Genomic DNA, 249,535 nt, shown 5'->3' with positions numbered 1-249,535 from the left:
ATTCGTTTAACAGGGTCTGATGGGGGATCAACCATGAGTTAGAAGCAACCTGATGACAATGGGCTTTGGGGTTATTTTAATTTTTTTTAATATAAAACCAAAATGTACATTCATTCAAAACTCACTGCCATCCAGTCGAATGCTGACTCATAGCAGCGACCCTATAAGATAAGGTAGAATGACCCCTTTGAGTTCCTGAGACTTTTTTGGGGGCGGGAGTAGAAAGCCAACTTTCTCCCACGGGGCGGCTGGTGGCTTCGAACTGCTGACCTTGTGGTTAGCAGCCCAATGTGTAATCACTAGGCAACCAGGGAGAATGAAAACAAGCATTCATTCTCTCTCTCTCTCTCTCTCTCTCTCTCTCTCTCTCTCTCTCTCTCTCTCACACACACACACACACACACACACACACACAGCAAGAGTCTGTGTGGTCTGAGTTCGCAAAAACGGGACCATGGAGTGGGGGGAGGCTGCTTCATGATTGGAAAAGTGAGGCTTATGGAGGAAAGGGCCCCTCGCTCTACGCCGCGCAGCCAAGTGCTGTCAGAGAGTTGGAACCAGGAATGGGGTTTCTATCAGTGTCCCGTTCTTGGCTCACCCCAGCTGATTAACTGGACCATTCCGATTCATAGGAACCCATCGCAACCAGGACTCCTCCTGCCGAGTGCTCTCTGCCAAGGAGCCGATTGACATTAACATCTTCCTTCCTCTGATACCTTTGGGGGCTGATACTTGCTGCCGGGGAGAGGCGTAAATGGAGAGTACCGCTGGGTTTAAGGAGGCCCAGAGGTCTGCTTTGCTCCCAGGGCGTCCCACCCCGCCTCCACTCCAGCCCAGTTCATGCGCTCTCGCCCCACCCCTGCTGCCGGCTGGACCTTGCCCAGGGTCGCCTGGTCCTCACTGGAATAATCCCAGCTGAACCTGCCCGGCCCCGCCCCTTTCCGGGCAGTGAATCCTGCCCCGAGGCTGTCCGAGGACGGAGAGTTACCATCTTCATACATAGGGACGGACCTGTCAACTGACAGACGGACGGAAGGTGGACAGGGCCCGATGGCCGTTCCTAGTGAGCCCTGCACAGGGCCTGGGGTGAGTGGCCCCATCTCACCCACCCTTCTTCCCCCCAGCCCCCAGAATGAGGATCCCCAGCCCAGAAAGCAAGGGCACCCGCTTTGCACCGCACGCACCCTATCACAGAAGAGGGAGGGCCTTTGGCCAAGCACCGGTTAAGGAGCTTCTGAGGACTCAAAGACCAAGCCAAACTCACTGCCACTGAGTCAATGGGATAGGAGAGGGCAGAACTGGGCCCCTGTGGGTTTCTGAGACTGTAACTCTCTAGGGAGTAGAAAGGCAGATCTGAGAGGCTGTGAGTTTCAAACTGCCGACCTTGCAGTCAGCAGCCCCACCATAACCCACTGCACAATCCGGGCTCCTCTTCCAAGGGTAGTGACTCCGTAGTTACATAAAGCTAGTGCTTCTCCTCCAGCCCCCACCCTCTCATACCCAGGGAACCCCTTCCTCTCTCATCCCAGGGTCTTAGCGAAGGGCTCTTGTGAGTGCAGGGGGGCTAGGAGGAGAGTAAGAGAATCTGTTGCACAGGATTTGGGGGGCCAGCTGGGCACAAAAATCGCAATAAGCCCCAAACCAAAGCCATTGCTGTCCAGTTGCCTCCTGTGAGTTTCTGAGGCAGTTCGGCAGGCCTTGCTTCCAAAGTGCTTCTGGGTAGACTTGACCCAACCTCGGGTTAAGAGTCAAGTGACTATCCATTGAGGGCCTTTTGGTGCCCAGGTGGTATTCTGGGTTGACCCACTGAATACAAACCTTCTCTCTCTAAGGAGCCCATGGGGCACAGTGGGTGAAGTATCTAAACCCACCCCCACCCCCCAGCTACTCTGCTGGCGAAAGATGAGGCGTCTGCTTCCATTAAGACTGACAGCCATGCAAACCCCAGGAAGCAGTTCTACTCTGTCTTATAGGATCAACTTGACGCAGTGGGATTCTCATTAACTCCCTTTTTTGCAAAGAAGGAAACTGAGGCACGACGTGGTTGGAAGTCACACACCTTGTAAGTGGCAGAGCCCAGAGGAGTGAGTGCAGGGGTCAGCGTAGGACAGTGCAGGGAGAACGCTTCAAGGTCAACTGCACTCCAGGGTCGAGAGGGTCAGGCTGACAGGGAGGCACAAAGCCTTCAAGCCCTGTGGTTTGGGAGCCAGAGGGCCCTGCTGGGAAGTCAGCTTCCTATTGGTGTGGTCCTCAAAGTGGTGGTTCTCATTTCTGTGCCTCAGTTTGCTTGTCTGTGAAATGGACACAGTAGCTCTTCCCTCCTAGAGTTGGCATAAGGATCCATTCATCAGAGCCTGGCTACCTGGGGCCAAATCCCAGCACACCCACTTTCCGGCTGAATGTCACTGAGCATGTCACTTGCCCTCTCTGGGCCCCAGACTGTTCGTGGACACAATTCAGATCAAAACAGCATCGACTGCAGTGCGCACTGCCGTGTGAATACGCAGTGTCCAAAAGGTGTCTGGCCCCTGGACAGGTGAGCATGTTACCTACTTTGTAAAGATCCCTTGCTATTCTCTCAGGTCTGGAACCAGACGGAGCCCGAGCCCACCACTGCACCCCTGCTGAACCTCTGCTTCCTGAGGACACTGGCGGTCTGGGTACCCCCCATGTACCTCTGGGTCCTCGGCCCCATCTACCTCGTCTACGTCCACCGCCATGACAGGGGCTACCTCCGGATGTCTCCTCTCTTCAAGACCAAACTGGTACTTGTCACCTCTGGGACCTTGTAGCCAGGCCGTGGGAAAGATGGGACAGCTGGAAACCCAAAGTAGATGTTCCTTCTGCCAAGGAGCAGGCCAGGGTGGGGACCCAAAGGGGCCCTCTTACCCAACCAGAGAGCAATTCCCCAGGGACAACAGAGAAAATGGGATAGAACAAGCTCCCCAAGCAGCTTGGGTGATTGTGAAAATGCAGCCCGTACCCAAGGCACACAAGCCGCCGTGGTCCCGGGCGGTTCTCAGCTCCCAACAGGCAGCCTGTGCACACGCCTCGGTTGTACAACGTGCTGTGCAGGTTGCCCTGGGGTCGACCTTTGGCACCTTTTAGCAACTAGGTGTTTCGTTTCATGCCTCCCCTCCAGCAGCACGCTGCAAAGCTATGATTTCAATTGTCCCACGAATCCTTTAAGAGCACTTTGGTGCCACAGTGGTGAAGCATTGGCTGCTAACCCAAAAGTCACCGGTGAAAACCCTCCCCCCACCCCACACACACACACCGGCCAGCCACCAGCTCCCGTGAGGATGACAGCCAGGAAAGCCGCCGGAGCCGGTCTGCCGTGTCACATGAGTCGGAATGAACATGACTGCACTCGGCAACTGCAACATGCATCTGTGTTCACATCTTAGAAAGTCCCGGCCTCCTAAACCGGGCCTGCTCTTCGTGGGGCCCTTCTCCTCCAAACATCTGCCATTGCTCGAGCGTCCATGCGTTCCTACACCCCAGTTTTTCCTGCTTCATTCCCTACCACTTACCGAGCAGTTGGCAAGCTTTCAAAAAGGGCTAACACCCATTGTGATTGAGTCCACTAACTCAGAGACCCCACAGGTCAGAGCAGATCTGCCCCCAAGAGGTGTCCCGGGCTGTAGCCTTTACAGACGCAGACTGCTGCATCTTCCTCCCCTCCAGTGGCCGGGAGGTTAAAGTGCAACCTGGAAAGTTCAGCAGCGGACCCCTGCACCACTGAGCCATCGGGGGCTCCTTCCTTAAAAGACTAGGGAGTCAATATTTGAGACCTAGTGAGCCGGCAGTTCTCAACAGCGGGAACCCACCCCTGCAAGGCTTTGTGCCTATAAAACTTCACTTAGGGACACGGAAACTGGAATGTCATGCCATCTCCACGCGTCCTGACCCATTATCTAACCAAAGCCAACCTCCCTGCCCTCCTGTGGCTCTTAGTGACCCTAAAAGACAGGGTAGAACTGGCCCCCGTGGGTTTCCGAAACTGTAACTCTCTATGGGCAGTAGAGTCTCGTCTTTCTCCTGCGGAGCAGGCTGGTGGCTTCAAACTGCTGACCTTGCAGTTAGCAGTCTAGCGCACGATTCACTGCGCCACCAGAATTCCTTGATATCTCTAGCTTTGTCTCTAGTGCCTCCCCCCCCCCCCCACTGTTTGTTAACACTCACCACTGTCCTTGGTCCACAGTTCATACAGATGGGGCCAGTGGGTGGCAGTTGGCAATTCCTGCTTTAAACTCGCTGGAAAAACAAATAAGCCAGTTGTCATTGACGTTGACCAGGGCCCTCGGCGACCTCTTGTGTGTCTGATTAGAACTGTCCCCCCGGGGCTTGTCAAGGCTAGAACCAGGCTTTTCTCTCGAGGCACCTCTGGGAGGATTTGAACTGTCAGCCTTTCCGTTTAGTAGCCAAGTATTTAACCCAGGGCCAGGCCATTCCGACTCACAGCAGGCCCTACAGGACAGAGTAGAATTGTCCCCTAAGGTGTCCGAAGCCACCAGCCATGTAGGAAGCAGGGCGACCACATCTTCAGCTAGCAGCCGAGTACTTCAACCAATGTGCCACCAGCGCTCCTTGACACCTGAAAAAGACCATTTCTGCCCGGTGCCTAAGGAACCCTAGTGGCGCTGTGAGATAGGCATTGGACTGCTAACCGAAAAGTCATCGGTCGGTTCAAATCCACCAGCAGTCTCTTGAGAGAAAGTTGAGGCTCTCTGGTCCCGTAAAGATTTACAGCCTCACAAACCGTCGGTGTGGTCGCTGTGAGCCCGGGGTGACTCGCTGACTGTGGGTTTGGTCTAGTTCTCCCCCTGCTCTGGCTTCTCTCCCCGACTCAGAGCAGACTTTCTCCCCCACCCCCTCTTTTGTTCAGAAGAAAGATCAGAATTTCCAAGAGGTGTTTAAAGGCTGCTAGTCCCACGGAGACTTGCTCCTGCACTAAAAAGGAGTGATTTTCACTCTGAGTAACTTCGTCTCAGGCTGATTCTCGTGCCTGCAGCCGCCTCGCCCAGGCCTGCTGAGGCTCCTCCTGCATCGTGGGAGCCCTTGAGTTGGCAAGGGCCCTGGCTCTACCTGAAATAAGCTCTGGAGCCCACGGTACCATTTCTGGAGCATTCCTTACCACGGTGCCACCACACTGGGGCCCCGCCACAAGCTGCCACCACCTGCCTTTGTACCCAGCAATCTTACCTGAGCCTCTCTCCCCAGGGGCTCGGCTCCATCCTGATAGTCCTGGGGGTCTCCAGCGTGGCTGTGTCACTTTGGAAAATCCAGCAGGGAACACCCCAGTCCCCGGAATTCCTAATTCACCCCACCGTCTGGCTCACCACCACAGTAAGACTGGCTTCAGTCTAGAGCAGCGGTTCTCAACCTGTGGGTCGAGACCCCTTTGGGGGTCGAAGGACCCTTTCACAGGGGTCACCCGATTCATAACAGTAGCAACATGACAGTGATGAAATAGCAACGAAAATAATGTTATGATTGGGGGTCACCACAATACGAGGAACTGTATGAAAGGGGCGTGGCATTAGGAAGGTTGAGAACCGCTGCTCTGGAGCCTGGCTTTCCCAGGGGTGGGGTAGGGGTGCTGCCCTGGTGGAGGTGGGCGGGGAGGGTGAGAGGAACGGCTCACCCCTGGCTCTCTCGTCCAGAGTTTTGCCCTGTTCATTGTGCACGTGGAGAGGAAGAAGGGAGTCCAGGCTTCTGGGGTGCTGTTCGGGTACTGGCTGCTGTGCTGCCTTTCGTTGGCCCTGAGTGTGGCCCAGCAGGCCTTGCAAGGGGTAAGTGGGGGCCTAGGCCACCTGGGGCAGCCAAGATGGTGAGTTCAGGCCTTGGGTCCCACCTCCTCTCCTTCTCTCTCTCTCAATTTGTTCTCTCTCTCTCTCTCTCTCTCTCTCTCTCTCTCTCTCTCTCTCTCTCTCTCCCTACACACACACACACACACACACACACACACACAGTCTCCTTTACTCTGGGACACGCCAGGGTACTCCCTCGCCTATAACTGCATGAACTGACCAAGGTTCTTGCTGTGTATCAAGTCCAAAGCCAAGTCCAAGGTCAACCAATGGATTGATTGAGAACGGAGCTCCCCACGCACGGTTTTCGGGGCATCGGACCTTTTGAAAATAGGTTCACCAGACCTAGGTGCCAAGGTGCTCTTGGGGGTCTGAAAAATTCAAATCACTAACAGGTTGTCTAGGTTACAGTCTTGAGATGCAATCCTCCCTGCAGAAACTTTGGGTTTGCTCTACAAGGCATGGAAGGTCATCAACTTTCCCTAACGTCAACTGAGTGTCAATGTGACTCCTCTCGAAGTACCTTCGCAGCAAATCTAGACCAGCGTTTGGCCGAGCACCGGGCACCAGAGCCGAGCCAAGTTGACACACACAGTGAACCATCACAAGGACCGGTCGTCTTGTGGATTTTTCACATCTACAAGCACACCCAGTCATCGGCTTTCCACATTCTCATCACAACCACTCCCAATGCACACCCCACTCACTGCCTCCCTTCACACATCTCCCAGGCACAGATCCCCGTACCATTGTTTCAAGTGGCAAATCCCTAGTTCACATTAACCCAAGCAAAGGAACGAATAAGGGCCTTTGTTTGCGCCTGCGTGTGGGATCTCCAGGGGGCCTTGGGGCATAGCTGGATCCCCGTGTCAAAATGGTACCAGGCCGTATGTGGCGAGCTCTGTCTGTCTCTCTGCTCTCCTTTTCGGTCAGCTTCACTGTCCAATGACGTGGCAAAAAGGGCCACGAGTAGCTTCAGATGTGTGCTCTACCGATGCAGCTCACCTGGTGGAAGGATCTCCTGGTGGTGCCAGCTCTTATTGGCTAGCGTGACAGCCTATGTCCATTCCTAAGCCAATCACAGTTGCCAGGGATTTCGAATGTACTTGTTGGCAAAGCCTGGGCCACCTACCGCCCTTGGAGTGGTGTCAGGTCCCCACCTGCATTAGTATGGAGAAAGAAAATGAGGCGCTTTATTCTGACAAAGGGGCCGCGATGGCCGGCATCTAGGGCAGCAGCAGCTCATGATTTGGGTCAGATCATCTGTGTGTCTTTGAACACGGTGCTACTGGTTCTCTAAGCCTCGGTTTCCCCATTAGGGCACAGGAGCATAACCCCAGGGTGGGGCCGGGGGGCTAGGACTTGGTGGATCAGTGCATGGAAGGACCCTGCGACATGGTCCAAAACAGAGTCATTGCTCCATCGACCAGCACATCCTTGTCCATAAACCAGGGACCACTGGCCACGGTGGGATGGAGATTGGGAGGCTAGGGCAGGGCTGGAATGGAAGAAGGGCTACTTTGATGGAACTTGGTGAAAGGCCAAGTGTCTCTGGGCAAATCCCAGGCGTGGCCTTAGCTCACCATGTGGACAAACAGCATGTGTGTTGGTCAGTCCAGATAGCCAGGAATGCCGGCAGACGGGTTTGTAGAGCCAGAGACCCCGCCGTGGCCATGATCCAACAGCAGACCCCCCCTTCTGCCTTGACCTCTCTTCCCCTGATGGGCGCCCTCTCCCACCTCCTCTCCGGATGAGCCTCAGCAGGCCGATTCTGCCGGCTAAGGCTCAGCAGAATCCCTGCCTTTTTTCCCACAGGGCTTCCAGAAGGACCCTTTCCACCACCTGTCCACCTACCTGAGTTTGATGCTAGTCCTGGTGCAGTTTGTTCTGTCCTGCCTGGCGGATCAACCCCCTTTCTTTTCTAAAGACCCCCCACAAACTGTAAGTCTCCAGGTCTCCAGCCCGGCACCTCCCCTGGCTCCTGTTCCAGGGGTGAACGAAGGGATTTGAACTTGAATTTCTACTCCAGTCCCTCCGTTTAACACAGTGGGCATTGAATATCTGCTCTAGGTCAAGTCCCCACACAGGGCTGGAAGATGAACACAGTGGACCGGGCAGGCCCAACAGCCCCATCACAAAGGCTCCACTCTGCCGAGGCCCCCGGTGCCCTTGGCGATGTGTAAATAAACAGCGTGCCTGCTCGCCAAGAGAACTTTGCTGTAAAACCAGGCAGTGGGCTGGATTTGGCTCTGGAGCCCGTTTCCCCGCCCCTGCTCCACCCCTCAGCTAGGTGCTGAGGGTCCTGTGAAGACTAAGCAGATAGGGTCCCTGGCCTCATGCTGCTGCAGGCTGTCCTTGACCCCACAATGACACACCCGAGGTGAGTGCCCTGCAAATGAATTCACAGTCCAGAGAGGAGCAACAGGTCACCCTGAGCTAGTCTGAGGACGCTCCCCCTGCACTGAGATCCTGACCGTAAAAGCCATCGAATCAGAGCCCTCACTGGCCGTCTGTTTTAGGATGACAGATGTCAGCTAATTTTAAGAATGGGTGCGGTGAAGCTTAAATTCCAAACACCCCGTTTACAAGGGCTGCAGATGAGATCCACTTGCAGACCAAGCCTCCATTGAACCCCTCCTGACCACCCACCCACCCACCAGGAACGTAAACAGGCTTGCCCCCATGCAGAGTGCATGGGGGGGTTTCCACAGCCCCCCATCACCAGACCAGGGAGGAGCACACTCAAGCCAGGGCTTGCCTGGCTGTACCTTTGATGGAGACTGCCCTATTAGGGTCCTCCCGTCATGAGTCGTGCCCTGCCAGCCTTGGTCAGAAGGCCCTGGACCGGTCTTGGAAGCGCTTCTGCCTGGCATCATGTCGAGCTCAAGCGCTCTCTCTGGCACCGTGTCCCGATCCTGGTCACATTCCCCTGTCTGTAGTCTCACATGTTGAACTGCTACCCATCCTGCCTGTGTGGCCGTGTCCTCTGCCCTCCCTCTATAAGCCCTTGGACACCATTACAACCTAGTGCTAAGGGTCTCCCTCCTCCAGATGATGTGTCTTCATCTTGTCTTTTTGAAACTTCATAAACGTTCTCCTTAAATTATATTTAAGAGGCGGGGCCTCCTTTGTCCCCTAAAATAGAGGCAGCGGGCTGGTGGCAGAGGCAGGGAAGTGGCTGCCCTTGTGACCCATTGAAGACGATCAGCAGGGCAGGCCCTGAGGACAGCTGACCCCACCACCACAGAGCTCACAGCGCGGCACGCGCTGGGGCCTTGGCCATGGTGTTGGCTCTGGTGCCTAGGGACCTACCTTGGATGGTGTCTCGACCCCAGTGTTAACATAGTTGGTCTCGGTACTTAGTTCTGACCCGGGGACACTGTCAGCACCGTGTCCCCATCCCTATTGGCTCTCCCTGCCAGGAAGTCTTGACCCCACGGTGTGCCCCTCAGAGCACCCCCACATGCCTTTGGGATGATAAGCTTAGAGCTCATACATCCTCTTTCCCTACCTTTCATTCCCCCAGCCAGACAGTGACCTTGGAATGGGAGACCCAGTCCTCCCCCGCTTCCCTGTCCTTGTTCTTTTCCAGAATCCATGTCCAGAGGCTGGGGCCTCCTTCCCCTCCAGGGTCATGTTCTGGTGGGTCTCTGGGTAAGTGCAGTGGTGGGGCCGGGGCTAGAATGTGTCCACATCTACCTGGGCCTGCTGCCCTCCTTCCTCGCCACAGCTCTCCCCAGCCTCATGCAGAGGTACCCCCAAACTGACAGGTGGGCCAGGCGTCGCCCACCAGCCTTGCTTAACTGCTGAGTCTGCCCTTTGCTGTTTTGCTCTGGGAACTTTGGGTAGCGGGTGAAGGTTTGCAGAGAAGATCCGTTTTCCATGCAACAATTGGTACAAATCTGCGTCAGGTCATTTGTTGCGATCCCCATGATGCACCTCACACCCCACTTCTTCCTCATCTCTCCTGTTCACATCCCCCTTCTTTCCTAACCCTTCTGTGTTAGGGCGGGTAGACTAGAGGGACAAATTCATAAACATGCATATGAAGATAAGAAAGAGGTTTCCATACAAGAGTAACTGAATATTGAGAAAACATCCCAGCCCAGTCCAGATCAAGTTCATAAGTCCAGTATTGGCCCATATGTCTGATACCAATCTATAAAGTCCTCTTCAGACTCATGAAATGCATGCAATGACAGGAAGTCTTGGGAATCCAGTGGCGTTGTAAGCATCTCAGCGGTGGCAGGGGTCTCCACGTGGCTTCTCCGGCTCCCAGGGCATGGAGTCTATCAGCGTAGTGCCATGTGTCTTGTCAGTAGAGCGTCTCCAAGGGAGTCAGCCAAGAGAGAGTGTGTCTCCTGCCTCCAAGGAGGAAATCCAGGAGTTCCCAGAATCCTCAGGAGAAGGCCATGCCCACACAGAGGCCTCACTGGCTATGACCCGATTGACAGACTAGACTCCATCCCTTCACTCTTAATCCTCTCAAGTCCCAAATTGACATCAGATGATGTAAGTTCCACACCTTGTAAACTGGGTCCTTGGATAAAGGCTGCCCTTTAGATCTTAAATCTTGATTATTCTTATAGGCCTGTTATTATCGACCTGGAATTGGCACCAAGGGGATGAGTTCAGCTCCAAGCCAGAAAAGTAGCTGAAGGCCAGAGTCTTGGGAGGTTCTGCCAGTATCTCCCCAGAACCTTCTCATGTGACCCCTTTCAGAGCAGTTGGTCATGGGAGCTGGGCTCCCTCTAGTTCTTTGGTTCTCAGAGTTGTGGAGACTGATGGTCACGATGGTCACGTCTCCCACTGGTCCATTGCATCTTCAGTTGTCTTCTTTCATCGGGACGGGGCAAGACCAACAGTTGCGACTTACATGGCTGCTCCCGAGGTTGTAAGACCCCACTCACTCTGAGCCTGTTTCCCCTCATCTATGAGATGAGCTGCAACGAGGGGATCAAACATAAGGACAGCGCCGAGCACAGTGTGGGACCGGGTGGGGTGTCCTTACGTTGTACCGGCTCAGTGGCTCCCAACGGCCACTCACAGTGATGAGTGGAGATCAATCCAGGTTCACATGAGGATGAACTAAAGTGATCTTGGTAAACTGAGCAAACCCAAACCTCTTGCTGTTGAGCTGATTTTGACTCCTGTTGAATGCTAGGGTAGACTGAGACGACCCAGCAGGTTGCCCAGGCTGCCATGTCTCTCTCCCGCTGAGAGGCTCGCGGGTTCAAACCAATGAGATCTTCCAGGGAGCAACTGTGGGCCTGACCCCCACCCACCCCTGCCTGGCTTGCTTGTAAACTGAGACCTACTCCCTGCCCATCAAGTCCACTCCTGGCTCCTAGCAACTCCACAGGGCAGGGTGGACTGGCCCAGGTAGATTTCCAAGACTAGAACTATTTATGGGACTAGAAAGCCTCATCTTTTCCCCTTAGAGCAGTTGATGGTTTTGAACTGCTGACCTTGCAGTTAGCAGCCCAACCCATAACCACGACACCACCCAGGCTCTTGTAAGCTGCGAAGTGTCTTCACGTGTCAGCTTTCATTTCACTGAGGGGACAGCAGAGGTGCAGAGAGAAGAGGCTGGCCCAGGGCCACAAGGCTACACAGAGAACTTGGGGAGCGGGGGGCAGATGGAAGAGGGGCTTCCTCCCCCTGATGACCCTCTTTTACAGGCTGGTCTGGAGAGGCTATAAGAAGCCGCTGGAACCCAAAGACCTCTGGGCACTTGGGAAAGAAAACTCCTCAGAAGAACTTGTTTCCCAGCTCGAAAGGGCGTGGACAAGGAGCCGGGCCAGGTGAGCACGTGGCGGCCAGGGCTCAGCCCGATGTTGGAGCCCCATTCCGGTCCTCACTTCACCCCCAGTCCTCCTCTGCATGCCCCTGTCCAGTCGGCAGCCCCCGCCCCCACCGGGCAGGCTCCACATCAGAGTGTTTTGCACGTTCCAACAGGAAGGTGATGAATGGAGAGTCTTTAAGGACAGGATTCCTGGTGGTGATTACAAGCTGGGCTGCTGCCCACAGGTCAGCTGTTCAAAACCCCCCAGCTGCTCCACAGGAGGAAATGGAGGCATTGTGCTCCTGTCTGGAGTTACAGTTAATGTCCCAGAAACCCACAGGGGCAGTTTGACCCTGTCCTAGAGGGCATCCATGCCATGGCAGCGAGTTTTCTTAAGGCGCCAGGAAGAAGTCATGCCCCAGGTGATGGGCAGGAGACCCAACTGAAGACCCGCTGTCATGGGGTCAATTCTGACAGAGTAGAACTGCCCCTTTGGGTTTCTGAGACTTGTAATCTTTACAGGAGCAAAAAGCCTCATATCTCTTCCACATAACCCACTCCACCACTGGGGCTCCTTCGGGCAGGAGACGGAGGGGTATTTAAGATTGGGGGTGGGGAATTGGGTGGTATGTAACCTGCAGCCGATAACTATTCTCAGTTTTCTCATCCGTTCCGTGGGAATTCCATGAGCTCTGGCTCATTGTCTGTGGGATGTGAAAAAAAGACAGTTCTCATCCCACAGATTCTTGGAGGGCGGAGAGCTCAGTAGGCTAGTTATTCCAAGGTTTGCACCCTCTTTCCAGGGCTCTGGAAACTCTGTTCATTCTTTTGTTTTGTCTTTCTACCATGTTTACTGATGATATCATTTCATTTCCTTTTTAAAATTAACGTGTTATTTATTATTCTGGGTGGTCCTATACACAACCAAACATACGTCCACTCACAATTTCTACCTGAACAGTTTAGTGACATGGGTTAGAGACTCCACACTGTCTACACCAATAGGGTGGCATCACCACCCATTTAGACCATAGAGACCCCGCAACATGCTCATCTGCACTTTGGCTTAGCTGTTGCCCCTTGGCACTCACGTAGCTAATCCTTTAAAACCGTGCTAGACTTGAGGCAAGCACGCATTTACCTTTTAGACTAAATGGTGGGTTGACGGTGGCTTTGTGGGATTGGTTGGGCTCAAGGTTTAAAGATTATTTATAGGCATTCAATTCGGGGGTTCCCCCCAGTCTCCAAGGAACCAGGAACTCTGGTTTCCATGTGAGCTTGAACTCCTGTTCCACACTTTACCTCCTTTTGATCAGGATCCATCTATTGGGTCCTTCACCGAAACATTCAGTAATGATAGCGGAGCACCACCATTTCTTCTGGTCCCGTGGTAATGGACCAGAGAGTTCCTAGTCAAAGGACAAGGAAACCTGCAGTCCACTTTCTTCTCCAATGCCCGGGTTTCCCTCTGCCTCTGCTGTCCCAGGCAAATGGAGACCAATTTTGGGATCTTGAGTCTTTGTTTGTAAGCTTTTAAGCCCCCAGGCACGACTTACCCAACCAGGAGGTCAGACAAAATCTCTCATTCTTGTCCTCTGGCACACTGACCATCTCGATGGGCTCCGCTGCGTCTGAGGACCCACTGTGTGAGCCACCAGTCTAGAGAAAAGGAGCCTTCAATGTCGACTGGGTAAATCCCTGGTTAAATGCTGCCCTGCCAGGGGGTAGGGACTGACCCTCGACCGCTTGACCTCACTGGACCTGTGTTTCAGGGGACTGAACAATCCCTTCGCTCTGTGGGAAGAAGAGTCCCAAGGTTCTTGGCATCCTTGGGATCTGCACACACTAGGATTTTGGTGTGCGTGTTCTGGATACCTGGATCCCAGACCTTAGATGGAAAAAGTAAGAGAGAAGGTGGACCGACGTTCTCGAGAAGCTAGCTAGAAAATCCCAGGGAAGGGTTGTGATTGGTCTGGCTTGAATCCTACGCCTCTCAGGAGCCAATCAGATGGCTGCAGGCAGGAGCAGGCGCCACATGATTGGCGGGCCACATGAGCCTGGAAGAAGGACGGATCCTGACGGAAGGGGGCGCTGTTTTCAAAGGAGGGAAGTGACATCACCAAAGACTCCCAGAGGTGGAATTGATCCCAAACTCAGCCGGGAGCTCGGGCGCCCTGCCCCCCGCCCCCCCTGCGGGCCCCTCTGGGCAGCCTGAGAGTTGGCGCCGGCGCAGTGGCGGCCGTGAGCTGGGCTTGGGTCAGACGGAAGCATTCTCCAGGACGTGGCTGAGGCTCCCACATGGAGTCGTGGGAAGCAATGAGGGCGAAAGGCAAAATGAGGCCAAGGGACACCCCGTCGGTCACTTCCCCGGCGGGCTGACCACACACAGGGAGGACTTTGGTTTTCTTTCTGAGAAATTTCTCAACCACCGAGGGAAGGGTGCCCACGGACCAGCCACCTGCTGGGCAAATCAGGTTCATGAGTCTGTTTGGTCCACCTGTGGTTTACTCTGATTATTGGGATTTAGTAAATTGTCAACATTTCAGGGTTGGGAGATTTCACCTGGAAAAAACAAACCAAAAAAATCTCTGAGGTTTCTGACCTGAAACAGATCTGGCAGCGCTGGCTGTCCTCTCTGGAGGCAGGAGGCAGGATCTGGATGGAGATCCTCACCTGTTTTTGTATTCTACCCCCACCCCCAGTAATACTAATGCTCTTACTCTCTGGTCCTTTGAATTTGTGAGGCCAGAGACCAATGGAGAGGGCTTCTCTGAGCTCCAGTCCTTGCCCTGCCGCTCACTGTGTGGCAGCTGTCCCCACCTCTCAGACCCTCAGCCTCTTCTTCAGTTTGGTGGAGTCTAGTGGCGAGATCAAGGGGAGCTGAAACTCTGCAGGAAAGGGCTAACGGCAGTACCTGCCCAGCGTCATTGGGTGTCAGAATTGGAAGGGACCCAGAGGGGTGACAGCACCACCCCAACCCACGGGACACCGTGGTACTCACCATCCCCTCGCCACCATGCCCCAACTCTGTGCTCTCTTCTCAGCTGCTTATGACGTGGAAGTGATTAGATTTAGGACCCACAATGCAGCGACATGTTTCTCAGAACAAAGAGCAAAGAAGTCCCATTCCCAAGTCCATCCACAGTTTCCGGGGTTAGGAGTCTGCACATATTTGCCCAGACAGGCAGCATGAAGAGTCAGAGGTACCTACAACCCCCTGGGGGGCAGTGTGGAGACCACTCCCAGAGCTGCTGCTCTGAGCCTTGTGTCTTCCGGCTCACCCTTCTGACCTGCAGTCACCTCAGCACACAGCGGCTGGTCCTTGCCCATGAATACGCGCAACTATACAGAAACTGAAGATCGTTCCTGGTTCCAGGCTGGGGAGGCGCAGAGGTTAAAGCACTCTGCTGCGGACCAAAAGGGCTGCTAACTGGCAGCTCCGAGGCTGGAACCCACCAGCCACTCACAACGAAGCTGTGTGCCCCCAGAAAGGTTGACAGTCTCAGAAACCTTACGGGGCAGCTCTACTCTGTCCTATGGGATTGCAATGGGTCAAAATTGACCCTGTGACAATGAGTGTGTGTGTGTGTGTGTGTGTGTGTGTGTACCAAAGGCGCAAGGTGTCTGAAAGGAGACTGCTTTGCTGGGGGAGCATTTGCGTTTCTGTGAGCGGTAAGAGAACATCTTGGGATAACGAAACAAAGGTGGTGCCCCCTTCAGAAAGCAGTAACCCGTGTGGCCGTGGCCGTGTGGTTGGGTGTGCCGGTGTGTGGGTTTACGTGGCTGTGTGGTTGGGTGTGCCACTATGTGGATTGTCACCAGTTAAAAAACGAGATGACAGTGGGTTTGCTCTGATAAGAAGAATGGGGTGGGGAGCAAGGCATTCCCTTGATGGGGAAAGGGACAGCTGACTGTCTGGTCCTACTGCTGTCAGGCAGTCGTCACCAGCAGGGGTACATAGACGGGTCTCTTCCTTTTTTAAGGCACTCCCAGGCGGCGGTATTTAGCTGGAAAAGAGGCAGCAGGGCAGAGGCCCCGGAGGCTGAGGCCTTCCTCAAGGAAGAAGGGAGCAAGAGGGGCCCCCTGCTGGCTGCCATGTGGCATGTGTACGGCTCTGCCTTCCTCCTGGGCACCCTCAGCCTGCTCATCAGTGACATCTTCAGGTTCACCGTACCCAAGCTCCTCAGGTGGGTTCACACCTCGGGGGTCCTGCTAAGGTCAGCGGCCCCTTCAAAGAGACCAGTGGGGCTTCAGCTCTGCTTCTGCCCTGCACCCGCTCTCTGTCTTCAGAGACTCTAAGCACAGGACACCAGCGGGAGGGTGTGAAGCGTCCAGAGGGAGGGGGAAATGAAATGGGTTGCCTCCAGCCTGATTGCATGGGTCCGCTTACCCTGGGTAACAAACAACCCCCAAACTCCGAGGCTTCAGACAACACATGTTTATGTCGTTCGCCTATGATGACCTGGGACAATATCTGGACTGGGCTCTGCTGCGCTGTTCTTCTGGCCCTGGCTGCGCCCACCCTTAGGTCAGTGGGCAGTTGGGTTGGCTGGAGCCTGGCTTTTTCTGAGGCCCCCTTCGCACATGGCTCAGCTTAGGCCTGCTACAATGTTGGCTTGGCAGAGCATTAAGCGATGGAGCCAACGCTGTCGCTCTCTTGGGCCTAGGCTTGCACCTGGCACATTGTCACTTCTACTAGATTCTGTTGGCCTCAGCTGGCCCACCCAAGCAGCCCAGATTGGAGGGGTGAGAAAGAGAAGCCCCAACTCTTAGTTTGAGGAGCTGCAAAGTCACATTGAAAGGAGATGTGCAGGGAAAGTTGGGAGGGGGGTGTCCTTGAAGTCATGTTAGCCAACGGTCTCCCACACTGACCCTCCACACAAGGCCAGGCTTCAGTAAGGGAACCTCTTACCAGCTGTGCCATCTCCCCTGCCCTCCCCCCAGCCTGTTCCTGGAGTTCATTGGGGACCCCAAGGCACCCGTCTGGAAGGGCTACCTCATGGTGGTGCTGCTGTTCCTCTGCGCCTGCCTGCAGACTCTGTTTGAGCAGCAGCACGTGTACAGGCTGAAGCTCCTGCAGATGCGACTGCGGGCGGCCATCACCGGGTTGGTGAACAGAAAGGTGAGCCCCCAAAGGGCAGAGCTCGGCCTTCCCTCCCACTTCACCCCCCATCGCTGTTTGCAGACAGAAGTGCCAGCTCGGAAGGGCAAGGCTGTTACCGCCTCAGTGGCTGAGAACACACTCGGACTTCAAGCTCATCACTCACCTCCCATTCAACCTTCTTAGTTGTTTGCGGAAGACCTTGCTTGATCGGACCCCTGGGGGCATCTCTGGCCTCCTCCCATCACATACTCATCGGAGCACACGGCCCAGACCACGCTTCCCTTCAGCTGGCAGCCAGGTGTCAGTGTGGCTCCCAAACCCAATGACCTGAGTCTGGACTAGAAGGCCTGCTGGTGACCCTGGCTCTGGGGCTCCCGGGTCCTTGGAAGCAAAGCCCATGAAGTCACCTCAGAAATGGGCTGCTGCGGGCTCTGAAAAGGAACCCGGGTGGTGCGGGGGGTTAAGCAGCAGGGGCACGACCTCAGAGGTGGGTGGTTCGAAGCCACCAGCCGTTCCCTGGGAGGAAGGTGAGACCGTCTGCTTTGTAAAGATGACGGCCGCGGGCACCCTCCTGGGCATTCTGCTCCGTCCTGGAGGCTTGCCATGAGTCGGCATCTACTCGCTGGCAGGGGGTTCGGGGAGGGGTCCGATGCACTTTAGTCAGGGTAGAGCCCGGACCATTCTGTGAGAGACTCATTCTCTCCCTCCTGAATGGTCTCCTGGGGGAAGGGAGGCAGCCGGCAGGAGCAGCGCTTGGCCTAGGTGTGATCTCTCCGCTCTGTGTGTGTTGTGGAGTCTTGGAGGAAGACCTCCTGGGGGACCCTGCCCTTCCGATCCCCTCCCTCCCCGGATGAGGTCAGAGGTCCTGCTCCACCTCTGCACCTCGCACAACTGCCTTGAAAGCCCGAGTTCTTGCGATGCCCCCTGGCGTTGGGTTGAGCCCTGGTCGTGTCGGGGTTACGTGTCGGGCTACCAACCACAAGGCCAAAACCATCAGTGTCGCCGTGGCTCCTCGGAAGAATGGTGAGGTTTCCTACTCCTGTGAAGAGTTCATCTTGGAAGCCTGTGGGAATCGTTCTTCCCTGGCTGTCTAGGGTCACTGTGCGTCGGCAGCGAGCAGTTCCCACCCGGTCCAGTGGGACAGAGCAGAACTGCCCCACTGGGCTTCCAAGGCTGTCACTGTGATAGCAGAGGAACGCCACACCTTCCTCCTGCCGGGTGCCAACCGCAGATGGTCCAGTTAACAGCCAGTTGCTGTGTCACCGGGGGGCCTGCACTGGATCATCTACAAAACCCACTGCCATTGAGTTGACTTGGACTCCACAAGCTTGTAGGACCAAGCAGAACTGCCCCATAGGGTGCCCGAGCCTGTAATATTAACGGAGGCAGACGGCCTCCTCTTTCGCCCATGGAACTGCCGGGGGATCCAAACTGCTGACCTATCCGTGAGCAGCCAAGTACTTAACCGCCACCCCACTAGGGCCCCTGGGTGCTGGATGAAGATGCGTTAGAGGGTCTCTCTGATTGTGCTTCACTTCTCTGTCATTGGCCCCGGCCGCTCCGTGGGTCGGAAGGAGGCCCGGCTAGCCGCAGGTCGATGGACTTGAGTTGGACTGGCGTGCCTCCGGATGTAAAGTTGCTTTTGAGCATAAAAGTCTTTCTTGTACATAGATGAGTGTCCTGGTTTGTCTAGCTGACCCAGCCTAGCCGAACACGAGTCCATTTTATCAGAGATAAGTATCAGCATGCCTCCGTTTTAAAATGGCTTCCTGCATTTTGTTCGCCCTGTGATTTTTAGACTGCTTCTGTCTTGGTGTCTGGGGTGTATTTCTCGTTAGGAGTACAGAGATGGGCCCCACATTCATATTCATTCTGCTGGTCTCAGTCTCTTGACTGGTGTGCTGACTCAATTTATGTTCCGCGTTGTTATTCGATAGCTATGAATTTATTGCTACCATTTTGCTAGGGTTTTTTATTGAGGGGTTATTTTGTTTGTAGTTTTTCTTGTCTTTTTTTTTTTTTTTTGCCCCTTTGTTGTTGTTCTACTGTTTACTCGGTCTTTGTGATTTCCCCCTTTTTTATTTTGAGGAAGCTTAGACATGTTCCTTAAGGTTACCCGAGTACTAATCTCTTCCCAAAGTTAACACAGGCTGTTGGCTCTTGAGCTCTTCCTGCCTTGCTCTCCATTAGAATGCTTTGTGTCACATCAGTTCCTCCTCTTACTTAATGATCGTGTGGATTGATATCTTGGGCGCCCTCATTTCAGCCTTGGAAGTTGGTTTTCCTTTGTTTACTGTGGTGGCTGAGTTGACTTCAAGGCAGTGTCATCCTGGGTGTTGGTCTCCCTTAATGTCTGCTCTGGTTGTTTGGTCTACCCAAAGGATTCCCGTTAGTGGTTTTGACAAGACTGGTCTTTTTTTACAAATTCGTATAATTTCTCCCTGAGTTGGCCCTATTAGGAAATACCCTAATCTTTCTCTTATACCGGATGATCAATTTTGCGGCATATATGATTCTTGCTTGGCAATTTTCTTTCAAATTTTTAAATATGTCTTCCTGTGGTAGTTACATAATCTGGTGTCAATTTGAGGATTCAGAGTGAAGGGGTAGTGGGATAGTGATACCAGAAGGGTAGGAGAAGAGCGGGAGAGGAAGGGAGAAAGGGGTAACCGATCGCAATGATCGACACATAACAAATACACCCCTCTGGGGGGAAGAACAAGAGAAAACCTGGGGGAAGGGAGACAGTGGTCGGTGTGAGAGATGAAAACACTAACAATGTAGAATCTATCAGGGATTATGAGTGGCGGGGAGGAGGTGAAAAGAGCTGATACCAAGGGCTCAATAGAAAATGTCTCGAAAAGAACGCGGGCAACATATGTACAAACATGCCTGATTCAATTGATGTGTGGATTATGATAAGAGTTGTACAAGCTCCCAATAAAATGTTTTTTTTTTAATGGTTGAAGGGGTGGAGTCTAGCCTGTCAATCAAATCATAGCCAATGAGACCTCTGTGTGGGCATGGCCTTCTCCTGAGGATTCTAGGAACTCCTGTATTTCCTCCTTGGAGGCGGGTAACTCTCTCTCTCTCTCTCTCTCTCTCTCTCTCTCTCTCTCTCTGCTCACTCTCTGAGAGACACCTCTGTGGAGAAAACACACGGAGAGAGGCTGGATCCACAAGACTTCGCACCACTGGTCTGTGATCTTCCTGTATTCGGTGTTATTGCATGTGTTTTGCGAGTCTGAAGAGGACTTTATAGATTGTTATCAGACATATGGGTTAATATCGGACTTATGGACTTGATCTGGACTGGGCTGGCATGTTTTCTCAATACCCAACTGCTCTTGTGTATAAAACTCTTTCTTAAACATGTGTGTGAGTGTCTCTCTGAATTTGTTTCTCTAGTCTAGCCGCACTAACACACATCCCATTCCCTTCTTGCTGACATGATTTCTGCTGAAAATCCTGAGCTGAGTCTGCTTGGTCCACCTCTGGAGGTTGCTGTTTCTTTTTCCCAAGATGCCCTCGGAATGTTTTCCTTGTCTCTAATTTTGGGAAGTTAGGATTTTTCGTGGTGGTTTTCTTTAGGGGCCCACCCTGCTTGTGGTTCCTTCGGCTTCTTGGCTGACTGCTTTCTGCTCGTGCATGGTGGCAGGGAGGCTTTCTTACAGCCCATCTCAGACAATTCCCCCTGTGCTTTTTTTGTCGTTGTTATTTCTTCCTGTTCTGGAATTCCTACCACATGGATGTTATTCTTCTTGCTAGTCTCTCACAGACATTTTAGGCCTTCTTCAGATTTCTAAAAATCTTTTTATGGACCGTTCTTCTCAGTTTAGTATCGAGATAATTGTCTTTAAGCTCACTAATTCAGCCTTCCTTTTTTTTTGTTTGCTGCTTTGCACTTTTAATATATTCTCCATTTCTAATATAGTACAAGAGGTTACTCCCCCAAAAAATACCTGGACTTTTTTTTCAAAGCTATGTATTTAAAAATATTTTTGTAAACCAAACAACCTCATCACCTTCAAAATACTCTCCATTACGTTCAATAAATTTGTCAAACCTGTGATTCCATTCTTGGAAACATCTTTCTTCACCTCTTCTATGTCGTCAAATTGCTGTCCTTTCATGTCCCTCTTCATTCGCAGAAACAAAAATAAGTCGGATGGAGTGAGGTCAGGTGAGTCAGGTGCATGAGGCAAGAGAGACATGCTGGGGGGTTTTCTTGTTGTCAAAAACTGGTGCACTGAGACGCTTGTGTGCGCAGGTGCTTTGTCATGATGGCCAAACCAGTCCTCTGTCTGCCACAAATCAGGCCATGTTTGTCGCACACTGTTATGCAATCTTTTCAGAACCTCTAATAGAAAGCTTGATTAACAGTCTGACCTTGTGGAACAAACACCAAATACACGATCCCCCTCACGTTAAAAAAAGCAAATGAGCAGCGTGTTTTTTGGGGGGGCGGGTACCCCCTCGTATTTATCGTCTGCACTTTTACTGATCACTTACTTTGTCACACTGCTCTGTGTTTCCCTGAATTCTTCCATAGCCCCCCTCTCCATAGCAATCTTGATCTTTCCCCCCATCTGTCGAATGCACCTCAGGATTCCCTTGTGGTAGTTCCAGTGCCTTCTCATCCCCAGGGAGGACTTTTGGCTCTGAAACTGGTGGTTCTTTTGTGCCATTCTGCCTGGTTTCTTTCCCTGAACCAAAGTCTCAGAGACGTCGTGGTGTTGTAAAACATGCGTTTATATGTCGATCGGGCGATACTGGCATGGGGGGTGGTCCTCGCCCTCTAGGTGCAGCACCCCAGGAATCTCTGTGTCCCCGTGCTCAGCTCACTCAGCTTTCCTCTGCTCCCCGCCTCAGAGATTTGGGTCTGCAGGGTTCCCCTCCATGTTGGGTGTTCCCCATGTTTGGGGTGCCCAGGCTGCCATTTAGCACCAGTTTAGGGAGCACTTTTATTTCTGCCATTCCCCTTAACTCTCAGAGTGGCCCTGCGAGGTGAGCCAAGGAGATGTTAGCAGACCATTGTACAGATTAGGAAATAGGCTCCGAGGGAGGAGAGACCTGGAACCAGGCCTGCCAGGAAACCAAGCTCTTGTTCTGTCTTCACCGTGCACAGCCCTCCTTCCCCACCCCCTCCCACCCTCCATCCCTACCACCCCCCTCCCTGACTTCAGGCTTTGTCCATCTGCTCTGTCCAGGTCCTAGCTCTGTCCAGCAAGTCCAGAAAGACCAGCGCCGTGGGGGACATTGTCAACCTGGTGTCTGTGGACGTGCAGCGGCTGACGGACAGCATCCTCTACTTGAACGGCCTCTGGCTGCCACTCATCTGGATCACAGTCTGCTTCTTCCTCCTGTGGCAGGTTCGGGGAGGGGTCAGGGAGCGAGGAGACTGGATTCCCCCCTTCCTCCACACTCAATCTGTCCCATCTGCACACTGGGCAGGGAAAATGGGGAAAAGCTACATATCGGCTGACCTCTGGGTCTCAGTCTCCCTGCCTGAGAGATGAGGGTGAAGATGCTGATGTTGTTGGTCCGGGTGTGCCTGGGTGGGATGCTGGGCATCCAAATGGGCAGGTAAAGTGTGCCTGAAGCTACCAGGAATCACAGAGGAAACCTGAGGGGCAGAGCGGCCACCTCGCTTTCGAAAAACATCAAGGAGTCAACCCTTTCTAAAGAGAAACACAGTTGTCTGACTTCGTCCATGCATTGTGTAGCTAAAGATTTACAAGTGCTACTGAAGAGCGCCGTGGCGGCTGGACAGCCTGCGTGGGCAGCCTACTTTCCCGCCTCTCTTGGTGTTGAACCACGGACAAGTGAGGGCCCGTCTCCGTGCCTCCGTTTCCCCACGTGTAAAACAGAGAGAACGATGAGCAAGCGTGCCCTAGATTTGTGCAGAGATTCGGGAGGTAAAACACGTAAAGCGCTGAAAGCCGCGTGGCCCACTCTTCGCTGTGAAGAGCTTACTCCATGGCTGACCGCAAGGCTCCAGGGAGGTTCTGTCGGATTTTCCCACAATCCCGTGGCTGTAAAGGCAGAAAGCACCACATCGTCACCGTGCCGAGAGCTGTATGCGCTCGGGTCAGTTCCAACCTGTAGTGACCAGAGGGACGTAGCAGGGCCCCGTGGGTTTCCAAGGTGTTCCTGTGCGAGCTATATGGAGTCAGACGGCCGCATCGTTCTCCTGGGGGCAGCTGGTGGGTTTGAACCACTGGCCTTTCGGTGAACGGTCGAGCACTTAAGCCTCGCACCACAGGGGTGACCATAGACAATGCACCAAGCACGGCTGTGTCCCCACAGAGCCTCCTTAATGCACCTGGAGTGGTCTCAAGTCATGGGTATGCCTATCAGTACTCCTTTTTGGGCGCCCCCCCCCACCCCCAACCATTTAAGAACGTAAAAACCGTTCTTGTTCAGGGATTGGCTGTACAGACACCACACGCCCTTGCCGTGGAGTCTATCCGAACCACCGCGGCTTTAGGACAGAGGGCTCCCGCGACCGTCACTGAGTGTTTTCCAGTCCTACGGGTACAAAAGCCACGTCTCTCTCCCAAGAACTGGCTGGTGGGCCCTGGCAAGTCACTGATCTTTCCATTAGCAGCTCCGCACGTAACCACCGTGCCACCGTGCTTCCCAGGGAGAAACGCAGATCACCTGCCCGGGGAGGGGCACCAGTGAGATACTGATGTGACCCTCACAGGCCGTGATTTAATTGTAAGGATTCTGCTTTTGCTTCCCCCCAAGTACACACTGAGCCCTGTCACCCATGCCTGACACACAGGACAGAGGAAGAAGGAGGGAGGGAGGAGGGGGGCTGCTTGAGGGAAGGTGGGCCAGGGAGCAGGCCGACCACAGACCGAGGTGTGAAAATCAACGGGGCCAGCAAGCCCAGCCCTTCTTGTGCCTGGCTCCTGGCTCTCTCTGGGCTGACCCTGCTTCACGCCAAGGGTCACCCTGAGGTCCTGGTTAGGGGGGGCAGGTCTTGGGGTGGTACAAGGTTAGACGCGCCCTCCTTTGTCATAGAGGAGTTGTTTTAACTTTGAGTGGCCATTTGATTCTTTCTCCAGTCTTGCTGGTGGGCCTGCCTATAGGCCGTAGGGGCACTTCTCCCTGTGGCCAGTAAGTGGCGCCCTTGCAACACAAATAAAATGGTTACACAAGATACACTGGGGAGCTCTGGTCTCAAGATCAGAAAGCGGTGGTTTTGAGGCTGAGTGGTGGAACGGAGGCTGGAGGCTCGGAGGCTGGAGGCTCGGAGGCTGGGGCATGGCGAGATGGGGCTGATTAACCTCTCGGGGCCTATCAAGAAGTCACAGCTAGAGGCGAATTGAAAAATGATGGATTGCCAGTGATTAATTTCACTCCCTCAATTTCCTGCTCTGAAACCCCAGCTGAGAACAAGTTAAAGGGATCCCAACACCACAAAGCTTCTTTGGGGCGGGATTCCCAGGCAACCATAGAGGGGTGAAGTTTTTAATTTGAGGTAAATAGCAAATGATTGCTTAGTGTCCGTATGTCCCAAATCAACTCGTGTCACTGGACACCCTGTAGTCTCTGTGCTTCACCTGGTTGGTGACTAGCTGGGGGCTCATAAAGACGCAGAGAGGAATCCGTCCTTCGACATGAGCACGTAGTAGGTGCCCGTGTCCGGACTCCAGCATTTGACCATCAATCCACTCCACAACCAAACTGCTGTTAGCGAATCCTGGGGACTCTTGCAGATCAGAACAAAGCACGGCCCCATCCTGCACCAACCCCAAGATCACCCGGGAATTGGGTCATTGGTTGGTTTTCAGAAGTAGACCACCAGGCCTTGCTGCCTTCTTTCTGGTCTAGAAGCACTGCTAAATCCTGTTCAGCATTACAGCCACACACCAGCCTCCACTGTGTGCCGGGATTCGAGTCTGGATCTCCTGTATGGAAGGAGGCCCGTGCTTAGTGGCAGGGCCAGGATTTTAACTGGGCTCTGGTTTCAGGGCCTCAATTGCACTCCCTTACTCTTCCCTTCTTGATGAATTGCTAAAATACCCACCCGCTGCTGTGTGAGGAAGTTACACCCCAGCCCCAGGAGATCCATTGTCAGCAGACCTCTCCTTCTGTGGACCCCCAGATCTTAGTCTCCGATGCCCTACTGCCCCCCAGCTCCCTGGCTTTCCCACATCGGGACCCAAGTCTGAGCCCCATGTTGACCAAGTCATTCTATCCCCAGCTCCTCGGACCCTCTGCCCTCACCGCCATCGCTGTCTTCCTGAGCCTTCTCCCGCTGAACTTCTTCATCACCAAGAAGAGAAACCACTATCAGGTTGGCATCAGGGGGGCGAGGAGCGTCAGGCAGGCATCCCCAGGGAGCAGGGGCCAGGTGTCTCCGGAGGCAGGCAGGGTGGCCCTCCAAGGGAGTCTTAAGTCTCACCGATCACTCTGGTCTGCACCCCTCATGTTGCCCATCTCCACTCCTTAACTGCTGGGCACCTCCCTTTCTAACCTGCCCTGTGGTTTATCCAGCTCTGGTTCTGGGGAAGGAAGGAAGGAGAGGAAGAAGAAGAAATTATATCATGTCAGATTACTATAGGCAGAGTAAGTACAGGCTTACTTGTGCTTACTGTGATAGTTAGGTTTAGTGTGCCAACCTGGCCAATAGGAAGATGTGGGATTAATCAGGTTGCAGTTTGATTGGAGGGCAAATAGATCAATGGCTCTGCAAGGCCAGCCCCCCTCTCTCTTGCTCTCTGGTGATCAGACCAGCATGTTGCTGCTTTTGCTAGTTCTCTGCCTCAACCTGTGAGCTACACTACCTGTGGGACAGCCAACCCATGGATCGTATTGCTAGAACTTGAGGTTCCTTCGAGTCCTGCTTCACCACGCTGCTGGTGTGTACATCACTTGAGCTTGAGGCTGGTGGATCCTGTCATCTTGCATTGCTTGAGTTCAATATCCCATCCGGGCCTGCTTCGCTAAGCTCCCGAGCTGCTGACTGGTGGTGGTTCACCCTGCTGTTTGCTGCCTGTGGGCAGACTCTGCCTGCCTTGCCCGAGGGAAGACTCAGCTGCCTGCTTCTTTGACATTGGACCCAGCAGCCCATGTGAGTTGAAGAACTTTCAATAGGTTAACTGTTCAACAAAAGTGAGTTGAACTGAGCCCTCTGTACTGCTGTGTGGACTCACTGACTGTTATACTCCTTCTCGCTGTGTACACCTATCCACATATATAATCAAAGTGTCCTGGTTTTGTTTCTCTAGAGAACCCTGCCTAACACACTCACTAACCCTCGTGAACAGGTTCCTATGTTTTTCGCCACATCAGTTGTGAAAACTATGACTATGGAAAAGTAACTCAACACAAGCAAGCCCGTGCTTCCCTTGCATATAGGGAAGTCCCACCTTGAATGGATATCCCTTCTCTTGCCTCACCACCCCATCCACCCTGTCCACTCATGACTATTTCCCAACCTCCTGCCCCCTTGACCGTGCACAAACCCACGACTGGGAGGCACAGAGCCCAGACTCCTCTCCTTCAGCCCTCGTGCCCTTGCTCTGGCTACATCACGCCCAGTGGATCCAGCCGCTTCCTCCCTGAGTCTCAGCTTCTTCCTCCTCACTTCCTCCCTTCTCTGTTTTCCTCACCTCCTCCGCGCCTCAGCGGTGTCACTAGGGGGCTATGTCGGGTGGTGGTGGACCACACTGGTTGACACAGTCAGGCTGGGAGACACCAACATTCCCACCTGTGTAGCTTCCCCCCCTCCCCCCCGTGTTTCAGCAGTAATTTATTCCTTTTTTTAAAAAAAATCCCCATCGTTAGATAGCACAACAAAAATGATTTTCTTTGTGAGCCAGCTTGCCTCTATTAATAGATCTACAAGGCTGATTTACTCTTTGACTCTCCTACTGCTCTGGGGTCTCTGGGGTCGGCGCCGTCCTCAGAACCCGATTACATGGAACTTGAGATGGCGTGGCTCGTCCACACGGGCCACGCGCACCGTGGCTGCGTGCTGTGACTCCGGTGGGGTCACCTTTCCCGGCGTTGTGGCCACAACAGTGTGAGAGTGCATGTTGTGAACTTGTATCCAGTAACCCCTTTGAGAGTGATGGACAGGTGAAGGAGAAGGGTGGAAAGGCCGTGCGGTTCACCATGTGGTCACGACCCTGTGGTGATGTCACTAGGGACAGACGTGGTCCGACGCTGGTGCCGTTAGCATCCATGTAATCTCAGCAATGTCCAAGGGAAGCGACTTTCAGCGACATCACGTACTAGTCTGTGACCAAGAGGATCCCAAGCCTCCCTGCGTCTCCTGTACGGCCTGGCCCTGCAGGAGGGCCGGGGGTGGGGTGGCATCACCCTAGGGAGGCTACTGCGCCCAGCCCCAGTGGACTCACCACCTCCTGGTCTGAGCTTGAACTCAGGTGTCTCCTCTTCCAGGAAGCCTTCTTGGTGGTACCTCACCTGCGTTAACTGGAGGGGGTGGGATGCTCTGAGAGGAGAGCAGAGTCCGCAGACCAGGAGGAGGGCCTAGGCCAGGCCACGTGGCAGAGGCACAGGGATGGATGGGGCTGGTTTGGAGGTGGATTTGCAGAAGGGGGTGGGGGCTGTGCATGGCAGAGGGAGGAGGGTCTAGGCTTGTCCCCCCTCTCCCTGGCCCCCAGAGGCAGCAGATGGAGCAGAAGGACGCGCGGTCGCGGCTGTGCAGCGCCATCCTCAGGAGTGCCCGGGTCATCAAGTTCCACGGCTGGGAGGAGGCCTTCCTGGAGCGAGTCCTGCACATCCGCAGTCGGGAGCTGAGTGCGCTGCGGACCTCCAGCCTCCTCTTCTGTGTGTCCCTGGTGGCCTTCCACATGTCCACGTTTCTGGTGAGGCCACCTTGTTCTCACTGTGGAGCCTAGGGGTGTGTGTGTGGGGGGGCTGCCGGGGATCCTGGTGATGGGCCCTGCCCCTCGGAGCCTGTTGTAACAGCACTCAACCCCCACCCTGTCCCCCGAGGACGTTTCCGATCTGCCCCGTTTCCTCCTGGCCCCTGGTCTTTGCCGAGTGCACGACCCAGTGGCTTCAGGCTGATGCTTAGGCCCTTCTCCTCCTGCAAGGGGCCTGGTGGTGCAGTGGTTAGGTGATGGTGAGGTTGTGGGTTCAAGCACCAGCCACTCCTCAGGAGGAAGAGGCCTGCTTCCACCGGGGTGTCAGCCATGGAAGCCTGTGGGGTGGTGCTGCTCTGTCCGCACGGTTTGAGTTTCCCCTCCTGGAGCCCCAGGGAGCCAAACAACCGTTTCTGTCGGGATGGAGAGGTGGCAGGTGCAGAAAGATGCCCAGGTGTTCTCCCCAAAAATACCTGCTCTCCAGAGCCTCATGGCTGCCCATCCCAGGGCAGGGAGCTTCCTCTTCCTGCTTATTCCCCAAGCTGCTGCTGGCTCGCCTTCCTCCAGCTCAGCCTTCATATCCGTGCTCCTGCTTCAAGCCATCCCTGACTCCCACTGCTTCCAGAACAATCCACACTCAGTCCATTCTGCCACACAACGACCCTCCAGGACAGAGCACAACTGCCCCGTGGGTTTCTCTGGCTGGAGATCTTCATGAGGACAGCCTGTCCTCCCAGAGCAGCTGGTGGCTTGAATGGTCAACCTTTCGGTTAGCAATCCAATGCTTAACCAGCTGTGCCACCCGGGAGCCTCGAGGCTGGTGAAAGCTGGGCCGTAAACAGTTTCCGCCAGGATCTGGAACCACAGACGTCATCTGCTAGGACAGACAGCCTATCACAACGACACACCACCGGAATGACACTCGAGGAAGGAGGGCTCTCCAGACAACATCCCCGAGTCACCCTCACGCCAAGCCACCATCACCCAAGTGCCATCGCATTCAGTGGCCATCACAAGTGACCATTATAATGAGGAGCCATCAATTCACCAGCAGCACATATAACCGTCCAACCACCTCAAGGGGTCACCATCCCAAGTGAGGAGCATCTCACTGAGTGACCATCAGACTGACCGTCACAGAAAATGATCAGTACACCCAACGACCACCGCACCGAGCCACATCACCAAATGACACCCAGAACCAACATCGCCAAGACCTGGCTCTGAAGCGCCCCTAGTGACACCCAGACATGCCACCGACACCTGCAGGCGTCAGCGTGGTTAAGAGCTTCAACTTCAGGGTCAACTGTGGAGGGATGGAGGAACCGCACGTCCCACTGGTGCCTTGAACCACAAAACACTGCTGACCAATCTCTAAACCACAGTACCTGTCAGTGCCTGGTACCAAGAGTTTCAGATACTTAGACTGAGGGGACCACACCGTCCTCCCTCACTGCACCCAGCTATCCCAGAGAGAATGCCACTGCGTTATGTCCCAGAAGCTCTGGTGTTACAGCTCCCGGCTGCAAACAGCAAGCTGAGCTCACAGTCCACCCCTACCTGTGGCTCGTGAAGCCGGCGATCGGCTGGGTAGCCTTAGGGGGCAGTTCTGCTCTGCCACATGGGTGGCTGTGAGTTGGAATCCACTTACTGGCACTCACCGATGCCACCAAGGGGCGAGAGTTAGGGGTGAAGAGGGAAAGATGCGGGGGGAGAGCATGGGGTGGCGGGATCGTCAGATGCCATCATGAGCGACGGTTCTGACTCACAGCGACCCTGTGTACAACTGAATGAAAGACGGGGGGCCGTGGGAGACCCAGCTCTCTCATTGTGGTGATGCTGTTACCAGGTGGCGCTGGTGGTGTTCGCGGTGCACACGCTGGTGGCCGAGGAGAACGCCATGAGTGCAGAGAAAGCCTTCGTGAGCCTCACCGTGCTGCACATCCTCAACAAGGCCCAGGCCCTGCTGCCCTTCTCCATCCACGCCGTCGTCCAGGTGAGCCACAGCGGGGAAGCCGCCTCGGGACGCGCCCCGGGGAGCCAGCGACACATTGTCAGCACGGGGTGGGGGTGGGTGGGGTGTGAGAACGGAGCAGGAGAAGCAGCAAACCCCACTGTCGTGGCATCAGTGCCGACTCATGGTGACACCCGTGGGTCTCCGAGCCTGTGACTTGCTATTGACGGGAGAGGAAGGCCCGTCTTTCTCCCTCGGAGCTGCTGCTGGTTTCCAACCGCTGACCACGAGGAACACACGCCACCCCCAGGCCTCCTGGAGAAGCAGCAAATGGGACAGAAGGACATGGAGAACAAACCGGAGGTCACTGGGAGGATGCCCTCTGCCGTCATGCTCCAAACAGATGGGCCGATGCTCGGCGGGTCTGTGGGGCAGCTGTCCCCTCTGCCTGGACACACTCTATCCCAGTCGCACAGCCCCACGGGGCTGCACGAGGCCGGGTTGTGTAGGGAAGGCCAGCAGGGGCCCCTCAGGGGGGTCATTTGAGCCGACCTCCGATCGTGGCTGATGATGGGCTTCGGAAGGCCGCCAGGCTTCTCCTCATGCCTGCCTGCACTACAGTAGGTTAGGGGGCCTGGGAGGGGTCCGGTTCTGCCCACAAGGAGGAAGGCAGTGCGGGGACCACCACCACCATCACCACTTCACTGAGCACCACTGCTGCTGCCTGGGAAGCCCCTTGCAAATGCCCAGGGCTCAGTTGGGCAGGAGGTTTCTCCCACACACCCCGGGGTGCTGGCACCGGAAGCCAGCGTTCTCTGCTCGCCAGCAGGGGTGGTGACCTGGGCCTTTGGTTTCTGCAGGCCCGGGTGTCCCTTGACCGCCTGGCGGCCTTCCTCTGCCTGGGAGAGGTGGACCCTGGTGCAGTGGACTTGCGTCTCTCCAGATGCTGTGAGTTCTGAGTTCAGCGTGGGAGGGATGGAGGGGCCGGGGGGGACCACGGGGGTTCCTCTAGGCCACCAATGAGAGTGAGCATCCTCGCAACGGGGAGCCCGTGGGGCCGCCCAGAGCAGTACTGGCATCTTCAGCCACAGGCGCCAGGTTCAAATCCCAGGTCTGCCATTCCTGGCTGCTCCTCTGAGTCCCCAATTCCAGGGAGGGGCTGGTGACCCCATCTGGTAGCATCCTCCGCAGGCTGCGCCGAGAGCTCAGCTCTGCATCAGGGCTGTTAGGAACTCGCTCTTGGGCCCTCAGCCACAGGCTCCTCCCTCTTACTTTAGCCCCAGGTGGCACCTGCCAAGGGTCAATGTCTCCTTGTCACTGCAGTTTCCCTCACAGGTGCATACCCGTGAGACCAAAAGACCAAACTCAAATCCGACACACAGCAGTCCTATAGGGTAGCGTAGAACTCAGCCCCAACCCCCAGGTTTCCGAGGCTGTAAGTCTTTACAGCAGCAGACAGCCTCCTCTTTCTCCCATGGAGTGGTTGGTGGGCTTGAACTGCCCACCTTCTGGTCAGCAGCCCAGCTGTGCCCAGTGGCAGTCACACAAAAGCCAGTGTCGACAGGCCTGCTGCAGAGGATAGAAAACATTACTGTCCCCAATTTCCAAACACCCCCTTGGTCAGACTTTTCCAGGGTCTGATGGGTAATGGTTAAGCATTTGAACTAAAATAGATGGTTGCCAATAACAAGAGAGAAAAAAACCCCACGCTAGCTAATCTTTCCCAAGTGCTTACCATGGATTGAAAGGGTGCGGAGTGCACTCTGCTGTTTAACTTCACAGCCACCCTGTGAGGTAGATGCCTCTAGGACACACACACACACACACACACACACACACACACACACACACACACATTAGACAGGTGGGGATGTAAAAAGGAAGATAGATTCCAGTCCACTCTTAGTACGACTTTCCAGATTTGCACATAAAAATTCACTGTGCCCAGATCTGCTTGAATTCCAGATAAGCAACAAGTATTGTTCTTAAGTATAAACCTACCCCGTGGACTCCCATGGACAGTCGGGTGTACTGTACATTAAAAATGTATCTGTTGTTTATCTGAAATTCACATTTAACGGGGTTTCCTAACCACCCGACTCCAGCAGCCACCAGGTTGTGTGGACACCGACGGTGGCTGCTTGTGAGAGGCACTTTCCTGGGGGGCTTTGGAAAGGTCCCCTGGATCTTCTGACTTCAGTGGTTTGGGCTGGGACATGGGATGCTTTGTTGGTAAAAAAAATTAATTTTTCCAGCTGATTATAAATGTCAAGAGGCATGAAGCTGGTTCCTCCTCTTATACAGATGATATGCTTGAGACTTAGGGACGGCTGGGGGTCCTATCATCCCAGGGCGATGTCACCAGATTCCCAAGTCCTCCTGAGGGATGGCTTGGAGCAGAGCACAGGCCAGCCTTGTCTAGTGGCCTCATAATGGGGACAGGAATGAGCAGAACAGCACAGGGCCCCCTCAGCCTGGGCCCCCTGGTTAGGCTCCAGGACCCAGAGCTACAGGCCATCGCAGCGCACCCCAGTTCACGCCCTGAGAGAGCCCCTGCTAGCCACCCCGATATGCACGTTCAGTAGCATTCAGTGCGGGGAACAGGTAGGGGAGGGGTCATGAAAGGAGAGTAAAGGTGGAAGCCCCCTGTGGCCGATGGACATCCTTCGTTCCCCTGTCGAAGCTGTCCATCCGTGGGCTCCAGCGAGCATCCCACACTAGCAGAGAGGATAGGCTTTATGTCCTGTGACAGCTATATCCACTAAGCGGCTCGGGAGACGGCGAGGGGCCATTAGAATACAGCACACGGGGCACCAGCACCCGGTTGACACCGGTTGTCCTGGAGAAATCAATAGCCCGTCTTTTCAAGCTCGGAAGCATCCCAAATTAGGTAAACAGCGCTCTCAGCAGTCTTTTCTGCAGAGTCAGATCATGCACATGTCCACCCTTTGGACTGTGTCCCTGCTACTGGGCCGTACCCTGGTAACGCGAGTTAGCGGAGCCGTGAACTGGGCACACGCCCACAGGTGTGCATGCGCTTTCTTTGCAAAACGGGACAGTGGGCTAGATCTGGCCATTGGATCGTGGTTTGTAGGCCCCCAAATTGTATGTATGGCCAACAGGGAAAGACCATGAACCTCCCCTGGACCACACAGCAAGGCAGACAGTGACAGGGCAGTTTCTTTCAACGGAGGTTTCCCATCACACCTGCTGCCTCCCGTGGGGGCTTCTCTGGGAGGGGGCTTCTCTGGGAGGCTGAGCAGCCCAGAGTGGCTCTGTAACCAGGCTCCCCTGTGCCGCAGCTGCTGGAGAAGACTGCATCACTGTGTGTCGCGGCACCTTTGCCTGGTCCCCAGAGAGCCCGCCCTGCCTCCAGAGGTACGGGGGTCTCCCTGAGAACCTGCTTTGCATTTACACAGGTTTCCACCTAGGGGTGGGCTCCGGGGTCTGGGGCTCCACCCAGGAGGTTCCTGGGAGCCAGCCTGGTGCAGAGTCTGGGGAAAGCAAAAGTTTGTGGTGCAGAGGAGGATAGGTGAGCTTCCTCCACTTGGGGGTGGTGGTGGGGGCATCTCTGCTCCCTGGGCTGGCCAAGAGGTGCCCTAAAGGCCTGTGGACATCCCTCAGGCCCAGGGCTGACCCCCACTCCCCACCCAGGCCAACTTTCAACCAACAGCAGACAGGCTTGTCAAGATTTGAACAATACCAGGGAGCACGGGCCCACCGTCCAGCCAGCCGGAGGCCCAAGGGCAGCATTTGCCCATAAAGCCCCACAGGCATGCTGGGAGGCAGAGCGGAGAAAGGCAGGGCAGGAGGTGGGGATGGGGAGACGGGGACCCAGGGAGGAGGTGGGAAGGGCCATGTGACATCAAGGAGACTGTGACCAGTGTCACCCAACAAAGGGTGTCTAAATTGTTGGAAACAAATGTGCGCTGTGAACCTACACCACCCCAGCAGGAGTGGGTGGGGGAGCGGGGAGAAGAGGGGCAGGAGGAGGAGAGTCCTGAAGCCAGCATCATGTCTTTTCTTGTCTTAGACTCCAGGCTGGGTCCCTGTGGCCCAAAACCCTATCAGGCCTCAAAACTCCCTAAGAAGGGAGTTGAAAACACACCCCCCTCACACTCACACACCACACATGCACTTACACACACACGTACTTACACACGTATACACCAACACCCACACAACACACATACCCCTCCACACCTGTGTATTCATGAGTGCACTCACCACACACACCACATACTCCCCCCCCCACACATGCATCACATGCAAACACACATGCACGCACTTGGCTGAGGCGCGGTGGCTGGGGCAGGGTGGCAGGTGATGGGACAACTGTGCAGGACATGATCAGTGATGGTCAGAACTCAGCCTGGCAGGCTGGTCTGCACTCTGCCCCGGGGGCGAGAAGAGGAACATGTGGCCAGAAGGGGCTCGTGAGGCCCTGCTGCCCCCCAAAGTCTGCGTGTTCATGTGCATGTGGTTATACATGCATGTGTCTACATGCAGACTCGTGTGTGAATGAACATGTATGCATGTGTGTATATGCAGGGGTGCGCTTGTATGTGTGCATTGCGCAAACATGCATGGGCGCTGTGGGTACACGTGCATGTGTGTTGTGTGAGCATGTGTGTACAGTTGTGGCAACTTTGCATGCGCACATGCATGTGCCCAGGTGCCCATGGTGCACACATGTGTATCTGTAGGTGAGTGTACACTTGTGAACACATGTGTACCTGTGCAAGTGCAGGGGGCAGCTGCTGGGCTGGCCAACAAGCACTGGTGGGGAGGAGCTGCCCCTCGGGCCATCTTGGTGACTTCGAATGAGGCCACAGCAGGAAAGGCGGCCCTGCTTGGGACCCCCCAGGCTGGCACAGACTCGGACCGAGTGCTCAGCAGGACCACAGCTCGAGTCCTGTGTTGCCAGGATCAGCCTCACTGTGCCCCAGGGCTGTCTGCTGGCTGTCATCGGTCCAGTGGGGGCCGGGAAGTCCTCCCTGCTGTCTGCCCTCCTAGGGGAGCTGTCCAAGGTGGAGGGGTCTGTGAGCGTCAAGGTGAGGTTACTGATGCCCTGTGCCAGGCCCCTCCCATCCCACACACCCTGCTCCTCCCATCTCCCCCTGCCCCTCTCAGGAGCTCCTGCTCTGGCTCATCCATCTCCCAATGGCCAAAGCATGTTGTGTTTTAGGGGCCCGTGGCCTACGTGCCCCAGGAGGCCTGGGTGCAGAATGCCTCTGTGGTGGAGAACGTGTGCTTCCAGCAGGAGCTGGACCCACCGTGGCTAGACCGAGTTCTGGAGGCCTGCGCCCTGTGGCCGGACATGGACCGCATGCCCAAAGGCGTCCACACCCAAGTCGGGGAGCAGGTGGGTTCTTGGACCTTCCTGGGAGCAGGCCCTTTGCTTCCGTGGCTCCTGGGTGGTGTGGAAAGACTGGAGGGGACAGAGGAGAGATGGCCCAGCTCAGGACCAAGGACATCGTAGACTCTCAACAAGCAGGAGAATGATTGAGACAGAGACTCGGGGAGAGGCAAAGAAACAGGGCAGGTTTTGGTGGTGTGAAGAGACCAGACTCCTGGCCAGCCCTTCCTGGCCCTGTTGGGTGATGTGGGCAATGTGTCACCCCTCTCTGGGCTTCTGCAAAGGGTCAGGGTGGTCACGTCTCATAATAGGACACAAGGAGCTATGGATGGGCAGGGGACTGCAGACTATAAGCCATGAGCCAAATCCGTCCCACCGCCTGCATTTGTAAATAAAGTTGTATCGGAGAACAGCCACGCTATTCCCGTACTGCTTCCATGTCACGAAACAGGCAAGCAGTTGCAGATGGCCCCGCAGGCCTGAGAGAGTTACCACCTGGCCCTGTGTGAACAGAGAGCTGGCCAGCCCTGGACTAGGGACCGGCCCATAGAAAACCCAGAGTTGGCACTAAGGGAGGGGGCAACATGCCTGGGGGAGTGGCATGCAAGCCAGGGAGGGTCTCAGCGAGCCTCCTCGTGGGCCAAGAGCCAGGTCAGCCAGGAAGAGCTGTGTCGCCAAGGGCAGGGCATCACGCAGGCTGCAGATGTGTCCTGAAGGTCGGAGGGCCACTGGGCACCATCTGGAGTCTCTCCTGCTGTGTGTGGCATCTGCTAAATCATACACCTGATCCCCTAGAACCTCCTCCTCCCGCTGCCTTCTCACCTCCAGACTTCCTCCTCCCAGACTTGGCCCCCACCCTCGGTGTCCTTCGGAATCCTCCTCTTCCGCCCACCTCCATAGCCGCCCCGGGAGGGTCTCCTTCCGGCCCTCACCTCCCTTCCATTGCGTCCATAGCCTCCTGCTGGCCTGCCTGAATTCTTGCCCTCTAGTCAAATCCCAAACCAGTAGCCACGGGATTTGGGTCATGTCCAGCTACTCAGAACTCTGTGGGTCTCCCCAGAGCAAAACCCAAAGTCCTGGTGAGTGCCAGACCCCTCCCACCCAAAGCCAATCCCAGGTATCTCTGACCCTGTCTCCTGTGGGGCTCACTCCCCTTCCTACTTCATACCCACCACAGTTCCAGAACACCCAAAGTGCCTCCCACCCACTGCAGGGCTCCTCCAGGGGGCCAGCTGTCAGGGGCAGGAGAGCTGGAGGGGGAAACCTGGGAGGGGCCCTAGTGGATGGGCACTGAGACATGCCCCGGACCCATACAGACTCTGCTTGTGGCACCTGCTCTGCCCTGTAGGTGGAGACTCAGGCGCCCACCCTTCTCCTCTGACCACAGGGCATGAGTCTCTCCGGGGGCCAGAAACAACGACTGAGCCTGGCCAGGGCTGTGTACAGAAAGGCAGCCCTGTACCTGCTGGATGACCCCCTGGCAGCCCTGGATACCCGAGTTGGCCAGCACGTCTTCCACCAGGTCATCGGGCCCAGCGGGCTGCTCCAGGGAACGGTAACTCGAGAGGGTGTATCTGAGCAAGCCCCCCCCCGCCGAGTCTTTCCCACTACCCCTTCCTTGAGTCGAGCACTCCCCTTTGCATCAGTCAGCTGCAGCACTGCTGCTGTGTAACAAACAGCCCCTGGTGCTCAGTGATTTCCACCAGCAGAGTGCTCGTTCTCGTACACTTCCAGCTGCTACAGCCCTGGGCCAGGAGCACCAGCCCCACGTGTCTCCCTGTTTTGAGATCAGAAGGGGGTTGAAGGATTCCCTCTACTGGGGCAATCTATTTCTAAGGAAGCAAACAGGAGCACACCAGTGGGGTCTGACCAGGCACTGGCTCTCTCCAGTCCCAGCTCAGGGATGCTCAGCCCCCAGGGCTGATGGGCTTCTTCTTTCCTCAGACGAGGATCCTGGTGACCCATGCGCTCCACCTCCTGCCCCAAGCCGACCAGATCGTGGTGCTGATGGATGGGGCCATCGCCGAAATGGGCTCCTACCAGGAGCTTCTGCACAGGAAGGGGGCCCTGGTGGACCTGCTCAGTCAGGCCCAAAGGCCAGAAGATGGAGGAACTAGAGGTACTAGCTGTGCTCCGCTGTCTCATTGTGCTTGGGTCCTGCCACCCAGGGGAGACAGAACCGAGGGTCCCACTGGCTTGAGGTCTGCACCTGGAGGAAGCTGGCTCTCCCTGAGAGGCTGCCCTTTGCCTCAGCCACAGTCCTGTGGGCCCAGAGCTGGGCTCTGAGCATCTAGAGCTCTATGTGGCTTCTCTGTTCTTCCTATCAGCCCCAGAAGGTACCCAGGTGTAGCGATGGGCACCTGGGGGCAGAAAGGTTCAGTAGGCTGCCCAAGGTCACAGTGAGGGAGCAAGGGTTTGCATTAGGGTGTGTCCACCCCCGGAGTCTGCATTTCACCTGGAGCTGACGCTGAGTGAGACCACTGGGGCCCGGAGAGCGGCGAGCGCCCCACCACCCCATTCCAAGAACATGGCGGTTGCTGGGGAAACGATCCCATCGTGGGAGGAAGGCAGCTGGTCCAAACTCACATCACACCACGACCACCTAGACTAGTCCTCTCAGCCACCCCATACGAGGTCAGAACTGCCCCGCCCGGTCCCTAAGGCTGTGATCCCGGCGGCCACTCCTCCACCCGAGGGGCCGCTGCTGGTTTGTGTACACTCACCCTTCGGTTCACAGCCGAGCGCTCAGCCACTACGCCACCAGCCTGGCACCCAGAGATGGGCAGGAGTCTAGTGAGGCACTTGGTGCGCAGTCCTCATCTCCCCATCACGAGGCCCTGTGAGGATGGCACTGTGTTGATTTCAATGTTCCCGAGGAGAAGACTGAGGCCCAGACAGTGAGGAACTGTCCCAGCCGCATGGCTTGTGGGAGGCAGTGCTGGGATTTGGGCCCAGGCGTCGTGACCCCCGAGAATGTTTGTCTTCACCACGGATGCCCACTGGGGTGTCTGCCAACACCAGGCTCTGCCCGCTCTGAAACCCTCTGCCTGAGGGTGGTCGCCCCGAAGGAGAGCCTGCTCGTGCATTCCCTGAGTCTCCACCCTGGGACTGCAGACAGAACCAGTCTGAGACCGTGGGGCAGGGCCCCCGGGAAGGTGACACCTGAGACTGGGTGGTAGCTTTCTGGGGAAGAACATTCCAGACACAGTCATTCTTCAACAAGGCTGGCACCGAGCCGGCCAGAAGCAGCTGGACCACGTACAGGGTTCCCGCATGTTTTGTTTTGACAACCCCAAGTCAGCCCTGCAAGGGTGGCAGTTCGAACCCACCAGCTGCTCCAAAGGAGAAAGATGAGGCCGTCTGCTCCCGTAAAGACTGGCTGCCCTGGAAATGCGGCGGGCACTTCTACTCCATCCCCGCAGGGTCTCTGTGAATCAGAAGCCTTGATGGCAGTGAGGTGCACGTCCACTGGAGGGGCTCGGTTGTATTTGTTGAAGGAGAGAGAGGCATGGCGAGGCGGAGGGGACACAGGAGATGTGACAGGAGCCAGAGCAGAAGAAACAGGAAAAGGCCGCTCCACCAGGGGTGTCGAAACCAGGATGGGGACACATGGTGCTCAGTCAGCTAAACTGCCCGTCCTGTGACAGGCCTCCCACATCTTGCAGAGACGGACCCTCCTACCTGTGCTGAGGACCCCACCGGCTCCCCTGGAGGCGAGAGGCCGGAGGGCAGACCCGAGAGGTCAGTCAGGGTGATGGCGAGTGGGGTGAGCGCCTCTGCTGCTGAAGGGAGGTCACCGCATCCCTGGCAGAAGCCCGGTGCCTTGTGCCCCAAGTTGCCTGGAGCTCTGCAGAGGGGCAGTTTCCCAATCTCTTTGCCCAAAGGATTAAGCCCCCGAGCGGCCAGTTCGCCAGATGGCCGTTTGCCTCTGTGGGCTGAGCACCTAACAGTGGACAGCAGACAGCCTATAGTGCCCAGGGTGGGGTGGGGCAGGGCGGGCGCCACAGAAAGCCCCTCTGTGAAGATGTTTAGTACCACACCTGGCCCTGCCTCAGGCATGCACCCTGCCTACCAGGCGTGCCATGCAAAGTGCTGGGGCTACCCCCCACCCTGGTTGCCCCTCTGCTGCTGGGCAGACACGTGGGCAGAGGCATCACCAGGAGGAGGCATGCCATCCATTTTCACAAGAGTGTGGCTGCTGCAGGTGGATCTGCCACCAAAGTGGCCTTGTGAAACCAAGCAGGCTACTGGGATTGGATGACTTCACCTTGGTGCCAGCCATTGAGTGGAGTGCAGGCAGGCTGGGGTGGACCTTGATCACTCTAGGATAGTGGTTCTCAACCGTCCTCCTGCCGTGACCCTTTCATACAGTTCCTCATGTGATGGTGACCCCACCATAAAGTTATTTTTGTTGCTACTTCATCATTGTCATTTTGCTACTGTTATGAATCAGGTGACCCCTGGGAAAGGGTCATTTGACCCCCAAAGGGGTGGCGACCCACAGGTTGGGAACCGCTGCTATAGAAAGTTGGATGTGGGCAGGGCTCCTCCTCCCAGCTCAGCTCCTCCCCCCCCCCCCCAGAGCATCCCTGGGCCATAGACTGTCAATACTGCTTCTCTTCACAGTACACAATCATCCTAAGCAAGGCAAGCCGGCGGGCTGGCTGGACGGACAGAGTTCCAGATGATAGACATGATCCTCGGGCGGGCGGGCGGGTGGTTGGTTGGATGGTTGTACAGACAGCCACAGGTGAGGGCTTGCGATAACGGGGGCGTGGACAGAGAGGTGGTCCACGAGGTGCCTGGGAGATGGACAGCGCTGGTGGGTGGGTGAGGGGAGAGAGAGGGGTGGGAGGGAGGCACAGAGGAACACCGCTCCTCCGAACGGTGCGGGATTGACATTGTGCCAAGCTGGACCAACTGCTCCGAGGGAAGCAGCAGGGCAAGCTTAGGCCAAGGGAAAGCTCTGGACGCCAAGTTCCCCTTTGAGTTCACAAGCCTGGCCAGTAAATGGCTCTGGGAGAGCCAGCTCACCGGGCTCTGGGCTGACAGGTGTGTCGTGGGCACTATGGAGCTTGGCACAGAGTCAGCGCCCAACATGTCTGTTGGATAAACGGAGGGAGGGAGAGACGTGGGTAGTGTGGCTCATAGGACGGGGCCACCAGTGTCCTTGGGGAGAGACGCTGAATTGTCTTCATTTCCACCGATGGTCAGGTCTGTCCAGTTAGCCCCTGAGGAGCACAGCGCCACTTCAGAGGCCCAGAAAGCGGGCGCCTTCAATGACCCTGAAGAGGCCGGCCGGCCAGCAGGAGGAGCCCGTGTACCATATGGCAGGGTAACATCCAGCTGCTCCCACTCTCCCCCCATTCCACCCACCCACCCACTCCTGCTGCCACCCCTGGGGACCAAATACAGGGTGGTGCCAGCAGCAGCCACCCTTATGAAGCACCTACTGTGTGCCCAGTTCGATTTTAGGCACTTTCTACTCATTATCCTCATAGGTAGGTGGCGATAGCTCCCCTTTAAGGAGGAAGAAACTGGGGTCTCTTAAAGGTGATGAAACTTCCTACATTCTCGTAGGAGGAGTGGCCACACCAAGAGTCAAATCTAGAGCTGTGTGAATCAGAAACCTGTGTTTCTCCTCTTTCAGCTGTTGTATCCATCCACCCACCTCCCTACCTACCATTTACCTCTCCACCCACCCACCCATGCATCCCAACCATCCATGTACCTACTCACCTGTCCATCCATCTACCTGGCCTCTCATTTATAGATCTGTCTGCTCATCACAATCGCCAATCCACGCATCCCTCGACCATCCACCTACCCAACCCTCCACCTGGTCGGTCTCTCCCATACCCACCCACCCATTCACTCACTCGTGCAGCTACGTTGTGCCCTTTGCCCGTCCGCCTATCCACCAGCAAACATGTCCTGAGCAGCCTCTAGGGGCCAGGCCTGGGCGGAGACTGCATCCTCATTGCCCACAGATGGACTGACTGCCAACCATTAGGCCAATGGCCGGGGCATCGTCTGTCCAAGGAAGCGTGAAAAAGAAAATAAAGCAGGGCGAGGGAGTGGGGCAACTGGCGCTTGGGACCTGCTTTGGGCCCGATGTTCCCAGAGGTGGGATTGGAGCTGCGCCCTGAGGATGCCCAGGAGCGAGTGTGTTGCCGGCAGAGGGAAAAGCAGGGGCAAAGGTGGGACGTACCTCAGGGTGAGAGGCAGGGGGTCCCCGAGGCTGGCAAACCAATGAGCAGGGATGAATTCAGGAGCTGGGGGGTTGTTCTAAGAGCCGGGAAAGGCCAGGGCGGGCCAGCCCAGTGCAGCAGGCTGCAGTGGAGGCACCTCCCCGGGCACGCCAGCCGGCTGCAGCAGAAACTGGGCGCACCCTTCCAGCTCCTTGGGCTTCAGTTTCCATCTCAGTGCAATGTGAGGTTAGAGGCCAGCAGGCGACGGGCTCATCAGTCCCTCTCCAACCAGAAGACACCCGCCCGGTCACCTTCAGGTCTCCCTGGAGCCATCGGGGCTTCACCTGGGGCTAGATGGGCCTGTGGAGGAGCTGGGGTGGGGGCTGGGAGGATGTGGGGGTTCCTTGTGGGAGTGCCACCTGCCCACTGGCCTTGCCCCCTCCCCTCCATGTGTCCTAGGTGAAGGGCTACATGTACCTGACTTACCTGCGGGCTGTGGGCGGCCTTCTCTGCCTCTACGTGCTCTTCCTCTTCCTCTGCCAGCAAGTGGCCTCCTTCTGCCGCAGCTACTGGCTGAGTCTGTGGGCGGATGACCCCGTGGTGGACGGGCGGCAGCCGCATGCGGCCCTGCGCGGCTGGGTCTTTGGGCTCCTCGGCTGTCTCCAAGGTGCCCCTCTCCCAGCCCCACCCACGGGTGATCCCCTGCTCACCCATTCCTGCCTTACCCTGCCCTACCCACTGGTCCCAAGCACAGAGCTGTGCTCCTGAGCCGGGGGGAGGCGAGGCGGGGGACAGGGCCCGTCCCTCCTTTTCTGGACCCTCAGTGTCTTCCAGGGCCTTGGCCGAGCCCCCAGCCTCATGCCGACCCCTCTGCCCCCAGCTCTTGGGCTGCTGGCCTCCATGGCCGTGGTGTTCCTTGGCGGGGCCCGAGCCTCCAGCCTGCTCTTCCGAGGGCTTCTGTGGGATGTGGTCCGGTCACCCGTCAGCTTCTTTGAGCAGACGCCGGTGGGGAACGTGCTGAACCGCTTCTCCAAGGAGACAGACACGGTGGATGTGGACATCCCGGACAAACTCCGGTCCTTGCTGACCCATGCCTTCGGACTCCTGGAGGTCATCCTGGTGGTGGCGGTGGCCACGCCAATGGCCATGCTGGCTGTTCTCCCACTGTTGGTCCTGTATGCTGGATTTCAGGTAGGGAGACGTCCAGGGGCCTGCTGGGCCAGCGGAGGTGACCTCAGCCAGAAGTCCTGTGCAACGGCCATCTGCTTTGAATACCTGCTCCACTCTCTGCCTCCACATATGTCACATCTCTGAGTCTCACGCCCATTGCCCTGTTGCTGCTGACGTCCATTTCTCTTCCTCTGGAAATCAGGAAGGCCCAGGAAGGCCTTGAGGACTGCTGACCTGGTCCAACCACTCTCAGTTGCCAGGGCCAATGCCAAACTCTAATGAGTCCAAACCAAAGAACCAACTTCAATAGCTGACAGTTAACGGGGTGCCGCGGGCCTGGCTGTCACCAGAATGGGTGTCTTCCTCCCCATACCTTCATTCCATGGTTCAGTGCAGGATTCCCAAGGCCCAGCAGCAGCAGCTAGACACTTGTTAAACATGCACATGCTTAGGCCCCACCCCAGACTGATGGACTCACACCTGGGGGTGAAGCCCAGCCCTCCACACAAACACCCACCACTCCAGTGCACGGGTGACCCCCACAGGGGGTCAGGGGTGACTGCTGGGGGGCAGCACGGGCTCACACCATGCCACCGCAGCCACCGTGGCACAAAGAAAGCTCTTCTCCATCTTCAACCCCAGGGAAGGTTCTGGTGGGGGCTTTATGAGTCATGTGCCCATGCTTGAAGGACTCATAGTGACCAGTGGGATAGTGTACCCTGACTGGCCGGGCTGGGCCATGTGACCACCTCTGCTTGGGTTCCGTGATGATGCCCCACCCCCAGGACATCCAGCGTAGAGTAGACACAGCAGGGCGGTCAGACAAACAGCAGGGCCAGCACGGTCTTCTGCAGCTCACCAGATCTGTGCTAAGTCCTCCTGACCTAGAGGAGGGGCTGCTTCTGTCTTGCAAACTTTAGACTCAGACAGCGGTGGGTTTACATCCAAGCCTTGCCACATCCCACCCTGCTGCAAAAAAAAAAAAAAAAATCAGCTGCAGCAGCTTGGTACAGCTGCTTCTGGGCTCATTCCCATCTGTCGGGAGAGAGCAGCATTGTCCCCATGCATGCAGTGACCGTGTACACTCCAAGCATCACCATGTCCCTGCAGCTGCCAGGAGGTGTTTGCACTAGATTGACGCTCACAGCCACTACAGACTCACCTGGAAGGACAACAAGCCAATCCAGAGAGGGGCCAGGCCCAGATATTCAGTCTCTTGGGCTGGGCATCAGAGGGTCTTAAAGCTCCTTAGAAATCAAAACCAAGTGCACTGCTGTCACGTTGGTTCCACCCACGACAGCCTCCGAGACTAACTGAGGGAGCAGACAGCCTCGCATTTCTCCTGAGCAGTGGCTGGCGGCTCTGAACTGTGAATGGTAGCCCAACACCGCACCCACAGTGCCACCAGAGCACCTTGAAAGCCCCTTAGGTGATCCCTGAAGGACCACAGAGCTTTGACTCAGCAAGGAAACGGGGCCCAGGGAGGGGAAACAGCTGGTCCAAGGTGGCACCACACAGCAAACATCTGGCCCGGAGCCCTGCGCTTGAGAGCAGACCCTCTGTGTCTCTGGCCTCTGCAGAGCCTCTATGTCGCCAGTTCGTGCCAGCTGCGGCGCCTCGAGTCAACCTGCCACTCAGCTGTTTGTTCCCACGTGGCCGAGACATTCCAGGGCAGCACCGTGGTCAGGGCCTTCCGGGCCCAGGGCTCCTTTGTGGCTCAGAGCAATGCACACGTGGACGAGAGCCAGAGGGCCAGCTTCCCACGGCTGGTGGCTGACAGGTCAGAAGAACCAGGGGGCAGAGAAGACCCCAGAGAGTAAGAGCAGAGGTCAAAGCATGCTGTGTGGCCAGAGAAGTCAGGTGGGCTGATGCCAGGCAGCTGGACCGGCTGACTGATAGTTGATGCAGAAGGACCCCTGGCCTCTTTTCCAGGCCCGAGGTCCTTGAGTGTAAACCTGCGGTCCACCCCCAGCTCTGCCAGTTCCTTCGTCTGGACTAGGAGTGATAGTTTGGAAGACAGGCTGTGTCTGGGAAAGCCCCGAGCTCCCTGGGGCAGGATGTTGAGTCTGTTTGTTGACAGCAATGTTCCTAGCACCCCAGACACGTCTGGCACAAGCCAGAGCTCAGTAAATATTTGTTGGATGACTGGGCAGAGAAACAAATGGTAGAGAAGGAAGACGGTGGCAGGCTCTGGGTTCCTGGATGGAGCAGCAAGGGAGTGTCCTTGTCACTAGTGGCCACACTGCTGCAAGAGAGATGGCTAGTGCAGATGGAGCCATCAGCAGGGAGGGGAAGGAGCAGCAGTCGGGGGGGGCTCTCGGAGGAGGTGAGGGCTAGCTGACGTTGGGAAGGAGAAGGTGGAGGGCCGGTGGGAGGTATAACCGGGAGCGGACCGTAGGGAGCTGGTGTAGGTAGGTGACCTGGAACCACACCACCTTCTTCCACGGTGCTTGGGCTGCCTGATGACCAGAGAGGCAGGCTCAGCAGACCCAGGCACCGCTGACCCATGGCTTCGTGCCTCTCCCACAGGTGGCTTGCTGCCAACCTGGAGCTCCTGGGGAACAGCCTGGTGTTGGCGGCGGCCACGTGCGCTGTGCTGAGCAGGGCCCACCTGAGTGCCAGCCTCGTGGGCTTCTCTGTCTCCACCGCCCTCCAGGTACGTCCCCCAGCTGGGGCTCAGACACACCTACCGGGACGACTTCCAAAGTCCGCACTGCCAACCACGAGGAAAGCCGAGCTCCACGAGGGGGCTCTAAGAAGTTCCTGGGAAAATGGAACGATAATGGAATTTTTCCATGAACTTGTCAAAGCCCCAAGCACATGGGCTGGACTGAGCCGAGTGGAGCCTGCCGGGCCCACAGCCTCGGGGTGTACCTTGGAAGTCTGAGGCAGCGATCCATCTCTTCCCGCACGGCCCATCACGGGGCCTGATGGCCCGTGCCCGATAGGTGATGCTGGGCCACAAGACATTGCACCACAAGTAGCAGCTAGGCACACAGACCCTGGCATTGTAGTAAGTGCCTTACACATGTGTGGGTCACCCCGTTCACCTTGCCCACAACCCCACGGTGGTTTGGATCCACCCACGGTTGCCGTGGGAGAAAGGCCTGGCAGTCTGGCTCTGAGAGGTCATAGCCTTGACCCCTCCAGCCGTGCAGCTCGGCTCTGCACACCCGTGTCCTCAGCAGTGCAGTGGTGGTGGGCTTCGTTTTGATCTCGACTATCGCCCTCCGAAGGAGCCCGGTGGCGTACTGGTGCCGCGTTGGGCTGCTGACAAGATCATCAGCTGGAAACCAGCCTTGCTGAGGGAGAAAGACAGGGCTTTCTACTCCCATACAGAGTCAGCCTCGGGACCTCCCAGGGACCGTGCTCCCGTCCTCGAGGGTCAGCATCGACTTGTTGGCCGTGAGGGTGGACGAGTCGACATCGACTCGTTGGCCGTGAGGGTGGACAGTGGAGGCAGCTGAGTCCAGAGAGCCTGAGGAGGAGGCGGAGTCAGAGATGAGTGTGGGGTGAGGGGTGTCTATTGCATAGTAAAGAGAGGGGAGGGGGGCCCTAGGGAAGGAGGCTCCGGGCAGACAAAGCAGGTGCAAAGGCCCTGAGGCAGGAGTATGCCAGGGGTCTCAGGAACAGCAAGGCCACCAATCTGGCCAGAGTGGGTGAGAGCAGAGGGCATGGTATCAGGGAGAGATGGCTGAGGGCCACGGCGTGCAAAGCCCACACACCCTGGTGAGGAATGTGGGGCGGGAAATCACTGGAGGCCCCAAGGAAAGTCTAGGATCTGCTGTGTGTTCCTGGGAGCACCACACTACCTCTCTGTTCCCCACCTGCAGTAAGGTGGGTGGGAGAGCTGCCGTTTGAGGGCTTCGTACCTCTCTGGGTGTTCTGCTTTGAAGGCAGGAGAGAGGGAAGGATGGATGATTCCTATTTTGCCGTAGCCAAATCCCATCCCCTTAGGCCCAGGTCCTTCAACTGCCCTGTCCCAGCATCCCTATTCTGGTCCCCCAGTCCTGCCTCCCAAGCAGTTTCAAGCCTGCAGTGGCCATGCTGGGGCCCAGCCTGAGGGGTCTTCTCACACCAGGTGACCCAGACACTGCAGTGGGCGGTCCGCACCTGGACAGAGCTGGAGAGCAGCGTCGTGTCCGTGGAAAGGATGAAGGACTACACCGAGACGCCCAAGGAGGTGATGGGGCCAGTGGGGCAAGGGTCGCTCCAAGCCTATACCAGGGTGGGGGCATGGTCCCAGGTCCCCATCTGCTATGGCTTTCAAGTCTGAAGCCTCTCCTCCAGCCCCCGCCCCCCAGCTTGGTTTCTGGTAATGGTTGAAAGCAGGGGTTCTGGGTCCAGAGTCAGACTCTGGCTCCTTTGCTTCCTGGCTTGAACACAGCGGGGTCTGAGCCTCAGGGACCATAAGAGTAACAGCACCCCATGGCAGCAGCATACGACACAGCAGCGACGTCAGAACCTCACACTCACCCCATCCCACCCCCACCACAACCAAAGCCACAGCTACACCACAACCACAGCCATACCACAAGCCCAGCCACACTACAACCCCAACTCCAACCCCAACACAATGTCAAATACAGCCCAACCCCACCCCAAACACAACTCAGTCCCAACTCTAACCCCAAATACAACCCAACCCCAAATACAACCCAACCCCAAACACAACACAACCCCAACTCAATCCCAACCTCAACCCCAACCCCAACACAACCACAGCCACACCCACACCCCAACCTCAACACAACCCCAACTTCAACCCAACCATAACCACAACTACAATACAACCCCAAACACAATCACAACACAACCCCACCACAACCACAGCTACACCCCAACCCCAAACAACTCAATCCCAACCCCAACCCCAAATACAACCCCAACCCCAACACAACTCCAACACCAACTCCAACACAACCACAACTATAACACAACCCCAAACACAACCACAACACAACCACAACCTCAAACACAACCATAACACAACCACAACACAACCCAAACACAACACAACCCCAACACAACCACTACCCCAAACACAACCCCAACACAACCACTACCCCAAACACAACCCCAACTACAACCCAACCACAACCCAACCCCATACACAACCACAACACATCCACAACCACAGCCACACCCCAACCCCAAACACAACACAACCCCAACTCCAACCACACCCAACCCCAAACACAACCCCAATCCCAACCCCAACACAACCCAAAACCCAACCACAACCCATCACAACTACAACACAACCCCAAACACAACCACAACAACTCCAACTCCAACCACAACCCAACCCCAAACACAACATAATCACAACCCCAAGCTCATCGGCGTCACATGGGCTCCCTCACTGAGTCAGGATGACCTCTTCAGAACGTACAGAGCAGCACCCAGTCTCCCGTAACCGGGCAGGTTGGGGTCCTTCAGTGGGACCGAACGAGACTTCCACTCACAAGGATCTGAGCACAACACCCGCCCACAGGAGCCACTCCATACGTGTCCACTGCCCTCACTAGCCCCATTTTACAGACAGACAGTACATTTTACAGACAGACAGTACCAGGCTTACAGACATGGACTGACCTGTGGGAGGTCGCAGGGATTGCAAACGGCAGGACGAAAGGGCTTCACAAAGTCTGTGGAAAACTCCTGTTGCTTATAAATTCTATTTTCCCACCAGCTCTTTGAGCCCCCTGTATGCCTCCCAGGCTTGCCCTTTCACCCGTTGTTGTGGTGGGGTGCCCGCGAGTCGGCGCTGACCCCAGCACTGACCCTGTACACATCAGGATGCAATGCTGCGCCGTCCCCACAGCTGTTCCCATGCCCGAGCCATTGAGGCAGACATGTGCCAATGCGTCTCGTCACGGCCCTTCCTCGTTCTCACTGCCCCTCCACTTTACCAACACGATGTCCTTTGCCAGACCACACGTCCAAACTATGTAAGGAGAAGTCCCGCCATCCGGCCTCGAAGGAGCACTCTGGCCTTACTTCTTCCAAGACGGATGCTCGGTTTTCCCTTTTAGCAGTCCCTGGTACTTCCACAGTATTCCCCAGCAAAACTCCAGCACGCCGATTCTCCTTCCGCCTTCCTTGTTCAGTGAGAGCTGGACATGGGCCAGGAGGAGACTCTTCGCGAGAGAGTATCATGACTCAACACCAGGCAGCACTTGGTGTTAGAACAAAAGAGAAGAGGCAGCCATGACTGCAGTTATCTTGATAATATCTGCACCCCAGAACCACTGCCATCAGACTCACTGACAGCAACCCGATCGAGGGGGCACAAGAGAGCCGCCCCTCTGGTCTCCGCGGCTGTGACTCTGTGGGGACAGAGAGCCTCCTCTTTTCCCCATAGAGCAACTTGTGGATTCAAACTCCTGACGTTGCATTTAACAGCCCAATGCCCAATCCACTGTGTCTGCAGAGCTCTGTCAGACACCGATTCTTTGGCCCACGTTCCGAAAGAGCAGGAAACACACCCGTCTTACAGGAGAGGAAACGGAGGCTCAGAGACACAGGCCATTTAGTAAGAAAGAGGCAAACTACCCTGACTCAGTGTCCCCTCCAAACCAGGCTCCCTGGAGGCTGCCCACCTGCGCGGCCCGGCCACCCTGGCCTCACGCGGGGCAGGTTGAGTTCCGGGACTTCGGGCTGCGGTACCGGCCTGAGCTCCCGCTGGCTGTGCGCGGCGTGTCTGTCAGGATCCACGCTGGAGAGAAGGTGACTGGTTCTCCCTTAGCATCCAGGCTGGGTCCCACCTCGGGCCCCCTCTCTGCACCCCACCTAAGCCCCTGTCCCCGCAATAGCCACCCCAGCTTCCACGTAAGGTGGCATCTCCCGGCCCCTTCCTTCCCCCGATACTGGCTGAGCACCTCTCGCATGCCGCGTACGGGCTGGATGTTCCACGTGCACCGCCCACATTGCGTGGGCTTGGCCACGAGTAACCAGGCCACGTTTCAGCTCTGGGCCCGTTGTCTCTTCTGTTGGAGGGGCTGGCTGGAACTGACCCCAGGAAGCTGTGACGTTTGACATGAGCGTTTGTGCATAGAAAGTGTGGACACGCTGACAGGACAGCTGAGCCAGAGCCAGGGGCCCAGGGGTCAGTGAGTTCACGCTGGCAGGGGCAGGACAGCTGAGCCAGAGCCAGGAAGGCGAGAACGAGCGCCCACCGTGAAGGTCCTCCCCGCCCCCGACGTGCACCTTGTAGAGAGAGTGACACTGGTGCACGACTCACCGTGCCGACGAGGGTGAGTCCAGGAGTGCTGCTGCCGAATCATCGAAACCCATCTGAGCGCACAGCTCCGAACGGAAGCTGCTGTTTCTTGGCGTGTCCCCCACGGAGACCCTCCCGCTACATGCTGGGTGGTGTCACCATCACGCTGACCCTCGTTCGATGGAGTCCCTGAGCAACTCTGGTCATGTGCCTTTGAAGTGTTCTTGGGGCTGGAGGCTGGGGACAAGCTCGAAGGGACATCAAGGCTGTAGGATGGTGGGACTGGTCACCGATGCCTTCTCCTAGGAGGGCCTTGGCCGCCCTCGAAGAGCAAGCAGGTGCTTGGTTGCGATGGATAAAAAGAGCCCTCGGTCCCAGCGTCCCGGCCTTTTCTCACCAAGGCGGTCTTCCGCTTCCATTTAGCTTCTTTATAACACGCCCTCATGACCATCCTGGGTCCTTCGAGAAAACCTATCAAGGCGACCCCTTTGGGATTCTAACACCAGAGGCCATACCTGAGTGGGCCTCTCCGCTCTGGATAGAACTGGCCCCGCTGATGTTCGAGGTCACTGGTTTGACCCAAACATCTTTGAAGACACCCGACAAACCTAAGATCGGCGAATGGCTGAGCAAACCCACCACCACCGAGACAATTGGACTCAATGGCAAGCCTCTGTAGGGTTTCTGAGGACCGACAGCCTGCTCTTTCTCCTTTGGGGGAGCTGGTGGGTTTGAACGGCCAGAAAACAATTCACCTAGCAGGCCCACCCGAACTCCTTCCCACCACCACCGCTACACATGTGCGAACAAACCTGTGCACACCTGCGTGCCCGGGGACCTGAGCAATAGCAGCAAGCTCATTTTATTCCACGTACTTGGGACAGTGCCTGACCCGTGGTCGGCGCCACAGAACGGTCCACTCGTGCTTCGGCTCACTGCTGTTTCCATTTCTCCTCTCACCGCACGCCGGCAAGGACGGAGCTAGTGGAAGCCCATCTTACAGCGCTGGGCTGGGTCCTCCCATTGAGGCTCTTGGCCCCGGACCTGGGAGGATGTCTCCTAGACTCTCACCCTCCCCTCCAGCCTGCTCAACAGTGACCTCTCTCCTAGCAGGGCCACCAGCAGCCTGCTTTGCCAAGCTTTGAGCCTAAACTTCTGAGCATGGCATTCAAGGCCCTGCCCAGGCTGGGCCCAACCCACTCGGCTGCAGTTTTGTGCCTGCTACCTCTTCACTCCTTGGGCAGGGCTTGGCCGGCATCTGCAGAGCAGCAGCATCAGGGCCCAGTGGGCAGACGTGCCGCTGCCCTCAGCGAGCCTGCGTTTCAGCAGGAACTCCTACCTATCCCTCAGGATTCCTCTCAAGGCTCCCCTCCTCCGGGAAGGCCCTTCTGGGGTAGCCCAGGCAGCACGGAGAGCTGTTCCATGCTGAACCCACTGCGACAGGCCCGGGGCTTGATGAGACACGTGGAGGGGCCTGGTGGCCCTGTAGTTATGAGCTGGGCTGCCAGCTGCTGGTCCACGGGACAGATGTGGCATCAGCTCCTATGAAAGTGAACCCTTGGGAATCCTGGGCGAGAATCACGTTCTCATGCGCACAACTTCCAAGATCAGAGGGAGCAGAGGCTCCTTCATTCCTGGTGCCGGACAGAAGTGAATTCCTGGTGACCCACATGGTCCATGTCCTTATGACACCCACAGTGTTGACCCTCATCTCATCTGTCAGGAGCCAAGGAGAGAACAGAGAGAAAAGGGTGGGCCGATGGAGGGAGGGATGAAGGGATAGGAGTGGATAAAAGGATGCAGAGACAGAGTTGGGGCGTGGTTGGAAGGATGGATGGGAGGAGTGGAAATGGAGGAAAGGACACGGGAGGGGGCTTACAGGAGGGGGATGGACGCAGGATGACAGACACATGGATGGGGAGGAAGGAAGGAGGCTGGATGTGAGGACGAGGTGGCGGGTAAGTGAAAGGAGAGTGAAAGGAGAGAGGTGGGTGAGAGAATGGCCAAGATGGCAAGATGGGCGGAAGGATGAAGGAGGATAGGACTGAGGATGAAAGTACAGCAAGAAGAGGGTCAATTAAGGATAGAAAGACAGAGGGACAGGCAGAAAGCTATGCCAAGTAGAAAGGCAGATGGAGTCCGCAGAAGGAAGGGTGAGATGGTCAGGGGCAGGTTGGAAAGACTCTCGAGGACGATGGTGTCCCGATGGACTCAGGCTCGGGGTGGTGCGGGCCTTGCCCTCCCGTGTCTCCTGGCAGGTGGGCATTGTCGGCAGGACAGGTGCTGGGAAGTCCTCCCTGGCCGGGGGCCTGCTGCGGCTCCTGGAGGCGGCAGAGGGCAGGATCTGGATCGACGGGGTCCCCATCGACCGCGTGGGGCTACACACACTGAGGTCCCGGGTTGCCATCATCCCCCAGGTGAGGCCAGGGGCTGAGGGCGGGCAGAGGTACAAGGCCCAGCCCTGGGTCAGCCTCTGACCTCCCGCCTCCCGGCCAGGACCCCATCCTGTTCCCCGGCTCTCTGCGGATGAACCTGGACCTGCTGCAGCAGCACACCGACGAGGCCATCTGGGCGGCCCTGGAGACAGTGGAGCTCAAGGCCCTGGTGGCCGGCCTGCCTGGGCAGCTGCAATACCAGTGTGCTGACCAAGGGGATGGCCTGAGGTAGGGGGTTCCTGTTGTGGCCAAGGCCCCCCTGGGGACGGGGGGTGGCAATGAATGTGGCTGGGACTCCCCATCCTGGACCCCAGATGGGTCCTCAGGAAGTCTGTCTCCTCCATGGGATTATCAGCTACAGGGCAGAGCAAACAGATCGCCCTCGAGGACTCACCTAAAGGTTGGCAGTTCAAACCGACCCAGCAGTTCGGAGAAGAAAGGCCTGGCGGTCTGTTTGAGCTGACAGCCTGACAGCCCAGTGCAGCAGCTCTGCTCTGACGGTCCTGGGCCCCACGAGTCGGACCACAGTCTGTGACTGCTATAACCACAGGGCACATCCAGCCCTCAGCCAGCCCCCGGGTGCCCTGTGAAACATGGAGGGTGCCCGGCCCGTGGAGGGCACGGTGGGCTAGAAAAACTACCCATTTCAGTCGGGAGGAAACCGGAGCACCAAGGGTTTGACTGGCCCTCCTGAAGTCACCCTACCTGGAAACGCCCGTCCCAGCCCGGCCTTTCAGTCAGCGGTGCTGTGTGGGGTGCACACCCCCATTTCTGTGGCTGTGGTGGGGACCCATGGGTGGAGGGGGGCAGGCACCCAGGCTGACGGCTCTCTCGCCCCTCAGTGTGGGCCAGAAGCAGCTCCTGTGCCTGGCACGGACCCTGCTGCGGAACACCCAGATCCTCATCCTGGACGAGGCCACAGCGGCGGTGGACCCGGGCACAGAGCGCCGCATCCAGGCGGCCCTGGGGAGCTGGTTTTCCCAGTGCACAGTGCTTCTCATCACCCACCGCCTGCAGTCGGTGCTGGACTGCGCCAGGTAGACCCCCACCCCAGGCCCCAGGGTCCACAGGGCCCGTTTGTAGAGGAAGGGCTGGCTACTGCTCCTGCCCATGAGATGGGAGTTTAGAGCCCCTAGAATGGATTCTGAAGTGCCCAGTGTCTAGGTGGTAAGACTGACCGCCTCCAAGGGAAGGGCTGAGCCCACAAACACATGCTCATCAGATACCTCCGTCTTCTGGGAACCCACGTGGGCATTCCTACCGAGGTCTTGGTGGTGCCAAGGGCTCGGGCTGCGATTGACAGAGCTGTCTCTCCCCCACAGGGTGCTGGTCATGGACAAGGGGCAGGTGGCAGAGAGCGGCAGCCCGGCCCAGCTGCTGGCCCAGAAGGGCCTGTTCTACAGGCTGGCCCAGGAGTCAGGTCTGGTCTGAGTCAGCACTCCCCCTCACCCTGGGATGAAGACACAAAGAGGTGGCAGGTCACCATGGAGCCTCAGGCCTGGAGGCACCCAGCAGAGCCAGCTCTGGAAGCAGCTCCCAGCCTGGGGCTCCCATGGGGATCTCAAAATAAGACCCATGCCCAGACCCCATGCCAACACACTGCACCCTGGCATTGCGGACCAGGACCTTTCTTCTGAGCTGTGATGCACACAATGGTGAGAGACAGTGCAAGGGCCTGCGCCCCCTTTGTCCAGTTCCCCCCAAACACCAGGCGACCGACCTTCCTCTGACCACCAAAGGCATTCAGGCATCCCAAGTGTCACTATGTCGTGTGTGTGTGTGTGTGTGTGTGTGTGCAGTTGTGTTGCATGTGTGGGCTGCTCTCAGGCCTACCTCCTGGCTCCTTGGAGACCAGCCCACAGGGCTGTCCCTGCAGCTAAGCCAGGTGGGTGGGGAAACACAAGTTACCAAAACCCCATCAAGCCAATTCCAACTCGAAGGCACCCACCCTACGGACTCGAGCAGGACTCCCCTGGCAGATTTCCAAGGTTACAATCTTTTTAAAAGTGTTGACAGGCCAGGCTGTCGCTTTGAAGACAAAGATGCACCTGGCCAAGCCTTCCATCCACGGTCTTTCCCATCGCCTCCTTGCGTGTGAGAAAGTTGGGCCTTGAAGATGCAAGACTGAAGGAGAGTGGGTGGATTTGCATGCAGGTGGGGGTGCAGACCAGGGGGAGTCCCGGGCGTGGGCTGCCACGGTATCTATTTTGCAAGTAGAGCCAGAAGGCTCGCAGGCTTTGGACAGGTTATCCAGAGCGGACGGTCCCCGGAAGAGGCCCTCATGCTGGGTGGAGAGGCAGCGGAAAGAGGAAGTCTGTTGGGGCGCTGTGACAACGGGCTCAGACAGACAGGAGTCTGAGGATGGCACTGGCCTGGCCGCGTCTCCTCCTTTGTGCACAGGCTTGCTCGGAGTTGGGACCAACTCAACAGCGCCCGAGTCTTTCAGCAGCACACGGCCCATCTCTCTCCAGCAGAGCAACTGGCCGCTGGCCGCTGGATGCATTCTCCACGCACAAGGGTTCCTTGGGAGCCAAGGAGCTCCCCAGAAACTCCTAATTCAGACCTTCCTTGATCAAGACTTTGGGCTGTCTTACTGGGTAACCTGTGTCCCCCCCGCCCCAGGAAACACTTACCTGTGAGCCAGATGTTTCAGCAGGACCACAAGGCCCCTTTTCCAGATGGGCAAACTGGGTCAGATTTGAAGCCTGGTGGGCGGGCTCCGGCACCCATGCTCTCGGCCACTATGCTGTGCTGCCCTGTGCACATGTCTCTAGATACGGGGCACCTCTGAGCTCTGGAGTCCCACCCAGAGGCAGGGGAGGTCCCATCCTCCGCGCGAGCAGAGGGGTGTGCTCACGGTTTTCCCGGCATAGCATCAGGGGGCTGAGTCCATTCTGAGCCCAGTGGGTGGATAAACAAATGGGCAAATGGACTCACCATGCTTACAGATGCCCACAGGATCGAGCTTGGTGCTAAGGGCTTTAACCTGTGGCCCCTTTTCATGCTCAAAAATGCTGTCAGGTGGGCACAGTGACCCCATTGTATCCAGAGGAAACTGGTTCCCTAGCGCAGGTTCTAGAAGCCATCTCCGCCCTGGACGCATGCACACTGTGAGGTCCTCGGAGAATGGGGCCATTGAGGGAGGGGGTTCGTGCAAACAGATGAGCCCCGCTCTCAGGAGCCGACACTCCGGAGCCGACAGGGATGGCCAGAAGCTAGCAGAGTGGACACGGGGAGAGGGAGGGTGGTGCCGGGATGACCGAAGAAGAGCAAGGAGGCCAGTGTGGCTGGAAGCCGCCTGCCCCGACCCCGAGTGAAATGGGAGCCACAAAAATGACACTGCCTGTCAGCCACCAGGTCAAATTCTGTGTTGGCCCTGGGCTCCCAGTCCGTGTGCTGTAAACTCTAATGCCAACAACGGAGGTCGCTCTCCCACCTGGGGAGGCTTTCCTTGTGAAGGAGCTGCTCTCGGTGGAGGGCACGTCTTTGGTCTCTGGAGCTACGAAGAAGCAGATCAAGCCAACAAGCTCTGGGCGCAGGGGAAGAGGCCGCCACATGGTCATGGACTGGAGTCGGTGCCCATCGTCTGGCTGCACCTGCAAAACCGTCAGAGAATAAACATGCTTGCTAAAGCCACTCACCCAGTGTTGGTCACAGCGGGAGTCGGGGGATGGGACTTGAGCTGCCCCAGCTGCTCACTTTCACTGGCGCGGAGCTGAGCAGACCGAGTGTGTGAAGGGTGGTGAGGGTGGGCACGGGGCAACCACTGCGGAGCCTGAGAGAGGACGGTGGGGGCGGGGTGGCAGCAACAGGAGAGAGGAGGTGGGATCTGCTGTAGGATCAGACGTTAAAAAAAAACTGCCATGGAGCGGTTTCCAACTAATAGGTGAGAGGTCAACAGACACACGGAATGGAGATAGAATCGAGACAAAGAACATGAGGTTAAGAGTGGAATTATTAGGGCAGGGAAAGAGCTCCCAGGAGGGAGGGGAGAGCAGAGAGAGGGACAGGAGCATCTTGAGCTGCCAGGGAGGGTTCCATGACCCATCGAGTTAGGTCAGGGATACGCAGGGCTCGAGGTTTTTACTGCTGCAGCTGCAGGGTCTGAGTCAGGATGTGGTCTGTGAGAAACTATCTTGGTTTTTCCACAAACTCGCTTCCTGGAATGCTGGGGGTCGGGGCTGCATGGTCCGGACCCTGCCCAAACAATCACGACCTTTCAGGACAGGGTAGAGCTGCCCCTTCGGTTTCCAGGTTGTAAATCTTCACAGGAGCAGTCAGCCCCATCTTTGTCCTAAAAGGCAGCCCGCTGGTGGTTCTGAACTACTGACCTTGGGCTTAGCAGTCCAGCACGTAACTCTTGGTGCCACCAGGGCTCCTCAGAGTGGGTCTGGAGGGCAACAGGCAGCTGGGAAGCCCCCGCCGGTGAGTCCTTCCCTAGCAGGGGAGCCATGTACGGCAAGCCTCGCCGCACCCTCGGCACCCAGCCAAGCCGGTCCAGGCTTCTCCCCAGGCTTGAGCTTCTGGCTCCATTGTGTCGAGATCACAGCTGTTTTCTGTCTCCTCTTCATGAAGTTCGACCCATCCCTGGGCTTTCTCCCAACCCCCCAGGCCACCCCCATGGGCACCCCAGGGTGTCGGCTGACATAGAGACATTATCTCTCCTCTAGGCTCAGGACTGCTGCCTGGCCGGGCCAAACACCGGGCCGGACTCTGGTGGCAATAACCTTGTGCTGAGTGACCCCGCGCTCCTGGTGCCCATACACAACGGATCGACTGTTGTGGAGCGTATGGGCGTTTTCCTTACGTCTCAGCCCGGCACCCTGTTCAGCATGCCAGCAACGCACAGGCCTCCACTGACAAGGAGGGGTGGAGCCTGGGGAGCACCGGCCGGGAATTGAACCAGGGTCTCCGACATGGAAGGGGAGAATGCTACTCCCAGACGGCCACTGCCACACTCGTGATCTCTGTTTGACACCTCCGAACTCAGAGGGTGTCAGCCCGGCTTGGGGGTGGGGAGGGGGGTGAAGCAGTGCACGTGGCCCTTGGCCTCAGGATGTGGCCTGTATGCCTGTCCGACTCCCGCCACTGCTCACAACTCGGACTCATCCATTCCAAGCTGAACACCAACAGATTCGGAATGTCATGTAGGCGCCCAGGCTCCTGGCCAGCAACACTCAGGAACCAAGTAACCCAGGTTTGTCTTCCAGATGTTTCCTTATACTTCCCAGTGTCCTTTGTGGCTCTGGATGGGGCGTGATTGATTTAGCCAAGGGCCCATCAGTGGGAGTGACCAGAGGCGCTTCAGGTTTCAGAGCCGAAAGGCAGGATGAGTCACCAGTCTCCCCTCTCCAGCTGTGGTGAGCTGGAAGGAAGCCAGCCTGTGATGGCTTAAGATCCCCCAGGGCCAAAGGGCCTGGCTCTCCCAGCCGCTGCTCAGCGAAGCCCGGAGGTGTAAGCCCTCAACCCTTGTCTTAACGTGGAACCAAGCTGCCAGGGTCCACTGGTCACTGCAGCACTCCTGTTCCATCCTGAATGCCACCAAGGGGGTTCCGAGCAGCCCTGGCCACGTGCTGTTCTTGCCTCACCCGACCACGCGTCCCACAACCGTATCAGCCCCGCACTGGCACTGGGCCCGCTCGGCCTCATGTTTTACGCCAGCAACTGAGGCAGAGGTAACTTGCCCAGGATTGCGTGGGATGAGCATGGGTCAGGGTCAGGCAGGCCCAGCCTCTGTCCACCTGCTAGGTCAACTCCCCACTAACCCCCTGCCGCAGTGCTTGGCTCAGGCTACAGGACGCCGGGGGATGAGTGTACAGGGCTGCCCAGGTGCCCCACTGACCCCACTGGAGGGAGGGACTGCCAAGAGCCTCTGCCACACCCCAAAGAAAGAGGTACAGCCAGTTAGAAAGAAATAAAGTATATCTTTACTGAAAAATTTTTTCCGCAAATGTTCACGTTTCCAGTGTAAGGCGTTACAAAAAGATATATCCAAGAAAAACTTGGCTTATCCGACATGAAAGAATGGTATAATTTACCAGGGGGAAAAAAAAGAAGTAATAATAAATATATTATTTCCACCTAAAGGAAAAAAGACGCTTCTCTGGGTTCGAAGGCAGCAACAGAATTCACGACGTGCATGCATCCTGCAGCAGCCGTGCCCGCTCTGGCCTGGAGACCCGAGGGAGGGCCAGGCCCGGGAGGACATCTCAGCTCCTCCATTTTTTGCCAGGAGCCACAACAAACTGCCAGGCTATGGGCCAGCAAGGCTGGTCCTCGGAACGCTGCTCCGCCCAAGTTAAAATACCTACCTACCTACCTTCTTCCTTTCTCACCACGGATACTTGTTGAACAAGATCTTCCCCTACCCTGGAAGATCCTGACTAAATATCCAGTTCTCTACACTGCCACCCTTGGCAGCTAACCAAACTCCACGGGGGACAAGTTAAAATATAAAAAATAAGGCCGGGCTACCTTGAGACCAGAAGGAAGAGAGGATGCCCAGCCACCACGACTGACGACTCTGACCAAGAACACAAGGGGAGGGAACAAAAACGCGGAACAAAGTTCAAATTTCTCCAAAAGGCCGGACTTACTGGGTCAGTAGGGCCGAGGGGCTGAGCCGCCTGAGACTTGCCCTGGGATGAGACCTTGCCCCCTTGGGAGCCAGACCACTCCCAGCGGTCACCGGGCGGCAGACAGAGCGGCTCACAGAACAGGCCAACCTTTGCACCTGCCGTGCTAGCCCTCGGCTGTCCACGTTTGCCGCTGGCCCAGATGGGGAAGGGGCAGGGGGCTCGCACACCAGGAAGCTAGACACATGGCACGAGGACGACCAGAATGGAAACAGTGAGACGCCGGCCCACCGGCCGAGTGTGACGCTGTCACTGAATCACGTGGGTGGGGATGGTGACGGGAGGACTTACTGTGCTAGCTTTCCTCCAGAAGCCTGACATTTTAAAAATGAAATAAAAACAAGAAAGGGGAAGACGGCACGGGACTCTTTGGTGCCAGTGGATCGTAGGCGGGGGTCCCGAGGGCTCCATGCGGAGCACCTCGTCTCTCCGTGCACCTGCTCTAGGGATGGGCAGACAGAGGCAGGAAGAACGCATGGGAAGACTGGAGGGCTTCGGGAGGTGAGCCACCGGGCCGGAAGTCGGCAGTGAGACACGCACGGCCTCTTGGCCCTGACATCCTGGGGGGCCGTGGTCTGTGAGGACGGCCCCTCCGGCTTCTGCAAGGCACGCTCGTGGTTCCCAGCGGCTGGGCTCCTGGAAGAGCAGGCGTCTGACCGAGAGGCATGTCTGTGGCCCCCGGGGCTTCCCTTGGGGGCAGGGTTTTCGCCAGGCCCTTTGCCTCAAAACTGCAGCCCCGGGAAAGAGCGCGTTCTGGGTGGAGCCGGTGACCAGGGACCGGCTGGAGCAGGAGGCTCCCTGAAGACACGGGGCCGGTAAGGCGGGCTGGAGAGGCGTGAGGCAGTGGGCTGGATTGGTCATTAGACCACCGGGGTCTCCCGAGGCTGGCTGCCGCGAATACCGGTGGGCAGCACCAGCGGGCGCGAGCGTGCCTTCCGAGGGCCAGGGCCGCGCGTGGAAGTGGGAGCACGGCGTATCCGCGTATCCGGAGGGAGGAATGTGCGTCTTCCCGCTCAGCACGGCCCGCCCCGGGCGGCGGTCACAGGGGCGGCTTTGGTTGGGGGGTGGCTTCTTCTTTTCTGTTTTTTTGGTTTCTGTACTGGAGGGTGGGGTCCCGGAGAGTCCGCTTGTCCTGGGAGCTGGTGGGCAGCAGCTCCGGGGTCACACCAAGCCGGCGTCTTTGGCCATGCTGTAGAAGAGACCCCTCTGCTGCAGGAGGCTGGCGGGGGCACCACATTCTCGGATCTCCCCTTTGTCCAGGACGATCACCCTGAGGGAGGAGGACAGAGGCATGAGGAGCAGAGAGAGGGTGGGCACCGTGACCCACAGAGCCCGCCTGGGAAGGCGCTGCGTTGGGGCCAGGCCCCGGCATCTTCTGCTAGGACTGGGGCAGAGAGAGGCCTTCCAAAAACCCTTTCAGTGCCCATGCCCTGTGGCTTTAACCCTTAACGATCTGCTCCCAACCAGTGACGGTTATCAGATGCCATTACGACAGTGCAGACGCTACTAGCCATTGCTACTTGCTTCGCCACACTCGAGATAGGACCTCAGGTGGTCTACCCCCAGGGGATCCCATCCCGTCACCATCGACCTGACCCTGGCGCACGGGACCCCACGCGTGCCTACTGGAAACCGCGTGCCCCACCAGGGATTCCAGGCTGGGCCTGTTCACAAGCACGGCACCAGGCCTTTCTTCCAGGGCACTCTGGGTGTGTCTGAGACCCCACGCTTTCCGTGAGTCGTCTCACCAAAGTGACCCTTATCCATCACCCGGTGATGCCACGGTTTGCCAAAGGGCCAGCAGCCCTTTTTAGGCCTGGCCACGCGGCCTCTCACAAACATAGGAGTTTCCATCCTGTGACCGACGACCGGGCTCCGTTCCAATGACCTCATCATAAGCCGGTTCTGACAAAAGCCACAGAGCGTGATTTTTAAAAAGTTTTAAAATTATTATAACGAGCTCTGGTGGCTTACGTACTGGGCTGCTAATAATGAGGTCAGCAGTTTGAACCCACCAGCGGCTCCTCGGGAGAAAGGCGAGGCTTTCTGCTCCTTTAAAGACCTACAGCCGCCTTCTCCCCTCCCCTGTGGGGGTGCCGAGCCAGAATCCGGTCCCCGCAGGGAGCGAGCTTTCCTTCCTGCTGTCTTCCACCCTAAGCGTCTCTGCAAGTGACCACCACGCGCCTTTGGGGGCTGGAAACAACAAGCAGCCACAGATGGGACGTCACCAGCAACCTAGACATTGCAACCTTACTACAGGGGGGCCTCAAAAACACTTGTGGAGAAAGGGAATTAAAAGACAATGGGATTTGGGGAGCCCCCTCACATGTAGTCCCTGCAGGCTGTACTCAAAACGCCAAATGAGCGTGGCTAATCACAAGTATGTTCCTTGTGACGGGAACACACTGTAGGCCAGGGACTCCCGACCCTCACCCCGCAGGCCCCCGGGGCTGCAAAAGCTGCCTGAGAAAACGTGTAAGCATACAGGCCTGGTTGCACTTGAGTAGCTTCACACAAACGGGGGGTCGGGGGGTGATGGTGGGGCCCGGGAGCCCACGTCTGCTGATGCCTGGCATGCCTCTGCCACAGGACCCAGCCCTGCCTGCTTCTGAACCTCGCTCCAAAGACACCCTCCTGACACCCCGCAGTGCCCAGCGTCCAGTAGGTGCCAATGCCTCGCTCCATGCAACAGCCTCGAAAGCAAAGCCCGAGCCTGCTCCCACGGAGCCCATTCCAACGCCCAGGACGGCGCGGGGCAGAGTGGCACTGCCCCGTCGGGGTTCCAAACTGTCGTCTTTGCGGAGGCACACGGTCTCCTCTTCCCGAGGACTGGCTGGTGGGTGTGAGCCCCCGCTGCGCGCTTAGCCGCTCTGCCACCAGGCTTCCTTCCCGCAGCCTTGGTGAGCGGACACCAGCGCCGCCTCACCCCCTACCGCAAAACCCTGCAGTGGCTTCCAGGTTCTCTGGGGAAACCGCCCAACCTGCGCCCAGTGAGGTCTAGCCTCTGCCCCCCGCTCTGGCCGTACAGGACAGGACCACACACTATACCCCGATTTCAAAAGGGCCCGTTCTATGGCCCTTCCTGAGTGTGGGGGCCCGAGGCTTGGTGCCGGCCTGCCTGGTCCCCTTCCCTTGGTGCTTGCCACTCTGAAACCTGCCACTGAGGTGACTGTCTGTCTCCCCCAGCTGAGCTCTGCAGCCCCAACGGCGGCGCAGAGTGAGTCCCAGGATGCAGCAGGTGGCTGCCACATGCGGGCTGAAGGTGCGACCCGAGGGAAGAGAGGTCCCACCCTGGGCTCTGCTCGGCGTGAGGGCAGTGTCGAGGGAGCAGGCGGGCGAGGCCCCAGGCCCCATGTGGCAGGGGCGTCACCTTGTGTAGTCCATGATGGTGTTGAGCCGGTGAGCGATGGTGAGGACGGTGCAGTCCTCGAACTGGGTCCGGATGGTGGACTGAATGAGGTCATCCGTTTCCAGGTCCACGGCGGCCGTGGCCTCATCCAGCACCAGGATCTTGGTCTTCCGCAGCAGGGCCCGGGCCAGGCACACAAGCTGGCGCTGCCCGACACTGGACAGGCGCAAAGACCACGAGGCAACAGTGTTAGATCATTCCCAACCAGGGCCGAGCCCTGAGTGCACTTCCACCCTGCCACTCCCTGGCTCCTTTGTCCCAGCCTGTAGCAGACATCACTAATCAACCGAGCGCTCAGAATCAATCTCCTCGCAATGTCTGGCCGGACCAGCAGAGGAAGTGTGAGAGGCAGCAGGCATGGGCCGGGGGTGGGAGCCCAGCCTTGCTCCCTCCTGCACCTTCACCTGCCGTCTCCATGACAACAGGCCCGTGGGTTGCTGGAGGAGAGACCCAGCAAAGGCCTACATCAGCTGGTAGCCAGCTACACCCTGGCCCTGGGCGTATGCTTGGCCAGTCCCAGCAGAGCTGGGTGGCCGACCCGGCAGTGACTGAGCTGCTGCAGGGGGGAAAGAGCCACAGGCACCACCCACGGAGGTTTCCATCCTGACGCTCAAGTCTCAGATCCCGGGACCCAGGAGAAGGCAGGGGGAGCTGTGGGCGGGGTGTGGAGTGCTCAGGGCAGTTGCTTTGTGCCACCTGGCAGAGAAGCCTCTCGATATTTAAAACACTGAATGCAGCAGGTACAAGAAGCCAGTGTACTGGCCATCCCGTTTAGATATCACAGCAGAGGGAGCCCATTTTACAGACAAAGAAACCGAGGCTCCAAGAGGAAGGCCTGCCCACCTGGGGCCTGCTCTCCATGCTCACCTCAGGTTCTCGCCGCCTTCCGCACACTCGTGGTTCAGCTTATCAGGAAGGGTGGACACGAAGCTCTTCAGGTGGGCCAGCTCCAGTGACGTCCAGACCTCATCGTCCGAGTACTGGCTGAAGGGGTCCAGGTTCATGCGGAGGGAGCCTGAGAACAGCACGGGGTCCTATCCGGGAAGGGGACAGCATGTGGGAAAAAAAAAAACCATTTCTAGGGATGCAGGAGAGCGGGGGCCTGGACCAAGTCAGGAGAGGTTTTGCACTTCCTGAGGCCTTGGTGTGCAGAGCTGATGGGCCGGGCCCAGAGAAACCCCCAACCCCAGCCCAGCTCACCTCCAGGAGGGCCAGAGGGGGCACTAAGAGGTGACAGGCTAAGCCCACCGCTCCCCCGGCCACTTTAGCAAAGTCACCTTCCTGCCCAGTGCTTAGGAGGGTTAAGGCCACCTTCCCCCAATCTGGGAGGCAGCAGAGGGCAGTCAGGGGTCCAGTGCACTTGGTCAGATGCTCAGGAGGACGCTCCCTGGGCAGCAGGAGCAGGCACTCAGGCAAAGACTCAGGACAGCTGCCCGAGCCCCCTCAGCTGGCTCACAGCATCCACATGTGCATCGCAGGCGGCCTGGGGCCACACAGCCTTGGGAAGGGCTGTGTTCAGAAGTGCAAAGCCACCTGCTTCCAAAGCGCCTGGCTCTGGGTGAACCTGGGCCGTCAACCTTCGGGTTCGCAGTCAAGCACTTAACTGTCTGCATCACTCAGGGGCTCCAGAGGAGGACTACCGCCAGGTTAATCCCCACCTGTGCCCGCGCTCCTTAGATATTCCATGGAGATACAGCTGGGCAAGGAAATATCCACGCTGGGCCTGGAAATGCCCACAGCCCCACCCCTGGCCACGCCCCCGGCCCACCTGAGGGATGATGGTGATCTTGAAGCGGAGGCTGTGCAGGCCGATTTGGGCGATGTTCACGTCGTCAATGAGGATCTGCCCTTCCGCAGACTCGTTGATCCGGAACAAGCCCAAGGTCAGGGATGACTTCCCAGCTCCCGTCCTCCCCACGATGCCAACCTGCAGGGCAGAAGGGCCGGGGCAAGGGGTCATGCTGGGGTCGAAGGTCGCAGCAGTTCAGCCAACCTAATTCCTGCCACAGACTTGACCCTGACCAGCTGCCTGGCGAGGAGTTGGGTTCCCTGATAAGTCAACCGAGAAGCCGTGAGACCTCCAGAGGGAAGCTTCAGGCAGAAGGGACTTTCACGGGACTCCATATTTTCAACTCAAGGTAACAACAGTAAGCAATCATTGGGTTAAAGAGCCACGGTAGTACAATGGTGAAGACTGGCTACTAGCCCCCCAAAAGCTCAGCCATTTGCCTGGCCACTGTCTCTGTAAGGATCACAGCCAAGGAGACCCCATGGGGCAGTCCGATGGGCTGAAATCAACCCTAAGGCCCCTCAAAGCAACAGCCTCCAGGTATCTCCCCAGTCCTGAGGGCGAGGGTCCCGATGCAGACCCCCACCCCTTGGTCCCCATGCCCCATCTCGGCAGCGGGAGGGTCTGGGTGTGAGCTGGCCTCTACTTCGCCCCATGAGGGGCCTAGCCTGTGTTTCCGGACTGAGCTGTCGAGTTCTCAGTAGCGGACCCTTCTGACCACCAGGCCTTTCTTCTGTGGTGCCATTGGGTGGGTGCAAACTGCCAGCCTGTAGGTTGGCAGCTAATGGGGAAGTCGGGTGCTTAACCCATTTGTGCCACTCAGTAGTAGTCTACGCATAGCCAGTAATCGACACTCCTGCCACCTCGTGGCAGCTGGCCCCTCTACCCGCCCAAGTCACACACGGTGCAACTTGTGTGCCAAATGCTCACAGGGATGTCGGCTGTGCGGGCAGCCCCTCCACCGGGAAGACGACCCCCCCAGGAACCTGGTGCGCACAGGCTCGGCGAGGAATGCAGCCCTGCCTAGTGGTAACGGCCAGGAAGAGCCTCAGTCTGATTTCCGAGGAAGGTCTCAGAGTCCCAGGCCAAAGGCTGTGTCCTGGGGAGCCGCCTGAGCCAGGGGCAGGCTCCAACATTCCGACAATTTCCCGAACTCCTTTGAGCCGGCCCTAACAGGATGGCGGTATCTTTCTGCTCCAGAGTGCAAACTCAAATGCCTACGGAAGCCGCCTAGGCCCAAGAAAGGGGGCGGGGAGGGGACTGCCTCGGTCTAAAACATCTGGACCCAGGGTTGCCGGATGCTCAGATTCTTCGAGAAAAGTAGGAACTGGGATTTTGACTAAAACACCTTCTAGATTTTTCAATAGATGAAACGTGCAGTTTGAAAACCTCTCTGTGGGCCTGGTCAGGCTGGGCTTCCAGTCTGCTACCCTGCTGGAGGCCCACTGAGTAACTCCCCACCCCCGACCCTCACTACCACCAAAGGCCTTGCCTCCCACAGCCTCCCCGGGAGGCTCCATCGGTCTGCTGGCTCCATCGGTCTGGCCGTGACCAGCGCCCACCTTCTCTCCGCCACTGATGGTCACGCTGATGTGCTTCAGCACCAGGTCCAGGTCCTCTCGGTAGCGCAGGCTGTAGTCCCGGAACTCCACGCGGCCTACCTGGGGCCAGGTGCTGGGCGGAGCTGTCTCCTCAATCTGCCAGGGAGCCTGCACACATGTGTGTTTGGGGGGGGGAGGCAGAGGGGCAGGTGAGGAACCCAAAGTCCACCCCCCCACACACAGCAAAGGCTGAGTGAGCTGCCCCACACCCCCTCCAGCCTGTCTCCCTCCTGCTCACTGGCCACTCCACACACATGGCAGCCCGTCTCGATCCAGGCCTTACACCCGCTGTCGGCTCTGCACCCCACATCCGGCTTGTTCCCTCCACCCTCCAGGTCAAGTGCTTCAGCGTGCTCTCTGGTAAAGGGGCACGCTGCTGGCAACACAGCACTCTGATGGCACAGGGGGTTACACATTGAGCCGGCAACCCAAGGCCAGTGGTGCAAACCCACCAGCCGTACCTAGTGGGAAAGATGGAGCTGTCTCTTCCGGTAAAGACTCAAAGACTCAGAAACCCAAAGAGGCGGTTCTGTGCTCTCCCACGGGGCCACAGGGAGTCAGATTCGACAGCATGATGGCAAGATTGGCTTTGAGTTCCTGGAGCCCCGGTGGCACTGTCAGGGACGCGTCGGCCTGCGTCAGGCAAGGGCAGCGGTTCAAACCTATCGGCTGCTCTGCGGGAGCACGATGGAGCTATTCGCCCCTTAAAGATGGACAGCCTTGGGACCCTCCAGCGGTTGGTGCTCCACCTTCCTAAGGCCGCGACCCTTTCATACACTTCCTCGTGTTGGCGTGACCCCAACCATAAAGTTATTTTCGATGCCACTTCATCACTGTCCTTTGCTACTGTTATGAAAGCAGGTTGAGAACCGCCGCTTTACAAGGTCACTTTAAGCTCATATCAATTCAACGGCAGTGGGTTTCATGAGCAACTAAAGCACCGGGGCTGTACAGAGGAAGTGGCTCTCTGGAAAATGTTTAAGAGAGGACGTGACCCATCAAGTGGACACGGCGGGTCTTTATGACTGTTCTTGGCGGTGGTGGTGTGGAGGAGCTATCAGCACTACTGGATGGGGGGCAGTTTCTCAAGATTAACAAGATAGTTCTTAGGGGGTCGCATGGTGGGTTATCAAGAGCAGTGTGGAATTCAAGTCAAGTCAAGGCCCGACATTTTCTGTTAACCCCCCAATTCTGCGATCCCCACCCCACCCCCACCCCAGCCCTCACCCCCTCTTCCCCATCGACACAATGAGGACTTCACTTAAATGAGAAATTAAGGTAGGGTTTCACAGGGTGTGGTCAGTTCCTCACCACATGGTGATTTTTGGCGACACCCATGGATGCATTCTCTCATGGACTTTTAGGACTTTTACTTGATGTTGTTGTTGTTAGGTGTTGCGGCTCAGTTCCGAGTCACACACCGCCTGGTCCTCAGCTGCCTTCTCAACTGGACTACGCAGGAGTCCGTGGTTGCAGCCACAGTGTCCGTCCATCCATCGTGTCGAGGGGCTTCCTCCTCCTGGCTGCCCTTCCACTTTCCCAGGCACGACGCTCTTTCCAGGGACCAATCTCCTGGTGACACATCCACAGCACCTGACAGGAAGTCCTGCCATCCTTGCTTCGAAGGAGCACGCTCTGGCTGGACTTCTTCCACGACAGACGTGTTTGTTCCTTTGGCAGTCCACGGAACTTCAATCTTCTTCGCCAGCACCGTAATTCAAATGCACCCATTCTTCTTCAATGCCCACATGAATACGAGGTGATTAAAAATGCCATGGCTTGGGGCAAGCCCACTTTCGTCTTCCAAGGAACATGCGTGCTTTTTAATGCTCCAAACACGTCTTGTGCAGCAGACTCACTTCACTCAATGCAATCCATCCTCTGATCTCGACTAAACGTCAGTCTGTTGTGCATTTATGGTGTGGCTATCTAATTGTCCAGGTGTGGGAACTTTGCGTCTGTCTACATTTAGTTGTGATCCTTACTGCAGGGTGCAATCTTTGGAGGCAGCAACTGCAAGCCCTCGTCACTTTAGCACACGGGCTGTCTCCTCTGCATCCAGGAAGTCCTTAATGAGCCCTCCTCCCATCCGGATGGCACAGGCTTCTTCACCGGGGGCAGCTCCCGAGGAGATGTTCCGCTCAGCACTCAGGCTGAGTAAATGTGAAGAAAGGATGCGCCCCTTTCTGGACTGCAAACCACGCCATATTCCCTTGTGCTGGTAGTCCAACTCTTGGTCCACGGATCAGGTTCCGCATGAGCACAATTTCCACCCTTCTCAAGGCTATCCAGAGTTTATGATCCACACCGTGGAATGCCTTTGCGAAGCCAAGAAAACAAAAGCAAACACACCTCTCTGGCCTTCTCTTTCAGCCAAGATCCACATGGCATCAGTCATCTCCCTTATTCCACACCCTCTTCTGAATCTTCCCTGAACTTCTGGCTGTTCCCAGTCAACAACCTCACTACCTAATTCAAGATGGCCAGCACATCAACTGCTGCCGCTTGCGCTGTCCTACTGTGTGTGGCCCACTTCAGTTCTGAGGACTTCCATGATTCCTACAGTCACACTGCGTGCCCACCGGGGGTCCAGTCGCGAACAGATGCTCGCTGCTGGTTTCCTTTCATCTTGAGCTGTGCCCCGTCAGCATGACACAGTCCCGCAGGTTTGACGCCTGCAGGCCGGACTCCACCCACGCCATTGTGGTGACTCCACTTTGAGGAGACAGCCCTTCCCCAGTCCTTGCTTGAGTGCTGAGAGCGTTAAAGTTTATTGTGCCAACCTGGCTGATAAACACGTGGGTTAATTGAAGGGCAGAGAGATCAATGGTTCGGTGAGCCTCGCCTTTCTAGTTCTCGGGTCTCTTGCTTTCTGATGATCGGACCAGGGTGAAGCTGCCTTAGCCAGTTCCCTCCTTCAACTGGCAAGGCTCACTTTCTGCAAGACATCCCTGAGGAGAAGCCGCATGGACTTATCCTGATACAGCCCTGGGTGCTGGAGCAGCTGTGTGGAGACCCCTGCCAGCACTGAGATGCTAACACGTTCACTGATTCGACTTTCCTCCTGTAGTCGGCATCACTGCGTGTGTTTTGTGAGATGGAGGAGGACTTTGTGGATTGGTGGCGAACTTATAGGCTAATGTTGGACTTGTGGGCTTGGGCAGCACTGGGTTGGGATGTTTTCTTGATGTGCACTTAACTTTTATATCAAACTCTCCCTTACACATTTGAGTGTCTGTGGGTTTGTTTCTCTAAAGTACCCAGACTAACACAGTGCTCTCCGACTTTTGGGGCTCATCTGGGGCACCATCTCTGACAATGCCCTGCTGTTGGTCATGAGGTTTTTTTGGTGGCCAACGCCTCACAAGTGGATAGCCTGTTTCTCCTTCAGAATCTCTTTTTAGTCTGGAAGCTCCGTCAACTCCTGTTCAGTCTGAGTGGCCCTACTGGTATCTGAATCACCAGTGACATAGCTTCCTGCCCCACAGCACACACAAGCCATCGCAGTCCGAAAGACTGACCGGCAAGCAGGGATTCATCTACACAGTTGTTACATATTTACAAACATTCTCTGAATACCCTGACAGGGTATATATGGGCACCCCATACCTTGGAAAAAAGAAAAGATCACTATGAAAGATCTTCCTGCCCTAAGATCAGGTGGTTCTCTTTGGGTGTTAGATTACAGAACACACGGGAGATGATTTCTACCCGGTGACGAAGCTTGCCTTCCCCTCCTAGGAGGCAGAAGATACACAAGATGTGAGATTCAGACTGACAATCAAGGTCAGGCCAGGGGCTCTTGACGTACCTCCTTCTCGGTTTCTGAATACTCCTTGAGCCTCTCCACAGCCACGATGTTGGTCTCCATCTCGGACGACATCCGGACCAGCCAGTTCAAGTATGTGGTCACCTGTGAGGGGAAGGGTCATGAGCAATTTCTAGGGAACACATGCTACTTTCATTCCAGCTGAGTCGGTGATGGATGATGGACTACTGCGGATAGAAAAGGACAAGCTACAGCACCTCATGTAACCCTGTCCCCGCCTGGACTCCCCCAAACTCCCACCGCCCCAGTTGGTTGTCCTGCATCTCAGGATAAACAACCACCATTGTAAATAGGCACGGGCCACGGCATGCCTTAATAACGTTGTCTCCAAGGGAAGTTGAGGGGAAGCTGGGGACACAGCACAGAGTCGAGGAGATGCAGCCAACACTCTCTTGCAGCTGGACTCCCACAGGCCACCGGGGAGCCAGCCTTCCCTTACCTGAAGCGAGTAGGACACGGAGAGGCCCACCAGGCCGGCGCTGAGGCTGTGTCGGGAGATGACCGCGAACAGGGCTGCGAAGAGCACGATGCAGTTGCCCACACACTCTAGCCGCACGGCCAGCCATCTGCGTGAGACACACACGTGCCGCGTCAGCCAGCCAGTCAGCCGTGCCGAGGGGTCGCCTCCGGCCTCGCTGAAGTCGCACCCCAACAGTTCCTGAGACAGGCCCCTGGGGACGGAACTCACAGCTCGGGAGCAGGGCAGGGGGCCGAGGGATACGACTACAGCCATTCCTCCCGAGATAGTTAAGGTTTATTGTGTCATCTTGGCCGATGAACACATGTGGGGTTAATTGAAGGGCGGAGGGATACATGGCTCGCTGAGCCTCGCCTTTCTAGGTGTCGAGTCTCTTGCTTTGTGATGGTCGGACCAGGGTGCAGCCGCCTTAGCCAGTTCCCTGCTTCAGCTGGCAAGGCTCACTTCCTGCAAGACATCCCTGAGGAGAAGCCACATGGACCTACCCCACATGGACCTACCCCTGGGTGCTGGAGGAGCTATGTGGAGACTCCTGCCAGCGCTGTGATGCTTACACATTCACTGATTTGGCTTTCCTCCTGCAGTCGGCGTCATTGCATGTGTTTTGTGAGATGGAGGAGGGCTTTGTAGATAGATGTTGGACATCTGGGCTAATGTCAAACTTATGAGCTTGGACAACACTGGGTTGGGATGCTTTCTTAATGTACACTGACCCTTTATATAAAACTCTCTTTTACACATGAGTTGCTGTGGATTTGTCTCCCTAGTTTGCCCAGACTAGGACACTTCCTCAGTGTGGCATCCCCAGGGAAGAAGACGATTCTCCGGCACCAAGAGAATGAACCTTTTTCTCATTTTAAGCTCAATTTTAAAGGACTTCTATCCATCTGTATCTTTGACAGCTGCCCTGCAAATACTTAAGAACTAAGCTGTACAGTCTTGGGCTGTACGAGGGACCTGGGATTTCCAACGGCCTCCTCTGGTCAGGAATGGAGAGAAATCGCCTCCTCCTAACAGGCCCCCAGAGCTGGATACACCCTCATGCCAGAGCCCTGGGCACGTGGATGGCAGGCGAGAGTACCAGCTCTTTCTTCTTCCAGGGTGCCAGGCAGTGGGTCCGAGCCACCAGCCTTTCAGCTAGGAGTTCAGCACTTAACCATCTGTGCCACTGGGGAGTACACACACACACACACACACACACACACACACACACACACACACACACAGTTTTATCCTTTGAAATAGAATTGCCATTTTACTTGCTTAGAGGCAGCTTGTGTGAGATATAAAGTATCATTGGGAATATATCACTTTGATGTTTCCAAATGAGAAACATGCTAGGGGGTGGGTGTTTGTTGCCCCGGTCCTTGGAAACCCACGTGACTGACGTTCATGCCCATGAGATATGCCACAGGCTGATCGGATGGTGTCAAATCCCCTAAGGACCCTGCAAAGGCGGACAGGCAAGGTCTGCAGAAATTCTGGCTGTCCCCACAACAAGGACCCTACCGTGGGGGATGGGCTGTCATCTGACCCCCAGCCCTTTTCCACCACCTCTCAGGAAAGCAGTATCTGGAGGTGAGCAGGCGGAAAAGCAGACATTTCTCCACACGCAACAAACCACCGGCCAGCTTCTGCCCCCCCTTTCCTGGCTGATACTATTCAGTCATTTTTGATCCAAACCGCGCCCCTGGCAAACGATTCGGCCTGACACCTGTCAGTCACTCTGAGGCATCTCTTAGGTGAGGATGAGGCGGGGAGACACCTCGGGAGAGTCAGGGCTGCCCCCGATGGTCCCATGTCAGTGTGGGCAGGGCTTTCGGATTCTAGAAGAACGGCAGGGCCCCACGCCCTCCCCTTGCAGGACAGGGCCTGGCTCCACGCCTTCCTCCAGGGAGAGGGCGGGAGGGCATGGAGGCACGGGAGCGAGGTGGAGGGGGCCTCCCCGGGCTCGCCGACCGGGGCACCCACCGGTTGGCCACGATGCTGGGGTAGTAGGCCTTCTGGTTCTCGTCCACCTTCAGGTCGCTCTGGCGGATGAAACGCTGCTGCTCCTCAAAGGCTCGGATCACGCTGACGCCCAGCAGGGTCTCGTTGAAGTGGGAGTACACCGGGGAGCGGCTGACCGACTCGAGGCGCTTCAGCTGCCGCGAGGACGCCACGTAGAACCTCTGGGGGTGGGAGAGAGAGCGGCCCGGCGAGTCAGCGGAAGGCCCTCGGGCCACCCTTCTGAGCGCTGTGAGTCTGGACGTCGCTGTGCCAACAGGTGCCCGCAAGTGTCAGCATGACATCTCCCAGAGGAAGGGTCCCAGGGGCACCGTGGCTGACGGGCAGGTCAGCAGTCGCTCCCCTGGAGGACGATGTGGCTGCCTGCCCATCAAGGATTTACCACCTGAGCCGCTCCGGGGCGGGTGAGCCGCTCCGGGGAGGGCCCATCAGGGCCCACCCCCACCCTGAGCCACAGGACCACTATGAGCCACGGCTCAACAGCACACGGCAACCACGCCCAGGAGGCGAGGGCTTGTCATCGATGCCGTGCGGCCTCTGCTCCAGCAGCAGACAGAGGGACCACAGGGAGAGCAGCTAAGCCGGCATGGTGTCCGCTTTCCCGGGCACCGCTCCGAACCCCTACACCATGACCAGCTCGTCTGTCTCCATGAAAACCCTACGGAGTCTGACCGAGACTTTCGACGGCAGAGACACAGGCAGCGCGGAGATTCGAGCCCAGGCTGCCTGACTGCCATGTGTTAGCCTGTCCACCACTCTGGTGCTCTCCGAGCAGGGAAGGCAAGGCCTTGATGGTTCCCGGTCAGCCAGACTTGCGTTCCATTGTGGTCTCAGCTGCCATGTGGGAAACACCCTGCCCTGCTGCACCGGCTTTTTGGGGGAAGATGAGATTAGAAATCTTATATTCTCACGTGTAATGTATTACATATTTACACAGACGTACCACACACACAGACACATACACCAAGGGGCTTCAGAAAGCTCACAGAAAAACGGAACTAAAAAATACTGGCGCTCTTCCACAAATGTTTGAAACTTCGTGTGTGTGTGTGTGTGTGTGTGTGTGTCACTGAACACGATGTCTGGCACTATTAGACTGAGCCATAAGAAATGGCGATCTCAGCAGCTGGCAGACAGACAAACACCAACCATTTCATAGGGCTTAACCTGGCGGTGGCTGGTGTCAGCTGCCACCAAGTCAGCAGTCCCTGACTCGGGAACCCAGCCTACAGGAGAGTGCACCGCGGGCTGGCCCAGAGCCGCCCTCCGGGTCAGCTTGGACTGGACTGCTGGGGTTCGAAGTTTTCACTGGTCGCCTTCAGGAAGCAGCCGGTCGGTCAGGCCTGATCCCATTCCAGCACCTTTCAGGTACCCGCAGCTGATTCTCTTTCCTGCAGTGGAGACCTAGTCCTGCGGCCCACTCCCCAGGGGGCGGGCACCGCAGCACTGCCGTGGGTCACAGAGTGATTCTGCCTGCCCCTGCACGTGGGCCAGATGGGGCATTAACCTCTGACAAACCTGAAGCCACAGCTCCACGCTGGGGAAGTGGGCGTGCAGGTGGGCGCTGGTGCCGCCTCTCACCTGGACGAAGAAGTAGATGAGCCCCAGGGGCGGGATGATGACGGCGGCGATGGGCGTGGCCAGCAGGATGATGATGCAGGCGCCGATGACGTTGAAGAGGGAGCCCATGAACATCTTGATGACCTGCGGGATCATGGAGTCCACCGTGTCCATCTCCTTGGAGAAGCGGTTCACCAGGTTCCCGCTGGGTGTCCGCTCGAAGAAGCTCATGGGCGACCGCAGGACGTTGTGCAGCAGGTCCAGGTGCAGGTGGCGGGAGGCCAGGATGCCCCCTATGGACACCGCCATGGAGTAGCCAAACACGGAGACGCCTACACACAGGCCGGAAGGGAAGCTGCTGACCAGGGTTGCCGAGGCAGCTGGGGGCTCCCAGCTTCTCCGACAAGCCCGATATCCTCGCCCTGACCATGGCGACAAGCCGGAGTCAGTGAGCCTCTGCTATCTGGTACTCCACTCTGCATCCAGAACGCCATCACTGGCCAAGCACTGCACTACCCCACTTTACAGACAAGGAAATCAATGCCCAGGGAGGTGAAGCCCCTCACCCCTCGCGCCCACCCAGGCACACTCAGCAGAGCTCCAGGGTCCAGTTTCAAATTCCCCTTCCCCGGGAGCCAGCAGACAGAACTCGCCCACAGAGATGGCAGGGTTCTCAGGCTCTGCTTTCCAATACGACGTTAGCCCCTAGCTTCACGGGGCCATGGGCTGCTTCAAGGGTGGTGAGCGCCCTCACCCAGGTGAGCTCACACCTCTTCCGGTCTCGGTTTCCCTCACTCAGTGGAACCCACTGGAGGAGTCCTTAGGCCATTGGAGGAGGCAGGTGTATGGATGCAGAGCCTCAAGAAACCCAGGCCCGCCCTCCTGTTTTGTTCCAAGCCTCCCCGTCCCTGGGTGATGGGAGACCGTCCAAGCACAGAGCAACCATGCTTTCCGGCGGAGAGTCCATGGGGCCAGACAGACCTGCACCAGCTCCTTCCTGACCCAGCCAGAAACCAGGGGGCAGGGCTCCAGATGACAGCCTCTGTAGGCAGCCCAGCCAAAGCCTGCCTCTTACTACCTGTGGGGCCTTCCACTGAGGTTCACGCTTCTCTGAGCCTCAGTTTCCTCGTCTGTAAACCAGGAACGAGGCTACTTAACCGATGGCACTGTGGATACAATGTAACGTGCCTGGCACACAAGGGGTGCTCACGCACACCAAGCATCGACAATGCGTGTGGGTGTGTGTCGCAGACGTGGAAGGCACACAGGCACCGTGAGCACACACACACAGTGCCCGGGGAAGCAGAGGGAGTAAGGCCGTGCCTCCTGAGCCAGGCTGGAATTCAGGGGAAGCTCTGCCAGGCGTGGGAAGCCCGCTGAACTGTCTGGGCCTCCGTCTCCGCACCTTTAGCATGGGGGCAAGTACTCATGCTTCCCACGAGGGAGCCTTACAAGGATAAGGGAAGTGGAAACTCATCAGGAGAGTGTTCAGACCAGAGCCAGGTCTCCTCCAGTTGGAGCTTGCTAACTGCTTCCCTATGACAAGCGATGCTTGGGGGGCCTGGGCCTGGGCCTCTCTCTGTCGGGAGAGTGCTTGGTGGCATCTGAATGCCAGTAGTGCCCACACACAGTTATGACTGCAGACATTGCTCAATGTCCACTCGTGGGTGGCCTTGGCCTGGCAGCGAGCTACTGGCATCAACGAATCCCTACCTCACGCCATGGCTACAAGCCCCCACAGGAACCTTTGCAGCACTGTGGCCGCGCGACACAAGGGAAGACGTCCTCCCATGCTGCCCATGTCCTGGGGGCCTTTGCCCTCAACTCTCCTGCTCTTTAAAGAGGGCGCGGACTTCCCTCCTCCTCGGACCACGCGGACCGTGCATTCAAGAGACATGCATTCTGACTAGCTGAGCATCGCCTGTGTGTTTGGCATCTGGGTTCGACTTGGTATGGGGAGGTGCCAAACCCTGAGAACCTGGGGACCAGCTCTACGAGAAATAGAAATCCACAGAAACATTTCCCGGGTTCCAGGATCGGTGGGCGGGGTGGGCGGGGTGGGGGGCACTAGGAGAGGGAGGCCTACCTTGGGAAATGCCCAGGGCTCCGTACACGCCCAGCCGGAGCTTGGTGTGCTCCTGCGTCCCGTTGACGATGGGATCGTCAGTCCAGAGACTGAGCCAGTAGTTGGAGGCCAGGGCGGCAACGTGGTTGCACAAGAAGAGGAAGAGGCTCAGGAAGGAGATGAAGAGTCCGATGGCCTTCATGTAGTCCCAGTACACGGCCAGCTTGACCTGGGAGCACGGGGAGACAAACCTTCTACCAAGGGCCCCCGCCACGCCCACGCCAGCACAGGCACTCCCCTGGCACCCCTGCTTCCTCAGCAGCTCCGCCTTCAGGGCACCAGGTCCTTGGGACATAGCAGCGAAGCCAAGTTCTCTGTCCTCTCGGAGCCCCCAGCTGGGTCACGTACAGCCAACCAGAGGCCCCAGGTGCCAACCCGAGTCCAGCTGCCTGTGTCCGGAGGCCACTGTGCCTCCAGCTGCCACCTGGTAGGTGACAGGGCTGCTCGGTGCCTCGGTTTTGCACACCTGTGCAGGTTTGCAGTAAGGAACACACAGCATGGAGGGAGTGCTCAGAGGCACTTAGAGCGCAGGCCTCACCTTCCCCGTCTGAGCTTTGTCTGCCTCCATCAGCTTCCAGGTGGCCTCCTTCTGCGCCTCCTCGTCCCTCTGCAGCTCTGCTGTGCTGCTGTGGGGCTTGTGCGCATCGCCGCTGTAGGACGAGTGGCTGCTGAGCTGCCTGGGGGAGCAGGGCACATGGGTGTGAACCAGACCAAAGCCTTGGATGCAGCCTTCAAGCACAGGGGCTGGTGGTCTGCGCTGGGCAGCAGGGCCCTCCGAGAGAGGGGGTGTGCTCAGCAGCCACCACACTCCCCCACGCCCAGCACACCACGAGGTGTAGTGCATGGACGAGGAAGAGCCGACAGAAAGAAGGTGAGGGAGTTCTCGGGCCCAACTTCCCACATCGGCAGTCTGGCACAGCCACGACCAGCCTTGCTACTGGCTATGTAGGCCAGGGACTCTCAGAGACCGTGAGCTGTCTGACACAGTAACCACGTGGCCCTCTCTGTGACTCTCACCACCCAGAGGACCCTGCCCTTACAGCCCTGGCAGACAGGTAGTAAGCACCAGCCTCTCTGCTGGCCACCAAGAGCCGGGACTCTCAGAGACCGTTAGCTGTACTTCAAACCCCAACTCCCTGTCAGCGAGTGGATTCCGACTCAGAGTGACCCTATACTGACGGTGACGCACTTTCACAACCAGAAAGGCTACTAGCAGAGAGATGCCCCAGGCAGGGCCACATCCCAGGCTTCTGTCCAGCTGCACGATCATTTGTGCAGGGCTCCCTGTTGGCTCAGCCGTCCAGGGGGACGACGGCAGGAATGACCTCATGAGTCACCAGGGAGCGTGGTGCACAGGAGCTCGCTGTGACTGCTTTCAATCCAGCACCGGCTCCTGGCGCCTGAAAGCTCCAACAGACTCCTTGTCCTGCCCCCGCCGCAGAGTCACACCACGTAGGGGCCTGGGGTGCCGGAAGGCTTGACAAATGGTTCAATCACGAGGCCCCTGTGAGCTGACCCAGGGCAGAAATGGTGCCAAGGCTCAGGTGCAGGAGATCTGGGAGAGGAGGCAGAAGGCAGCCCCTCCCGGGGCCCGGGTAAGCTCAGCTCTTCACGGGTCCCTGCCCACCCTCACCTCTGCAGCTGCTTCCCCGAAGCATCTGTCACCAGCACTCCATTCTCCATCAGCTTCGCCTCTTTCGCTGGACTGCCGCCACCCACGGGCCCTGGCAGGAGAGAGAAGGGGGGGGGGGGCTGGGTCTTCACGGGCCAGACGCCACAATAAAAGACAAGAAAACCCTGCTACTTGCGGGGGTACCAGGCAGAGAACCTGGCCACCAGGAGGCTCAGAAAGCAAGACCTGAACTCCTGGGACAAAGGCCATGTCTCGAGCTGGGCCCCTTGGCGTGGGGATGGTGCAGGGAGCAGCTACATGAAGACCCTACTGAATGAAGTTGCCGGGCCCGGGGGGCACCAAATGTCAACTAGAGCGGCACCCCCAGCGGTAGTCCCTCTCTTTGGATGGAACGTACGGGGCTGGGGTGTGAGGTCCCTCGCAGGAGCAAGGAAGGGCGGAGCCCTCTGGTCCCCAAGCTTCTCGAGGTGTGAGAGTCCCAACAAATGGCAACCAGTCCGAGGGCATGGGCCACCAGGCAGAGTCCTGGGTAGGAGTGGGCCCTCGGGTGCCACACCATAGGGAGGTGCAGGGATGTCTGGGGAAGGGGCCGCCCCCGGCGTCGGGAAGTATTTTCAATATCCTGACAACTGACAGTCTCTGTGAAGTCTACTGCTCCCCGGAAGCCTCCACCGAGCTCCGGTAACAAGAACCGGATCATTATCCCGGCCCGTGGGGCCTCCTTTGCATTTTTAAGCACATCCTACAGACAATTGGGGCACCGACAAGGTTGAGGACCACTGTGTTACACACGACCGATAGTGCCAGTATCTCCTTTTCTTCCCCCAGCCAAAACCCCAAGAGGAGAGACCAGCCACCTCATGCAGGAAGAAGGGGCTGGAGTCAGCGGGTCGTCCACGCAGCCACATGCAGCCAAAGCTCAGGTGCGTGCATGACCCCCTTGACTGGCTTCCCCTGGGGCAGGGGAACTCAGAGAGAGGTCTGCTCCATGGGAGGTGGGTTCCAGAGAGCCCCTCTCTGTAGCCCAGCAGTTCCAGGCCCCCTCCCCCATCCTCAGAGCATCACTTGGCCAGTGGGTCTCAACCTTCCTAAGGTTGCTACCCTTTCATACAGTTCCTCATGTGGTGGTGACCCCCAAACCACAAAATTATTTTCGTTGCTACTTCATCACTGTCATTTTGCTACTGTTATGAATCGGGTGACTCCTGTGAAAGGGCCATTTGACCCCCAAAGGGGTGGGGACCCACAGGTTGAGAACCACTGACTTACTTAGCTTACCACCTAGCCCAGGGTTGACTGACATACCCCCCTGGGGCTGCTGGGAGGTTCCCCTCCGACAGGGGCAGGTTCAACTGGCCCTCCCCGTCCTGCTGGTCAGGATAGCCATTTCTGCCCTGACCAGCAGGCCTCCCCCAGAGAATCCTGTAGGCTGCTGGCTCAGGGCCCCAGTGAGATCCAGGCAGTCGAGCTGGTCCATCCCAAAGATCTGGGTTCCTGCAGCTCTGCTTTCTTCCCCAGATCCTGGCTGCTCCGTCCTGCCCTGGCCCATCACAAGCCCCGGCAGGCGACGGACAGCCTTTGTGGTTTAGGTGACTGCAGCGGCTCTAAAGCTCCTGCAGGAGTCCCTCTGCACGTGCTGCTGCTACTGCCAGGACTCAGGTGGGATGGGTCTGCTACCTGCCTGCCCGTGGCTTTGCATTGCCCCAGGGAGACAGGGCCAACTTCCCCTCTGGAAGTCTACAGGGTGATACCCCTCCCCCCGGTCCCAGCAGCCCACTGTGTGTGTATGTCGAGGGTGGGGGTGAGACCCCATCAGGTACTCTGGCCCTCATTGTCCAGGCCTGCCTGATGGGCACCTAGACAAGAGGGGCAAGCCCACCGCTGTGAGCCAGGCACCATGCAGTCGCACACACTCCCCTTCCTGGCCTGCAATGTCTCGGTCATCTGATTGGAGACCCGGGGACACCCAGCTGGCCTGGGGCCATGCCAGGACGCGGAATGCCCTCCCCAGGACCAAACGCACGAAGCCTGGCACAGGGAGGTGCCCAGAAAGTGTGTGCTGGAGGGATGAATGACCGACAAGAGGGGCGGGAACCCAGGCACCCGGCTGCTCCCTCCCCAAGCAAGCAGCCGTGGTAGAAGCCCATGCGGGCCCACTCTGCCAGTGCAGTCAGTCCTGGCACACTGACCTTCCTCCGCCTGGGCCACCAGCTTGCCGCCTGGAAAGTCACGAGATCCAAGAGAGGGTTAGGAGCCGAGTCAGAACCCCTGCCCCCAGAGCCCCCGCCGACACGGCCCATGGGAACGAACGGGTGAGGGGCACAGGCCACGGAGGGCCTTCCCCATTTGGGCCTCAGTCTCCCCATCCCACCTATGCTGGGCGGGTCCCTATGAGCCGGCTGCCTGCAGAAACCAGCCTCTTGCCCATAGCTGTAGGTGTTAACGGACCTCGAGAGGAACCAGGGCACAGAGACTCACCTGTCTTGAGGCAGCAGAGAGAAGAGAAAGCAAGGGTTACAGTGCGGCCCGGTGCGCAGGCAGGGAAAGGTGGCGTCGGCCCCGCCCCTGTCAGCCGCCCCTCAGCCTTCAGTCTTTCAGAGGAGACGCTGCTCCCAAGAGCAGCCTCCATCCCAAGAAGGGAAGGGGGGACACAATGATCACCCACCAGGTAGCATCTTGTACCCTCCCAGGCTGTGATGGGGGTGCCTTCTCTGGGATCTCACGGACCCCCAGGCTCCCCTCCATAGTGTTCAGTGTCATGATGTCCTTGAGTGCTGAGTGGTGCGTCACCCCGGCCTCCTGGGAGCTCTCCAGGGTCCGGCCCAGGGCTTCTCGGCCACTCTGTTCCCAGGACCTCTTAGGTGGGGCTGCCAGGCGCAGGTGTACAGGATGGCACTGCCCAACCCTCAGGGCACCAGCACACACGGCGAGCCCGTGCCAGCGACCCTGCAGCGGGTGCTTTGAGCACCTTGTCTGACACGGAAGCAAAGGAGCAGAGCTGACCTTCCAAATGCCAGAGCCCCCCCCCCCCACTCCCCCCTCATGGCATAGCCCATACCCACAAAGCTGGTTTCTCAACTGGCACTGAGAGAAAGAGGTAAACTCTGCCCATGTTTCCCTCATTTCCTGGGCTACCTGTACCAGGGCAGAGGCAGGTCATGTGACAGAGACAGTGCAGCCAGACTGAGTGCACCCCACACTTAGCGAGCGCAGTGTGGGGGAAAGACTTGGTGAACTGCCCCACGTCCAGCAGGCAGTATACCTGCTACAGGAGGCCCATTCTGCTGCGTGGTCGCCAGGAGCCCAGTCAGAGCCTGGGTGCCAAGGACGAGGCAGGGTGAGGAGGCCACCAGAGGACAGGGCTTCCCACGGGGAGGGCGACAGAGAAGAACATGGGAGGAAACTGCTGGGCCCGGGGACGTGAACAGCAAGGCACTGTACAATAGTAAGCATCAGTTCTGTGCAAGTAAGCACAGGGAGCTTATGACTCAGCAAATGTCCGGAGGGCACCCGTGGGGTGCAGTGGCAGTGGAGCCGAGAGCAAGCCCGCTACCGTCGCCACGTTGACGGACTCCTGGTGCCCATGGGGTTTCCCCAGGCTGTCACCGTCACCAGGAGCGGCCTATAGGTTCGAACCGCTGGCCCTCCGGTGATCAACCGACTGCTTTAACCACTCAGCCTTTAACCCCCAGAGCAGCCACCTCAGGAAGTTGTTTATTCCCGTACCACTGCCTTTGCTCAAGAAGGTTCTGGAACTCTGCTTGGGCCAGGGCCAACATGCCAGGCTCACTTGTGGGAACAGCAATGCTTTAGAGTCACTGCCTTAATTTTGACCAAAAACGGGCCTGACTGGCTGCAGTGGCCAGCCTGAGCCCCGAGACCGGGCTATAGAAGTTCTCCCCCCTCGGACGAGGCAGAAACGCCGCCCCCCAGGAGAGCCCCAAAGAACGAGCACCTCTCAGACCCACGCCAGCAGCTGCTCGGTTCTGGCACAGACCAGGGTGAGGTGCTCCGGGAGGGTGGCTGGAAAAGCTGAAGGTCAAATACAAGGAGCAAACATGCCCAGAAAACCCCTCAGTTTCCGGGAAGATGTTGGAATGCGAACACCCCGTCTCCAGATCTCATGCTTCCTGCAGTTTTCCTAGCTCTATAATGAACATGTTAATTTTGCAAACAAGGGCAAAAAAAAGTCCACAAAAATGGAGGCAAGGGAGCGGTGAGGCTGCGAGAGGACTCAAACAGACCAATGGCCTCACTGCTGGGGTAAAGGGCAGGCTCACAACCTCTCCAGGTGAGATCTCTGGGGATGTGGCCCCAAGCACCGTGCCGGGGGAAAGCCTGGAGAGCTCCCCGTGTGGGGGCTGCCCTGGTTGCCACAGGTTCCCCTGACGCCTGACAACCAGCCCTGTCGTCTGAGGCAGGGCAGCTGGCTGCAAAGTCAACCTCTGGTCGGGAAGCATTGCTTTCAGTTTTCCGTTCTTAAAAAATAAAGCAGTCGTGAGTCTTTTTCCTCCCTTATTCTTCTGGGCACGGCGGCGAATGGGCTGGTTTGTAACTCTCGGGGGCTAACAGTAAAAGCGTCTTAGGAATCAGTCCTGTTTGATAGCCACCGCCGGGGGCGGAGGGGCCGTATGTCCCACCCACACCTCCAAGCCTGGGTCCCAATCCCTCTGACACCTCCCCTGCCCGTCACAATGAGAGGGGTCTCTAAGCGAACACTCGCCCGCCTCCACCTGCCTATTTCTAGAGAAGACCCAGGGTCGGTAAGAAGAACCCACTTCCCTAAGAACAGCCAGACATGTGGTTCAGCCAACCCAAGGTCACCGGAGATGGAACCCTGGGCCTGACGCTAGGACACTTAGAGACGGAGTCCTCCAGAGAAGAGGGGGTGGTACCCCACCGGATTGAGCGCCCACTGGCTGAGGGCCCTTCCAGGAGACTGAGCTGGGTGGGACAGGGCCCCGGGACAGAAGGTTGGCGGGTGGTATTCTAGCCTCAACACTGAATTAAGTGCACAAAATTCATTAGGAAACCAGCAGCACCTATACTCCGGAGAGACTGCTCAGGGTACTCGGGCAGCTGGAGAGGAATTGGGAAGCAAAGAAGCAGGGGAGGCCGGTGGAGGTAGAGTTTGGTCCTGGCTCACCTGGCCAGAAAGGGGAAAGACAGCCCATTCTGGGAAAGCTCAGCAAGCACAGGGAACGACTGCAGCCTGGCGCCCAGATCCAGTGAAATTTGGTGATTGTGAAGCTGCCTTCCACCATGGGCTTGGCGTGACACCAAAAACCCAAACATCCAGTGCATGCTGACTCAGCGACCCTTACGGGACAGGCTAGGACTGCCCCGGTGAGGCTCTGTGGCAGGAACTGTTTATGGGGGTAGAAAACCCCGCCTTACTCCCAAGAGGCAACCAAAGGCTGGAAATGACCAGAGGAAATCAGACTAGGACTAAGGGAGCACCTTCCAACCACAAGGGTGAGGTCACGTAGAGACCAACTCCAAGCCGAGACCGCCAAGCTGCGGGGCTGTCAGACGTCACCCCCGGCTGCAAAAGATCCTTTTCTCTCACAACCACTGGAGCTGGAGCCATGGTTCACAGCTCAGCTGCTAACCAAAAGGCCAGGGTTCAAGTCCACCAGCCAGCGGCTCTGGGGAGGAAAGATGTGGCAGCCCGCTGGGGTCAGGACGGACGGACACTCTGTGAGACAGTTCTACCCTGTCCTGTAAGGGCTGCCATGAGTCAGAATCGACCCGAAGGCAGTTGGTCTGTCTTGATTTATTGGGGGTCGGGGGTGTACACGCTGGGGGTCACAGCAGTACTCTCGGCAACAGACGAGTGGGAGGAACCCCAGGATCCGTCAAACAACCAACAGGAAAACAGATGCGCCAATCTAAGCGATTACGTGGCAACAGGAAGGCACGAGGCACTGGACCAGGTGCTGAAATATGGACAAACCCGGAAACCACGGGCTCAGGGGACGGTCAGGTCAAGGGGCAGGGGAGCCCGCCAGCTCGCAGGAAGCCAGAATAGCCCTCGTGTTATAGGACTCTATTCATCTAGCGTGTCCAGAACAAGCCAAATCTACGGACACAAAGGAGCAGCTTAATTGGGGGTGGGGGTGGTTTGGGGTCTAGATCTGGCAGGGCGAGGGTGCGGGAGGACCCAGGTGGCTGCTCACAGATGAGCAGGGGCTCTTTTGGTCGGGCAGTGGTGGTAAGGCATGTTCTACAGCTGTGCCAATGGCTGCACAACTTTGGAAAGGCTTGCAGGCAGGCCCCAAACCTTTTACCAGCTGAGAGGAACGTGCAGGCTGCTGGGAAGCCTCCGCTGGTTGGCAAAGATAAGCAGGGGGTGAGAGCGGAACCCAGAATTCTCTGAGGACTCCCAAGGCATCTCCTAACTCCTAACTCTGAGTGACATCACGGGACTGTCACGGCCTCTTGAGAGGTTGGAGGGGTGTGGTGGCCACTGTCCCCAGGACAGCCAGGAGCGCTAGAACTTGCCCCGTGGACTGATGGCCTCTGGGGACCCAACTGTAGAGCAGGAGGACAGCCTGGGGGGCTCACCCTCCTCTGCTGAGACACAGGGCACCGAGCCAGGCAGATGAGCCACAGGAATACAGGGGCTGGTAGGAAGCTTGAGGCCGCCACTGGGCCCTTGAAGGCCTCACCCCCCACTGGGGGAAATGGGCAGGCTGACCGTACCTTCGTCCTCAGGGTCCTGCTCCTGCTCTGTGCTGGCATAGGTGCCCAGGAACTCGGCGAAAGCCCCGTCCCGGGCCAGCAGCTCCTGGTAGGAGCCCATCTCTGAGACCTTGCCTCCACTCATGACGATGATGACGTCCACCTGCGGCAGGTAGCTGATGCCGTGCGTGACGAGGATCCGCGTCTGTGGGCACAGAGAAGGCCACAGCGGCACCTGTGTGAGTAGCCTGCCCCAGCCCGTCACGGCCCGAGGGTCTGCAGACAGAGCTTGGTCTGAAGGCAGTGGACGCAGGCATCCACGTGGGAACCCGCAGGGGCCTTCATTCTACTTCTAGGCAGAGGGGTTAGGTGCCGTTGCTTTTTAAAAAATTCCCTTCTCCCTTTTAATAAAAGCTGTATAAAATCTTCTTCTGCATGTCCATGGTCTGAAACTCCACAGTGAGGGGACTTGCTTTGAGAGTGGAACACACGGTGCCCGGCCAGTGGCCCGGCCAGCTTTTGGAACAAGGAAGACAAAAAGCAGTGGCGTGTCCCCACCCGCCTCTCCAGGAGGCATGAAGCTGGCCCTTGGCCCTGGCCTCCCTGGTCAGCCCTGGGAACTCCCGGGATGGGATTTCCTTCTGCCAAGCTGCCCCATGACTTAATCGGGAAGAGAGACTCCCCTTGGCCAAGTGGGCACACAGTCAGCGCAGAAGACTTACCCTATAAAGACAGGAGTGAGGAAGGCGCCTCAGGAAGGGCTCCAAGGTAAGCATTAGAAACTTGCTTTTAAAGGCCAGTTAAAAGCAGGCTGGGGCAGGATGGAACACAGCCTGGCTTAACCAAAGAGGGAAAGAAACACACAGACAGACAGACAGACAGACACACACACACACACAAATCACCCAGGACCCATCTTAGCCCCCACTTCTGACAGTACCTTGTTTTTCAGCATCCCCTTGGGGCCCACCACATTTTCAAATATGTGCTTTCCCACGTGGGCGTCCACGGCCGACAGAGGGTCATCCAAGAGGTAGACGTCGGCGTTGCAGTACACGGCCCGGGCCAGACTCACGCGCTGCTTCTGACCCCCCGACAGGTTCACGCCCTGGGGAGAGAGGGCCGACACCAGGGGTGGGTTTTCTAGAAAGCCCGCCAAGTCCAGCCAGGCCCCCACAGGGTGGCCTGCTCAGAGGTCGTGGGGCAAAGGGCCCGCTTCTGTTTCCTACTCATTCGGTTGGCGGCCATGCTCCGCTGCAGCGGGGGACGGGGCCATGGGCATGGACAGGGCTCTGCTGAGTGGGACCGTCACTCCTTGTGTGTACAACAGGGGGAGAGAAAGAAACCGAATGCCTGAGAGCTGCTGAGCAGAACATGGGGCAAGGCCCTGCTGGCACCCGCTGGACAAGTCGGCACCCCACAGTGTTGGCTCAGGGGAGGGCCTGAGGGCAGGCCAGAGAGTGGGCACCAGCAGGACCAGTCACTGCTGTGGTGGCTACTGACGTTTACTGTGAGCCCGCTCCAGTGAGAAGGCTGTCCCCTCATAGGTGGATATCTGGCCCGCTCCCCCTCTCCTAAAGAATGCCCACTCTCCCCACACAGTCCCTTCTGCAACCGGCCATGAGGACAGAGGGAGCAGGACCCCTCCACAGTGGGGAACACCCACCCAGACTTCTTTCCTCCTTTGTCACGTGACTTTGTGGACAGAAAGGCACAGAGAGTCAGTTTTTAAAAAAGGGACCACGCGCATTTTGTGCTTTGTGTGTGTGTCTGTTTCTTCTGTCGCCCCGAGAAGAGCCGCCCTGCTGGGTCCCTGCTGCGTCCTCAGTCTGGGCCTCCACGGGAACTCACGGGGACCAAGCCAGAGCCAAATCTGCAGCCAGGAGCCCAGCCCAGCGGATGCCCAGCCTGGATCGGAAAGTCGACTTGGAAAACCCCGCACAGGAATAGAACAGCCCTGTTGTTGCAAGCCCCTGTGACTTTGTGGGTGTCTGCCACACACCAAGAGTCGACTGACTCCAGAGACCAGAGCGGAAGCCGTACGGACCTTCTCGCCAATCTCTGTGCGGTCCCCGCTGGGCAGCATCTCCAGGTCTGGCAGGAGGGCACAGGCCTCAACCACAGCCTGGTAATACTGCTCCTGCATCTGGCGTCCGAAGAGGATGTTTTCTTGGAGGGAGTCATTCTGGATCCAGGCCTGCTGGGGGACGTAAGCCACCGAGCCCTGCGTGGGAGACAGAGAGGGGCAGAGGGCAGGAGGAATCGATCAGATGCGACAAACACAACCTCACCTGCCACAGGAGAGGGTGGTGCAGGGCTTGCTTCACAAGACTTTTTCATCCCCCCCTCCGCCCCCCAGACAAAGAGAGAAAGCGAGTCAGGAGGATCAACTAGACACCGGAGCTGGGATCCGAACCCACGCTGGCCAGCGGCTGTCTCTGTTCTCAAGGCTGAAAGGCTGCCGTCGGCTCGGATGAGATCACTGGGATCTATTTAGGGATCTTGACGGAGTGCCGGCAACGGTGCACAGACAGCGGTGCGATGCACAGAATGCACAGAAGGACGCGATTCGGGCCGTGGCAATCGCCAAGAGGTCAAAGGCCGGAGGAGTGCTGGGAAGGAGACCTGGAGAAACGTCCCTGGAGGAAACCCAGGCAGGGCTCCTCTGCCTCCAAACAGCCAACTGCAAAGGCAGACTCCTCTCCAGTTCACATCAAGTGCCAAGAAGGGCACAGGGGCCACTTCTTTACTAGTGAAATGAACAAAATACTGGGCTTCGACTTTCAGAAAATGACGTAAACAAGGGCGGAAGGGGGAGATTGAGTGAGGCTGGCTGAGAGGGTGGGGAAGAGCAGTCCACCCCAGGGAATGGAACCTGCAAAAGCCTGGAGGTGGGGACTTCTTGGGATATTCAAGAAGCAGAAGCCTGTGAGGCTCCTGGTGCAGGCAAGACAGCCAGGCCCAGAGCTGGAGATGACAGGGGTGGGGCCGGCTTCAGGGGAGCTGGTGTTCACGGGGCTGTGGGTTTTTATCAGGGAGGCCAGGAGGAGCCGTTGAAGACTCTGAATGATAGACTGTAGGCACCCTAACCCTTACTTTTAATTCTCAGATAAATGTTAGTAATCCTATGCTGTGCTTCCCCCACCCCGAGTCCCCCAATATGCTTTGGAATCCTGTAGACAGCCAATGGGTGGCACAAAGGCTTGTGCACAGGGACTGAGCTGCAAGCTGACAGGTTAGACGTGGGTTCCAGGGTGGCGTGGAAGAAAGGCCTGGCTTTCGCCTACTTCTCTGCAGTTCACAGCCACGGCAGACCTATGGAGCCGCCCTACTCGACCACCTAGATGACTTTACATCTGTACCGCGTCTCCTGCAGACACTGTCTAGCTGTGCACATAATCCAATTGGGAAGCAGGTTTCCTTTGTTACCAGAAAGAGGCCGTTTTTAACAGACCAGGGACAATCAGCTTTATAGAGTTTGGTTCCTAACTACGGGTTTTATTTGAGTCAGGTGTGAATTATCCAGGACCTCCTGCCTGTAGTTGGGAGAACGCTGTATCTTTAACACTCTATTAAGAATTCAAAAACTAAAAAAAAAAGAATCCAATAAAAGCTCATAGAATTTAAACTGGCCCTTAAAAAAAAAAACTCTTCCTTAAGAATATTCCAACAACGTGGATTAAAACGTGCCCGTCTCATGAGAGACCCACAACAGACCCAGCCGGAGGAGGAACCGAGAGAGGCATCGCGGAGCAGGCCCAAAGACAGGCATACAGGGGTGAGGTGAGGCCGGCCAGCTCCAGAGCACCAGCCAGTGCACAAACTACATCAACCAATACAACCCCTTCACTGCCCAGCCATGTTTTTTTCTTTTAACTATATCTCTATACGTTTAAGTTTCAGGTGAAGTTTTCATTTGCTTTGTTTCAGGTGAAGGTTTCCAACAGCGCTGTGGGTTCCCGTTCAACTTCTACCCACGTTGGTTCCGTCCTTAACAGGGCGCGAGCATTCTAGTTCCATTCTGGATCCCCCTGGTTTCCACGCACCCAGCTACCCTGCCCCCCGACACGCCCCTCCTTGTTTGAAAGTCCCTGGGGACCAGCTGGCCCCACATGGGTGATCTTCCCCACAGGGGCACAGTCCTCACGGGTAATATTCTTTTATTTTGCAAACCAATCTGTTTCTTAGCTGGAAGGTGATCTCGGGGGCGAGATGTCGTAGGGTCGGATCTGGCTCCCGGGGACCCCACCGGGTACAGACTCGACCTCGGCTGCACTGGGCTTTCTTGGCTGTCATCTCCAAGGAGGCCAGACACCGGGCCTTGCTTACGTAGCGAGAGCCACTGGCAGTCGGGCACAAACCGTACCGTCCAGAGATCTGTGACGCGAGGATGTGCCGTCAATAGAGGACACCACCCCCTACCTTCTAGAACGATAGGGAGCATAACAGAGGGAATGAGACAGAGACGGATCCTGTCTTACCTGAGCACAGGGACTGGACCGCTGCGCAGAGGTGCAGTCCTACCGTGTCCCCCCTATGCCCTGCTGCCCAAACCCCACCGTACCTTGATGGCCACGTGCCCATCCATCTTGTCCATCTCGGCCAACAGTGCTGAGAGCAGCGACGACTTCCCACAGCCCACCTGACCGACCACGGCCACTAAGGCGCCTTCCGGGATGGAGAAGGTGATGCTGAAAGGACACCACACACCTGTCAGGCCGGCCGCACGCCGTCTGGTCGCGCCCGACGGGACCTGGGTCTGGGGGCGGGGGCACCGAGTGGAGGCAGAGCGAAGGCAAGGTAAGCACCGCTCCTTTCTCCCACGGCAAGGCGGCAATGGTGACGTGCAGCACTTGTACCGAGTTCTGGAAGTCATTCCAGAGAATTCCTGATCCCAAAGGCGCTGTGTGGGAGGCAGCAGGCCAGCATTATTGAGCCCAGAGGCGGGTCCCCGGGCTTGTTGGGCAACATCTGTCCATTTGGGAGTCTGTCTTTTTATGCTGTGAGCTCTGAGCGGGCTCCAGCCGCGAGGCCAGTGTCGGGATGGGACCAAGATGTGGGAGAGTAGGGAGTCTACATCAATGCTGATGATTGTCTCGGGACAGGTTTCAGCAGAGCTTCTGGATTAAGAGGCTCTGTCGAGGGGCCTGGTGACCTGCTCTTGGAAAGGAGCCAATGCAAATGCCACCAGTGGAGGAGTCTTCGTGTTTGGCACCCAGTGAGGGGTGCCAGCTCTGAGGTGAGACGGACAGGCCCCACAGCCACCAGGTGCAGCTATGAGGTCACGGCACTGCACAGGGAGCCCGCATCTGGCTGCACAAGGGGACAGCAGGCCCTGAAGCCAACTGGCAGGGGATTGGATCATGGAGCCAGGAGGAACAGGGGAGCAGGGAGGTGGCCACTGCCACTGCCACTGCCCAGGGAAGCTGTGAGACATTTCCCGGACGAAGGAGAGGAATGTGTTCGACAGGTGTGGCCACTAAAGAGGTAGAGATGGCTCTGAGCAGGAGGGCCTTTGAGACCGGGAGGATGGAGGGGACGCTGTGGACAATCAAACCACTGTCCTTTCAGATGGTCCAACTCACAGGACGCCATAGGACCGGGCAGAACGGCCCCGTGGGTTCCCTAAGGCTGTGATCTCCCAGGAAGCGAACAGCCACACCCATCTCCTTCCAAGGCAAGCGCTTAACCGCTTGGCCACCAGGGCTCCTTGGGCGTAAGCAGAGAGGCGGGTTATGTCTGAGGCGTACTACACGGGAGTAAAACGAAATCGTGGCCGGTGACATTTAAGCTGGACATGAGAAAGAACTTCCTAGACATGCAACCCCATCTCGGATTTCCAAGGACGGTTGATACCAACTTTATTTAACCCCTATAGTTTTACCCTCTAGGCATTATATAGCACAGTGGTTCTCAACCTGTGGGTCCTGACCCCTTGGGGGGGGGTCGAACGACTCTTTCACAGGTGTCGCCCAATTCCTAACAGTAGCAAAATTACAGTGATGAAGTAGCAACAAAGTTAGATTTATGGTTGGGGGTGGTTATCACCACATGAGGAACTGTATGAAAGGGTCACAGCACTACAAAGGTGGAGAACCACTGATCGAGCAGGTACTTGCTTAGTGAGGCAGGGGGGAGACCACGGACCCACTCCCCACGAAGGTCTCTTTGGACTCGTTTTGGGTACTCTGTCAAGGTCTATAGAACCGCCGAGTGAAGGGGCTGTGTGCTTTTGGGTGAGCTGGGTGCGGGGCAGCGACCCGAGTCGGGTCCTTCCTGGCAGGCTCCCAGCCTCGGGCCTGGCTGGCCAGTGTTCTCTGTCCCTGGTGGTGGGTTCTGGGAAGCACAGGTGACCCAGTGTCGCCAAATATGCAGCAAGTGTCTGCTAGAGAGATGGCCACAGGTGCGCCGCTGCGGTGGTCACTGGCCACCAGCAGGGAGAAGCTGGGTGGGAGCCCGAATGCCCTTGTCGGAGCCTCTGGAGTCTGTGTGTGACCTCTCTGTCACCGGCCATTAGAGGGAGCCCTCTGGGACAGTCACTGTCTTATCAGCTCACGCGGGAAGGACTAGCTGTATTTCCCAGGTGAGTGATCTGAGCCTCAGAGAGGCAGTGTGGGCCGTGCCGGTCCCAGAGGTGGCACATGGCTGGGCTCAGTGGCACCTGTGAGGGTGTGTGCACGTGCGGGGCCCAGCTTACCCGTTCAGCGTTGGGGGATCGCTCCTGGACCAAGTGAAGGAGGCATTCTTCACCATAATGCTGTTCGTCCCCCCACCTGGAAAGCACCAGGCAGAGTGTCAGGGGGAGGTGACGGGACAGGATGTCCAGCAGCAGGAGGCTGACAATGCTCTCCTTCCTTATTTTAGTCATTGGACTCAACACTCAGCATGTGTAGTCACGGCAGCCAGTTTTGGGGAGGCCCCACACCAGCCCCTCTGCCTGGAGAGCAGGAGGCAGGGGTTCTTTAGTAGCGGACGCGAGACGCACGTGGTGGGCTCGCAGGGTGAGTTGCTGCCAGGGGACCCTTCTGCCTGCCAGATCAGGTCTGCTGGGGGGCTGAGCAGAAGCAACAATTACATAGCCCCCTCTTAAATACAAAGCAGGACCTGAGCTCAGCCCTTCCACACCTGGATCAGCCTGCCAGCAACTCCTGTCTCCTCTCTGGCCACCCTGCACCTGCCCCCGACACACCCCCCCTCTCCCTCTCACACACATCTGGGCACAGACGAGGAAGCATGGCGTTAAGGCTTTGGGGGTGCAGGGTCAAGTTTGAGCACACCTTTGGGCAACAGGACCTCAGAGCCAGCAGCTGCCTTTTGCTTACATTTCCTCTCCAATTTCCCACCCAGTCACATGGCTCATGAAGGAACCAGTCTATTCAAATGCCTCATAGAGACCAACTTCAAAACAACCACTTGGCAAGAGGAAGCGGCTTTCCCCGTCCCCTCAAAGTTCGGCAAAGGAGCAGACAAGTGCCCCACCCGTTAAAGAGATTAAAACCACAAATAAACAAGTCGCCAACTGCTTCCCTCCTGTCGCTGGAGCCAGGGCAGAAGGTGGGGCCTGGGAGGTCAGACCGGGCTGCCTTGAAGGAGGTGTGGACCAACACCTCGGACAGACAGCACGCCTTGGGGACCCACAAGGGCAGGAAGGCACAGGTCTGGGGTTTTCCTCCTCCTGCTGGGAGCCCTAACTACTTCAACAGCAACTTGCACCTCCCCCAGCACCTCAGGTGTCAGCCACAGAGAAACAAGGCCTGAGGGACATCACTGTCCTTCCTCCGCTATCTGAGGGGCCACGCTCAGCACTGCAGCCAGGGACGTGAGGGGGAAGATTCGAGCATCCACTCACTCAGGGGCACGTGGCATCGCATCAGAAGCTCCTTAGTGGCACAGCCTGTTAAATACTTAACTAATAGCTAAAAGGTTGGCAGTTCTAATCTCCTACCCAGAGGTGCCTTGGAAACGGGCCATCTGCTCCCCAAAGGCTGCTTTAAAAACCCTAAGGAGCCATGTGGTGCTGTGGGTGAGGTGCTGAGCTGCTAACAGCCAGGTCAGTAGTTCCACAACGCCCTTCCCCCCAGGTGTCTGCTCCCATAAAAGATTCACAGTCCTGCTCCTCGAAGCTCTTCGGTGCTGCTCTGCCCTAGAATTCCCAGGATCCAAACACATGCCATGTCTCCGCAGAAGGGAAACTCTTCGTGGGAGGCCTCCATTTCAACGTCGATGGGCAGGCGTGGCAGGACCGCTGCAGCAGCTCCGGACCTCTCTCTGAAGTGGCCGCTGGCAAGGATCGAGAGCCGGGCAATCGTGGTTTGATCACCCTCACTGATCCAGAACATGCTTAGATGCTTCAAGGACCATGAGCACAGGGTCCCTGGACAGTCACAGACCCGCGTGGAGTGCGTGGGCAAGTCCCCGGGCCACCACAGGGTGACTTGGGCGTGGCCACAGTGTGGTGGTGGGGTCCAGCAGGTATGACAGCCGGTCTGGGGGCCACGGTGTGGACATGGAAGGTGCAGAGATAAGAGTGGCGGAAACCACAGACATTAGGACACCTGGGATGAGGTCTGCACAGAATTAGCTACAGAAGGAGAGAAAATTCTTTCGAACCAGGACCATCCTTCCAGATGGCTGTATTTATCACAGATTTTTGGACCCCGCATGGAAGCATCTTTGTTTTGGTGCATCAACTTGTATTTTTGAATTAAGCCCTGTGGCAGTTACATCATCTCCTGTCAACTAGAGAAGGGGTGGAGTTTAACCTGTCAATCAGATCATAGCCAAAGAGGCCTCTGTGTGGGCATGGCTTTCTCCTGAGGATTCTGAGAACTCCTGTCTTGTTCCCTGGAGCTTCGTCTTCCTGCTGACAAGCCATATGGAGCTATGCTGATGGGGCCAGAGCCCTGGACCTGGCGGAGCCACGTGGAGCCTCACACCAATGCTGAGATGCGTCTACCACCACTGGATCCATACGACTTTCCATCCACTGGCCTGTGATCTTCCTGCACTTGGCATCATTGCAAAGCTGCGTGAGTTCAAAGAGGAATTTATAGACGTGTATCTAACATAGGAGCTAATATTGGATTTATGGACTTGAACTGGACTGGGCTGGGATGTTTTCTTAATATACAATTACTCTTTGATATAAAGCTCTCTCATATACACATGAGCACTGGTTCTCAACCTTCTTAATGCCATGACCCTAAACCCCCAACCATAAAATGATTTTCGTTGCTACTTTATGATTGTCATTTCGCTACTGTTATGAATCGGGTAACCCCTGTGAAAGGATCATTCGACCCCCAAATGGGTCTCGACCCACAGGTTGAAAACTGCTGTCGATGAGTGTCTTGGATTTGTTTCTCTGGTCAACCCAGAGTAACACACGCTTCCAAGTAAGGTAGCTTATTAAAGGCTTTTTAGTAAACTCCATATGCTTTTTAAAAACTCTTTTCTCCCAGTTAAAGACAAGTTCTGAGACATGTGTAGAGTCTGGGTACTTTTCCTTTGACCAGTTTTTTAGTTTGGACACTCAAGATTATTCTGGTAAGAAATTTCAGCAAGGCTGGTTTTTTTGATTATTGAGTATCTAAGATCATTTTGAGGAGCCCTGGCAGCATCGTGGTTATGCCTTGGGCTGCTAACCACGGAGTCAGCAGTTCGAAACCATCAGCTGCTCCATGGGACAAAGATGAGGCTTTCTACTCCCATAGAGAGTTAGTCTCGGAAATCCACAGGGCAGTTCTGCCCTGTCCTACAGGGTCCCCATGAGTCGGAGTCAACTTGATGGAGTGAGTTGGCTTCGACTTAAAGATTATTTTGAAGGTTTTGTACAACGTTTCGTTATCGTGATTAGAGATTCCCAACAACACTGACAAGAAATCGTCATCGTTTTTCTAAACAGAGAATACTAATCACTTAGAGGTGCTTTGTTACTCCATATTGAAATCACCACCTTGACGATATAGAAGAACGTAAAAAGGTTTGTCAATCTCGTTTTTTTGTTTAATACTAGAAGAAAAAATACTCTGTTGTGGTTCACGTGGGGTTAAGGATGGAGCTGCTTGAAAGACAAAATCAGAAAACCGGGTGGGGGCGGAGCACGGTTTAGTCTTGGAAACCTACACAGGGCTGCTATGAATCGGAAAGCAGAAGCTTTACTTTGCCCACCTTGGTTCGCCACGAGTCAGAATCCACTAACGACCAAACAGGAGGTCCAATTCCCGGCAACTGTCGACATGTAGAGAATTTTGGTGTCACCCCTGAGGGAGCAATGCTGCTGGCAGGAGACGGCTGGAGCCAGCAGGCTGCTCGACACCCTCTCCGAACCACAAGGGCGGCCCCACCACAAAGACTGGTCTTCAGGTTGGGCTGGAGATGCTGCAGCCCCCTGGACACGCAACCCCAAAGCCAGAGCACCCTGCCATCGGCCCCGCATCTCCCAGGCGCCAGGCCCCGCTCACTGCTGATGCTCTTTCCTGACAGTCCTGCCTGAGCCCTGGAGCCAGACTGTGTGGGTTCAGATCCCTGCGCTGCCACTCGCGAGCTGGACCAAGGACAAGGTTGCTGGGCGTCTCTAGGCCTTTGGCTGCTGGTGGGAATAAATTGGTCCTCCTTCGGCTGTCGGAGGAGTTCATAAGGCCACACACAGAGGACTCGGGACCGCCTGTTTTTAAAGGGCTTTGTGTGAACTACGCTATCGTCAATTTTCTAGGCTTTTTTTAAAAAAAAGAAAGGGTTAACAGGATCATGTTTACATACTGGGGTGGGGGTGGTGAAGAAAAATCTGGCATAAAAAGTAGATAGTGTTCACCAGGTTCTCAACAAATGAGTCAGCGCTCCGTGATATCCAATAGGAAGTAAGGAAATACAATTTCCTGTGCAGTCGAGTCAAATAGTTCGGTATTTTTAAACGGCTAAGAAAACGCTACCACTTTGATATCCCTGCCCCCACCCCCACCCCAAAGCTTGGTGTCTACATCGTCATGGGAAAGTCTGTTATCAGCTGCCATTGAGCCAGTTCTGACTCACAGCCAGCCTCCCTCAGCACCAGAGAACATTCTGGAATGCTGCCCAACCCTGCGCCAACCCGGACACCATGACTACACTGTACAGCCCATGTTGGCAGCCGTTAGGCCAACCACTCTCATTGAGGGGCTTTGCCAAGCACAAGGAACACCCTTCTCCGGGGACTGGTGCCTCCTGATCGCACGTCTACTGGGCCCCTGGCTTCTCAGGAGCATCCTGCCTGTACTTCTTCCAGATTCTGCCCAACTTTTCCAGGTCGTCTAGTGGGTATCTGCCACCAACACCGTCATTCTGAGGCATGAATTCTTTGCTCTTCCTTCTCCGCAGCCGGGCCTTCACATGCACCCAAGATGATTTAAAGACCGTGGTCAGGCACCCCTTCCTGCTCAAGGGGGCATTTTTGCCTCTGGACACTTTTTTAAGGGGGTCCATTTTCAGCGGATGTGCCCAACCCAAGGGCATTCTTTCATGTCTTGACCGCCACTTCCACAGGAGTCGGTTGTGGATACCAACGAAACGAAGTCTCTCACAAAATCTCTCTTTTCTCCATTTAGCACGACGCTGATCATTGGTCCAATGGTGAGGGTTTCTGTGTGCTTTATGTGTTGTAATCGATCCCGGAGGTGGTAGCCTTTGACCTTTGCCAATAAGTGCTTCAAGTTCCTCTTCTTCCCTTTCAGCAAGCAAGGTTGTGTCATCGGCACATCACAAGCGGTGTCTGAGCCTTTGTCCAAATTTGATGCTGCTTCAAACCCCTTGGATTATTTGCGCACATTCAGCTTTGCCACACACCTTTCCTGCACTGAAACCACACAGTACTCTCTTGTTCTGTCTGAGTGACTGCCTCACGGTCTGGGTGCAGGTCCCTTATGACCACAATTCAGGGCTCTGGAATGCCAATTACTCACTCTATGAAACGTGATCGTTACAACCCCTCCCTGCAGTGAAATGCCTTTGTATAGTCAACAAAACATAAGGAAGTATTATTTCCGGAATTCTCTTCTTTCAGCTACCATCCATCTGATATCAGAAATGACAGCCTCATTCCATTTCTTCTTCTGGGTCTAGCTTACGTTCCTGGCAGCTCTCTCTCAAACGTCCTGCTCCCACCGTTTTTGATGATGTTCGTCCACGTTTCTCTTGCCTGTGATGTCAATGTTTGATCATGTCTGCATTCTGCGTTGGCATCTCTCTTTGGGGCACAAGTACAGATCTCTCCCAGTTTGGCCAGGTGGCTGTCTCCCAAATTTCCAGGCACAGGTGCATTCATGCTGCATCTCTTTGTTGGACCGCCTCAGGTGGCATCCCATCAATTCCTGGGTCCTTCTCCGTCATGTTTCCCGGGAGCCCTGTTTTGTACTGATGTCGCCAGTGCAGCTTGGAATCTACCCCTCAACCTAAATTAAGTTGGCAAACCCAACCTTCCAAGGAACAAACACTTAAGACAAGGGGCAGCAGTCTAAAATGTGCCATTTTCATAAAGTTTTGGCATATTGTGTTGCGGACCATTGAAATTAAAAAAAAAAATCTCCCTGTGTAAATAGTTAGCCTGAGTGGAACCATCTTGTAGCAGACTCCATTTTGTGTCAAGCTACGGAAAGTCCTCTAAGGTTAAGGTCAAGCAAACATTTGCCAGCAAAAGCAGCTGCAAGATAAGGCCACACATCTATCTCGAAGAAAATAAGTTTTAAACTGTCAAGGCTAACTGCAAAGTCTGCTTCTGTTCCTGCTTGCTGGCTCACACAGCTGAAAGCCCCCTGTTGTTTACCCAACCCTGTAAAAACCCAAGTCTGTGAGCGATCGGGACCAGCCATCCTCCCTCTCTTTGGGGGACTGGTCCTTGTGCAGGTTCTTTCTTTCGCTTCTCTGTCCCCCTTAATAAACGTTTGCTTCTTATCAGAGACCGGGTTGTTCTTGTCCGGTTCACCTACAACAACTGACTGCAAAATAAATGAGCGAGCACGATGTCTGGCGCACCGGTCAACGGCTTCAGCGAGCAGCCGTCTAAAGGTTGAAATGCCGGCTTCATCCATGTTCATCTACGTGTTCTTAGCATGACTCAGCCACCTTACTTGGGCCAGATTCCCATCTGTAAACTCGGACTGGGGAGGAGCCCGTGCCGTTGTAGACGTAGAACCAGGGCATGAGCCGGGCGTGAGTGGCCACTGCATTGAGTGCTATTTGTGAGTCAATATGCAGAATTTATTTGTGTTTATTAGCACATTGAGTGTTTAGAGGTTCACCTACAAACAAGATCCCTGCTCTGGGGACTCAACCAGAAAAGGGTAAATCAATAAGCTACCAAATTACCAACGTGCCTGGTAAAACTCACCTAACACCCCGTTCAAGGAAGGCACCTCTGCTACCCTCCTTACCGGGTGAGAAAACGGAGGCGCTGACAGCGCAGTGGCCGGCGCAAGCACGCACAGCCAGTGGGTGCTGCAGGCTGGTCAGGCGCCAGGGCCTTCACGTGGCCGTCCTCTTGTCCAGGATAGATACAAGGCCGCGTCCCACGTGTGAGTTCACCCTCTTGGAATGAGTGACACAGAGAGAGGTCTCCCCTCCCCTCCCCTCCTGCCCCCCTCTGCAGAGACCTCGCTCCCTGGGCCCTGCAGACGGGCCAGGAGGAGCCACGGCGGGAGGCTGTGTGTAGCCGTGGCAGGGCCCCCACGTACCGTCTTTGGCCGGCTTCCGCTCAATGCTGTCGGGCTCCAGCTCCTCGTGGGACAGGAAGACCCGCAGGCGCTTGAGGGAGACGCTTGCCTGCACAGAGAGCAATGACAGGCTGCAGTCAGTTCAACAGCAACCTGCAGTTCCACCTACTAAGCAGAAGGGAGCTGGCGTTTCAGGAGAGAGAGAGCCCCGGAAAGGGGAACCCCGTCCTCCTTCACTGCCAAAGACCGCTCTGGCGACAAGACATGTATGTTTTAAAAAAAATAAAAGATGAAACCCGTTTGGGGGTTCTTGCTAGCCTTCCTTGAAAAGTCCATAGGTAGACCGTCAATGCAGGAAGGAGGCAGCACGGGATCCTGATGAAAGAGTGTATGTGACTTACGAGGATAGCAAACTTGGCAAGGATCATGGGTGACGGCTGCCCAACAGGACTTACGTAATGGACAGCACTGCGCTTACACAGCTGGAAAATGGTGAACTGGCAAATGTGTGTTACGTGTTTTTACAACAACAACACAAAACACTAAGTTAAACAAGCCAAACAAACAAAAAGCCCCAGATAAGAGGGGTAAGCATCCTAGCAGCCAGATGCAATCTGCCCTGATTCACACAGCCCAGCTGTCGCCTCCTCCTGGAGACAACCTGCTGGATTCTAGATCGGCTGTTATGTTAAGGAACCCTGGTGGTGCAGTGGTTACAGCCGGAATGCTACCCGACCCACTGACATATCTGCAGTTCAAAGCCTCAGCAGTGGCTGCTCCCCATGAGGAAGACCAGGCTTTCTACTCTTATAAAGAGTTACAGTGTCAAGGGCTCAAGTAGAAAGAAACATTTTGGACACGAGGATGGCAACATATGTACAAGTGTGCTGGATACAATTGATGTGTGGACTGTTATCAGAGCCTGAAGAGCCCTCAATAAAATGATTTACTTAAAATCAAACACACAGAACCTGGTACAGTGAGGGTGGTGCAGGTGGCAGTGTGTGTGTGTGTAGGGGGGGGAGGGGGCAGTGGTTAAGCACTTGGCTGCAAACCAACGGGTGAGTGGTTTGAACCCACCAGCGGTCCCACGGCAGACAGATGAGCCAGCCTGACAGCTCTGAACACGCTCGGGAGGCAGCTCTCCTCTGCCCCACAGGGTCACTGTGAGTCAGAATGCACTTTCAACAGGAATGGGTATTCTTCTAAAATATCGTTGTGATGGATGAGAACAATGATGTCAGAAGCAACACGTGGAAAGTATTGACAGGGAAATGTCAGGTGGTCTGGGATTCGCTTTAAAGTTCTTGAGCAGGAAAAAGAGGGGAGGGAACCATGAAAGGGCTCCTCACTCACTGCGTGACTCAAATACATCTCCCAGAGACCCGACAGGACAGAGAGCACTGTCCCGAGACGGGTTTCTGAGATGGTAAATATTAACAGAAGGTAGAAAGTCTCGTCTTTCTCCCGAGGAGTGGCTGGTGGTTTTGAACTGCTGACCTTGTGATTAGTAGCCCAATGGTAACCCAGTAGGCCGCCAGGGCTGCAGGGAAAGTATTAGATAGAGCAGAGTGCAGTTCATGGTGTCGGTACTGAATCGGTGGCACTGGCATCAGGGGCAGACGTAGAGGGGCACTGCTGTTCTCTCTACTTTGCTGCACACTGGGGAAGTTCTCACAGTAAGTTTCCTTTGGGGTAAAGCCAACAAACAGGAGGCTCACAGCAAGGCTGCTCCACCGACGGGCCCGAGACTGGAGGTTTCCAGAAGTAAAGCATCTCACATGCCAGAGAATGTGAGAAATCCTCGCGGCAGGAAAGCGGTTGGGCCAATCCAAACAACCCAAAGGCTCACGGAGCAGACAGTTTCTTTGTGTGCTGTTTAGAGATTCTAGCGGGTCTACTAAGGAGCCCTGGTGGCACAGTGGTTCAGGGCTCAGTTGCTAACTGAAAGGTTCATGGTTCCAGCCCACCAGCCGCCTCATGGGGGGAAAGATGAGGTGGCCAGCTTCGGTAGGATTTATGGGCTTGGGAGCCCTGTGGGGGCCGGGGAAGCTCACCTCTGTCCTATCCTGCAGCTGTTTCAAGTTGGAATCAACTTGAAAACAGTTAAGTTTGTTATTTGGTATAAGGGTCTACCAGCCCTTCTCAAAAAAAAACCAAGCAGCTGCCGTCAAGTCCATCCCAGTGCATGGCCACCAGAGTGTCGCAGCTATAGGGTTTTCAAGATTGTGAGCCTTTAGGAGACTCACCACCATGCCTGCTTCCCAATGCACCTCTGTGTGGACTTGAACCCCCAACTCCTGGCTTGGTTACTCGTACAGCGCTTAACCGTGTGTGCCACCGAGGGACACCGCAGACGTGTGTTTCCAATGATGGGTCACTACTAGTAAATGGTGGAGCCCATTCACTAAGTCAAGGGGTGTGTTTTTATACAGTAAATAGGACAGTGTAGCCTAGGGTAGGAGCGACCAGGGCAGGGCAGGGCAGGGCAAGGTAGGGTTGAACGGGACAGAATGCAAGATGAAACTGCAGAATGACTTTCAGAGCAAGGGACGTGGGGAGCCTGGTTTCAGTACACATACACAAGCGCCAGGCATGAACCCCAAAGCACGGAAGCCGGTTTCCTGGGAATAGGTGAATGGCGAGCGAGGAACGCCTATTAGCCCGGAGCCTCTGTGGACATGAAGGGCCCGTCAGGGAGTGGACAGCGGTCAAGGCTGTAGCATGTGAATGCAATCATGACGTCACTGAGCAGGTGGGGGGGTGGGGGGTGGTGGTGGTGGTGTGTGTGTGTGTGTGTGTGTGTGTGTGTGTGTGTGTGTGTGTGTGAGAGAGAGAGAGAGAGAGAGAGAGAGAGAGAGATGGATGGTGGGGCCCGGAGCCTCCGTGGATATGAAGGGCCCATCAGGGAGTGGACAGCGGTCAAGGCTGTAGCACGTGAATGCAATCATGACGTCACTGAGCAGGGGTGTGTGTGTGTGTGTGTGTGATGGTGTGTGTGTGTGTGATGTTGAATTGGTAAGTGTTTGGTTCTATACATTTTTGTCCCAGTATCTCAAAAGTCACACAACAGAAACGTTAATGGTGGGTGGAAGGGTTGTGTGAAATGTGTTACTTCCTCCTGTATGCCTCTCTATATTTCCAAATTTACCCATAGTAGAGATGGGTTATGTAAGTATTCAAAGAAGTTTGGGTTTTTTTCCCCCAAAGAGTAGTCCTCGCCAGTCACCACAGGAAGCCTGCGTGGAGGGAGGGGCGGGAAGGGGGCACCTCAGAGGCCACAGGGAGGCCATGTACCTGCACCATGCTGCTGATGACCATGGGGAGGATGTTCAGGGGAAACCGCAGGATGTTGAACAAGGCCAAGGACACGAAGGCTTTCTGGGCGTCCAGGGCGTTGTTCTCGTTGACCGTCACGAACACGGCAAATGTACACAGGGCCACCTAGAAGCAGAACACCCACAGGGACACCTGCTCTTACACACGCTTCCAGGCAGGGGCGGCCACTCCCCAGGCCAAGGCCTCACTCGGTCGGCTCTCCACCAGAGAGGAGCTGATGGCTGGTCGATTGCAGGGCAAGCAGCCCAGAGCCCTGGCTGAGCCCACTACCTTGTCCTGGCCAGCACCACGCACAGCCGCCCCTACCTCTGCTTAGCAACGGACGGGCCCCTGGTTGCTCCCCTCCCCCTCCAGAGGGCCTGCCCCACCCTCTGCCCCAAAGACCCCACCATCACGCCCCAGCCTTTTGCCCTGGCTTGTTTCTTCTGTCTTCTAGCACTTGACATTGTAGTATCTGCGGTATTAGGCAGCAATTTACTGAAGGTGTTTACTATTGGCCTCTGCCCGTTGGTGGGAGCTCGGCTCTGTACGTGGCTGTGCCCATGACACGCTGGGCACGCACGCCCTGGCGCATGAGGGAAGCTCCCCGGGTCCCAGCAGCTTGGACCTTCTCCACACTTCACCCGTTTTGTCTATAACAGCGTTTCTCAACCTGTGGGCCGCGACCCCTTTGGGGGGTGGAATGACATTTTTACAGGGGTTGCCTGATTCGTAACAGTAGCAAAACAACAGTGATGAAGTAGCAACGAAAATAATTTATGGTTGGGGGGTGGTCATCATGAGGAGCTGTACATTCGGAAGGCTGGGGACCGCTGGTTATAACAAGATGGCTGGAGGAGTTCCACACAGATCAAATAAAGCTTCCTTCCCGGGAAATGGGACAATGAAAAGGGAAGAAAAGAAAGAAGGAACGAGTTAAGAGCCAAGAGGGCCTCTGAGGCCACTCCCTGACCCACAGACAAAGCCAGCCCGGAGCCAAGTCCGTGGGGCCTGCCAGGATTGCCCACACTGGTGGTGGCGCTTAAGAGCACTGTCTTCCTGCGACCACTCCCTCCCTCGCCAGGAGAGAGGGCTTTGCCTGGCAAGGACAGGAAAGAGCCCTGGGGTGGGCGGGATTCCCACGGCCAAACAGGTGCGGGGCCTGGCTGCCTTGCCCCACTCCCTCCCTGCTGGAAAGAGGACAGTGTCAGGTGTCGCCAAGGGGAGTCAACAACAGGGCCCTTCAGGATCATCCAGGCGATCACGCGCCACCTGGAAAACCCCAGGCCCCGACAGGTGCACAGACGTCCATTTGTTCAAGGCTCTCGTTTGGCCCCGTGCTCCCTTGGAGGCCCGTATGAGAACCACCCCCCAGCCCCCACCCCCCACCACCACCTTGCAGACTGACTGCAAGGCAGGAGGTTGGGCTTGGAGCCTTGCTGGGTGGTTGGCTCATTTCCTTAAAAACAAAAATCTGAACTCCTGCTGCCTATCAGCTGTGAGCCCCTGAGCAGGTCATCTCTAAGCGGCAGTCTCCCCTTTCCCACCTGTGAGATGGGAATCTTGGGGCACGGCTGCACGGCTGCAGGGAGCTCAGTGAAAGTGCCAGAGCTTGTCTGTCGTCTGAGTCCAAGACCTTTGGCTTGTTCTTCCAAAGAATTGATTAGCCTGGTTCCAAGAGCCAGGAGCTGGGCCAGCAGAGCTGGTTCATGCTCTGGCTCAGACAACCGCAGGCAAGGCGACACTGGCACAGGGCAGATCTTTTCCAGGCTCCACAGCCAAGGTGGAGAGGGCACTCACACGTCACTGCTGTCAGCCACCCAGCATGTCCACGCATACAGCGGCTTTCCTTAAACAAGCAGAACGCCCCGGCCGTCTTAGCCAAAGGTGCCTTCTAAAGCAATAGTGTATTAATAAAAACACACTCAAAGTGACTCCCTGTGGGTTTCCGAGACAGTAAGTGCTTACGGGAGTAGAAAGCCCAATCTTTCTCCCATGGGGCTGCCGGTGGTTTCAAACTGCCGACCATGAGGATCGCAGCCCAATGCGTAACCACTGCACCGCCAGGGCTCCTCCAATGGTGTAGGGTCCATCCAGGAAAAGGGACGAAGCACTGGTACTGGCTGCACCACGAAAGCCCCGCAAAGGCATCACGCCAGTGTCCATCATTCCATTTACACGCGTGGCTCGGAATGGGCAGGTGCAGAGGCAGGATGCAGATTCGGGGTTGCTTTCTGCAATCCTGACTCGTGGTTTAGAGGAAATAGACCATCAGGAGGCCTCAGAAAAGTGTGGGTTCATGCAGGGTTGTCCCAAAGACTTCCACGTTGGGGGGGTGGGAGACCGAGGTTTGTCATTGCCTTGTGAGGGGGCACGACCAGGGGTCTGCACAGCCCTTCCCTCATAACAAAGAAATGTCCCACTCAAAGGGCCAGTACTGCCTCCTCCCGGAAACTCAGCATTATAAACCACGCCCCCGGCCCACCTGCAAATGATCTCGATTTATGTCAACATCTATTAGTTCTGCGTATCCACCGTCCATTCCCCTAATTTGGATAACATCCTAATTATCCTGTGGGGGACGGACGCTTCCTGAATCTCAGTCTATGGCCGATAGGACCCAGGCCTGGCCAAGAGCAGTAGCTCAGCTCCCTGGTCCCAGTCACGAACGCTGGCTACAACCAAGGAGACTCGGGAAGTCCCAGAGGGAAGGACGTACTGCCCAAGGAAACTAGTGGACTAGGAGAATGGAAGGGTGGAATTGCTAGCAGGCACCTTGCTATCACATAGGGGAGCTGATGGAGGGGGGGGCCGCGGGGAACCCACCATTAGAAATCACAGCTAAGAGAAAAGGAGGAGGTGATTCCTGACATGAGCGTTGAAGCACCTGGATCCAGCCATGCCTGAAACCCCAGCAATGTTTCAAACCAGTGCCTTCCTAAACATTTCTTCCTCCTGGGACCCCAAACATCTTATGTGTGGTGTTGAAAACAGTGGCGAAGGTCGCACAGAGAGCCCTGGTGGCACTGTGGGTTACGCACTGGGCTGCTAATCAGAAGGTTGGTGGTTCAAACCCACCAGCAAGCCACTCTGTAAGCGAAAGATGCAGCTGCTGGCTTCGGTAAAGATTTCTGCCTTACAGAGTCATTCTAGAGAGTCGGTCGATTCAGAGTTGCTGTAAAATTTTACAGAGCTGACTTGGTAGCTAGGGTTTGGGAAGGTGGCACATGTGAATGGAATTAATGCCACCGAAGTGTGTTCTTGAGAACAGCTTAAACGGTGTATCCTATGTCATAACGATTGTGCCAAAACACTAGTCTCCATTACTATGGTCCATCTGAGTGAGGTTTGCTCTTGCACAAGAATTCCTGACCAGTGCTTGTGGTAGTTATGTAATGGGGTGTCAATTTGGGACGTGACAGGATTAAGAGTGAAGGGGTGGGGTCTAGCTTGTCAATCACTGTATAGTCAATGAGGCCTCTGTGTGGGCATGGCGTTCCCCTGAGGATTTTGGGAATTCCTGAATTTCCTCCTTGGAGGCGGGAGACTCTCTCTCTCTCAACTCAGTCCCTGAGAGTCTCTCTACTGACAAGACACATGGAACTTTGCTAGAGCCTTGCGGCTGGAGGAGCCACGTGGAGACCCTGCCAGCACTAAGATGCTTCTACTGCCACTGGGTCCACAAGACTTCCCACCCACTGGTCTGTGATCTTCCTGTCTTCGGTGTCATTGCACGTGTTTGTGAGTCAGAAGAGGACTTTATAGCTTGGTATTGGACACATGGGCCAATATCGGGGTTATGGACTGAATCTGGACTGGGATGGGATGTTTTCTTAATGTTTGATTGCTCTTGTAGATAAAGTTCTTTGTTATACACAGGAGGTCTAGGAATTTGTTTCTCTAGTCTCCCCAGACTAACACAGTGCAGGTAATAGCTTTCATTTATTCACTCGTTCCCTCCTGCAAAGTCCCCAAGATGCAGGGGGTCCAAATGCCATAAAGACACAGGACCTTACATCAGGCCAGTGGACAACTGCACAGCAGGTCATCGCCCTGTGGAAGGACAGTCAGCCTCACAAGGGAGCTATGAGGCGAGCAGAAGACAAGAAGTTTCCGTAAGATCCAAAGTGCCGGGTGATCCTGGCTTAAGGAAGGAACTGTATTAAGTGGGCATGATACATGCCAGATGCTGAATTCCAGAAAAACAGCCCCGTCAATCCCACGCTCGGCATCCTCTCCTGTCCCTGGCCTCCTGGCTTCTGCTTTCCATCACACCTACCTCTGCGTAAACATCTCATCAACCTCAAGGTGCAGGAATCTGCCCGCGGAAAGAACATGCAAACACTTTCCGAAAGAACTGAAGGCTGCATACTTTATCCTAATGTAGACTGAGGCAGAGAAGGCTCTGGCAGGGCCAAGGGTTCTGGCTGACACTGGAGCACATCTGTCTCGTGTCAAACAGCTCAACAAACTCCATCTCTGGAGATCTATCACCACCCGCCCCTCTGTGCCTTCTCCTTCCAGGTCCCCTGGAGCAGTACATTTGAAGGTCAAAGAAAAGCAGCCCTGCTCTGAGACTGGACATGGCATGATCCATGGAGTACCAGCTCAAACGACCATTTAGAAACTACGGCTTTGACAACCGCTGAAGACAAAGTGGGTAAATAAGTAAATGTGGCGAAGAAAGCTGATGGTAGCCGGCTGTCAAAAGAGATAGCGTCTGAGGTCTTAAAAGTTTGAAGGTAAACAAGTGGCCATCTAGCTCAGAAGCAACAAAACCCACATGGAAGAAGCTCACCAGCCTGTGTGATCACAGGTGTCGAAGGGATCAGTTATCAAGCATCATCAAAGAACAAAAAATCATATCATTGTGTGCTCACCTCCATGATACGATCGCTGAAGACAAATGGGTGCATAAGCAAAAGTGGTGAAGAAAGCTGGGAGGGTGGGGTGGAAAGGGGGACCCAATTACAAGGATCTACATGTGCCCTCTTCCCTGGGGGACGGACAACAGAAAAGTGGGTAAAGGGAGACATCGGACAGGGCAAGATATGACAGAATAATAATTTATAAATTATTAAGGGTTTATGAGGGACGGGGAGCGGGGAGGGAGGGGAAAAATGAGGACCTGATGCCAGGGGCTTAAGTGGAAAGCAAATGTTTTCAGAATGATGAGGGCAATGAATGTACAGATGTGCTTTACACAATTGATGTATGTATGGATTGTGATAAGAGTTGTATGAGCCCCCAATAAAATGATTTAAAAAAAAGAGTGGATTTAGACAAAGGTGTGCTGCTCATCCACCATCTTTTTCTAGAAGAATTGATATTTGCCAATGTGACTAAGGAGTGATACTCATTATTGGCGCATGAAAACCACAAAAAAATGAATGACCTTAGTTAATCATGAAGAGAAAGAAACAAAAGCAAACACAAGAGTGATCCAAAGTCCCCTCAATGGCTTTTATCTGCTACCACACGCACTGACAGGGTGTCTGTGGTCCATCTTCACATGGTCCACTGCTTGGGGCCAGCTTTGTAACAGGAGCTGCACAGGGGTAAACCCATTACCATGGAGTCACACCAACCTGTGTGACTAAGAATGGCCCAGGCAGGTAACTCTGGATAGCACAGCAAACCTGACCGCCTCCACGAAGGGCCGCTGGGGGGCTTCCACCTAGACCTTGCAGTTACCAGCCTCGTGCCAGCCCCCTCGTCACCAGGGCTGCCTGCAGTGGGCTCACTCAGGGCCATCGAGTCAGTGCCAGCTCAGTGACCCTAAGGGCAGGTAGGCTACCTGTGGGTTTCCACACCTGCAACTCTTTACAGGGTAGGAGGCCCTAGGGGTTTTCAACTTTTTCCCTTGCAGTTAGCAGCCCGATGCGTAACCAGGGGACCCTCTAGTGCACTGGAGTAGACCCTTTACCACCGCCTGGGACCGGGTATTGGCTTGTACTCTGCAGCGAGGATCACAAAGGCCACACGAGGGCCAACTTAAGTGGGCTGCAAAAGGAAATTACGGCCCTGCCCGGGATTGCAGGCACCGACGCTTCGTCACAATGCATGCCTTAATGCATGAGCCCAAAGCGATAGAGAGCACCCGCCTCGCACAGCTCCTTGCAAACCTAGCAGGAATATTTTAGAACGTCTATGTTTGTCAACATGGAGAACGCGGCAAAAGGATCGGAGGAAGACTCAGACAGATGACACAACCTTGCTGCTTGCTGAAAGCGAGGAGGAACTTGTGCTCCCGGCTGGTGAGGATCACGTACAGCAGCATTTGGTGTGGATGACAACTTAATGTAAAGGAAACCAAAGGCCTCGCTATTGGACCAATAGGTAGCATCGGGATAAACGAAGGAGAGATAGCAGCTATGGAAGATTTCGTCGTGCTTGGATCCACAAGCAACACTCACGGAAGCAGCCGCCAAGAGATCAAACAAAGGAGGCACCACATTGGGCAAATCCGCTGCGCAAGACCTCACTCTGCCAAATGTTGAAGAGAGAGGATGTCACCTTGCTGACCGAGGTGCACCGGACCCAAACTGTACTGCTTTCCATTGCCTCGTATGCATGTGAACTTGAAAAAGCCGAGGGGGCAGCAGACGAGAGGAAGACCCTCAGACAGAGGCTGCCGCCATGGGCTCAAACGCGTAACCGTGGGGAGGATGGTGCGGGACCGGGAGGTGTTTGTCGCTGTTGTGCGTGGGGCCATCGCCACGATCAGAACCAGCCCAAGTCAGCGGCACCTAACCACCACCACAGCGTGCCCGCCCATGTTTGCCCTGAAAAGATACATCCAGACCGTCCGTGTGAAGGAAGGGCTGGAGAGCACCAGGGGGAGGCCGTGTTCTCGTTTGAGAACTTTCTCTATGGCTCTTTTAGAAGAACACGGACAATACATATTTGTGGCGCGCACAGTAAGCACTGTTGGAGGCACCGCAGATCCAACAATGAACAGAAAAAGACAGAAGTCCTCGCTCTGCTGGAGCCGACGGCCTAGGAGGGAGAGACAGACCGTGAACACAATGAGTCCATGGGCTCAGCAAAATTCCACTCAAAATGCAGTTCATGGGTCACTGCCGAGCGGCAGCTGGTGTCCAGCTGGCACAGAGACAGAGAGGCAGTGCCAGGAAGCAGATCCATGGATGGCACCACGCTCACCATGGAGTTCTGCGGACACCTTGTTCTTTGCAGGAAGACGGCCTCCATGAAGGAAGCAGAGAACACCGGCTTACCCTGTGGAGCAAAGCCCAGCCTCACAGGAGACTCAGGAGACCAGTTCCCAAACTGGCTACTTTGGGCATTCCTGCACTAGAGGGCACCAAGGGCTCTGAACAGCCGCTTTGTGACAAAGGCACTTTCCATAGTAAACATAAAAAAGGAAGTGGCCTGAGACGGTGACCTCCTAATGATATGGGTCCGCGAAAACCAAATGAAACGACACAGGCTAGGATAAACGCCGCTTCACTCACCAGGAAAGGTGTGCAGACCCAGGTGAAGGTGCCCACGGCTCCCAGGTAAGCAGACTTCTTCAGCACCTTCAGCTCCTCCTGCCTTATGCCCAACACCTTCTCCTTGAAAGCCAGCTCCCAGGCGTACAGCTTCAGCACCTTGATGCCGTTGAGAATTTCATTCATCAGCTTAATCCGATTGTCCTTGCTCTTCATGTGCGCCACCTTGGGAAAGATGGGACAGCCAGTAAACACTGCGGCCGCTAAGGGGGCTGCGCCTAGCCACTCGCTTCCGATCCTGGAGCCAGGTTTCTCCACGCGCACAGGGTAGTATCGCATGACACCATCATCTACTACAAGGGGGTCACCCCAAGGGTGGCAAAACTGACTCCTGATCGGGAGTCCAAGACGGTGCCGAGGTCTAGTTGCTAAGCTGCCGTCTGAATGAACAGAGGTCTGCGCTCATTCCCAGGCATCGCAGAAGAAAGGCCCATCAATTCACGCCTGTGAAAACCAGGCACGGACACCCAGATGACACCGTTCTCCTCTGGCCCGCAGGGTTGGCATGACCTGGCATCTAGGAGGGTACTTCAAAAGCTCATGGGAAAACAGAATAAACACATCATGGGATTTTTTTCAAACTTTTTGAAGCCTCCGTCTTTGCCCCGAGACCGCTCCAAAACCCAAACCAAACCCATCGCCGCTGAGTCGGTTCCGATTCATAATGACCCTGTAGGACAACGCCCCCTAGGACATCCGTGGTTCTGTGATTGTTACGGAAGCAGGTGGCCATGTCCCTCTCCCTCGGAGCCTCTGGTGGTCTCAAACCTCCCACTTTGGGGTTGGCAGCCGAGCGCTTTGAGCACTGTGCTGCCGGGGGCTCCCGAGACCACTCTGGCTTGGAATCACGGCGAGTGAGATGTTGCGGGGGCAAACTGGCGAGTCAAGGAAATACAAAGCAAGACAAACTTCTCCGTGTCAAGAGAAGAAGTGACACAGACCCTGTTCTGCTCACTCAGACACAAGGAAGAAGTTGTGAATTTATTCTCCATTTACTTAGTTCCCTGCTGGATCCCCCCCCAGATTGTGGCTGCTCAAGTGTCCATGTACTGAGCTATTTCCAGGCCAGCTGACGCTGGGGTTACTGATATATGGCCATGCTATGTAAATATTCTTAAGGTCACCTGGCATTTTCCATCCCCCGGGCCTGGCTCCAAGCGTCTTACAACAAGCCTATTGTTAAGGGCACAGATAGGAACCAGCGCACAGTACAACTTGGAAGCCAGCCAAGGAAGTGTTTCAGAGGCAGGCCACTCGGGGAAACCTACCAGATGTGAGTGGGCCCACGCCCCTTTCGTGTCAACCTCTCCATCATCCCTCCCCGATGCAGCCCTGTCTCCCAGCCTCCTGGAACTCATCACTGTGTGGTCCATCAGAGCTGTCGCAGGCTCTCACGTGACACTGCACAGCCCACCATCAATGCCATCCACCCGGGAGTGGAGGAATAAACACGGCCCGCCTCTGCGATGCAGTTCCAAGGCACAGAACAGTCCCCAAGGCGTGGTGTGAGATGGCAAAATCCTGCTGCAGGACAGGCCCGCCGGTATGACAACACACAGTACCAATGCCACACCCGCACAGACAAGCAAATCCACATACGAGCATGTGAACATTCTAGAAGAGCCGGCTTCCAGGTGTCCACAGTGGTTACAAAGGCTGTTTAGTCTACAGACTTGCGTGTCATTTGCGCTTTAGTAATAATAAAAGGCCTTCACCCTTTTATGGATTTAAGGAAATTTTAAGTATTCAAATAGCCCTGACAAAGTACGAGGTAAGCACAGTGTCCAGCAGGAAGGTCAGAGTATTAACAGGAGAAAGAAACATACGGAGTAATTTTTACACGGCTCCTGAAAACCTTCACGCGCACGTACATGCAGGCTTCAAAAAAGGTCGTGGGAAAGTTCTCAGGTTGTTCCATCCCATTTTCTACAACCATTGTGAAGGCCCCCTGGTACATGCATGCCCAAACCAAAGCCTTGCCGGGAGGTCGACTCCGACCCATAGCTTCTCAATAGGACGGAGTGGAACCGCCCTGTGGCATTCCCATGGCTGCCAACTTGCTGGAAGCTGAAGGCTGCTGGGTTTGAACTGCCGATCTTTCAGTTGACAGCCAAGCGACTTCACCGAGGTGCCGCTGGGGCTGCTGACACGCACACGTGAATCAGTTCCATGGGAAATAAAGTATCAGGGCTCACAGACGCGGTGACTTCAATCGCGGACCCTTTGGGGCCTCAACGGTGGCCACCCATCAGAAATCCCCTGGAGAGTTTGAAAAAATCCCAGTAGCCAGGAGGCCGGCGTGTCTGCATCTGCTACAGCTCCCGGAAGCAATTCCAACAGGCGGGGAAAGCCGAGAACCTCGGGGCAAAGCCTCAGCCCAGGGCCCAGCCGGGGCTCTGCGGGGACAGCTATCCTACCTGGTAGGTCTTGGTCTTCATCGCCATCACAGCGTTGAGCGGAACCATGAGGACCATCACAGCCACTCCGGCCAGGACAGGCGGGCCCAGGGTCTGAGGAAGGAAAGGAGACCCACTAAGGATGAGGGGCTGATGGCATGCCCCGCTTTGGTTGCGTTTGGGGCAACTGTCACGGCTGTTTTCCAAGAGTGGGAGTCAGAGCTTGCAAATGTAATATTCCCCCGGCACCTCTCCAACCCCTTTAACAGGATGCAGCCCCCCCCCTCCCTTCTTGGGGACTCCTGAGGCCAAATGAGTCTTGCAAATGGGAACTTCAGTAGTTTAGAGACTGACCAACGTCACTGAACACCCTGTACCGAGACTGCCAGATGGGGACTCGTTTGCTCTGCACACAGACCAAGAACACAGAAAAAAACACTTCAAAAACAACAAAAAAAGCCCCCTCTCCTGACAAATCTCCTTAGAAAGCTGATGAAGGGGGCCTCTGGGAACTTGGCTTTCAGGAGAGCTCCCACGATCTCAGAGCTGACAAGTAGCCCCTAAGTCCTAACCGACCACGGAGCCTTGGTAGCACCCTGGTTACGCCCTCGGTTGCCGACTAGAAGGTCAGCAGTTTGAGCCCGCTGGCCGCTCCACTGGAGGAGGAGAGGCAGTCTGCTTCCATAAAGATCCCAGCCTTGCCAGCCCTCCGGAGCAGGTCTACTCTCTTACGGGTGCCTATGACTTGGAATTCTCTTGATGGCAATGCGCCGGGGTTTTTTGGTGCCCAAACTGTTTGTTCAAACAACATGGCATGTGCCGAATTACTCCTCTTCCCCCAGGGTGTCTGGAGTTTGGTAACTAGCCCAGTAGAGGCTGCTAACACAACCGGCCCGGGATAAATATGCTGGGCCCCAAGTCTCTAATGAGCTTCCTGATGAGAACACTTCAGCCGTGTCAATGAAACTCACTGCTGGGGGAATCCAACCATCCTCTGAGACTCCACAGCCCGAGGGCCTTTAGGAAGTCACGCCTGGTGTCCCCCAGACTTCCGGAATCTCTTTCCACTGCCAATTCTGCGGTAAGTGTTTTCAGGAATGAATCACAGCCCTGAAAAATAACTAACCGTGAGCTCAAGCCCACAAGCCTGGGGGTGGTCTCGGAGAACCCACACATAGGAACATGGGCCAATGGCTTCACAGTAACACCCCCCCGCCCCCCAGACCAGACCTCCTGCCCTCAAGTCGATTATGACTCAGAGCCACCGGGGACAGGGCACAGCACAACTGTCCCAGAGGCGTTCCAAGGCTAGAATCCTTATCGTGCACCCCGCCTCCCCGCAGGCTCTCCCGCACAGCGCCCATGGGCCAGAAACGCCAACCTTGTGGTGGGTCACCACCCCATCATGGAATGCACGGCTTTCCTCGGAATGTTCCCACTTGGCATCACTGAGACCAGAGACCTCTCACGTCAGGCCAGGTGACCTTTTCAGTTAGGAACTGCAATTAGCATCTGGCTGCTTCAGCAGTGGCCCACCTGGGCTCCCTCCTCCGGCCTGGGTGGGTGGAACACTACTCCATCCAGGGCCACTTGGATCATTAGAACATTATTCTCAGGCCGGAAGGGTCCAACTATCAATTCACTGTGAACATGGGGGCTGCCGCTGCGTCTCTCTGGTGCCAGGCGTGATGTGAGTCGTTGGTACTGATGCCTTCTCCGGTCTTACACTGCCCGCAGGCCGGACATGCCCACGCCAGCGCTAGCCTAGGAAGTCAGGCCCAAGAGGTGTTACCGGCTCCGTTCAGAACTCAATGGAGCAAGGATAGCAATACAAAATGCCACGTGCATTTTGGGGTGTCTCGGGTGTTCACTGAAGAGTACCAGCTATGAAGTGCGCATGGGCTTCAGGAAAAGGGCTGGGAGCTCGTGAAGCTCGGCAAGTTGACCCGAGAAGGGGTCCCCCATGCAGTGGGAAACACGGCACCGACAGACCTGCTTGATGCAGGGTTGCCTCACCCCATCCTTGTATTTAGAAAGCACGGGATCTGCAACGTGTGACGTGGCTGCATCATCTGACTGGTCAGATATCCACGTGTTGCCCGGCAGTGATCGCTCTCCCCAAGATGTCCAGAGACATCTTCACTGTCGGCTTGGACTAGCGGACTGCTGAACATCCTGTCGTGTGCAGGATGCACACGCATGTGCATGAACGTGTATGCTCCCCCCACCCCTCGCCTCCAAACAGGGAGTTAACCACAGCATCAACGGTGCGCAGGCTGGGCAAACGTCATTCAAGCCACACGCGATGCCCAGAAACCTCGATGGTTCACAAGCCACAAAAGAAGTGTCCCCAGAGCACTGGTGGCTGAGGCAGCCCCTCCCAGGGGATGGTCACCCCTAGGTGTCTGTCCACCTTCCGCTCTCTAACTATGAGGGGCATCAAAAGCATTGTGGGCAACACCAGGGCCTTCTCACTGCACTGGAGTGAACTCTTGGAAGCCCCACTCATCCGCTGCCAAGTGGAGGCAGCAGTGGACTCGGCAGGTCATCAGCGGTGCTCCGGTGAAGCAGCAGTGCCCCCAGGAAGGCACCCACAAAACTGTCTGCTCACGAGATGCTTGCTCACAAAGAGCAAAGGCGCGGCCGTGCGCCAACAGGCAGAGGCCAATTTCGGAAGGTGGGGGCCTAAAGTCACCGACTGGGGTTCAAAAATAGGGAGGCGGTTCATCTGATTGACAGGAGGAACGTGGGCAGCATCTGACAGGCCTTGACGGACATCAGCTCTAGAGGTGAAGGAGAAGAAGGTGCAAAGGCTCCGAGGTGGAGAGAACAAGGCAGGGCTAATATGAGGACCTTTGTTCATCATTTTTGAGGTGGGCGGGGAACCTGTCTCTCTCCAGTTGGAAGGCTGAGGATTACCAAGCCATCATCTCTTGGGGGAAAACGGGGCACGTGACCCAGACTGGCCAACCAGAGAACTCGGCCTCCTCATCCACTGTGATTGGTCCAGGGGCCCTCCTTCTCAGGTATCTGGATAAGGAAAGGGACTGTGGCATTCCATCTTTCTGGAAAACGAACACTTGTCAAGGTTATGTAAGCCCGCAGCGATGGGAGCTCCTGGGAGGAACCGTACTGGGGGATGAGGAGGAAACCAGGTCCAGAAAGGATGGAGCGAGACCAAGCCCTTCCAACGTTGCTGTAACTCCTGGTTGCATCTATGCCTAATGCCTGCTTTTTCTGAACTTGTAGGCGTTTGATGTACCCCTAAACGTCTCTTTAGCCGTTGAGACGATTTTAAGGTGGAGTCTCGATAACCACAATTAGAGACTAGAGGAGCACGGATTGGGGCTCATGTTTGAAAGTACCCAGGGCGGGGGTGGGGGGCACATAAGGGATATGTGATAAGGTTGTGAACTGCATGTGCTGTCACAAACGGACGCCATGCCAACAAAGAGAACCACTGACCACGCAACTCGGGGAAGGGACAGTCTCGGCGAATCGACTCACAAGTGAAAAAAAAGGACCATGTGGACGGCATGATGGACGTCCAAGGAGCTGCACACGTTCTGATCATCAACCCCCACCGCCCCCACAGGGAGAGATGGCAAACACGCACCAGCCACAGGAGGTAGAGAGCAAGCATGACTTGCAGAGGCGCTGACCAGACCATGTTAATGTAGGTGGCCAAGTCCATGAACCGCTGGGCATCTACAGACATGAGGTTGACAATCTCCCCCACCGTGGATGACTTTCTGGCTGAATTGGAGATCACCAGGGCCTGCAGAGTAAAGGAAAGGGAGATGGTGAATGTGGTGGGCTGTGAGCCCGTCTCCTCTCCCTTCAGAATCACCGAGAGGAAAGATGTTGCTCTACAGGGAAGAAGTCACTGACCTGCCCCCTCCCCTGCCAGCTCACCTGTCTGTCCAGTCGCCCCTGTGTCACCACCAAGTCCAAGAATTGTAAACATCCACTAATAATTAGAACATGAAATCTGCAAAGTATGAGTCTAGAAAGTTTGGAAGTAGTACAAAATAAGATGGAATACATAAAGATTTCTATCTGTGAGAGTTAGGTTTTGTGTCAACTTGGCTGTGCCAGCTTTCTCAGTAGTTTGGCAGTAATTCCCGTGATGTGATCTAACAAGGAGTAATCAACTCCACAACAGGACGTAATGTGACATCATCAGCTCTGTGAGTGGCCGCAGTTGTGGTGGAATCGAGCCCCCTTGATCAGGCGAGGCCACAGCCTCGATGCAATTGGAAGAAAATCTCGTAGGGAATGTGGCTTGCTCCTTTTTAAGCAGAATCTGTGGGAAAGCCGCTCATGTCTGCGGGGTTTGGATCCTGCATCTGGTTTATCAACCTCCTGCCATCCTGTCTGCCGATTCCTGGAGCCATCAGCAGACTGCTTACCTAAGATTCACTCAGCTCTGCCCCCACCCTTCTGTGGTGCTCCTGCTTCACAGTGTATCAGCCCCCCAACTTCACAAGTCAGGAAAAGCTCCCAGTTAGCATCTGATCCATGGACTTAGATTGGATTAGACTTTACTCACGTACACAACCATTTCTTGATGTACATTTCTCCCTCTCTCTCTCTCTCTACACACACACACACACACACACACACACGCATGCACGCACGCACACACACACACACACACACACACACGACTGGTTTTGCTTCTTTAGAAAACCCAGCTTCATACACGGTCCCGGGCATTTCTGTTGGCCATGTTAGGCATCATTGAGTAGGCTTCAATTCATACCAACTCTATTAGGACTGGCATGGACCATTTTAAATGAGAAAATCACATGGTCTGCTACGCCAGAAATTTTAAAAATGGAAGGAAATGACATTACTTACATTCACCATCAAAATTTTTTTTCAAGATCTCTCCTGAAGTGCAGTACTGTCAGTGATAGGATAGTGCCGACCAGTTCATATGCCTATTAGTCAAACTTACGCACCAACCATTACTGCCCAAAATGGAAAACTTGTACCAATTTCTGCAGTCTGCAATTGATCAACTATGCAACCAAGATGCATTAATAGTCCCTGGTGATCGGAATCCAAGAGCAGGAAACAAGAGTCAGGAGGGAAAATATGGCTTTGATGACAAGAACAACAATGGAGATCACATGGAAGAATTCTACAAGACCAATGACTTCACTACAAACACGTTCTAAAAATTTGATTCAAAAAGTTCTTTTACTGATATATTTCACATATCATACAATTCAAAACTTTAAGCCTATTAAAAAGAGTTGTGTAACCATGACCACAATCAATGTCAGAACATTTCCTTCTTTCTTGTACTCCTTGTTAGCAGATCCTCATTTCCCCTTCCACTTCAAGAAACTATTAATCCAGGTACTAGCTCTATTGATTATCTATCCTGGATTTCATACAAAGCAAAACAAGGGAGGGGGTGGGGGGACAAAAACACAATAACAAAAGAAAACAGGTAAAAACCTCAACTGAAAGGATAAAAACGTAACATAGTGGTTACACATTGGGCTGCTAACTGCAAGGTGAGCAGTTCAAGATCACCAGCGGCTCCTCAGGAGGAAGAAGAGGTTTTCTACTCCCGTAAAGAGTCACAGCCAAGGAAACCCACAGAGGTAGCTCTACCCTGTCTGGTAGGGTTGCTCTGAATTGGAACCGACTGATGGGAGTGTGATGGGAGTGGGTTTGGTTCTTTTGAAGACAAATTTAATGTGAGTGAAAAGGGAGAACAAATGATAAGGTGTTCTAATTACGTCTGCGTTAGTCCATTTTCCAAAGCACGTGTCTAATAGCGTATCAATGGTCAGAGGGAGTTCACTAGAGGCTTAATCCAAGTGGGGACCCTGCAACTGGATTTTAGGGTTTCCCCGTCATCTGTAACCTTCTGCAACGTGGGCGCTCCAAATCTAAGCTCTGGTACTGTCCCTCCAGTCCTAGATTTGGTTGTTGACAAGCCTTGGACCACACAGGCTGGTGGGCTTCTTCTGTGTGGATTTAGCTGATATATAACTTACACAGCTGCTTGTTTTAAGACAAACCTTTAAGACCCCAGACTATTATTTCTAATAGCCAGGCACCATCTGATTTCTTTACCACACTTTGCTAAAGCACCCATATCTTCAGTGATCTCTTCATGAGGGCAATATCAAGTAGGGTCTTATAAGAGATAATTGTTCTCACATTAGAGACACAACTAAGTTCGAGCTCAAAATCCATCCGTGTCCACTTTAGAGATATCATTGTCCTCTTATTGGGGAACATTGTAAATCACTTCCATGGGGCGATATGGTAATTCGACTGAAAGCATCATTAATTTAGCCCATGTAATAAAATTTCAAATACTGTTTACCGATAATTTTTAACAAACAACGATACATGTAGACTTGGCAGATATACTAGATAGGAATCAGACTACACTTGTGGAAAGACACAATGGAGAAGCTCAATCTCACTGGTCAGAACAAGGCTATGGCCAACTGTGGACGAGATCATCAATGTGCAAGTTCAAGGTGGAGCTGAAGAAAACCAAACATGCCCACAGAAATCCAAACACGACCTTAAGTATATTCCACCTGAATTCTGAGCCCACCTTAGGGATAGATTTAACACAATAAACACTAGTGACTGAAAACAAGTGAGTTGTGGGATCCTTTAAGGTTAACGTACATGAAGCAAAAGGTCATGAAATATACTGGGAGTCAAAAAAGAAAGTCCAAAATTGATGGCAGAAGAAACTCTGAAATTTACCCTTGAATACAGAATAGCTAAACGAAAGGACGAGATGAGGCAGTAAAAGGACTGATCGAAAGATTTCAAATGGCAGCTGGTAAAGGCAGAACTGTGTAAGGAAATGTGCAAAGGCTGGGGAAAGAACCAAAATGGAAGAGCAGGCGGGACATTTCTCAAGCTGAGAAAATTGAAGGGAAAATTCAAGGCTCAAATTACAATGTTGACGGATTCTGTGGGCAAACGACCGAGGGGCTCAGGAAGCATCACAGACAATGAAAGGAATATGAGTGACTGTGCCAGAAAGAATGGGTTGATTCGAGAGCACTTACTTACAAGAACCACCACAAAAAAAGGTAACTAGAATTAATAAAAGGAATTCAGCAAGCTGGTGGGTTTGAGGTCCACACACAAGAATACTGATGTCTAGGTCCCACGCTCTGATATCCTGACTCGTTTGCTCTGGGCGGTCACCTGGGCCTCGGGGGTTCTTTCAGCCCTTTAAGTGATTCTAATGTGTGAACAAGGGACAGTGTAGAGACAACCCCTCCCTGGTTCCATTCATGCAAGACATTATGTTCTCAACCTGCAAGCCTAAGCAGTACCCTTGCGTCTAGGAACTGAGACGTAACCTAGTTCCTTTCAACGTAGATGAGCCCCGACACATGGACTCCAGGACAGATGAACCCCTCAGGAACAGTAATGGGACGCCATGAAGGTCGGGATAAAGTGAGGACAGAAGCGGGAGAAAGGGGGAACTGATCGCAATGATCGACGTACAACCCCCCTCCCCACCAAGGGGGACACACAGTAGAAATGCGGGTGGAGAGAACCAGTGGATGTTGTAAGATAAGAAAATAATAATAATCTATAAATTATCAAGGGCTCATGAGGGTGGGAGGAGGGAGGGGGGAAAAAGAGGAGTGGATACCAGGGGCTCAAAGAAAGAAAATGTTTTGAAAATGAAGATGGCAACGTATGCACAAATGCGCTCGATACAAATGATGTCTGGGCTGTTATAAGAGCTGTAAGAGCCCCCAGTAAAATGATCTATTTAATAAAAAATAAAAAAGGAGACGAGTAAAATGATGAACCCATTTTAGAAAAAGATCCTCCAATAAACAGCGTGGGCAAAGTGCAAATTTCACATGCAGCAAGATGTAACTGGATCCCTGCCTCACACACGGCAAATTCACAATGTCCTAAGGACCGGAAAGCACAAACTAAAATCATAAAAGTTTCAGAAGAACAAGCAGGAGCAACACTGTCAGGGCTGGCGTCCAACAACGGGTCATCTAAGATAATCACAAGAAGCACAGACAGCAGGGGATCTCAAAAAAAAACATTAAAAATATTTGCTCCTCCAAAGATTTTACCAAAAAAAGTCAAAAAGCCATGAGTCCAATGGAGAGAGACGACATCATCTAGCCAAAATGTAATCATCAAAAGTCTATGTCTAGAATCCTCAACCACTTAACAAAACACCAAACATCGTAAAAAGGACTCCAGCAGTCATCGCAGGGAAGAACATTCAAATGGTAACCAAACAACATGCAAAGATGCTGAGCATCCTTAGCCACCAGGGAGATGCAAATCAAAACCACAGTGAGATGCCACCTCCCTCCCAGTAGGTTGGCTGGAGCCCTGGTGACACCGTGGGCAAAGGGTGGGGCTGATAGCGGCACAAATGGCAGTTCCAGCCCCAGCCACTGCGCTTGCCAAGATTCAAGTCTCAGAAACCCTGAGTCACTAAGGAATCGGTAGCAGTGGGTATAGGTTGGCGAAGATTAAAATATAATAACAAATGTTGATGAAGACATGCAGGCGACAATTGTTCTCTCTCCCCTGGAAGGAAAGAGGAAGGGCAGTCGGCAATAGAAGGCGGATATGGAACGTGTGCCTCTGAACAATCGTGACCTTCGCCATGAGGTCAGAAGACCTAGATGTGCCTGCTACCATGACTGAAGACTTGAACCACAGATTCCATACAAGAATCGGAATGTCAAATCCTCAAGGGCTCTACATTTTCTGAGCAGTGGAAGCGCGTTATGCCGCTGTAAACAGTTGACCTGAGATAATTTTTAATCCTTAAACCAAAAACACCCAGTGAATTCATCATAAAACCGAATCATAGTTTAGCTTAACTAGTAAACAAATGTCTGCCTTGACCCTTTTGCTCTTTTTAAGATTTATCTGTATGAGTCATCAAATGGATAACAGCAATTTGAAAAATTAGATAGGAACTTTAGTTGGTTAAGGAGTTTATGTAATTGGTGGAGAAACAACTCAAAAAGAGGGTGAAAATGATGGATTGCCCCAAACTCAGAATGTGATCATTGCCATGAGCGCGATGGCAAAGCCTGGCGAAGAAATCAGCCAGAGCTTGGCTATTACAAAGAAGGGTGCCCGGGGTCGTAAATTCTGGTTTTAAAACAAGCAGGCATCTAACTGATGTGATGGTTACGTCCACATGGAAGAAGCACACCAGCCTGTGTGATCCAAGGATTATAAACAATAGAATCCAAATCTGGAGAAGGGAATGGTATCAGAGCTTACATTCCAAACTCCTAGTTTGTAGAAGGCTATAGATGACACTGGAAACCATTTCCAGGATTCCCACAAGGATCGAGCGTACGGTGAATCCCCTCGGACCACAGCCCAGGGATGGGAACAGCCTTGGATAGACAGGGAGCACTGCAAACTCAATGATGGCAGAAGCAGTTAGGTGAAAATGTGGTATCTTCTCATGTGATCTTCTTTTTTGACCATTTTAAAATTTGTTCCAGTTTTTAATATGTTCTGTTTTCTTTTTGATTAAGGTTTTTTAAATTTTGTATCGTTAGTGTTGTTCTTTCCTCCCCCCCTTGGTTTTTTTTTTCCCTTGGTTTTATTTTAAATAGCTTTTCTTCGTGTATGTGAAATCCAAGAGAGATATATCTTGAGACACAGTAACTACATTAATAATTACCTAGGGACACAGCAGGGGAGGTTTAGAGCAATGGGGAGCCAACAAGAACTAACTACAAGAAGGAAGAAAAGTTTCTAACATTGACTATTTGATGCCTGCCCGATTCTTGATGAGGCTGAACTACTGACTCGTAGGATACATGAATTATATGCCAATAAGGAAGAAAAAAACAACTGAAGGATGGAAAAAACGTCTATCGAGCTAATGGTGGTCGAGTGGCTATCCTGCAAGGTCAGCAATTCAAAGCCACCAGTCTCTGCTCAGGAAAACGATGCGGCTTTCTACTCAGAAACCCACAGGGGCAGCTCTACCCTGTCCTACAGGGTCACCGTGAGCTGGAATTGACTGGACGGCAGTGAGTATGTTTGTTTAACAGCAATAAAACAATCAATCAATGTCACGGAACCCTACATGCAGTAAATGTTAGACTGGCCTATGCTTTGCCATGTATATGCTCAAGAAGGAACACACACGATTTAAAGGGGGACAAAGTGAGTGAGCATAAATGTCTGCTGAACCCTCGATCACCAGGGGGAGAAATGACCTACTCGGCTCAAAGTGCCAATCAGAGAGAGCTCACACACACACACACACACACACACACATACACACACACAAGACCTGACTCCTGATTTCCCCAAATAACGACCCCCCACCCATCTAAGACACTCAGTTACCCACAGCTGACATGGCACGCGGGGACACTCTCCATGCAACCCCTTCCATCACCGCTGCAGGGTACACAGTCCGCTGTCCAGCCCTCGGCTCCGCAGGGACACAGACAGGCCAGACTGACCGCTCTGACGGTGGATTCCACTGCGTGGCCCCAAAATAGGTGTTGGCGACCCAGCAAGCCCTGTGGCAACAGGTGTGATCCCATCTGGAAGAGGGATTTTGTTCTTGTGTGAGCGGAGCCAGAGTACAGAGTTTATCTTCAGCTGAATCACCCCTCAATTAGAAAAAATCAGGCAGAGAAGCGAGTATCATCTCTCTTGAACCGTGGAGAAGGAGGGACGTCCACTTGAGATCATTGTTTGGTCCAGGCCCTGCATGAACTTCCCGCAACATCCCCAAGGTCAGCAGCAGCCTGCCCCAGATAAGATAACCAGTGAAACCAGATGTTCCTGGCTCGAAGAAAGCAGCAAGGAGTCCACCAGCAATTCTCCTGGTTTCCACGCCCCATATGCTAATTACCCCACATTCCTCACCACCCCTTTATAGCCCTCACCCCCCAGCTGCTGAGCACGACTTCCCTGACCTGTTGGCCTAGGTCATGGGACCTCGTCCTGGAGCTCCCCCGACCGAATAAAGCTATTTCTGCTTCTGCTCTCCCTTGTCCTGTCATGTCCGCCTTCCTCCCTGTTCCTCAGTTTCGCCTTTACAATCACCATGGATCTGGATGAAAATAAAATCCCAATGCCTGAACCTGGGGCTAAGAAGTGCTGGTGGCAGGCTGTGGTCACGCGCTGGGCTTCCAGAGGAAAGAGGATTTGTTTAAACTCACGGGTCGGTAAGTGAGGGGAGGTTGCGGCAGTTGGCAAAGATTCACAGCCTGGGAAACTCTGCGGCAGCTCCGCTTGCTGTCTAACTCCTGGGCAGTGCAGTCAGCCTGTCGCAGGCTACCATTCCAGGGAGGAATGCATGCTCTTTGTTGTGTTCACATGACAGGATGTGTGTCGGGTGCGCTTTTAATTGAGCATGGAAACCAGCAGAGAAGCGGAGAAGACAGACACCACGTCATCTGACAGCCCAAGAATAGAAGCTGAAAGAGACAAGGCCCTGCCCCCAGAACCTTCGGCTACAGCTCGAGCCCTACAGGCTTCGGGCCTTACAGGGGCCCTGGAGGTGTGAGGGGTTGTCGATCCTGGGCCAACACAGCAAAATTGCCGGCTACTCCAGGGGAGAATGACGCGGCGTTTTGAAGATTCACAGGAATGGAAACCCACTGGGGTAATTCTACTCCGCCCCTATATGGTCCCCAGGGGTCCGAATCGACTCGGTGGCAGCTGAGTTTGGTTTACCTTTTCGAGCCTCCGGTGCTGTACGGAAACACGTGTCCGCTTGTTACAGCCACCTCCTTCTGGCAGTTGGGCCGTGGCGGTATTAAATAACTAAGACACCCAGGCAGCAAGGGATGCCGGGCGGCAGAACGGGGGCAGAGTGCGTTACGCTCTGGGCTGCTCACCACCGGGTCAGCAGTTTGAAACTGCCAGCTGCCCCATGGGAGGAAGATGAGGCTCGCTGCCTCCATCAAAAGGCCCAGCCTTGGGAAGGAAGCGACAGGGTGGTGCCAGTGGGTCCTGTACCACCGCCCGGAGTCCAAATCCACTCAACAGCCGGGAGATGTTGAGGCTACCAAGGCTGAGAGAAGGACCATCCCCCCAAGCTAACAGAAGGAGCACATTCCTGAAGCGAAGGGCGACCAGAGCGATTTTGGAACAAGTATGGCCAGAGCGTTCCTGAGAGGCAACGATGGCGGGGCTTCCTCTGACATCCGTTGGGCACGCTGTCGGGACAGAGCAGCCCCTGGAGAAGGACAGCATGCTTGGTAAAGTAAAGGAGCAGTAAAGAGAGGACGGATGGACACAAGGGCGGCAACAGCGTGAGCTCAGGCATGGGCACAACCGTGAGGCTGGCGCCGGTCCAGGCAGTGTTTCGTCCGTTCTGTTGTGCGTAGTCGCTGTGGGTCAGAACCGACTCGAGCGCCACCAGAAGCCTGCCCGGTGGTAAGAAAGGACATTTCCGCTCGTGGAGCCCGCCCACTGGTGGAGTGCTATGATGGGGACACCAGGAAACCAAGGCAGGGGCCTGAGGCCACCCCACGAGACCCAGCCAGGTCCCCTGTGGTCTGGAGGCGGCGCCGGGGTGGGGGTAGGGGTGTGCGGTGCCAGTCTCGCCCACCTTGCGGTACACGGCCCCGATGACGGCAGTCTTGATCCGCATGCCGCTGACGAAGCAGATGTGGAAGTACTGGTGCAGCACCAGCGTCTGAAGGCAGGCACTGATGAAGAGCAGGGCCGTGTAGAAGTAGCCCTGCCAGTCTGGGGCCTTCTTGTCGTTGACAAAGTTGATGAGCTGCCTGTGAGGAGCAAGGTCAGAGGCCACGGTCACGGGGAGCAGCACGCGCAGGGGGAAAGAGTCCTCGATGGGGACGGGCAGCCCAGCTTCCTCCGGGGCCATCTGGGGCAGGGGCCACTGCTCCCAGGCGACAGGCCCATGGAGGTGACCGAGCAGTCCCGGGGCCTCCCCCACATCCGACCCCAGCTCCGTGCACTTGTCCCCCACGAGTTCTCGACACTCTGCAAAGGATCAACTAGAGTGTAAGGGGCAGAGCAGGGGCAAAAGGGGAAGAGAAAAAACTGTGTGGTCCTAGACAGACAAGAGCGGGGAAAAGACCCAGGTTTGAGAAAGAAGAGAGATGGAGAAAGGAGGAGAGGCAGTCAGAGAGGCAAAGGAGAGAAACAGAGAGAGACACAGGTAAGACAGAGAGAGGCAGCCAGAGAGAGAGAGAGAGAGACGAAGCGGAATGGGAGAGGTTAACAGGGAGGGTGTCAACGCTGACCTTCTGGTTAGTTTGTCATGAGCTCTTCCGTGCCCTTGAGATATGTAGACATCTGGATACACACACACATTTATACGTGGACACACAAAGGTTCATGAAAAAACCCAATTGTCTTTCTATTTCACCCCCCCCCCCCGCAACTTTTTGAGGCCCCCTCATGTGCACTGGGGCTCATGGTATACGAGAGCAAGTGAAAAAGTACCGCTACAAACTCATGGAGGCCTTTATGAAACAGGATGATCCAAACGCGAAGCTGCTGTTTCCCAACAGATGTCCCACCTCGGTCTGCAAACTCCCGGAGGCGTGTCTCCACCTCTCTAACCCTTTCCGGAAGCCGCCTGTGCTCTCTGAGGGACCTAACTCATGCTCACTCGACAGGCGAGTGTCTTTCAGTCTGACGCTCAAAGGACGTCCCAAAGGTCAAGATCGGGGCTGGAGGTGGGCGGAGTAAGGCTGCCCGACACAATCCTCTTGGGACAGCCCTTGCTACTTCTAAAGAATGCGCAGGGGCACTGTTGGCATAGAAATTATTAAATAACGAAACAAAAAACACTTCTTCCTAAAAAACCTTGGTGATTGTCCTGGGTCTTTGAGAAAATCGATCACAAGCAACTCTTGGAAATCCCAAGAAGTAGGCAACATACCCTTCTGGACTGACCTCTCTGCAGATTCTCAGCACCCCTACCACCCCCACCACCCGCCGAAGCCACTGTTTGGACTGGACATTTTTTGGTAGGCACCCTAATGAGACTGCGTCCTGTGCGTGCTGGAAGAACCTGTCTGCAGCCACACATTCCTCGTGCAGGCGTGCTTCCACCTGCTTGGTTTGCATCACCTGCGCATGGATGAACCGGAGCAGAAACACCTTTTTCGCTTACTCTCGGGTACCCATAGCCTTCGCATGGCACACAGCAAAACGGGGAGACGAAACTGTAAGCCCACTTGAGCACGCTGCAGGTGAAGTCACCCCAGGGTAGGGCAGAGGAACCCGGCTGGGAGGGAAGGGGTCTTACTTTAAGATTTCTGGGCCGGCAAACATCATCAGGTCATGGATCGCCTTAAATAAGAAGCTCATGAGGAAGTAGGGCCCAAAGGTCTTGTATAACACCTTGAACAGGGATGGCTTCCGCTCCTTCTGTGGGCTCTTGACGATCAAGGCCTCTGCCTCCTCGTTCACGTCCACCTTGGAGCCCCCTTTGTGCTTGGCAGGGTCCTTGGAGGAGTACACAATCTTCACCGGCTGCCTGGAAGACAAGGAGTGTGGCCCGGGGTGAGTTCCCGCAGATAGGCAGCTCCATTACCGCTCCACAGAAAGGCCAAGCCCAGGGCAAGCCAGCTCACAGAGTGGACAGGACGGCGGATTCAGAAGCGCAGTGCAGCTGTGCGGCTTTAGACAGGCCTTGGTCTTCCCAAGCTCCTGTTTCCTCATGTGCGACATAAGGGTAAGCAGTAACGAAAGGGACTGCGTGGGAGCACAAGGTGCCATCCCAAACCCGCCTAGAAACTCACTGACATTCCTATCAGAAGCCCAGCGGATCACTGGGCAGAAACGGACAAGCCAGTCTCCAAGTCCATGAGGGACCAAAAGACGCACAACCATCTTTAGAAAGGACAGACAGAGTTGAAGGACTCAGAGCCCCCACGTGGCGAGTCGTTCGACAAAGCTTAGTGCAGTCAAGTAGACGGTGTGGTGCCGGCATCCGTGTGGACGCAGAGGTCAGTGAAGCCGCCATTCAGAGTCCAGCGCCACTAGGCTGATTTTTCACAAGGGTGTCAAGACCATTCCATGGGGGAAGAACCCTCTTTTCAAACACAGCAGCCCTGGTCAGAAGCACAACGGCATCTCTCCACAACTACCACGAACACTACCAACACGGAAGACAACCCAGGGGCTGAAATTCAAGAGGAAATTGATTTAAAAAACCGAATTGGGTGGAAATAAACAAATCATGGCCCCTTCCTGAGCCCCGACAGCTTCACCGCAGAGCCACGGCACCGACCATCCCAAGAGCGGACAGAAAGCCAACGGAGCCCCACTCCCTCCAGGTCCCGAGTATTCGAAGAGGGACAAGCCCACACTCAAGTGGACCAAGATGACAGCGTCCAAGTGCGATTCAATGACAGTGGTTTTTTTCTCCCTTTTTGGGGTACTTTTTTTGTTCCTCACAGAACCAATTGGGTGATCTATCACGACCGGACTAACTCTCGCACATGGCTGCTGCCTGTTACCGACCGGTGGTTAAAGAGGGGAGGTGCTGGACTTTTGGGCCATTCCCCAGACTTGCAGAAGCCAGGGGCTCAGACAGAAGCCTCCTGCTCAGGGGGAGGGGGAAGTGAAGGGAAGCAAGACCTGCTTCCCCAGGCATCCCAGGAATCCCAAGCAGGATTTTGTTTTAGGTTTTTTCAGTGTATGAAACCCAGGAATGATGAACCTATAAAGACAACAAGCAGAATAAGGAATCCTGGGGGTTGCAGCTGCAGAGAGGCAGGGAGGGAGGGGTGTGGGGAAGGGGTAACGGGGAGCCGATATCAAGGTCAAGAAAACGTTTGAAACTGATTGTAGCAGCAATTGTACAATGCTGTTTGATGTGATCAAACTATGGAATAGTATAATAGATGTAACAACTCCCAATAAAATGTTATTTTGGGGGGAAAAATATGCTAGGATTTTTCAGCAGAAACCAGGCAGGTAAGAAGACAATGGAACGACATATATAAAATCCTGAAAGAAAAAAAAAAATCCCAACTTAAAATCTTCTATCTAGTAAAATTAATATTCAAATACAAGGGCGCAATAAGGTAAATTCCAGACAGAGGGACATTAAAGGAATTTGAAAAAACAAGACCAGCTCCTACAAAGCTTACTAAGGAGAATTCTCTGAACAGAGAATCAACAACCGCAGCAGATGTAAATCTGAGATCTACATATGAGACACCACCGCCCAGAAGTCAATCCAGCTAAAGCAGTATGCAAAGTAAAACAACCTCGCAGGACAGAAAGTAAAGAACAAGAGGCATTCATCTGTAATGAAGGCAAATACAAAGAAAGCAAATGGAAAGTGTTAGGTACAAAACAAGCAGATAAAGATAAGAAGTTTGCCAGAGCAAACAGACTGTCATAAATGTGGGAAGAAAATGGTAACAAGGCAAGCTCACAGAAAATGAAGAGGGGAAAAGTTTTAAATAAAAAAGAAGAAAGTCATAAAAATCAAATAATAATTTCAAAGGTTAAAAAAAAGACCAGAAACACCATAAACAAAAGGAACTCAGCAAAGAAATCTATGAACAACAACAAAAACCACACAGGCCAAAATGACAGCAATAGATTCAGACATGTCAATAATGACACTGGATGTAACTGGATGAAACATACCAGTCAAGAACACAGGTTGGTTATAAAAAACAGAAACAGGACCAACTCATTGCATGCTGCCTATAAGAAACACACCTTAAACACACACACACACACACAGAGTAAAATTAAAAGGATAGAAAAAGCTACACCGAGCTGATAGCAATCAAGCAATCATAGGGTTTGGTATGTTGCATTTCCACTCTCATTTGTTTCAAGGAATTTTAATTTTCATTCCTTAGTTCTTCCATTCCACAGGGCATTGTTCAGTTTCCATGAATTTATTTCCCTGTTGGTCTTCCTATTGTTGAATTCTACTTTTAGAGTGTTGGGGGTGGTGTCTAAAAATTGGTTTGTAATATCTCAAAATATGAACCCAAGATGGATTAAAGACCTAAGTATGAATCCTAGACCTCTAAAGATCATCAATGAGAGAGCAGGGACAAGCTAAAGGCGCTCTCACAGGACACAGACAGACTTCCCAGCACAATGAAAAATATACACACAGCAGAAGACCAACCAGACACTGGGATCTTCTAAAAATGAGACACAAGCCTTACAAGAGTAGACGGTGAACCCACAGACTGGGAATTTTTCTTTTTTTCTTTCTTTTTTCTTGCCGATGACATCTCAGCCACGGACTTATCTCTAAAATCTACAGATAACCGTCACAGTTCAGCAAGAAACAGACAGATAAAAATGGGCAGTGGACACGAACAGGCAGTTCACCAAGGAAGACACCCTGGGCAGCCAACAAGCAGACGAGGAGACGCTCTTGGTCCTCAGCCATCAAGCAACCATGAGGTACCACCTTATCCCCACGCTGACAGCAAAGTTACAAGACACAACGGAGAAGAACAAAATCCAGAGTCGACGCAATGCTGTCGACTGCAAAAAAAAGGTCCGACCACTGTGGACAGCGGAACGAATGGTGCTACCTCAAAAGACCTCTGCAGAAGAAATCGCACAGGTCTCAGCAAGCCCTTTGCTCGGTATAGACCGTAAAGAAGTAAGAGCCCTAACACAAGTAGGCGTCTGCACCCCATGCTCCTCACAGCGCTGTTTACAACAGCAGGAAGGCGCTAGCGATGTGAACGCCCGTCGGTGGAGAATGGGGACGGAAGCTGGAGTACATGCTCACGACGGGAGGCCACGCATTCATTGCTAAAGAGTCACGATGACACTGAAGCGCTTCGTGACCCCGCTGGATCTGGAGAACATGACGCTGAGTGAAGTCAGCCACTCACAAAAGGATAAACGTCGTATGAGACCACTGACAGAAAGAGAAAAACAAGACCAAAGTTTTCATGACAACAACAAAAATGAAACGCCAGACTTAAATACTCCAATGATTTCAATACCTATCTCTCCAAAAACTGTACAGATGGCCAATAAGTACATGAAAAATTTCTCGAGATCATGAGTCATCAAGGCAATGCAAACCAAAACCACGAGACACCACTTTACACAAACTAGAGTGAAAAACGTCAGATGATAAAGCCTGAACGTGGGAGGTGACGCATGAAGAGATACAGACTTGACCAGAGACATGTGTCTATGAATACTGACCTTTGCTATAGATAGAGCCACGAATGGGGTGGAGAACACAGGGAACAGAGTTATGAGAACTTCGGAGACATAACCAAACACCTTGAGAAAATGAGTCGCTGAGGTTACAGAATCAGACCATCATTTCAGGGGACCCCGAATAACCACTGGTATAATATAATTCATGGAGACGATGTTCGACGTCCTAGTTTGCACTAAGCACAAACTGGGATCTTAAAAGTTTGTAAATGCCATCTAAGGTGCGGTTCCTAGCCTCTAGTCAGAGGGAAGAAGAGTGACAAACACTGAGAGACCTGTGGAAACCATCCATCCAAAGAACCGACGGCCCATGAAAACATCAGTCTCCTCTCCACGCCAGTGAGAGCAGGATGTGGACGGTGCCTGGCGACCACGGCCAAATACTCTGACAGACTCCTATGGAAGGTCTCGGGTAGAGTGTGTGTGTGGTGGGGTAGTGGGGTGGTGGGGCGGGGGACGGGGAGGAGGCTGAGCTGACTGGTCAAAGAGGAGGCTGACAGGGCCCTCAAAACAACGGGCTTTTCCCTTGAGGTCAGTAACTGACCTCGTGTCCACATTACAATCACCCGCCATTTAGGATTAAGAGGACCAGGTTGAGAGGGGGAGGGAAGGGGGAGGAAAGGGAACCGGAAACTCAGAGAGCAAGAGGAACACGTGATGCTACATCAACGGGACCACAACGGATGAGGTGAATCAGAACGTGTATGGATTGTTGAATGGAAAGTATGATCTGCTCTGTAAACCTTCACCTCACTCACAGCAACATCCAAGATTTTACACCTGTTCACGATGATGTTGAAGGACTGAAAGCTCTGTTTACTACTGGGGGGAATGTTAAATGGTACATCAACTTTACAAAATAGTCTGAAATCTCCTCCAAAAGTTCAATATGGAGCCAGCACGTAACCTTGTAGTTTTATTCCTAGATATCTACCCAAAAGAAATAAAAACATCTACCCACACAAATATTTGTAGATAAAATTTCAGAGCAGTTGGGGAAACCAATTACAAGGATCTACATATAACCTCCTCCCTAGGGGACAAACAACAGAAAAGTGGATGAAAGGAGACATCGGACAGTGCAAGACATGGGAAAATAATAGTAACATAAATTATCAAGGGTTAGTGAGGGAGGAAGGGAGGGGGGAGGAGGGAGAGGGAAATGAGGAACTGATACCAACATACAAATGTGTTTGACACAATGGTTGCATGTATGGATTGTGATAAGAGCTGTATGCACCCCCATTAAAATGATTTTTTTAAAAGAAAAGAAATTGCTGACTGAAAATCGAAACTGCTGGGTAAACCGTCCTTGAAAGAATAATAAAATAGTAAAGAGCTAAAAACATTAACGCGCCTTCTGTTTCACCCATGTAAGCAAGGTCAGTGGCCCTGTTGAAAGGACACCCAATGGGTCCCCTGGAGAGCCCTTGTGGTGAAACCTGCCAACCATGTGCCCCTGGAAGCAGATCTCCCATCCCAGTGGGGTTTGTAGAGGATTGTGGACTCTGCCAACATCTTTGCTGCAACTTCCTGAGCAACCAACCTGAGCCAGAACCCCTCAGCCAAGACCTTTCCCGACCCCTGACCCACAGACACACCATGCCGTAACCATTGGTCATGGCTGTTTCCAGCTGCTGGGTTCGGGGTAATTTATCATGCAGCCATTGACACAGACATTCATTCCCATTTCACCACTCCTCCCTAAACAATCATCTGACTCTACATCCAAAGTATATTTCCAAGCTTACTACTCACCCACCCTAACATTTATAATTTACTAAAGCCTTTCAACAGCCGGAGTTCAAGGAATGGCACGAATCTCAGAAGACGATGGCTTGTCACATCTACGTCACATCTGACCACCTAGACCACCCAACTGCCTCCTGAAAACCTCTGCCTCCTAACATTGGCTCCCTCCTCTGCCCCTTACCCCAAACTATGGACACATTATCCTTTCCTGTGTGCTCCCAACCCCAGGAAAGGACCGGAAACATGGAAATCGCTTCAACACCCTCTCCTTCACCATCCCCAGTTCTAATCAATTGGTCGCGTGTCTTCTCTTTCTGTGCCCAAGCCACAAAGGAAAAAATCCCTCACTGCCATCCAGTCGATGTCGACTCACCGGAACCCTTAGAGCAGAACTCCCCTTTTGAGTTTCTGAGACTAAAACTGTTTACAGGAGTAGGAAGCCCTGTCTTTCTCATGAGAAGCACCTGGTTTCGAACTGCCTCCCCTGTGGGTCCACAGTCCGAAGCACAACCATCCCACCGCCAGGGCTCCAACCCTTTCGGTTCCCATGATGCATCAAATCCATCTGCACAGTTCCCTTCCCTCCATCCAAGGAGCCATCACTGGTGCTCTCTCCAGTACACCCTCCTCCCTCCTCCCCTCCCCCCATCTTCACCCTTGTCTCTTGGAAATCTATTCCCAGCTCGGCAGACAAGGATATGTCCTATACAAGGCATCACGCTCCAACTCAGACCATTGATGGCTTCCCACTGCATCCAGAACAAAGTCAACTGCAGGGAGCCCCCAGCCCCCACTGATCCTGCTAAGAGGACGTTTCTGGAGACTACTGTATGGAGTCACCACAATCTCCATGGCTTCAAAGCCGCACCAATCTATCCTTCACTGACCTAGAGGTCAGAAGTCTAAAATGGGCCCACAGGCAGTAAGTAGTCAGGCCAGAGGACCAGGAGGAAACCTGTTTTTGTTTTCTCCAGCTTCAAGAAGCAGCCTACGTTCCCTGGCTCATGGCCTCATCCTCCATCTTCAAAGCCAACAGCAGCGCATCTTCTCCCTATGACCTCCTGCTACCCGTTTGAATGAATGGCTCTTGTGGTTGCACCAGATCTACCGATAATCCGGCGTCGAATCCTGAGCGTACAAAGCCCCTTTGGCCGAGGACAGTGGCATGTTCTTAGGTCCCGGGGATTAGTACACGGACCTCTTTGGGGCCCCCCCCCGACCCTTTGGCACCCTTTGTACAGAGGATGGCCCACTTTTTGACAGAGCGCGATTTCTGTTTTCCACATTGTTGGTGTCACCATGTGTGGCTTGTCACCATCTGCTCACGTTGCCCATTCTCTTTTAACCTACAAAGCATCCGCGGCCGGGAGGAGAGGCAGGCACCGTCCAGAGGAGGAGGCCGTGGCTCGACTGTGACTCTGCACAACTTCCAGGGGTGCGCCCCAGCCCAGGGGCTGCAGCTGGCTGACGGTGGGCAGGCATGGCCTGCTGGTGGTGTCCGGTCACTAGGATGCTGGAAGGGCCAGAGAGGGTCAGCCCTGGGCAGTTGAGAGCAAACACAGTGGGAGGTATCAGGTAAAACCGAGCCAGAGAGGAATACTACCCAGCCAACACGATATCCACGGGGCACTCCAGAGGGAAGGAGGGGAGGGCAGGGACTCCGGATGGGGAAGGTCACAGTTGGAGACGCTCCCCAATGCCACGGAGCCTTGTAGAGAAGGTGGGAACATGGGAGACAGATAGACCGGCCCCAACTTCAGTGTGGACAAAGGTGGCTCATATTTAATGAGCAGGTGTTCCTGCTCAGTCCGCTCCCAAAGAACCTCGTGAGGGAAAGACATGACATGGCAAACCCGCATGACAGGTGCTGTTTGAGGGGGCTGGGGGCAGTCTCGAAGGAGGGGCCATCTAAGTTGAGAAGCAGGTCCAGTCCCAGGCAGACGGCCAGGGCTAGGAGAGCAGCCAGAGAGGCGGGGAGTGCTGCACTGCCATCGGAAGATGGGAACTTGATCCAAAGGCCATTGGCAGCTACTGGTGGGCTTGGGTGTCACTGTTGTTGTTTTTTTTTAAGATCTAAAATCAGGGGCTGTTGAAAGATAAAATCTCAAAAACAAAAGTCTGAGTTCAATAAATTCTGGGTTTTCTAGTCACACCCGGGGTCTGATCTTTGGACCATAATCCCCAACCTTTCACAAGGGGGCAGGTTTGGGCCGGGATTTCCGAGGATGACCGCACAAACTTCATGCCCGTCTTTGTTCTTAAAGCTCACGGTGTGTCTTTATAGCCCCCGTTTTGTAAACCACAGATGGGTGGGGCCAGAGCACACTCATCCTCCCACAAATGCCCGGGGCGGCTTGAAAATGCTTTGCATACAAATATCAACGGTTCCAGAGAGTTCTTCCTGGTTCATTTGGTCGGTGGGTTGTTTTGGGTTTCGTTTTTAAAGTTTTGTGCCTCAAAATCTTATGGTTCTCATGGGGGGAAGGGGGGAGCGTGTTCCCAGGTGAGGTCAAACAAGGCGACATGGTCTGCCTTCCCGTGTCAGCTCTCCTGCTAGAAACAAGTTGCTTTTTCCGTATCTGGTGTCCTTCACTGCGTTGTGCCCGCTCTGACCTGCTGCCCAGGCCGGTGCCGTCTCGGAACACTTCCAGCCCACACCGTCGGGATGCAGATGGGCTGATTTTCAGTAGTGGGTGGCCAGGCTTCACCCCCTCATCTGTTTGAATCTACAAGTGCCACTGAGATCTGGGTGGTGTCCTAGCTGACAGGTGGCTGCAGTCTTATTTACCGGCATACTCATCCCATCTTCATGCTTTGGGTTGGCGAGTTTGCTGTTCAAAACGGCCCTGAGGACAATGCTGAAGAGCTGCCTAGTATTCCCCCAGGCGAGAAGGCGGGTGTGCCTGGGGGGTGGGGGGGATGACTTACACACACCAGGCAAGCTCATGCAGGCTGGATCAGGAGTTCAAGGTTCCTCAGTCAATAGTCAGTCTATCTTACGTCAGGGTTCTTCCCATATAAAACAAGATTGTACATTGACTGGTTGACAAAGAATATTGTGGCCTGAGGCTCAAAGGAACAAAACCCTATGTTTCTTCCTTCTAAATAAAAAATTCCCCATTTGGTGTTCCTGGTGATGTTACTGGAGATTCAGTACAAGATCCAACCGTGTGGCCTTCCGAGTCTCTTCGAGTCCGCTTCGAGCGTCTGGTCCTGGGTTTAAAGGACCATTGTGGGCCATCGGAATGCAAACCAAACCCACTGCTGTTGGGGCGATCCTGACTCGAATGGACGCTGTAGGACAGAGCGGAACTGCCCCTTGGAGCTCCCAAGGCCATCCGTTTATGCTCTCACCTTCCCCCTTCGGAGTGGCGGGTATGCTGGAACCATTAACCTTGTGGCAAGCAGTCCACCGGGGCTCCGTACAGGTTGTTATTTTTCACTCATCTAGTTCCTGAAAGAGCAGTCCTAAGAAGGTGCTGTGAGCTCGTGGTCTGGAAAGGGGACACGGGGCTAAAAGGCCAAGGACCACAGCTCTTGGTGTGGGTTCTGGAGGGTCCCTGGGCTGGCGCTGCCTGCCTTTTGCTCTTGGCATTCCTTTTAAGAAAGAGGGACATTAAGTCGATGGTACCCTGCCTTTACAGGTGACAGCTTTGAAAGTGCTCGGCTTTTTGGAGGTACAACCGCTATTGCCCACGAACTGTCTGCATGTAGGTGCCGCCACCTGGAGAGTGTCAGCAGAGGTGGACGCTCACGGGCCCATCACCCAATGAAGGACGAATTCGGCCAGGTCCCCGAAAGACTCCTCCTGCCTGGACGCTTCGCCCCTCTTTCCCCTTCATGACTTGGTTCCTGTCTCCATGGAGGAGCTTCCCTTTTCTAGAATCATCATCCATGGAACCCCTTAGCTGGCACTCCTTCTGGCCTGGTGTTTGTCTGTCATTCACCTGATGACTTGGGTGGATCAACACACGCCCACGCCGACGGGCGGAGTCCCAGCAATGTGCAGGAGCGAGAGAGACAGCCCCTCAGGGTGGTCAATGCCATCTGCAGACTTCTCTGGTCAGCGGTCGAACGAGTAGACACTGTGCCACCAGGAACCCTTTGGCGGTCCCCTCCTTGCCAATGCCGAGACACTGTGTGTCATTCACTTGCTGTGTACAGTGAGGTGATTATCGAGAGTCAGCATGGGCACTGATGTCCTGCGTGGGTCTCGGCCGTCTTCTGTCTGGAGCTCTGGGTGGGCAGCTGGCGTGTTTAATGGTTAAGGAATCTGATTGGCAGAGCAGCTGCCCCGTCGCCAGTCATCAAGCAACGGAAGCCCAGTCCGAGGGGGACCAGCCTGGCCTTCTCCTCTGAGTGACCATGAGGTGAAGACATGCCCATCCCACTGTGTGTTCCACTCACAAGTTTAATGCAGACTGGGAGAGCACGGGGCGGCGGCTGTCGGCCTGGGGTGCGGTGTAGCTTTATGTGAATACAGGCCATGCTGCACACACGGAAAACGCAGTGGATGCAGCCGACAAAAGGTTAAATGGGCAAACTTGTGTATTTTATCATGATGAAGTATTTTTTTGTTGGTTGGTTGGTTTTTAAACGACAAAACAATGGGCCACCGGGCTTGACAACACAGAGGTGGTGGGTGAGTCGGGAGGCCATTCCGGCTGGTTTCAGAGTCACTCTGGCTTCCTGGAGACGAGCTGCAAGGCTGAGGGCTGACTCCCAGAGCTAAGTCACATCAATGGGAAGGCTACAGGGGGCACGGGACACCACCGGCCCACAGCCAGTGTTGCAGGCTCCTCTCCCGGGCCTTCGAGCCAGTGGCCACACCTGGTACGAATACCTGCCCGTGGTTACAGGCCCAGATCCGCCTCTGCCCCGATGGCCTCTCGGCTACCACCCAAGCAGCCCTGTGGACCACAGAAGGGCCAGAACCAGCCCGCCTCAGCTGGCCCACTTTCAAGCCCCGTGAGTCAGCTCCTAGTCCAAAGGGAAGCACCTAGCACAGTGCTAGCCCCAGCTGGAAAAAACCACAGCATGAACAATTGCTACCTGCCCAGGGTTTACCCAGGCAATGGCCCAGCTATCGGCTGAATTCCCAGAAAGCCTCTGAGGTCAGATAAGCAGAAAACAGAAGTTCCCAGACATCAAGGAACTTATCTATAGAAAGGCAGTTCCTGTAGCTCCCCTGCCCCCCCCACACTGACTCCCCACCCCGCTTCCACCCTCACCCCTCCAGTTCTCCTGTCCTACAGCAGCCTAAGCGGTGCTTTGTAAAATACTGGGGTCACACGGTGCCCCGAATAAAAACCAACCCCTGCACCTTCTCAACGCCACACTGCCAGGTGAGCTCTGCATGGCGTGCAAGCAGGCTTGGCTGCCCCTGTCCCAACCATCGTGGGCGGGCGGGCCGAGCACACAGCTAGGCTTGGGTAACAAACCAATGGCGAAACTCAAGATAAGAATGTCACGTGTCATCGTGAAAGCGGCTGCAGACCAGGCTGAGGCACCCAGGAGCCTGCCTATGCCAGTCAAGGGGCTTCACCTGGCACACAATTACTCGGTGCTGAGGGCGGGCACCCGCCAGCAAGCCCCTCAAGGTGCTCAGCACAGGGGCCCGGGCTCTGGCAGCTCGCACCTGACACGCCTGCGCACACGGTCGGTACTCTGCAGCTGTCCTCGGGGCCAGCAGTTTGCAGGTCCCAGTTTCTCGCCCTCATCCCTAGCTGGAGGATTCTGGGTAGGGCTGATGGTTTGCACTCAACTGCTAACCTAGATGTTGGAGGTTCAATCCCAGGCAACTACCTCACAGGAGAAAGGCCTGGAGGTTTGCTTCCATAAAGATGACAACCGAGAGCACCTTCCGGGGCAGTTCGATTCAGTGACACCCGCAGTGGAGAGTCGATTCGACAGGATGAAGTTTGGTTTTTGGCCTGGGCCCTGGCTCGACCTCAGACATCCAATCTGGATATTCCCAGAACATGCGATGAGGGACAGAAACCCAGGTCCTTGCAAATCTTATGGGCCTGTAAGGAACCTGTCGTACATGCAATGAAGTCACGTATATGGCCCTCCTGGCCATTGCCTATAACTCCCATATCGTGATTGAGTGGGATTAGAAAAGAGTGGGGTGTCTGTGGTCCACCAAGAGGCCTGAAAATGATGTAAATCACGTACAAGGCACCACCACCACCCTGGGGGGTGGAAACACGCAAATAAGGTGTTGTGATCCCTCACACAGGAGTTGTTTAGGTCCGTCAGCCTGCTAGGTTCGAAATGAACCATCCCACAGGTGGAAAGGAAGACCTCACTCCCATGGAGAAAGAAGAGCCAGGTGGGAAGCATACCCAGAGAGCCCTGCACTGCCCTACCGCCATCCAGAGGCAGTGAGAGGCGGTGAGACGCCACGGCAGGGCAGCCGTGGCAGCAGAACCAGGAGCACACACGTGGGCATGTGGTAGCTGAGCTGAAAGAGCTCTGTCACGCTGGTCCACCTGGGAAAGAGTCTGAGAGGCAGGGATGACCATGGAGGTCCGGCTAAGAAGAGGCCATCTCGATCAACCCACTGCGTCCTGAGTGTTCCTGATCCCGCTACTTCCTCAAGCCGCCCGTCACCACGAGTTTCACAGGGGGTTGGATGTGGTCACGATAACGCACTGTCAAACCCACCAGACAAGTGGAGAGCGCTACCGCTGGGGTTAGGAGTGGCACCAAGTTCAGAGGGCGGGGGCTTGTCTGACCTCTGCCTTGGAGGAGGAATATCAGCCTGGGGGTGAAGCTGGTAGTGATTCTGTCCCTGCCCCACTCGTAAAGATAGGGGCCAACCACTGCCCACAAGTCACCCTGTACCACCACCACCAGGGTTCCCTGGACACTCCTTAGTACAGGCCCGGCTTCTCTGGAATCTGGGCCTGACCCAAGGCAACGGCTCATCCCACTTGAGTTGGCAGCCGTCTCCTTCTCATTGATACCCAAGATGCCGATGGATTGTTAGAGCTGATGGCCTCATGGAGGGGATGTGGCCTGCACAGGGAAGGGCCTGGCCTGATGCCAAACAAGCCCACAGGAGAAATAGCTGACAGTCAATCAGCCCCTGGCTAAACACTCACGCAGCGCGGGGCTGGCCGTTGCTGGCATGTCGCACGGTCACCATGAGACAGCAGAAACCCACAGCAAGCCTGCCAGATGCTCGGAGAGCGGGAAAGCGGGCTGACTCAAGGAGGCAGGGACAGCAAGTCCTCCACAGGTATTTCCTGTCGCTTTTCTGACCAACTACGGGTCACACTCAGCCCCCTGCAGACAGATGAGCGCTCAGGTTGGAGGCAACTTGCCCAGGGCCAGACTTGGGACTCTGGCCCCAGCCACTGTTCCAGGCCACAGTTGGGGTGGGTGGTGTCTGGGGCACCCTAGACTGGGCTCCTGGCTCCCCCCAAGGCAGGACCATGCACACTTACTTCCTAGACTTGGCGCACTCCTTCTTCCAGTTCTTCACCAAAACAGGTACCACCTGCTCGGAGGTGTCCTCCTGGTTCAGGGACCAGAGGTCTGTGCTGTCCAGCGGCTGGCGGTAGCCCTGGACCATCAACCTGTGGCCACGAGGTGAGGGAAGGGAGGGAGGGAAGGAAGGAAGAGAGAAGGGAAGCAGTGAGTGTCTGAAAGTTAGAGGGAGGTGGCGCCTCACTCACGCAGCCCAAGGCGGCTGTACAGTTGGGAAAACCTGGGCACAAGCGGGTCTTTCTCAGCAAATCTGCTGCATCCAAGCCTATGCCTACGTAGTGCGAACCTGCAAGGCAGAGCGGAGCTGACCCACAGGCTTTCCCACAGGGCTGTCACAGTCACGGAAGCGGACAGCCCCCTCTGTCTCCCACACAGCCGCTGCGACACTGGATCCTGTGAGTGGACAGTATCGAGCTCTCCACTCCCTGCCGTGGGGTCAGTTCTGACTCAGCGACCCCACGGGTCAGGGCTTCTCCGCTCCTTTGGGGGTTCCTGGCTGTAGCTCTTCCCGGAAGCAGGAAATGCCCCATCTTTTTTTCCTGCAGAACGGCTGGTGCTTCCGAACTGCCGAGCTGGCAATTTGCAGCCCAGTTAAGTAACTCACCACACCACCAGGGCTTGGGTGGACATCAGGCCACAGCAAATAACCATTGCTAATTTGGTAAGCTCACCCAGGAAGGTGGGGCTGGGGGTGGGTGGAGAAGGTCTTTTAAAAGAAGAGATGCATATAGAATATTCAGGAGGGGATATGAAGGTGACCGGAATATACTTTCAAATATTTGTGTCGAATAGGGCAAATGTGGCAACTTGTAAATCCTCCGGCCTCAGTGCGTCTCATTACACTGGAACCCTGGTTGTAACAGCATTGATTAGCGATGTGTGTGTGCAAACGTTCTCTGCCCTGTACCTCTACTCACCTTGATTAGAGTAAGCTGTGGACTCTACCCCCCTTCGTCCTTCCTTCTTGCTGCAAGCCCCTTCAAGGTCAAGGCAGAGCATGCACTTAGAGAACAAGTCTGCGACCCAAACCAGAAATGTCACCAGAGGCGGCAACCCACGGTCCACAATCAAATCACGCTAATGGCCCTAATAACATTCTTTAATGAAAATCATGCGTAAGGAAAAATGGTTGCTTGAGGAAATACGATGTTTGTGAAGAGTTTGTAAAGACAAGGAATGAAGCTTAGAGAGAGGGGTGGAGGAATTTAATGCAATCCACAACAGCTCCTGAGGGTTTGCGAGGCTATACATCTTTTGTCGTTGTTGTTGTTGACTGTATGTATTAGAATTTATATTTTATTTTTAGACAGTTTCATTGGTATATAAGCCACATGATACAGTCCAATAGCTCAATCATATCCAGAAGAGTTATACAATCATTATCACAATCAATTTTAGAACATTTTTTTCTTGTGCTCATTTTTATTAGCTCCCTATTTCCCCCAACCCCCTGCCATAGCCCCAAGAAACCATTACTCCAGTTAGTGTCTCTAGAGATTCATCTATCTATCCTGGATCTCATGTTCAGAAAATCATACCAAAAAAGAATAAGAAACTAACAACAATAACAGAGAAAAAACTGTATCAAAAAGTAGAAAATATTAAAAATGAATTTTAAAATATCGTATATACTCATGTATAAGCCGAGTTTTTCAGCACAAAAAAATGTGCTGAAAAACTGGGGTTTGGCTTATACACGGGTCAGTGGCATGAATGGATGTCATCTGGTCAAGCCTAACAAAAGGCAGAAATCTCATGAAGCCTGACACAGAGTTAATAGCAAAATGGGTTCGAGATGCATGGGGAGACATTCCAGAAGACAGGGTGCGACGTGCCTTCCAGAAATGTAGTATTAGTAATGCTATGGATGGCAGTGAAGACTGCGCTTTGTATGAAAATGACAGCACTGATGGTGATGACGGCGATCTCAGTGAGGACAGTGTCTATGATGACCTCACACCAGCTGAAGCTCTGCAATGGGATACGGATGCTGATGAGGAATCCGGTTTTGAAGGATTTTAACTCTTTACATTTTAACTTGATTGCTCATTGAGCTCAGGGAATAGTACTCTTAAGGTATCATTGTTGATACCTTATTGTTTTTATTGAACCTATTTTCCACTTACTGTGCTGGTTTACTGTTAAATGACTTGTCCTTTTACTTATGTTTTTTATTTAAAATAAATGTTTAAATACATTACCCCACTGATGTCTCAATTTTTAGTAATTTAATTTTCATTTGTTTTGATTATTGAAATTCACCAATAGTTTCTGCATTTTCCACCCTAGGCTTATACTCGAGTCAATCAGTTTTTCTGGTTTCCCAGGTAATAATTAGGTACCTCGGCTTATACTCGGGCTGGCTTATATTCGAGTATATATACTGTAGGTCAAAAGAGAAGTCAATGCTAAACACTAACAATGACTTCTCTTTTGACCTACAATATATATATATACAGTGGGGTCTAGGTGAGGAGATGAGTCAGTCAGGGTGTGATGTAGCACTGATGAAGAATACAGCTTTCCCCCAGTTCCTAAAGGCTTCCTCCCCACCAACTACCATGATCCAAATTCTACCTTGCATAAAAATAAAAAAAATAAAAACGAGAAGTCAAATGACTTGGTGTTAAATTCTAACCTGCCTACAATAATTCGCTTCCCAATGCCCCCTGCATAATAACATGGCTATTTGCATCCCTCAAATATGGCTAGAGGAGGCACATCTTTGTAGAAGCAGATGGCACATTTTTCTCATTAAGGAAAGGGGTGTGTTTGAACCTGCAGCCTCGCGGTTAGTGGCCCGAGGCTTAACCCACCACACCACCAGGGCTCCTGGACTCTACAGAGGAGGAGAACTGCCTCATCGGGTTTCCGAGGTTCCACAGCGGCTCCCTGGTCAATCAGTGGTTAAGTACTTAACCCAAAAGTCGAGGGTCCGAACCACCAGTGGCTCCACGGGAGAAAGATGTATCAGTCTGCTCCTATAGCCATTAAAGCCTTGGACACTCCGCGGGGCTGTTCTACTCTGGATAAAGGGTTCGAATCAATTCACAGGAATTGTTTTGGTCTGGTTATCTCCATGAATGCAGAAACCTTTCTCCTGGGAAGCAGCTGGCAGGCTTGAACCGCCGACCTTCTGGTGAGCAGGTGCGCCCTTATCCATGGTGCCAACAGGGCTCATAAGGAGCAAAGAAAGACTGGCGTGATGTCCAGTAGGACTCTGACAATGTGCAAGAGAAGGTGTTGTGGAAGACGAAGAGGAGGAGGAGGAAGCCTATCAAAGTGTGGACAACGGTGGCTTCTGGGGTTTTTGCTTTGTTGATCTGTGTGTATGTCTCTGATCCCCATTGACTGTGCTGAGAGAATGGATTCTTTTTCTCGTGAGATGCGCAGTGAACGAACGTCAAGTTATTGCTCTCAATGTAACAACAACACACAGTCTGCAAACCATGCTGACATTCAAGGCCCAGAACAGAAATGGGTGTCTGTGGAGGTCAGTGGGGAGCTGAGTGGAGGCGCTCACACACCGACCACCCTGCCCATGGCCTTACCCGGTGATCCACCAGAAGGTGATTCTGGAAAGGAAGGAGGCGCTGGACTCCGGGCAAGGATTCTGGTGGAGAAAAACACAGGTGGGGGGTGAGAAAATGAATGAGTGAGCCCTCTATCGATGCCAATGCTCTCTGCCTACCAGCAGGCGGGAGCCCAGACCCGGGGCCTTCTTCCCTACCAGCGAGCTCTGTCCTGTGCCCTTCGCACGGGCCACCTCCGCTCGTCCTCACCACCACCCTGCCAGGACCAGCACAGCCAACTCCCGGCCGCCCCATGTGAACCCGGGGAGGACTGTGCACCACAGAAGGTTGAGGGGCTGGTGTTCCGGAAGCAGATGGTCACACCACTGTGGCGAACTTTCACCTAGCAGCCCTGTGCACTGAAGCCTTGGTCAGGGAAGGGAAGGTGACGTGCCCTCTCTGGGACAAGCAGCTTCGCCCTGGGAACCCTCGGCAGATGCTTTGCTACTGCTGCTGCTGCTGGATCATCGGATTGGCCTCCCATGCTAGAAAAAGGAGCTCACTGCTGTGGGGTCCATGAAGCTCACAGGGACCCTGTCTGACCGAGTGGAGCTGCTGTCCCCCTTTACGGGCTGACCTTTCAGTTAGCAGGGTGTCACTTAACCTGCCGCACCACCAGACTTTGTGCTAACATCTGCAATCCTAACGAGAGCTGTCTCCAGGAGGCCTGAGTCACAGCAGAGAACTGTCAGATCCAGAGAAGGGGATCGTGTGGGCTGGTCCACTTAGACTGACTCTAGAGTGGGGCGTCTCAAGGGTGGTGATAGGGGAAGCATGGGGGACTCCATAGGTGACTGGTGTAGAGACCAGGTGAAGCTCTACCTCTGGGGGCCTGGATTCACCCCCAAGGGAGGTGCCCATACAAGAAGAGGCCTCGGGAGAAAGCCAGGTCTGTCCAAGTGGTTTCCATCCAGGGGGGGCGGCCGGGAAGCACGTTCACAACACCAGGCCCAGGCCTCGCTCCTTGCACGCGAATTAAACTTGGTCTGGGGTGGGACCACGGCGTGGGCATTTATGGCTGCTATTGTTTGCCGAGGAACTCCCAGATGCTCCTTGGCAAATGGCTGGAGCCGGAAACCACAGGATAAGAGCATGGTGCCACACCCACCAGCAGGGCATGCCAAGGATAAGTGTGGTGGGGTCACGGTCTCAAAAGTGGCTCAGGCCGACGAGCACACCCCCTGGCCATTGGCAAATGGGCGAGCATTTCCCCCAACTATCCTAGATGCACACGCTCTGCGGCCAACGAGACAAGGGTGGGCAGGAACAGCTCCGAAGGATGCTGGTGGTGGGGGTGGGGGGGTGGGGGGGGTGGGGGACGGACATGGACCACAGCTCTCTACAGCCACAGGGCTCGCTGCGATGTGCCAGGGCACTGAGGAACTCTGGTTGCCATTGTGAGGCGTGCTGCAGGATGCTGTCGCCATTGCACGAACTCAGCTTCCAGGGAAGACCATGGAGAAGAACAGGGTGATGGGTGGTTGGTGGTGCAGGGAACTGCGTGCTATGACGCTTCAGTTATCCCTTGTAAATCCCGCCAGGTGACCGGGTGGGACTGTGCACCCGTGGGCTGTCTGTAGCCCACCAGGATCAAATGGCTAATGGACGCACGTGGATGGCACCTCTGGAGTGGGACCACGGAAGGAGAGCGTGTGGAACTCTAAGGGGGAGGGGGTGGGGATTGGTCGGTTTTGCCATCTCATTGGGCTTTCAATGAGGCAGCGCAGAGCAGGATCAAGGATCTCAGCAGCATCAAGGAAGAAGAGCCAGGAGTGGACCACGTCCTGTGGACCCGGGGATCCCTGCGTTGTGACACCAGAGAAGTGGCAGTGGGGACGCACTGAGAGCATGAGAGGGCGTGGTGGGCTTCCTGGCCTGCAGAGTGAGAAGGCTGAGCGTTTGCAGGCAGGTGGTTGGCTCGCAGTGTTGGGTACTTCACTGGCATCTGTCTGGGGAGGGAGAGCTGACCGCCTTTGGGTGTGGTAGGGTGCCTTCAGGGCATTATCCACAGAGCTAGAGGGGCTTCACAATCCTGCCAGAGCAGTGGCTAAGAAGCCAAGGGCAGGAGAGAGTCATGAATGCACGCGTGGCCGAGAAGAGGCTTTCCCACCAAGGACCTGTGTTCTGCGTGTTTCTCATCCTGAACTGTAAACCTGTTGACTCCCCTGAGAAGCGCCATCATCAGGAGCATGTTCTGTACGCACGGGAACAGATGGTTGGACCCAGCAGAGAAGTAGCCTGGGCCATGGAGGGGCAATTGCTGGCAGGGGGGAGGCGGGGGGCGGCTCCTAGAGGCATAGCTAACCTCCAACCTCCAGCTCAGAGCAATCAGCCTTGGGCTGTGGCCAAGCTTGATTCTCCTCCCTTGTGAAATCGGGGGAGGTCAGAACAACGCATTTAAACAAGGGGACACAAGGCCTTTACATGTTATTTTTATGAGTCAAATGGTGTTCAAATAAAAAGATACCAGAAGCACACAAAGCTTCCTTCTCTTTCAGAGCGACAGACTGGTGCATTTCTATGAAAAGCAGGGCAGGATCGTGGAGAGGGTGGCGGCATTTCGCAGGCTGGGTGCACACATTTGCGCGTAGGCTGTTATTGGTCCTAGGAGAGCCCACAACTTCCTGCCCACAGGTAGCCATCATGCCCGTCCTGATTCACGGTGCCTCTACAGAGGGGAGGGCGAGCTGGGCAAGTCCAGAAATGCCCCCAGGGTGACACAGATGGCGAGTGGCGGCCTGGCTCATGACCTTCTTTGGGCAAAAAGTCATGAACTGAGGAGGCAATGTTAGGGTACCTGTTGAGGCTCACACAGGGTCCAACCAACTGACCCGCAGGCACAGTGCCCTCCGGGTGACTGGGGCTCCGAGCAGCCCTGTGAGGAAACTGGGCCAGGGCTTTCCAAGGCAAAGTTCTCATAGAAGCAGCTCCATCCCTCTCCTGGGGAGTTTGAGCCGTGGCTTTCGTGGCCAGTGGTCCAGTGCTTAACCCACGGCGCTACGAGGGGCCTTCACACACCTCCCCCCTGCCCCCCCAAAAAAGCAAAAACCAAACTCACTGTCATCGAGGGGCTTCTGACCCATAAAACCCAATCCAAACTCCTGGCCAGAGTCATCAATGCCGACTCAGAGCACCTCTACAGGACAAGGTACGACGCCCCGGGGGTGTGAGACTGACTACTGTTTACAGGACCAGAAAGCCCCTCTGTCTCCCACTTCCTATAGAGCGGCCCTATCAAACCCGGGAGTTGCCAGAGTCTGTAATTTGCCTCAGCTTCCTCCTGTGGAGCGGCCAGTGGTTTCGAACTGCTGAAAGCCACCCCCCCCCACCCCCTAGGCCATTGAGTTCATTCTGATGCAGCAGGGGCCCTACAGAGCCACCCCTGTGGGTTTGACTATCTTTACAGGGGCAGAAGGCTTCTTCTTTCACCCTCTGGGTGACTGGTGGGTTCCAATTGCTGGCCCGTGGTTAGTAGCCCAACACATAAACACATAACCCAGGGCATCATGAAGGAAGGTCACTTCACCACAGCCCTACAACTTCAAGAAGCTACGGGTGCTGGCAGAGTGTGGAGGCGGGGCTGCAGCCCAGCTGGCAGTGGCTGGCTTATTGCTTTGGTCAATATTTGGGGAGGCGCTGCTGGCAGGCCTGAAGGCCAGGGACGAGGCTGTGAGCAAGACAGGGAGGGAGTCCCTTCCCCGTGGACCTGCCCACCTGCAGGCGGCGGAGGAGGCGGCAGGACGGCGCTGTCAAGATAGAGACATGGTTTCAAACTTAGGAAGATACAAGGAAATGTCAAAGTCCCAACAAGGAAAAGGCATAAACCTTCTGAACACACAAAAAAAGGAGAAAACTCTATGTGGATCCAGAAACTCAACAGACCATGAAGGAAAAGAGCCAACGGATCCCGTCCAGAAACATACACGGGTCAAAGAAGTCACGGGCACTAGTACAAAGGTAGGTTAGTTTTAAGCACACAACAACGTGGACGGTCAATCCACACCGATGAATAATTACACTGAATGTAAATGGGCTCAATGTGCCAGTCAAGAGACAAAAAAGCGCAGGATGGGCAAGAAACCGTGACCCCGTGACTTCATGACAAGAGACGTACCCCAGACACCTGGAGATAATCTAAAATTGAAAGAATGGTGGGGGAAAACGTCCCAGAGGGATGGGGAGCCAAAAAAGGCAGGGGAGATTTTATTAATCTCTGATTTTCAAAGAAACAACAACATAACAAGAGAACACAGCCCTAGTAGATCTCCTTAAACCTAGGGAAAGAGTTCCAAAATCCATAAAGTCAATCGAGCAGAACTGATAGAGACAGACAACTCCACAGGAACAGAATCAGACTTTAAAACCGCATCACCCACCATGAAGACAAGACTACGCAAAAACTCAACCAAGTTCTCTCCCTCACTGCCATCCATTCTGACTCACGGTGACCCTACGGCACAGGGCAGAACTGCCCCGCTGGGTGTCGGAGACAGAAACTCTATGGGAGTCGAAAGCCTCATCTTTCTCCAGGGGAGTGGCTAGTGAGTTCGAACTGCTGACCTGTGGGCTAGCAGCCCAAGTTGTGACCCACTGCGTCACTAGGGCCCCTTACCAAAACAGAGCCGATCCAAAGAACACAATCAGCCCACTTGATCTCACAGTCAACTAGAGAACTCTCCACCCAGAGGCGGTGCCGCACACATCCCTTCCCGGGACATAAAAGTCATTCTCTGTCACAGACCACTGTGGTAGGCCACAAAATAAACATCAGCAAATTCACAAAGATCAAAGGAACACAGCACACGTCCCCAGATCGCGATGCTATACAGTCAAAAGAACAGAGGTGGAACCCCAAGATCAAGAACATAGGACCTGAATAACACCCTGCTTCAGGGCAGAATAAAACTGAGTAACAGAAGAAATTAACTTCCTAGAACCACCTGAAAACCCTGCATATCAAAACCTTTGGGGCACAGCAAAGCAGTGCTCAGAGATCAACTTACAGCAACCCGTACCTACCTCAGAAAAAGCAAGGCTAACAATCAGCGCCGTGACCCAACATCTAGAAACAAAGCAGCAAAACAGAACACACAACAAGAGGAAGGAAATATATTTTTTTAATCAGGGAAGAAATAAATAAAACAAAAACAAATAGAATCAACAGGACTAGAAGTTGTTTCTTTGGAAAGATGAATATAAACCACTGTCCAAGGGGGGCAGGAAGGGGAAAAAATGAGGAACTGATAGCAAGGGTTCAAGTAGAAGGCAAATGTTTTGAGAATGATGAAGGCAACAAATGCACAAATGTGCTTGACACAATGGATGGATGGATGGATTGTGATAAGAGTTGTATGAGCCCCCAATAAAAATGATTTTTTTTAAAGTTACAGTTCCTAGGGCTCATATAGAAAGTAAATGTTTAGAAAATGATGATGGCAACATATGTACAAATATGCTTGATGCAAATGATGTATGGGATGTTATGAGAGCTATAAGAGCCCCCAATAAAATGAATGATTTAAAAAAATCCCATTGGCCAAATTAACAAAAGCAAAGAGAGGATGCACAGAACATAAGTTGCAGTGGAGCCAACGCAAGTAAAAAGGAGGAGAGGAACCCATGAAAAACTGCACCCCACAAAACTGACAAGCTGGAAAGAAGTGGACACGTTTCTAAAACCAGTCTACCTATCCACACAGACTGCGGTAGTACACTGGCACAGCCCCGCCGCAAAAGAAGATATTAAATGAGTCACACAAAAAACAGTCCTGATCAAAGAACTCGGGTCCCCACCCACAATGGACTACTAATGCCCGGTGTGAGAACACCCAGGAATCCGCAGAACATGCCACGACGTGCATGCACTCTGGCAGCCGCGATGCAGAGCGGAGTCAATGATGAAAGGACGCCTATTCCATGAGGGCACTGCCACAGAAGGTCCAGAAAAGTCTGGGATGTTACCAGGGATGGAAGCAGCAGGGGCGGAGGACAGGATAGTAGACATGGATTAACCTGGGGAAGGGAAGGCATGGTGCTCACAGGAAGAAAGAGGACAACACAGCAAGACCTGAGCAACCACATAGACAACACTATCACATGCACAACAGTAAACACTCTTGCATACACAACAACGGTAAACACTCATACGCACAACAATGGCAAACACTCTCGCATACACAGGAACAGTAATAACCAACAAAGATGGCCAGGGGAAGAGACCTACCTGTAGACTGAACAGGAGCAGCATAGGAGAGGACACACACACACACACACACACACACACACACACGATTTCTATAGACACACTGTATTGCTGCAAATACATCCAGGTGTATTAGGGAGATGGAGAGGCAGGTTACACAAACATCGTAGCCACTTTGAGGAAATGAGCAACTGCGCTGGATTGAGGGCTTAGGGCACAGACTTCTCGGTGAGCTGACACAGCGTCACAGACCACGAAGACCATGTTCTACTTTCCACATCGCTGCGGTGCCACTGGGGGACTAGGGGCGTGTAGGCGTGAGAAATGACGACTCATCTCTTCCTGTCTGAAGCAAAGGAGAGTGGAGGGAGGTGAAGACGCAAAGGAGCAATGAGTTCGGAGGACGAACGGACCACCCGAGTCACAGCCTCCGCCAGAAGGACTAGGTGGTGCCAGGCTGACCACGACCGACCACTCCGATCAGGAGCACAACCGAAGGGCCAGGGCAAAGCGGGAGTCCTTGCCAAACAAAGTTCAAAATGATAAAATCACCCTGACCGACTGGTCCAGTGGAGAGTTGGAACCCTGAGCCTGTGGCCCTTGGGCACCCTTCCCCCCTGGAACTCACCCCCTCCCAGAGATCCTATAAAGTGAACAACGTATGCCTGGGCCGAGCTTCCTGCGCAGAACAATCCACCTTAAAAAACAGAAAGGGCGGCATGTGCCCAGCAGCACAGTTCTGAACACAGAAAGGGGTGGGGAGCATGGGTGGGTGCTGACCAGAAACCCAGGGAAGAAGTGGGGAGAGTGCAGGTCCCTGGAGGGCATGCCAACAAGTCTCACAACACAAAGCATGTGTATGTGATTGAATGGGAGGCTAATGTGCTCTGTAAAATTGCCTCCGGACGATCTAAACACAGAACCATCACCACCACAGAGCTGAAGGAGCCCCGAGGGCTGGTGAATGTGTGAAGCAGTGTGGCACCATGGTTAGGGGGAGGGCTTCATCTCAGCTGGGGGTGGGGGCGGCACCCAACAAAAGCGAATACAGCAGGTTTAATACAGTGCCCGACACCAGGTCAGCCTGTTTTCATAACCCACGAGCCAAAGCAAGCAAACCTAACGGAACACATGCCCTCCACACATGAACACATGCCTGTGCGCTCATGGCAGTCCCCCTGCATCAGAATAGAGCTGTGCCCCCCACGCCCCAAGTTTCAGGGGTGCAAGTTTGGGACACAGAGCACCAGGCCTTCCTTCTGTGCCACCTCAGGGTGGGCCTGCGCCACCAAGCTTTCTGCTGGCAGTGAGCCGATAAGTCCGTGCGTCACGTGCACCACACCCGGTGTGCCACCATTGAAAGTGGTAGAGGTAAAAGTAGTAACGACAATTTGTGGTTTTTGAAGCCCCCTGGCTTATCAAGCACTCCACATGATACATTATTGACAAGGGGGCTTCAGCCAACTGCAGCCCACAGGCTGGCTGCTAGCTTTTTGTCAATATCCGTTTGTGGTACTTAAATAACCTGGTGTCAATTTGAGAGGATTATGAGTGAAGGGGTGGAGTCAATCATTGTATAGCCAGTGAGGTCTCTGTGTGGGTATGGCCTTCACCTGAGGATGCTGGACATTCCTGTATTCCTCTTTGGAGGTGGGACAGACTCCCAGCTTACTCCCTGAGAGACGCTCTGCTGACATGACACATGGCACTACGCTGACAGATCCTGTGCCCTGGGAACTGGAGAAGCCACGTGGAGACCTCTGACAGCGCTGAGATGCTTACAACACCACCGAATCCACAAGACCTTGTGCCCACTGGCCTGTGATCTTCCTGCATTCAGCATCATTGCGTGTGTTTTGTGAGTCTGAAGAGGGCTTTATAGATATCGGACATATGGGCTAATATTGGACTATGGACTTGACCGGCACTGGGCTGTGATGTTTTCTCAGTATTCAATTGATCTTGTGTATAAGCCTTTTTCTTACACACAGATACACGAGTGTCTATTAATTTGTTTGTCCAGCACACCCGGACTAACACACTGTTGATCTACATACTGTCCACAGCATCGGCAGCAGTTGCTATAGAAGCCACACAGCCCGCAAGAGCTGAAATGTTTACTAGTATTTCTTTACAGAACAAGTGTACCAACTGCTTCTTCCCACCTAGCTTCGTGGCACCCTGTAGACAGCGATTAAATCAAAAGGGGGCAGAAGCTACCCCCACAGGCAGCTGCCACTCACAGTAAGCCTGTGACACAGAGTGGAGTTGCCCGGTGGGGACAGTCGGACGCTCCCACACCTCTCTCCCACGGCGTGGCTGGTTACAACTGCTGGCCTCTGGGTGAGGGGCCCACTGGTTAGCCTACTTTGTCCTGGAAGGGGTGAAATCAGGAACCCAAGGGCAGATCTTTGGACTCCACATTCAATCTTCTCTCCGTCTCAATGTCAGCTCTGACTACAGATGTGCAAGCTGCCCATTACACACAAGTGCCCGTGTCAGGGACCAGTGTCCAGCTGAAGACACAGTCCTGTGTCCTGAGGGGCTGCCTGTACTTGCTGGAAGCAGGGCTTGCTCCATCCCTCCACTGGAGAGGCATCTCTCACCTTTGCTCAGCAGGGGCCAGAAATAGGGGCTTCATACAGGCTGGCATTCTCCAAAGCTCAGCAACTCCCACTGGGGGTCAGCAAGGAAACCATCTCTTGACTGTATACCACTGAAGGTGAGTTTATTCTGTTTAGACTCAGCTATGCCCAGCAGCACCCTCACCAAAATCACTAAGACCAAAGAGCCCCCCTGCCATCAAGTTGCGACCACAGTTTGAGAACAGAACTGCGCTCCGAAGCATGTGCGTGGCTACGATCTTGAAAGCAGATGGTCAGAACTTCCTTCTGCCGTGCTGCCAGGCAAGTGTGAAGCACCCCCTTCCAGGTTCACAGACAAGGCTCCCTCCTGAGAGCCTAACAGACACCGCGCAGAGAAGAGTGCGCCTCCATCCAGCGGGCCCCAGGGAGTGCAGGCCACGGTGGAAAGTCGCCCAGTGAACGGAGCAGACATGTTGCCGTTTCCACGTTGTACCTGGTGGCACAATGGTGAAGCGCTCCACAGCTAAGTGAGGCGTTGGCAGTTCAAACCCACCGGCGGCTCCTTGGGAGCATGGTGTCATCGCAGCCTATTGCTGCAAAGATGACAAACAGCTTTGGAAACCTGTGGGGCAGGCAGTTCTACGCTGTCCTCTGGGACTGCCACAACCCGACGGCACACCACAACCAACAACCATTTACACGCCACGAGGGATTGGTGCAACTCTCCTCCCCAGCCCCGTTCCTCAGGCTCACTCCTAACACTGATTTCCAGATAACCTGCCATTGCTTCCGATTGCCACACGGCCCCCTTATTCTCCCTGAAAAGGAAACGGATCCATTTGGGAGCCGGTTTCCACAGTCCTTATCTGATACAGAAATATTGATTCGGTGACAAAGACAGGTGGAGCTCTGAAGTACCAGAGGCTGAACCACGAAGGTGGGAAACGGCAAGTGGATGATTCCACGCAACAACAAAATCTGTGGGGCTCACTGGGGCTTCCCAGCCGCTGGGGCGGAGAAAGAGTTCTTAACCGGTTTCCCACTCGTTCAGACGTGGCATGATTCAGACGAGTCTTGGCCAAGGCAGAGGCCCAGGGAGGAAAGGCCTGATTGATGCAGAGACCGCTGTGTTCTTTGGCATCTACATTTGGCACCAGGTAAACCAGCCCAAAGCCCTGTGGTTTGAAGTAATTTGGTGCAGCAGAGCACACACCCGAAGAGACCTGGTAATTATCTCAAAGCAGAAGTGTGAACACATCGTCCTTAGCACTCTGGCTTTTAGAAATTCTCTGGTCCCCACAGACGTTCTGGTTCCCATTCCGGCTTTCGTTCTCATGGGGAGCTTCTGCCAGTTACTCTCCTCGCACCATTTCCGTGCCCAGCAGCAGCTCGGGGCAGAGGCGCTCAAAGGGTGGCCTCTATCACCAGCATGGCTTCCCCTAGGAACTTGTTAGAACTGCAAAACCTCAGGCCCCACCCAGACCTGCTGAATCAGAAACGCCAAGGGTGGGGCCCAAGGACCTGTGTTGGGTGGGCCCTGGGGGAGGGCTGGAGAAAAAGGAAGTTGGAATGTGAGAATCTAGTGGGACTTTCAGATCTAAGACCTGGGTGTCTTCTTCATCTTGAACAAGGGTTCTGTGCCTTTGCTTCTGCCACTTGGATGTTTATTGCATCATTCATGGGCCACACCGGCCAAACTTTCAATGAACTTACCTCTGATGGGATGGCTAGAAAGCCCTGGTTGTGTTGTGGTTATGCACTGGGCTGCGATCCACATGGGCGACAGTTCAAAACCACCAGCAGCTCCTGGGGAGAAAGACTGGGACTTTCTCCTCCCGCCAACAGTTACCGTCTTCGAAACCCACAGGACTCGCTGTGAGTCAGCTCTGACTCGATGGCAGTGACTTTGGTTTGGAATGCGCTAGCCAGTGAGCTCTGGAGTGGGTACACGTTGGTTGGGCTGTCAGCCAAAGGCCAGTGGCTCAGACCCACCAGCTCCTCCATGGGAGAAAAACAAGGTTTTCTACTTCCATAAAGAGCTGCCGTTTCAGAGACCCACAGGGGCAGCTCTGCCCTGTCCCACAGGGTTGCCATGCGTTGGAATCGACTCAATGGTAGTGAGTTTGGCTTTTAAGGTGGTGGCTGGAACGGCTTCTCTGTGGTGAGGCATGTGATGTTAGCTGGTGTCGGTAATTGCTCAGCCTGACAGGACCCTCGGGCTGCACATTCCCCATGCTCAATCTATGAAACAGGCTACTGCTCCCGCGGCCCGTGAGAAGGCAAGTAAGGAAGAAGAGCACTCCAGAACCCTGAGGGCTCTCAAGCAATGCGGAGAAAGGGAGAGGAAACCGGAATTTGGATGCTTTGAAGAGTCTTCCCTTTCCTCATATGCAAATTTCACCCTGTGGAGACCTGGGAAAGGCGTGGTTGCCAGCTCAGAATTTGCATAGGCTGGAACATCCAGGTGACAGGTACTGATGCATGTCCAAGGAGGTAACAGACTTCCAATTAAAACCCATGGGGTGTTCATATGATAAAGCAAGTTTTGCAAAAGGCTTACTGCAGAATCGGGGTGAAAGGGACCGTACACGGGCTCATGGGACAGGACTGTCAACAGTCCTGTAAGTGTGGGGATGTTCACTGAGGGACCGCAAAATCTCTTACTCCAAGTTCACTGGGCATCTCCTCTGGCTGCTTCTCAAGCAGGAACGAGCCGGGTGCCTGATGAAATGAAACTGATTCAGCAGGCCCGACTCGCCATCTTCCAACACACTCCACAGCAGCGGTTCTCAACCTTCCTTAGGCCGCGACCCTTTAAGACAGCCGCTCATGGTGTGGTGACCCCCAACCATAAAATTACTTTCATTGCTACTTCGTCACTGTCATTTGGCTACTGTGATGAATCGGGCGACCCCCCCAAAGGGGTCGCAACCCACAGGTTGAAAACCGCAACTCCAGAGGATGCTGCATGGTGGGCACTGCTGGCCCGTGGCCCAAGCTTTGAGCAGCGAAAAGCTAAGCAACCTCATTTGGCTTTGATTCCCCCTATCCCCGACTCCCCACTCTGTCAGTCTGCATATGGAAATCCCCGACCCCCACCCAGAGCAGTAAGCTCACTGGAGGCCCAGGCAGGCAGAGCCTAGGGAAACCCCTGTGCCTCCCCCTGAGCCAGTCAGCCCAGGACCGGAGGACAGAGGAGGGGGACAGCCCCACCCACACCAGGACCCAGAATAGATGTCTGAGTCATGGAATGGGCACAGGGCCCATTGGGGAAGATGCCTGTCTCAGTGACTCAGCACCAGGGAGGAACTCAATGCTTGCAGGCCAACACCCTGGCTGACCTCGGTCCCTGAGGACAGGCCACATGTGATCGCCCCCCACCCCCACTGCTTCCATGCTAGGAGGCTGGCTCTCCTCGCCTTGGTCCAGAGGGCTCAAACAGCAGAGGAGGGTCCTGGCAGGCCTCAGGGTCTGTGGGGGGCGTGGGGACCAGCGGGAGCTCCAACACAACTTGAGTCCTGACCCATTTGCAAGAGGACGGCCCTCAGGTGGGGGGAGAAGGCTCAGCCTGCCCAGAGTCACAGACCTGGGGACTCCTCGTGTGACCTGCCTCCTGCCCTCACCGTAGCCGACCCACAGAATGCATGATTCGCATGTTTCCCCAGCTAGACCGCTGGCTTCCGCAGAGCACATGGGTACACTGCATTCTCCAAAGGTGCCCACAAGGCATGCTTTTCTGACGTGGGCACTCCTGACCCTGGCTGGGGGAGCCCAGGGCACAAGGAGAGACCCCATGGAGCTGCTGCAGCAAGGGTACTACACCCACCGAGGCTCCAGCCAACATGGACTGGCAGGCACACGGGTGGGAAGTCTTGTGTGACCCCTATGTAGAACCGAGACTTCCCTGCCCCACAGGGCGCTCCAGGAAGGTCCGTAAAGAAAGATGTGCTCACAGGGGCCAGGTGATTGCCACCCTGGCCCCCAGCCTGTCAGGCCCACAGGGCTTGGTTCATCTCAGAGCTCCCAAAATCTGTCAGCCACTGTGGCTGTGACTTGTCCCGTCAGGACAGCCTGACATTTACATAACATTCCCCATGGGGACAAACTGCTGCCACCTGCCCACATCAACTGCTAAACCGGTAAACCACCACCGCGGACACTGGAAGGACACAGTGGGCGCCTCAACCAGGATGGCTCCGCTCTTGTGAGGATGAGATACCTGCAGACACACACACACACACACACACACACACATTACATATACACTTACAGGCCAACAAACACAGATACAGAAGCCCAAGCAAATGCTTACCCACACGTGTCTGTAAATATTTATAACAGACGTGTGTACCCACACACTTGCACACAGTTACATATGGCCATGCATTCACTTAAGAAACATACGAAGACACGTGTGCACACATGTATACGAACACATGCAAAAGCATGCAGGGCACACACAACACATACATACATACATAGAGGCACATACAGGCAAATGAACACACACGCATGCACAACGACCTACCCACACACATACATGCACCCACACTGCTGGGCAAGGCTCTTCTGGCCGTTGTCTTTGTAACTTCCACCCAATGACCGGCCAAACCCCCAAATCGAACTCACTGCCCTCGAGTCAATTCTGACTCAGAGCAGTTCTACAGGACGGAGTACAGCTGCCCAGTGGGTTTCAACGATGAAATCTTTACCAGAGTGGAAAGCCTCACTTTTCCCCCCAAGGAGCAGCTGGTGGTTCTGAACCACTGGACTTGTAGTTCACAGCCCATGTAACCCACTAAGCCACCAAGGCTCCTAGTGACTGGGTAGTACTGTGCCAACAGGGAAACTCGAACATGGAAACAGGTCCGTCTTGCCATCCCACCCGAATGCAAAGGAGCGGCTGCAGAAGTAGGCAGTGGGAGTTCTCACGGCCATCAAGAAAGAGGAGCCATGAGCACAGTGCACCTTTGGGCCTTGAGATCACCACACGGAACCCCTTCGATTCAGGGGACTTCTCACAGAGAAGTAGCAGCTGAGGCAGCAGAATCAAGGGCACAAGACAGAACAGATCGGCGGGCTTCCTGCCCACAGAACAAGCCCAGGCGGCCCTTGGGTGTTTCCCCCCAGGTGCTCAAGCAGAGAATCACAGTTTGCTGATCCACAGAGATACAGCTGCATTCTTTGACAGCGAGGCTTAAGAGGCTTATGGTGGAGTGGGGCGCCCTCTGACCATGTATCAGCAGCACAAAGGGGGCACTCGCCCAAGCAAAGCAGAGGGCAAGGGGCTAAGTGGCTGAGAGGCTGAGGACCAGAGAGAGGTAAGTTGGGGACAGGGGCACAGCTGAAAAGCAGCTGTCCTGGATGGAGTTTCTCATCCTGAATGGTCATCTGCTAACTTCCCTAATAAACCAAACTCTCTGCCATCGGGTCAGTGCTGACTCATCAACACTCCCCTGTGGGTTTCTGCGACGGTGACTATTGGTGGGAGCAGAAAGTCCAGTCGTGAATCATGTCTGCACGTTCTGTGTGTCTATTACAACAGGTTACTGAACCCAGCAGAGAAGTTGCGAGAGCTGTGAGAGGAACTGCTGGCGTCTGCAAGGCTAAGGAAGGTTGAAGGGTGGACGGAGGCATGTCTGAATGAGCCATGGCTGGTGAGTCTCATCACATCAGTTCACACATACGAGCACGTATGAACACACACAGGTGTGTGCAAACACACACATACACACACGCATGCTTTGCCAACTTCTCCAAACCAACGACTCCTTGAGCAGAAAGCCAAGAGTCCGGGGTTTCTCAGCATGTGCATTGACAATCCCCTGGCTGGAGCCCACCTCCTCCATCACACCAACTCCCTTCGGATCCTCCCAGACCCCACGCGGAGGTGTAGGTGCCAAACCTAACTGACTACAGCAGCTGAGAGGGTTCCCACAGCAAGCTCGCCAATGCACAGCTGGCTGGCCACCAACAGAGGGTCTGATAAACACCCCAAGCTTTGGTCACAGAGAGTACAATCCACACAGCTCACCAGGTGGCAAGGCTCCATCTCGGCCCCCTCCTCCCCTGCTGCCCTGCGGCCCCGCCCGCTGGACTTCCTCCGATATTCCAGGAGCCGCAGCCCCGGGGTCTGTACACGTGCCCTTCCTTCCTTCTCCAGGTATCTGCTCAAATGGCTTCCTTGCTCCCTGGGGCTTTGCTCAGATGGGCTTTCCTTGGGGAGGCCGTCCTGGTCGCTCCCATCACAAAATGCACACAGCCCCCAGACGACGGACGGGCTCCATGTGCTTAGCAGCCCCCAGGTGGTGCCAACGACGCAGGCGCCTAGCTGCTAACCTGGAGGTGGGAGGGTTAAGTTGCCCAGAGGCACCTCAGAAGAAAGGCCTGGTGATCTCATTTCAGGAAGAAAGGCTTGCGGAACCCGGTTCTACTCTGACCTGCAGGGGCCTCCCCAGGTGCTGTGGCAGAACTCGATGGCGGCGGGTCTGATTTTGGGCTTTGTTTGCTGTGACACACACCTAGTACCAGGTCATGGATTACCTCCCCTCCAACAATGGCCGCTTCCTACGAGAGGGAGGGGTTCAGCTTCCTTTGAGGGTCAGGCCGGTGCTGGGCCCACGGTACTCTGGGTGTGCATGGACACACAGAAGGGTGGAGGGAGACAGAAGAGGGAGAGGAGAACGGGAAGGATGGAGAGAAAGTAGACAGCAGGGGGAAGGGGCAGAGGCCAGGGAGGAAGGGGAGTGTTAGCTGGGTCCTCACTGATGCCTCCCTGTTCAGACAAGATTCCCCTCAGACTCACGCCAGGAGCAAGGTGGCATATGACAGTGGCGGGGAGTGCGGCGAGCGAGCGCAATTCTCCTCAGCTCCGGGCAAGGGGAAGCAGGCCTGTGAGGCTAAATGGGACTGCGCTGGCTGTCCCCTGGCTCACACCATTTGCAAAACTATTTCTCAGTAACTTCGGCTGGGTGCTCGGTGTCTGGACCCCTGGCAGGCCGCCTCCCTACAGCCGCGAGAAAGAAGCCGTGCCCCACTGCAGGGCGTGCATGTGAGAACAAATCCAGTTGTCAGCGAGGCCTGGCCCGTACGTAAATAGGTCTCCCTCACACATTCCCTGGAGTGTTTCACCGTGCGCTTCTGTGTCATGACGCCCTCCATGTATGTGTGGGCAGATGTCAAGTTACTGGTCCGTGCAATGGCATCAGGCCAGCAGCTGCCGTGTGGGATTATACACACACACATACACACACACGCACACACAAACATCCCTCCCACTCCCCAAGGTGCCAGAATGTCCCATTTTCTAGAAAATCCGGATGGTTCGAATTTATGTAAAAAATATCCTGATGAAGGGGGGCGGGGGGTGAGGGGAAAAATGAGCTGATACCAAGGGCTCAAGTAGAAAGCAAATGTTTGCGAATGATGATGGCAACAAATATACTAATGTGCTGGACACGATGGATGGATGTATGGATTGTGATAAGAGCTGTATGAGACCCCAATAAAATGATTGAAAAAATTTTAAATAATAATAGAAAATGATGATGGCAACATATGTACAAATGTGCTGGACACGATGGACGGATGTATGGATTGTGATAAGAGCTGTATGGAGCCCCCAATAAAATGATTTTTTTTTAATGTTTTTAAGTCTTGAGTTCTAAATGTCTGATCCTATTTTGAACGCCACCATGCCAACCATGAGACACACTGCCAGTCCTGGAAGACACAGCAGTGCCCCGCCAGAGGGCAGGTTCTCCTCCGAGAGCCTCGCCAGGTCGGGCTCTGCCTCAGCGTTCCTCTCTGTGAAGGAAATTCTGGGAAGATGGACCTAAGACCCTGGGCAGATGGTACCGGCTCGCACAGAAAGCCAGCACTGTCGAACACGTCTCCCCTGCGCCACACCGTGAATCCTCACTCACTCAGAGGCCCCGGGCCCCACCTACCGCGTCATTGATGGTCTCCGAGAACAGGGGCGACCGGTCCGAGAAGCAGGACAGCACAAGCTGGACCAGCACAAGGGAAAAGTAGACGTAGAAGGTGGCGTCTCGAAACACATCGACGCGGGCATCCTGCACACGGAGGAAGGAAAGATGAGGGAAGGGTCACTTTCGGACAGCAGGGTTCACAGGGCCCGATGACACGTTCTCTGCCAATCCCACCTCCACTGGAAGAAAGGCAGTCCCTTGCTGGGGGTCGTGCCCCCCCCAACCCCCGCCGCAGGTCACTACCACCTGATGAGGGAGCCCGGGTCTGTCTGCGAGTCGAACAGATCCCCGCTCCAAGCCTGGCTTGGCTCACTGGCCGTGGGAACTCGTCGGTCGACTTAACTGTCCCATGCCTCCGTTTCCCATCTAGACATAGGCATAGCTCATAGACGCCAGGGGCTCAGAATCAGCCAGGGGCACATTTGGAAACAGCTGGAGACACTTTTGGTTGTCCCAACTAGGGGGGCGGGGAGGGCACTGTTAGCATCTAATAGGCAGAGGCGAGGGATGCTGCCGCCCATCCATCCACGTGCAGGGCAGACCCTGACAGCCCACCCAGACTGCTGCAGCCCAGATGTCACTGGTGCTCAGGTGGATGCATTGGGTTGTGAGAACCCGTCAAGTTATTCACAGCGAGTCTGGAAAACAACCGCTGCCGCCATTAAAGGGGCTGCTGGGAGAGCCCAACCCTGCAGACTGTAACCAAAGCCAGGCTTGGTGCCACCGAGTCCACGCGGCGTCCACGCTGGCTCATGGAGACCCCTATGGGCTCCCGAGACTGCAACTGTTTACAGGAGTAGAAAGCCCACTCTTTCTTCCGAGGAGCTGCTGGTGGTTTCGAACTGACAACCATGTGGGTCGCAGCCCAATAAGTTGCAGGGCTCCTTAAAGGCTTGGTGTCTTTTCCCGTTGCCTGCTGAGCGCAGAGATGGCCGGGAATAACAGGAAGCCACTCGGAAAGTGCGTGCTCTTCCAGAGGGCCGGGTGCAGCCCAAGGCGGCTGATGTAAACAAGGGCTCCAGCCAGAGGAGCAGCTGACAGTGCAAGGTGACATGGGGACGAGCCTCGGCCCCCTGGGGGACCAGCCGTGCCACAAACACCGCTCCAGCGGCTCCCTTCCACACTTAGCTGTGCCTTGTCTTGCAGTTTCCGGCTGACAGTGGGTACAAGCACAGCATTTGCCTGCAGCCCCCATAGGATCCCTCAGAGCTACCCAGACAAGGGGAGCCCTGAGCCAAGAAGGTTCTAGAACAAAGGCTGGGGAGCCCCCTTCATGAAGACCCAGTCATGTGGGAAAATCCCCAGGGAGGAAGCCAGTCCTGTGGTACCCACCCCTTGGTGCCCATGGCAACACCTGAGTGCAGTGCACGTGGACAGAAGCAAGCATCTCTCCCCGGGCCGCTGAAGGGCGGTGCAGGGGGAGATGACCACTTACCTCTTTTAAGGCCGTCATGATTTTGGATCTCAAGATGGCGGCAGCACAGACCAGGGCTACCAGCCAGAAAGTGAGCATGATCCCTGAGGACTGGACGCCCTTCTTTCTCTCCAGCTGGATTAAGAAGGTAGCCAGCAGCTGGAAGAGAGAAACGCACAGCAGGCGCCCTAAGAACAAGCCAGAGCCCGCAACCCCACCCCCACCCCCACCCCCGAGTCCCAGCCAGGAGCCTCGCTGGCACAAGATCCATCCCGTCTAGCTGGGGGACCGTCACTGAATCTCTCTGTGCCTCCAGTACACAACTGAAATTTACCGAGACAGAGAGGCCCAGAAATCAGGGGAAGCTGGGAGCGAGCACCACTGAGTCAAAACCACAGAGTAAAACCTGCGGGCTCTGCCAGCCCAAGTGGGAGTAACCAAACGTTCCTGGGAAGTTCCATTCCCTTTTAATCCTGTTTTCCATGAATGTTTGGAAGCCCTCTCGTATAGTCTCTATCGCAACTACTCCATTCTGCCCTTGGAGCGGGAAGCAGCCATCGATGACACAGAAATACCGGGCTGTGCTCCCATGAAAGGTTATTTACAAAACTAGACCGCCGGTTGGTGTCTAGGCAGCAGCTTGCTTCTCCTTGACTTGTTGTTAGGGAGTCGGCTCCAACCCAGAGCGAGTCTGTGCACCCCAGAATGAATCACTGCACCCCGCCCCCCTCTGCCATCCTCACAGTTGTTCCTACGACTGAACCCATTGAGGCAGTCGCCCCGCCAACCCATCTCGAGGGCCTTCCCCTCTTTCGCTGCCGCTCCACTTCACCGAACACGATGTCCTCCAGGGGTGGGTCGCTCTTGACGCTATGGCCGCAGTGTGTATGACGAAGTCTTGCCATCCTTGCCTCTAACGGGCACTCTGGCCTTCCCGCTTCCAACACAGATTGGTTAAGCTCCTTGACGTGGAGCTGAGAAGACCAGGGTTCAAATCCCAGGCATGACCGTGACTGGCTACTCCGCATTGGCCCATAGAACAAGCCACTCTCGTCTGCTGAGGGCCTGCTACGCTTGCCACGTCACCACCACCACGGCATGCCACCCCCTGCAGCTCCCTAAGGGGATGGGGTCAGGAACCTCGCTGGTCCTGAAAGGAAGGCTCGCAGCGAGTCGCATCTACCTATGGTCACAGGTCTCATCAGAAAGGCGCGCAGTCAGAACGGTGATGGAGAGATTTTATTTCCACTCCTGATCCTTGGGACTATTACTTCCATGTCACACTTGAAACAAAGATTAGGAGTGAAAATCTGCAACAGAATGACTTTTGCTTGAAAGAAGAAAACACACACACACACACACACACACACACACACACACACACACACAAAAGAAGAAACACCAAGGCCAAGCCCAGCTGAGAGCCATGGCTGGTCTGAGCCAGACTCCTGGGGAGATGCCTGCCCCTCCCAATCCCTCCTCACTCTCCAGCAGCTCTGCTGGAAACTTATCTGTCCTTGTCTCCCTCCCTATTTCCTCGGTGCGGCCCACCTCCCACGCTCCCCTCACCCAAGCCACAGGCAATGCCCGGACCCAACCGCCCAGGCCCACAACCCGTAGGCATGCTGCTCACTTGGCCCAGCCCCCAGACTCTCATGCTGACACAGCGGATGAGAGTGGCTTGTTCTATGGGCCAAAGCGGAATAGCCAACCCCACCCCTGCCCCAAGGTCAGAGTCAGAGTCAGGAGTGCACACGTAGGAACAGCACATCTTTGCTCAAAACCTTGCCCCGAGGGCTGGGGCTTTATCCTGGGGCCACCCTGGGCCCTGTGACAAAGGTGGGAAGCGTTCACACCTTTATGCTCGCCAGTCAGTTCCTCCCATGACAGCTGCGAGCGGCAAAGCAGAGCTAATGCCCAGGACACCCTCGCCACCATCACTGCATACATGGCCGGTGGGGCGGGCGGCTGACAGTGTCACTGCTATTTAGAAGTGGAGGAGCTATCAAACCCACTGCTAGCTCTCTAGCCTGGATGCATGAAGAATGCCGTGAGCCGCCACCGAGTCAGTCTGCGATTCACGGAGACCCTAGACACCACTGGGTCTGACCATCGGTCCGTAAGCTCTTCCCTGGCTCGTGTGCAGAAGAGATTGCCAGGGAGTTTCTCCTGGACCATCTTCGCCCAAGAGTTCTGCTGAAACCTGTCTGGCAGCCCAGCCGCACCCAAGCCTCCACTAACGGACAGGTGGTGGCGGTGAATGAGGGGCCCTCGCCAGGAATTGAGGCAGGGTCTCCCACCTGGAAGGTGAGAAATTTGACCACCAGGCCACCGCTGTGCTCAACACGTTAACACAGAAGCACACGCGTAAACACAGTGCCCTTTGGCCTTGAGAGAAGTGTATGTGCTTGTCTTCTAAAAGCTCTGTCCTTCAAGGCTGGGTAAACTGCAGGCAACGAGGTCACACCATCAATTACTACTCAGCAATTGAAATACAGTCACATTCACTAACCTGGCCGACCAGCAAACGCTAAGGTGCCATGTTCAAGCCACCTCAGAGGGCAGGGCTATCCTTGTGGAACAGCTGGACAGAAAACAGACAAGCGGCAGCTGGAGGGTGGGCTGACCCCAAAGGGGCAGCTTTAGGGGACACCCGGGGGTGCAAGAACTGACCCCACAGTTCTGTCCTTGCAGCTGTCCTCGCTGCTGCACCTGGTTAAGTTCTGTGCACAAGCAAAAGGCGAGCTGTCCTGTATGTGACTCAAACCTCAAGTCCAGATACCAACGTGCCCGACACCGCCTTCAGAGGTACAGGTACGTGCATATGTGTCTCCCACAGTCAGTCGCTCGGGAGGCCCTGGGACCTGCAAACACACTCGGCCGCTAACCAAGAAGGCGGTGGTTCAAGTCCATGCTGCGGTGCCTCCAAAGAAAGAGCCTGGCAATCTGCTTCTGAAAAAGCCAGCCCCTGGAAACCCCTGTGGAAATGAGAGAACGCTGCCGGGGAGACTAAGGAATTGCAGTCGTGAAGGCGTCAATCTTGCCCAGAGTCGTCTGTGGATACAACACGATCCCAATCCAAACTCCGACAGCCTCTACACAGGCACGGAACAGACAGCCCTCCGCTTTCTAAGGGCTGGTGAGAGACCCCAAAGAGCTAAGGCCATGATGAGAGAGAAGAATGTAGGAGGATTCACACGTCCTCGTTTTAGAATATATTCCAAAGCTACTGTCATCAGAACTGCCTGGAAAATCCCCAGCCCCTCTGCCCTGAACACTGTGCTGAGAAAACAGAACGTTCATGAACTCACAGAAGTCAGAAAACTCCCCAACACACACAGGAGTATTTTATAGTTTGGGGGTCAAACCTCTGTACTGTAATATTTGTTAAACGAAGTAGGAAACATTGAAGAAATATATTTTGAGATTAAAAGAAAAGAAGTAAAACACTAGCCTGGTGCAAGTCTACCAATGAGCATGGAGTGAATGGGAAGCTCAGAAATCAACCCACACATCTAGGGCCAGAAATCAACCCACACATGTAGGGTCAGAAATCAACCCACACATCTAGGGCCAGAAATCAACCCACACATGTAGGGCCAGAAATCAATCCACACATCTAGGGCCAGAAATCAACCCACACATGTAGGGCCAGAAATCAACCCACACATGTAGGGTCAGAAATCAACCCACACATCTAGGGCCAGAAATCAACCCACACATCTAGGGCCAGAAATCAATCCACACATCTAGGGCCAAATGATTTTTGACAAGGGTGCTAAGCCCAGTCAGTGGCGAAAGAAGAATCACGTCAATCAATGGTACTGGGAAATTGGGTTCCCCAAGTGAAGGAACATGAAACCGGATCCAGGCCTCACACCACACACAGAAGCAAAATTGAAAATGAATTAGGGCCTCGGTATGCAGAACTAAGACCATGAAATTCTTAGAAGAACCAGCAGGGGCCATGCTATCAGGCCCAGCTCTCGATGATGGATTATCGAATAACATTACGAAAGCACAGCAGGAGCTAAAACACACCTCAAAGCAATAAAAAAAACTTCAGGTTTACCAAAGAGACTTCACTATCAAGGTCAAAAAATGCAATAAAGAAGCTATGGGATGCAAGAATACCTCCGGAAACCATATACACCTGACAAGAATCTCATGACCACATACATATCAGACTTCGGCAACTTAACAACCAAAGATAAATAACCCACTCCTAGAAGGCAAAGGGCTTGAAAGGACAACGTTCTTGAAAGAAGACATCTGCCCTAAAGCAGCCCCCAGATCCCTGAAGAGACACTCAGTCCTCCACCGCCACAGAGAAGCAAGTCAGAAAACAGGGGAGCCAGTGGTCTGACGCCCACAAGGACGGCTAAGACGGAAAGAAACCCACATCAGCAACAAGACAGAAGAGAAGCAATGCTTGTCCACTGGTGGTGGGAATGCACACTGGTCCAGCCACTGTGAACAAGCTAGGGCAGCTCCTCAAAGTCGAAACCGAACTACCACGTGACCCAGCCATTCATTCCACTGCTCGGCACAGACTGAGAAAACACTGAGACTTGTAAGCCAGTGCTCGCCGTCAGCAGCATAGTCTCAACAATAGGGAAAAAAAGGAATTCTCCTAAATGCAAGAAGACTTTGTTCTAATAACCTGGCACTCCGTGATACTCACCTTCCCGACAATCACCGAAGATGAAGCGGGTGCATAAGCCAGTGTGGTGAAGAAAGCTCATGGTACCCGGCTATCAAAAGATATAGCATCTGGGGTCTTAAAGGCTTGAAAATAAACAAGCAGCCATCTAGCTGAGAAGCAACAAAGCCCACATGGAAGAAGCACAGCAGCCTGTGTGATCATGAGGTGTCAAAGGGATCAGGTATCAGGCATCAAAGAACAAAAAATCCTTTCATTGTGAATGAGGGGGAGTGCAGAGTGGAGACCAACAGGTCATCTCCTTACAGAAGGGTCACGGGAAGAGACGAGTCAGAGTACAGTACATCACCAATGAAACATACAACTTTCCCCTAGTTCTTTAATGCTTCCTCCCCGCCTACTATCATGACCTTATAAATCCGGCTAGACCAGACACAGACAAGAGCTGGAAATACAGGGACCCAGGACAAATAAACTCTTCAGAACCAATATTGAGAGTAGCGAAACAGGAGGGGAAAGGGAAGGTGGGGGGAGAAAGGGGGAACCAATCACAATGATCTACATATAACCCCCTCCCAGGGGGATGGACAACAGAAAAGTGGGTGAAAGGAGACACAAGTCAGTGTAAGACATGAAAAAAATTTAAATAAATTATCAAGGGTTCATGAGAGTGGGAGGGAGTGGGTAAAAATGAGGAGCTAATACCAAGGGCTCAAGTAGAAAGAAAATGTTTTGAAAATTATGATGGCAACAAATGTGCAAATGTGCTCGACACAATGGATGTAAGTACAGATTGTGATAAGAGTTAAATGAGCCCCTGATAAAATGATTTTTAAAATAAAAATAAAATAAAATGAATTCTTTTTAAAACCAACACCACCATCACCTACACAGCACAGTTACTTAAACTGGAATCAAATGGGTCTGTCCTGGTTTATGGGCTACCCTGGGCAAAAATGGCCCAGCTTTGCCCTCCTTGCTAAAAGCCGGCAAAGCAACACTCCTTGTCTGCCCCTTGTCCAGACCCAATTATGGGGCGCTTGGTGTTCCCGGCACAGAACCAAACATGACACTTACAGGCCAGCAGAGAGGTGCTATGAGGCCAAACAGCCCCACAGGTGAACACGGTGCCCCAGTGGAGAAGATAGATTGCAAAAGCAAGGGTCAGGTGGCCTGGGCTTGACCCCCGGGCTCCGTGGCTTTACTGGCTGTAGGCCCTAAGGACATTCCTTCCTTCCCTTCTCTGTGCCTCAACGTGCTTGACTATAAAATGGGGATGATGAGCAGATACACTCCCTCTTCTAGCTGATGTGAGGGTATAAAGAGTTAATAGGGACACGACACGGTAAGCTACTGAGATGCACGGAGCTATCTGACCCCAGTGTGTCTTTCTTGACTCATTTTTAATCGAATTTGCCAACCCGCTAATCCATCTTCTTGCTTCACAGAGCTGCTTGTCCATCTCTTCCTCCTCCTCCTCCTCCTCTTCCTGCCTAACATGCTCCTTGTACCTCCCAGACTTCCGAGAACAAACCGTTCTCTCTGCTCAGTGCATCCTGCCCCCAAGCCCCCTCCCCTCCTCCATTAGCAGGCCTACACTGTCTGCCTCCGAGAACCTTCCGGCCTGCACAGTGCAGGGCCCTCCCGTGGACACAGCCTGGACTCCAGAGCTCTGCAGGCCGTGGTCAGGACAGGACGCGGGAGTTCATGCACTGCCCTTCACCGAGGCCTTCATGACGCTCGGGGGACAGTGGGATGCAACGATGGCAGAGTTTCCACACCCACATTTTGGGAGCTGTGCTACCCAGAGCAGGGCACATCACGTCTCCAAGCCTCGAGTGCCCCGCCTGTGAAATGAGAGAGCAAAGCAGCCAGACCTCAGGTCAGCAGGCCAAACGCTTGCAATGTGTCAGCTACACATAACAGACCCGTTTCCTTGTCTGTATCTCCTTCCCACGGGCAGGGCAGGGTAGTGTCTCTTCATCCTGGCATTCCCCACACCCTGAGCCAGTGCTTGAAAGCTCAAGAGGCTGCTTCACCTCAAGACCATTAACCTCAAGAAAGAGAGGAGACTCGGTAACCACAATAAGACAAAAATGACATGAGCTGCTCCGACTTGGGGTCAGGAGGCCAAGAGCGCTGGGCGGGGACTGTGGGGGTGGTGAAGGGCTAGCACTTCCCACGTAAAGACTGCAGCAGCCTCTCACTCTTGCGGGCTCTTGCCAAGAAAACCACCTCTGCGCGCAGGGCTGCCGAGCCTCGGGGCTTCTCAAGAGAAGCTGCTGTGCCTTCTGGGTGGCTCCAGTGCCACCTTCACTTGGCCAACTGCCCTCACTATGGTGGCTCTCCACCTGCCTGCCCCGTCCCGCTCACACTTACCATGGTAATGCCCAAGAAGGTTGGACTAACCAGCAACACTGGGGCCAGGATCGTGCCCCGACTTCTTTCCCAGAAAGAGTAGAAGAGGTCTGCCCAGCAGACGATCCACAGCAAAAACCCCAAGGCCTGCAAGAGATGCACACACATGTCTGACAACCCTGAGCACCCAAAGGCCCTCCAGACAAAACCACTGTGCGGCTCACTGACGTCAAGTCTCTCCCAACTCACGGTGACCTTGGCGGATACAGGAGAATGGCCTCTGGTGACCTTGGAGGACACAGGAGAATGGCCTCCAAGTCCCTATGGCTGTACATCTTCATGGGAGCAGGCGGCCTCCTCTGTCTCCAGCAGGGTGACTGGTGGCTTTGAACCATCCACCTTGTGGCTAGCCGCCTAATGCTTAACCCACAAGCACGTGGGGCAATTCCCTGCGTTTGCCTGCCACCAGCCCCATGGCATCATGATAAAGAAATGTGTGGCTCTTCAGCGCCTATCCACACATGGTTATTATTCTGACTTCTAGAGAAAGGGACTCCCAGCCAATCATGGTGAAACGAAAGGTCAATTTTCATCAACCACCCTCCCTGACCACACCGCCACACAGGCACCATGCTACCCCCCCCCTCCGCCCGCCAGGACTTACTGTTTTGGCTTTGTTGAGATGTGTCATCTGGATGTAGCCCCGGTCGTGCCGGGAGAGATAGAGGAAGTAGCAGGGGAAACAGGCCCAGAGGTAAAGACAAGGCACCCATGAGAGGGCCGTGTTCTGAAAGCACTTGGTGAAGTCGGGGTTGCTGGTGTGCCACGTGAGGTTCCAGTCCTGGGGAGACAAGCAGGCCAGGGTCAGCAAGACGCACCTCCCCCCCAAGGGGAACAGGAGAAGGATCGGCAGCCAAAAAGAACGCTAAACGACAGCGGGTCTCCTTTGACAAGCTCCCAGCCCAGTGGCAAGTCCCAGTTTTGTACAAAAGATGGAAAGTGCCACTCAGAGGAACTGGGACTGTTCGTCGGGAACGTGAACTCGAGGACTCTATAGCAGTATGAATCACCCCTTCTTCACCATCAGCACTACCACATCAGTGCAATCAGCACCGCCGTCATGGCCATCATCTCCTCCTCCTACTTAACATACCACCACCGCCGCCACCACCAATATCACCACCACCACCACCACCACCAATATCACTACCACCACCGCCACCACCTCCCCCCTTCACTGACACCACCACCATCACCTTCTCCATCATTGCTAACACCAGTATCACCACCACCTCCTCCATGATTGCCACCACCACCATCATCATCATCATGATGGAAACTCCCAATCATCATCATCATCATCACGGAAACTCCCAAACTGCAATTCCTCGGTGTCCCTCCCCATTCCCAGTGCTGTCTCTGAGACGTTGTAGAGCCAGGGCAATCAGGATCTGAAGTTCCTGAGAGTGGCCATGAAGCAATCCAGCCTGGGAAATATTTTGGTATTGATTGTATTTGAGTAAGCTCCCTGACTGAATGAACAGCAGAGATCAGAGTACACTGCCCAAGAATAAACTTCGAGCAGCTTTTAAGAGTTGGTCACGGAGACGTTCAGTCCTAATCTGACCCGATCACTTAGCGACTCGGCTTTGGGGCCAGGTCTTGTCCTCTCTCGACGTCAGTTCCCCATCGTGCACATGAACAGGGTAGATGAACCAATTTGGCTCACAGGGGAAGCGCTTCCCAAACCACAGGTATCCTCCGCTGCTTCGCCTTCAGCAGCGGGGTGGGGGTGTGGGTGGGGGTCTGGTGTGTGGGCTCACACTCGTCACCCACAGACAGGGACGCAAACCCCTACCATCAAGTGGGTTCCGATTCACGGCGGCCCAAACAGGGCGGAGAAGAACCGCCCCTGTAAGTTTCCAAAGACTGTGGCGTCCTCACCGGAGGAGAAAGCCTCATCTTTCTCCCGTGGAGCAGCAGGGGTTTCAAACTGCTGACCTTGTGGTTAGCCCCCAACACGAAGCCCACAGTGCCAGCAGTGCTCCACCAGGAGGTGCTCTTGCCGCTCTTCTCTCTGACTCGCCTCCTGGGGAAGGGGCCCACGGCTGACGACGGAGTGAATACAATACAACGGGGCTTCGAAAGAACCTCGTGATCTTCCCGTGCTGCTTTCCCGGGAGCTTGGAGAAGCCTCTCACACAGGAATCCAAGCTCCTCCTCCCCGCCCCCAGCAATCCACTGGGGCAGAACCACCTGGCTCTGCGGTCAGGTGAATCTGGACTCAAATTCTAATCCTGATGTTGTGTGGCCCAGGGAGAGCCACTGAACTTTGGCATGTGACCCAAATGACACGGCAGCCTGGGAGGGCTGAGGTGGGACTAAGCAGGGCAAAGTATGCGAGGTGCGTGGCATGGCCTGGGTACAGGGACAGGCAGCGCTGGCTGAATGCGTTGGCTCCAAAGAATGGCTCTGGAGGGTTTTCAAGGCTGTGAACTTTCTGAAGCGGGTCACTAGATCTGTCTAGTGATTTTATTTGATTAAGCTCCCTGCATGAATTCTGTTAAGGAAACATCACAGAGCTCAGAGTACACTGCCCAAGAATAAAGTTTGAGCAGTTTTTAAGAGTTGCTAACACCTCTGAGTTTGAATCGGCCACCTTTCGGTGAGAGGTCACTTAATCATCTGTGGCACCTCGGGCCTTCTGGTGGCTCTAGCAGCAGACACCATAATCATCCCCAGTCATCTCCCCCCCACAGCAGCAGCAGCATCCAGAGTCCAGAAATGTCCAGGACAATGGAAAGTCAAGGAAGAAAATCAGTCAACAGGCGTTGGGGGCAAGCCAGGACTCGGAGACTCCAGGGAAAGAGATGGTCTACAAAAAGCTTACCAAGGAAGGAGCCTGCTTGCCTGGCAGCAGGAAACTAGAGAGCAGCAATGTTCACTTCCTGCTCAAAGCCAGATGTCGGCCCTGCCCTCCAAGCCCATCTGCACAGGAAGAGGGCAGACGGAGAAGAGATTAGAGGACTTTCACTGCTACAGGAAGCAACCAGGCAGTCAGGCACCGGGGCCACCCATCCTGCTGCCCACACTGACCCCCCCCCCCCTGCGCTTGGCAGAGTCTGGCGAGTCTTCTCTATAGGAAACCCCTTGGCAAGGAGGTCATTCCCCTTCTACGTGGACGGCTGGGGCGAGAGGTTTCAAATGCTGGGGTCCTGAGAGAAAGAGAGAGAGAGAGAGAGAGAGAGAGAAGGAAGAGGTGGGTCACTAAGAGAGCCCATCACCCATGGCTCAAGGGACAATCCCGGGCCAGGTCTTCCCTGGGCTCCGCCCAATACGTGCAGCTGGCTGGACCATCTAGCCTGGTGGATGGATGGCTGTTCTTAGGTGCTGCACTGGCCCGAACCCCACCTGTCTCCCCTGGGTCCATGTCCCACTGTAGGACAGAGTAGGGCCGTCCCATGGAGTTTCTACAGATGTAGATCTTTCCGGAAGCAGACTGCTACCTCCCGCTAGTAGGTCCGAACCTGTGACCTTTCAGTTAGCAGCCCAGTGCTTAACCACCACCACCAGGGCTCCACTTGAGCTCAGGGGAAGGGAATCCTGGAAAGGACACGCATGGCTCTGCGAGGAATCTGGCCCCAGGAAACCACACTAGAGCGCCCTGGAAAGCACCTCCCCCAGCCCCCACACCTAGGCTTCTCCTCCCAGGAGAACCTCAACTGCTGGGCCACCCTTTGATGTCGCCCTGTGCTCAGTCCTTGCTGGTGTAGTGGTTACGCGTTGGGCTGCAAACCCAATCCCAGCTGTTCCAAGCCACCTGGAGGCAGTTCTGCTCTACCCTCTATCGACTCGATGGCAGCAGGGAGCTTGGTTCTCAGAGTGCTCAGGGTCTCCGGAGTCAGCGCTGGGTCGGCTTGGCCAGCAGCTCTGTGCTCCGTACCTTTGGGTCCCCCCTGCCTTCCTCTTTCTGGGTGAGTGCTCACAACGGACAGATAATAACAACACCTGCTAGGCAGGCACTGAGCTCAGGCTGCACAGAATCACCCCCGCGCAGGAAGCAGCCCTGCCCTTGACCTTCCTCATCTGTCAGGCAAGGAAACGAGACGCCCGCTGCCCTCGTGGCCCCCATAGCCCAATTTCTCTTCTGGGGTAACAGTCCCCCAGACCGTATTGGAAAACCGCCCCCCTCTCCACTCTGGGCCAGGATGGTCCCAGTCCTCACACTTCAGGGCTGAGTCCCACTGACAACATCCAATCAGCAGCGGAGGAAACCAAACCCTGACCTTCTGAGGCCCTGGGTGGACCGGTGACCCGATCATTTGAAGGAGAAGCACCAGGGGCTGGGGGCTGGGGCTGGTGGTGGAGCCAGGGCCAACCCAGAGTCTGAGGACAAAGCTAGCATCGGAAAAGGCAGAGAACAAAGAAATTGTGTTTGGGGGTCACTGCGGGCTGTCGAGGCAAGCTCTGCCGCCGGCCCACCTCACAGCTGCAGTGAGCTCTCTTTCCGCTGCACGCCAGTTCAAAAAGAGTTTGCTCTCGCAGTGCAAACAAGGGTTAGCGGAAGGGTCAGCCGTTTGAGCCCAGCAGTCCCTTCAAGGGGCAGTTTCTGAAACCCTGTGAGGCAGCTGTATCCTGTCCCTTCGGGTCCCTGGGAGTCCGGTCAACTCTACAGAAACAGGCTGGGTCAACACAAGCGGGCAGCACGCGTTCTGACCCACGGGGCCGACTTGGTCTCGCCTCTTCCAGCATCTGGGGGCCGCTAAGGTCCCACCCGGAGAGGCACAGGTGGTTTTCCCTTGACTGCTAACCCAGAAGTCGGTGGTTCACACCCACTCGGCGGCACCGAGGAGGGCAGCCTGGTGACCTGCTTCCCCAAAGAACAGTCAAGAAGCTGTTCGGTGAATTGGAGAGAACTCGGCAGTGGCCACTGAGCTCCTTGAATGGGGGCTCCTTCCCCAATCTTCAACGCCAGCATCCCGGCTAAGTCCTTCTGGTTTCTCTCCTCTGCCTCCCCTGACAATGAAAAGGGCCCTGTGACGACGCTGTCCCCCCTCCCCCAAACACCCAGGGCAATCATCCACTCTCACATCGGCTGATGAACCACCTCGATCCTTTTTGCCTGGTGCCTAACCTGGTATCTTTAGGAGGGCATTGCTCTGCCAACCACACACCCCTCAGGTTTGGTCCGGTTCATTCTACTGACCTTCCAGGAGAAAGAGCACGTGCCGGCAAGCACGGCTCGAGACAACCTCACACACACGGCCCCTGCCGGTGACGGATTCAGCCCAGCCGGGCTTGTCATGAAGTGCGCACGCAGGTGTCAGGTGTCTAGTCACCCAGGGCCTCGGCGCTACACGACTCCCACATCACTACTTCTGCCTGGCTGGCCCAGCATCCAATATGAGACGGCACCGCTGCTCTTTGTCCAGGGAGCATCCAGGGCCGTTCAGATGGACGGAGCCCCAGCTCTGAGCCAGTTCTCATGCTAGCGGTGGGCCTGGCCACCCACCAAGCAGGTAAGTTAGTCAACAGCTCTGCATTCTGTCCAGACCCCTGAGTGCTACAAGTGGATTGCTCCTCTTAGCCGGAAGGTGGGTGGCCTGCATCTAACCCACAGCGCTGCACAAGGCCTGGTAATCGGCTGGCCTGAAGTAGCGCGACGGACCCGCTGCACTCTGCAACACATGGGGTGCTCAGCAGTGAGACCTGACTCAAAAGCAACGGCGTGTCTTGGTGGGCGTCAGAATCGAACCGAAGGCCAACGGGTTTAGGTTTTCTTGTTTTCTGAATATAGCGATGTCCAGGTCCCTGGATAGTGCGCATGGTTAGAGTACTCAGCTGCGAACTTGGAGGCTGGAGGATCAAGCCCAGAGCACAGGCCTTGTGGTGCCTCCAAAGGGCTGCCGTGGAAACGCTGCAGATCACAGTTCTGCTCAGACATGCCTGGCGTTGCCAGAAGCCGGACAGGGCTCAGTGCCAACAGTTGTGTTTTATGTATTTATACAGGGCTCAGCGCCAACGGTTGTGTTTTATGTATTTATTTTCAGATGTGATATCCAACAGCAGGTAGTGAACTGAGGAAGAGTTAAGGGGTGAGCAGTTGTTATATGACATGGGGGCATATGAATTATTAAGGGTTCATGACAGAGGGAGGGAGGGGGAATGAGGAGCTGACATCAGGGCTCAAGTAGAAGGAAAATGCTTTGAAAATGATGATGGCAAGATATGTACCCATGTGCTTGACACAATGGACGGCAGATGGATTGTGATAAGGGCTATACAATCCCCCAAAAAATGATTTTTAAAATTTTTTAAAGAGGTTAAGGGGGGGAGACCCACGGTGGCTGGGTGGAGGAGCACTCCATGTCTTTTAGTAGGTGGGCACACAAGGCCTCTCCACCCAAATGAGACTTTCGCACAAATGCCAACCAGAGATGAAGAGATATCTCTAGCTTCTCCTATCTCCACCGAGGAAGAGTGAGGGGGTCCCTCCAGTCTACTCGCAGTGAGGCCCTGTTTCAAACCTGATTTGCCTCCGACAATTCTGGGGGGAGGCAAGTCCGATGAAGTCACCCATTTCTCAGATGCACAACCTGCGTCCTTGCCACAGAACCTGCACGTGGCAATCCCGGTCGGGAGTTTGAGTCCCGGTGGAGAAGCCCCTGGGTGCCTGAAGCGCTGCACTTACATGCTCCACTGCAGCCGTGCCCCCTGCCGCCATTCACGGCAGCAGGAAACAGCGGGGTGTGCACACACAGAAAAAGTTCTCTTAGAAGGGAAGAAAGTAGCTGCCGTAGCCACAGCTGCTAACAGCAATAATCTCCAGGGGCAGGGCTGCCCCAGGGGAGGGAAGAGACTGTTAGTTTTTGTTATTTTTCGCACTGTTTTATTTGTTTTTGCTCTGCATGTATTACTTCTAAAATAATCATAAAGGTTCCCACTGTAAATAAACAAACAGCAGCAGCAGCAGCAGGAACTTAAGAGGAAAGATTTCTAAAGGCTGAGTTGGGAGCAGAGAGAAAGCACACATGGTCGGGTGCCAATAATCACAGCCGCGGCTGCCACTGCAGGCCAGTGCCAAGTGCTGGCCGAGAAGGAGTCCCTCTGCTGTCGTTGATAGGGGCTGTCCTGTGGGGTCTGCCTCCCAGAGACCCCACAGACTGAAATACCACCTGCTCGGTCGGCGCCCATCATGGCAAGCACTGCGTCAATCCACCTCCGTGACGGTCCTCCTCTTTTTCGCTGACCTTGTGCTTCTTCGAGGGAGGAAGACGAGGCCGTCCGCTCCCATCAAGGATTCCAGTCTCTGGACACCCACAGGGGCAGGTGTTCCCTGACCTGCAGAGTCTCCGTGAGTCAGGATGGACTCTGGCGGCGAGTTTAGTTTTTATGTGTTTCTCTACTTTACCAAGCGTGGTGTTCTCCTCCAGGGACTGGTCTCTGCAGATCACGTGTCCAGAAGCACGTGAGCTGCAGTCTCACCAGCCTCGCTTCTTAGGAACATTCTGACGGTTCTTCTTCCAACACGGATTCGCTTGTTCTTCGGGAGGTCACGGTCATGGCCACGGTGTTTTCGATACTTCCCCACATCGTCGTAATGCAAATGCATCAGTTCTCCTGCAGTCTCCCCAGTTCCCTAGTAAAGTCAGGACTAGTAAAACCTCCCTTATTCCAGGCTAGGCTTAGGATGCCCAACAAGTTGACATGCAGAATCTAGAAGCTGCCAAGTGGAGACGTGAACTCATTGTGGGGGGGGGGGGGGCAATGCCGAGCTCATGGCTCGAGGCCCCCGCCTACACTGAAGTCAAAAAGCCCAATCGGTGCCATCAGGCCATCTCCTGTGTGCAGAGTAGAATGGTGTTCCCTGGGGCTGTCGGCAGCTGGCTTGTTCAGAAGTAGATCACCAGGTTTTTCTTTCAAGGAACCTCTGGGTGGAAACTACCCTTTCAGTCATCCCCTAGGACTCCCACCACCACCTACCACCTGACGAGGTGCTTTTAACTAGGGCCTTTGCAAGGTCACTGTGCAGAAGGTCTGGGCCCAAGCCACTAGGACTGCCGGGTCTCCTCAGCAGAGATGCCTGGGAGGTGGTCAAGTTCATGCGGAGCAGAGAATCAGGGCTGACTCCACCAGCTGCCCTCGGGTGCAAGATGTGAAATAAAGACACAGGCTGTGAGGTCAGGTTCCTCTTTCTACCAAGTCACAGATGCATGCCGCAAAACAAGGCTGCCTGGCTTCAGCACTACGGATTCTTCACCTCAAAGTCACTGCCGAGTAGATTCTGAATCAGTGCAACCGGACAGGACAGGGTGGAACTGCCCTGTGGGTTTCCAAGACTGTTAACTCTTCACAGGAAGAGAAAGCTTTATCTTTTTGCCTTGGTGGTTTTGAACTGCTGACCTTGTGGATTGCAGGCCAAGGGCCCCTTCCACTGACACGTAGGGCTCGTTAACTCTCTATTTGGGGGTCACTCCTGTACACTGTCCGATGCTTGGCATTCACAGCATCCCTGTTCTCCCGACCCACCAGATTCTAATAGCAGCTCCTTCCCCAAATGGGCCAACCACAAATTGCCTTCAGATGTTGCAAATGTACCCCCGCCCAGGGGAGTGGGGGGACAACACCTCCCTCAGGGCACTTCCCCAGCCCTCCGTTTCTCATCTGTGAAAATAGGAATGATTCTTGCCCATTATAATACCAGGATTAAATGGGCTGACCCACTTCACGGGCTGGCAACCAAAAGACTAGCCAACAATGCACATAGACCAGGTCACATTCTTTCATTCATTCATCCATCCATCCATCCATCCATCCTACAACAGCTATTTATAGAGCACCTACTATGTGCCCGCGCCTAAGCTAATCCTGTAGCTCAGGTCACAATCATCCATGCATCCATCCTACGAAAGCTATTTATAGAGTGCCTACTATGCGCCAGTGCTAAGCTAATCCTGCAGATACAGGGATAAATAAGGCATGGTGCTGTCCTCTGAAAACCCAGAGTTCATTACAGATGGGAGTTTGTGAACAAACATACGTACCCAGAGCACGCGGGCTGTGACAAAGTGATACATGAAGGAGCTGCGCAGACGAGGGGCATGGGTGTGCGTGTCTGTTTAGTGTAGGGAACATAATCCACACATGCATGTGCGCCCTTAAGTGCAAAAGACCCCTCTGAAAGGAAACCCCAAGAAACTGAGGGTTCACTTCCAGGGAAGGGAGGTTGAGACTGGGATGTGGTTGGAGGGTGTTTTCCCAGAGAATACCCTCGCTGCCTTTGAGCTTCACCTGCGAACCAGGGCCAGCAATGGAGTCTACCTCACCTGTGCTGAGGAAGGAAAGAAAAGCAGCAACTACAGGGAACCCTGGAAGCCCACCCACTACTCATCTCTTAACTCAGTTACCGAGTCAGCCTCTCCCACCTGCACTTCCTCCCCTGCAAACTAGGGCCACCGGATGGATGATCGACACGAAGGGGACTAAGCCTTTCCATTGCTCCCTGGCAGCATCTAACTGGTACCAATGACGTCGGCTGGGATTGACCAAGTGCGGCCGAGGCAAGGGCTGCTGGCTCCGCATCTGCTGGCCATGAGGGGACAGCTCTTGCTGATTTGGGGTTCGAACCACAGGCTGCGGTTCATGCTGCTGCTGCTGCTGATGATGATGAAGATGATGGTGATGACCAATGGCAACTACTCTCATCACCCGCCTGTCAGTGGGCTGCACTGCGGTCGCTTGGGTGCTGCGCCGCCGCTGGAAGATATGTTAGCAGTATTTCAAATACCGCAAGGGCCTCCCGTAGTGCCCAGGCTTCAGGGGAGCCTCCAGGCAAAGTGTGGCTAAGAAGAAAGGCCGGGCGGTCTACTTCCAGAACTGAGCCAGTAAACATCTCATGGATCGCAAGAGGGCATGTCATCATGAAGAATCGTCACTGGAAGAGGACATCCTGTGTCGAGAAGTAGCCAGAAGAAGGATGAGAAGGATGCAGGAGCACGACAAAGCCACTGAGAGGACCACCCATACCAAGGGCCTGCCTGCCCTGCAGGGCAGAGGGGAGAGGCCACTGGCTGAGTGAAAGGCCAGATTTAGAACCAACCCAGGTCTGGGTTTCCTAACACAGGGGGTGGCTGTGCATCGAGGGAAAGCTAGAGGACGGAACATTCCGAGGCCTGCAGTGAGGTCAGGGCCCTACTGGGTGCCGGGCACGGATCCTGTTTACAGACAGCATGGGTGTGCAATTCCCCACCGCAGGCCTGAAGAGGAGCCAGCGGGAGCCCAAGTCTGCGCTGCCCAACCCAGCTGGTGGTGGCCGATGCCGGAGAACTGAGTCCACTCTCACCCTCTACTGCGCAACGTCTGAAATCATCTGGAGGCAGCCTCCGGCCTTACCCCTAACCCCCAGAAAGTGGTCCAGAGCCCAGGCCGCCAGGCTGCCTGCCTCCGTGAGAAGGGAGACAGATGGTTGTGAGCAAAATGTTCACGGTGTCCGTCTCAGGCAGGTGTTCACGGTGTCCGTCCCAGGCAGCTTGCGGCAACCTGTTCGTCACTCTCGGGCCCTTCCACCCCCATCACACCAGAGGAGCCAACACTGGTCCGCGCTCCCTCCATCCAGTCTGTCCTCCCCTCAAGCTCCTCTCCAGTCACGCCCCCTCCCTACATCCTAGAGATCTTGTATGCCCCAGACCCCCGTTTGGTCACACATTCCAAGGCTATCTGTGAGGACAGACCCAGCCACACTCTAGACGACTCTTTATTGTGGACTAGCAATGGACAGGGACAAAGGCCCTGTCTTGCCCTTCCGGAGCTCCGTGGTGACAGATGGTGAGCAAGACAAAGCAGCGATGAGACTCAAAAAAAGCACTGCTTTTAAATTCATTCCGACTTGTGAGAAGCTCACGTCACAGCGCAGGATTGCGACTTAAGACTTTCTCAGCTGCCGTCTCTACAGACACAGACAGCCAGAGGTCTTCCTTCCGCAGATCTGGAGCAAACAGACCTTCCCTTCCACCAATAGTTCAACTTGAGAAGGATATACGTATGTGTGTGTGCACATGTGCATGCGTGTGTGTGCATGAGAGGGGTTCAGAAAGTTTGTGGGAAAACCTCAATCTTTCGTCCCATTTTCCCATAAACCCTTGGAAACATGCATATTTTAAGATCTGTTTTTAAGTACAATGCTCTCAGTGATAGGGTAACATCCACCCATGCGCGCAGAAGACCAGGCGATAGGACTATTTTTCAAATTCATCCATGAATCGCAAAGGCCAAACATGAAGAAACTGAATGTGTTTTTTGCCAACTTCTGCCGTATGACACGATGCACTGCCCTCGCAGATTCCCTCGGGAGCCACTCCTGGGGTTGTTGCCTTTGTTGTGGAAGACACTTTCACGCGATTCAGATGCGCATGTTCCAAGAGGCATGCACTGGTGGTGGAGCACGTTGACCACATTTTGTCTGGAAGGAGCCCATGCGTGTGGGAACCGGAGCCCATGCGTGGCGATAGGTTCTGACATACTCTGGTGATTTAATCCGGCGCCTGCAGGCTGCCGCTTGGACCGTGGCCCACCCTTTGCTATTCTGAAGCACAGCACACTGAGCCCCCTTAGGAATTACTTCTTCAACTGAAGAACGCATGAAGTTCACCTTGGCCAGGCCCGAATGCAAGGAGAGAGGTCCAGGGGGCAGTCAATAGCCCGGCCACGCACGTGCACGCTGTACGGACAATGATAACTTTTAACCTGTGATCCCTAAGGGGATTCAGCCTTTAGAGTCTCACTAGAGGAAAGAAATCTCTATGCCTTAAAGTGACTAACTGTCCCACCCAATGTCTGCTCCCTGGAAAGCACACACAGTTAAGCGCTTGACTGCGGCCAAAATGCACGCAGAGGCACCTGGGGAGGCAGGCTTGGAACTCTACCTGCAGAGATGACAATCTGGCATACCCACTGGCCCTCAGTTTCCCTGCCCCGAGTCAGAGGTGACTCACGGCAACTCGGATTTTGGGGGGAGGGGCGGGTTTGTCCTCTTTGGGGTGTCTTTCCCATCACACACTGGCTGGGCTGTGGCTAAGGAAGTCCCACGAGCTCCTTTTTCTCCAAGGTGCCCCAAACTGTAAAGAAAAAAACCTGTAAGGCAGGGGCAGCGTCTGAAGTCTGCAGAGGTCATTTCGGCACTGTGAGACACACACCCGGGGCGACCCGGCCGACTTGGCAGAATGAAAACTGGACGGCACCCGCCTCAGTACTTGGAAACAACTTCAAGCAAATTCCAACGAATGGAAGCATCCAAAGTCAGAGAGAAGGCAAGCCTTCCAGATGCCCCTCAGGCGAGAGACTGGCGTGACCACCCCCGTCACCTCAATGGAGGTGAGTTTTCTTGCGTGAGAAGTAACTGGAGCAGACACTAGCGTCCGCCCACTGACACGCTAGTCCCTGGCTCCTTCACCCCGCTGGCCCTTTTCCCACCGGTCAAACAGAGCTAACCGCAGTGCACCGCTTTGGAAAACAGTCTAGTGGTTTCTGAAATGGCTAAACAGAGGTACCCAGGACTCGGCCAGGCCACTCCTACACGAAGATGCCAGGGAGTCTTTACAAAATCACGGACGCTTTATTTTAAAGGCTGTACAGAAATGTGAAGAGACCGTTTGGGGACATCTCCTCCAGCAAGGCCGACACTTTCTGACGTCGGCGCTCCCATCCCTCCAGCCCTTTTCCCACGGGCTCCGCACTGTTTGGTTTACCCCACGTCAAAACGGCAATTTTGGCGTCTGCGGGGACTCGGATGTTCCGTTTTGTGCACGGCAACAAAAACAAATCAATAAATCTGAAGAGGCAAGGTCAAGGCTGGAGGGTGGGTGGGGTAAGCTTTCCCAATGAAATTCCCTTGCTACCCTGAAGAATGACTAGACACAGCACTGTGCTGGAAAGCATCTGTTCTGGGTGCAACTTTCTTGGCTGCGGTAGTTGAATGATTTGATGTCAACTGGACACTCCTGGCTGGGCGTGTAGTCAGACCTGTCAGTCAAGACAGTCTGGTGTGGTCTCCCTGGGGACATTGCCTTGTCTTAAGGAAGACCCTTCTCTCTCGCTCCCCATTCACCGACCTCGGATCCACTAGAGTCTGCACCCACCAGCCTGTGATCTCCCCACAGTCTGCACCATCGCCAGTGGCTACAGGAGTCTGAAGAGGGACTTACTGAACCAGTATTGGACTTACGGACTTGAGTCAGACTGGGCTGGGCTGCTTCCTTGATATAGCATTACTTCTCGATATAAAGTTCTCTCTTACACACTTAAGAGTGTCACTGCATTTGTTTCCCTCGTCAAGCCAGCCTGACACCCTGGCCTTTCTCTCACCCAGTTTCCCAGTCTCCATGACTTCTCTGCCTTGATTTTAGGGGCCCCGCAGATCCCCTGGCAAGTCACTGCTTACACTGGACCTGACAGTGGTTCTCAACCTGTGGGTTGTGACCCCTAGGGGAGGGGTGTTGTCAAAAGACCCTTTCACAGGGGTTGCACGGTTCGTAACAGTAGCAAAATGACAGTGATGAAGTAGCAACGAAAATAATGTTATGGTTGGGGGGTCACCACAACATGAGGAACTGCATGAGAGGGTCACGGCCTTAGGAAGGTTGAGAACCACTCTTTTACAAGGTACTTTACTGAGACGAAGACAGAGAGAGCATATTTGTAGCCATCCGCCAATGGCGGCAACTTGTTTGAACACACTTAATTCAGAACAGAGCCAGGAGTGTATAAACTCGATCCCTAGCAGCCACGCTTTCTTGCGTACCTTGGTATATATCCAAGGGAACTGAAGAAATACAAATGTCACACAAAACTGTGTATATCGTTTATAAGCACTGAAAAATTGCATACAACCTAAATGCCTATTCAGTCACAGGTCCACGTCTCGTGTGGGCCTGTGTACAGGTATCTGAGTTACAATGAATCTATTATGATGTATCTGTGTTACAACAGACAGCCCTTAAAACAAAGTATTTGGTTTTTTACATCTTATTGTTAGTCATTGGTAATACATACAGTGTGCGTTTTATGTGTTATTTCCAACCTCCAACAAGAACAGATTTATAAAGCTACCGATCATAAAAAAAATGGTAACACAAAAAGGGTTCTCCAGCTCCAGAGACAGAGTGATTAGAGGGGGCTTGCCAACAGTGGGCTTACCTGGGGCTGGGAAATGCAGAGGCTGTAGGGTGACAATGAAGGGACACCCTCTTTCTGGGGTGACAGAAATGGTCTAAAACTGATTGTGCATTGGCCCAACCCTGTGAAGATATTAAAAACCACCGTGCCAGGCACTTTCAGTGCATATGAATTATGGCATATGAATTATCTCTAGAATAGAGCTGCTTAAAAAGCAGCCCCTGACCTCTAGGGTTGTGAGGAGAATTAAAAGAATGAATCTGGAGGCCAGTACTTGACTCAAGTCCTCCCTCAACGCAAGAACACTTTGTTCTAATGATCCGGCATTCTGTGATGTTCACCTTCCCGATATGATCACTGAAGACAAAGCAGGTGCATAAGCAAATGTGGTGAAGAAAGCTCATGGTGCCTGGCTATCAAAAGACATAGCGCCTGGGGCCTTAAAGGCTTGAAGATAAACAAGCGGCCATCTATCAGGGAAGCAACAAAGCCCACATGGAAGAAGCACACCAGCCTGTGTGATCATGAGGTGTCAATGGGATCAGGTATCAGGCATCTAAGACCCAGAATATAATCATACCCAAGGCAAATGGGGGGGGGGGTCCACTGCCCATCAGTAGACAATTGGACATCCCCTCACAGAGGGGTCACAGAGTAGAGATGAGTCAGTCAGGGTGCAGTATAGCACTGATGAAGCACACAACTTTCCTCTAGTTCTTTGGTGCTTCCTTCCCCCCACTATCATGACCGCAATTCTACCTTACAAATCGGATTAGACCAGAACATACACACTGCTACAGATAAGAGCCTGCAACACAGGGAATCCAGGATAGATAAACCCCACAGGGCAAACAATGAGAGTAGAGATACCAGGAGGATTAGGGGAGGGTGGGGTGGGGGGGATCAATCACAAGGATCAACCTAGAACCCCCCTCCCAGGGGGACGAACAGAAAAGTGGGTGAGGGCGATGGAAGATGATGTAAGATATGAAAATAATAAATTATCAAGGGTTTGTGAGGGCGGGTGGGGGAGGAAATGGGGAGCTGATATCGGGCCCAAGTGGGAAGAGAATGCTTTGAAAATGACGATGGCGGCATATGTGCAAATGTGCTTGACACATTGGATGAATATATGGATTGTGATAAGAGATTTAAGGGTCCCCAATAAAAGTATTTAATAATAATAAAAATAAAAGAATGAATCTATAAAAACATTGCCAGGGCCTATAACAGGTACTATAAGATGTTAGCTACCATGTATACTTGTGTATAAGCCGAGTTTTTCAGCACACTTTTAATGCAGCTTTTGTGATAAAATTAAGTGCCTTGGCTGATTCTCGGGTCGGCTTATACTCAAGTATATATGGTATATTCTTACAGCATAAAGGTATCTGAGAAAGTGATCATAAGTGATTATAAGACCAATCGATCTAACATCTAGGAGGTAACAGGGAGTGGTGGGGACTGCGGCAAACCAGAGCATAAGTTCTATCTAGAAGCCAACTCACTCCCCGGCACCAACCACGTGCTGCCACATCAGAATGCGGAGTCGGGGTGCCACAACTAGGTTCATTTTTAAGAGGAGCCGGTGCTCTGGAATTTTGTCTGAAATGTCTTACTTTTCAACAACGGCACTGCTTTTCCCAAAAACTCAATTGGGTCCAACTGGGGTCTTAAAAGCTTATGAGCAACCATCTACGGTACGACTGTTGGTCTCTTGCCATCCGAAGGAAAGGTGATAGAGATGAGACTCAAAAGGCATGGAAGCAATTAGTGCGATGTACTAATGGACTATTTAAGTATCAGTCTGCACAGCCCTGAGACCAGAAGGACTAGATGGTGCCCAGCGACCACTGCCAACTGGATGGAAAAGGATTGCCTTTGAAGGTCCTGGGAAGAACAGAAGAGAGATGCGGAGCAAAGCTCACACTCATCAAAGAAACAAAGCTTAGCAGTCCAATAAGAAACTGATGGGACCCCCCCCCCCCACGAGCCAGGCCTCAGCACAATGTTAGCATCATCAGCCATTAAGACAGAGGGCAGCGCTTACCCCAGGACAAAGTTCAGAGGGTCAGGAAAGAAGAGAAATGAAAACAGGAAGCGCTCAGGGGAAGTGATGTAAGGGATGACACAATGAGGGGTGGCAACGGGTGGTGAGCTGAAACCAGATGCGGTGAACTGCTGAGTGGACAGCTGGCGACCTGCTCTGCAAACAAACCTCCACTCGATTTGCAGTAAAAAGTGCAAGGAGAAGAAAGCTTCTTAAACCATTCCATACGTCTGGAGCAAACGGTGGCGAGAACATGAGTCCTGGTGACCAACAGCTCTGGTCCACATGCTGGCTTTGCCACCCAGGCCTAGCCAGCCTGGCCCGTCCACAACTGTGCCCGGAAGACCCCCGCTGCGTCCTCCCCAAGACAAGCACAGCCATGGCTACTTTCCAACGTCATTTTAAGACCTGAATCCACACATCCCATTGCTTCACCACCAACCACTCTCTGGCACTAGTGTTACCATTTCGCAGGAGACGGAGGCTCAGAGAAGTAAGGCAACTTGCCCAAGGTCACACAGCCAGGGAGCAGGAGCCTCCAACACAGGTAGGCTGGCTCCTGAGCTGCCTCCAGGAGCGGATAGAGAGCGACGCATGCGGCCGTGACTGCTCCATCAGTGAAGCTAGCGTTGTGATCATGCCCACGTGGGGGATCAGGACGGGCTTCCTGAGCTGCGTGAGCTGTGGGAAGGGCCAGGAGGCTAGACACACCCGCGTCCAGGAGCAGATAATGACCTTCCAGAGGAATACGCAGCAGGGTCGCGGATCGTTGGTTGGGAACTCAGGGAGTGGAAGTGCATGGACAACGGGATTAACGGAGTTCGGGGAAACCAAGCTGCAGTTAGGTTCCCCACAGCAAATGGGCCGCATCACCCAGACGCCTGCGAACGCTCCCAGAGATGACGAGACTAAGAGGGGACCATTTCCGCCTCACCCTTCTTCCCTTCGCTTGAAATCCACCCAAAATGGAAAATCCTAGTCATCTTCAATCTCCACCCCAGCTCTCCAGCTCCGTCTCCAGGCCCCTGCCCTCCAAACAGAAGCCTCGACTCTGTGCCCCACCCCGACGGGTGGACCCCGGGCGGCCGGGGGAGGAAGAGCTTTGCTGAGCACTGCTCTCGGGGAAGGGCAGCAGGAACAGGAATCTTAGGGGGCAGTGAGTTTATATCTGATGAGGAGGGGGAGGGGAGCCACACATCCCAAAGAATATGAACATCTCCATAAAACATTTTTTTAAAAAAAGAATATGAACATCACTGCATGCTACAAGTAGAAGTGGTTGGATTGATGTATGATTTGCTGTGTATAGTCTCCAACAACAACCAAATATGTATGTTTTTAAGAGCCCAGGCACTGGAGCAGCAGATTGAGCTCAGCCCACACCACCACTTCCCGCTGGGTGGCCCTGGGGAAGTCACTGCCCGTGCAGAGATCAGTTCCCTGGTGTGCGTTTTACACTGTTTCCATTTGGAAACAATCCCAGCAGGGATCCACTCTGTGAGATCATGTCTGGCCTGAGGGATTCGATCCTGCTGCTCCTTCCACTGTAGGGCATGGCTGGTTTGACTGGTGACATCTCCCTCCTTGGTGTCATTGCTAGATTCTATACACAACCGCTAGTTCCACGCTGCTGACGCCTCCGGGAGCTGTATGTTCACTCTTACTCTGGGGTTGGCCAACAGTGATTGGCACAGTCTGGTGGAAAGATGGGACAAAGATGAGGCTTTCTACTCCTCTAGAGACTTCCAGTACCAGCTCCATGTCACAGATGTGGAAACTGAGACAAGGAGCAAAATGGCTTCTGGACCTGCACAGAGAGACTGCATACCCAGGGGGCCAGAAGCCAAGCGGGGCCCACTTAGAAAGACGCACTGCACAGTGCTGTTTCTATCGAACATCCCTCCTGGACTGGGGGCTTTTCTTTGGCCCAGAGCAGACTGTGTATAACAGGACCAGGATGGTGGCCCTCACAATGGCAGCGGCCCCTACTAGTAAAAGAAACTGCATCTTCATAGTGTTTCAGGCCTCGTTTAGTTTTCAGCTCTCTGAGGCCTGCACAACCATCAGTCACATGGTGCAGGGGAGGCAGGCGGGTGATACACTAACCACGTGCAGGTGAGACTTCTGAGACTCTCATGGACTGCTGGGAGAGCAAACCCATCAGTCTTGGAGGAAGCAAGCATGGTGGAACTTCGTCTCATATGATTTGGACATCTTATCAGCAGAGGGCAGTCCCTGGAGACAGATACCAATGTTCAGTCAAGTGGAGGGACAGCCAAAAAGAATGACTCTCAATGACACGGACTGACACAGCGGCCACGACAATGAGCCCAAACCTAACAATCGCGAGGATGGTGTAGGAACTACCAGGCAGTATTCCCGTCACTGAGAGTCGAAACCTAACAGCAACAAGTGAGAAAACGGGGGTCCAGAGAGGTTAAGTAACTTGTCCAGAGTCGCACAGCTCGCAAGTGGCAGAACCAGGCCCTGAACCGCAGCTACCACGGCTCCCTGGACTCTCGAGTTCCTCTAGGCATCTTCACAGCGGCAGCCTCTGGGCACGGGGGGCTGCGGCCAGGTACCCTGGACTCCACCTGAGACCTACAGCAATGAAAGGACTCACAGAGATAAAGAAGCAAGTGGAGAAGGGAAAGGAAGTTGTTACCATATCGCGCTGATGATTCTAAGAAATGCCTTTCTTCATTTTCTAGTATCTTTGCTCTCAGGGTGTGTCTCTCCATCGATGGAGCAATCCCCTTCAATCGCTGCGGTCCAGGGTCTCGCCTCCTCATTTCTCTGACAACGAACGGCACGCAGGCCCCAGCTGATAGTCTCTGGGAGGGGGCTGACTGTGGGGTGTCTACACCCCTCGCCCGGCCTCGTTCCTAAACCAAGGGCACCATGAAGAAATGGCAAGAGACTCAAGACAGAGCATGCCGTTTCTTCTGGGCCCCTTGAATCCCAGGAAAGGGGCAATGGTCACCCCAACACTCCCCGCACTGATCAAACAGCTCTGAACTCGCGCGAGCCTCTGCTTGTCACCGTCAGGCTACCTGACCAGGCTAGCTGGGCCCACCTGGCAGCACCCAGGTCTCTGATCATCTCCACCAGCCAGCGGCCCTCTTGTCTCGACAGTGCCCAGGCCGAGAGGAGGGAGGCAGTGGAATCTATGACCTCGCCAAAGGGCTGCCCTTTCCAAAGCGCCCGGTCATCCCGCAGCTGTGCTTGCTTCCAGCCTGCTGGTGGAGATTTCCACCAGTGCCACTATTTTTTCCAAAGAACGTGCTCCCACCGAATTCACCTGCCATTGGGGTTATGTCAGATCCCGGCAGCTTTACCGGCACGGTGTTGCCCTCGCCAATGTCTGTAAGGTGCTCCAGGAGCAGGAAGATGGACTATTATTAGTTACGCATATTTCGTTGTTGCTGGGAACACACACGGCAAAGCCACGTCCACTTGTCCTACATGTGCCATTGGTGGCCGGGGTCATGCTCTTTGAGTTGTCCTTTGGGGGGTTGCTCCTGCCTCACTAACACTGCCCCTCAACTAGCTTCCTATTTAATCTTGCCTGTTGCTGCTGTCGGTTTTACCCCACAGAGGACGCTCTCTGAAAGAGCGCCAATGCTCACGGCAGGCAGGCCTTCTTGACGTCCTCTGCAGAACCATTTGGGGTTTGGTTTAGAGAAGGTGTGCAGCGTCAGGACTGTCTCAGAGCAGTGGTTCCGGGGCTTCATCCAGCCTCCATAGCTCCAGAGCATCTGGTTTCCGTAAGAATCTGATCTTCTGTGATATGTTTTCTCCCTTTCAAGCAGGATTCGTCCTCAGTCTTTGGTCAGACGGGCCAGGCGTGGTGGCCGGGTACTATCCAGTTTTTCCTGGTCTCTTGGCACAGGCGGCAGTCGTTCATGAAGGCCCTTAGCTGCCCATTCAATCTCCTCCTCCAATTCCTGACTCTCCGTCCTTGGCTGCTCCAAGACAAGGAGCCATTAGACCTTGACTTCATATCCACGTATGGAAGTCCTGCACACGGTTACTGGGGATCTGATGTTCCCTGTGGGGTCAGGCCCTGAAAACCCAGAGGTACTAATAGATCTAAAGTGTGACTGATGTCACCCAGGAGACAAAAGCCAGTAAGTGGCAGGAAGAACCGCCATTCTCTCCAGGGGGTCTGCATCCTTGCATCTATGTCAGCAGCAAACGAGCTGAGTCTAGACCGGGTGTCCTCACCTCAGACCTGTGGACATTTGAAATTGAATCGAATCATTCTTCTGTCCTACATATTGGAGGATGTTTAAGAGGACCCCATGACCTCTACCCACTAGATGCCAGTAGCACCCTCCCAACCTCCCCATCCCCTCCATGATACCCCAAACTTGATTCCATTTGATATGCAGAAAAACATGAATTCGGATCCAAACCTCAGGTCATACACAAAAACGAACTCAAATGTAGAAAGACCTACACGTGAAAGCTAAAAATCCAATCAAAATTCCCAGAAGATACAATCGTCAAAACTGAGGGGCCTAACTTAACAACATAAACATGCTGCTAAACAAAACTACAAATGTATAAGCAGCAGGGGTGACTTAGATAGCTGGGACCAAGGGGGCCTGAAGAAGTCTGTGGGAAAACTCGACTATCTTTTCATTTTGCCATGACCTTTTGGAAGTTACTTCCTACTTGCGATCATCAAACGATTTTCGAGAGTGAAAAGAGAGGCCAGAGACTGGGTAAGAACTCTTGGGCAACAGCGTTATCAGATAAAGGCTCATTTCTAGAATATACAGCAAACCGCAAGAATTCCACCAGGGGCTGACAAACAATGCGACCCAAAAGTGGGCAAAAGACAGGAGCTGATACTTCACCCAGAGGGCATCCAGGTGGCCCCAAAACACATACGAAGATGCTCACAATTAGCTATTACAAAAATGAGACACAAATCAAAAAACGCTCAGGTGCCATCGCAACACTGCAAAACGGAATCCAGAAAACAGCACATACCGGTGAGGCTACGGGAGGGATGGAGCTCTACATTTTTTTTTTTTAGAATGTTGATGGTACAGTCAGCCCTGTGATGCTCTCAATAAGGGCTGCTCTCTCCACCCCTTTTGTCTAGGAGGAGGGTATCAGCAGAGTCTTGCTTCATCAGACTCCGCCTTCTTAGTCCTCCAGTGGATCTCTAAATTTAATACTGCTGGCAGAAGGGTAAAATGGTAAAGATTAAGAAATGCAGCCTTCAGTACGGATTACAACTCTACAGAAAGAAAGCACCATCACACACACACACACACACCCCACCCCCGCTGGACCCATCATGAGAAGAGATGGGCGTCGTCAAGGATTTCACTTGCTGGGTGCACAGCCCATGCCCACGGAGGCAGCAGTCATGAAATCAGAAGGCGGAATGCACAAGACCTCTTTAAAAGTGTTGAAGAGCAACGATGTATAAATTACCAAGGGCACATGAAGGAGGGGGGAAAAGGGGAGGGAGGGGAAAAAAAAAAAGAGGACCTGATGCAAGGGGCTTAAGTGGAGAGCAAATGCCTTGAGAATGATTGGGGCAGGGAATGTATGGATGTGCTTTATACAATTGACGTATGTATATGTATGGATTGTGGTAAGAGTTGTATGAATCCCTAATAAAATGTAAAAGAAGAGAAAAAAATGATTAGGGCAAAGACTGTACAGATGTGCTTTATACAATTGATGTATGTATATGTATGAACTGTGAAAAGAATTGTATGAGCCCCAATAAATTGTTAAAAAAAAAAAAGTGTTGAAGAGCAAGGCGGCCACTTTGAGGACTAGGGTGCGCCTGACCCCAGTCCTGGTATTTTCAACTGCCCTATCGGCATGTGAAAGTTGGACACTGAGTAAGGAAGACCGAAGAAGAATCCATGCATTTGAATAGATGGTGCTGGAGAAGACTATTGAGAGTGCCATGCCCAAAGAACAAATGTGTCTGGGGAGTACAGCAAGCATGCTCCTGTGTTAGTCTGTGTTGACTTGAGAAACAGATTCAGACACTCGTGTGTGTAAGAGAGAACTTTATATCAGCGTACTTGTACATTCAGAAAACACCCCAGCCCAGTCCAGATCAAGTCCATATGTTTGATATTAGCCCATGTGTCCTATACCAATCTATAAATTCTTCCTCAGACTCACGCAACATATGCAATGACGCCGAACGCAGGAAGATCACAGGCCAGTGGGTGAGAAGTCTTGTGGATCCAGTGGTAGTGGAAGCATCTCAGCACTAGCAGGGGTCTCCACGTGGCTCCTTCAGCTCCAGGGCTGTAGCGCAGCTCCATGTGTCTTGTCAGCAAGAATATCTCACAGGGAGTATCTGTGTACCACCTCCAGCTAGCTCCTTATCTCCTTAGTGCCCCAAATGAAGACATCAAGCTACGACCTTGATTGACTTGACAGGCTAAACTCCACCCTTTCACTTTTTTTTTCAATCACTTTATTGGGGGCTCATATAACTCTTAACCTAATCCATACATACACCCATTGTGTCAGGTACATTTGTACATCTGTTGCCATCATCATTCTCAAAACATTTGCTTTCTACTTGAGCCCTTGGTATCAGTTCATTTTTCCCCTTCCTCCATTCTCCCCCATCCTTCATGAACCCTTGATAATTTATAAATTATTGTTTTGTCATATCTCACACTGTCCTTTTGTCTCCCTTCACCCACTTTTCTGTTGTCCATCCCCCAGGTTATATGTAGATCCTTGTAATCGATTCCCCTTTCCACCCCACCCTCCACCCTTTCACTCAATAGTCTCAAGCTGACAGCAGGTTATGTAACTGCCACGGTTCCTTAGAAGCAAGGATGGCGAAACTCTGTCTCACGTACTTTGGGCATGTTATCAGGAGAGACCAGTCCCTGGAGAAGGACATCATGCTGGGTAGAGTGGAGAGGCAACAAAAACGCCCTCCAGGAGATGGACTGACACAGTGGCTGCAACAGTGGCCTTGAACATAAGGACGATTGTAAGGAGGGTGTGAAACCTGGCAGTGGTTCATTCTGTGACATCACAGGGTGGCTATGAGTCAGAACCAGCCCCGCGGCACCGAAATACCAAGCTTTGGAAAATGGAACGGCACTTCCTCAGAAAGCTAGAAACAGAAGGGGGCTTCAAAAAAAAAAAATCAGTAAAAATTGCCGTGTCGTTTGATTGCATTTTGAAGTCCCCTTATAGAAATACTTCAAGGTGGAGGGAGGGTGGGGTGGAAAGGGGGAACTGATTGCAAGGATCTGCATATAACCTCCTCCCTGGGGGACGGACAACAGAAAAGTGGGTGAGGGGAGATGTCGGGCACTGTAAGATATGACAGAATAATAATTTATAAATTGTCTAGGGTTCATGAGGGAGAGCAGGGAGGGATGGGGAAAAATGAAAAACAAGGAGCTGATTCCAAGAGCCCAAACGGAAAGCAAATGTTTTGAGAATGATGAGGGCAACGAATGTACAAATGTGCTTGACATAATGGATGGATGGATGGATTGTGCTAAGAGTTGTATGAGCCCCCAATGAAATTATTAAAAAATAAAAATGCAAGCCAATGGGGAAAAAATAAAATACTTTATGATCCAGCAGTCCCACTCCCAAGAGCGGTGCCACAAACAGATGGTTTCTATCTGTTCTGGTGACTAGTTAGTTCTGCAATGAACACAGGTCCAGTGTATGTGTCTAAGTGGCCATCACAGATGAACAGATACAACAAATTGCAGTAGGTACATATAATAACACAACGAAATCATCAAGAATAATGAGTCCACAAGACATCTGGTAAGGGGGATGAATCTGGACGACATGCAGCCGGTTAAACAAGTCCGTCACCAAAGCACCAATGCTGGACAGCGCCACTTCTGTGAGCAGTGGAGAACAGGTCTCCACCCACAGGATGGCGACCCCAGAGTGATTCTCGGCATGCTGCTGCTGCTGCTGGGTGCCCATCGCAACCCTACAGGACAGAAGTGCCCGATGGCTGCGTCTTTCTGAGCGACTACCAGGTGTTGCCTCCCAAGGAGCTGCTGGTGGGCTCAGACAGCTGACCTCTCCGGTACCGCCTCAGAGCTTAACCACGGTGCAGCAGGCCTCCTTCAGTTCTCGGTGTTATTTATAAAAATACACCGTTAAGAAACTGCGACCAAAATTACATGACAATGTAGGGACAGAGCAAAGACTGGAAGTGGTTTAGTCACTGGTTCTTTCCAGAAGTTGGAAAGAGTCGTGTTGAAAGGCTGTTTGGTGCCTAGAGGACCCAAGCCCTGCAGGGCCAAGTCCCAGCCTCTCTGTGCCACCTTCAGACCCTTCCTTGCTGCTCTCTGAGCTCCGGATACACGGGCCTTCCTTTGGAGCCTGCCCAGAAGGGAAAGCACATTGCCCAGCCACCTGTGGCCTTGTGACTATGCTCTGACCAAGGGATGTGCATTTGCCTGCCTCGTACATGGACACCAAAGTGCTACACAGATGAGGAGGGGGGCCTAGAACAGCAGCAGCATGCTGCACCTGGAGTAGAAGACACCAGATGGGAAGACCCTGACCTAGCAATCTCAAGGTCAGCACTGCCATGCCAGTTAGGGTTTCTACATGAGAAACTCGTTCTATTTTAAGTCACTGTATTTGGAGTCTTGGCCACATGTGAGGGGGCTGCTAACCAACCCCCCCCCCCAAAAAAAAAAACAAACCAGAATTGCACCAGGCCGGGCAGAGCTTTTGTAGTATGTATTTTTCCCACATTGAACAACTCGCTCTGAGCTAGTGCACCCAGTGGCATCACCTCGGAAGGTTGTCTCTGGTCACAGTAAATTTCTTCATAAAAGCAGTTTCACAGGAATCTCGGTTTTTTTTTGTTTTTTGTTTTTTTTAGTAAAATCCTTTTATTCATGTTTCAAAATGTAAACTAAGAGTCCATGACAACTTCACACCCAGGAAATGGTGCTCTAGGCCAGGGGTCCTCAAACTTGTTACACAAGGGCCAGTTCACTGTCCCTCAGACCCACTGGAGGGCCGGGCTATAGTTTCAAAAAAAACTATGAACAGATTCCTATGCACACGGCACGTATCTAATTTTGAAGTAAAAATACAAATGAGGCAAAAACACCCAGCGGGGTGGGCTGGACAGATGTCCTCAGTGGGCCGCAGTTTGAGGACGCCTGCTCAAGGCTGAGCTCCAGTCCCTCCCAGCAGAGGTGTCCATGGTCATGAGGGCTGGGAATCTCGTTTTTTGTGATGGCCTATTTAAGAGAACAGTGTGCAACTGTGAAATTGTGTTTCCAGCTTGGGGAAAAATACCGCAGAAACTATTGTGATGTGGAACACAGCTCACAAGGACAGCACTACAGGAAAAACTCAAGTGCACGAGCGGTTTTCTCGCTTCAAAAAAGGTGAAATGTCGATTGATGACAAACCGTGTTCTGGATACCCATCAACTTCCTGAATGGACAAAAATGTCGACTCATAATGAACCTGTAGTTTGCTCCACCAGGTCAGGCTGTTAATCAAGCTTTCTAAGTAAAAGGTTCTGAAAAGATTGCAAAACAGTGTGTGACAAAAAAGGCCTGACTTGTGGCACACGGGAGACTGGTTTTGTCACCAATGACAAGGCACCTGCTCAGGCAGCCATCTCAGTGTGCCCATTTTTGGCAAAAACCAGCATGCCTCTCTGGCCCCACGTACCAGACCCACCTGACCTTGCTCTATGCGGCTTCTTTTTGCTTCCATGAAGGAAGGGGGGCATGAAAAGACAGTGATTTGAGAACGTAGAAGAGGCAAAGAAAACAAACAAGGGAAGTGCTGTCAGCCATCCAAACAGATAAATTTGAAAAACGCAGACAAATGGATTAAGTGTTGTGGCGAGTACTTTGAAAGTGATATAGCTGTTTTGTAAAAAAAAAAATTTTTTTTAATTAAGTAGATAGCTTTGAAAAAAAATTCTGGTTTGGGGGGGCACCCCCCTCGCATACAGCCAAATGGCTATCTTTGCTTTGCAAACAGATCAAGGCCCTGGCTGCACTCACTGAGCATCACGGGGCTCCCCTGCACAGCTCGGTAATGACTTTCCATTCATTCCTCCCTCCCTTGGTCCCCCAAGATGGAAAGCTGAGGACAGGGGCGCCCCTGGATTTCCAGCACTGGGCACAGTGCGTCCATCCTCAGGAGCCCCTCAGAGACTAGTGGCTGAAGAGTCAGTCTGGAGATGCACGGGGTTAAGGCCCCGACTTAGACGCATCACAGGGAAGAGTCAGTCCAGGACTAGACGCATCACAGGGAAGAGTCAGTCCAGGAGATGCACGGGGTTAAGGCCCCGACTTAGACGCATCACAGGGAAGAGTCAGTCCAGGAGATGCACGGGGTTAAGGCCCCGACTTAGACGCATCACAGGTACTGACCCTCCGAGGGCCTCTCTCCAACAAGGGCACCCAAGGGGGTCTGAGGTGCACCACCCCAACCACCACCCACTCACGAATGTCTCACCTTTCCCAGTAGGCCAGAGGGTGCAGACGTTCAAAAGACAGTCTAGGACAGACTGCTTCAGGAGGGACCATTATTAGCAATTTACTTAATGAGCCTCCAGTTTCCATTTCATCTTCAAGCAATTACCTGTTCATTAAAAAAAAAAACAAAAACCGGCTGGACCCAAGATGTGCTGGTAAGCGACAACAAAAGTCAGAATGTGTTTCCAAAGGCCTCGTCCTTGTTTCCGAAAACAAAAGACTGCCTGTTTAGGAAACGTGTAGAGGAGAGACAGGAAGTGAAACACCTGAGGCTGTCACGAAGAAATGAGCTCTCACGATGGGTACCTAGCCAAGATCCTCCTTCTCTCGTACATGCCTTTCTGCAGCCCCCTATACACATCTTCTATGACACCAGGCACATGAGCCCCGCGGGGGCAGGGTGAAGCATCAGTTGCCAACCAAGAGACAGGCAGTTTAAACCCACCAGTTGCGCCTCAGGAGGAAGATGAGGTGGCTGCTTCTGTCACAATCAAAGCCTTGGAAATGGAAAGCCTTGGGCGGTTCTACTCTGTGCCACAGGCTCACCACGAGCGCAGACTTGACTGCCTGGCAGTGATTCTAACGTAGAGAACAGAATGAGTAATAGAGAAACAGGGGACAAATCCCATTTAGAAAATCCCACCACTGTCAAGTTTTTAGTAGCAGAATACCTGGAACTTCCCAAATTCAGATAGGTCCAAGATATGTTTGTTTGTATGTATGCATGCATGCATTTATGTATGTGTGTATGTATGTATGTTGTTCAGCCCAGGCCCAGAGATTTATTTCCCTGTGTGCACTAAGGTATTTAGGGCACGGTGGTCTTTCAGTGGTTGAATTCCAATCTTCGATGTGGGCGACCCAAGATGGATTCCCAGTCATTGTACTTCATATGCAGATCACTCCTATGTCATGGGGGGGCTTGTGTGTTGCAATGACGCTGGGTGGGCTTCAGTGGAGCTTCTGGACCAAGACAGGCTAGGAAGGAAGCTGGTGATCTACTTTCAAAAGATCAGCCCATGAAACCCCTCCAGACCACAGAGGTGCAAGCTGAACTGGAGAGCAAAATATTTAAACAACAAGGTATCTACTCCTAAACCCCCAATAAAACAGCAAAATATGTAAGCAACAAGGTATCTACTCCTAAATCCCCAATAAAAGCCTGGGACCACACATCCCCATGCTTCAGCCCAATTTCTGAGCTGACACCCTAAACCTGCCCAACTAGTCCTTCAGCATCCCTCTCCCAGGTCCAGGAGCCCTAAGGAAGGCTCATAGGACAGGATGCAACAACCTAATGGGCTTTGGCTCCCCACTCCGCACTCCCCCTCATTCACATTGACATGATTTTTTGTTCTGGGTCTTTGATGCCTGATACCTGATCCCATCGACACCTCGTGACCACACAGTTTGGTGTGCTTCTTCCATGAGGGCTTTGTTGCTTCTCAGCTAGATGGCAGCTTGTTTGTCTTCAATCCTTTAAAACTCCAGATGCTATATCTTTTGATAGCTGGGCGCCATTAGCTTTCTTCACATTTGCTTATGCACCCATTTTGTCTTCAGCGATCATTTTGGGAAGGTGAGCATCACAGAATGCCAGGTTATTAGAATAAAGTGTTCTTGCGTTGAGGGAGTACTTGAGTAGAGGCCCACTGTCTGTCTGTTACCTTGATACTTGACATAAATATGTACATAGATCTATGTACATAACATATATACTCAAATATAAGCCAACCTGAGTATAAGCCGAGGTACCTAATTATTACCTGGGAAACCAGAAAAACTGATTGACTCGAGTATAAGCCTAGGGTGGAAAATGCAGAAGCTATTGGTGAGTTTCAGTAATCAAAACAAATGAAAATAAAATTACTAAAAATTGAGACATCAGTGGGGTAATGTATTTAAATATTTATTTGAAATAAAAAACATAAAAGGACAACCATTTAACATTAATTAACCAGCACAGTAAGCAGAAAATAGAATCAACAAAAACAATAAGGTATCGACAATGATACCTTAAGAGCACTATTCCCTGAGCTCAATCAGCAACCGAGCTAAAATGTAAAGAGTTAACATCCTTCAAAACTGGAGTTTCAGCTGGTGTGAGGTCATCATAGACGCTGTCCTCACTGAGATTGCTGTCCTCACCATCACTGCTGTCATTTTCATACACAGTGCAGTCTTCACTGCCATCCATAGCATTACTAATACTACATTTCTGGAAGGCACGTTGCACGATGTCTTCTGGAATGTCTTCCATGCATCTCGAACCCACCTTGCTATCAACTCTATGTCAGACTTCATGAGATTTCCTCTTTTTGTGAGTTGGCCTTGACCAGATGACATCCATTCATGCCACATCCTTCCCACATGGTCTTTAAAAGGCTTATTCAAAGATACACGTCATAGGATGGCTCTGATTGGTTAGATGTGAGTAAACAAACATTCAAAGCCCTACAGTGTCAGTGGGGAGATGTTACACCTTGCTGGAGTACCACTGACCCGTGTACAAGCCGAACCCCAGTTTTTCAGCACATTGTTTGTGCTGAAAAACTCAGCTTATACACAAGTATATATGGTATACATTTACTTATGTACATGCCTGTATTTAGACCTCTATAAATGCCTTTTGCCTCCTAGCTCTTTCCTCTATTTCCTTTTACTTTCCTCTTGTTCCACTATCACGTTTGGCTTTCATTCTGGTTTCAGTAAATCTTCTGTTACATTGCCCTTGATCAAGCCCTACCAGGCCCTCACAGAAGGATCACAAGGAAGAGACGAGCCAGTCAGGGTGCAGTGTAGCACCGATGAACCATACAACTGTCCTCTAGTTCTTTAATGCTCCCTCCCCCCACTATCATGATCTCTATTCTACCTTACAAATTGGGCTAGACCAGAGCATGTAAATGGGTACAGATAAGAGCTGGAAACACAGGGAATCCAGGACAGATAAACCCCTCAGGGCCAATAATGAGAGTAGTGATACCAGGAGGGGAAGGGGTAGGTGGGGGGAGAAAGGGGGAACCGATCATAATGATCTACATATAACCCCCTCCCTTGGGGATGGGCAACAGAAAAGTGGGTAAAGGGAGACATCAGCCAGTATAAGACATGAAAAAATAATAATTTATAAATTATCAAAGGTTTGGGAGGGAAGAAGGATGGGTGGGGAGGAGGAAAGGGGGAAATGAGGAACTGATACCAAGGGCGCAAGTCCAAAAATGCTTTGAAAATGATGCTGGCAACAGATGTAAAAATGTGCTTGATATAATGGATGCCTAGCTGTACGGTGCTAAGAGCTGTATGAGCCCCCGATAAAATGATTTTAACAAAATAATAATAACCTAATGGTCTCAGATGCCTGAAGTGGGCGCCAAATATCGGGGCTCAGCAGTCCAGCTGGGCTCCATCCTGAGTTTGCCCAGATCTGCAAACGCCCAGAGGGAGCAAAACCGAAAGAGCAGCAGCCTGGCAACGTCCATCAGTTCAGTCTCAGGGCCACCCCTGCATTACAGAGTAGAACTGCCCCATGGGGTTTCCTGGGCTGTAACCATAACGAAAGTGGACTGCCAAGCCTTTCTTCCGCAGTGCCACTGGCTTCAAACTGCCAACTTTTCTTCAAATAGTAGTAAAACACAAACCAATTGCGTCGCTGGGGGGGTGGGGGGGGTTGTTGGTCCTTCCAGAGAGTGCACTGAGATGATCCCCACCCCACTGTCCACCCTACCCCCCTTCCATCACCACAGACGGTGGGCGTCCATGATCACCTTCTCCAGCGCAGACACTGCTTAGCATCCTCTGCACACCAACTCTTGGCACATGAGGAAACTGAGGCTCCCAGACATTAATTCACCGGTCCCACAGCATGCTGGGAGAGAGCACAACTACTTTTCAAAGCCAGGCCCCTGACCTCCACAGACCTCCTTGGCTGTCTGCTGAGCTGCAACCTCTCCTGTCCAATCACTCTCATTCCTTTAGTGGCCCAGGTCTGTCTGGTCCTCCCCTGACATCCTCCACGAACAAGACAGTTGGATGGATGCAGGGTGAGCCCTCTCTCCAACTGCTCCACCATCGGTATCCAGGTCAATCAAAGATAGGCTGACTCTGGCCCCAACTCGGGGTGTGAAAGGGCCCACACAGGGTGGGACAGGAATGGGGGGGTAACCTAAACGATGGGGACCAGCAGTTGTCACCAAGTTCACTCAGAATGGCCACTGGATGGACTCAACCTTTCCACTGACAGCCTAGTGAGGGAAGTATCTGCACCCCTAGGAGACTCTGTTTTCCAAAAAAGGTTAGCCAAATTCACCATTCTGGCAGGGCCCACAGAGAGCCGTGACTGCCGCGATGATTAAGAGCAGCTCAAGGGTGCATGCTATTGACCGTCACCTTTCCGCACCTCCTGCCCCACGGCAGCCTCCCAGGCTGACAGATGAGCGGCTGGCTCCGAGATCAGCTGGTGTTGCCTAGTGGGTTTACACATTGGGGGCTGACTCTGTTCCCCTACAGATCTAAACGGCTCAGAAATGCAGAGGGGCAGGTTATGAGTTGGAAAAGAGTCAACGAGAGTGGGCCTGATCTAGGTCGAACTAGAAGGTCCTGCATAGGGTGAGAGAAAGATGTAGAACAGAACTTGATATCATAAAAGAGGTCGGGCATACCGAGCAGACTAGGGCCCTTCGGCACCATTCAGGGCTGCAAAGGAGCTCACCCTCCTGGCTCCATTTTCAGCCCAACAGCAGGGTGACAGGGCCACAGTGAACACTTGTGAGGCACTCCCCCCTTAGACTAACCAACCCCACAAGACTGAAAGGGTAGCACCTGTCGGGAGCGAAGTTCAGAAGCATCAGGAGAGGAGGAGGGATGGTGACAGGAGGCCCAGGGAGGGAGAGGGTGTGTCTCATTGTGGGGATTGTAACGGAGACAAAACACAATGTGTACAAATTGTTGAAGGGAAAACGGATCTGCCTGGTAAACTTCCACCCATTTCACAATTAAACTGAAAGGAAAGAAAGGGCACTGATTTATAAGCAAAAAAAACCCACAGCCAGATAACAAGTCAACAAGTGCTGGCGGCGGGGGGCTGGAACTCTCTAGAGACCCAAAAATGGTACAACTGGTATGGAAACAGCATGGCGCTTCCTTAGCTATAAACAAAGAATCGCTTTGTTGGTTTTGTGTTTAAAGGGCCTTTCGGGAAGTATTCCTTTACCCAAAGAATAAGCATTGCTTTTCTGAGAGAACATTCGGTGCATTGAGACAATAACTGAGCAGCGGCTTATGGGAACAGGAGGGGGTGGGGGAGGGGAGCAAATAATGAATGCAGGGGTGGGGGAGGGAGCATCAGAACTGGTGCTGTACATACCACTGTTTTTTTTAAAGCGATTTAACTATAAGTATATGATGTATCAAGAAAACTACAAAGAGGCCAAACTTGACCTTATGTTTACCATGGGAATTGTTTTTGTTTCGAGGGCATTAAGCTTATGTTACTGGTGGGGGAATCGTTTGGAAACGGACAGCAATCATGGTTGTACAACACGAAGAGGCTAATCAGTGGCACTGAATTCTACATGCAGAAGTCGTTGAAGTGGAGAATATTTTGCAGTGTGTATCTTTGCCACAATGAAAAAATAATAATAACAAGGAGTACAAGGAAGAAGAAAATGTTCTAAAAGTTAGCGCGGTGGTGATTGTACATTGAACTACTGAATTGTAGGATATGAAATAAATATAAGCCAAACGAAAATCTTCTTGAGCCAACTAGCAAACAGTGGGGGTATGGGGGCGATAGTTGCAACGTGTCTAGCAAGATGCCGACTCTCCCAAGATCCCTACAGCAAGAAGAGCACAAACCGGGGTAGCCACCAGAAAGCTGTGGAAGATCCATGCATACCATCATGTGGTCCAAGACAGTCACTCTTCACTCAGGGAAATGCAGGCTACAATCAGATGTTTCCATCCACCTAACAAACGTGTCCCTATGCCAGGGGCAGTGCTGACACCGGGAACGGAACTGCTCCCACCTTTTGGGAAAGGCACCATGGTGGCGTAGCAGGGTTATGCCCTGGGCTGCTAACCTCAAGGACTGCAGTTCAAAGCCACTCGCAGTTCCACGGGAGAATGATGAGGCTTGCTACACCCTTAAAGATTTAGTCTCCGAAACCCATAGGGGCAGTTCTACTTTATCCTATGGGGTCACTATGTTTGGAAATGACTCAATGGCAGTAAGTTTGGATTTTTTTCCATTTGTTTGGTTGTTTTTGAGAACATAATCGGCCAATTGTCTCTTAAAAGTGAAAACTATCGGAGGAGAAAAGCCAGTCAGCCTGCAGGGTAGCAACAATGAAACATACAAACTTCCTCTAGTTCCTAAATGCTTCCTCCCCCCATCCCCCCAATATCATGATCCCAATTCTACCTTACAAATCTGACTAGACCAGAGGATGTACACCGGTACAGAAGGGAACTGGAAACACAGGGAATCCAGGGCAGATGATCCCTTCAGGACCAGTGATGAGAGTGGCGATACCAGAGGGCGGAGAAAAGGCGGGGTAGAAAGGGGGAATCGATTATAAGGATCTCCACATAACCTCCTCCCTAGGGGACGGACAACAGAAAAGTGGGTTAAGGGAGACATCAGACAGCGTAAGATATGACAAAATAATTTATAAATTATCAAGGGTTCATGAGGGAGAGAGCAGGAGGGAGGGGAAAAATGAGGAGCTGAAACCAAGGGCTTAAGTGGAGAGCAAATATTTTGAGAATGATGAGGGCAACAAATGTACAAATGTGCTTGACACAATAGATGTATGCATGGATTGTGATAAGAGTTGTATGAGCCCCCAATCAAATGATGTAAAAAGAGAAAAGTGAAAATGACCATGGGTGGGTGGGAAGGAGAAAGAAGTAAACAGTGCTTAAGGGGACTGGGCTTCTGTTAAGGTGATAGGGAAATCTGAGAACAACATGATTAATACAATTCACGTCAGTGAATGGTCCCCATGAAGAACAAAGAACTGGCCAATGTTCTATAGCTTATATATTTGCTACAATTTTAAAAAGGAAGTATTTACAATCAACAACATAAAACGTGGATGAACTGTTGAGTGGAAAACAGATCTGCTGTATCTACCTTCATCCAAATCACGGACAAAAATTTCAAAGGCATTTTTAATAAACACCTACATAGTCTGAATGTTTGTGGGCCTATCATCTACAGGGCAAAGCTATTAAAATCCATGCAGTCCATGATTATGGAAAGAGAGATGGCTACATTACTGGTAGCAAATGTCTATCTTGGACCATTTCTCAACTCCTGTGCAGAATTAGTGAGATTCTATGTATTGACATAGAAGGCAGGCCCGGCAAACACAGTGCGGAGGAAATGTTTAAAACCGGTTTTTCTTTAAACAGTTATTAAATTCTTCTTGTTTATATAACTACAGAGAAAGGAATGCACGGACAGTCACACGGTATGCTGACACTTCATTTAATATGCCCTCATAGTTACGTCACAAGGAGCACTATTTTTGGAATCGGAAAACTTTAGGTTTAAAATACAGCGTTTGGGTGTAAATGTTCCAGCAGACTGTGTGTCAGAACGGTAAGGTGAGGGAGGAGTCCAGCATTCACACATTGCTACTTGGTTGCTTGGAGTGCTTGTTACATTTAACAGAGAAGCCAAAGGCGGCTTAAAACTTAAGTCCATCTTTCTTAGTAATGCAGAACAAAACCAGCTCGCTATCTCCTGGATCACAGACCTTCTGGAATGTGATGCTTAGTCCCCACCTACAGGGAAGCAACCAGGTCTGGTCAAATTCCTAGATTCAACCCTCAAGGTACCCAGAACACAGCAGGCTCCTACTGGAGAAGAAACTCCGGTAGCAACGTGGCAGTTGATGGTCAGATTTCAAACGACACCAAGCCCACAGCGCAGTTCTTTCATGGAAAGGGAAGCATTCTGCTGAACCACTGACGTGCATATTTGCATAGATGTGCTGTGAGGCCTGTCCACGAACGCTCCCGGCAGCCCCAGTGCCAATGCCAACCGTGGAAAAGCCTCCACGGGGCAAGATGGGAGAAAGCACTGCTCAGTCCTAACTGGAAGCATGTGGCTTAAAAAGTATCATTACCTACTGGCGTGGACTAAGATGAAAGAAAGCACTCTGCTGGTGCCAGGGTTAAGCGCTCGGAGTGAACCTTCAGCGTGGGCAGTCTGAACCCTCCAGAGAAAAGATGCAGCCGTCTGATTCTGTAAAGGCGACAGTTTTTGAAGCCTCCTGGGACAATTCTATTCTGCCCTACAGGCTCCGCAAGAGCCCACTCGATGGCACCAGGTGAACACAGAAGCTCGACAAGCTTTTTAACAAAAAGAGCAAGACCTGTGTGTTAGTCTGGGTAAACTACAGAAACAAAATTCATAGACACTCATATTTTATAAGAGAGTTTTATTTAAAGGGCAAGTGTAGATTAAGAAAGCATCCCAACCCAGTCCAGTCCGGTCCAAGCTCTTAAGTCTAACATAGCCCGTATGTCTGACATCAATCTAAAAAGTCCGCCTCAAACTCACAAAAACACACACACAATGACACCGACTGCAGGAGGAAAGCCGAGTCAGTGAATGTGTAAGCATCTCAGCGCTGGCAGGGGTCTCCACACGGCTCCTCCAGCACCCAGGGCTGCATCGGGGTACGTCCATCCATGCAGCTTCTCCTCAGGGATGTCTTGCAGGTAGTGAGCCTTGCCAGGTGAGGCAGAGAACTAGCTAAGGCAGCTGCACCCTGGTTCGACCATCAAAGAGCAAGAGACCAGAAAGGTGAGATTCACTGAGCCATTTATCTCTCCGCCCTTCAATTACTCCCACATGTTCATTGGCCAGGTTGGCACCATAAACCTTAACTATCACAATGCAAAACAGGATTTAGAAGCAGAGACTATTGGGAAAGGGAAAGAAGTAACATCGATACATACTTATTTGCATATGCTGGAAATTTTTCTGGAACTATCACCAGTACTTAATTCTGGAAAGTGTGGGGTTGGGGTGGGAGGGGCGCGAGGGGGTGGGGTGGTAAATGAAGCCTTTACCTTCCACTGCATAACCTTCTTTAAAAAAAAAAAGCCAACAAGCTAGTTGCTATCTAATCCACTCAGCTCACGGTGACCTCCACAGGCCGTGCGTGCTCCATGCGGTTTCTCCTGGTTTGTGACCTTTCGGAAGGAGACCTTTTTCAAAAGAGCACGAGCCAATCAGCAACCTTGCAAAAGCAAGCAGCCAGCCAGTCAATTCAAGTAATAACCCGTTTTAAAAGGGTTTCTAAGCCATCTACAGTCATCTTACCCACACCAGACAGTATCTTACTATAGATAGATATATTTCTTTTAAGTCCTCTTGTGGGGGCGCAAGAATGGCAGGGGTAAGAGGGGCCCCACACCCCAGCCCAAGTGAGGAAAAAAGTCTGATCTTGAAAGTTTCAGTCAAGGCTCTGAGACTCGAAATTAATTAACTACTTGATTTTTTTAAAAAACTGGCGCTCATTCAACACGAATGGAGCAGAAGGCATGGTTTCCGTGCCAAGCTGGGACAAGCACCTGCCTCGGAATGTCCCGGACCTCTTTAGTGCTAACTCCATGGCTCCAACACTGAGGCTCCACCCCAGCCATGACGGTGAGCATGGCGCAGAGCCGGCCCACGTTTTATTCAGCTGTACGCAGGCTCATTACGAGTTGCAACCTACTTCACGACACCTAACAACCACAACGTCACTGCAAGTCATCTTAATACTGCTTTCTGCCCGGTAGCATGCCCCAAGCCAGATTTTCATGAGACAGGCTCTGGGCTTCTGCTAAAATTCTGTGAGAATCTGACTACTCCTAGTTCTGCCCTTGCTGTTACCACTACATGAGATTCCCTTCCCCAGATGTCTGCACGGCCTCCAATGGCCTTCCCTGGACGACCCCCACCGACCTGTAACACGTGCCCACACCACCTGTTTCATCCTCTCTCCAGTTTCCCTGGCACTTGGTCCGCAGTGTCAGTTCCAGGACATCCGGGCCTCTGTCGCCTTATCCACGGCGGTATTCCCAGTGTCCCAAACAAGACCAGCACCTCCTGGGTGCTCATTAATGACAGGACCAAGAGGAAGGGCACAGGGGGTTAAAAGCCCGCACTGACATCCTTCTTAATGGGAACACTTGGACTGCATAAAGAAGTGCTTCCCAATGAGGAGGACACCCAATCCCAGGTAAACTGAGGTTCTCAGGGAGAAAACCCTAAAATTAAAAAAAGCAAAGTCCCACCAAGTCCAGGGGTGATTAGATGCCCAAAAAGAATCCTCCCCAGTCACCTGGCCCTGTTCCCAGAATTTGACAACTTCCCACAGCAGATGAATCCTGCAATTACACCAAGGGGACACTTAAATAGACTCTCAACCCTGACATTGCCCACTCATCCAAGGGAGGTCTGAAATGAAGAGGTAGCATTCCAAAACCGGGCTGGAGAGATGGGCCGTCCCACCCTGTGACCGAACCTGCTCCGACCATTAGGTGGGTCTGGGAAGCACAGGCCAGTCCTTAGGGAAGGGAAGGAGCAGTGGTTACGTGTTTGGGCTGCAGCACAAGATCAGCAGTTCAATGCCACCAACGGCTCCTCGGGAGAAGGATAAAGCTTCCTGCTTCCGTCAAGATCAAGAGCATTAGGGAAGTTCTGCTCTGGCCTGCGGGGTCTCCAAGAGTCAGAACGCACTCAGAGGCAGGGAGTTCAGTTTGGTTAGTGGGACACAAAGATCACCCCACCGAGCAAGCACAAGAGTTTAGCAAGGCCCTTCTGTAGCTAATTAGGGTTTAACCTCCTTAAGCTTCTCCAAGGCAACAAGCCAATTAATTGCCCTGGAACTCCAAACAGCCTAAAACCTCTCAGGGAGCTGAGGGTGGAAGTCTCGCCTCAAAGCTTTCCGCCAGATTCTTCCACACCAGTGGCTGTCAACTGGGGGCCATTTTGCTTCCTGGGGGACAGTGCACACACGTCTGGGGCTCTTTTTGGTTGCCACCACTGGAGGGAGACTGCTAGAAACTAGTGGGTAGAGGGCCGTACATGACAGCCCCCACCACCAGGAATAACTTGGCCCCAAATGTCAACAACACCCCAGACCTGCCACCCCCAAAATTGGCTCCCCCCATTTCAAAAGGTAAATACAGGTCCACGCCGCTGTCGTCACCAAAGACGATGTCCCACTTTCTTTGCAGGGCTGCAGGAAGCCCTCGCTTCTGGATGTTAGCACCCTTTTTCTTACCACACCAAACTCACTGCCATTCCGGGACCCTATGGGACCACAGAGTAGAACTGCCTCAGTGGGTTCCAAGAGGGTCAATCTTGATGGGAAGAAAAGCCTCTTTAGCCCTCAGAGCGCCTGGTGGTTTCAAACTGCTGACCTTGTGGCTACCAACGCAGTGAGTAAACCAGTATGCCCCGGGCTTCCTTGGGATTACCACAGTCCCATGTTACTCACTCACTGTTTCCATAAGCTCACATCTGATAACACAAGCTAGACCTGGGTTGCCCAACTCCAAGAATGTGATCAGTGTCCCTGAATTGGTCGTGAAGCAGCTGTCGAGCTGGAGTACGCTTGCAATCACACGATGTGTACAGTCTCATCACAACTTCCCCCAAAGTTCCTGAAAATTTGCCACTATATTTTAATGTCATTTTCCCCACCAACTTTTGGAAGCTACCTGGTACAAGTTATACTTTTGCTTCAGATTCTTTGGGCCTTGATCATCAATTTCACTCTCTCTCCTGCCAACATGCCTGTGATGGAGCCAAGTCCTTGGTGTCATGCAATGAACGAGTCAGATGGGCCACTGGCCAAAAGGTCGGACTTCAAGTGGGGAGTGCTGGGTAGGTTTCCAGATGGGAGCAAACAATGAAATGACCGTAGCTGGCACTTGACCCGAGAAGGGAGCTGCTATGAGGAGGCACAGGGACGTCGGCTGGCTGGGGAGAGTCCGCCTGTTCTTGAGGAGCCTGCCCCTTGTGCAACCTGCTACGCCACCAGGGCTGCTGCCAGCTGACCACTGCACCCCAAAACAGGCCTCACATTGTCGGGGCTTCCGATGCTTCAGAGGGCAGCGATACAGGTTACAGCCACTGTGCCTGCTGACCCTCTACTTCACCCAGCATGATGGCCTGCTCCAGGGACTATTACCTGCTGAGAAGATGTTCTAAGCCCTTGAAACAAAGTCTTGCCATCCTAAGGAGTATCCTTCCTCCAAGACAAATTCATCTTGGCCTTCTGGCTGCCCAGGCTACCTCCAATCAGCACACAACACACTGGCCATCCTAGCCATTGGCGGAATCAAAATAAAGTCTGACCAGCACAGCGGGAAGTTGGCTCCAGCTCCCAGTTTGGAGCGTGTACGTCAGGTGACGGACTCCCGACAAATGCTGACGGAGCGAATGTGTGCAAAGCCCTGGGTTCTGGTAAGATAAGAGCTGGGGGACCTGCCGTCTGACTCGGAGACACAAGCACAGTGTAAGGTGGGGACACGTGGGGACTCCGTCTGAGCACCCATTCCAGGCAGGAGGATGACTATCGCACCCCCTTAGGGATCTCCACCCCTGCTTCAGCCCACCCCAAGCCATGCCCACGCTCTCTCCCCTTCATTTATCCAATACGCTATGTACCGAGCGTCCACTGTGCACCGCTCCAGGCCCCGGGGTGAGTCATACACAAACAGAATCCGCGCAGCTTGCTAGAAAGGGTTCCGAGGGTCAACAAAGGAGTGAGCAAACCCGCGGTCTGTCAACCAACAAAGCCAAACCAAATCCTCTCCCTTCGAGTTGATTCCGACTCACAGCAACCCCCCTGCGTAAGATGTCTGAGACTGTACATCTTTATGGGAGCAGACAGTCTCCTCTTTCCCCCCAGAGCAGCTAGGAGGAGGTTTGAACCACTGAGCCTGCGTTTAAGAGCTCAACGCTTCAACTCCCTGTGGCACCAGGGCTCACGAGGCTGACCCTAGAAGTCCTAGGTTTGCTCTTGTCCTGCCTTGTCACCTCCTCCCAGAGCCACTGCCTGCGCGGTCTCACAGTGCCACTCTGGGTCTGGGATCTGACATCTGTTCAGTCAGGTGATCGCAGCAGAGAGCCCTGGAAGGAAGGAGGAGGTAAAAGAGGGTGAACAGAAAGGGGAAGGAGAGAGGAAAGTGGAGGGAGGCACGGAGATGACTTTGAAGGTCAGTAGAGTATCGGGGGGCAGAAAAAAAATGTGGTTCCTCACACACTGTTGTGGGACCAGGAGCAGACCGCGCAGGGTGGCCAGGAGACCGACTCCAGAGCCAGGTCTTGGGAACGTCTAGTCGATTCTGAGAACTGCCTCCCCAATGCCATCTCCCAGTGCCCCCACACTCTCGCTAACCCCCTTCCCCAGCAGCTAACTGGCATAGCCAGGGTTTACAGAGTTATGTTGGAGAATGCCACAGGGCATCCTGGAGGTGGGAGGGATGAACTCACTCCATGGACAAAGGGTCATATCTGTTGCTTCTCTTCCACAGCCCCAGGAGCGGCAGCAAAATAAGATATGTGCAGTATGCATAGATATTTGTTCAGTTTTGTTTTTTTTAAAAACTATAGTCTGGCCCTCCAACGGTCTGAGGGACAGTGAACTGGCCCAGTGTTTAAAAAGTTTGAGGACCCCTGGCTTAAAGGCTCCACTGCGAACCAGAAGGTCCAGGGTTTGAAGCCACCAGTGGCTCCAGAGGAAAGCGATATAAGTTCCCCCTGGGTAACTCACAGGGCAGTCTAGTCTGTCCCATAGCGTGGGTGAGTCAGACGTGGCCCAACGGCAGTGGACTTGGTTTCTGGGTGACAGAATCCCTCTGGAGTGCTGGTAGCACAGCGGTTAAAGTGCACAGCGAATACCCAAAAGGTCAGTGGTTTGAACCCACTCTCCAGGCACTCCTTGGGAGAAAGATGTGGCAGTCTGCTTCCATAAAGGTCCCAGACTTGGAAATCCCCGGCTCACTATGATTCAGAATCATCTTTCGCAGCAGTGGATTTGTTATGGTTTTTATAGGGGTTCACTCCCTAGGATGGGGGCAGTTCTCCTCCCTCACATAAGTAGTTATGAGTCAGGATCGACTCAGTGTGTGTGCAAATGGACAATGCACTTGGTTACTCACCCAAAGATTGGAGGTTCAAGCCCACCAGGAGGAACCTCCGAACAAAGGCCTGGGGATCAACTTCCAGAAGATCGGCCACTGAACTCTACACAGAGCACCGTTCTCACGTGACACACATGGGGTCGCTATAATTCAGCCAGCTTGACAGTCGCTAGGTTGTTCCTCATTTTGAGGGCATACCAAGAAGCAATCACGGGAGAAATAGGAGGCGGCCTGCTCCCATAAAGACTCACAGCCATGGAAACCCTACGGGGCATTCTATTCTGTCCGATGAGGCCACTACGCGCCAGAATTGACTCACTGGCAAGGGCTTGGGTTAAGAAGCAATGTTCTTGCCAGGGAGTCACCCATTTATTCCTTAAAACTACTTTACACCAAAGGTTACTGTCATCACCAACACTGCCCACATGGGGAAACTGAGGCACGGAGAAGCGAAGCCGCTCACCTAAGCTGTCCAGCTTGGATCTGTCTGAGTCTACGGTAAGCCACAGAGGCAAGGTTTGTAAATTCACACCACACTGTTTCCTTCTACTTTTCCACATCTGCCCATGCATCCGATTAATAAACAAATGTGTTTTTACATACAAATTAACTCACATGGAGACCCAGACCCATGTTTCCCAGCTTTCATTCAAGTATCAGCCAACGACAGCCCCGCATGGAGAAAATACAACCAAGTTCCACAGACTCAGCCTCTGTTTTCCACGTAGATAACGGCTTCCCCTTTTCTACGCTAGAGGATTTGCCTGAGTAGCCTTGATAAGTCCGCCAAAGTCTCCCCACAGGGCACTGCCCCGTCAAGTTTTCCCAGACAGTTGCAGGGGCTTGGACGCAGGCTGTCTTGGTTAGCTAGAGCTGCTTAACGGAAAGACCACAGGTGGGTAACTTGGGCAAACAAGTGATTTGTTTCCTTGGTTTAGGTTACAAGTCTACAATCAAGGGGCCAGCTCTAGGGGAAAGCTTGTTCTCTGTCGGTGGGCACTGGAAGAAGGTTCTTGTCTCTGAGTTTCTGCTCTAGGGTGATCTTCATGTGACTTGGCTTTTCTCTTCCTCCACCTCTGATTCTTTGGCTCATTTATCTAATTTCCTTGATATCTCAAAAGGAGACCTGCTGGTGCTGTGGGTTACTCGATGAACTGCTAACCCTAAGGGCAGCAGTTCGAATCTACCAGCCACTCCAGTCCTATAGGGTCACTCTAAGTCAGAATCGAAGTCACGGCAGCGAGCTACCTGGGTTTGAGTTTTACATCTCAAAAGAGAATGATTCAAAACACACGCTATAGCAATCTTGTCTCCTTAACAACCCTTTCCCCATGGGATTATAACACAGGGCACAGGGGTTACACTTTAGAATGCACATTTGGGGGTGGGGGGGGACACAATTGAAATCAGAACAAAGCTCCTGACGATGTCACAGACGGGCTGGACACCTTGGCGTGTTTTTTGTTTGTTTTTTCTGAGTTCAGTATGCAGGTAATACAGTATTTGCCAGGTCTACCATCTTCACAGGTGGCATTAATTAGTCATCCCCATCACCTGAATCTTTCCAAACACCCTTCACAGAAGCTAGGTGTCCTCTGAGCACTGTCTTCCTTCCTCCCAGCTCCCTCCCCACCCCCGTGACCAGTCGTAAACCAATCTTCTGGATATTTGGTACAACATTTGCCCTTTAGTGCAGCATAATATTCTCAAGATGACCCTGATTTTTAGACACATGCCTGTGGCTATAGCAGGAGACTAGCCTGAGAAGGCCTGTGGACTTCTACGGCCAACCCCAACCCCACACACCAAAGGAAACGTAGCCTCAAAGATGTACGACTTAAAACGCCCAACTTCATCTTTGGAAAGGGATGATTGCTATTTGAATTCTGTGCCGGCAAAAGTCAACTCAATCACTCTTCACAAAGGTTGAGGTTTCTGGAAGCCCTACCCCCATTTTACAGATGAGGAAAGTAGAGGTACAGAGAGGTGGTGTGGCTAGGTGGCCAGTCTTGCCCGGACCTACAAGAAAGGTGCATGCTTCCAATCCGCATGTGGATTCCCCTGCCACAGGGGCATTCTCATGCTTCCTTACTCTTGAACTTGTAGGTCCAGGGCACCTCCAAAAACAGGAGCAACCAGCAGGTCCAGGAATCTACCAGGTTAGGCCAAAAAGCCAGGCCGGTCAGAGGTGCTATCCACAAGCAAAACCTTAACAAACACCCAGCAATTACTGCAACAGAAATCCCTATGGGAGCTTCTCAAACCCAATAAACAGAGGACACCCCAAATAAACTCATCTGTGGAAAGCATTAGCCATCAAACTCGAGGGGCCATTAGTAAAATGATCTTGATACAGAATCCCTTCCCCACCCCCTTCCTTAATTGAGATGAAAGACTTCAGAATTCACAGCAAGGCCAGGCCAGATCTCCAGCAAGGTCTCGGTAGAAATCATCTGATGATTTACCGTTTGGTTCAGGTAGCGGCACATTCACACAATTGCACAGGAGAACCCAATTACTCTTCACAACCACTCTAAAAGGGTTGGGTTTTTTTTTATTAGTGCCCCTATTTTACAGATGAGGAAAACTGAGGCAGTGGGGTAAAATGGCTGGCTCAGTGCTCATCTATCTAACTGGCTGGGGAGGCCCGTCTTTGCCAACCTCAACCTTTAATTACAATGAAGATGGGAGCAAGGTTCCGGGATGGTGGATCTACAGGTTTGCCAAGAAGAGGCTGACTTTGCAGTCTGTTCTCCAATCACTCCTAGACCCTGAACGCCAAGTACTGTACTCTTCCCAGCCCTAGATCTAATCTCCAATCACACTGGCTTGCAAATGTGAAACAAACCAGCCTGTTCTCTCCAAAAAAAATGATACTGCACCCAAAAAACAAATCCTTCCCCAAACGCACCCTGCCGAAAAAAAAAATTTTTTTTTTTAAAGGCCACAAGACAGGAAGGTATTTGGGGATGCTCAACATCCGTTCCTAGGTGCCAAGTGTTTCTCTTTCCTGAATCTTTAACTAAAGATGAAAAACGTTCGTGCCCAATTCTGTCTACTCCAGCTACCGGTCATGAGGCCGTGTGGTACATAAGTGCCTAGTCTAAACAAAGGAGTAAATCGCCTTACAGCGCCGTCGTTGCAGCTCACAGCACTGGGGATTCAAGCACAGAGTGGGCAGTGGAGGCCTAGCCAGGCACTGCATTACACAGGCAGGAGAAAACGTCCCCGGGTCAACTCCAGAGAGGAGGTCCCTATTACAGGAGTGAGGTGGGCATGCCCCATGGGTATCCAGGGGCCCGGGTATCCACAGTGATGCCCCAAACCTGAACCTGAAAGACTAAGGGAAGGGGACACAGGTCAGGGGTGCATTGCAACCTTCTCCCCTGGTTTTTTCCTTAAACTTCCCTGTCTCTTCCCATATCCCCCCAAACTAGCCTTGGAGGCAGGGGGGTGGGGGTGGGGTAGGGAGGCTGGCAACAACATGCCACCACAGCAGAGCAGTAATGTGAATGAAAGCAGCCACCGTGGGGGCAGACCCCAGTCCATCGGAGGGAAGCCGCGTTCTGCAGTCACCCCCCTTGGGGTAGTGGGGTGTCCTTGGTCCCAAGCCACAGAGATGGGAGGACTTTGGCAGAGACACCCCTCATTACTGCGCGCCGGCTCCGGAGTCCGCTTCCCCGAGAGCTAATGTTTATTTGAGGGAGGGGACCCCCAAAGCAGGTAGGGCCCCTCTTGTCGACCCCTGGCCTAGCGTCTGGGCCCCTCCCCACCTCCAGAAGGCCCGCGGGGCTGGCCGCAAGCCTCCCTCACGCCCGGCTTCCCGGCAACAGGATCCCACACGGTTGCCCATCAGCTAGCTCCACGAGGAGAGAAGGTAGGAAGGACGGGAAAGGGGCCGGGAGGGGCGCGCTGAGGAGCAGGACCCCCAGGCCGGCGGCGGAGGCTCCCGAGTCCTCGGCGGGCACCCCGGAGCAGCGGGCCCAGCCCGCCCAGCCCCGTGCTTCCCCTGCTCCGCCGGCCGGGGGCCGCCGGCTCCCCTCCCGGGCCCCACGTGGCCCTGGCGGCCGCGAGCACGTACCCAGAAGGGGTCGGAGCCATCGGCGCTGCAGAAGCCCCGGAGCGCCATGCGGCCGGCACGGGCGAGGGCGGCGGACGGGCCCGGCAGTGGCGGCGGCGGCGGCGGCGGGAGGGGCCGGAGGCAGCCGCGGAGGAGCCCCGAGCTGCAGCCGAGGAGCCGGAGCCGCAACGCCGCCTGGTTGGTCCGCGCGTCACGGGCGGCGGAGGCCCCGCCCCTGGGCCCGCAGGCCCCGCCCCTGAGCCACGCCCAGCCCCTGGGCCCCGCCCCGCCCGCGCACCTCGCCGCCCTCGGAGGGCTGGCCCCGCTCTGCGGATCGGCGTGCCCACGGCGGGCGCGCAGTGCAGGGTTGGCATCCTGCGCTGGCAACGACGACAACGGCGAGATCACAACCGGAGAAGAGAACAGTGTGCGTTCCGAACGTCTTAGCCGCGGGGTCAGGAGACCCTTGCTGGCTACTTCCCGCTTTTGTTTTTTATGCTGAAATAACACGGCTTCTTCTTTATTTTTTTTTTAAACCTATAGCTAAAGGCGGATCACGGTCAGAAATCAACAGGCACCAACCAGTCTGATGGTTAAAGCACTCTATTCTCGGTCTTGATTAATCAGGTCCTTCCTAAATCCTTTTCAAGCCACCTGAAGTGGCCCTTTTGAGATCCGCTGCACCGCTGTCTGAATGAGGGGGACCTAGGGCACATCTGGACAGACGCAGGCACTGCGGCAGTGTGTCGTCATCGCCAAAAAGATCTTTAAAATCATGCAAAAGGTCGGCGTGCACAGCCAAGGCGTCTGCCTCCTGCAGTTCCACAGAGGCACAGCAGCCTAAGGAACATTGAGCCTGTAGCTCTGGCACCTCCCCCATCGCTCTTTCTTGGAAAGGGGGTGGGGGTAGGTCCAGACAGGTGAAATGACATTTCCAGGGTTACTTGGTCAGCCTCCAGAGCTAGAACTTGAACCCAGTCAGCAGACTCCACAGCCGACTGCACAGTGGCAAACGGATACTATTTTTAATCCGCCCTTTAAGGTGCAGAAGCTGAAGCTCCGGCTCCAGAGGTGAAATGGCTTGTCCAAGAAATAGAAGGGGCATTTGAACCCACAACCAGTCTGAGCTCTCTGGAACCAGGGTTCTGATCTTTATTCCAAAGAGCTTTTGTTGTACTTCCCAAAAAAACACTGCCGTGGAGTGGATTCTGATTCATAGCAAACCTATAAAAGGGATTAGAACAGCCCTGTGGGTCTCAAAGGCTGCAAATCTTTATGGTGGCAGAAAGCCTCATCTTTCTCTCACAGAACTCCTGGTGGATTCAAACTGCTGACCTTGAAGTTAGTGGCCTAACTCATGATCCACTAAATCACCAAGATCCCATCTGTTGTAACTCAATGTATACAAAAGGCACACTGACATCATTTCTACTCCCTTTAAGGCATATCCGGGGGTGGGGAGGAAGAATTATTGATGCTCACCTGTTAGATCAAGAAACTAAGGCCTAGAGACAGATTGACTAACAGGTTTCCATAGCCGTGGGCTAGTGTGTGTCCATCTGTGTGCTTAGCAAGCAGCATGAATTACCTTCAATAATCTTCCCAAGCTCAGGTGGTTTGCAATGGGCTTCTGATTGGCAGTTCACAGCCAGACTCACCCCCAACAACCCCACAGGAGAAAGAGTTGGCAAAGGGCTTCCGTAAGAATAGCAGCCTAGGAACAATTCTTTATGGAGCAGTTCCATTGTCTAACCCATGAGGGCGCCATGAGTCAGGGCCGCTCAGAAGCAGCTAAGTACTATCCTTACAATAACCACATGCGGTGGGAAACTGACCGCCCCAGGGAGGAAGAGTAACCAGAGAGGCAGAGGAATTGGTCAAGGGTTATGAATAAGTGTCCAACCCAGGACTTGAACTCGGACATTCTAGTTGGCCAGGAAGGAGCAAGTCTCAGCAACCCTCTGTAGGGCCATTGCAGTCAGAGTGGACTCTAGCAGTGGCCTTCGTTGGGGAGCCAGTGGCAAAGCTAAAGGAAAATTTAAAACCTGCCGTTGCCATAGTGAAGAAGTGGCTGGGCAATTTTCAATACGATTACAGTTCAACAGAAAGAAATCCCAACTGAACCAATAGTAACATCATGATAAACAGGGAGGAATGAGTGAACTTGTTGAGGATTGAATTTTACCTGGATCCCCAATCAACACTTGTGGAAACGGCGGCCTAAAATCACCTATGCATTGTGAAGGAGGCACCCTGGACATGTAGTGGTGAGGAGTTGGGCTACATTCCGCATGGTCAGCAGTTTGAAGCCCCGTGCAGCTCTGCAGAAGATAGACTGGATTTTCTACTCCCTTAAGCAGTCACAGTCTCAGGGGGAGGGGAGCTCTATGAGTCACCATTGACTGGATGACCGTGCGTGCATGTGAGCGATTGGACTAGTGAGAAAACGAATTGTGGTTGTCTTTACATCGAGTTGTCATACTTACTGCGGGCTACAATCCTTCATCTTCATCCGGAAGTGCATCAAGTCCTTCCCCCTTCCAGCAAGCCGGCCTCTATGATCTGCATCTTGCAAGCTGTTAATAAGTCTTCCTCCGATCCTGATGCCACACTCTTCTTCAGATAGTCAAACTTCTCTGATTATTTGTTTTGTGTACGCATCGAGTAAGTCTGGTGGCAAGATATAACCTTGGCACACACTTTTCTTGATCGTAAGCCATGCAGCATCCCCTTGTTCTGGTTGAACAAATGGCTCTGGATCCAGGTACAATAAAGTCCTCTGGAATATGATCCGCACAGTCAAATGTCTCTGCACAGTCAATAAAACACAAGTAAACAACTTTCTGGTGTTCTCTGCTTTCAACCGAGGTCTGTCTGACATCAGGAATGATATCTGTTGGTCCATGTCTTGTGACTTTCGGGCAGCTACCTGCCAGTGTACTGTTGCAACCATCACTGAATGATGGTCTGCAAAACTTTAACTTGCATGTGATAATAATGATATTGTTAGATAATTTCTGTATTCTGTTGGGTCACCTTTCTTTGGCACGGGTATAAATATAGATCTCTTCCAGTCTGTTGGTCAGGTAGCTGCCATCCAAATTTCGTCGCCTAGGTGAGGGAGTACTTCATCGCTTTATGGTATTCCATCCTTTCCTGCCTTGTTTCTCACCAATGTCACCGGTGACCTCTGGACTTCTTCCTTCAGTACCATCAGCTCTTGATCTTATGCTCTTACAATGATGACATCAAATCCGGCTAGATCAGAGCATGCACACTGGTACAGATAAGAGCTTGCAACACAGGAAATCCAGGACTGATAACCCCCTCGGGACCAATCATGAAAGTAGCGATACCAGGAGGGGAAAGGGAAGGTGGGGGTAGAAAGGGGGAACTGATCACAATGATTGATATAAACTCCCTCCCAGGGAGACGAACAACAGAAAAGTGAAGGGAGACAGCAGGCCATGTAATACACGGGGAAAAATGATAAATTATCAAGGGTTCATTGAGGATGGGGGAGAATGAGTTGATACCAAGGACTCAAATAGAAAGAAAATGTTTTGAAACTAATGTGCTTGACACAATGGATGGATGGATTGTGATAAGAGCTGTAAGAGCACCCAAAAATTTATTTTAAAAAACTGCAGGGGGAATACCAGTGGATTTAGCCGTTTGCGAATCCCCTCCAACCACAGACCAGGAACGTGAAGAGACTCAGCTAGCACACAGAGTGTGTGGTCGAGAGGATCATCACCTTATCGTTTAACCTCTCTTTGGACCCATTTTAAATTTGTTCTAGTTTTTCAATGTTTTCTGCTTTCTTTTCTGGTTGAAGATTTTCTCTGTTTTGCATTTTCATTGTTCGTATTTATTCTGTATATGAAATCCTGGTTAGATAAATTCACAGCGACAGTAACTTGATCAATGGTTCTTTAGGGGTATGGCAAGGGAGGTTTGGGGAAAATAAAAAATAATGAGTACAATAAAGAATAAATGTTCTAAAATTGATTGTGGTAATGATTTCATAACTCTACTAACTATGATTACACTATTGAATTGTATAATATGTGGCTGGTGGGTCAATAAAATTGTTTTTAATTTTTAAAATAAAGTAAAACTAAAAATAAGAAAAGAAAAAACTCTCTCAAGACCAAAATACAAGAATGTCGAGTTGTAAAACTGACTAAAAATGCTGAAGAATGCCTAAGAGCATTATGGGACACTATCAGAAGGAAAACTTCCATGTGATAAACATCCCAGAAATGAAAGAAGAAATATTAACTACAGAGAAAAAATAGCTGAAGGTACGTACATTAAAGAGAATTTTGCTAATATTATGACAGAACATAAACTAACTAGTCAAGTGTACCAGAGAACTGCAAATGGAATTAAGGTCAAAAGAATATCACCACGACATATCATAACAAAACTTTCTAATATCAAATCAAAGGAAAGACTCCTGAGAACAAGACAGAGGAAAAAGGAACAATCACCAATAGAAGGCAACCAATTAGGGTAAGTTCATGTTTTCCTGTGGAAATCACATAGGCAAGAAGGCAATGGATTGGTATAAAATTTCCCTTTAGCTTTGCCACTGACTCCCCAATGAAATCATTTTCAGATAAAGAACACTAAAGGGATTTGTAAAAACAAGACCAGCCTTACAAAAATATGAAAAGGAATTCTTTGGACAGAGAATCAAGTATGATTCAACACATCACTATAAATTATGATATGACCTAAAATTATGATACAACACATCATTTTAAAAACTAAAAATGCCTGCTTAAGTAATAAACACAATGAAAGAGAACCACAGGAATCAAAATATGGGACCACGGATAACAAGTCCACAACGAAGACAACAACAATAGAGGAGGCAGAGCGAGTAATAAATAGACAAATGGAGATGCTAATAAGTCATTCCAAAAGTCTTCTTACTTTTGGAACAAAAGCAACAACAACAAAAATGATTCTCAAAGAAAAATTAATACTGCAATAAAACAAAACAGAAGAAAATCAGAAAATACTCTTAAACAGATAAAGACAAAAGCAAACTATTGACAAGAAAATTTTAAAAGGAAAGGAAAGCAGCACAAAAATTGTCATGAACAATGAAACCAATAACATCATTGAAATTAGTACAAAACTGTACCTATCAATAAAACATTAAACATAAAGGATTGAAATCACCAGTTAAGAGACAATGACTAACATAATGTTGAAAAGATGCTGCTTAGTAACACACCTTAAATATAAAAGCAGGATATCAGGGGCTCAAGTGGGAAGAGAATGCTTTGAAAATGATGATGGCGGCATATGTGCAAAAGTGCTTGACACACTGGATGAATGTATGGATTGTGATAAGAGATGTGAGAGACCCCAGTTAAAGTAAGGGGGGGAAAGCTATGCAAATGAAGCATTCTTGTACAGATAGTGCATGTGAATAACCGTACAGTCAAACCAGAGAGACGTGTCCAGTCACACCATGTAAATGCACCGACCAAGTGAGCAGTCAGCCTAACCCTTGATAGACGGGACTGCTGCATGGTGATCATATACATTTATGACAAATACAAATATCCCAAACAGAAGCGGTTGTAATATTCCATTACTCAAGGCTCAGATTCCCCTTTGTGAATAAAAGGATTTCACAACCTTTAAAAATAAATAGATAGATAGATAGATAGATAGATAGATAGATAGATAGATAGATAGATATAAAAGCAAAAATTAGAAAAACGTATCAAGCAAATGATAGTCAAAAGAAAGCAGGAGTAGCAATATTAATTTCTAACAAAAAGGGCATCAAAGTAATGGCCGTGATGAGAGAAAAAGAGGACCAATTACGGAACGAAAGCCTCAAAAGAACAAGAAGCCGTAACCATAATGAACATCTTTGCACACAATGAAAGCTCTTCACCATACATAATCAAATTCATATGGAAATGAAAAGACGAATAGGGCATACTAGGGTAATAATAGGAGACGTCACTTTTGAGCCAAGCTCAATCAACTAGAAAGAAGAACCAAAGAACACAATTAATAAGCTTGATCTTTTAGACATACACAGAGAACTTCATTCAATACTTAAAAGACCACTGGGTAACTCAAGAAACTAAGAGCACTGTCAAAAACAATTCCTTGAAACTAATGATAATAAAAATATAATATACAAAAATCTCTAGGACACACCAAAGGTATTACTCAGAGGGCCCTTGATACAGTAGAAGAAAAGAAATAATAAATAAATGAACCAGAAAATAAAAATACTAGAAAAATTCAACAAGACAAGATGTAAAAATTGATAAATTCCTACCAGGAGGATAAAGGGAAAGTGGGAGAAGAGGGGAGGGAGAGAGACCCAATCGCAATGATGGACACATAACCACCCCTCACTCCCCCGCAGGGGGAGGAACAACAGAAACCATGGGAGAAGGGAGACAGGGGTCAGTGTAAGATATGAAAATAATAATGATTTATATTTATCAAGGGGTCACAAGAGTGGGAAGGATGGAGGGAAAAAAGAGTTGCTGATACTAAGGGCTCTATAGAAAGTAAATGTCAATTGATGTGTGTATATGTATGTATTGTGATAAGAGTTGTATGAGTCCCTAAAAAATGTTTTAAAAAATTTTTTTCACTAAATGTTTAGAAAACAATGTTGGCAACATATGTACAAATATGCTTGATACAATTGAAGTATGGATTGTTATAAGAGCTGTAAGAGGCGTAAAATGATCTTTTAATAAATAAATAATAACAACTGATAAGCCCTTGGCAAACCTAACAAATGAAAAGAAAGAGAAAAAAATTTTTACAAATAAGGAATAAAATAGGTGACACTGAAACAGAACCGACTGAGGTTTTAAAAACATACAGTATAAGAAATTGTGTGCTATTCCAACAAATTTGAAAAATGAGAAGGAATTTCTAGAAATTAACTAAATTAACAGGCGAATGTAGAAAATTTCATCAGGCTCATAACACAAGAAGGTATAGATCTCCAGCCATCTACCTCAGTAGCAACAAAACCCACATGGAAGAAGCACATCAGCTTATGTGATCACAAGGTGTCGAAGGGATCAGGTATCAAGCATCAAAGAACAAAAAAATTAAATCACTGTGAATGAGGGGGAGTGCAGAGTGGGGACCCAAGACCCATCTGTAGGCAACTGGGCATCCTCTTAGAGAAGGGTCACAGGGAGACGAGCCAGTCAGGGTGCAGGGTAGCAACAATGAAACATACAACTTTCCTCTAGTTCCTAAATGCTTCCTCCCCCCCTGCTACCTCCCACTATCATGATCCCAATTCTACCTTACAAATCTGGCTAGACCAGAGGATGTACACTGGTACAGATAGGAACTGGAAACACAGGGAATCTAGGACAGATGATCCCTTCAGGACCACTGGTGAGAGTGGCAATACCAGGAGGATGGAGGGAGAGTGGGGTAGAAAGGGGGAAACGATTACAAGGATCTACATATAACCTCCTCCCTGGACAACACAAAAGTGGGTGAAGGGAGACGTCGGACAGTGTAAGATATGACAAGATCATAATAATTTATAAATTATCAAGCGATCATGAGGGGAGGGAAGCAGGGAGGGAGGGGGGAAAATGAGGAGCTGATACCAAGGGCTCAAGCAGAAAGCAAATGTTTTGAGAATGACCATGGCAATAAACGTACAAATGGGCTTGACACAGTGGATGGATGTATGGATTGTGATAAGAGTTGTATGAGCCCCCAATAAAATAATTAAAAAGAAGAAGAAAAAGAAGAAGATATAGATCAGGTCATTAAAAAAACACCCAGCATCAAAAAGTCTGGGACCAGAGGGTTTTACCGTGAAATTCTACCAAGAATTTAGAGAAGTGTTAACACCAGTCCTACATGAACTGTTAGAATATCGAAAAGGGTAATATGCTACCAAACTCATTTTATTTTATTTTGACTTGCATCTCTTTATTTATTTTTAAATCATTTTATTGGGTGATCATACAGCTCTTACCACAATACATACATACATAAATACATTGTGTCAAGCACCTAACTCATTTTATGAAGCAAGTATAATTCTGATACTTATGCCAAGCAAAGACATCACTAGACTTGAAAGTTATCAACAAAAACCCTGCCAATATTTTCAACAAAATTATACCCAACAGAACTCAGCCAAACATCCATACCAGGCATGTAAGGCTGACTCAATACTATATAAACAATCACTATAATCCTCATATGCTGAAAACAAAATAAAAGAACCATGTGATTTTATAATCAAGGCATTTGACAAAATTCATCCATTCTTGATATAAAAATAACTTTAATAAAATAGGAATAGAGGGGAATTTCATCAACATAATAAAGGCCATATAGCCAAAGACAGCAGCTTAATGGAGAGAAATTGAAAACATTCTCCCTAGAAGGGGAACTAGATACAATTACCCTTTATCACCACTCTTATTTAATAAAGTCCTCGAAGCCTTAGCCAGAGCCCTAAGACATCAAAAAAGATATCAAAGGCTTCACATTGGCACAAAAGAAACCAAACTCCCCTTCTTTTCAGATGATAGAATCCTTGTGTTAGTCCAGGTTGACCAGAGAAACAAATTCATAGACTCATGTGTGTAAGAGAGAGTTTTATATCTAAGAGCAATTGTATATTGAGAAAATATCCCATCCCAATCAAGATCAAGTCCGTAAGTCTGATATTAGCCCATATGTCTGATACTAGTCCATAAATTCCGGTTTAGACTCACGTAGCACATGCAATGATGCCGACTGCAGGAAGATCACGGGCCAGTGGGTAGAAGGCAGTGGTAGCATCTCAATGCTGGCACGTGTCTCCGTGTGTCTCCTCCAGCTCTCTGAGTCTCTCAACAGCAGGAAAAGGAAGGCAAAGTGAATGGGTCTGGCCTCCAGTGAGCTATTGCTATCTGTCACGCCTCCAAATGAGGTCATCAAGCTGCGACCTGATTGACAGGCTAGACTCCACCCCTTTGCTCAAGTTGACAGGAGATAAACTACCATAATCCTATATATAGAAAACCCACAAGATTCTATTTTAAAAATTGCTAGAAATAATTGAAAATATCAGCAATTTACCAAGCTATAAGATCAACATACAGAAAATCAGTTGGATTCGTGTATATTCAAGAAAGGCTACCAAAAAGGAAATTAAAAGAATAATGCCATTTACAATACGTACCAAAATGATAAAATACTTAGGAATAAATCTTACCTGAGAAACAAAAGCCTTCTACAAAGAAAACTATAAACCACCTTCTACAAGAAACCAAAAGAGACTTATACAAATGGAATAACCCATACTCATGAACAGGGAGTCTTAATATAATAAAAATTTTAATATTACCAAAAACCTCTATATGTAAATTCAAGGCAATTCCAGACCAAATCCCAGGGCAAGTCTTCAAAGTAATGAGAAAACGAATGAGCAGCTTTATATAGAAAGGGGAAAACCTAGGATAAACAAACACTATTAAAAAACAAACAAATGAGTGCCTTTTACTCCCAGATTTCAGAACCTATTATACAGCCACGGTAATCAAAGCAGCTTGTACACAATGATAGGCATGTAGCCCAACGGATTAGAACAGACAACCCAGAAATACAACCAAGAACCTATCATCCAAAAACAAATTCACTTTATTGCATAGATTCTATAGAATTTCCCCGAGACTCTAACTCTTTATAGGAATAGAAAGCCCCATCTTTCTCTCACAGAGGCTGGTGGTTTAGAACTGCTGGCCTTGCCCTTAGAAGCCCAATGAGTAACCTTTATGACACCAGAGTTCCTAAGCACCTGATTTTTTTTATAAAGGTCTAAAACACATTAAGAGGGGGAAGAGATATCCTTTTCAACCAATGGTGCTGAAAAAAACTGGATCTTCCCCTGAAAAAGAATGAAGCAAGACCCACATTACACACTATGCACAAAAAAGAACTCAAGATGGATCAAAGACCTAAATATTAACCACAGAATTACAAAGACCATCAGCAAAAAAAAATAGGAACAAACTTAATGACCCTAAAACAAGGCATAAACAGACTACTGAGCACAATGGAAAATACTCACAGTATAGAAGACAAAATAAAGAACTGGGACCTACTGAAAATATGACATTTATGCACATCAAAAGACCAGTCAAGAGAGACAGTAGCAGACAGAATAAGAAAACAGGACTGGTCAATATGCTGCTTAGAAACACACCTTAGACCCAAAGAGAAACATAGACTAAACACGAAAGGATGGAGAAAAATAAAATTAAGCTAATGACAATCAGAAAGAGCAGGAGTGGTAATATCAGTCTCAGATGAAATAGACTTCAAGGCAAAGTTCATTACAAGAGACAAAGAAGTATAATATATAACAATTAAAGTGATAATTAAACAAAAATCTGTGTTGTATTTCATTAATATTCTTTACTTGAGCTCTAGGATCTAACAGCCATTGCAATAATTACACAGAACCCACAAAATTAATACCCAAAAGACATAATCATAATAAACATATATGCACCTAATAAAAGAACTTCAAAATATGGTCATCAAAGTCTTCATGGTTGAGGAGAGAAATAGGCAATCCTACAATAATCGTAGGAGATTTTAGTATGCCCTCTCGAGCGCAGACAGAATATTAGGGACAAAATTCAATGAGGACACGGAAGAACCCAACAGCTCTATTCATTAACTTGATGTTCTAGACCTATGTGGGACGCTTCACCCAGAAACAGTTTAACATGCCTTCTTTCCAGTGCACATGGAACATCACCTGCAACAGACCATTTGTTAGGACCATTTGTCAAAGCAAGCCTCCGTAAGAGATAAAGCGCTGAGATATTACACACCATTTTCTCATATTGCCATAAAATTAGAAATCAACAACAGGAAGAGTGATGGCGGGGGTGGGAGGGGTGGGCAATCAAGTCGGTGGAAACTGGACAATGCCCCGCTTAGAAACTCCTGGGTAATTGAAGAAATAAGGAATGGAATAAAAAAATAGCTGAAACTAATGAGAATGAAAATACATTCTACCCAAACCTTTGGGACACAGCAAAGGCAGAACTCAGAGAACATTTTATAGCAATACACATGCACATAAAAAAAGAATAGGGAACCAAAATCGACAGCTTAGCTGGGGTTGGAGAACCTTTTTATAGCAAGGACTATTTGGATATTTATAACGTCATTCACCGGCCATGATGGCCAAACATTTCATTAACTCACGCTTAGGGTGATGGCTGGAAGTGCTGCTCTTTGGTGAGATTAAGCTGCCTCACCTTTAACATCCTGAACAATTCCAACAAGAGCAACAAAATCAGCCAAATCATCATCATCATGAAGCAAAGTGTTCATAAACTGTGGATGGTTTTATGAATTAGATTTTGTTTGTCCTCTCAAGGAACTCTACTCTGATTTTTATAAGACCTGTATGCTTGTGTCTTGTTAAACATTGTGTAAATACATCAACCAAATCCTGTTTAAGCATCATCAATAACAACAGAACACAAATCATTGCCAATCAATGCCTACTCACAGCGACGCTATAGGACAGGATAGAGCTACCCCCTGTGAGTTTTAGAGATTGCGACTCTCCTGCAGAGAGCTGACGGTTTCAGACTGCTGACCTTCGGTTAGCAGCCCAATCTGGAACCTCTATGCCCCTAGGGCTCCTTCTGCAGGTGTTGGGGTTCCTGAGTAACAACTGGTCCAAAAATTGTTAGGAACCAATACATCTATGGATCGCTAATGTGGGGATATCATGGGAATTTCAAGGTCTATTCTCCGAATATAGGAAACTGGATTCCTCTTTCCTCATAAATTGTCTAACTACTGGATTTATATATTATGACTCTGAGATTAAAAGCTTACATTAGAAAACTTAACAAATTGATAAGCAATCATGACTACAGAAGTTAATGCTATGATTTTTAAAAATCATTTTACTGGGGGCTCATACAACTCTTATCACAACCCGTCCATCCATCCATGGTGTCAAGCACATTTGTACATTTGTTGCCTTCATCATTCTCTTTTTTTTAAAAACATTTTATTAGGGGCTCATACAACTCTTATCACAATCCACACATATACATACATCAATTGTATAAAGCACATCCATACATTCTTTGCCCTAATCACTCTCAAAGCATTTGCTTTCCACTTAAGCCCTCTGTATCAGGTCCTCTTTTTTTCCCCCTCCCTCCCCGCTCCCCCCTCCTTCATGAGCCCTTAATAATTTATAGATTGTTATTTTGTCATATCTTGCCCTATCCGGAGTCTCCCTTCCCCCCTTCTCTGCTGTCCATTTCCCAGGGAGGAGGTCACATGTGGATCCTTGTAATCAGTTCCCCCTTTCCAACCCACTCACCCTACACTCTCCCAGCATCGCCCCTCACACCCCTGGTCCTGAAGGTATCGTCCACCCTGGATTCCCTGTGCCTCCAGCTCCCATATGCACCAGTGTACAACCTCTGCCCTATCCAGTCCTGCAAGGTAGAATTCGGATCATGGTAGTTGGGGGAAGGAAGCATCCAGGATCTGGGGGAAAGCTGTGTTCTTCATCGGTACTACATCGTACCCTGACTGACCCATCTCCTCTCCTAAACCCCTCTGTGAGGGGCTCTCCAGTGGTCAACATTTGGGCCTCGGGTCTCCACTCTGCACTTCCCCCTTCATTCACTATATATATATATATACATATATATACACACACACACACACATATATATACATACACGCACACATATATATATATATTTTTGCATGATGCCTTATACCTGGTCCCTTTGGCACCTCGTGATCACACCGGCTGGTGTGCTTCTTCCATGTGGGCTTTGTTGCTTCTGAGCTAGATGGTCACTTGTTCACCTTCAAGCCTTTAAGACCCCAGACACTATCTCTTTTGATAGCCGGGCACCATCAGCTTTCTTCGCCACATTTGCTTATGCACCCGTTTGTCTTCGGCGATCCTATGATGGAGGTGTGCAGCCAATGATATGATTTTTTGTTCTTTGATGCCTGATAACTGATCCCTTCGGGACCACGTGATCACACAGGCTGGAGTGTTCTTCCATGTGGGCTTTGTTGCTTCTGAGCTAGATGGTCGCTTGTTCACCTCATGCTATGATTTACAAAGCAGAATGCAGTAGGAAGAGTTTTGTGTCTTAAATAAGTGCTTCAGTGCCCATACTCATATGCAAATGGAAGTTTTACAGAACGTTGCCGATACTCGTTAGTTGTAGACAGATATCTCACGGTATTTGTTATTCTTGGTCTTACTGGCTATTTTCAGACATCTGGCAAAATGGTACTGTGAATATTTCCATTCTCCCTGTGGCTTTTATGAAAGCTGGAGTAGCTCAAGCCGACCACTGCTCCCAGAATCCCCACAAGTCACTCTGAACTTGAACCATGGTCCAGAACACCTGTGGACTGTTTGTTCTGGACATTGTGATCTATTGAAGAATTTTCAGGAAGGGTCAATAATCTTTGGATTTGGTCTCCAAGATAATGTTATGACGTGCCTCTTTCTTTCTAGTAGTCAAATAGTCACTCAGTCGTTACACGTTCCAAAACTAGTCCTTCAGATGAAGTTCCACCTTAGTTTGAGCCCGTTCTTTTTTAAAAATCATTTTATTGGGGGCTCATACAACTCTTACAACAATCCATACAGACACAATTGTGTAAAGCACATCTGTACATTCATCATTCTCAAAACATTTGCTCTCCACTTAAGCCCTTGTCATCAGCTCCTCATTTCTCCCCTCCCTCCAAGCTCATTCTTTTAGTGGACAGGGGAACCAAATAGTTCCCCCAGTATAGCTTAACCCAAAGATCCTCAGTAGGAGACTCCATCTCTATTATCCTGATAATCATGCATTTTTTTACTGAATTTCTTTTCTGCATTTGGTGACCCAGGCCCTATATTGCATTCTACCTGGGTTTTCAGCTGTATCTTAGCAAGGTGCACAGCATTTGTTTATAAGCCATACCAGCAGGACTCTATTGGAACCCCACTCTAATGAACAGAACTGTGCTATTTTTAACTGTAAACACACTTGTTGAAGATTAAGGAACCAGAACCACTCCACTGGACTTACAGCTGAAATGCCCTTAGTGGGCAGAAGCAGAGAATGTCTATCACAAGGTCATGGACTTTGAAATCATTGGACTTTGTTCCAATTTCTATTGCTTTGGAGGTTGCCTGATAACTGGCAAATTGGGTCTATCAGATATTTCCTACTTTCAAATTCCTTGGTTCTGTGTTGCATGCCTTAAGTTCTTCAGACTCATAGTATTTTTTAGCATCTATGTACATTTTTATTGACTAATTGCTTTGGGCCAAACACTCATTGTTTTCTTAAGCAGTAATGTTCTATAACTTAGATTTTTCTAATTTGCATAGGTAAAACTTTCTATTTTAATCCAGAAGCTTTCCTTTATAAGTAGCCGGGGTGGAAAATATTTGGCCCTCAGCATATAAATCTATACTGTTGATTAGATTCATGATATTATCATTATCATTATTATTATTACATCACAAGAATGTCATTTATAACACTTCTCCGGATGCCTATGAAACAGACCATAGATACGTAAACAAAGCTTAGTTCACGAGTGGATTTTGTGAGGTTGACCTGCATGATATGAGTTGGTCAACTGAAGCTTATGGGAGCCATAGGACATCTCAGTGAAGGAATCTGATGGTCTTGGCTGTCAGAACGAATAACGTCTGGGGTCTTAGCGGCTTGTTTTAAAACAAGCAGCTGTCTCAGGAAGATGTCACTTAGCTCATATAAAGAGACACATAAACAGAAATGTGATCAAAGGATAAATAAATAAATCATGATCAAAGGAGGGGGCATTTTTTAACTTAAATTCTGAGCAATAGTTCTGTGGAAGACTGTCATGTATAATGGGAGCGCATTAAAAAGTCAGGAAAGGAAGGAAAGATCAAAGTAGCTGTCAGAAGAAACTCTGAAGCGTGCTGTTAATCATAAAGTAGCACATCAGAAAGGACAAATGGGGGGTATAGTACAAATGGTAGAGCATTTGACTGCAGAAAGTATAAATGATGAGGTAAAACCACTGAACAGAACATCCCAGCGGGCAGGTCGGGGTGACAAAGTATTATAATGAAATGTGCAAAAAATTTCGAGTTAAGACAACCAAAAAGAAGAACGTACTCAGCATATCTCAAGCTGAAAGAACTCAAGAAGAAAGCCAAGCCTAAAATTGTAACATTGAAAGATTCTATGGGCAAAATATTGACTGATGTCGGAAGTATCGAAAGAATACATAGCCACTGAACCAAAAAGACCTGGTTGACATTCAATCATTTCAAGAGGTCGCATCTGATCAGGAACTAATGGCCCCGAGGATGAAGTTGAAGCTGCACTGAAGGTATGAGCCAAAAACAAGGTTCCAGGAATTGTTAGAATACTAACTGAAATGTTTCAACAAGCTGATGAATCACCTGACCAACTGACTAGAAGAGATCCATATTTGTAACCATTCCAAAGAGGTGATCCAACAGAATGTACAAATTAGCAAACAGTAGCATTAATATCACATATAAGTAAAATTTTGCAGAAGATCATTCAACAATTGCTCTAGCAGTGCATTGACCAGGAGCTGCCAGAAATTCAGGCTGGATTCAGAAGAGGATGTGGAACAAGGGGTATCATGGCTGATGTCAGATGGATCTTGGCTGAAGGTAGAGATAACCAGAACAATGCTTACTTGTGTTTAATAATTGACTATGAAAAGGTTTTCAACTGTGTGGATCATCATAAATTATAGATAGCCTTGAGAAAAATGTGAATTCAAGGCACCTAATTGAGCTCATGAGGAACTTGTACATGGGTCATGAGGCAGTTGTGGGAACAGACTAAGAGAATATTAAAAACAAAAAATTTAAAAACCTACTCGAAACTCACTTCTATCAAGTCAATACTGACTCATAGCAATGCTATAGAACTGTCCCTGTGGATTTCTGAGACTGGGACTCTGTGAGACTAGGAGGCCCTGTCTTTCTCCCTCGGACTAGCTGGTGGTTTGGAACTGCTCATGGTTACCAGCCAATGAGTAAATAATCACTACACAGCCAGGGCTCCTGCATGGTTTAAAATCAGGAAAGGTATATGTCAGGGTTGTATCTTCTCACCTTATTTGTTCAATCTGTTTGCTGAGCAAAATCAGAGAAGCTGCACTATATAGAGAAAAATGCAGCAGCAGGATGGGAGGAAGGCTTATAAACAACCGAGACATGCAGAGCACACAACTTTGCTTGCTGGAAGTGAGGAGGACTTGAAGTACTTGCTGATGAAGATCAAGGATTGCAGCCTTCAATATAAAGAAAACAAAAATCCTCCCAATTGGACCAATAAGTAGCATCGTGACAAACAGACAGGAGATTTAAGTTGTTAAGGATTTTGTCTTGCTTGATTCACAATCATTGTTCCTGACAGCAGCTGTCGAGAGATCAAAGAGAGCATTACACTGGGTAAATCTGCACAAGGCCTCTTTAAAGTGTCGAAAAGCAAGGATATTACTTTGAGGACTACAGTGCACCCCACCCAAGCCATGGTATTTTCAGTTGCTTCACCCAAGCCATGGTATTTTCAGTTGCTTCATAAGCATGTAAAAGTTGGACTTTGAGTAAGTCTAAGGGAGAATCGATGCACAGGAATCATGATGCTGGTGGAGAATATTGAACATATCACGAACTGCCCAAAGGACACATAAATCTGTCTTGGAAGAAGTACTTGTCTCACATACTTTAGACATGTTGTCAGAAGAGACCAGTTCCTGGAGAAAGACATCATGCTTGGAAGAGCACAGGGCCAGTGAAAAAGGGGAAGGCCCTCAACAAGACAGACTGATTGACAGATGCAACAATGGGCTCAAACATAAGAACAATTGTCAGGATGGTGCATAGAGTTGCAAATGAGGAAGTGGTTGGAACCAAACCAGTGGCACCTAACCACAACCACACCCTTTTACCTGAAGAAGGTGAGGGCCGCATGACTGCCTTGATTTGACAGATCACCTCCCAACCCCAGGAGACCTGTAAGAGACTCTTTTGTATAATCCTCGTTTAGTTCTGTTTGTGGTGGTTCCTACTGGAAACGGAATCCAGCCTCAAGCAAATATCAATTTTGTGGGAACTATTTCCTCAGATGTATTGGAAGGTGGGTCTTTACCCAAAGTGACTTCTGCACAACCAGCTTAGTTCATGGCTCTCACCAGAGCTTGCAGACTAGCAGAAAATCCACTGGTGCCTTTGCGATGGTCTCCTGTTCTGGATTTGGAGGGGTCTGTGATTTGGGGAGGCTGTGAAAACAGCAAGGATTCCTTCCATCAGGAAGATCCCCCTGTAAGAAGGGGACACATGTAGGTGAGCTTTTAGATGGTTTACTATTGCCTTCAGAAATAGTTGTGGTTGAAATACATGCATGTCCGTCCAGACAGCGACCTCGAGCTGAGGAAGTCATTGGAAATGAATTAGCAGATATTTCAGCTAAAAGAGCAGCCGGCAGAGAAATCCCAGAAAGTTCAGCTAGCTGAACATCCTTAAGGGTGGTTGATACAGAAACTGGTAAGCCAGTAACCATTCACAATCAAGAAGTGGGCATAGCACAATCGGTCAGGTTCCCATCCTCAATCCAACCAGATTTGGGAATACTAAGAGGACATCAAGAATTGGACCCCCAAACTGAAAGACTGGAGTGGAAAATGGGTGAATGGTATTTTGATGAGGAAACTGGATTATGGAAAGGGTCTTGAAATATTCCCAAGGGATACACATGCCTTTGCTATTTGCTTGCTTCTCTGAGTTGTGGGAAAGAGACTGTGTTATGTTTTTTTGGGAGACTTCCTAGACATGGCCCACTAGTTGCATGATCATCCAGGCTAATTTGAACAGACTTTTTCTATTGGCTGAACAGGTAGACGCTGACAATTACCGTCCTTCCTATACCCAGCAGAAGGGTAAAGAACCGTGCACAATATGCTGCCAGTGGAAATTGCTAGATCAACACACACAACAGAGGCTAGGTGGCACAGCCTACCTGTAAACCAAAAGGCTGTGAGTCTCTTGGAGTAAAAGATTTGGGAGGGTACTTCAGGGAATATGTACCTTAAGTCCGGACACAGATCTTTGGATTGGACCTGAGCAAGCGCTCGTTCCCCTAAAGGACTATGTTTGCCAGTAGTCTACAGTTGCTACCAAAAAATTATCTGGGATGGGATAAGACCTTACCCCAAATAAGGAAATATTATTGGGGTCATGTGGGCAAGCCTTTGAATAAAGTGGTAAGAGGGTCCCACTACTTGCCAAGATTTTAAAGCAGGGAAAACTTATCAAATCCTCAAGGTCAATACCCCCTTCCTACCAAATGGATTTTATACAACTGCCAAATGCCCAGAACTACATTTGTGTGATGCTATGCAGATGCTAACCTTGGGTGGAGGCTTGTCCATATCGATGCTACTTTGTTGTTAAACAACTACTAGAAAATCTTTTCCCCTCCAGTGGGGAGCACCTCATACCCAGTGTAGTGACAGAGGCCTTCATTTTTCAAGGGCCAAGTTCTAGAGGCAGCTTGTAACGTTTTCCCCATTTCGTGTAGATTGCCCTGTCCATATCACCTGCAATCTTCTGGACTGAGACAATAAAGGTTCAGTTAGTTAAACTGCCAACCGATTTAAATCGAACGTGGCCTCGGGTGCTACCTATTGTACTAATGAGACTACAATCAACTTGGAATGATGATGTTTTTGTTACACTGTCACCACCGGAAGCAAGAGCTGGTCATTTCACACCATGTTGGATTTGCCACCAAAACCTTCCTTCTGTTTGGGAGGCCTCTGACCCTCTTGCATCTTCTGTTTTAAAGTATCTAAGTCCACCTCCTTCCTGCGTTAAACCCTAGCAGCCTTTGACCTCATACAATTAAGGCTAAATGATGGACTCCACTACTCCACCCACCTATCTCTAGTTCCATGTTTTAACCTCACCCGGGCTGGCCAAATGCTGGATGCCTGGTCAGTTGAAACATGTCATGGCTTGCTATGTAAAAGTGGGAGTTTTGTACTCATGTGTTAGAAATCTTACGAATCGGGCGGTTAACAAGGAGAGGGCTAGGGCAAGCTGGTTAAGACTGCGGCTCATCGATCTGCCCCTCCCCTCACGCTGACCATAATGAATGCTGGGATAACCTCACCAATGTCCGATTACAGTTGGGAGATGACCGAAGTTTGATAATCCCCCGACTGATACTTGGTTGTCATGCATGCATTCTTCGATACCGTTTGATTCTTCTGGACAAGTTTCAGGCGCCCCTTATGAGTATGTGTTCCTTTGTGGTGGGTCCTGTTACAGTAGTTTAAATGACACCCCTCCAGTTAACCGCAGATTTACACAGAAGATTCACTTGTACAGATCCTTGGAACATGTGTGCACAATGTACTTTGGGAACCTTGGGACGACCTATGGCTTTCTGTGGTAAAGACGCCAGGAAGGTTGGAAAACTGAGAGCAAACCATGGCACGCGGTAAAATGAGAGTCAGGAGGAATTCCTTTGATCCAACACTCAGGCTCAACTCCTCATGCTGACGTAGTTGAATTGCAGAAAGCTTTAAGAAATGTATCAATCACCAGGGGACAAACGCAGATGACGCGGCTGAGGGAATGGAAGTACCACAGGGATCGCTGACTTCTGGGGCCAAAGTGTCACTGGGCAATCGAGTGGCTTTAGATTTTTACTAGCCCAGCCAGGCAGTGTTTGTGTACAGTTGTGTTAGTCTGGGTAGACTAGCGAAACAAATCCATGGACACATACACATTTGGATAAGAAAGAGATTTATATACAAGAGGAATTGAACATTGAGAAAGCATCCCAACACAGTCCAGTCCAAGTCCTAAGTCCGATACCAATCTATAAAGTCCTCCTCAGACTCACAAAACACATGCAATGATGCTGAATGCAGGATGATCACAGGCCAGTGGGTGGAAAGTCTTTGGATCCAGTGGCGTTGTAAGCATCTCGGCGCTGGCAGGGGTCTCTGCGGCTTCTCTGGCTTCGGAGGTCTGGTTGCATCAGGGTGGGTCCATGTGTCTTGTCAGCTGCTATGTCTCCCAGGGAGCGGCAGCGAGAGAGGTGTCTCCAGCCTCCAAGGAAGAAGTACTGATTTCCCAGAATCCTTAGCAGAAGGCTATGCCCACGCAGAAGCCTCATTGGCTATGGTCCAATTGACAGAGTAGACTCCACCCCTTCACTCTTAATCCTCACATTGAGAAATGATTATGTATCTACCACACTAGTCAACACTTCTTGCTGCACATGGATAGATGGCACAGGGAAAATCTAACAGCAGAACATACACAGAATCAGATGGCCAGCCACAGGACTACACTGTACACCTTTACTGACACCAGACTTATTTGGGTGGCTACCATCAGACGTGGGCTAGGTCAATTTTACAAGGGATAGTCATATTTTAAGTTTATATTCTGGTCATTGTAGGCATGATTAAACTTATCTTTTACTGTCTTAACCTACGGTGGAGGAAAGAGGATGGCTTGGACCACGACAATGTTCCTCGGCTCTGATCCATATGACAATGTTGTTGGTGGAGACCTTGCTGGCATCTAAATCTTGATGAAGACCAAAATGAAGTCCGCTGGAAAGCCACCACCATGAATTTCCAAGAGCCTGCCATGCTGCTCTCTAAGGCCCCCCCACCAAGCCTAGGTTGATCATCGATGCGCTCGCTGACTTCAATCTCTGATCACAAGGAAGGAACGAGTTAGTGCCTAAAACCAAAGGCACCCTGGACAGAGCTCCAATTTCATCCTAAGCCTTGAAACCACTCTAACGCCATTTTAAGCACCCTACTGTCTGACCACCACACTCCCAAGGCGCAGTGCCAAGGAGACAGGGAAGGGCAGGAGCCTTCCCTAAACAATCTCCTTAGAAATCTGGGAAGGCAGGGAAGAGCACGTTGCTTACAGGAAAGATGAAGGCGGGTCGGCCACAAGAGTTGTTGTTGTCAGGTGCCATAGCGCCATGCAGTTGGCTCCGACCCATAGTGACCCTCTGCACAACAGAACAAAACACTGCACGGTCCTGATCCAGCCTCACAATTGTTCCTAAGAATAAAAGTAGACCTTCAAAAAGTCTCCCTTCCAGACCAATGATGTGCAAACAGAATCAGGCTATCTCCCTTGTCCTCCCCAAGTTTGGCCTGATAGATCAACACAAGATGCCTCCTGGCTGTCTGCACCACCGAGCTATCAACAAAGTTTGTTTTTTGCACGAGTTACTGTCTATGTTTTCTCATTTATTGAAAGAATCCAAGCACTTCCAGCTCTGTGTATGAAATGAAAATCCTATATTGCTATAAAGTGCAAACCCTGCATCCGGTCAGACACAGCTCTGATGGCTTGTCAGTCTGTGTCCCATCTCAGTTCTCTTCACCACGTGTACCAGAAAGCATTTTGTTTTTCCTCGCTATTATCCTCCTGCGATGGTGGTGACAGGACAGTTCAAACTGCTGACCATGAAGTTAGCCTCCTGCACAGGACCCCTATTCCATCAGAGCTCCTTGGGGCTAATTATAGTTTAAAAATAAACCCGCTGTTATTGAGTTGATTCCAACTCAAAGCAACCCTTTATATTGGTGTCTGAGGGTGTAAACCTTATGGGAGCAGATAGCCGCGTCTTTCTCCCGAGGAGGAGCTGCTGGGTTTGAACTCCTGACTCTGCAATTAGCAATCCATTGCTTACTTGACCGCACCACTAAGTCTTCTAGGGGCTAATTACAGATGATAGAAAACAAAGGAAGTTGCCCCCAAATACTGATTGATAGCAAATCAATTCATCGTTATGGCAGAAGGGACCATGGGAGAAAGAAGGGAGGTGGGGGAGGGAGAGGAAGGGCCAGGATCAGGATGCATAGACAACTGAAGTTTTAAAAGACCTATGTGATGGGCAGGGTATGCTTTATGACCATGGTCCCTGAAGGCTCACCTGCCAGCACCTGTCAATAGTAAAGACATGCCCAGGTAACTTCCAAGGGGACAAGTTTGTCCCTCCCTGGGCTGGCCAGGAGAAGAGTCATCTACTTTCAAACTCACTCTGCCGGAGGCAAAGCTGCTGTCTCTCTTATTCTTTGTCCAACTTATATATGCATATGAGATGGTTGAAATACCTTGACTTGAGTCGGATCCACCTTATTCTTCAAAGTGTTAAAGTTCTTAGAATGTTAATAGCCATTAACATCGCCATTGAAACCTGTATTCTTTAAGCAACAGTGCTTGAATTCCCACTGAATTCTTCTTTCTTGGGAAGCAGTTTCCTGTTCTTCAGAGGGGGTGTTTCTTTGATTTTCAAATTGTTTATTAAATCATAGGGTGATCAAAATATGGTGTTATTTTGAATTAATACAAATAGTCATCTATTTTTTAAACAATCCTGATTCATGATGAGCCCTTGAATAGAGTGAGGAACCTTTTTTATACCAAGGGCCATTTGGATGTTTACTTATACTTAAAAAATAGTTTTATTGATACATGCTCCTCATATCATATAATTCAAACTTTCGATCATATTAAGAAGACTTGTGAAATCCTAACCACCATCAATTTCAGAACACATTCTTCATACTCATGGTTGCTCCCCGGTTCCCCCCATCTTCACCTGCCATGTCCCTATACAATAGAGATTCACCTACCCTGGATTTCATATACAGAAAATCAGGCACAACAAAACACCGTCAGACACAATCAGACAAAACAGAAAGCAAAGCAAACAACAAACCCAACCACAACGACCAGACAAAACATAGAAGAACTCCAATCAAAGAGAACGCAGGAAATATTTAACACGGAAACAGCTTTGCAATGGGTCAAAAGAGAGATCAGACGATAGGGTATTCCAATGTGATCTGCCCACATCTGCATCATCAGCTCCACAGTGCTCTCTGTAGGGTGGTTGTCAGGTACCCCCGAATCAGTTCCGACTCATAGCAACCCTGTACTCAACCGAAAGAAACACCGCCCAGTCCTGTGCCGTCCGTCCTTGAACCCATTGTCTGTATGTCACCAGGGTTATCCACATCCTCGACTCTGGTCAGAGGGGATTCAGCAGAGACTTCATCCCTGTGGGGACCCTGCACATGTATTCTGAGTTCCCCTCTCATCCATAAAAAATCCCAAACCAGACTCAGTGGCATCAAGTCCATGCTAACTCATAGCGACCCTAGAGGACAGGGTAGAACTGCCCCCGCGAGTTTCCTGAGACTGTCACTCTTTACCAGAGTAGAAAGACGCGCTTTCCTCCATCCCCTTCTGAAAATTCGATGTTCACAATTTAAACTCTGACACTATTCCCTCCTTCGGATTTATTAATTACAATCCTTAGACTACACAGGCTGGTAGGTTTCTTCCACGTGGACTTAGTTGATGCCTCACTTAGATGGCTCCTTGTTTGAAGACAAGCCTTTTAGACCCCAGAAGCGATGCTTTCTGATTGCTGAGCACCATCTAGTTTCTTCATCACCTTTTGCCACAGCACCCATGTCTTCAGTGATCTCTTCATGAGGGCGAGCATCGAGCAGGGCCATGTCGCAAGAATTGTTTTTAGATCTCAGATAGAATTAAGCGTGAGCCCCAGAGCATTTGGATATTTACAACATAATTTGTGCGCTAGACAAAATTATCAGCTTAAAAATTAGCCTGTTCTATTTGGTCAAGCATTTCCTTCACTCACCCCTGATTCCCTGGCTGGAACGGCTTCTCTTTGGTGAGGCCTGCAACATTAGCCGGTATGGGTGATTTTTGTGTGCCTTACATAGCCAGTGATCCTAGAGGATGGGATAGAACTGCCGCCTGTGAGTCCCAAGACTATAACTGTTTTATGGGAGTATAAATCCTCATATTTCTCCCTTGGAGTGTCTGGGGGTTCCGAACTGCTGCGAAAATGAGCAAGGCCCTTGATGAGATGGCTTGACAGAGTGGCTGCAAACATGGGCCCAGGCATGGGAACAACGGAGGCATAGGCCCGGACCGGGCAGTGGTTCGTTCTGTTGTGCCCAGGGTCGCGATGGGTCAGAACCAACTCCATGGCACCTAACCATCACCACACATGACCAGTGGGCCGGACATGCCCCACTCCTGCCATAGGCTCTTCAATGGAGGGGATCTTTCTGAAGCATCTCACTAGGCCTGTCTTCTGAGGCTGTATGATTCCCTTTGTGTGAATTTCCAGGCAGACCAACCGTCAGGGACAGAAAACACACCGGCGGTGGCTGGAGCAGGAGGCGGAGGAGGATTGGTGGCGGGGACACATGAAGGAACTGTCTGGAGTGGCGGGAGTGTTCTTTCTATCCAGCCTTTGTGCTGTGGCTTACACAAGAGGATACATTTGTCAGAACGGGTCAAGGTGAATACTTAGAATGGGTGCATTTCATTGCATTCAATGCTAGCTTCACCGACAAGAGATAATCTGTTTAGATCTTCTGCTTCTGCATTTTCTTTCCAAAGACCGGTCCCCTGGAGAAGGAGCCTGAGGTGCAAGGTGGCCCTTCCTTCACACCTGTCCTTGCTCAACATTGCAACAGGAAGGTCATATTTCTCAATCACCTCCAAGCTTACGAAGGCTTTGGAGTGGGAGAGCCTCTTCAGCGTCAAACAAAGGACTTGTGGTTGGAAATCCAATCTCAGAGCCGAGTGCCAAATCATTGACCATGAGAGGCTTTACTGTGCTTTGTTTTCAAAAATGTTAGGCAGGGGCTGAGTGAGCTGTCGGCTGACAAGAGTGTGAGGAATAATTTCTGATAATGAATCCTCATGGGTTGTTTTTTTTTGGCAAGGATGTGCGACCTTGAGTTACATCACTACAATGTGGCAAGGATGTGTGACCTTGAGTTACACAGCTACAATGAAGTGCTCATTCCTGCAGCTGTGAAACATAGTTCTCCGTTCTCAGGAGTTACGTCTCTGGAAAGAGAAACAGAATCACAATAGGCAATATTCACCCCAAAACACATGAACTAATTTTAAAAAACAATAGTCCCACCTATCCATTAAAAGACCCGTTCAGAACAAGCTCATACTTTTATGTGTGTGGTGGTGGTGTTTTTTTAAAAATATTTTATCACAAAGGAAATGCAATTGGTGCAACAAGGAAGGCTGGCATGCAAGGGGAGATACTAAAGATTTGGAGATTAGAAGTTCTGAGGAAGTTGGGAAAAAAGGAATAGGTTCAGAAAAGTTATTCTTTAAGCAAAGGTGGGTCTTTGGGGAGAGGCAGGTGGGAAGAAGCAGATTTGTGATTGGGCCAGGAGTTTCTCCTTTTGCAATAGCTGCATAGGCTATGGATTTGGAAAATGCCCATTGAGCAAAGTTTCTGGGTGGAAGTAGCTAGAACTGGTCTAGACTGGTTATAGCCACTTCTGGTTGATACAGTGAAGGCCGGGTAAGCCCATAACCTAGATTCTATCAGTCTTGATTTGTCCCTATATCAACCCACTTCATTTCCAACAACATAGGCAAATGGTTTTTTTCCTGAAGCCCTATAGCAGAGGCCTGGATCCATTCCTAGTGGGAAACACATTATTCTTTCCCAGTGCCATACATCTGAAAAATCAGCGTCTACTACATGGCTATCGCTCCTGAGGAGGGTTTTTTGTTTTTATATCATTATGAAAGGTAGGGTGGAGCTACTATTTTTAGAATAGAATAAAGACACCAAATTGAGTTCCACATTTGGTGTCATAATATTAGGCATGTCATTCCTTGGGCCCACCTCCCCTGTTGTTTAGCTGGAGGACTAGAAAGTGGTGTGTTGATCCCTGACTGCGAGGGGCGCCTTGTTTTCCACGGGGAGAGCAAGAATGGAAAGGACCCGCCGAGGAGCGGCTGAAATCCCCGCAGAGGGAAGAGCTCCTGGCATGCTTCTTCTGGGCTGGGTCCTGGTGCTGAGCGGTCCAAATTCGGGCTTCCTGGGTCCAGAGGTGCTGGCCCAGGAGGGCCAGCCGATCCGGATGAGGGCCTGAGGTTCACATTTGTGTCTAATAATTTTGAAATTATACTATGTTTATGTTCTTTGGGGAGTCTACAGAGGGCACTGTTTAATAGACTGCAAACTGCAAAGTCTGACCGTTAGGCTTCTCTAGAAACGTCCACAGAACACACACTCCCTGCTGTGAGGGGAGGTCAGATGCTCACAGGCATCTTTCCTGGAGGCAGTCCCTGCCAGACTGCTGTCTCCCCACACCACAGGGGTGTTGGCCTGGGACCATTAGCTTGGTTCCTGTAGGTTGAAGTTCACACCCCACAGGTAATGGTCTCGATCAGTTGAGCCAGGGAACAGGCCAAACCCGATCTGTAACCTCCAAGGTTAAGCTGCCATCCCAAATCTAGGATCCGCCCACCTTGTCACATGTATACTCCCAATCCCTCCTCTTCCTATTGCATGTATTTCCCTAGACCACCCCCTCTCATTACTGTATCGGGGGACAGCCAATCGCTGACTTTGGGTTAGCAACCTACTAACTCCACCACCCCAGCTCCATCTTTCAAAGGCAGGCCTGGAAGTAGGCTTGCCAAACAAAGCCCCCAGTGTCGACTGGGTGGAACACAGTGTCACTTTGGAACCCAGGGTGGGCATGAGGTTGGGGCTCATTCCGCAGGACCGATGGATCCCTAACATTCAGATAATAGTTACCCTGACGACCGGGAGGTAAAGCGGTCATCCTTAGAGACCTGGGAACACAGGATGGGTTTTTTGTTTTTTGAGCTTGAGGGACTCAGAACGTTTTACAAAATCCGACTTTCATTTATAGCAGTGTTTGTGTGGTGGAGAGTATGATCAGGTGGCTCATCTAAAGCTCTCGGAGGATAGACATCTGTGGGAAATGGAATAGAAACACGGGTCCTCTGGAGCCAGGTGACGGCAGCTTGGATCTGGGAACCGGTGGGATGGGGGTGCTTAGCGCGCGAGAAAACAGGAGGATGAAGTGACCGTGTCCGTTGGGCTGGTGAGATCCAGGGGTGGCATTCAAATAATTTAAACGACCGGTTCGCTGCTCTAATGACTGTGTTAAGTCTAAAAAAAAGGATATGCTGAGAGGTAGTTTATATTTCACACAGGTAATCCTTAAATAAGAACAGGAAAAGAGGTACACAAAGCTAGATGGTAAGAAAGAGTATTAAAATATAAATGGACAAGAATTAAATAAAACCTGACAAAAGGCAAGGAAATGGTTAGTTAAGATATCTCCATTGTGCTCCTTGATTGGCATCCTCACTTGCAGTGTTCCTCCCTTTGATCCGAGCCCCGTCGGCTGGGGGATAACGCCTTGGCCGTCTTTCCAACTCCTGCGGAGTTGGAGTCCTTCCTTCAGAGGCAGACCCCATGGACCGCAATCTTTGTGTTGACCGTATCAGAAACAGACCACTGCTCTTCTCTGAACGGATAATGCTCATCGTTGAAAAACTTCTTTCTGCATCTGCTGAACGCACAGCAATGGTTCTGACAATATTTTTTAGCTCTTTGAACACTTTCAGAAATCACAGACTTCACTCACACTACCTCGCGGGAATCTGGGGCTGAAATGACGGCAGCGCGTCACCCGCTGGTTGCTGCTTGGCGCTTTACGTTGTACGTCGGCTTACTGAAGTAACAAACGTAAGGGAATAAAAATGCAGCATGTCATCCGAAGGAGAGTGAGTTTATGAAATGAATAAGTAAACATGACAATCATAGTTGCATCTAATTCCACCCCCCATGGAGGGAACGAACCATTACTATAGGTGCTCAGAATGCATACACTGTTGCACAGCTGAATTTTTTAAAGAATAAGAAATGAAAATTTGTGATTTCTACTTTAGAGAGATCCCTGATTACAAGTGCCATTTTAACCACCGGTTTGCTGAATTCAGCCAAATCATTGAGCATTGGGTCTGCCTAGCCAGTTCGAATCGGCTGAATCCCATCACTGATAAATCCCAAGCCTGATCCTCACTTAGCTAACAGCATCATCCGATGCCAGGCAGACTTACCCAAACCAAACCGCGTCTGCTGCCATCGAGCCGAGTTCAAAATACTCAAGATGCGCTTAAATATACTTGGTCAAACCCACTGATTGCATCAGTCGACTCAATGCACCGGCACCTTAGAGGGCAGAGGAGAATCAGAGTTTCCAAGCCTGTCGAGAAGTCTCCTCTTCCTCCCGTGGGTGCCCGGGGGTGGGGCTGTACTCCGGACGTGTTGAGTCGTCACTGATCGCTTCACCATTGCACCTTACAATACACTATAGCCTGATGTTAAGGAGTTCCAGAAGGAAGAAGCAGCTTTGAAACCGATGGTGGTAGCAGTTGGACAATGCCGCTTGATGGGACTCAGCGATGGGATGTGTGATATCTGTAAGGGCTGCCCCATAAAATGGCTTGGGGAAAAAAACCAAAAAAACTCCAAAAGGATGTATTCCCTAAAACTTCATTTCTCACTAGGATCCATCTATTATGTGTGATTTTTTTCACATATATACTTGTATTTAAATTTCTTATAAACAATAAAATGATTATAGTAAAAATTAAAAAACCGATAGCATTTCTTAATTTAGTATAGTTGGAGTGACATTGTTTTCTATTGTTACTACTCCCTGTGTCTTAATGAAGTCTTTAGAACAATGTTAGAGTCCCGGAGTGTTGGTTGATTTATTTCAACAACTCTAATGGTATCATGGGTCTTGGTAGCCATCCTGTAAAACAAATTGTCCCACCTTGTCTCCCCAACCCCATAGAAAGTCTTGTCTAGTTTGGATCCTTTTTTCCTTATGAATTTTATAATCAGATTGTTAAATTGTATTTAAGAAATCTGAGATTTTCCTTAGGATTCTTTCTGCTAGAGCAGTCCAATACTTACCAGTGGGCTCCCAACCTGATTTATAGTCTACAATCTACAATGTAAGAATTGGCACCTTCAAACCTTGAATCTCTAAATCAAAATGCAGGGTACTCTCTTCACATAGTTCAGCCTTCGTGAATACAGAAAAGGCGCCTTCGTGGCAAGATGGGGGTAAGCAGCAGGATGTGGACCACAAGACCAGCGGTATAAACCAAAGTCACTCTGAGGGAGAAGGTTGGAACCATTCGTGCCCGTGAAGATTGACAGCCTTGGAAATTCTACTGTAGGATCGCCAGGGGTTGGCATTGACTCAACGGCAGTGGGCTTTTGTTTTTGCTTTTTTGTAACATACCAATGTTCAGTTGATTCCAATAGAAAGCCATCCTACAGGACAGAGTGGATTTGCCTCGCAGGGCTGCTAAGGCTGGAAGTCTTATGGAAGGAGACTGCCTCTTCTTTCTCTTGCGGAGCCATTAGCAGCCAAGTTCATCAGGCGCTGCTCCATCGTCTCTTCCTCTCTCCTAACCCCAACCCCAACCCCAACCCAAAGGAGTCCACTACCAGGGAGTCGATCCTGGCGCACAGCTGCCTGTAGGGCAGAGGAGCTCTCCTTTTGAATGGCAGAGACTTGAGATTTGTGTCAAGGACAGCCTCATCTTTCTTTGCAGGGCAGCTTGTGGGTTCAAAATGCTGACCTTGTGATTCGCAGCTCAGTGCACCCGCTCTGCCACCAGCATTCCTTTCATCTGTCAGAGGTCCGCCGTTTCCCCCGGACGTGTTACGCCTCTCGTCTAAGGCATTTCTTTAGGGGATGAGGAAGACTTAGGTGTCCCATGTTTAATTGAGGTTGTCGAGTTTTTATGTAGCCACAGCCTGTGTTTTTCAAATTAAGAATGTTTGGCATTTTTGAGTTGCTACTATCTTGCCAAGGAACCCCGGCGGCATCGTGGCTTAACCTTGAGCTGCTAACTACAAGGTCAGTGGTTTGAACCCACCAGTCTCTCGAAGAGGAAAATGAGATTTTCTGCTCTCAAAGAGGTAAAGCCTCAACAACCTAAGGAGCAGTTCTACACTGTCTGGTAGGGTCACTGTGAGTCTGGATGAACCAGCTGACCCTGGGGTTTGGGGTTTGTTTCTTTTGTTATTTTACTGCATTCTCATTGTTCAAACATCAAAATTCCCGTACCCATTCACATAGTTCCCAACCCCTCCCAAAAGGGAACTACTGTTATTAGTTTTCTGTTATTTTACATATTTATGACCCTAAATATAATTTACTTTTCCCCCAAACAAATACCATAAACAGCCCATTTTGGGGGCAAACTCTCTTTTAAGATGCTTGCGGGCAAGGTAAGACTTGTGTGCTAGACAGAGTTCTCTAGAGAAACCAGACCAGAATGCTAATAATTATATATAAGAATGCTAATAATTATATATATATTTACATAGATATATAACTTAAGAACTAGACAGTTAATTAAATTATAAAGCAGTACAAATGGCTCAGTGCAACTCACTCCCGTGAGACAGTTGTGAGACACTGGTAGTCCTTCAAGTCATGAGGGCCGCCAGGGAGTCCTCTGTGGAGCAATTCAGGCTATCTGGGCACAGGCAGCAAACAGCAAGGCAGGTCACCAACAGTCAGCCAGATGACAGGGTCCGACAGTCCCCAGCTCAAGAGATGTACCTTCCAGTGGCGTGGCGAAGCAAGACTGGAAGGAACCTCAAGTCACAGCGACACAGTTCACAGATTAGGGGTCCCACAGATAGTGCAGGCTGCAGATTGAGGCACAGAACAAGCAAGACAACCGCACACTGGTCTGATGATCAAAGAGCGAGAGACAAGAAAGACGAGGCTCATGGAGCCATTTATCTCTCTGCCCTTCAATTAATCCCACATGTGTTCATTGGCCATGTTGGCACAATAAATATTAACGATCTCAACTTGGTTAGCTTGGTTAACAGTAGCTCTGTGGTCACTTCTAAAGAAGCTTACATGCCTGAGAAGCTGAGTCGCTCACTCCCACAAGTGCTGATAAAGAGAGCATCAGGTAGACTTTCTCTTCTATCACACTTTTCTCTACACCTCCTTTATTAAGCTACAGAGAATCAGGCCCTGTGCTGTATTTTACTCATTAGAGTAATTTTTCTCCCCTTCTAGAAATGGGGGTTGAAATATGCGTCTGATGGAGATGTTTAGGACCCCACAAAAATGCTTTATAAACATCTAAAATTGGAAGAAAATACACAATTCAGGAGGATCATATTTATGCTTATACCCGAAAAGTTATCAGATCGTGTTTTTGATGTTTAAATGGAAGAAAGAACCAATGAAAGTCCCATCAGGATCTGGCCCATAACCAATGGGCTAAGTACTACTGGTGTACAATTTCTCCGTGGGGTGGCACCGAATCTGAGCAGTGACTTGGCTAAGTCGGAGAACTGGAGAGTGTGGGAACCTGGGAGGCTTCGAGCTTTTATGCTTGGGAATATCTGCCAGAGCTGGATGTTTATCCTGGAAGAACACTTAAAGGATATTTAATACAGTCTTGAAATCCATCCCCCCCCCCTTTTTTTGGCCTTCCATGTTTTCCAAAATCTTCCATGTTAGAGGGAGATATTCACAAAGCAAAATAACTTGAATTAATGTAGCTCTGAAACCTAGAGACAGGAATGGGGACCTCTCTAAGGCAGCAGAAGGTTTAGTAGATGGAAATATGTACCTCACTGGAAAGACCAGTCTTCAAATATTTCAAGGGCTCTCGTGTGGAAGAAAGATTAGACCGGTTTTGTTTCGCTCCTCGGAACTGAGCTGGGAAAGCTAGGATGGGGCTGCAGGGAGGTATATTTTTAGCTCCTTGACATAGAGAATTACTGGAATTAATGAACTCTTTGTCAGTGATGATGTAGGCTAAATAAATCCATAACAAGTCCGTCAGAGGAGAGGGGTTAGCCCGAGTCCCCCTCTCTCTCTTAACCAAATAACTTCTATTGGGAATTAGGTGGGAGTTTACATATCAGATCATCTTTTTTGTACTCAAAACCGGCTTATGGACCACCCTCTGCCTCCCCGCCCTGCACTCCTCCCCTCCCCCACCCTCCTGGAGCCTATTAGCCTCCCCTTAACCAAGTTAACACCTGTCTGCACTCTAAGCTGCTTTGTAGTCCCTTCCTGCTCTGCTTTCCCACCCCTGGTAGGCATTGTAGTCGATTTCTTTTGGTATGCAAACCTTGACCTTGATCGTTTCTTTTATAACAGTGATCCCTTACAGTAATTGTCCTATTCTGATTGAATAACTGGGCTCAGCATAATGTTCTCCAAATCCATGGATGCCACAAGGTGTTTCATAATGCATAGCACTCCACTGTGTGCATCAGCCCACCTTTAGTTAGCCATTCTTCCACTGGCGGGCATTTAGGCTGTTTCCATCTCCCAGCTGTTGTCAACAGAGCTGCAGATGAACTTGGGTGTGCATCTATCTGTTCGTGCTTTGTTTCTTTAGGGGAGTGGTTCTCAACCTTCCTAATGCCATGACCTTTTAATACAGTTGCTCATGTTGTGGTGACCTCCCAACCATAAAATTATTTTCGTTCCTACTTCATCACTGTCATTTTGCTACTGTTATGAATCGGGCAACCTCTGTGAAAGGGTCATTCGACCCCCAAAGGGGTTGCGACCCACAGGTTGAGAACCTCTGCTTCAGGGTCTGTACAGTGAAGAAGAATGGCTGCTCCTTGCCCCGATTCAACAAACACTTAAGGAGTCTTCTTTTATTCCATTGGTTAGGAACACTAATGAATATAATCATGTGCCAAGGGCTGCTTTTTAGTGGCCATTAGAATGTAAATTCCCTTTCACCTTTGATTTATCATTTCTATATTTAAGGCTCTCTCTTACAAAATAACTAGCCATTGCATTAATTCCAACTCTGAGCAATCCCGTGTGTGTCAGAGTGAACCCGGGCTCCTTAGGGCTTTCAGCGACTCATTTTTTCAGAAATAGATCTCTAGCCCCTTCTTGCAATGTACAATATGCAAACATACTTGTTCGAAGATACTCAACATAGTATGTTTGTGATCTGGGAAAGTATGACAAGCTTGTCTGTCAGTGTGTCATACTTTGCGTGTTGCTGCCGTACTGGAAGCTACATCACTGGCACTTCAAATATCAGGCTTGCCCAAAATGAACAGGTTTCGTCGGAGCTTCCAGATGAAGAATAGACTATGGTGAAGGAATAGGCTGTCCGCTACTGAAAACGGAAAACCGTATCGATGGTCTTGAAACCCTGTCAGATACGGAAAACCTGATGAATAAAAGCAGAACGTTGTCAGAGACAGTGCTGGATGAAGTGCCCCTGCTCAGGTGAGAAGACACTCAGTCGAGTCACACCTGTAGGTGTGAAGTGTTTGGGATCCTCATTTGCTGATGAGGCATGAGTAAAACTGTGAAGAAACAGCTGCAGGCACCAAGAAATGATTGGCTCTTGGAATGTCTAACGTATGAATCTAGGAGATTTGGAAATTTTGTCGCACATGAAATGGAACACACAAAGATCGACATTCTAGCAACGGACTAACAGTGGGCAGTTTGAGTCAGAAAATCATAGGGTTCACTATGGCTGGAATGACAGGTTCTAAAGAAATGGTACCCCATTCATCATCAAAGAGGACATTTCAAGATGTATCTTGCAGGGCAGTGTTGTTTGTGGTAGGATCATAGCGATCCTCCTACAAGGAGTTCCAGTCAGTACAACTACAATGCAAATGTATGCACCAATCACTAAGGCTCACTCACTCACTGACATTGAGTTGACACCAAGTGATCGTGAATGACCCCATAGGAGACAGTGGAACTGCCCCTAAGATTTTCTGAGACTGTAAATCTTGATGGGAGTAAAAAGCCCTGTCTGTCTTAACCACTACACCACCAGGGCTCCCTCACTAAAGCTAGTGAAGCAGAAAGTGAAGAATTCTACCGACCTCTTCAATCTGAAATTAATCCAACATGAAATCCAGGTGCATTGATAATTATTGGTGATTGGAATGCAAACAAGGAACAGTAGTTGGAAAATATGGCCTTCACGACAGAAATGAAGCTGGAGAATTCATGATAGAATTTTGCAAGACCAATAGGTTCTTTATTGAAAATACCTTTTCCACACAACAGCACGCGGGCTTTTCCAGATGCAATACACAAATCAAATTGACTACATCTCTAGGAAGAGACGATGGAGAAGCTCAATATCTGCAGCTAAAACCAGGCCAGGGGCTGACTTGGAACAAACCATCAAAGGTCCATGGGAGCCAAAATACCTCAACTGGAGTCTATTCCACCTGAATTTTGAGGACATCTCAAGAACAGGCTTGATGCATTGAACACCAGTGACAGAAGATCTGATGAGCTGTGGGAGGATGTCAAGAACATCATTCACTTGTCCCCCGCCTCCCCCTCTCCCATGTCCCCCTGGATCCATCGATCCCATTGTTTTCTCCTCCAGACTGTTCATCCAGCCTATCTTATCCAGATAGATCTGCAGAGATAATAATATGCACCAAAAAGCAAGGCATAGCAAGACAGAGCGACAAAAGAGAACACAATGATGACAACAAAAAAGAAAACCAATGACCCAGAGAAGAATAAATTAAATTACTATTTTTAAAAATTAGGAAAAAAATTGTAATTTTATAAAAGAAAGAAAAACCTGTAAATAGATCAAGGTCTAGTTTTTGACCTCTAGGCATGTCCTCCAGTCAAGTCTGATGGGGTGCCACGCTCTGGCCCCAGAGTCTATCCTTTGCACTCCCTCGGGAACTCCCTGCTCTGCTTCCCCTGTTGCTCTGCCGCACACCTTTAGTGTTTTGCCTCGGTGTCTCAGAGTCAGACGGGGCCAGTGTTGTTCCCTGTAGGGCCATGAGTCAGTGAGGGACGTTTTGTCTCATAGTGGGATCAGCCTTATGGTCCACTCTGTCCATTGGCTGTTCAGAGCGCGGATATCGTCTTCCAGGCCTTGTGGGCCAGGATGTGCTCCACTCGCTCTTCCTCCCCCTTCATTTGCTCCCATGTGCTATGATGAGACGTGTCCCTCTCCCCTAGCTTCAGCATCAGTGCCGTCCTCTCAAGTAAATTATTCTGGGGGGAGGGACAGTTGTCCATGTAGCTGGTATGGGAGCTGAGCCCTCAGGCCCCTCCACTGGCTCCCCTCTCCATGCCTGCACACTGCATTCACATCCCAGAACACCAGATTTAAGTCTGGTCCCTTTTCCCCTGTGGAGACACAAACAATACCCTCCCCTTGGGTGGGTCAGTGCCCTATTCCCCCACCACACATCTCTTATTTGTTTTCTCCTTTCCTCCCCCCGCCCCTCCTTTTCAGTTGGCTACCATATGTATGCCTGGATTTGGTCTGGCCCCTGCCATTCTACCAGGACCTCACCCCTGAAGTGTTTGTATACAGTAGCTTTTTTCCTGTTCCCCCTTTCCATTATTCTTTTCTTTTTAAATAAACTTACCTCAGCGGACTCATGTTGTACTTGTCCTTTTGTGCTTGGTTTACTTCACTTAGCATAATTTCCTCCAAGAGGAAAGTAAAAGGAACTAGAGGAAAGAACTAGGAGGCAAAGGGTATTTATAGAGGTCTAAATACAGGCATGTACATATGTAAATATAGTTATATAGGATGGTAGGGAAATAGATCTGTGTACATATATTTATAGTTTTAGATTAAGGCAGCAGATGGACATTGCATCTCTACTCAAGTACTTACTCAATGCAGGAACACTTTGTTTTATTAAATTGGCATTCCGTGATGCACACCTCCCTGACACGATCCGGTGAAGACAAAATGTATGCATAAGCAAATGTGGTGAAGAAAGCTGATAGTGCCGGCCTATCAAAAGATATAGCATTTAGGGTCTTAAAGGCTTGAAGGTAAACAAGCAGCCATCTAGCACAGAAGCAAGAAAGCCCACATGAAAGAAACACACCAGCCTGTGTGACCACGAGGTGTCAATGGGATCAGGTATCAGGCATCAATGGGGCACTGATGAGGGTGAGTGCAGAGTGGAGACCCAAAGCTCATCTGTAGGCAACTGGACACCCATTACTGAAGGGTCATGGGAGGAGACAAGCCAGTTAGGGTGCAGGGTATCAATGATGAAACATACATCTTTCCTCTATTTCTTAAATGCTTCCTCCCCCCACTATCATGATCCCAATTATACCTTACAAATCTGGCTAGACCAGAGGATGTACATTGGTACAGATAGGAGCTGGAAACACAGGGAATCCAGGACAGATGATCCCTTCAGGACCAGTGGTGAGAGTGGCAATATTGGGAGGGTAGAGGGAAGGTGGGGTGGAAAGGGGGAACTGATTACAAGGATCTACATATAACCTCCTCCCTGGGGGACGGACAACAGAAAGTGGGTTAAGGAAGGGAGATGTTGGATGGTCTAAGATATGACAAAATAATAATAATTTATAAATTATCAAGGATTCATGAAGGAAGGGGGAGGGGGAGCGGGGAGGGAGGGGGGGAAATGAGGAGCTGCTATTAAGGCCTCAAGTAGAAAGCAAATATTTTGAGAATGATGATGGCAACAAATGCACAAATATGCTTGACACAATGTATGTATATATGGATTGTGATAGGAATTGTATGAGCCCCCAATAATATGTTTTTTTTAATTAAAAAAATAAAACTTAAAAATATATATGTTTTTACTCCTGAATTAAGCCCTAGCGGTTGTAGGAAAGGTATGCCTTGTTCACAAATTATTCTTACAGGATGACATGTTTTAAACATCAGCAAATATTGACGGAACAATAAAATACATGCCAGGATGAGGAAGCAGAATCTGGATCAAGATCACAGTCAGAGGAAGTCAATACAATCAAAATACATATTGATGTTGGCGAGAAGAAGGAATCTTCCTTTCTTCTTCAGATCAAAATAACCTAGCATTCCACCTTAAGGAACTAGAAAAAATGAACAAACGACTAAAAAATAAGCAGATGGAAGTAAACAATAAAAATTATAACACGCAAACCAAGCAAAAAAAACTGTAAAACAATAAAGAGATTTTAAAAATTTTAATCATTTTATTAGGGGCTTATAGCTCTTATCACAATCCATCCATCCATTGTGTCAAGCACATTTGTACATTTGTTGCCATCATCATTCTCAAAACCTTTTTTCTACTTGAGCCCTTGGTATCAGCTGCTCATTTCCCCTTCCCTCCCTCATGAACCCTATAATTTATAAATTTCTTTTCATGTCTTACGCTGACCACTGCCTCCCTTTATCCACTTTTCTACTGTTCCAGTCCCTTTGGAAGGGGCAATATGTAGATCATTGTGATTGGTTCCCACTTCGCCTTCGACCCCCCACCCCCACCCCACACCTTCCCCTTAACCTTCTGGTATCTCTATTCTCATTATTGGTCCTGAAGGGTTTATCTGTCCTGGATTCCCTGTGTCATGAGCTCCAGTGGACATGCTCTGGCCTAGCCAGATTTGTAAGGTAGGATTGAGGTCATGATAGTCGGGGCGGGGGGAGGGGAGAGTTAAAGAGCTAGAGCAAAGTTGTGTGTTTTATCAGTGCTATGTTTGTCTCTTCCTTGTGACCCTTCTGTAAGGGGATGTCCAATTGTCTACAGATGGGCTTTGGGTCTCCACTCTGTACTTCCCTTTTCACATTGATAATGATTTTTTGTTCTGGGTCTTTGATGGCTGATACCTGATCCCATCGACACCTCATGATCACACAAGCTGATGTGCTTTTTCCATGTGGACTTTATTGCTTCTCAGCTACATGGAAGCTTGTGTATCTTCAAGCCATTAAGATCCCAGACGCTAT

The 249,535-nt window shown here is 52.3% G+C and overlaps 2 protein-coding genes and 1 non-coding gene across 6 annotated transcripts; 1 reads left to right on the top strand and 2 right to left on the bottom strand.

The window, feature by feature from the left end:
* The first annotated feature begins 1,050 nt into the window (after positions 1-1,050).
* On the top strand, positions 1,051-53,317 carry ABCC6 (ATP binding cassette subfamily C member 6). 3 transcript variants are annotated; one of them, XM_075528294.1, is made up of 32 exons: positions 1,051-1,086; positions 2,583-2,765; positions 5,224-5,349; positions 5,667-5,795; positions 7,629-7,754; positions 9,406-9,467; positions 11,495-11,617; positions 14,710-14,718; positions 15,582-15,785; positions 16,543-16,720; positions 21,913-22,074; positions 24,921-25,013; positions 27,349-27,552; positions 29,402-29,548; positions 30,367-30,439; positions 32,770-32,884; positions 34,434-34,560; positions 34,695-34,871; positions 36,253-36,387; positions 36,810-36,984; positions 38,531-38,616; positions 40,090-40,200; positions 41,516-41,723; positions 41,937-42,247; positions 43,807-44,006; positions 44,756-44,882; positions 46,308-46,409; positions 48,812-48,958; positions 51,710-51,868; positions 51,948-52,114; positions 52,729-52,923; positions 53,209-53,317. In XM_075528294.1, exons 1-32 carry the CDS (start codon positions 1,051-1,053, stop codon positions 53,315-53,317), a joined length of 4,506 nt encoding a protein of 1,501 aa, XP_075384409.1. The 3 variants fall into 3 exon arrangements, with proteins under 3 accessions (XP_075384409.1, XP_075384408.1, XP_075384410.1); XM_075528293.1 differs by having other exon boundaries at positions 36,253-36,420; XM_075528295.1 differs by lacking the exon at positions 36,253-36,387.
* Positions 53,318-57,790: 4,473 nt separating this feature from the next.
* ABCC1 (ATP binding cassette subfamily C member 1 (ABCC1 blood group)) lies at positions 57,791-211,943 on the bottom strand. 2 transcript variants are annotated; one of them, XM_075564550.1, is made up of 32 exons: positions 211,753-211,943; positions 167,446-167,622; positions 166,803-166,928; positions 159,782-159,919; positions 158,305-158,430; positions 141,548-141,609; positions 137,954-138,085; positions 124,822-125,052; positions 123,148-123,325; positions 114,163-114,324; positions 110,568-110,660; positions 108,112-108,315; positions 100,616-100,762; positions 97,340-97,427; positions 90,334-90,409; positions 88,201-88,327; positions 85,684-85,860; positions 84,577-84,744; positions 83,658-83,841; positions 79,142-79,171; positions 76,953-77,043; positions 75,858-75,996; positions 75,281-75,488; positions 73,216-73,526; positions 71,599-71,798; positions 69,589-69,715; positions 69,132-69,233; positions 65,282-65,428; positions 63,699-63,857; positions 62,798-62,964; positions 61,892-62,086; positions 57,791-59,791 (listed from the first exon to the last, which is right to left on the bottom strand). In XM_075564550.1, the coding sequence occupies exons 1-32, from the start codon at positions 211,798-211,800 to the stop codon at positions 59,683-59,685; spliced, it is 4,629 nt and encodes a 1,542-aa protein (XP_075420665.1). In that variant the 5' UTR covers positions 211,801-211,943; the 3' UTR covers positions 57,791-59,682. The 2 variants fall into 2 exon arrangements, with proteins under 2 accessions (XP_075420665.1, XP_075420666.1); XM_075564551.1 differs by lacking the exon at positions 79,142-79,171.
* Positions 188,047-188,173, bottom strand: LOC142423670 (small Cajal body-specific RNA 4). The gene has a single exon (XR_012779275.1).
* Positions 211,944-249,535: the final 37,592 nt, after the last annotated feature.

This window comes from Tenrec ecaudatus, chromosome 12 (genome assembly GCF_050624435.1).
Source record: "Tenrec ecaudatus isolate mTenEca1 chromosome 12, mTenEca1.hap1, whole genome shotgun sequence".
NCBI classification, from domain to species: Eukaryota; Metazoa; Chordata; class Mammalia; order Afrosoricida; family Tenrecidae; genus Tenrec; species Tenrec ecaudatus.
Note: the sequence above shows the minus strand (reverse complement) of the source record. Positions and strands in the feature narration are given on the sequence as shown.

Coding starts and splice junctions, on each gene's coding strand:
- ABCC6 (XM_075528293.1), top strand. CDS start 1,051: ATGGCCGTTCCTAGTGAGCCCTGCACAGGGCCTGGG. Junction 16,721..21,912: donor CCGGGTTGGTGAACAGAAAG/GTGAGCCCCCAA, acceptor TGCTCTGTCCAG/GTCCTAGCTCTGTCCAGCAA. Junction 25,014..27,348: donor AGAAGAGAAACCACTATCAG/GTTGGCATCAGG, acceptor CCTGGCCCCCAG/AGGCAGCAGATGGAGCAGAA.
- ABCC1 (XM_075564550.1), bottom strand. CDS start 211,800: ATGGCGCTCCGGGGCTTCTGCAGCGCCGATGGCTCCGACCCCTTCTGG. Junction 110,661..114,162: donor CTCTCTACCTCCTGTGGCTG/GTGCGTGTTTGC, acceptor TTCCTTCCTCAG/ACCCTGGGCCCGCCTGTCCT. Junction 75,489..75,857: donor ACAAAGCTCAGACGGGGAAG/GTGAGGCCTGCG, acceptor CCGTGCTCCCAG/GTCAAGCTGGCCGTGTACTG.